The sequence below is a fragment of the Anser brachyrhynchus genome, assembly GCF_964034855.1.
Source record: "Anser brachyrhynchus genome assembly, chromosome: 5".
NCBI classification, from domain to species: Eukaryota; Metazoa; Chordata; class Aves; order Anseriformes; family Anatidae; genus Anser; species Anser brachyrhynchus.
In genome coordinates, this window is record NC_137699.1 from 13,212,327 (window position 1) to 13,500,684 (window position 288,358).

Genomic DNA, 288,358 nt, shown 5'->3' on the forward strand with positions numbered 1-288,358 from the left:
TCCTTGCATACTTTTCCCTAGGGAATGGGCTGGAGGCAGCCTTCATCTCCCTGTCTCTCTTCCTCCCCTGGTCCAGTGGCGTGCCCTGCTGTCCATTGCAGTGCTGGAGCCAAGCAGCTGGGTGTAGAGGGGCAGTGGGGGCAAGGGGGCTGGGAAAGGGAATGTGTTTGTGGGTAGCACTGTGGTAACTGGAGAGGGGAATGGGGGAGGAAGGTGAAAGTGCATAGCCTCCACTGCCACCTCACACCCTGACTATGCTTGTTTTGGTATCAATATTTTTCAAAGTGTATGCTCTCGCACTCCCACTGGTTAGTTTTGCGCTCACCACATCCTGTGTTGTATCGTTCATTGCTTTGCTTAGAATTTGTTTCTATTTAGCAGGATACGACACCTGTGTTGTCCTGTTCATACTTTAAAAGTGCTAATAGTACGATAGTTTGCAGCCATTTCTCAGTTTTCCCAAATTTTATTAAAAATTGGCATTAACTATCTGGAGAGGTGTCTAGGGAGCTTTTAGAAACCTTTTAAACATTATCTGGATGTCCTGACTTTGAAATATTTAACACTAGAAAATTATATTCAATAACTTTGATTGTTAACAGATAATAGAGTAGAATAATTCATTAATCTCATAGGATACTAATATACCATTTTATTTCTTTAAGTACACAAAAAATAGAGATTAATTGGATGCTTCTTTTTTCTTTTTTTTTCTTTTTTTTTCTTTTTTTTTCCTTTTTTTTTTTTTTTGTTTCCCTACAGGAATATTAGATATATCAGAAGATATCTTAATCTCTATAACAAGTTCAGGATTTCCTTTGTTCTCAGAACATTTTTATCCACTTTATCCATCTTGATATTGTTGAGTCATAGATTTGCCACCACTTCTTCCAACTCCTGTTAGAGCCTCCTCTTCTTCTCTTTGTTATGCATTTGCACAGCTACTCACAGACTGCCTATACGCATGTTACTCAAATTGTCTGTCTCCAGAGCTCCCCTCAGCCAGGATATTTTTAACAGAACATATATTTTTAGCTACTGAAAAATGATGTTAACTTTTGTAATATCTAGGGGAGGTGATTTTTTTGTTTGTTCTTGTGTTTGCTTTTTGTTTTAACTACCACTTTTCCTTTCCTGACCATTTTTCCTCATAATTACTTTATCTTGGAGGTATTGCCTGTTTTACATTGTAAGGTAAGGCCCATAATCTGTACACCCAATACAAATTTACCCTGGTTCTGGTCAATATACAATATATAATGGTATAATTTTATGGCCCAGGAACTTCCATTTAATCGGCTGAATCCACCCATGCTCATCGGCACAAGCTTTCACTGCTCTCTTTGCAGGTGGAGGAATGAGTCACAGACCGACAAAGTGATGTGGCCAAAACCACAGGGAAAACCTGCAGCAAGATTTTTCCCATTTCAGCCGAATCCCCAGTCTTGGGCTGCAAAAACATCCTCCTGAGTGTGCTCCCACGTGTGAGCACGTACCCATACGTGTGGGTGCCTGCACCGCCCGTCCTCTGAGGGAACCAGCCATGTGCAGCTATGACCCAGGCCTCATGTTCCAGCAATTAAATAAAACTCTCTTTTCTGTGTTTTCTCCTCCTGTCAGTACGAAGCCTAGTGAACACAGTGAAGTCCTGTGTGGCTGGTTTTGTTACAGCACTAAAATGTGGGACGATTATTACCCTGGAAGAGAGGAGGAGGCCTAGAGAAGGTGTCTGAATTATTCAGCTCTCTATAATGGGAAGAGAGACATTCTTTTCTGCTTCACAGGCACCTACTGAAATTCGGATATGATTAAAATGGAAACACATTTTGGCCTTTACAGTTCCCTGTTCTCTGAGGAACAGAGGCTTGGATATGCTGCGTGGAAAGGCTTGCTAGAATATGACGCAGAGCAGCATTTGCTGATTTAGCTTTCTGCCTCTGGTCTGCAGGCCCAAGTCTATGGGCTGCTTCTGTGGGACCCGTGAAATGCAGCGAAGGAAAACTAAGCCAAGGCCCTGCCTAAATCCTCTGTGCAGCTGTCTGTCTGCCCAGGCAGCTAAAGATACTCAGAGGCCACGGACCAAAATTGGTGGAAAGCCACAAAGCACTGGGTTGAAAGCTGGGCAAAATATTCCTTTCTTGGAGGCTTCAAAGAACCGCAAGGAGGAGCCAGCCTGCAGGGTGGCACCCTTCCCTCCTCAGGGGCGGAGAGGAAGGTTATCTTTGTCTGACCTGATCCATGCTCACGGACAATAAGAGTATTTGGAAGCGGCCCCCGGGGGCTGGTCAGCAATACCCAACAGTGTCAGAGCAGGGTGTGTGTCTGATCTTACACGCGGCAGAAATGAAAGGTGGAAGCAAAACATGTTTTCTTGATCTGGAATACTCTCAGGACAATAGTTCTTGTGGGAAATACAGACAGCCCTTTGATGACTCACTCTTCAAGATCTTTCTTGAGGGATTCAAAGCAGTCCAGGGGATTTATCCACACAGCTGCCATTAAAACTGCTGCGTGAGGGAGGCACAGCTACATTTGTGGCTAGCTTTGAAAATTTCGGCCTTGATTCATCCATAAAATGCCAGCACGCACCTTCCTTGAGCTGCAGGGAGGCAAGGTGCTCCTGCTGCAGGATCTCACGGTGTTGAACAGATCACACGCAAGCAAACAGGCCCAGGGCACCTCTGGCTGGCAGTGGCAGCACTACAGCCGGGAAGATTTAGAAAGCAACATACGGGCTCTGTGTGTGTGGCTGTGAGACAGTGTCACAGAGATAAAGTGGGAAGCCAGATTGAAATGAGGCTGAAAAAGTGACAGAAAAAGATAAGCTGGAAGAGATAATCTTCCCCCCACCCCGCCTCAGCTTTTCTCAGGGAAATGGCCCAGAAGGGACCTACTAGGGCTGTTTAATTCTCACTCCTGACAAAGAGGGACTGTACGATGATGCGGTAGGTTTCCTCTGGGGAAGCTAGATGGAGGTTTTTCCATTCCCAGCTAATGCTTGCAATATAATAGATGCTAGTACTCCACACCTCCAGGGTTCCAGGGAGCCCCTGCCTGCCCTGCCTTCAGGAGCTGGTTGTAGAAGAAGCTCCAGGACCTTGGGAAGCGCAAGTCCTCCGACTCATGCTCACAACCTTGTCAGCTCTGCGTACAGCTCAGGGGCTGTTTGCCGTTGCCCTGGCATCACTCTTCTCCCACTGCTGCCATCCCATCTAACAGCTCTCTGCTCAGTGCTCTCTCCTCTGTGTGCGCTGGCATCCACAGCTCCAGCACCATCAGATCTAACGTTATGCTGGCCCTTAGCCCAGCAACATGCCCCTCTTTCCTGCAAGAGCAGCTGTAAGTAACAGGCTAGGGAGCAGGGCATTTGCTCCATGAGCACTGATAGCCTGGGGTCTTCCTTACCCGTCCCCTGAGGGCCACCCAGCAAAGCCAGCCAGTGATGGCATACAGCTGCATCCCTGAAAAGAGGTTTCATCACTCCAGTTCATCAGGGTGGGCTGTGAGGTCTGAGCTTTGTGCCAGGAAGGTACCTTCAAAGCAGCAGCAGTGCTCCCCTGCACCTCACATGTGCTGTCCTGTGTGGTTATACCATGCATAGGACACAGCTCCTGCTTTTTCCATGTTCACACACGCATAAAAGGAAATAATAAAAAAATGTTGCTCCTAACAAAAGGAGCATAATGTGGTGAAAGTATTCTGAAACTCTTAGAGATCCACTATATCTAGCATGAGTTATTATGCACCTGGAAGTTGATACCATAGGCATGAGATTCAATATTCACCTTCTGCTAGTTATTATTCTCCAGTTTAGAAATTTCAAGCCTACAATTAGAGAGAGGAAACAATGCCTACTGACCAGCTACACATCCACAGGCACGAACAGTGACACGTAGAGGCAAAACAATCAGCAAAGAAATGGTGGGCTGGAAATTGTTCAGCCCAATACTTAGGCAGAGCACTGTTATTGTCAGAGAGAAGCTGTATGCAACACCACAGTGTTTTATCCATCTGCCTATGGGTTAAAGCATAATGGTGCAGACCTGGATCAGGATATCAGGGGCTTGTCTGCTGTGATGGATGATGCCTCTTGCATTTCTTTCTTTGCAGTTTATTACAGACTGAGTGCTCTGTGGGAGGGCTGCGTGGCCAGGCAAGCGCCTGCTCCCTTCTGCCAGCAGCTGCATTCTGGGTCAGAGGGGGGCCTCTGGAAGGAGGGAGAAATCACACTTTCTGAGAGAGAAACTGAGTTTGCAGAAGTGAGAGAAGGTACCAATGCGGTGCTCTTTCTTAGCATTTGGGTTTCCAGTCTGTCAGCGCTGGTTATTTTTACCTCCAGCACTGCAGAGCCAGTGCGATGGGTGACGGTTCGTGACACTTTCAGTCCTTCCTGTGAAGACCCTGTGAAGGTGATGCCAAGCCACTGGGGTGCTGGCTGGTTGGTAGCTGCTCTCTCCACAGCCTCCTGCTTTATCTCAGCGTGCTCTTAGGAGCTGAGCTGCCCAGGCACAGCAGCCTCGCTGGTTTGGGGCAGGTAGCATGGAGATGAGGAAGGGAACCAGCTCTGTGCTTGGAAACCAAACAGGCGGATTTTTGGAGCTGTGATCTAGCCCTGAAAGATTCTTCCCCTGCTTTGCTTTCAGAGAATAGAGTCCTCATCTGTGTCCTTGTCTACACCTCTATACACGGCCATTACCTGCAGTTATGTCTTAATCTGCAGCTCACACTGTGGGTGGATATAATCCCTTAACATACTCAGGGAATCCCTGTGCACAAGTCAAAAAAATAAAAAAAGCAGCCTGCCAAAGAGATGTGTGGCTTTCTTTTATTCCTAACAGTACAGTGACACATTGTGCCACAGGCAGCTAAGAGCTTATTGATAGAAAAATTGGTGGGGTTTGGGGTCAGCAAACATTGCAGGATGTGAAAGGGAAAGAGAAAAGTTCGCACCTGAACGCAGCATAGAGCATCGTATATGATAATGGGCTGAAATGCTGCAAGATGTCTCAGGTGCTGTTTGGAGGGGAGAGGTGAGGATTATTAACACTGATGCCTGCAACCTCGCAAGTGCCAGAGGGCCAGCAGCCTGCAGACGGTTTGTCTGTCTTGAAGATAAACCAAGTACCTCCCAAGTGGGGGCACCGGAAGGTTTCTTTACTCTTCCTAGCTTCGTAGGTGATACTAAACAGCACATGAATACAATACTCTTGTGCCCCAGGAAATGTCTGCAGATGACAAGGATCTAAATTAGAAAATGTCCGTATTTTCTGTCTCTGCAGCCATACCCCAGCCCTGTCATCGTACCTGAGTGCCTGGCAGATCCGACTGTATTTCTCTCAAGGTACAGGGTTTTGCCCCTCTTCCCTGAAAGCTCCCAGACTGTTTTGTTTCTCACAGGTCTTTTAGTTTTGTTTTGTGATGTGCATTTAGAGTAGTCTCTCAAAACTAAGCCGAGAAGCAGCCGTTCTCCTCTCCAATGTGCAAGTGACGCAGTGGGAGCTTTTTCTTTGGAAGAATTGAGCTCACAGCGATGCCTACCCAGTGTGTGCTCCCTGCCCCACCTGCGCTGGGCTGGGAGGCTTGTTCCTGGTAGCCGTTTTCTGCAGCACGTAACAGGGTTGTTCCCCTCTGTCGCCTCCTTGGCTTGGCTGGAGGACACAACAGCCTGCTGAAGATCACGTGAAGGAAAGCACAAAAGGGAAGGTTATGGGCTCCTGCTCGTCTAGGTCAACAGGAAACTGAAAGCATGATGTAGTCAGCATACACTGGGAAGGCCTAAGAGTGTCTGACTGGCACAGATACACCCTCCAAACCTTGAACAACCAAATGATCTTAGGGGTGAGCGCTCTCAGTGGAAAGGATCTTCTACAGCATCTTCCAAATTAATAAATCACTACTGTGAAAGATTTCCTTTGGCAGAGTCTCTGTAGCTTTGGTCTTTGTTGTTCTAAATTCACTCTCTTCCATCCTTGGCTGTTTTCTCCCTCAGATCTGCAGGAAATGAAGCTAATATTTCATTTTATCTGCCAGCTTGTTGTTCTACAAAGGAGCATGTAGGAAGAATAAATGTGACTGTACCCTGACCTGCCTGCCAAAAAATCTGACCCTCTCCCTCCACAAACACACACACTTTTTGACTTGTTTCTTTGAGTAACAACATGTGCAAAGCCAGATGAGACCAGGAGAGAGAATGAGTTCATAAGGAAGGATATTCCCATATTCCCATCTCACCAGTGGCTTTTAATAAATAAATACAGCAATTAATAATTAATAGACCCAAACTTGAAGTCCTTACTCCAGGCAAAATTCTCCTTCGATGAAAGTTTTGCTCAAGCAAAATGTAGGTCAGAAATGCAGACCTGGAATGAAGAAAATGTTAATAAATAATAATGGTGGGCTGACTCTCCCCTCCCAGAAGAAACATTAACTGGAAGGGCCATGTGGGAAGTACAAGTCTGTATTATTCTGCTGGATCTTGTCCAAAGCTGGGGAAAGGAGGAAGCTAATGCAAAGCCTTTCTAACACACATCTCTGATTTAACAGCCAGTGATAAAGGCAGCCAGGGAAGGGCATTACAAGGCCTCCTGAGCCTCACTTTTTATGGAGCAGGGAGATGATCTGTAGAAATTCCTGAGTGAAAGAAACTGTAATATAGATGGGCTCACCACTAATCCCGTCTACAAAAATAATCTAAAAACTGTCCAGAGGGATTGTTTTCCTTCCTGCCTGAAATCATGGCTAACAGCTTCAGACGAAATGCCACATGACAATCTGGCAGACCTGGAATATTCTCATGACTGAAACCAAAACTTCAACACGTCAGTGGTGTGACTCGGTAGATTTTGAGGGTCCCTTGCCCACTGTTACCTCATCTTATGTGCATTTCTTCTTCCATTTTTACTGTGGAGAGGTGACACTACAACATTAGGAGGAAAGTTTGTGTGAAACCGAGTCAAGAAGGGAATCTTAACTGCCAGTGCTTGGATTTTTGTTTTCTTCCTTGTTAAATTTCTCTAGTTCTGGATTTTCCTCTGCTTGCAAGCTAAATTTTCATCCAAGAAATCTATTCCTTTTTGTGCTGGCTTCTTTTCCCAGCTTTCCTCACGCCTGCATGATGCTTCTCCCCACGTTCTCCCATGGACCCCTTTTGTCTCATATAAAATTCCCAACCCCATCCTTGCCTCCAGGACTTCTGTCTGTCCAGTCATTGGCAACCATGGCATGTTAGTCTGCCTCTTTGCTCGTGATGCTGGCCTAAACTCTGCTTGTCTTTTTCTTGTAGATGTAAAATAACTCCAGCTTTCTTGAGATGTATACACAATTGCTTTCCTGAGCTAAGCCAGGAGCCTTCATTTCCTTCAGATGTCCCATTACAAATCACATTCCTGTTGTTTGGAAAGGCGGTAAAGTGAACAGAAAGACCAAACAATATGCTGATGAGAAAGCTGTCTCTTTTAGTCATAAAGATCAAAGGGGACTCAAAGCAGCTTCATGTAGGATTGGACGGGTAAATGGCAACAAAAGAAATTCAATGTCTTTTTTTCTTCCTTCCTTTCTTTTCTTTAAAGGCTCAGTGCACGAAGGCTCTTCGACTGTTTGTACATTATAAAAGTTTCCACGTTAGCTCTGCCAGCTAGGGAAGATACCAAGGCATCACTGCTGACAGTTCATAAAAGGACTTTTTGACTTCAGTTAGAAAAGCTAACCGTGGGAGGGCATGAGTGGGGCAGGATGGAGAAATGTGCTGGAACATGCCTGTGACAAATATATCAAAAGACATGCAGGTCTGGCCAGATAAATGTTCTGAAAACACTGTGTAAAATGACACATGAATTGCCCCAGGTATGTCCCTCTTTGTTGTCTGCAGGAAGCTGCAGAGGTGCTTTCTTTCACAAATTATGGTGCAGGAGCTCTCTGAACTTCATAAACCCTGTTGGAGAACTGAGGTGGGCTGTGATTTTGTAGCAGCTGTCTTCCCCACCTATTTCCTGGACAGGGGTGAGTCCACAGCAATGCTTTCCCACCAGGCACATCTGGGGCAGAGGAGACTGGCAGGATGAGCGGGGAGAAGGGATGAAGTCCTCTGAGCATGCAGCCCGATGGCCTGGCAGGTTTGGAGAGCCGATCCAGCTCTGTCCTGGGAATGACTGACAAGTACCTTCAATCCAAAATACCAACTGGCAAATGACAGCACGAAGGGAGAATATGCAACAGTGATATCTTTTCCTCCAGCAGAGTGACTCATTCAGCCATGGCTGCCAGCTGGGGCTCATTAATTGCTTTAGATATTGAGGAGGCAGAGTGATCTGTGATTTGCTGAGAAAATATTAATTGCATAAAAAGATAATCGTAGAAAGGAAATTCACTTCGTGAAATGACTGTTTTGAGAAGGTGGCAGCTCTGGTGCTGGGGCAAGTGGATAATGCAGGAAGCGACGGGTGTTACAGTACATTGAGCAATTAAACATACACTCCTGGCTGAGCTGTATTTATAAACTGAGCAGCCTGTGAGTCACTCGCCCCAAGCACGCTTGAGATTTCATCTCCTTGACATATTCACTGCCATATAAACGCACCCCGGGCTGCGTCAGGGTTGGGTTGGCTTTGTGGCAAGGGTAGGGCTCTGCAGAGCCACCGAGGGGACCTGCTGGGGTCAGATGGGCACAGCCCTGGCCCAGGAGAGTCCCACCGGCCTACAGGCAGTGGCTAAGGGGGATGCATGGGGGCACCCACAAAGCCCTCTGCTAACAGCCTGTGTGGGTGCCCGGAGCTCGCTCTTACCTGTGTGGGGCCATGAGGCTTTTCTGCAGAAAGCAGAGGACAGCTGAGGATGCAGTGAGTTAAAACAGAAGAAGATAGCAGGCAGGGAAGATGCTAATACAAAATGTAAGTATGAAGACTTCTGTCATCTGGCCTTGAAATATCTCCCAAATCAATCTTGGTTAGACCTGCTTTCTCCTACCTTTTACCCCTGAATCTGGAGGTCACCACCTCTCCTGCACGCCATCAGAGCTTCCCGCCAGCCCAGCAGCATCCCTCCCTCATCATCCAGGAGAACTGGCAAGGGCTCATGCAAAGTGTTCTCCCCTGCACAGTGAGGAGCAAAGCACCCCACAGTTCAGATCTTTGAGGACTGGTGCTTCCAAACCCTGATGTGGGCATGTGCTGTGGGAGATAACAGCTGGGGAAGAGTGCTCTGAAATTGTTATTTTTCTTGGTATTACCTTAATGCTTCCATCTGCAGTGAGACTGGATGTGGTGGCAAGAACAACCCTCACCCAGATAGCTTTGTACCCACTGACAAAGGGGAAGAATTACAGGGAAGGGAAGTAGCCTCTCATCACACAACGGGTAAAGCCAACACTGGCCCACAGCAGAATCCAAATTTCCCAAATCCCTTTCTAGTGCCTCAGCCCTTGTGTCACACACGATCCACTTGGGCCAAGTAAAAAATATCTCCCTGCACATGGAAGGCAGAGGCTGCAGAACTGAAGAGGAGCTGATTCAGATTCGAACGTCCCTGCAGAACAATTGTTGCTATTTATAAAAAAATGCACTCTCTGCAGTATATAATTAGAAGCTTTGCCTTCCACACACAAATTGGAGATAATGACTCCGAAAGAAAGTGAAAGGAATCCAAACAGAACAATTTCTGTCCTGAAACTCACTTGCTAAAGACTCCTTCAGCTTTTCACAGAAGTCTGCTTTGCAGCCTGTGCACTCTCCATGTCCCAGCTAAACGAGTGGTGGGCCAGGGGTGTGGAAGCATCACAAAGCGTTACCAAATGTTTTGATGCCAAGAACTTGTCTCAGGTTGCTGGAAGTAAAACTTGTGGGAATTTGGGTGCCTGATTTGTGTTTTGCACACCCTTGTAATCACAGATCACTTTTGAAAGACCCACCTGTTGATGGCAAAGGGTTGAATGCCAGGCTGCCTGGAGCAGAGGAAGGTCTATAGCCGTACATCCAGGCTTCTGAGTTACAACAAAATATCGTTTCAAAATTTATTATGGAAAGGCAAAACCCAGGTATTCAGCTTTAGAACCACAGAAATATATATAGTTGTTGCATTTAAAATTTTTTAAATACTTTGTTTTGATAATGTAAACACCTACAACAGTATTTATGAAAATGTAATGTGTCACTCTTTATCAAATTTTCATGTGTTGCTATATGCATACACAATTAAAATTGAATTATAGTTAAAGCTCTTTGAAAAGACAGCAAAACAATTCACAGAAATCAAAACTCAATGAAATCAGAAAGTCGGTTATCAAATCCTTGCAATCCACGTTTTTCTTAAAACTGAGATGAATTATTCCCACAAGCCGTCCCAGTTTTCACAAGTCAGTGACTTCTGATGCGGTCTCATCACTGCTTGGCCACCAGGCTCTGAGTGAAGCCTCCTGCCAACCTTGCTGCAGGCGAGGAACCTCCCCTGCACTTGCCAGGCGTTTTGGGAGGTGTCCTGGCCCTCAACCAAGGAAGAAGATTCACAGGCACAGGGGAGCCAAAGACCTCAAAGACCTCCACCTCCATGGCCAGCCCCAGCATGGGCCAGCACAGAGGTCTCCTGCCAGAGCTGTGGGGGGAACGTCTCACCCTGACATGTGCAACCTGATTTTAATTAAATCCTGCCAGATGGCAAGGCTTTTGGAGTCCTAACACCCCCTATGTCACAGTCTAGGCAGAGATCATCCCATCAACAGGCATGAGACCCGGAGAGCAGGTGTGAGGACTGCCGACTGCACTTAGTTGCTGTGTGAACTCTGTCTTTACAAAGCACAAATTCGTAATAATTAAATTATTTTCATATATACAGAGCTGTTCAAAACTAATCAAGAAATGCTTTAAATGCAGTTAAGGGAACATTCACAATCCACGTAGAGGGCAGCTCTTTTTTTGCTCCTATTTTGCAGAGAAGTGTTTCTGATTAGGATAAATGTCTAGTTTGGAGATCACACAGATAGCCAAAAGGAGTACCAGAAATAGAAACCAGGAAACTTATTTTTCCCTCTGCATGTCACCGTGTTATGTCACCGTGTTATTCATTTTCCTCCTATGTGAAATGGGAACATTAAAAGATACTGCAGGAGCATTGTGAGTTTTCTGTGGTGAAATGCTTCGGAAGGCTGCAAGGAAAACATTTCCTCCCCCACACGTTGGCTCCCCTTCCCCGCTGACCACGGTGAATGGGAATGGGCTCTCAAATCTCTTGTCCTAAGGAAACGTCTCATTTGCAGTTCATTGGCCACAAGGCTGCCCTCAGTGAGCCTTTCAAGGGTCCTTTGGTGGGAGATGGGAAAATCCCTTTTTCTTCCCTAGGTACTTAGCATATGGTTCAGATTATAGGATTTTCTGCTCTGCATTTCTTTGCTAGCCATTTTTCCTCAAAGTTCATTCCTTCTACCTCTGCCTGCTGGGCCCACAAGAACTTGGTTAGGATGGATTGATAAATGCTTAAATAGTGCTTCCAGCAGTGTGGGCTGAAATTTGGCAGGCTAAATTCTGTCCAGAAGAGGTGCAAGCTGAAATGGCGGGATTGGAAGGATGGATTGGTCTGATCTGAGAAGGAGGCACCAAAGCTGGACAACAGCTTGGACAACAATGTCGGCGTAGCCTCTGTCTCTGTACAAGTGCTCCACCTCCATCCAGCCCAGGACCTTTCTTCACCATGATCATTTGACCAGAGGGAAGAAGCTGGGGGTAGGACTGAGACAACACTTGTAACCTTCAGCGTGACTTTATTCATTCAGCTTAGCACGGGTAATTCCATAGGCAGATGGTGATCAATGGGACCTGCTTGCAGCTGGGCCCCCTAATGCAGCTCACTTCCCAAAGAAATGCAGTAATGGAGCAGAACAGGCAGTAATGAAACTCTGAAGGACCCCAACACAGAGCTCCTTTTTCTCTCCCTTTAATTGCAAGGCTAATGTTCCGCATAAATATCTAGCAGCTGGTTGTTTGTGTATTTCATTTGAAAGCCTGGCTAAAAAAACGAGCGAGAGTACAGCTGGGAGTCAAAAAAGCTTTCAAAGGAGATAAGGCACTTTGCCACCAGCACTTCATGGGAGGGGCATTCTGACAGCATCGTGATTTTAAAAGATTAAGTGCACAGAGTATAAAGTTCTTCCAGAATTTAAATATTTATTAAATGTATGTATCAGAGGCAGCTACAAAGCACCAGGTTTAAGAGAGGGCTCCTGAGCTAAAAGGTGCGTGCTGGAGGTATAACATGATGCTCCACGCAAGGAGAAATCAGCCAGGCAGTGCTATACAAAAAGAACATAAACCTCTGAAATGAGCTGGGTAGTAATTGCCTAATGCCAAAAGGACAGAGTGCAAAGTTCTCCTGCATCAAGGAAGGTGACACTCAAGAGGAGAGATGTGTTAACCCCCAGACATGAGTTGAAAAGCCACATAGGTTCAAGTGAGCCTCCTCAAAGAGAGCTGGCTTTCATGGAAACAGGCAAGCAGAAGATAACCCACTGATCTAGCCATGTGGTATGCTGAGGGGCAGAGAGTAATGCACTGCAGAGGTGACACATCAAGACTGTGTGCTGGGCTGTTGGGAATTGACAGAAGTGGAGATGGTGTGGTTATAGAACGAGAGTAGGAAAGAAATGTAAAAATAATCAAAATAAAAGATTAATTCAGTGGAGTACTAGGGAATCCTCACTGAGAAGAAAGCCTTACCTCACCTAAGCTCAGAGATTAGGTTCTAGGAAGGCTCAGCTACTACAGCTGGGGACCTGCTCAGGGATGCAGGGGCAAGGTCAGAGGAACTCAGTTTCAATGCAAGACCCTGTTTTTATGATCTTAATAATATAAAATATTGAACTTCAGACGAGCGAATAATGTTCCTACCATCTTGCCTTAGCCTAAATAAGGTAAAAAGTATGTCTATTGGTACTTGCCAGCAATTTGGCTCTTTTGACTTTTTTTCCTGGAAAGTCCTGACTCATCTCTGTCTCTCACCTCCAGTATTTGTCCATCACCTAAATTCCACTTTGCTTAATTAAAACAAAGATGGTGTAAGATGCCTGTTACAGTTTCTCATTCATGCTAAACTACTACTCATATTCGTATAACATTCTCTGGTTAGTAGTTATAAACATTTTCCTCTATAATACAAAGCTACAGACTACTCGTTTTAGGCCTACTAAAAGATAATCTAGATTTTAATATCTATCTCCATATTTTAGTATCTATCTCCTATTTTAGTATCTATCTCCCGAATGGAGATATTCATAGGTGTTTTTCTGACCCCTTGGTATAATAAGCCTGAACTCGTTTCTAAGATCCATTTATTGGAAGAATTTCATTTCCTTTTGAATCCGTGAAACACCAAAAGCTATTTATTTATTTATTTATTTATTTATTGAAATGCTTGCCAAATGGGTCCTGTGCATACTTCGGAATGGACACTCTCAAAATGGACAGTCTCTAACTGTGCCGATTAATGACTTTCAAATGCTTGCACTGTGGGAACGTGGGTATGCTGCTGTTTTTCTTCCCAGGCAAGCATGATACCCACATCCCTCAACTGCCTGCTCCCCCCTCTGCCCTCCAGTATTTTGGGATAGCTGTGAGAATGTGCCCTGCACAAACAGATGCATGACATTTTCTCTATGCAAGCTTTTCTTTATGTGCTTTCTTCAAATATTTGTGGGAAATAGATAAAACATATCCAGAGTGCCATGGCAGGGAATTCACTCCTTTCAGAGGAAAAATGTCATCCCAGAGACACTGCAGCTCTTTGCTGAGCTTCTCTGCAACCAGCCTGCCCTGATTACCTGTGCATTTGAGCACCTCTGAAATGAACACCGGGACTGACAGTAGTGCTGCTGGGCACAGGAGATAAAATCTTTCAATTCCAGATTGCCACTCCCAGTCTTGATGAGCTGTGACAAAGTCACTTTGATCACTTAATGCTGACTGTGAAGCAAGGGGGAAGGTATCACTGCAATAGAGGATGAGTTGCTTGAATCGCTGCAATCATGACAGCGTGGACTCTACAGATGGGATAAGAAAGGTGATTTATTCAGGGTCCCTCTATAATCATTGAAAAAAACTCCTTGAGGAGGGACATTAGATTCATTAGGCTTCATGGATAGCCCTCTAACTGGACATTTGCTGGCAAGAACGTAAATCTTTTACAACCACAAAGCATACACCCAGGTCTTCTAGGCGTGACTGTCATAGGGATGGAATTTCAGCACTCCCTACAACCGCTCTGCCTGGGCTAGGGATAGAAAACCTCTAGTCAGGAGAGTTTCAAGGAAAAACGTGCTCTAACAAGTGACAATAATCCAGTTTTTATTTTTGAATACACAATGACAGGAGCTGCAGAAGACCTCACGTTAGAGTCCCTCTGAGTGCTCTCATGCTTTCTTTCATAAGGTTTTGTCAGTTTCTTGGCTAACATATTATTTCTTTACTTTTTTTTTTTTTTCCTCTCCTGCTATGCAAATCTTTGAAGGATCATCAAGAGCCATTCAGTGCTTATATTAAAAAAAAAAAAAAAAAAAGAAATATTCCCTGGGGAAAATAAGGTATCATCTTTCAGTCAGGCAAGAAGGGGTTTGCCATTTAGTGCCAAAAAGCAGTTTCACAGCTAATCTCAGCATGTCAGGCAGTTTCGCTGGGGCTGGCAGGGCATGTGGTAGAAGGTTCCAGACATGCTGAGCCATCTGAGGTAGGTGGATTGAAATCAACAAACCTTTCTGAAAAGGGAACAAGACAGAACAGGCTGAGAAGGTCATGAATTAAGATGACAACCTGCCGTGCCAGACTTGGCTCAGGTCAAGCCCCTGCACTTCTTAAGAGGTCACTGTGCATTCTCATATTCAGGTGGTTCACAGCTCGCAGAGTTTCAAAGTAGTGCTGGGCTTTCAGATGTTCAGAGACTGGGTTTACCTAACATCCAAAGTCACTAATGCCTTTTGATCACCTCAGTTTAGAAACAACATGTAGCTAGGGAGCAGTCCTGTCCTGGCTGTGGCTTGGGTTCGAACAAACGCACAGAGGATTCTGCATGAGTCTGTGCAGCCGCTGTAATGCCTCTGACTGTGTAATAGTATCATTTCAGGAGTGGTTTTGAAGTAATTTCAAAAATTTCAGTCCTGACATGAAGTGTAATATTCTGAACTTCCTCTGAAGTCAGAGATTTGGGGACTTTGATGCAACGGGTATGCAGTTTAGTGTGAGTTACAGTTTGCTTTTTAACACTTCTATCCCTATTTAGTCTGACAATGAAAATGATTGCAATTATTATTCTGATGCCCTAATGCCATTTCAGTTTCACATCCTTTTGTTCTGTTGGTTCCTCTACGGTAAGCAAATCTTCTCCCCTGTGAGCACTGTGGCAGGGCTGCACAGTATCTCGGGCTATTGTGGTTCTCTTGATAGATACATCGGGGTTGTTTTTCCTTTCTCAGCTGCCTACCCAAGCCAAAGTCCTTAACTGCTCCATCAGAGAGCAATCACTGGGGAGGGACAGAAACATCCCTAAACAAGGCACTTTGTTGTTAAAGCCATTATCTATGCACTGAACTGCAGCCTACTGAAAGAAAACCTCCATTTTTCATTCCCAGAAGCTGAGATTGATCAAGCCTATGAAAGTATGTGGTTGCTAGTCTTGTCCAGCTCAAGCTCCTATGTGTACGTGATTAAATCTTGAATTTATGCTTGCTGGGTGTTATACATCATTCCAGCTCTTTTCCAGAGATGAAGTGGCTGAGCCAAGACATGACCCAAGCCATGACCCAAGTTAAAAGCTGATCTCTGGGTTTTAAATGGACTTGGACAGGGCTTTGTCATTCAGATATTTATTTTTTTTTTCCAGTGGAGATGGAGATCGCTCACAGATTTTCTCACAGAAAAGCTCCTTTTCCTCAGCCCTGGATTTGCCTGTGACCATGGGTACCCTTCTGAGTATTATCATTTTGCTTTCTCACCACAGCAAATGCAGACCAGTTGAATAGTATTGCCAGGGCTAGCAACCCCGTGATCATTCTCCTTTTCAGGTTCCTTACTATGAAGGGAAGTTCACAGGTAAACGTAGAGGGCCCAAAGCAATATTTGCACAGCTATTCTTAGCAGAGGTTTTATTGACCTAACATCATCTGTACTGCTCAGGATGCTAGTTATGGTAAAAAGTGCTGGATTGACAACTGAGGGGACTTGAGGTCTGTTTCTCCACTGAACAGAGACAAAAGGCAGCACAGGGAGTGCTTCCTTCCCAGTACTCTCCTAGCTTCATGCTTATTTCCTGACATTCATAGTGAAGCCGCGTTTAGGAGCTCCAACCAGTTTACATACCCTCTGCTGACTGCTTTAAAAATAGATGGCCTCTTCTAGTCTGGCAAGCAAGGCCAGGAGACCAAGGCATCTTCCACTCCTCTTGGACTCCCATTGTAACTGCAGCTACATACAGTGCGTTTTTTTGTTGACACCAAGACCTGCAAACTCATTTTGTGCAGGGAACAGTGTGAACATCTGGCATCAGCTAGTCGCTCACCACCTATGCAGGCTGGCATCCAAAACCTGTCTTAGCAGGACCCTGACCTGAAGCTGCGACACATGTTTCTGAGTAGAACATATGCTTAAACCTAGAGGAAAGGAATGGCAGAAAAAGCAAAACTAGGAGAAGAGGAAAATTAGCACAGGCAGCGCGTTACTGAGACATCTGTTTGCAGCAGGGGTGGTAGAACAAGGAAAACTTGTGAAAATTACCTTCAAGGGTCTGGGCTGAAACTGAAGAACCTGACTCCAGATCTTGATTCTGGGGGAACTCCAGTGAAAGGCAATGGCATCCCCTTTTGGAGTCTGTCCAGTTCAGCACTCAGTGATAAAAGTGCAGCCCTTCAGCATAGATCACTCTAATTGCATCCTATTTACTGTGTAATTGCCCTATAAACAGACACACACATACAGCATAGGAAGAGAATTGGGATCTATAATTATATGCAATTAGTCACATTCATTGCTCCCTGCTCTACTTATCCCTAATGAATGGCCTGTGCAAACAGCAGGCTTGATACTGGGACAAATTTATATGTGACTTGGGCAAAGGTAGCACCAGAGATCGACACCATTCACCACAGAACAAGGAGACGGAAGAGTACCGCAGCCTAGCACGAGCAGTAAGCAGGTCCCCGAGTCCTGGGGAGGGATCAGAGGGACAGAGCATGGTCAAAGGGTTCAAAGGGCCGGTCCGCTTTTGGCCATGGCTATATGATTTCAGGAAAATAATTCTGGTGTCCTTATACATCAACAGGACAGGGCTGGTGATCCTCATCTTCCTTTGAAATGGAGGTGGGACGTACAGAAGAACATTTTTATGGAAGAGCTAAAAGATCTACCCTTATTTCAACAGCTGACAAGGGGTCCTTCTGTCCAGCAAACACTTTGAAATTGTACTGGGTGCAAAAGAATCAGAGAGCTACCCCTTAAAGCTGCTAGCACTGCAGCTGGTGAGAGTAGCACTGGCTGAAGAGACACAAACGTGTGGCTGAGGAACTTCTCCCAGGTCAGAAATGGTAGGGCTAGGCCAAACCAGATGTGTGTGAGGTGCTGGTAGAAGACCACAGGGGAACAGGGACAGCCTCCTCACTTTAGGCTTATAAAACAGAGGAACCAAATGTTGGAAAAATATATTCTTGGGTGGAAAAGAAGCACTTCTGTGCCTGACAGATGGAGGAAATGGTGTTTTCTGTCCCCAGCAGCTATGATTCAGGGAAACAGAGCTGGGCCCTGAGTGAATCAAAACCGTCTGCGAGGCACTCCAGCAGATCTGTCATTTGCTAAACACTGATGATAGTGGTGAAAAAATACCCATGTGTTAAAGAAATCTGTTGAAAAGGGAAACCACCCAGCTGGGCTTCCACTCTGTGTGCGAACCTGGGCTGCGGTATTATTTGGGAGGCTGCCTTCCCGATGGCAAATGTTAGCTGGTACCTTCTGGAAAAGAAAAAAAAAGCAAAACATTTTTTATGGCCCAGCTCTCCTGGGGAGGTGTGTCATCACAGGGGGAACTTAGCAGCGTGGCTTAGGATCGCTCTTTTTGCCTCCTCTGTTTATTTTTTTGCATTCCCAGTAATGCAGGTCAGTTCCTTTGACCTCCTCAGGCCAATCCTTGCCGTGTTTGGACTCTTTTGCTCTTTGCTGGAGCACAACATTGTCCCTGCTTCATCTGGGAGCTCAGAAGGACCTCAGCACTGAGCCATCACAGCATCCTGGCATGCTCAACAAATGCTATATTTCAAGTGAATACAATAATTATATGCAGTGCATTTACTGTAGTTAGAAAAGAAAAAGACTCCCTGCACCTTTCCTGTGTGTTACCACTAAGGAGCAGTGTTTTCTTTCCATTATTTTCCTCTCCCTGTCACCATGGATTGTGAGAGCTTTTGGGAACTAACATTGGCAGGAGGAGAGAGGAAAAGAACTTGACACAAATCCTGCAATGGGCCTCAGCAGCAGCTGATTTTTACCTCCAGCACTGGAGCAGCGGAAGGGTCCTACCGTTGCACTAAGGGACAGAGAGATTAAGATAACTTTTTGAAGGTCTTCGTCAAAGACGAGCAGCCTTAACAAGCAAGACTTGCCTTTAAATTGCCAGTAAACACTGAACATGTCTGTGGGTTGCAGGGGTGGCAGCCATTTTGCCAAACTTCTGGAGACCTTTAATGCTTGGCCACACACATAGAAATGATCCATTTGGTTGCAAATGGCAGGTTTCTTCAGTTCCTCCTGGTCTCTCTTTAATGATGAGTACGGATAACTCTCAGTTTTGTCCTCTGTGTGCTTTACTAGCATAAATGTAGCACTAAGCTGGTGCAACTGCTGCTGCTTTTACTCGCAGCCTTCCATTCAGCATCACCCTAGGAAGGAGCAACAGTGCCGGTGGCTTTTGCAAAACAGCATCTATGAGAATGAGCTACCCTGACAATCCTAATAACATCCAGCAGGAAGGTTAATTCAATAGAAGACTGAGCATGAAATAAGTGCATGTGGAGGGAATGAGATTCTGCATCACTTTTAAAACTGGGCAGATGAGCTGTGCTGAGGTAGCTCCTTACATACAGGAGGATGCGGCAGCTGAAGAGGTGGTTAATGAGGCCCCAGCTTGGCTGTGCTGAATGTTCTTCAAAGGAGTGGGCAGAGATACATCTGGGATACCTGGGATGGAGTTGCAAGGAGACAGCCTTAAAATTTGGCACCGTTTGACAGCTTGCTGTTTGCTCAGCCTCTGCAGTTGCTCCCTGTGTGTGTTGCTATGAGCTATGGACAAGGGGATTGTGTTCTTCATGTGTGCCAGTGCTCCCTTCTGCATTTCTGTATCCCTCATCTGCCTCAACAGCTCCATTTGGAGAACTATTGCTTCGGCTCCAGTTTGAACGTCTAAATCAGGGAGTTCAGTTTTGTCACCAGGCAGAGCCAGTGTGTCAGCTCTCAGCTGCTCTCCAGCTAGCCTCTCTTCCTCCTGCTCTGCAACTTCCATGCACTACATCTGCACGGGGATAAGCACCCTTGACAAATCAGCCATCGTTAATAGCAAGTAGCATCAAAGGGCAGATATAAAACAAAACAAAACAAAACAAAACAAAAAACCAAGGGTTTCCTCCCCTCCCTCACCTTCCCAATGGGAAGAAGAACAGCTTGTGCTGGGCTCTCTACCAGGAATGCATTTCAGTGCACTGAGCGATGCGTCCCCGCTGCCTCAGCTGCAGGGCAGCAGCAGGGATTATCTTTTCCCAGGTGGTTCAATCAGTTCAGGGCTCTCCTGGACTGACCCAACAGCACTGCTGCTCCCTGATGCTCAGAGACAGCCCAGGAAGGTGAGTGCTGCTTTCCTTGCAGCCAGGATAAGTGCTCAGTGCTGTACGTTTCTGGAGGAAAATCTGTTCCTGTGGTTATTAAAAACAATAGCGAAAGGCAGTTACTGGTCATGGAAAAGTTTGTTTCTGCAGATGCTTATCAAAAGGACTTCTCACCTAATCTTAAACAGCTATCACCTTGAAACCTGCCCAGAAAAGGAGGCAAATGCTGTGCCTTGGTCTAGATCTTGGAAGTCTCTTAGATCTCTCTCTCTTTTTTTTTTTTTTAATCAGGAAAATTATTTCATGATTTTAAAAAGAGAATATACTTCACAGTAGCTCACACTGACACTGTCAGAGAACGCATTTTTTTCTCATGCCCCTTGGAGAGGAGCAGTGACAAAGACCAGTGAGCTGGGAAAGTTGAAAGAAAGATGAAAGAAGCTAACAGAATACTTTGGCAATTGACTTTGACTAATTGACTCTGAGGACAGTAGAGGGAGAAATGTGCCTTGGCAAAGTCATAGGGTGTGAGGAAGGAGGAGGGAGAGCACACTGACTGAAGCACACAAGGGGTGAGGGGAGAACCACAGCAACAAAAACAGATTTAGGCGACAAAGCAAGAAATGCCTCCCCAGGGTGAGGGCTCTCAGGACAACGAGATGACCAAGGAGGACAGAGCTAAGCCCAGGCAAGGGAAATCTGCTTGGAGTTGATTAGCACATGCTTAAGAAAGAGGACCAGCAGAGCTCAAAGCAGTCTCTTACCTCAGTGCAGATAAACCCCAACATGCCTGGTATATTCTTGGAGCTGTTCTTAGGCTCAGCAAAAGTTATGGCAGCATTAATAATCAGGGTGCTTGGCTCTAGCCCTAATATCCTTCTGCATCCAGTTCTGCAGGATGCTGGGTCCTGCTTGCCTGTGCCATTTTACTGCCCAGTTTCTTACACAAGTAATCTGATTAGACTGTGGCAGATAAGATATGCAAAGCATTGCTCTGCTTCAAGGATAATTAATTTTGTCATATGCTTTTGAAATAATTCACACACCATTTTCTCCTCTGTATTTATAGACTCTAAGCTTTTAAAACCAGAAGGCACATGGCAATTCAGCATGACCACCTGCTTAGCTGTCTGGCCAGACTGTCTTGACCAACAATTTCAGTTTCAGACCAGCAAACACCTGTCTGAGATCTAGTGCATGTAATTGTTTCCCTTCTTCATGTCCTCAGATCCCATTGCAAGAACTGTTCCAGCACTCGGTTGCAGACTGGAGCACATTCAAGATGTCAGCACACTGTGGGCCTGAATGAATGAGTGAGTGAATGAAGGATTTAGAGGCATGGGGTGAATATCGGTCACCTCTGAAACCAGGCACAAAACTGCTCCATGACCTCAGTAGATCCAGGTTTTCTCCTTTGACACAAACGGGACACACAATTGTGAGTTTCAGCCAGCGTAAATCTGGGTCTCTGACAAGGGTACATGGGATGGTCGATATACCCAATTTAGGTATTGAGAACCAGAACCTGTGCTATTGATAGGTCATAAAGGACAGACTGAGTGTAGGCTTTAACTGTATTTTCTTCTCTGTCAGTAGCAGTCTTCATTGTTTTTTGTGAAATGAGATTTTACTAATGTTATTTGTCTGCAGTGGCAGCAATCTTTCCCCAGCTGTGCAGGCTGGCACTGTAATTACAAACACTGCTTTTTTTTACACTATGCTTATGCTCTGACTGCTCACAATCACCAGCCACTGGTGCTTGCTTTCCTTTAGCTCCTTCCTTTAATGAGGGATTGGCCTATATAATGGTGGACCCATGGTGAACATAATTTTCAGGTAGATACATATGCTATAGCATTCAATTATAATAAAAGCTGCATTAACAGAGCTAAATCATTAAGAAATATTTCCCAGTGTATGAAATAGCAGCTGTTCTGGGAGGGCGGCAGCTCTCCAGGCTCACAAATAGCACAGGAAAATCCAATGCAGAACCGCCCTGGAGAAATATCCCTGGCTGCCTCTACTCGACCTCTTAGCTAGCTCTTAGGCTTGAAAAGTAATCTAAAGACTACATGTGCCAGCATGCAAAAAAAAACCACCTCAAAACCTGAATCCAGGACTTGGACCCTGACCTTTGGGAAATGCTGGCAGAGCAGTCCCTCAAGCCCTGGCTCCCCACGCAACTGTATGTGAATGAATATAACAGGAGTTGTGGTTTGAGTCCTGATCTTGCTTTGTCCATGTGAAAGACATTTAGACAAATAACCACAGACACTTTGTCTTGCACAGGAGTGAGTCAAACAAAAAACATGGCCCTCCTCTTCCTCTTGCTATCCCACCATTTTGCATATGCAACTAACAAAACCAGCGAGTGAAAATGCTTGTGAGTAGGACAGTTTTTCTCAGATATAATCTAATTTTATGCACTTTTTTTTGTTTTCTGCAGGCTTTTAGCTTCATGGCTATACACCTATGTTTGATCTCTTCTACCTGTAAAATACTATTAGAAAGAAAAAGAGTCATTAATATGAAGAAGGATGGGAGGCTTGAAATGAGTTATTAACACTGTCTTTTCACCCACAGTCTGGGTAGACTATAGTGCAATAGAAATGTAAGTTTAAGGCCAAAAAAAATCTGTTTTAAATTAGTCCAGATATGTGTCTCCAGCTCTCACAGACAAGGCTATATTGCAATAACTACACATAAAATAGTGATTGTACTTCTCTCTTCAAAAAATGAGGGCATTAGGATGCTTCAGAGACCATACGTCAAGTTTTCTGAGTTTAGAAACCTGTGAGAACTCTGAGCAGTGAAGAAGACCCTCAATGGTCCCTTTCTGCCTCCACATCAGTTGTGTCCCTCAGAGCCATGAGACTGACATAGGCTACTGGGCTGCAATGTAAATACATTGCGCCCAACCTCAGACTTTGAATGTCTCAGTAGCTCCAGTCAGCAGGGGAGGCAGGGGTTGTCCTGCACTGCAGAGGCTCAAAGCATCACCTCCTCCTCTCTGAACTGCAGTGGCTGCCCAAACACTTGGAGATGCAGTTCAAGAGCTCTCATGGTCCTGAGATCTTGGCTCATTCATCGGTCATCTTTGGTTGTGATGGGGCTGGCAGGGCGCAGCAGGGGTGCTGGCTGCTAACTCACTGCAGCGGGTGCTAATCTCTGGGTATTTTCCTCCCTCGGACCTTATATTTAACTGCAATTAGAGAACAATGCAAAACTCAATTTATTGGGCATTTTTTGGTTGCTTAGTTGGTGCCTTCTTGTAGTGGGTTTACGTGGCAAGGTTTTGGTAGCAGGGGGCCATAGGGGTGGCTTCTGTGAGAAGGATCTAGAAGCTGCCCCATGTTTGGTAAGGGCCCCACTGCTGACCAGAACTGAGCCAATAAGTGATGTTGTTTTGCGCCTCTGTGACAGCATATTTAAGACAGGGGAAAAAAAAATGCTGCACCACACACAGCAGCTGGGAGAGTGAGAGGAGTGAGGAACAGCCTTGCAGGCACCAAGGTCAGTGAAGAAGGAGGGGGAGAGGTGCTCCAGGCGCCGGAGCAGAAGTCCCCTGCGGCCTGTGGTGAGGCCCATGGTGAAGCAGGCTGTCCCCCTGCAGCCCATGGAGTACCACGGTGGAGCAGGGTTCCACCCTGCAGCCCGTGGAGGAGACCACGGTGGAGCAGGTGGACCTGCACCGACGGAGGCCGCGGCCTGTGGAAGACCCCTGCCGGAGCAGATTCCGGGCCGGGCCTGTAGCCCGTGGAGAGGAGCCCACACAGGAGCAGGTGAGCTGGCAGGAGCTGCTGCCCGTGGGGGATCCAGGTTGGAGCAGTTCGCTCCTGAGGGATGGACCCTGTGGTACGGACCCGTATCTGGAGCAGTTCTTGAAGAGCTGCTGCCTGTGGGCAGCCCACGCCGGATCAGTTCAGCAAGGACGGCATCCCGTGGGAGGGACCCCACAGCACAGGGGATGAGAGTGACCGAGAAGGAGCAGCGGAGAAGCAGCGCTATAGACTGACCGTAACCCCCATTCCCCCGTTCCCCTGCGCTGCTTTGGGGGGGGGGGGAGGAGGTGGAAGAGGGTGGATGGGGGGGGAAGGTGCTTTTTGTTTCTTTCCTTTGTTTCTCACTTCTCTAGCTTGTTAGTAATAGGTAATAAATCTTACTATCTCCCTACGCTGAGTCTGTTTTTCCCGTCACGATACTTACTGTGCGATCTCCTCATCGTTATCTCAACCCTTGAGCCCTTTTCATCGTATTTTCTCCCTGTTCCTCTTTGAGGAGAGGGAGTGAGAGAACGGTTGTGGTGGAGCTCAGCCATCCACCCGAGTGAAACCACCACACTTCTGTCTGGAAGGATGAAGACCACCCAGGACAGTAGAGTATTTTAAACAGCACTTGTTTATGTCTTCCTGCATTGTGCTAAACATACTGCGGTGATGGGCACTAAACCCATCCTGCAGCTAAATTCCTTCATCTAAATGCTGGAAGTGCCACAGGGAATTTTAAACAACCAGAAAACTGCTGAGGGAATGGGCCATAGGCAAATGTCACACCGTCCCTGCCCAGCGTCAGGCCCCCTGGCAGTGGGACCCTCACCACCCCTGCTCCTGAATCAGCTGCCATCAGCCCCAGAGGTGAGCGGGAGTGGGACAAAATCACACAAAACCAGTCCATCCCATGCACGTTTCAATATGTTGCTACAATCTGGGACATCCTCCCCTGTACCTGCCTGAGATATTGCCATGGCGGTGGTGTTTAAAGGGCAGTCTCCTGGGAGAGCAGGCTCCTGGGACTGAGGGGAGGGAGCGGCGCCTGGGTCCTAGCCACAGGACTTACATTTATAGCATGAGAGCTGAATTTCTGTGATAGATGGACAGCTTCTGTTTGTCGTGGTCTTTTCATAAAGGGAGTGGCGAATAGTGCAGCACTGCATCAGGCTGCCCAGCTGACATGGTCATGAGATCTTCGTCCTTGGAAATGCTCACAGCTTGGCTGGACAAAGGCCCAGAAACCTGACCTAAGCTCTGGGTGATCTCCAGAGGTCCCATCCAACCTATACTGGCCTCTGACCCTCTGAGATAACATTGGGGTGGCATGGCTTCTGAAAGAACTGGGACTATTCCCAAAGCACACTGGGCAAAATGCTTGAACGTGGACACCTAAAGTTAGGTTCCTACCTTTTAGGCGAATGAAAGTCACCAAACTTCCCAAAGCCACCGATATAAATGGGCTGTCTTTTCTTTTAACAGCATCACTGCCTTTCACTGGTCACTTAGCCTTTCCTGTGATTCATTCTTCTGTTTTTGTTTTTCATTTTTTCCCTGTAACTTAATAGTGAAGAAATCTAATTTACCCACTAGACCTGCCTTTTCACAAAAAAAAAAAAGTCATTTTTCAATCTATTTGTTTCACATGGGATCAAACATAGAGCTGTTTAAAGATGGAAAAAAAAATAAAGAAAGAAAAAACATAACACCAGCCCCTCCTCCAAACACATAGTGCACAGCCAGGAGTTATAAATCCTGCAGAAATATCCAAAAGCCCAGTGGTTACAACATTTATCTCAGGTATGGGCAAACAGAGTTAAGACGTTTGCTCTTTCTGGTTCATCGCATGGCCAATGTTTTTAATTACATTTGTTTTGGTATAGAAGAGACTGAGTGCAACCTGAGATCCAACGTCTGCTCCAGGATCAGGGTCTGAAGGACAGCTGGAGGAAAACGCCAGCTTTGTTCTTTAACCTTCGCCCAAAAGCACACTCACTTAAATCCTGTACCCGGCATATTTTGAATGAAATGACGGATCTGAGCCCATGAGCCAGAGCGCTGCAGAAAACTCGGTTATGCTGGTAATGCATTTGTCTCCCTGAGACGAGCTCATGCTTACAGACAGAATTGCATTAGCGACATAAGACGGGGAATCTTTTCCAAACAGCACAGGGGTGCAAGTCTGGAGTGGAGATGAAACATGCTCATACATTGTTTGATATTTTAAAGAAAGGGTCCTCAATTTTTCCTTGGGGACAGAGTTTTGCCTGCCCTTTTCCTTCTGTCTGCCTGCTGCTGTGAGGACGTGTGGTCCCTGCTTCCTGCCCCATCTCTGCTGGGCAGGGCACTCTGCGGGCAGGCCGCACACACATAGCAGGTCCTGTGCAATTCATCTGTGGATTAAAGCACGGGTGGGGTGGGTGCCTTGCCAGGAGCTGTCCTCGGGTACCTTCCTGGCGTGGGGAAGGACTCTGTTCGGGGTCAGAAGAACATCTTTCCTTCTTTGCAGGCTGAGGGCCTCATCTAGGTACGAAATGGAACGAAACTCTGCAAAAGCATCGCCTGAGAGCTTGTACATACACTGTTCCTGTCACAGCCCCGAATTCCTCAGAAATAACAGTCGTGAACAGCACTGCTACTAACCATTAAGTGTGTAGCGAAGCCAGAAGAGAAAATTGGCAGGGAAAGAAATGTTCTTTTCAGACTTCTGAAAGAGCACTACAGGCAATGGGGAGCAAACAGCAATATCACCAGCTAATAATAATGCTGCTTGAGGACTTCTTTAAAGTAATAAATATGTTTTTAATAAGCATATATCCTCATTTTGGGAGCTCTAGGTTCACATGCAGATGTAATTTTATCCATGGAGTGTGGCTGTGAGGACAGCATCTGAAGCACCTGGGGACTCTCTGAATGGGGAAGTCTGGGTACAGAGAGGAACAGCCTCCCACTAGGAGGGATTTAGTCTGAATTTGCCCTCAAAGACATGAAAAAGGGGAGAAGCTGCCCATCTCCCAGCCCTCTCCCTATTCTCTGACTCCCCCAGGGTGACTATGTGGGCTTCAGCGGGCGGGACAGAGCATTGGCATCCCGGCTGTGCTTCTCCTGCCTCACCCCATGGGGTACAAGCTGCGTCCCACCAAGAGCATCTTTGCCACCCGACCTCTGGGACAGCAGCAGGGCATCTGTCAGCGATGCTGTGGTGACACATCCTGACAGTCGAGGGTCCCTGCCTCTGATTGCCACCTGTGTTTCTCAGGGATCCCTAATAAAATTAGCAGTGTGCTGCTGCACTCTTGGGTGAGGGTGACAGTGGGGAGGAGAGGCAGAAATCGGGTATGATTATCTTGTCTTTCCGTGCTTTTTGCCTTTTAGTAAATAAACCTAATAAGATGCTGGGCAGCAATTCAATCTGTCACGCTTCACACATCAGAATAATTCAGCCAGAAATAGAAAGCGTTCAACCCCCATTAGAGGCAGTGCCCCGAAGAACAGGCTGATTTCTTTTTTTTTGGCTTGTAATTTATTTCACATCAATTATGCACTGCCAACAAAGGCAGCTTTGTGCCAAGTTGTGATCTGCCTTTCTCTCGGAGACATCCTAACTGTTTTACTTCTCCTCAGACTGTTTGTTTGCAGGTTCCCATCCGTAGCAAAGTCTCAAATATGTGCAACTTGTCCCCAGCACTTCACGTTAGTTCCCTCCTGGGACATAAGTTCTCCCCAAAGTCCTTTCTTCTCATTACAGGGCATCCCAGTTTTTTTCTGGCCTCGCTCTGCATGTCTCCCAGCAGGTATGGTACACTTGGTGACCGACCTGCTGCCCGTGAGCACTCCTTGGTAGACATCAGGAGATCACCACATGCAGGTGAGGCTTACCTAAAGGGGGTGACAAGGAGAGGAAGGGGGCTGCTGGCACCTGGAGGATGCTGAGGGTGGTCCCGATCCTCGGGTAGCAGGGTTTCGTGTTCACTGCACATCCCTGTGCTCTGACTTGCTCTGCTCCAGAGAGACAGATCATCCCTGCATTGGCAGGCTTCTCCTACACCCCTGTCTCTGTCGCTGCATTGTCATGGTAATGTGTCTACTTCAAATGAAAAGTGATCCATTATTTATTACTGAATGAATTCTCCGGGCCAAATTCCATATCACTTCACTCCTTGCATTACCACCCGAAAGAGAGACGAAACATTTTACACCTAAATTGCACCTTGCTGAAGAGGCACAAATCACTTCGGAAAGTGAAGGAGCTTGCAGCCCCTCCTCATCTCTGCCTTTCCCTGAGAACTGTGCACTGCTAGTAATGCCATTCATAGTGTTGTTGAACAGGACATTATTTTCATTTTTTTTTCCCTATCATTTGCAAAGCAGGCTGATGGGAAGCAGACCCTGGCGCTAACCCTGCCCCGGGGCAGGTGGTACCATGGTGGTACTCCCCTCACATGGATTTCATGCCAGTGCTCCCGCAGGAGGTTGCATCTCTCCTTTCTATCTTCTTTTCTATACTGTTTGTATGGATTCTCTCTGGGACACCTGCAGACAAGCCCACACAGACCTTTGCAAGCTCTTTCAGATGCCACAGGGCCAGGAGCTGCTGGGATGGGACAGGGAGCCAACCAGGCAGCTGGCTGCCACCCAGAGCTTCTCTGCACGTGGAGAGGAGGTGCACATGTGTGTTAGCTTGTCTTGCACAGATTTTCTCTACACATAGAAATATATATCTTGCCAGTCTGTGTCTTATGTGAAACTCAGTGACTCTGGGGGAAACACTCATTTGCCTCCAACTATTTGCAGGAAAAAATCTCCAAATCTTCTGGATTTTCAGGGAACAAGCTAGATCGGAATAATTTCTTCTGGTCTTCTAGAGTTGTTACATTTGCGCTGAGACACAATAAGGTTTGTTTGTTTTTTTAAAGCCCTCTCCTAAAAACTCTGCAGGAGCTCAGTGTGCAACCAAGGTAGCATTACTCTAGTGCTCTTAGCACTAGGTTTCATAGTGTTTTGAAGCCTGTTTCTCATAGAGAAGGTCTTTTCCACTTCTAAATGTACTCACAGGGCCATTCTTTTCTCTCTCTTTCCTTTTTATTCCTCTTGCTGGAAAAATTGAGAGGGTTCAGGTGTTTTGTGTTGAAAGAACGTATTCAAGTGGCACAAGGCTCTCACGATGAGACAGAGCAAAACAACTTCACCTGGAGGGACACCAGGCTCCACCAGGCTGGGCATTGCTGGCTTATTCCTGCCTCCAGGACGGCTCACAGCGCACATGGGCTCCCTGCATCCCCGTTGTCCCTCTCTGCAGGCCCCGCTGATGCACAGCCCATGGGAGGAGCACCATGAAACCCTTGGCAGAGTGTGCAGGGAGAGCTTCTGGGGAGAAACACTCAGGCTGACAGCCTGCGAGCACCCAGCATTGCTCAGGATCTCCCTGGGAGGCGAAAGCCGCAGGCGAGGCACCCGCCACGCATTAGGCCACAGCCGAGCTGGACAGATGCAGGGTCCCTCACAGACGTGTCTTACCCCGTTTCAGGACAGGTCAAGGGTCCTGCTGGGTCATCCCCCCGCCCTGACACGGTGCCCGGTAGCAAAATCATGACCTTGCCAGCAAAGAGTGTTTCCAGGAGAGGGAAGGCATTGATTTCTTCCTGATGCAGATGGGAAGCAGCCTTGCCGGCAAGCACAATGATGGCCTTATCTCATAATTATTTCCTAATGAGTATCATTTCACATGCAAATCCCATCCATACAAAAAAAAAATAATTTAATCCTTTTAAAAATCCGAGTAAGTGACAGGGTCTATAATTTCCTGCTGCGGCAGCACCGCATGGTGTCACCAGGCAGTGTGGTGGTTTCAGCATCCTCTGCTCTCATTTGCCTACACGGCGGATTTGTGAAGCAAGCTTTCCTCCAAACAGCCCATTCAGGAGGTCAACTTCAGCTACCGAACAATAAACCAGGTGCCTGGGGAACTGACAAGGGTACCTCAGGTGTATCAGAGAGGTGGGTGAATGCCAAAGAGGTGAGAATGGGTGGTCAGCTGCCAGCCCATACACTGGACACAGACATGCTATATGCCGTCCTTGTCCAGGCAGAACCTTCCCAGAGGACAAATATTCATTACTTTCACTAATTTTTGACAGCTCCCATCCCATTCTGGCATGTTCTTACAGAATTATTTGGGATACTTTGGTCACACCTATTTTTCTCATTCATTTTTTATATCATCACCCTCTCTCGTGTTACTGAGAGGTGGGGAAAAAAAAAAAAAGAAACCCAAATATATGAGTCTGAGTAGGGTGATCACTGGTTTTCAGCAGCTTCCAGCTGAAAGCCCCCCACTGAAGTCACCTCACTGACTACTTCCCAGGTCCCTGCTGGGGATGTCCCAGTGGTCTGGTGAGGACAGCATGGAGAAGGGACAAGAGTGGAAAGGTGCTCTTCAAGTTGTTGGTGGCCTTCTGTCCTCTGTCAAGGGATTTTTGATGGGGATTGATAAAAAAAAGTTGGAATTAACCTTTAAACAGGTTTGGCATTTAGACAGGAAAAAAAAATAATAATAAAAAAACTCACTACCTTCCTCAAATATGGTATTTTAAAGCGATGAGCACTAACAGTCTCTAGATACTCGTGTTCTTTTGCTTGATGATTCCCCTGTTGGGTCTGAGTCTCTACGAAGCGGTATAGCTCACAGCTATGCCCTGGGCTCATGCTGAGCAAAGTAGGAGAGGACTCATACCTGGGGGATCTGGGAGCCTGCCCAGTCAGCAGCATTTCAGTTTCAGCCATCGGTTTCCTGTCCATCAGCACTGATATGTTTTCTCATGATTAAAGTACAAGTCGCACCAGTTCGGATACCACAAAAAATAATTCTCATCTTTGTCTCCCAGAAGATTTTCTAAGTAAAGTAACCCATCCTGCAGAGACTTTGCTGGTGACAAACAGAATACTCAATACTGAGTTAAAAGCAAAATGTACAGATTGACAAGAAAGAGTATCCTGGACTGGGAGATCTGTGACCACAGAAAAAGCTAAAAAGTTGGCCAGATGGCAGGAGATGGCAAAGCAGACTTGCATATTGGGAAGCCTTAGGTTTCCTGCCAGCCCTGTCCCTTGTAGATTTGCTTCTTTACACAACATTAAAGTGGTATGGAGCTCTGCTCACTCCAGTGTATTTCCTGGCTTGCTATTAATCAGTAGCAGTGGAGAGACCCACAAAAGCTTTTTTATCTAGAGAGGGTTCCTTCGAAATCAGCCCAGGATGAACAGCAGCAATAAATTAATTGCATCAGAGTCCCGTGTCTGAGCCCAAGGAAGAACCATTTGGTGGCCAGCAGCTGGATCCTGACTGGAGCTTCTTGCACCGCAGGGACACATGCTGCTTTGTCACTGTAGCACAGGCATTTCACAGTGCTCTTGTGAGAGAGGGCAGGACCTCCTCCACGTCTTTGAAGTTTTTTCTTCAAAGCAGAAGGTGCTTTAAGTAGTTTTGAGAACTTCAGAGAAAGTCCTCTTCACCATCGGTATTTTGCTCACACATATATATCTTACACATCATATGTACTTGGTGATACACTCATGCAAATAAATCTACTCTATCTCAAGGTCATTGCTAGGATGCCTTTCCTGTTTGTGGCCTTGTCTCCCTACCAAAAGGACAAACATGTCTCCGAGGATGCACATTAAGGGGAAACATGACTGTGTGGCAGGAGTGATGGAAGCTGTTTTTATGTAGGGGTTAAAAAAAATGAAAGGAGCCTAAATTTGCCATTTTCTTCCTCGTTGCAATTCTTCAGGGAGAAAGATAATTTCACATACACAAAGGAGAGGAAGAAAGCCTGGGAAAAGCAGCTGTTATCTTTGCATATAAGAATAAAAGATGCATTCAAACCCCAGAGATACTCTAAGGGGGAAGCAAGCCCAGAGAGTACCCTGGGGTCCTAGAAAGCAGATCATAAATGCAGAAATACTTGATCATCCTGTGTACTGGAAACTGCTTATTTTACAATCCAGAGATGCTTGAAGATGACCTTACTGTGCGGTTTATGCATCTGGGGAGCATGAAGCTGCAGGATGGTATCACATCAGTAAAGACAGTGCTTTCATCCCTGCCTGTTTCCATTGTTTTTCTCTCCTGTATCACTATTCTTTGTAAATCTCTAACTCTTTCTATCTGTTCCATCCCTTGCTTATGTGTATCTGAGTTAGCTGTCCTTAGATATTTTTATCTTTCCTGAAACACGTTTTTTCCCATTACAGCATCAAGCAATTATGATTAATGAACACTCTATTGTATGTATTGTTGTGTCCCTCATTATAGCAGCATCACAGAGGCCATGCTTTTGACCTCTTTTCATAGTTGCCCTCACATCTCTTTAAGGTACAAAAGCACTGTTTCACAGATGGCAGACAGGCTGCAAGGAAGCTGCAGGATTTACCCAGTGTCTCCTAGGAAGCTTGTGGTGGAGCAGGAAATCAGATCCATGTCCCCTAGATCCTTGTTCAGGTCCTATATCTTCTGAGGAAAGACAACAAAGTTGTGTTTCCCGACTTGTCCCTGCATCAGTTGCAGGTGTAGGGGTAGGGCCAGCGCGAACTCTTTTATTTTGGCTGGAGGAGGCCATCAGGCTAGAAACCCTAGCATCCTCATACCAAAAGAGTCTGATGGTGCACAGAAGCAGTTCTGGGCACCAAGCCTGGGCTAGTTCAATTTTTTTCTCATTGAATGTGAAAAAATAAATAAATTTAAAAAATAAATAAAAAGTTCGGGGGGGGGGGGGTGTAATAAATAAACAAACAAGCAAATAAACTTTTTCTAAGCCTTAAAACTTATTAAACCAGGCATGGAAATATATTTACTCTTAAAATTGCAGGGAGAGACCCGATGATCTAAGCTGTCTTTCCCTGGCCAGCTTGTATCAGAAGGTGCTTACTCCCTGTAGGGAGAGGGCTCTACCAAATCCACATTTTCTGCTATATTTCAGCCTCTGAAGCCAGCCTCGCTGGTAGCAGAACAGCCTGCAGGCTGCTGGGTATTGCTGGCCTCGCACTGGGCATGCAGCGTTAGCCCTGTTTGAGCCTATTGCTCCCAGCAGAAAGGCAAGATGATGCTTTGCCAGTCTCCCAAACCACTCGCAGCAATAGACTAGCATTAAGTGAAAAATCACATTGGCTTTATTGCAATGCAAGGCCTAATGAAGTAGTTGGTATTTTTAGAGACAAGCTCCTCTGACTCAGGTCTCACTGCAAGGCACTTCTGCTCCTCACTCAGTTACTCACTCCAACGCAAAAGGCCTCAGAATAAAGTTTTTTCTTCCAAAAACTGAACCCTATTCCTGTGCTGAGTTTTTTTTTTTCCACTTCCTTGCCTTATCCTAAAGCTCTGGTTGTGCAGCACAAAATATCCCCTGAGCATTTTCCAGCAGGCTTTCTGCTGAGCATATTCCTTCCTTTGGGACTTGCTGCAGCCCCTGGTCCTGCCAAGGGGACCACTTAGCCCTTTTGCTCTGCTGGTGGTACTCTGCCTGACAGAGTTTTTCCATTTTCAGGTAAAAATAACGCTTGTCCCAGGTGGGTAGACCTCAGCAAATTTTACCTCCTTGCAGGCTCTAAATAGCCCCTGAAACCTGTTGCTTCCTAGCAAACAGATGGGTAGCATAAAATTTAGAATCTCTAAATAAACTGAAATTTCTGTTGCTTGTTTCTTAGAATTTTTCAGCCTTCTCAGGAAACAAATGTATGCAAAGGCAAAGGATATCCCTATGCCTGTTAGAGACAAAGTGACAAATGTTTGGGGCTGTCTGGAATAAAAGTTCCTAAAAAAAACCAACATGCTGGAGCTGGAGATAATGCTAAAATACAGTCACGGTGTGGAGATGGCATGTATTGAAATTATATTTTAACTGAAATTATAATTTAATTTCCACTTGAAATTATATTTTAATTGATTTACAGTTCAATTGAAATTCTGTAACTGTCTCCAAATAAAAATTTGTCCACTCCAAATTCCCAGCAGTCAGCAAAATCCTACCAAGAAGATGGGTAAATCTCCATGCAATTAGCTTGTGTTGGTCTTTACCCTGCACAGTCCGTGTGGGGGTTGGTTTAGGGCTGGTGCTGGTTTCAAAGAAACAAAAAAAAGGCGCAAAGTGTCTGTGGCAGGAAGCAAAAACATCAGCTTTGGAAAAGATATTCTCAGTAGATGCTTAGGTATATGCACCTGTACCTAAGTCTTTGTCATTTAGCACAAATTGTTTTAGCTAACGATATGATGTGATTTGATTGTTTGCGGTTTATGTAATTATAGCACTCATTGTATTTCCATTGTTCAAAGTGTCTCCTTGCGGGAGAGATTATTCTAGTGAACGACACAATTTGTTCTTCCATGACAAATCTCGATCCAAAAAATGCTAAATATAGTGTGGCTGATGGATCTTAAACAACCTGTCACTGTCACTTGCTGTAGCGGAAGGAATTGTATGTGGGCCACAGGGACTTACCATTTCAGTACACTCACCACTGTAGTATGTAATACATTACAGCAGGAGCAGACTGCAGTGCTGTAGAGGGGAAGCTATGTATTTAATGAATGACTATACTTGTAAGCTATTTGAGAAACAGGCAGGAAAGGACAAAACTGCAGGCACTTAGCTCTAGGCAGCATACTTTAGCTAAAAATCCGTTGTACGTACCACCTCTGTTGGGCTGAAAAACACTTGTCTTGAAGGAGTGGTAATATCTCCAAGCCATCTTAGAAGGAAGCATCTGCCCAGAAGATCAGGTTAGTGGTTTATGCAGTTACATGCCCCATCTCTGCCCTACGAGATAAAGACATCGGTTCATCAAAACCTCTCTAGCTTGCCTTTAATGCACCAATTTGATTTTCCCACTCCCTTAAATTTTCATCTATATTTCCCAGATCTAATAAGATCCTTGGAGAAAATGAGTTTTGCTCACTTATAAAATATCATGTAAATTAGGACCAGAATTCAAAATGATACGCATTTCCTCCCTTTCTGCCCACCAGGTGTCAGGTAGCACTACGCGCAGCTCAGAAGTTCGCTTAGACAAGCATCTTTGGTACCACAGATCTATGAAGATTTAGAGAAGCTTGTTGGAACACAATAGACTTTGATCCTTGACAGTGCAGAGAGTAGATCTTATCATCTTTATTTCAAACTTTCTGAGTCTGAAAGAGGCTCTGGGAGAATGGTCTTGACAGCTTTCCAGCAGTCTGTGCTTCACACACCTGGGAGCACAAGAAGAGCAGACTCCAGAGTGGCAGTCAGTACACTTTGGCGTTTCTGCCAGCAAGGTCACATTCATCTTTCTCCATGGAAGCCTTAAGGGATTCATTCATTCATATTCACATCTTCACCTGGGAAATTTATCCCACAGGAACACTGCAGCCGCAGTTCATGCCCTGCCAACCTGGTGCCTTGCACACCCTGCTTTGACGTATGTTTGTTCATTCATTCATCCGTTCACTCCCAGATCACACCCCGGGCTGGGCCTGTCCAATTTACCAGGCTGGGAACAAGTGTGTTTGTCACCATTTGCCTTTCTGAGGGAACTTTTCATCTGGGAGAAACTCTCAAATTTGAGTTCGTGACTTCACACACTTGATGAGAAACAAGCTATCGTTGTTCCATGCAGGAACTATCAGGCCTCTCCCAGGAACCCAGAGGACATCTGGATCAAATGGTCCACAGCCCGTGGGCTTCTATATCTTTACCAGTATAGAAGAAGAAAAACACTTACCAAGTAAAGTTGCCCTGATGTGTTACAGACACAGACTGGGAGATCGTGGTGAGTGAAACACCTGCAGTTTGCACTGTGCTTCCAGGTTTTAAGGTCCACACGTTGACTGGCTTGTCTCTTTGTTCCTCCGGCTCCTTTTGGCCTCTCACTCACTCCAAGACCTCTTTACAGGAGACAGGCACCCAGGAAGTCTCTGTCACCTCAATGGACTGTTACCCTTCCTCTCCTCCACCCTGCCCAGGCTGCTTTAAAGGCCTGTGGCAGCCTGTAGCACGTGGCCTGTTGTGGAAGGAAGCAGAGAGGTTTTTTTTTTGAACTTAAGCTGAGTTGACAGCATCAGTGCCTGGGCCAGAAAGATGCAGGTGGGGAGAAGACCAGGGCAAGCAGTTCTCCCCAGGGACTTCCCTGCTGCTGCAATGAGCCATGGCCCCTGACCCTTTCTGCTGCTCTGGACACAAGCAACTATTCTCCGTGCTGACTGCCGAACCGTGGGCATCAAAGGGCTTTAATGTTTCTGGTCTGAAGCCAGGTCCAGGATTGCTGCTGCTATTGCTACAACATTGTTTGTGTCTGATTAGACAAGGGATCCGTTAAAACAGCACTGTCTACCTACACAGTGTTTTCTACCAGAAATAGGTCAAAATCTCTAATCGTGAGGGAGTCAGTAAGGAAAATCTTAAGGTCAAAATAGTGACAGGTAGATGCACCCGGGACCTGTGTGCAAATGTCCCGTGACAAGCCGTGTCACGACGTTCTTGGCAGAAGACTTAGGTTGAGGAAATGGATTTACCCTTCAGGGTGCTTGCTGCTGGCTTTCTGTCAGTGCTCGTCTGGTTGCACTGAGGGGAGATGTAGCAGGGAAGTTACTGGCCACTCCCAGCTACACATGAGCTATGAGCCCACCAAAACCAAAATCAATGTTTTGTTTCTTTCTTCATGCCAGAGGAGATCTGACACATGGCATTAGCATTTGGACGTGGCCCTGTCCAGCATGAAGGAAAGAGGCAGGCAAATATGACAAGTCACATCCGAGGACTTATCAGCTGATGCAACCAGCTTGGACTGAAAAAAAATGTACATATTAGAGTGCAGCCTTCTTATATTTGTGCAGTTTTCAACTTCTAAAAAAAACTCACCCTGCTGGCCGTGTTGTTTCCTTTCAGTCTGCCTTGCGGTTTGGGGTTTTCTTTGCATTTTAAATATTTTCCACTTCGGCTGACAATGGAAAAACCCACTGAGGACACCGCCTTTTCTCACCAGTCAGTTCCCAAGCGAGCCAGCCCAGCCACAGGGCTCCGGCTCGCATCAGGGAGGCTTTGTGGCGGTGGCAGTGGGCATGGGAAGGGGACAGTGGTGACAGCGGGCTGGGGCTGTGCCATGCTGCAGGGTAGTGGTATAGAGGTGCCTGCAGGCTTGCACGTCTCCAGCAGCCCCCAGACCACACGTGGTTGGGAACTGGGAAGGAAGTACCTAAGTGCTACCCTGTACCGTTTGGGGGGCAAGGAGGATCGGAGAAGTGACAGAGAGAGCAGCCAAGACTGGGCTGTGTCCCTGAAGGGGAAACCTTGTCCCGGAGCAGGGCGAGGAGCCAGAGACCCCCTGCCCATGCTCTCAGGAGGCACGGCCCCAAGGCAGCCCCAAGGGAGCGGGTGCCTGCTGTTCTGCAGCTTATCAGGCCGCAACTTAAAAGGGAGGTGATGTTATCTTTGCAGGAAATACACTGTTCCTCTCCCTCCGCCCCTTATTTTAATGATTTCATTCCCAGAGAGAGAGATAGCAGGTGGCTTCACACCACACATATGGTCAACGCATAATGTGGCTATCCACAGAACTAATATCCTGCCATCAGCAGCGTGCTTTTTTTGGTGCAGATTTGGAAGGAGAAACAATCCCAGATGAACTGCTGGAAGTGGACAACCAGCAGCGTATCTCCCACTCCCTGCCCCAGTGCTGCAGTGGCCCTGCACAGTGCTCGGGCCCTGTCGGTGCAGGTTTGGGGAGCTGGCAGGGCTGCTGTGCTGCAGGGCCAGCTCCCAGCTAGCAGGGACACAGCAGCCAGCCCCGGCAGCAACTGCGCTGCTCCTTGTCCCTCCATAGCACCGAGTTTGGGCACCACTCTCCCAAAGCACGATGCTCTGGTTTAAACTCCTTGATGCATTGCACAGTGCAAATCCTGAGGTCATTTGGTTTCACAGTAATTTTTGCCTGACTTGAACAGTCTTGCTAGGAGATGAGTTCCTTGCTAGCAGGGATGTCTGGATCGCTGGAACAGATGAGCTTTCTCAGTGCCTTGCAGAGCAGTTCCCAGGGAAGGAGCGGAGAAGCAGAGCTAGGTTAATTAACTACCAACTAATAGTAAGCAAACACACCTCACAATGAGCAAACAGCATCTCCAGGCCCTTGCTCCGCTCAGTTTCCTTTGCCTGCAAATTGCAGAGGAAAGAGATAAGTTGAATTGGCCATCACTCAATTTTCTGAGCTGGGAATATCACTTATACTCGCATTTGATGTTATCATGTTTCCATGTGGGAGAAGCAATATTTGTGTTGGGACTTTCTGGATTTGAAGAAAATGTTTGGAAATTGTAGGGGTTTGTTTCCAAGCAAAATTTTAGAGTATTTATGGGAGAGACAGCAAATTAAAAGCCTCTGTTATTTGGCCAGCTTATGGAGAAGGAGGAGGTAGATTTTGGTTACAGGTTAAGTGGAGAGCTGCTGTAACTCAGCAAGGGAAAGGAAATTGGGTACACGTCCATAAAGCCAAGCAGATGAAAACACAGTTTGTGCAAATTTTGTGTGAATGGAAGGCAGGGACCAATGTGGAAAAGTGAGGGGAAGATCCAGAAGCAGTATTAAGTGATACGCTGTCTAGCTTTAGAGCATGTTATGAGCCCTAATGAATACTCACAGCAGTCTTCTCAAATGACAGCCACAAATGCCATCCTCCAGAGGAGATGTCTTGTTCTGCCTGAAATAACCCTGCACTGTAAAAGCACACACATATATAGAACAAACAAAACAGGGAAATGCAATCTCAGCCAGCAGGAAATCCTCAGATGCATCAGGGGAAGCTGGCTGTGCTAGCAAAACGTTTCATACGTTATATGACTGAATTCAAAGGCAAAATATATTCCAGAGGTTGCATACGACAGGGAAAGGTGAGGAACATCCTTTTGATAAGAGCTCCTGGGTGAGGGCATAGGCATGCAGGACGGCACAGAACCACGTGTTTGATTTCCACCTCATCAGTTTCATAGCCAGCAAAATCCTCTGATTCTCCATCTCCTTTTCCCCAATACTGTTCTGGGGAAGGGACACCTTTCCACGCACATCTATTAAGTGCAACGGGACAAGCGCATTTGCAAAGCCCTTGGGGAATTCATCTCTCCTGGGTGATCATTCCATCTCTCATGCCTTGGTGGCACGTCACCCAGGGCAGGCACAGCACTGCCTGCCTCCTGCATTTCGCTACCACTGCATTGATGAAGGGTGCAACAGCCTGAGAACCTGGAGACCCCAACACCCATAGTCTGGCCCATGTCAAGCCACCTGATGGCAACAGGGAAGACAGAAGCTCCCTGCTTGTTCTGGCTGTGCAGGTGCAAGCTGCCATCCTGCCCGGGTCCTTCCGTTTAGCTCTGGGTTCACAGGCAGGTTAGCCTTGCCTCCTGGTTTACCTTCTTCAGCTAGTTTCCATTTCAGTGAGCCTTGTCACATTCTTCAGTTTGTTCCCTTTTGCACGTGCAAAATCAATTTCCCGGAGGATCCCACCGTCTGACAGGTATTGCTGCTGTTGCTTGGATGGCTGCACAGACAGCACGTACATGATGGAGGCATTTTCTGGACAGGAATCAAAGCAGTGAGAAACAGCTCTTGAGGCAAAGATGTCCAGGAGCAGAAAGATCAAGGAAAAGCTTGCAAGTTTCTTCTCACACATTTTCTCTGTGGATTTTACCCAGCTGTTCTCCACCTTCTAACCCTGTCAAAAATACAGCAGCCTAGGGCTACTCCTGGAACTGCAGACTCCTCACTGTCCTGACACCGTGCTTCCAGGGGCAGGTAATATCTACCTGCCAGGTAAATAGAGTGGATAAACACAGGCCTTCGAACAAATCTCAGATGCCCCAGGCATCAATCCTTAAATAGTGGCACAGATATTCACAGGTCTCAGGTGTTGTCTTACATTGCAGGTTAGGAAAACAGACGCCGCGGGGCGGATCGGCACCGTGCGTCCTTCTCCTGCCTCGTTTCACCAGCTGAGCGTCTGCCTCAGGTGACATGCGAACAGCCCTCCCCAAAACACAGCGGGTGGCTGTGGCTGAGCTAAGAAGGCAGTTGTGAGACAAGGCCCCCATTTTTGGTAGGTTCTGCTGTCGTGCTTCAGTGGGACATGCTACACAGACTGCAAGGGGGGCATGTGAGATGGCCGTTGGGTTTTAGGATCATGAGGAGAAGGAATAATATTGGCCTCCATGAAATATGGGGTCGTGTTAGTGAGAGCTGGTAGAGGGAAGGGATCATCCCACCAGGGCAAAGACAGACAGCATAGAGCCTGGGCTGGTGTGAGGCCATGACCTTGATCACAAAAACTCTGTCTTTTACTTCTAGGCTAATTAGTCATCCATGCCTACAATAGCAATATTATGACCTAAGTACATCAGCAAAACACTCCCGAAAGCAAGCAAGGAAAAAAACAAAGCCTTGGGAGAAAAACAAAAGACATTGAGACATCCTTTCTTGATTGTCATGCCCTCACAGTTCCAGTGACAAAGAAGAAACCTGAAAATATCCAAAAGAGATGACTTTAATTAACCTCCCGAGCATTATTCTGCTGTCTGTGGAAAATCTTAAAATATAATTTATTAGAAGTTGTGAAACATGGAGGAAGAGAGAATTAGTCAAATCTGGTGACGACCCATGGCACTAGACATATGTGCTATATAAAATGATAATTTCTCAAATTCTTGTGGAAAATCGGTCTCTAGGGGAGAGCATAATTGATGGGTTTTTGACTGATCGCTCGCGGCACCTTGCCCTCAGATCACCTCTGAGGGATGGGCGGGAGAAGAGGGAAGGATCTTGTCCTGCTTTGAGCAGGAAGCCGAAAGCTGAGCATTGCTTAGGGAACATGTTTTTGCCTTTCTGAGGAAATGCTACCCAGCCAAATGCTTCGCATTTCTTCAACACAATTAAAGGAAAAGGAAGAGGAAGTCTTGGCTTGATCAAAATAGGCAGCAGATGCTGGAGGAGAAGAATGGGAAAGCTTGTCATCTGGAGCAAAGGGGAAAGAGCAGCCCGGTGTGCGTGGGCACAGCTGGAGAGGCCACAGGTCCATCCACAGCTTTTCTGTCCAAACCTGGAGCCACACCAGCTTATTATGTGGAGGAGGATGGCTTACAAACACCGCTTGCAGAAAGTGAGAAATAATCTTACATCCTTACCAGGATGTAAGAGATCAACATAAAATTGAAACCTGATAATTCCTATAAGAAAATCTACTATATTCAGGACCCCTTCTTACAATTATCCCACCCAAACTCGACATGGCTGGGGAGGCATTCTCTTTATGCTCTGGTGTCTTTTCTTCATAAGTATCATTTTTCCTGTAGGCATTCAAGACATTCTGTGCAACGGTAGGAAATGGCAGGCCTTGACCTAGATGACTTGCAGTCTAACTGCGTAATATGGACAACAGGAAATGAAGTAACTTGGTGAACATCACATAGCCGGGCAGTACTGCAGCTAGCATGGAAGGTGGGTCTTTGGAGTTGCAGTGCAAGTCCATATACCCCAAATAGGTCACCCTGCTCCAGGCTTCGTGAAGCACAGCTCCCAGTGGCAGAGACAGCTGTCACAGAGAATTTGCTCTCGTCCCTGGGAATAGACCAGGTTACGCCAGGTTGTAAAGAAAACCAAACAACAACAAAAATCCCCCCGTCATTGGAAAAATAATTATCAGCAGGGAGCAGCTGTCCTAGGGCTGTGTGGAGAAACCCTGCAGAAATTTATAAACTTTGTTAATTTTTTTCTTTGTCGTTCTTTCTCAATAGTGACAGACAGAAGTGGCATAACTCAGTGCAGGTTCACCTGTCTTGTGCAGCTAAGGTAACTACAAAATCTTCTTCAAACTCATAATAAGATAGAACAAATCCTCATCCTGAGTTCTTATGCACTTGTGCGCTTCTGCAGTAGCCCTCAGTCAGGATTTGGTTGGCAATTTCCAAGAGCTAGGCATGTAGCAACTAGGGTTGAGTGTTAAAAGGGACATGCAGAGGAAAGTATTCCCGCCGTGTTGGTATTATCTTGTTAGTGAGTAACCTGTAATGGCTATGCTTTGCAATTTGTTGTTCTCCTGGACCTCCACCACATTACATGTGTACATGCACATCTATACATCTATACCAACTTTTGTGTTAAGATCCCTACCGGCTAAAAAGTGCTGGAGCTGCTATGGCTTGTGATTGTCTCCCAGACATTCTCTCATCCCACCAAATGACCTAAGCTAACATTTTGCTCCTGACAAAAAAAAAAGAGGATTTTCTGATAAACTACACACTGAAGCATCCCAGCACAAAGAAACCACTCCTGCAAAGGGCAACTGGGAGAAGTTCTCTTTATTCTGTGCCATTATATGAAATTATTTCTAAATGAAAGCCTTTCACTCTAAGTGAGAAAACAAACAGGAATGTCAGCAGAGTTGGTCTTGATGAGTCTCCCAGTACCTCAGAGTTTGCCATTACTGCAGCTGAAATCAAGGAGAGAGAGAGGGAGCATTCACCTTTTTTCTTCCCACTGCTCAGAGAAAAAAATAAATCGATGAATAATTCACCTGCAAGCAGTGTGTACCATAAGCAGGAAAGGATAGTTATTAATGACTGCCCTTTGTTAAAACTTGAGCAGAAGCATCACATCGCTGAAAACACTTAAATAATCTCAAACTGGAGAGGGGAGAAATTTTCTGTTCTAACAAAGACAAAAAGAAGCATCTTCTTTTCTGACTTACCGGGCTGACTTCATTTTTATATAGATCGGTACAAACCACAGATATTCCCAACACCTCCTCACTCCTACTCTGACATCCCTTAAAATCCAAATTTTCACACAAGCATCTGCAACCACCTCTCTTTAGTCCTTAAGTTAAGAATATATGCGTCAGCAAAACGTTTTCTAACATTAGTCTTTGAGATTTGTTTTATACACATGAAGACAGCTCTGGTTTCCAGCGCAATAAAGCTGGCAAGGAAAGGTTTGTGCAATGGCTTGGTTAGCAGAGGGGTGAAAAACCTCACGAAGCCTATAAAGGCAGGCTGGTGTCTGGGTGGACGTGCATCCAGAGGAAGATTGCCTGGTGTATGTCTTGAACTCCTGACATTTTTGGAGGACAAGAGATAAGACTCTTTAAGCAGGAAAACAGACAATTTTTTTTTTTTCAGACATAAGCTAGATCTTACAACCCGTCTCTAATGACCGTACATTTGGACCTCTAGCACTGTCCTGTACCACCGTGATTCAAGACAAATCTGAGAGTTATGCAAGTAAGTGTGTGTGCTTCTTAGCCCTCGAAAAAATCAGCTACAAAGCTGAAAAACCCTCACAGCATTAACTAGGAGAATGCTGCTTCCTGCTGTGATGTAGAGCAACGTAGTGGGTATAAGGAGAGATGAACATGCTGGTTAAAGGCAAGAGAAGGCTTTTAAAGGAAGACAGATTGAAAAGAGAGAAACCGTTCAGTTTACAAAGAAAATGAGTAAGAAGGATGCACTGAAACTGTGTGAAGTATGAACAGGTTAGAAAGAGTAAATCCTTAATGCTGTCCCCTAGTAGAAAAATCAGAAGAAATTCAGTGAAGCTGATGCTTGGTAAATGCAAAACCTGGGAAAAATACCATTTTTACACAGCACACGGTCAGCTCGTGAAACTCAATGATGCTTAAATCAGGAGCTCAGAAGGACCCAAAGAAGGGGAGCGTATTGTATGGGGGGAACACCCTGCGTACCTCGCAGGCAGAGCCGGGCAGGCCTCCCGCCCTCCCCAAAAGCAAAGAAACACGCTCGGGTTGTGCAGCTCCCCCTCAGCCCTGTCCTGCTGGGTGGGTGGGAGAGCACTGAACAAACAAAACTGAGAGAGGCTGCCAAAGCACACACCTGCCCTCCCGTCCAGCGCTGCTCCTGAAGGAGGATGGTTCTAGGATCTCCGAATCTATGCCATTGCCCAGTTTGACTCCTTGTATCAGTCATTCATGAAAGTAGTGATTGCTTAACTAGAGTTTTTAGAAAATCAACAGATAAAACTTACTTTTTATGTCTGAAAGCTTTAAAGCTTCATACAGGCTATTCACAATGTGTGCTGTTCAATTAGAGGAGCCCTGGTTAAACATTACAGTTCTGCTACTCGTCATGTTGGGAAACACAAAATAAAACAAAAATGTTATTAACCACACTTGGTATTTGATACAATTAATATATTTAGTGATTGTCTGTCTTTGTCCAGCAATTCCTTCTCCACGTTAATTTAATGGTGATTTCCAGCATGAAGCCCAGTCATGGTGATGAATGCTTCCACAGGCACAGAACCAGGGAACCAGGCTGGCCCTGCAGCTGTTTTTTCTAGTCTTCTTGGGGTGAGATAGAAATTATTTTGAATTCATTCAGGTCATCATATATCATCTTTAACCATCTTGGCAACAGTGTGCCAGTGGAAATTTGGCATTTTGGGGGCTGAATGTTTTAGCTTCTAAGTCTCTACAAGAGCTGTCACCACTTAATACCAATAATGTCACACCAGGCATATACAGGTCAGGTGGGCCTCCTCCCCTGGACCTCTGCTCCAGCTGGTATCATGCTTGTTTGCAGCTCTCTGTGCCTGATACCTCATACTCTCACCTGAGTTCTGTAATTTCTCTGAAACAGGTAGGAAGAAAAGACTCAATTCCTCTCTGTGGCAACTGCAAGTGACCCTGCCACCACCTGCACAAGGTGGAGCTGATACAGCTGTGACCTCTTAAGCTGCCCCGAGTTTTGTTTGAAGATCAATGCCTCTTTTCTCATCCGGTTTTATCCAAAGCCTTCAAGACCACTGCTGGCTTTGTGTTGCCCACTGTGCCCTCCAGCAGCTACGAGCATGCCACAGCCTTGGCGAGATCACCAGCGCTGGTGGTGCTCTGACGTTAGCTCCTTACGGAGGAGGGCACTTGTCATGCGCCTACTGAACGAGCCCCTGTCCTCAGGCGTGCTTATACTATATGTCGATGTAAAGTTTGACTCATCTCATTTATGAGAGGTTCCTGTCAGTTCTGGGAAAGATGAAACAGACTTTTTTTTAGGGCAGCTTTCCCAAATCCTCTCTCGTTCTGAAGTTCTCAGTCACTGGGAGGGCTGTCAGATTTCTCTGCTCTTCAGCTTGGGAGAAAACAGCTCTGGGCCCCGAGCCATCTCGGCACAGTTTTGTGGCTTCAGCTTTCAGAGCATCCACACCTGCCTCTGCGTTACCAGCCCGTCGCTGCTGGGCTGCCATCCGAGGTGCTGCTGACGTGGCCGTGGGGGAAGGATGGGTGGGCGCCGCGCAGGCTGGAGGGAGCAGGCTAGAGATGGCCATCAGCTGTGACAGGTCGCCCTGCCTGCTCTTCCCCAAAGTGACAGTCTCAGCTTTCCATCCAGCTCAGCCACGGTACCTTCAGAGGCAGGGAAATCACTACTTCTGCTGATTTTGTCTACCCTGCCAAAGTAAATTTCTTGCATGAAAATGTGAGATAGGTTTCTCTCTAGCACTTAGGGATAATCATCCAAAACCCATACTTAAATGAAAGTATGAAAAATAAAAACACTCAGGGATAACTTTCTTTTGAAGGCAGTGCATCTAGTTATCAGGGGCACTTTGATGATGCCATCCTAGTAGAACACATCTCATTTCTTCAGGTGTCCAGATCAGTTATAGGATAACCCAAACAGGTCTTTTCTGTACTGCCCCTGTGTCACTGCACATGAAAAAATGTGAAAGTAAAAAAGTGCAACATTGCCCAGCAGTGACGAATAGCATGGAGCAGCTCCAACACCCTGGTCATGTAACATCCATCGAGCTGACAGAAACCAGGGTTCATGCTCTAGACTAATTATTCTTGCACAGTTAGACATGTCATCTCTAGCACGATCTATTCTTGGTATCTAGCTTCTCTTTTATATATACACAAACTCGGTAAAGTCCTTAAAAACAAATTTGGAATGCCTTATTAATAACAAAAGTGGTTGTGATCTATGGGGCATGGGGCATACTTGCATGCTTGCCCAAAATCCAGCAAAAGGATTTAGTCTTATTTAAATAGGTCTCCATTTTCTCTTTATTCTTTCTGAAATATAATCTGCCTCATAAAAGCTAGCAGTTATCCCAATTCTCGGATTCTTTCCCAACTGTTTGGTCCTCATGTGTATCCCTACAACACATCTGATGTTGATGGAGCTCTTCTAGTGGCACCACATGGTGCTCACTGCTCAGAAACCTGGCAATGCTTCTGAACGTTCATTTCTCTTGCATTATGCTGTAGATGTGTATGTTGCTTTACGCTGTGTACCCTAGTGGTGATGACTTTACTGCCTAGGTATGTTTTAATATTGTGATATTAAGGGTTAAACCTTGATTATGGAGTGACAAGGTGCTGCTTTTCCAAACACTCTATTTTGCAAATTGCCCATTTACTTTCTCATCAAGACACGAAAAAAGGCTGTTTATTCTCCTGTCAGAGTGCTAAGAATTCCTGCTTTGATCCCTCTGCAGTCTCACAAAATCTATGAGATTTCAGAATTCCCTTGCCTGTGTTATTATGTTTTTCATCTTCTTTTAACCTTCATTGCTAAATGGTCACGGACAAGGTTGAATTAGCGCTTAAACTGTCAAAATCAGCTTTCCTTTCTTTAAACGAGTTTAAAATGGACTCATCCATGAATCTGAACTGTTGTGAGTTCTCTGTTTATTCGGTGAAGGAGGGCAGCAATTTCTGTCCCTGATGAACTGCTCTGTCCGGTTCGGTCACTGATGCATTTCCAGAAGATCCCTCATTGAAAGTCCGTGTAGTAACACCCACCACCTGCTGAGCTGTGCCCACTGGCTTACTAGGTTGCCTCCGAAGCTGTGAATATGATGGTGTCACTTCCACTGATGTGTTTTGACAGGTACAGCTGACCCAGTGACCACGAAACCTTGCTCCAGCATTCATAACAGGAGCAGTTTTTCCAAACCCAGCCGGCACTAAGCATCTTGCTTCCCACAACATGCAAAGATGGTCATTTTGCCAAAAAAACAAAAACAAAACAACAACAAAAAAACAAACAACAACAAAAAAACTGTGCCCTTGCTGCGTCTGCAACTTGATTGTCAGTGCTGCCAAAGGGGCTTAGATCTGAGCTTCACATGTGCAGGGCAGGGCTGGGACTGCATGGGCAGGTAATAGCAAGTCTATTGTCATCAGCTTCCTCTAATGCATGTGCTCATTCAGAGGGGTACACAAAAAGCTCTTTGTGTTTGCAGATCCATTGCTTTCAGTTGTTTTCACACAAAAGAAAATGATACCTGTGCGGGACAGCCCACAGCCATTTCCCTAAAGCAGTTGCCATTGGGAAATATATTTTGGATGAACACTCAGCCTCCCAGAGGAGGCTGTCCTGCTGTGTATGAATCCAACATCTGCAGGGGATCAGAACTGGTATGTTTTACTGTTTTTTTTTATTTTTTTTTTAACTTTTTAGAAACAACTCCAAAAGCTAGTTGGAAATAATAGCGACTAGCTAACTGCATTAATCACTGGAAACCTGAATCCAGGTTGAGATCCTTTGTGCTAGGAACTGATCGGATGGGTCCACGGTGAAAATCAGCTCTGTCTCCAAAGCACTCATGGAAGTTGTCTGCTGGAGCTCACCCGCCTGCTGGAGAGCTGCCAGGTCCAGCAGACAACTAAGGTGTCCAAGGAGCACTTCAGGGGAGAAACAATTGAAGAAAACAAAAGGAATGATTTGCATCGATGTTTATGGTAGAGGAGCTCAGGGAGGCTCCTACTGCAGAGTTATTTTATACAGGAGCTGAGTTGAACTCTCGCAGATTCAAACACAGAGAAAATTTTGGAACAAACGGATGAAATGAGCAGGAACAAATCACCACAACCAGCTTTCACCCAGCCCTTAAATGGTGTGTAAATACAACACTGTTGAACTACAATTTGGGGATACAACCTGCTGCTTAAATTGGTCTTTATACCAGAAGAACGGGCAGTGGGAACCATGGCACTATTTTCCAGGCCAGAGCTCAAGGGGTGATGTGAGAAACCCTAAACCAGCACTTCTGTTGCCCACACTATCAGATGTTGAACGGTGCAGGGAAGAGGAACTACCAGGGTTTTTGCAGAGGGAAGCCAAACCTCAGTTACCTGTGGGATCTCTTGGAAGCAATCCCCACCCCTGGAGCTGCTGAAAACTTTTCTAGGCCTAGTAGGCCCCTCTCACCTTAATTCAAGCTGGCCCTGCTTTCAGTGGGGAATAGGGCTAGACAATGTTATGCGCATTCTCTGAACTCCCACTACAGGTTTCTGGAAGGGCCACAGCATTAATTGGGCATTTATTCTGACCGGTGTGGCTGTTCTCATGTACAAAAACAACACAAGGAAGAGAGTAGTGCATGTAGGGCTGGAGGGGAGGGAGGCAAGGCAGCAACAAGAGCAATGTGTGGAAGCTAATTTTCTTCAATTAGCCTTTCACCTTTGATTTAGGATGGACTGCTACTGCCAAAAAATGCCTCCCGAATATTCATTTAAATTAACTTGCCTTGACCTGCTGTTTTCTCGCTGGGGTTTGTTTCCTCTGAATGCTCGCACAGGGTAGTTACTGTGGCATAGGGGGCTGGGAAAGGGCCTGGCAGAGCTGTGTGCCCAGCTATTCATAAACAAGAAACTCTGGATTTATGCACACGAGTGTTTATGTCGGGAGCACCAAGCAGGAAACTGGTGCAGTGTGGCTTTGTTGAACAGTCTCAGTAACAGAGCTTGACTTGCAGGGAGCTGTTAGTGGCCCAACGGGGACCAAAAACAGAAAGCTGTGAACATTGTTTGATGTCTAAAAACAAACAAAATGAAAGAATATGCAACGATATACAGTCAAGGGAGAAGAGACTAAACAAATAAGCCCTTACTGACTGCAAATCATTTGCTTGTTTCTTCCCAGCAGGTTGAATTGTGCCTTTCTCATAGCCCATCAAACATTTTGGAAAGCAGGAGGCAGGAGGCACGCCTCTCAGGTTCATGCACCCACTTCTTCACCAACTTCTTCAGCATCCCTGCAGAAACTCCATGAGCTGGCTCAGCTCTGGGGCAGAAAAGCTGATGCACATGGAAGGATGTGTCCCCAGAGCTGAGACATGTCAAATCATCTGAATAGCATCGGAAACCCTGTGCTTTAGGTGCTTAAAGCTGACTTTCTTCCTTCCCCACACCAGTCCGCCTATTGTGTCAGACTGCTTCAGTCTGAATAAACCAGAGTCATAAGGCCCCATCTATCACCTCTTAAAAAGCAAAGCTCAAAGAGCCCTGGCAGTGTATACAGCCCTCCTAACCCCTACCCAAGTGGTAATGGTTAAACTTGACTGCCCTGGACGACTTCACGTGCAGCATTTACAGCTCCCAAGTCATTGGAAACCTTCATAACTATTCAGGGCACATTCTGTTCCTCCACAAATCATCCACACATTTTCTTCCCTCCATAAATGCTGTGATAACAGCTGAAAAGTGAGAGAAAAATAAAGCTGTGTGATATATGTGAAATGCAAAATGGTTGCTCTGTTCTGGCACCATTTGTACATTCATTTTTCCCCATCACCCACAAGAAGGAAGGTCGTAAATAGAACAAGGCAAGGACTGTAAGGGAGAGGGATGCCTTGTATTAGGTTAATTGGTACAGTTAGTCTCACTGTGACAGTGGACTCTTTTAGCTGTATTTGTATCGAAAACCCATGCTCAGAAAATACAGCTCAGACATTCAGAGAGAGTTTAAAAATGGAGGTATGCAGAATGACAGAGCTGCCACTAGGACCTCTTGCCTTCCTGAATCCCAGCAATAGGAATAACTCTGCTGTTTCCCGACCAGAACACAGGCAGAAAGCAACATCAGCTGGAGGATGAACAGGATTTGGGGTGAGGGAAAAACCTGCCTTGGGAGAGAGCTTATAGTTCAGAGCCTGGTCCTGCCAGGTATAGCACAAGGTGAGGAACAGGCCAGCAGCTGTTGCAAGAAAAGGAAAGAAAAGAAAACGAACATCAAAATTGCCATTTCTAGTGAGGATCATCGTTCCCTGTCTTTTGAGGGATTGGAAGTGTGGTCTCTGCTCAGACTAGCCATCAAAAAAGGCTATGACGACTCCCTCCTGGCCAGCCCAAAGTCACTGCACACCTCCTGTCTCAGGAAACCCCACAACCTCTCTGCCCTCCCAGGGACCGGCGCTCTGCCAGCCCAAGGAAGAAGTCTTTTCTTTTGCATGGTCGAGCACTCAGCTCGAGTGCGTCGACACCTGGTGCTTTGCAGAGCGGCAGAAGCACAGCAGTTGCCAACTGCTTCATGGAGAGATGAAAGCTGCAGCATTACAGACACAAACCCAAGCACTTGTGCGACTCTTCATGACTTAGCACGGGCCTTTCAAGATGCTCTTGAAGGCCAGGGAGAGGAGGCAGGCTGGGCATCAAGGGGCTGATCTGGAGGCACACAGATCTGAAACTCTTCTACGGCTGTGCACACACACATGTGCAGGTGTGCGTTTATTTCCACATTAATTCCTTTTTATATCACACATTTAAAGAGAAGTAATGGGATGAATCTGTATGACAGTAACAGTGAGGGATTAGGAACTGTAGACTCACTTTTCTAATCCACCATACGTGAAAGTCTCCTGGTCTCATCCCCTATCCATAGGAGTGGATAAACTTCCTTTATCCCTCTGAACATTTATCTATTTAATTGTAATGGCACCTGTCCCAAGAATGTTCCAATTTGTCATGTCAGTAGAGCCAGCTCCAAAATCCCTCAGGGATTAAAATCCATTCATACTGGGGTAGGAAAGAAATCTATGCTTTGTGCAAGCGGCTCAAACTAGATAACATCAGATCTGGCTGTCAGACCTCTAACACATGACTGATAATAATAATAATAATAATGAGAGAACATACTGCACATTGTCTTTGATCCAACCAAAATAGTCCCCAGCCTCTTTTGCTATGCTCGGTGGCTTCAGCCGGGGCTGCAGCGGTTTGATCAGGATGAGGATGATGATGGCCCCTGCGGTGGAGCACCGCGGGGCTGGGCTCATTAGCATGCTGAGAAAGCCCCATCCTAAGATGGAAAGTACCACCAAAGGCTCATTTTAATGCTCCATAGTTGAATAAGCCTGCAAACAAAAAATATATCATTATCTGGGCACATCTTGTAATTCTTGTTCAAGCGTTTTGCATAATTTGCTGCTACTTTCAACTTTTCTGTTCCCCATGTGGCAATGTTTGACAAAGGGGAAATAGTAAGCTATCTATTCTTGGAACATTTTCCATTGCTTATTGTCATGTGGCTTCAGGCCAGGCTCTAATTCAAAGGAGAAAAAACACATACAATCAGGAGTATGAATAGGACTGTCTAGTGAAAATCAATACAGCTTTTAGTAGCGGTTTGGTAAATGCTTCGTTACCTCTCACCTAGAGCTGGGGGTGGGAAGAGACCTTAGGCGAAGCCAGATGAGTCAAAGATCAGTCTCATTAAATACAGCTGGAGTACACTTTCGCCACTTACCACTTAGAAATGATGAGGGAAAAGCAAGGAAATGCACGAGAAATGTCTTTCCCGTACCTGTGTGCTTGTGTGGTAATAGGATGCATATCTGAGGCAACAATGTCTCAAAACTGCCAATTAAGACCACTTGGGACTTATTATACGATATAAACCTTTGCTCTGCAGTTTCCCAGTTGTTTGTAACTACCCAGAGCAGCCCTGTGCTGCCGTTCCTGGCCACAGGGGAAGGCAGGGGCTGCATCCTGCATGCAGACCTGCCTCTGCCCTCCTGCGAGGATCCTCGCCCCCTTGGCTGAATGGAAAAGCTTCCACACCTTGCAAGGGCAAAGGTACCCAGTTCGGTGGGTAAAAACACGGGTAAGGTCTGGCATGCAGAGTTTTGTGTGCGTTTTTTGAATGTCAAAGGCGTGGAGAGAGGTGATATGTTTAAAGAAGCAATTTGTGATTTCTGTGCATGCTAGAGAACATAGTGATTTTCTTTTCCCCTCAAAAAAAAAAAATCAAACCCAAAGCATTAATATTCATGCTTAAACACTAAAACATTTGTTGCTTAAAAGTAAGTAAAAGTACCAGTGACTAAATCCAGTCATAAACACATCGCAGCATCATCCATTTTTCTCAGATTAATTTAACTCTACCTTTTGTATGTGTGCAGTAAGTGCTAATAAAACCACTCTGGGAGGAATGAGGGTGCCTTGCCTCATGTATGGACGCTCACTCGCTCGCAGAAGATGCCAAGGCTTTATTGGAGCACGTTACCATTGGTTTGCACTGGCAGAAACAGGGCAGTACCAGCCGTGCCATGGCTCACAGGCAGGGCTCAGCAGGGCCCTTCTGCAGCCTTGTGCTGCCTCTTGGCTCGTGCATGGGATGAAGCGAGGGAGGCCAAGCGCTGAGCCTGCCCCACCTGGGAATCGGCCACTTGCTCTGTTCTTGGAGCATCCTCCTGGGCCGTGCACACCACGGGGACAATGTGTGGCTCCTCCAGGGACTGGTGACACAAGGAGCGAGTGGATATGCCTGGGAGGTGATCCCAAGCCCAGTCAAGGGGTATTTACTTTCTGCTTTCCATGCTTTCATGTGATGAGGAGTTTATGGCAGAGCTCATTGGTTGCACCTGAGAGGTTGTGAGGGGGACAGATATTGCAGCAAATCTGTGTTATTATGAGGGCATTTGTAATGTGGCTCAGCTTCATTCTGGAAAGAATCCTGTCTCCACAGTGTTGGAGGAAATCAGCTTTGGGTATTTGTTTTACAGCCCGCAAATGCTCTGAGATCTTCCATGAAGTGTTAATTAGAGGAAAGTAGCACTGGGTTTATTTTCATCCTAGATGCTGTGGCATATTCATTTGACAAAGAGAAAGAAAACACAAATTGCTCAGGCTACCACTGGATTTGTCTATGGCTGAGAAACCTTGTCAGACCAAGGTAAAATCCCCCTGTGGTGGTGCAAAGAAATGATGGTCGGGTTGGTCTTCTCCAGGCAGGGTGCCAAGACACGTCCAGGGGGGCATCACTGCGCTGCTTAAATGGCGCAGTAGTAAATGGAAGCGGATAAACTCACCTGCTGAGTCTATATGAGAGGTCTGCTAACTCTGTATTCCCTAAATTGGAGGCAGATAATCTCCTTTATTCTGTTTGTCCTCAGCTGCACACAGGGTTATTGTGAGGGAAGTCAAGTTGCCTTTCCTCCGGTGCCGAATGCAATTACAGGGAGCGTGTCCCCGTGCCGCCGCCGGCCCCGAGGCAGTGCCAGAGCCACCCGAGCTGCCAGAGCCCCTAAAGTGAGCAGAGGTGCCCACTTGGTGTCTGTACCCAGAGCCTGCAGCAGCCCTGCAGCACCCCTCTGCCAGCAGAGGGGCAGGACAGTGGGACGCAGGTGGAGAGTTCGTAATATCGGCGTCCTGATCTCCCCTGGCCTCCAGTGCTCAGCTACTCCTACAGTAAATGTTGCTCTCAATTTTCCTTCCTTAGCACCAGTTCTTTCGTTTTGTTTTATTGTCTGCTGTGTGTGTGATTAATTCCCCTTCCCTCACGGCTTCTGTGGTGAAGTGTTTACAATCTCCTTTCAAGTCTCTCTCCTCACACCTTGCAATCACTCTAAGACGCACGATTCACATTTCACAGGTCTGGCTTCTTCTCTTTCTCGTGTCTCTCTTCACTCCCTGTTTCCTAGGCATTTTTCTCTTTGCCCTTCTTAGCATTTTTTTATTATATTTTTGGCATGTTTTTGTGAAAAGAAACAAAGACATGAAAACAGGATCGCGGAGCATCCTTGTCTGCCCCGGTCTCACCCTGTAGTTCATCGCCTTCCTCCTCGAGCAGCTCCGATAGGGTCCCCATGCTCCTGCTGTGACACACTGGCAAGTGCTCTACAGGGCATACAGAGGACCTGCTGCTCTCCCCAACTACAACTTGCACTTAAGAACATCTGTCTTTAACCCTTTGCATTGCAGTGCTAAGCTAGACAAAGTAAATCTGACTTTTGCCTGGGACATCTGTGTTAGTTACTCTAATTGCTTTAGTTTTCATATCCTACCTACCTGACAAACTGCATTAGCTCTGGGTTTGGATGATTTTATTTTATTTTATTCTTTTAATTTATACTGTGTAATCGTACAGCAAATGTGATTTCAAAGAAGTATTCAGAAATCCCATTTCAACTTCCATTATACATTTCAAACCTGGCTTGAGACAGATTGTAGTGATCACAGAGAAGGACTGAAGACAGGCAGACTTGACCCAAAATGGAGGTGAATACTATATCAGTAAGCCATGACAGGTGAATAAACAGTGGAGTAATATAAATTATCAAAAGAAGTGAGGACGGTAATCATAACTGTCACTGCTGATATTAATTTCATATCAAAGAAGCACTGTTCCCCGGAGAGATAGGAGCTGCCATAAAGTAATAAAAGAACGGTATGAAAGGACTGCGCACTCAGCCAGGGGAAGCGGCCAAGGGGCTCAATGTCTGCATAGAGTATTCTGCAATAAAGTCCAACAATGTCTCAAGGGTGGCGGTGATGGGGAAGAGATCCTAACGTGCTCCTTGGAATGGACTTTGTGAGTCTCACAGAGGCAACAAAATGAGAGGCAACGTTCAGTTTTACTTCCTCCATGCTCTGGCTGAGATTAGCTGTCCTGAACCCAGGAAACCAGAGGTACCTCCTGGCTTAGGCACAGGCTGTAGTCCATGGTTCAAATCCCTTTTTACCTTTTATCACATTCCTCAAGCCAAAAAGGGGGCAAAATGCTCCTGTATTGCAGGGATTGTGTTTGATAGCTGTGGCAGGGTTTGGATGTGCTTGTTATTTGTCTGGAACCCTTTACAAATGCTGTTTTCCTGTACAGTCATTGCCAAGAGTTGAGTTTTTCCTGAAAAAAAAAAAAAAAAGTCAAAGATCATTAACAGAAAAAAAAAAAGAAAAAAAAAAAAAAGGAAGTGCCAAGAGAGGAGCTGGTCAGCTAGTAACATTATTCAAGAGTTTTGATCACAATTTTCAGTAGGAAGCCAAGAAAATGAGACTAACTTGCCAAAGATGCTCTCACCACTATGATCTCAGGGCCCCTGGTCTGCCAGTTTCCAGACACTGTGATTTCCTTCCCGCAAGCATGAAAAAGGGTGGTGGTTGGTCATTAGCTGGGCTGAAGACCAGTGTGGAATCCAGCCTCAGCTCTTGCTGGGTTATTATTTCTCTTTAATTAAAACGCCCTGTAACGTTACTTCCCCTTAGAAAGAAAGAGCCTCTAAAAGCTGTTAAAAACCCCACGGCTAAGTAGGAGAACTTATAGCTCCGATAAGTGGAGACAAGGGAAGGGTCGCTTGTCCAAACCAGGGAGGCAGATGCAGGAGTATATTTGCCAACTGAATCCAAAAAGCAAATCTTTATCCTCGAGACGAAGCCAATTAGTGAAGCTTGTGACTGCAAGTCCCACAAAGGGCATTTTGTGGGAGGAGGAGGAGAAGTCATTATTAGATTTTGAAAAGGCGATGTATTTCTTGTCCTTTCTGTACACGGAAGAGCCTTCTTCTAGTGACCATACTGGCCTGAGGCTTCTGCTCTGTTGACAAACATGCAAGACCTGAGGTCTTCATCTCTACTAGCCATATGCCCAGCACAGGGTCCACCAAAACTTGCTGATCCCCACTGTCATAATCCTGAGAGTACCTGGCATCTTTCCAGTGACTTGAATGCTGGATCTGACTCATATTGTCTGGTTTGTTTATATACTCACCATATTTGCTTCCCACTTGTGCATCAGTGTAGCTCATGTCACAAAATTAGAAAATGAGACAGACTTGTCAGAGACCAAATACAATCCCTGGTTTGATTCAGTGGTGTTTATGTGGTGCTACCCAGATACAATGTGCTTCAGCAGGTTGAATGACACCTGAAAGGGCGGCTTGTCCTAACTTCCCATTTTTTACCTCCCCCCAGAAAAAAAAAAAAAAAGTCCAACACACTGAAATTAATTGGCAACCTATGATATTTTCATAAAGAATAGAAATAGAGACGCATTGACATGACTTAGGTTTTTGTTCAAAACTTAAACCTCTCTGAAAAGGTTTGCTGACTTTTCCCAGCTGTAGGAGTGAATCTCATGGCAGGTGCTCCTCTCCCTCCCAAACTCTCTTGCTCACAGCTTCATGTAGGATGTAAGATCACCCTGATTTCAGACCTTATATGTCTGCAGAAGCCTGAATCATCTTTATCCAAAGCTAGCTCCAAAGCTAGCTGTTTCTTTACATGTTCTGGGGCAGGTGTGGACGAAGTGACTGGTAGGGAGGCCTCCAGGAGACATGTGAGAGCTGGGTGTGATGCCCTGGCTGGGGCTGGTTGCTGCTCTCACGGCCGCATGTGGCCGTATCTCCAGGGGGTGGCAGAGGAATCCGCATGGACAGCAAGCAGTACAAGGAGGCTTCCTGGAGTCTGTGACTGGGCCAAAACAGGGTTAGGCAGCCAACAGAGCAGATCTGTGTAGCCAACAGAAACAGGCACCGAAGGCAGTAGCTCCAGGAAAACAAACACAAATATAAAGGCACAGCAAAAATGCAATATTATGGTGAGGACGGGAGCTGAGCTATCAGAGTGACACAAGCACAGAAGGAGACAACTGACTTGGGGGATGGTGCTGGTGAGGGCAAAGGACCCTCCTCTGCCTCCACGAGCCATCTGCTGAAGGAGTGGTGCAGCCTTCGTGCCGGGAGGATGCCTTTCTGCTGCAACACTGAAGAAATTTTTGGCTAAGATGATATGGGAATCTAAATCTACTGGGTCTGCATCCCCCACCTCATCCATATATCTCACCATGTCCTTGAAACTCTCCCTCCGTCACAGCCAACATAATGCTGTGCAGGACAACTCACTGGCAATGTCCTCTCAGAGATGGAGCTGAGTTCGAGACAGGTATTGACCTCAGCTTTTGAATCCTAACCAGCCTGTGAGGACACACTCTTGATTTTTAGTTCCAGCCCCAAATTCTCTGGACTCACATGAAAATATTTGATAGCCTGTGACTAAATGAGTTCAAAGCGGGAATTCTTCTGTCTCTAAGAAAATTCCCATATTATTCCCATCAGGTAATTAATCTCATCTTTTCCTGCTGGAGAACTACTGGATTCCTCCATGGTGTTCCGCACAGAGCCTAAAATGGTCTGACCTTCCCCACTGCAGGTTATGAAGTCCTCTTCCAAAACCTTCCTGTCACAATGAGAATATTTCATAGCTCTTAAAATGAAATGTTTACTGCTTCAGTGGAGGGACTGGGGAGGGAAAATCTCATAGGAGCTTTTCCTGAACATCTGACTCTCCTCAAACCTGTTTTGTGGAGAAAGCCTTGGTATAAGGGGCCAGATGAGTAGAAACAAGAGGCACTGGTGCTCTAGATGTGCTTCTGGTAACATTTCTAGAGCCTGCAATGCCCCGCCTGTGATGTTAGCACTATTTTGGGGGTATGGGTGAGATTTAGCAGCTTGCTGGGCAATGGCTGCAAGGTGCGGTGTACCGCAGGCTTGGCAAGGAGCTGGCACACGCAGACCCAAGGCACCAAGAGGTCTGGTCCTGATCAATGAAGCTCTTCCCTGAAGGCAGTCCCCGAGCTGGACGCTGTGAGGCTGTGGAGGTTAATGACAGTGTCTCTCTGTCCGCAGGATCAATAATGAGGAGAGAGGTGGATGTGCCACGGGCCCTTCCTGCCAAGTGCTGTTTGTGCTCCCCCCTCGGACAGGATTGGCGCACGTAAATCAAAGCAGGGACCATCTCAGCATGTCGCACTCATTTCTTGTGAAAGAAGGTGCAGCTGGACTTTATTTCTCTTTCAATTCTATTTAAAGAAGGAGAATAATCTTTAATATATTGGAAAACCTCTTTAATCCCTCACACACACTACAGAATATGATAAAAGCCTCAGGATCCCTGAAGTGAGTTACAGATCAGGAATGCTGTTCTCACTTTCATAAATCAAAAAACAGCAAATTTCTTGAATTCAGTCCTGCTATTGTGGTTTCCCCTACTTTCAATATGAACACCAACCCTCCTCGCTGTATGCAGCTCTGTAATTGCATCCCCAAATCCAAGAGGATATGTTAGCTCTCACAAAGGACGAGTTAGCTGTCTCCAACCAGTAATTCATATGATTTGCTGTTCCATTGGCAGCTTAGAGGCTGTACAGACAAATCTGCAGAGCTCTGAGCAGCTCGCAGCCCAGCGGAGCTGTTTGGGCACCAAGCAGAAGCGATGCGGGCTGGGGGAGAGGCGGGAGGGATGCAGCATCCCAGTCGCTGGCGGACCGTGGCGTCTGACTTCAGGTTTGCAAGCCATTACCCTTACACCGACTTGTGCAATTGCTCTCCAAGGAGAGTAAATTGGAAAATAAAAACATTAGGGTCTGACCTAATAGTTGGATGCACATTATTAATTCAAGTAACAATTAAGTCCGATTCCAAATACGCCCAATCCTTCATCTCCTGTTTATTTCCCAGCCATTCAACGTCCCACCTGTACCCCCCCACTAAAGCTGCTTAACTAGGGGGGAGGTAAGGTTGCTGTTCCCTAAAATGCTCTTCTTTCATTGCTGTTTATGTCTGGATCCCTTCCTGCTCTTATAATTTGTACATGTTAAACATTGTGTGCTCTCAATATTTACCTATTTTTAACCCTGACTCATTCTGTTTATTTCCATAATGCATGCCTCTCTACATTTTACTTCTCAATGTTCATATTCATTTTTATTTTTTTAAACCACAGAATATCCTCATTTATTTTCATTTGTAAGCACTTCAGTAATTTCTATTTTCAGTTTGTTTTTAACCCTTCTTGTCCAGATCTTGTTTTTCTGGGATGTGGGGGGCTCTTCTCCAGCCCAAAATAACAAAAGCTTTCCACATCCCTCTGCATCCTCAGCCTGGAGCTGCTGTCTGCTCATCAGAAACATTCACCTTGCTCACACTTTCCTCTGCAGAAATACCAGTGCCCCCCTGAGTCACCTGATGAAGCGTTGCATCTCATGCTCCATCGTACAGCAAAGACAGAGTGGGAAGTGTCAGGAGACAAATAATCTCCGCAGCTCAGCTAGCAAGAGAAAATCAAAATGAAGATGTTAGAGCCGGATCTGGTCGGAAGCCAGCGTGGTCAGCAGTGGAAAGTAGCCCCTGCCCGTAATGGGTCTTCTTCCTCTTTCAGCTGGTCCCCGTCCTCCCCTTGGGAGGCTAATTGCAAATGTAGGGCACGCAGGAGCTGGCGTTAACATCGCTCCCCTAAAGAGGTTGCGTGGCAGATGCCGGGGTTGTCAGGAGGTCGCCGGCGACCCCCTGACCCTTGGGGAGGCAGTGCCGGGATGAGGCTCCCGTGACCTCGTTCGGGGAGGCCGGCTGGGGCTATCTCCCAGCGAGCGAACAAAGCAGCAGACAGAAGGGTTAACGCTGCTCCATAAATGAACTGGCATCAAACAAGAGAGGCTGGAATCTTTCTTCCCCTGTAATATAATTTGCCGGCGGCTGGGAGCCTCCCCTCGCGTAGCTGGGGCCTTTCTCAGACAAATCGGGGCGGGCGCTGCTTGCACAGCTGCAACATTCATTTCCAGTTCGGGGGTAGAAGAGGAGTTATTTTCTCCTCCTTTGTGTCATCCCCTAACGAAAAAGGAGAAAAATAAATAAAAATCCCCTCTGTGCAGGATATGACAGCGAAGAGCATTGTGCAGGGCACAGCCCGTCCTCCACCCACCCTCTGGACACAACGCTCACCATCATTAGCTGGGCTTTTCATACAGAGGCCATTGCCCGAATTAATTTAGGATCATTTATTGGATCTTATTCAGATCAGCTTAATAGGGCTTCGGTTAAGCGCAGAGAATCCATTTCTCTCCAGCAGTAATGGCAAGCGTGCTCAGAGAGTGACCCCTTCCAGCACAAACACCAGCGCTGGGCCCCCGGGGAAGGCTGGGGAAGGGTTAAAAAAAAAGAGCCTGGCCTCCCCATATGCCAGGGACTTTTCAGCAACTAACCCCCGAGCAGCTCAGCTGCGTGCACCTTAATGGTGCTGACTGATAAAGGCTTTCATTTCAACCACAGCGTCTGGGCCTTTGTTCACACACGCCAGTGACCGCCTGAAGCCCCTCTCACAAACCCGTTTTCCTCAAGGCACATCTAGCATGAAAGGGTCTCGGATGGATGCACATGCACGGGGGTATGATTCCTGGGAAGATATTTAAACCTCTCCTATGGGCTCCTCTGCCTGCATTCTCCGCTGCTCCTCTGTTCCCATGCCACGTTTATTTCAGAGACCCGATGTACGTCACGCTGTGTGGATGGATTTGCTGCTCGTTGCCCCACCGCCTTGCCGGCTTGCTCATGTCAGGCTGTTTCCAAGGCTTCATGAACCCGTACTGCAGGGCCACCCCTCGGTGCCACGCTGAAGGTGGGTGACAGCCCGCTCCAGAAGGTGGTGGCCTCCCAGCACCCACACGAGCTGAGCTCTGCTGATTAAAATGCAGCTGGGAGTGGGGTGAGGGGGAACAGAGAGAGCCCCTTTCACAGCCTCCTGGAGCCCTCTGACCCTTTATATGAAAAATTAGCATCATAATACTTGGCAGTATCCCGGTGCCTTTGATTCCTCTCTCATTGTCCCCCTGAAAGGCGCGGATGGCATCGCCTATTGCTGATTCTCAGCCGCAGAGCTCTCTTCAGAAGAAGCAGACTGATAAGCAGGTTGCCCTACAGCCAGCCCCATGGGTTTTTGCCGAGCCCGAGCACAGCTGGCTAGCCTGCCGAGGCACCATGCATGCATTTGTAGCCCAGTGCGGTGGGAGAGCTCGGCAGGTTTGTGGCAGAGCCTCTCCCTTCCTCTGGCAGCAGTAGGCATCACTGGGCGCTCAGGGCAGGGGGGAGAGCCCTCCTGCCTTGCATACCATGGAGATGGGTGACATTAAAGAAAGACAGTGCAGGAACAGTATCTTCCCTGGTTTTCTTAGTCTTTTGTGCAGATGGAGAAGAGATTTTTGGAAAGCCCAAAGGAAACATTCACCTAAAGCTACTCTCCAAAGATAATGGCCACCACAGACGGCTTTTGCAACCCTGTCCCCAGGCAGAGAGAGCCTTTCGTTCGAACAAAGGGGTGGCAGTCAGAGAATTACAGTCATGAGCTAAACTTCAGTTTCTGGAAAAAAAACCATGAAACAGATAATCGAACAAATTTTTTGCAAGCACCTCAATGATAAAGCTGAGAAAAGTTGAAGTTAATAGGAATATGTCAAGAATAAATCGCATCAACAGGACTCAATTTCCTCCCTGACTCCTAATAGGCTTTGTGGATGAGGCAGGAGCGGACGATGCCGTGTGTCTTCAACAAGGTTTATGGCACCGGTCTTATATGACGTACTTATAAGCCAGTTAGGGAATCATGGCCCAAAGAGAGCTTCTATAGACTGGGTATAAGGAGATCTTAAAACTGCTCTGTTAATTGTCAGGTTGGAATGATTCATCAGCTGAGATTTTGCAGTGATCATTCCTGTAGCAGATGTTATTCAATGTTTTCATTAATGACTTAGATGATGGAATGAGAACACACATTAAATTTGAAGGCGGTATTAATCTGGGAGGGACTGCAGACACATTTGATAAGATTAGAATTCAAAATGGTCTTGATAAGGTAAAGAAATAGCCTGAAAATAACAGGAGACACTTCAATAAAGACAAGTACAAAGTAGTATACTTAGGAAGGAATAACCAAATTCTTAAATACAGGATGGAGATGGCTGGATGGGTAGCAGGCTTACTGGAAGAAGGGCTTATAAAAGATCACAGATGCAGACTTTAGAACATGGTTATATTTTGATGGAAAAAAACAAATTAGATTGGAATGTATGAATAAAATTTGTAAAACAATGAAGTTAGTCTCCTTTGGCCAAGAAAAACTTTCCTACCAGTGCGGGTTCCAGCTTGGGGCACTGGTCTTCCAGAAAGGTGAGGACCAAAGAGTGTCAGAGTCCAGAGGAGTCCTAAAAGGTCTGGAAAACACAAGCCCTGAGGAAAGAATTGGGTTTATTTACTCCAGAAGAGAGAGGATGGAAACAGCCCTGAGAATTTAAGCAGCAGGAAGAGCAATAAACCATTCTCTGTGCTTACAGTGGATAGCACAAGGCATAACCTGTTTCAGCAGCAGCAAGAGGTACTCAGATCAGGCAATGCACAAGCCTTTCCAGCTTCAGGGACCACTTAGCACTGTCACAAACTGCCTGGGAGACCAGGGACTCTGATCACAGGGGGCTTCCAGGCCTCCTAAGGCACAGCAGCTGCAGTTTATGTCTACGTGAGTGGCCCCAGAGCTGCCCCTCTGCTGCTTTGGGTGCACAAGTCCCACTGAGCATTGGGCAACCAACTCTCCAAATGACCAACGCGTGCAAACTGCTCGGACGTTGCCCTCACTAGGCGAAATGGCGAGTTTTTTTTTTTTTCAATGGAGCAGAATTTTGCAATTCTCCTACTCTGGAGCCAGGCTCTTCCCCAGCTGCTCACCGCTGCCCAAGTCCAATTAGAAACGTACATGCTGTCCCCTGGGAACCCTGTGACCGGTGATACAGTGACAAAGTCTCCCTGAAACAAGCTTGTTTGTTTTCCTTCACTGCTCTCTTCCATTTGCTAATAAACAGCCTACACACATATTTAGTCCCATCTAATCTTATGCTTCACTACAAGTGGAATTAAATTGGTTTCTCTCTTGTATAACAGGAAAAAAAACACAAAACAGATGCAACCTACAGTATTTCTAAAAGTCAAGGACCCCCTGGAATTCAAGTTGGTCTTTACTTTCCTCCTGACTCCCACTCCTCTCTGGTTTTTAGCGGAAAAAATGATCTTTTTCTTCTTTTCTCCCCAGAGCAAGCCTCCTGGAGCCTGCCCAAGCCCAGCTACGCACATGTGCTGGGATTTGCCACGAACACTGGTTTCTTCAGGAGGCAGATTCAGGAGTATTGGAGCAAATCCAGCTACTCTCACCCTGCCGTGCCCCTGTCCCTCTCCTTTGCCTCTGCTCGTGCCAGCCACGCAGTGCATTAGTATGTGGGGCTTAACAAATGCCTGCTCAGCCATTCCAAAGCACACAACTTTTACCTTTATGTATACATAGCTGTAGACAGCTTACAATATCACGCTGATTGCTGTTTGCTATAACCCAGGCAAATGCTCTCCTGAGTGCCCACAGGCTTTTCTGGCCACTCAAACTAAGATTTTTTACAGTCAGAGGGGCCGTTTCGCTGGCACGCATTCACCTAGCAGCACATTTGCAGGTAGCATTAAAACCCAATAAAAGAGGAGAAAAGAAAATTGGAAATCTGAACATAGCAGCCCGGGAGTCACACATGTCCTGGTGATCCCATTGCACGTGCTTGGATGCTTTCTCAACCCGTTCTCTGGTGAGAGCGGGGATGTCTTGCAGGAGCTGCCCGCACCAGCACCCCTGTACTGGACCTGCTGTTGGGTTCTGCCTCCACCTGGCATTAATTCATTGATGGATTAATGGGGCATACAGCTGTCCCTAGCCCTTTTCACCACCATCCTCCCACCACAGGCTGCCCCCACCACTGCTGGCATCACCCATTCACCCCACCCCCAAAGGCAAAATCACCCAGTGCAGCAGGGACCTGGATGCCTGAACATCTCAGATTTGGTAATTCGGCGTGGATACAGCTCATGCTCACACAGCAGCTTTTGGGCAGCTTTTCTGATGTGCTCAGATGGGGTTGGGTTGTAAGACTCAGCCTGCAGGGACTTTTTTCTGCTGCAGTGGAGCATCTGGCCGCACAGCACAGCTGAATGAGGAAGTGCAAGGCTGAATTGCCGTGGTAGCTTCACCGTAATAAAGCATGTTTGAGGAAATAGATTTGGTCGTGGTTTTGGCTGAGATTGAGTTAATTGGCTTTGTATCATCAGAAGAGCTCTGCACTAATGCACTTGTTAAAGGAACACCCAGAAAACCACTTTGGGCAATATAAGTATTACAAAGATATGAGGGAACGTGGCAAGGGGCTTAGGTCCCTGGGCACTAAGCTAAGGGGCTTCCACTAACCTGGCCTGAAGTTAGCTGGGCAAATCACTTTGGGCTTCAGAAGTAAAGAGTGGGTTTTTCCTTAGTTCGTCATAAGGATTTTTCCTGATAAAGAGAGTGCAATTTGTCAGATGTGATCCTAGGAAAGCTGCTAAGCCTTAATTGGCCTCCGCTTAACTTCAGTATAATTTGAGAGTGCACAGCCTTTGTAGATCCACTTCCAAACACAAGCTGGAGCTCACACTTGTGATAAGCAAGTTTGGGCTGAAATGATGGACTTCTCAGTCCTTCCCACATGTCCTTTCCACCAAGGCAGAGCTGTAGCCTGCTAATTGCATTTCCTCTGAAAAGTTCCCAGTTTTCCCCATAAAGCAAGCTCTCATCTCCCTGATAGTGCTTGTTCTAATTTTCTGCCATTTGTCTCCTTGACTACCTGGCCCTACTCACCTCCAAGTGGCCCAGAGAAATTACATTTTTCCATTCTTTGGAAAAAATACAATTACAGTTTTACTAGAAAGTGTGGGCCGAGGTCAGCTTGCACCTCACCGAGGTCAATGTTGAAGAAGAGGAGCCAAAGGCACCTCTGCCCACAAGGACATGCTGAAAAAGTGTGCAAAGAGGGTGCCTCGCTCTGCCCAGGCTCCTGCAGATCTGAGCATCGCACATCTTTCTCTGAGACGTGCCTAGCCTAGGGGACAACCCGTGGATCTGAACAGAAAAGCAGTTTTCCACAGTCCCATGGCCAGCTGATGCAGGATCTAATTTTTCCTGGCTCTTAATGGAGGCACAGCATTTAAAACTCAGGCCAGGTGCTCATTTGGATTTGCTCATTGCTTACGCTTGCTGCTCACCTTCTGGGGTATGGGCACATCCCTGCAGCTGGGGACAGGGTGGAAGGCAGGGAAAGGACCAAGTCTGAATCACTTCACACTGCGGGATCTGCACAATGCTTCCTGCCAGCACTGGCTTTTGTTCTCTCCTCCCCAAACCTAGCCCTAACTTTGGCTCCCACTTTTAAGAGGTCCATTTCTCCTCGTTCCCTGGATCCTGGGGATGGCCGCACTGGGACCTGGCTCCCTTTCTGTGTGAGGGTGGCTGTCTGACTGCCCAGGGATGCGAGGAGGCCAGCTGGAGGAAGCCTTTTATTTACCCTAATGGGACTGAAAACATGTTTAGTAGATTGGCAAAATATACTGAGAGCAGAGCTCAACATGCTGGAAAATATGGGAGCTGGCAAACGCATTCATGGCATTAAAAGTATATATGTAAAGGTGCCAAGCACTATATTTGCATAGCTAGCAGGCAGCGGAACATTTCCATCCCGCTACATTGTCACCAAGGCACTGCTCTACAAGGGAGAGATGTCCTCAGCATCCAGCCATCAGCTGCCAAGGGCTCCGGGCTAAACGTGTTGATGTCTACGTAGGTCATCACCTGGGCACAATCCAGCACCTCCCGCCTTGCTCAGCTTCACAGGTTTTCCGTATTATTAAAGACCTCAGTGATGGGTCTTCCATGCCTTGCATTGACAAAACTACGCCGTTGAAGACCTATCAGCATGGGGACTGGGATACCAAGGGAGGAAAGCAGGATGACCCAGCTCAGATAGGTGTCCCCCTGTCCCTGCTTTCCTCCTGCTCGGGCAGCTTTGGCAGGACTGCTGCAGTTCCTAGAGGAACAGATTACAGGATGATACCCACCCTGGCAGTTTTCTTCTCCTTCCACCTCATGATAAAGCATGTTTTTTACCAAGGAGGGAGCAATATGATCTCTTATTTCCATAAGTGCAGCAAAGAAATCCTGTTCTTTCCCCTGCTCTGAGAATTTCTTTCATCGCTCTGCTTCCACATAACAATAATGAACTTAGGTCTAAATAAATATGCATCTCTAAATTGCAATAAAGCTTCCCCATCGGTGCTGATGCTGGGCTGCTTACAGATTGATTTCAAGGCATGCCAACACCTGTCAGATGGTGTCTGTGCCTTTTCTTCTTCTTGTCCAGTCCCATCAACCCAAGCTACAAAACTAGAGCACAGATGCTTCGGAAATAAATACATGTGTACAGCACAGGTTATAAAGGCAAAGGGTCCTCACCAGCGCTGTATAACAACACATCATCCACACTCCTGCTGGAAACCCTCAGCCCATGGCCCGAGTCCAGGGGCTGAAGCAGTTAACAGCAGAGATGTCGGAGATGTTAAATGTGATGGCCTATATATGCCAAGAAGCCTCACGATTGCTCTTTGATGTTAAATTTAATCTGTAGTACGCTGTGCGAGCATGGCTGGCTGTACATCTCCTATAAATTAATTACAAAGGCCTTGCCATGCATGTCGAGAAGGGGCATGATCTATTTACAGATCTCATGTTAACGCGTGTATGCTCCCAGAGCAGCCCTCTGTGAGGACCAAATGCAGGGCCTTTAGGTACAGAAGCCACTGTGCTGCTACTCCTTGAGCTAAGAACAAGACCCACCTGGTGCCGAAACCAGGTGTCCAGACAGAGGGAAACACACGTGGAGGAACTCAACCATTTTCTGGAGCCATTTTCGTTTGCCCCTGTGCTGACCAGAAGCCTTTAGCATTCAGGAATGCTAAAGCAGCTTCTGCAAAGCTGCTTTATACTGAAGACTGGTCCCAGCTGCCTTTCTGGAAAGTGTGCTGCAGCCAAGAAGCACAAGTTGTGGCGCTCGATACAGCTCCGACAAGATGCGATGCAAGAAGCTGTGATGGATACAGGAGGTTGGACTGGACAGTTTAATCACCTTCTCTGATCTTACACCTTACAGATTACCACTCAGCGCATTTTCTGAGGCATCTTTCAAAGGAAACAGCAGGAAGTATTTTCTAGTGCGAGAAAATGACTATCTAAAGGGCGAAAATTGAAGTCAGCAAGTATCTTGACATGCTGTGGGGACAACAAGACAATCTTGGATACAGAGCACAAAAGGACCAAAAGGACTGAAAAGAGGGCTCTTACAGGTGCTCAGAGAGGCTCGAGCTGATGCGGAGAGTAGGCAGAGGCAAAAGCAGCTATAGGGTAGGAGGGAAAAAGCCATATTTTGAAAACAAGGGTAGCAAACCAGAGGGACGTGGGAGGCTGCTGAAAGGGCAAGAAAAAGAAGGAAAACATTCTTGATGTGACCTTTTACAGTTGATGGAGTTTGTGCCCATCCTGCTGAGACAACGAAGCTTTCTGCAGGTGCTGGAGTCAGTGATCTCTGGTGCACAAGGACACCTTCGGAGTCCTTCAGATGACACCCTTGGAATAGCTGTGTGACTTTTGCTTTTTTTTTCCCCTGAAAATGCCATTTTGGAAAAAAAAAAAAAAGTAATTGAGAAGGTCTTATGCTGCTTCAGGAAAAAACAGAAGAGACTAGAAGAGACTGTTAAGTTTTTATTTGAATGGCACTTGATTTTTCTGCTTAATTGGGTAAACACAGAATTATTTAAAAGACAGATGTTCAAATGCAACACTTTGCAAGCACTGAATCAAAATGCTTTGACCTGAAACAACAGTTTTTGAGATTTCCTTGAAAAAAAGAACAGAAAGCTCATGCCAATCTGGAAGCTACTTGTTCTTTCTAGGCCTCACCACTTCTCACAGATCAGAAAGCACAATTTTCTCAGCAGCTTTTTTCCACGACATCTGTCCGTCTGACTGCGCAGCATCCTCAGAAGCGAGCAGCGTGCGGACACCAGATCTCTGTGCTCCCCTCCCCATCCCAAAGGTGATGTTGCTGTGAAAGCAGCCTGGGTCTTGTTATGGCTTAAAACGTCACCCCTGTCATCATCTTCACCTTCCAAGCCCCACCTAGGTGGCAGAAGGAGGTCCAAGCACAGGAAATGCTCTCAGCACAAACTGCGCACTGTCTAGCAGGACCTGTGGGGACCGGGGTTGTGCCCTGGGGACCCAAGGAGATGTCTGGCTCCAGCTGTGAGAGGTGATAACAGCAAAACTAGGATTGCCTACGGACTATTGATTATTTCCCCCTCCTTCCCTGTTGTACACAGCTGCCTGCTGCGTGTGAGCTGGCTGCCTCACTTCCCCGGGGCTGAGGAAGATGCGCTGCCCTCCCCAGGCCCGCCTGCTCTCCGTGCCCCCCAGAACTGAGTGTCCTGCACGGCTTCCTCCCAGGACGTGTTTTAGTGTGCTCAGCGCTGCAGAAAACAGCCCCTGCTGGTGTATCTGCCTTGGCACGCCAGAGGCACGGAGGTTCACAGGCCGGCCTGCGTGGAGATGCAGGAGGCAGGCGGCTGTTTCGCCATCCCAGGCCTCCACAGGCCCCTGCGTGCACCCGCCGGCCCGCGGCACCACGCACCGCTCGCGTGTGGGTTCGCAGGAGAGGTTTCTGGCACGGATCCTGCGGGCACCAGCCTGTCGCCTGGGGACCTGGAGCCAAATGCAAACGAAAGCCCGGGGTTAATTATTAAAGCTGGTTTGCGCGGCCCGATGCTAACGCCGTGGCTGCGCGCCCTGAGCGCACGGCCCCAGAGAAAGGCAGGATGGGGGCAGACCTCGCAGGGCACTTTGGGGCTGCTGCCGTGCGGTGTTTAGCGGCATGGACAAAGGCTGCTCCCCGCTCTCTGAATGAGGAAAAGGTAGGCAGGAGGCCTGGGTGGTTCTGGACAAAGCAATCGCTGCAGAAGGCCTCGGGCTCCAATTTACAAATTTAAATCTCGTCTGAGGGTAACACTTCCAAGAGCACATTTATACCACTTTCAGAAATAACACTGGAGCTCCCCGTGACATACGATGGCACAAATGCTTGAATCGCTTTTGCAAAATGACACTTGCTATTTACTGCTTGCCCCCCATGCGATAGCCGGACCTATTGCCTCACAACTGTTTGCTCATTAGGTCTTTGAAAAAAAATTGAGAGATTTCCTTGAATGCAAATTTCTGTTAAAAAAAAAGTCAACATGACATATTTTGACTTGCCTTGTTTGACAATATCATAGTTATTTCATTTCAATTAAGTGAAACATGGTTGTTTCAGCTCTGCCTTCTCACTTTGTTCTGCGTGCTTTTGTATTACATTATAATATTTCGCTACCACAGAGCACAGATGGAGCACATGCAATATTTCAGCTCCTGTATACGTTTTGGCATAATCGCACTGAAAATTTTGAACGTTAGCACAGTGAAATGTTTCACTAGCTCCGAGTCAGAACTGGATTTGTTTTGGAATTGTAAATTTTTTGAAAATATAAAATCTTTAGGGTTTTTTTTTTCCCCATGTTATGCAGCAAACTCAGCCGCTGAAATGATACTCCCTCCAAAGAAATGTTCTGTTTCCCACAGATTCATTCCTTGGCCTCTGTGAAATGTGAGTTTTCGGCCCGGTTCCCTCTGGACAAGCCTTCTGTTCCTACAAGGATCCCCTTGTGTCTGGGATGACCTCATCGTGCTGGACATTTTGGGATGCGCTTCCCCATCATGGTTTGCCCACGGGGTCAACGCGAGCTACAAGGCTCTCGCCCCACCCGGCCTCGATTTGTTTCCTCAGCCGGGCGCTCAGCCCTTCTCCTTCGTGTGGCCCTGCTCTGCACCAGCTCGAGGTGAGCCGCGTCAAGCACTCGCACCAGGATCCTCACGGGGAGAACAGAGCTGAAGCACCGCGGCAGTGCCGGAGCTGCCCGCCACCACCATGGCTCCGTGCGCTAATTGCCCTGACGTGTGCGTGCCCGCTGCCCGCTGCTTCACCATCCTCACACTTGACAACCTCATCTCCTGCCCTGAGACGACCGAAGCCGGAGAACGCCAGCGAGGCCCCGGCTGCCCCTGTGGGGGCAGCTCGCCATGCCAGCCTCCCTCTGCGCTCTGGGGAGGCCGGCGGGGAGCAGAGAGGCTTCAGCCCTGCGAGCCAGGCTCTTCCCGGCACCTTGAAAGGCGCTGGCAGAGCCCCTGTGCCACGTTGCTTCGTTGTTTTTTCCCATTACGGGGGTCTCCCCTTCCCTGCCTTGCCAGCGGGCCGCGACACAGCGGCGACAACACACCCCCGGACCCCCCTTTGTGGGGGACAAGGGGACGCGGGGGGCTCCCCCCTTGTGCCCTCGGGGCCTCCCCCGGCCCCTCGCCCTTTGTTCCCCCGACGGGGCGGCCGGCGGCGGCGGTGGAGGCAGCAGGGGGGTGGCAGCGGCGGCGGGGCCGCGGGCGGGGCCGGGGCCGCCCCGTCAGGCGGGGCGGGCGGGCGGCCGCGGTAAAGCGGCGCCGCGGCGGGGGCCGGGCTCAGTGTGCGGGGCTGCGCGGCGCCGGCCGCTGCGCTTCGCCCGGGTGCCCCGCAGCGCTCCGCCCATGGGGCAGCCGCGCAGGGCCCCCCCGCCGGGCCGGTGAGTGCGGGGACGGCGGGGGGGGTGACGGGGAGGGGGCGTGGGGGGCTCCCCGCGGAGCCCCGGGTGGGGGGCGTGGGGAGCGGAGGGTCCCGAGAGGGGCTGGAGGAGGAGGAGGAGGAGGAGGAGGAGGGAGCCGCCCTGGTGGTGGGGGCATCTCAGCCGTGGTGGGGGTGAGGGTGGAGGGGAGGCTGGGATGCAGGGGGTCCAGCGAGGGGACACGCACGCTGTTTGGTGACGGCTGCCTCCCCGCACCGCTCAAAGGCTGGGGTCCCCCGTTGCATTTTCCCAGGCAGTGTCCGTCCCTTTTTGCTCGCTGGTGAAGCGGTGGGAGGACCGCGGGCCCCGAATGGGTGCCTCAGGTGCCTGGGTGGGGAGGCTGCCACCCGAGCCCTGTGTAGGTTGGGAGGGCGGCCTCGATGGGTTCCTGTGGGATGCCAGGGATGGAGGGAGAGGGACAGGGCGAGGGCCGTGCTGCAGGATGGAGCTGGTGGTGAAGGGAGGCAAAATGGGGCGCAGCTCCCCATGGCAGGAGGGGAAGGTGGGGTGAGCCAGCTCTCAGCGGGCCCTGTGTCCCCGTCTGGCTCTACCCGTGCCACCTGTGGGCCTGGCTGTCCGCTGGCAGCCATCAGGCCCTCCAGGTGACTTCTACCCCAACTCAGCAAACCGGGCTGAAAAAGAAGCAGCACCTTAATTCAGTGCCCAGTCCTTGCAGCTGGAGTCCTCAGGCAGCTGCCCAAGGGCTGGGGCCAGCCAAACCCCAGCTGCTGGTGGTTAAATGGGTACCGCTTGATCCATCTCCTCTGTCTGCACAGGCTGTGAGGTAAAAACACCAGCAGCGACCAAAGCCTTGTTGACATAAGGGCTACCACCGGTACAGCTGAGCCATGAGAAATTACAGAGCATGCAAGAGCACTGGCTATTCTGGACTTAGAATAAATAACTTGCTGGGTAACTCTATCTGCGCTAAAGCAGAGTCTGCTGAGTAATGACGTTCAGGGCCCGTGGATGAGGAAAGTGTTCGCTTAAATAAATAGCAGTTACCCTTTAGACAGGGGAGCTTTTCCTCTGGGAGGAAGTTGTCTTAGGTCTTGGTGAAAACCAAAACCAAACAAGATCCTCAGACTGGGCGTGGAGGTGCCTCAGCTGGCCATAACCATTCCCAGCTGGGATGCATAAATACACCTTGTGGTGAGCACACGGTGGTTTGTGGGGGAAGCCACGAAGGTGTCTTGGTGCCCTCAGCAGGGGCACTGGGTGCTGATGGCAGCTGGGAGAAGTGGGATTTGTTTGCTTTTAGATGTCTGTCCTTGTTCTGCGCCTTGTGCAGAGCGAGGCAAAGGGAGCTTCTCTGCTTGGGCGGCTTGTCCCAGCCAAGAGGCTGAAGAGATGGCGTCTGCCACGTAGTCTCAAACTCAAAATCTTGAACTTATCCCTCCTGCTCGTGGACCTGTAGCGAGGATTTATTGCAGAGAGGAGTGGGCAGAAGAGCATCTCCAGAGACATGCTTTGGGTGGGATTGGAGGAGCCATAGATCTGTGGGAGAATAAACCAGAGAGATGCTCTGCCTGGGGTCTTCTGTCCATTTTGAGCTGCTGGAGGCTGGGGCCTGATCCAAAGGGAGATGTTTCTCTATTCTCAATGAGCGCTGAGCGCTACAGTGTGCAAAATGCCCGGAGTACATCCTCAGCTGGTGGTTGCTTGTCCTGCAGCTCTCTGAAGGTTGGAGTTAACAGTAGGGGATGTGCCTGGGAGGGACCATTCCACCCATTTTCCTTGGAGCTGCCTGGATAGTGGTCTGCTCCTTGCCACATGTGCGCTTGACGATGCCTCATCCGCTCAGCACCCAAACTTTTAATGAGAACTGCTCAAAATGCTGTCACAGCACAGAGCATCTCGCTCTGCGGCGGGCAGGATGGGCGCTCGCAGCACCGGGCTGTCCTGGCTGGAGCCGGGCGCCCTGCGGAGCTGGCACAAGTGAGAAGAGCCCAGTGGGACCAGGGGTGGGGGGCTGTGTCTTCCTGCTGCTATGTTTTTTGGTTTCAAGCCTTCCACGTCGCAGGGAAAAAATAATAATAATAATAAAAAAAAGGCACACGTGCAGCAGAAAGAGGTTGGGATTGTTTATGTTGTGATTTTGGCCTCGTGCCAGGGGGAATGGCTTGGTGACCTCAGCACTATTGGGACGTTATTTATAGAAAGATCTTCTGGGTTTTGTGTTTTTGACGTAGGAGTGCAAAAAAAAAAAGTCATGGGAGAAAAAGACCCAGTGTTGGCCCCCAAATACATCGGGTCTTTCTCCAGACCAGCAAAATCGAGGTGTAAGAGGTGACCAGGTGCTCCCCATTGCCGTCGCTTTCTGCCTTCTCTTGGAAAATGTGGTTTTGATTCTGTCCTGGAGATCACAGGCTCGCGTGAGTTTGCTCTGTGTTTGAAGGGTTATTGCTCAAGATGCTAAAAGATGTTCACAAAGACAGATCCAGCTACAGCTGAAGACAGCTTTGGAGTTAAAACACAAAGGGAAATGACAGATGACTTGCTGGCCTTCTTCAGTTTCTTCTGTCTGTGAAGCTCTGCCATCTGCAAGGGTTAATGCATCTCGGTGCCTTTCACTGCCCATCTGTGGCGCTGGTTGGTGCGGCTTCCCCCGCCTGACAGATGGGGAGCAGGAGGCTTAGGAGCTGTGTGGGGCCTTGCTGGATGACCCCACTGGAGTCTGTGCTGCCCCACAGCCCCTGCTCCCAGGGGTTAACCCTGCAGTAAACTTTCCCTCCTGGTTTCATGAGGTGCATACCTTTCTCGCTCTTGTCCTGCACAGTGCTTGGGTGCTCCTGGTAGATACATCCGCAGGTGTCTCTCTAGTCCTACGTGTGCAAAGCAGGAATTTCTTTAGCATGTTTGGGCATCGGTTTTGATGGGGAAATCTTTGCCTAGGCTATACCTGAATAATCTCTGCCAGACCTTGGTTTGTGCGCAGTGCTTTACCCAGCTCCTTCTGCGGGGCGAAACCATGGACCCAACACAAACAGAGCCTGTAAGGAAGCTCTGATCCAGATTCACCCTGACAGCCACTGTGGTTGCAGGGTTTGAAGGAGCAGAGATCTGTTGCCAAAAGGAGGAAGCAATCTAAATGATTGCTAGCGGGGTTTAGCGCTGAAGGTGAGAGGCTGCCTCTGATGGTGGCAAGCCCCATGCTCCTTTCCTGGATTTGACCCAATAGGCTCAGAAGGACTGGTAGCTGGCTCCTGGCTGCTGGGCTTCCTCGAAGTTGTTGTTAGAGATTTGATTTAAGATCGTTGAAGGCACTGAGCACGGGGAGAAAAGCAGTTAGGAATAAATCAAGCAGTGATTCAGTGGCCTGGTCCCCTGGGGAGTGGCATTAGCAGCACGAGTCGATGTCACCGGAGATGTGCGTGCTGGAGTACCAGGTCACACCGGCAGCCCGGCTGTTGGTCTGAAGGGATCCTGTGTTTGGAGGGAGATTAGTGAGAGTCCCCGCTGCAGCTGGCCGCTGCTGCCTGCAGGAGAGAAATCCCTGCTTTTCTTATTAAAATCAGGCAGCACTTAAAGCGCAGGGCCCGGGGCCTGGAGGAAAGCAGGTGCAGGCAGAGCACTACACAAAGGCTTGCAGCCGTGTCATTTTTAGCTGTATCCTGCCCGGGTTGAGAAAGTAAACAGTCTGAGGCCATGTCAGCAGCCGAACAAGAGACCTACAGAGAAAGCCCACAAATCTTCAGGAAACTCTGTGGGTGACTCAGCCAGTGTTTTTGTCTGGGTACGAATTCATTCAGTAACCCATGATGGCAGCAGAAGTGCTCTTTTGTGCTGGTGCCACCTCACGAGTGAAGTACAAACCCCTGGCCTTCGGTGTTTCGTGGTCGTGGAAGGACTTGAGCAGCTTTTCCAACTGACATGTTATTTCAGGAATCCCACTGCTGAGCCCCCAGATCCTCCAGCCCTTGTTAGATGCTGCGGCCTCCTTCTGGGCTCACATCTGGGCCCGCTGTCGATGCAGATTGCTGTGACAAAGAGCCGGCAGCTTTCCTGAGCTCAGCCAGTGCTACCTAGCCCATGTTCATCGTGGCCAAGAAGATGCCTTGAGTCCAGCCCTCCTGGCCACTCTGCCTCGCTGCACGGAGCTGCAAGGCAGGGGTGTGCTCGTAGAAATGGCACTCGGTATCGTTGGCAGTAAAGGAGCCTCAGGAAGGAGGCTATTCACTTAGGAAACTATGTATTTTAAAGGCTCCTGATTTTTAAGTCCCTCTGAATCCTGTTATCGAACACTTAATTTTAGCTGCCTGGCACTTAATTCAGGGTTATGTTCCAGAGAGACAGAAACACGAGCTGCCTCCTGCAAAGAGGAGAAGGAACTACAAAACAGCAGCGCTGAGTCCAGCGGAGCTAGGCGGCGTTGGGTTTTCACAACCAGGCATCTGACATGTGAAAACAGCTACATTTTCTTTGTGTTTGGGAAAGGAGTTGCTGTAGAAGCCGCTTAGCAGCAATAAAGAGCACCCGAACTTTGCTTCACAGCAAGCAGGAGTCTGCCAGGAGCCAAAGGCGATACCTGATGGGACTGAAGAACTGGGGCCATCTGTGTGCTCCTTCCCAGGTCGTTTTCACGGTGACTGAGAACGCACGCTTGTGAAGAGCAGACACCTGTAATGCGCCCTCTCATCCTCCTCCCCTTGTGCCCAGTGCAAGCATTTGCTCATTGCGGTGTGTGAGCATGTTCCTGCCTTGTCTGCTGGCATCAGCCCAGGTGCTGCACACCACGGGTTCAACAAGCCCCTTCCGCGAGCCGCGTCTGTGTGCCCTTCAGCTCTCTGGACAAGTAGCTTGGATTTAGGGTCGGTGTATGGGGAATTAGTAAAGCAGTTGAGCTCGTCGCCAGCCAATTTATTCCCTGCTCCACATTTCCGGGCGAAGCGAGTGCCTTTCGTCAGCACTTGCAAAGAGCATGGGGGAGGAGAGACCGGCCTGCCGTCCCCAGGGCCACTGCTGCGTGTGAGTGGCATTTCGGGCAGGGTAATGGGGAAGTGTTGACTAAAACGTGACACTTCTGTGCCGTGAGCAGGAGGCCGCGTTATGTGCTTGCTGATAGATATGCCAGGAAAGCAGTAAGTGTGCGTACACACATCTATGCGTACACAAGCTGATGGATGATGCTGGTATTACTGGGGCTTGCTGGATCCACGTGTCTGAGACTTAAAATTGTGGAAATAAGGGAAGGTCCTTGAACCAGCCACGATAACAGGAGAGATGTGGCAGTGCTGCATTTCCTGTGGTTGCCGATGTGCATCCTCCGTGGCTGTGACTAATGAGAGCGGGTTACTGAGGATGTAGCTTCTCCATGCCCGGCAGCAGGGAGGTTGTTGTCAGGTTTTCGTAGTCCCAGAGCGTGACTCTTATGAGATGTGCAGAAGTGATGTAGCGTTTGCTGTACTGAAAAGTTGAACACTAGGATCAGGAATTTGCCTTGCCCATACGTATAAAAGCAATGAAAACCCTTGCCTAACTCAAAGCCTGTGGAATAAGCCTTTCCAGAAGCTGATGCAGCCTGTCCTAAAATAGGCACCTCTGGGGGATGGCTCCCCCTGCCTGTTTCCCAGATAGCCAAAAATAGGGAGGTGAAGAGAACCATAGGTTCCTGATAGATTTCATGCTTCCCAGCCCCACTCTCTTCACTTGTGAAATGTATTTATTCTGTGCTAGGGACAAACCATCTTGTTGTGATCCTCGCAGCACACACGTGCTGGCCTTTTGTGGAAGCTGGAGAACCACTCTCACATCGGAGGCACTGTCTCTTTTTCAGTCTGCAGGTTCTTTATATTGTTTCCTTTTCCCGATGAAAGCTTTCGAAAGGGTACTTGTGTGCTGAATACCCACTGCTGATAATGCACATTATGAAATCTGAAAGGAAGGTTGAGATTAAATGTCACACACTTCACAGTCGGGGAATTCAGAGTCTTGTTGATCCGTGCACAATTCGGGGGCTGACAGCTCATGCGTAAACAAACGTGTGCACGTACACACACGCGTGCATGCACAGGGTGATTTCCCCTGACTTAGCAGCAAATAAAAGCAAAGTCAGGCTTGTATGAGCTGCTTGCTGGGGGGGTGAAACAGCATTTGTGGGGAAAGGCTCTGGGTTTGTTGGGGCTGCCCTACTTGTCCTCCTTCTGTGGCACTGCCCTGAGCTGTGGCTGTTGTGGTCTTCTGCAAAGGGGTGCACTCTGCCAGGAGGGTCTCCCGAGAGCCGCTGGCACATGTGCAAGGGCAGTATCCTTGAAGAGCTTAGGTGGTGGCTTTGTTTTTCCAGGAAAAATGGGAAAATGGAGGAGAGAGGGGTCAAATGATTGAGTTGGGGTTGCATGGAGGGCCAGCAAGTGCTGGCTTGTGAGTTAGCGAAGCCTGCGGTTGCTCTTTTCCCACGTAGCTGGCTATTCAGAAGTTTCCCTCTTCTAAATCGGTCCTATCTCCTGTTTGCCCAACACGGGGAGTTCTGCATCTAACATTTTTAGCATTAACCTGTTGCTATAGAAACCAGCAAGGTGTCAGAGGGAGATTTTTGCCACTCGGGGGTAGGCTACCAAGTAGCTGAAGTATGTGTTGTACTGGGAGGCCGTCCCCATCGCTTTTTTGCTAAGCAACTCCCCGAGTCTGTCTGTGCTTATTTGGAGTCTGAGGAGCCACGAGGGAGCGATAAACCTGAAGTTGCAATTGTGTGCAGATGAGCAGGGCTTAACGTTGGCGAATTGCTTAGGGAGGAAGTGGAAAATGTGGTCCCAAGCTGCAGGTGAGGGCTCCGAGCGGTGTGCGGGGTGGTTGGGGCCGAGGGATGAAAGCTGGCATCTGCCTCCTGTGCAGCAATGTGGTTTAACAGGACGTGGGATGTGAACGTGTAGCATGAGATGCTCTGTAACGTAGGGTTGGTGAGAACTCAGCTGTTCACTGATGGCCACCAAGGCCACCTCCTGCCAGGCCTGACTTACAGGACTTCTGCGTTGTAGAAGCAAATTTGATTGCTTGCTCAACGGGAAACTTGAGTCCTGAGAGGGTCTACGTGTGTGGGGCTCAGGAAACGACCTGATCGGACCAAAAGGCAATCTCCCTGCTTAATGCAAACTTATTTGTCTGCCTGTTTTTCCCTGCTTGTGTGTGCCTTGACTGCACATCTGGTCATATCATGGCAGAGGGTAGCAGAAGAGGAGCCCTTTTTTAAAGAACAGAGTAAAAACCTGCTGGTGCTGGGGTGCTCTGAAACAGCCGTTCTCGGACCGGGGCTGCAAATCCATGTGCAACACAGGTCAAAAGTCTGCTTTTAGGGTGCAGGAGTGGTCCGGCTGTATTGGTTTCATCTTCCATTTCGTATGTTTGTGGCCATTTTCGTAGCCTCTAAATTGCGGTTATTACATTGTGTGGGGTAAGCTACTGGACTGCAGATGCAGAAATAATGTTGGTGTAGATGCAGTTCGCCGTCTTTTGAGGGAGACTCCATCAAGAATGGCTTTGAAATTACAGTCCTTGGCGATGACGCACAGAGGGATGTTGCCCTCGCATGTGGCGGAGGGCACCAAATCTTCCTGATGGTAATTTTTTTATTATTTCCTTTTTGAGTTCTGGAAAGGGGCAGAGCTGTAGGGTGGTTGGGAGGAAAGGGCATTGGCTTCCTGGGGAGTGCACGAAAGACAATTGTTGAGGGTTTGAGGCTGGATTTGTTTTGTGGGGGGATGATTTTTTTTTTTACTGGTGCTTTTTTATTTTTTTTTTCATTTTGTGTGTGTATATATAGTTTTTATTTCTGCTTCTAATGTTTCCCTGTAGAAATCATCTGCAGGACAGATGGCCCGCTAAGCTGCTGGGACTGTCTCCCACAAACACCTGTCTAAGGCAGCTGGGAAATCAAAGATGAATTTTTGTCTTTTAATGCTCTTAAAGGAAAACGGCGCCTGTTCCTGATGCATTTTATTTCCTTCCACATCCTCCCAGCTCCCTTGTGTCCTGCTGAACTCGAGCGCTTGGGATGTTCAGCTGATGATGCCCAAGTTGTCTGAGTTACCCAGAGAGGAGTAAATGCACCAGGCGTGCCTGGCCGAGCGTGCTGGATGTGTCAGACAGCCCGGCAAGCTGCTGCTGGCTGCAGGACAGCATTTCTTGTCCGAGGTGAGCCCAGCTGCTCTTGCTCGCCGTTGGTGTGTTGCTGCAGGTGGTACTTAGCAGGACCGGGGCTGCTGGGTTTAATTATAGCTCCTGTCTGAGACACTAATAGAGCAACAGAGCTTTTCTGTCTTCTGCTGGGGAAACCGAGCACTTCGCAGCTTTTGATTGCCGTGTAACACTTCCCGTGACATGGAAAGAAACTTTCCTGTTCCCTCTGCGAGAGGAAATTGGAAACCTGTGGGCAGTGAGATCCTGGAGCTGAGATGCAGCCCGCAGACTGCGGCTTGGCCTCGGTTCGTGGTGCTCCTTGGGATAGGATGTTTCTGTCTCCATACTGCCCAGCCTCACCAGAGCCTCGTCAGCCTTTTATTCTTCTCTCAGCCCCTGTCCCATCCATTTGCCAAGGGAGGGTGTGTCTGAGATCCCATGTTTCTCCTTCCCCCCTCCTTACACAGACGGGCATTACCCAGGTGCAGGCAGCCCCCTGTTGTCTCTGCAAAGTCCCCCTTCAGCTAAGGATTAGCTGGGGTTAGCCCTGGGTGTGTGTGTCTGAGGTGTCTCTGTGTGGTTTGCAGGTGGTTTGGGCTTTGAGGTTTCCTCTGGCTTCTCTGCAAAAGATGGTCTGGAGGCACAGCAGAACGAACGTGCCTTTTGGCCTGTGCCTGCTGGAGCTGCTTAAGGAAGCAGGAGGGCTGTGGCAGAGCCGGGGGATGAACTTGTGGCAAGAGATGGTTCCTGCTGGCATTGCAGAGGGACTTCTGGACTTAAAGGGCAGGTTTTCATGTGGGAAAGGAGTCCCATGTACCAGGCAGGTGAGAAATCTGTAGTATCCCTGTTGCGTGGGTGTACGGACTGTGCCAGACTGGGCAGGAGCAGCAGTCACGTCGTACTGCCACGCTGGCGGAGTGCTAATTGTTTCTACTGCCTGAGCATCCGATTATTTCGGCTGGATCAGGTTTCATTCCCCGTAGCTCCCTGAAGCTTCCTGACCTGCAGAATTGGTTTGGGGAGTTTCTTTTTGCTAGGCTGGTGAACTTCCACTCCTCATCCTGGGCAAGGGTTGCTGTGCATTCCTCCCAGCAAAAAACGCCAACGATCCTGTTACTGTTTGAAGATGTTGGGAGCAAAGCCGTGTGCCGCAGCTGGCAGGGAGGATATCCACAGGGAGGTGGGGAGAGGGATGCTCTGCCTCAGCTGGCTGGTGGCAGAGAGGTCTTCATCATCCGAATCCCAGCTCTGGAGAGAAATCTAGGCAAAGAGCTGGCTCACGCACCGTGGGCTTGGGATGTGCAGCCGCAGAAATACAGCATGGGATGGCTGTACCTTGGTAGTTACCTGGCTCGGGGGTCTCCTCCAGTATTGATATCCCAGGGAAACTTTTATGAGGTTGTTTGGATAGGATCCGTAAAGGTGCCTTGTGGCTCTTGGGTGTGTGTTTTGGGTTAGACACGGGATTTATCTTGTCCCTTAGGATTTCAGAGTCCTCAAGTGTCAGATTTTGCTAACTGAGAGATTTTCTGCACTTACAAGTGAGCATGCTGAGACTTCGTATGTGTGTGTAGGGAAGGTGTCTTAGATCCCGCTTGATGAGGCAAGTCAAAGGTTTGCAGGAGCCAAAGTAACGAGTACCTCTTTGGATCCTGTCTTCAGTCTCCTGGTGTTTCCAAAGCGGGGATGCCATCTGTCCCTAGGGTGCAGGGCTGCAGTGAGGCGAGATTGTGAGGCACCAAGATACTTTGGTAATGAGCCTCTTGGAAAAGAAGAGGAAAGAGAGGACTTTGCACATACTGCTTTCTGTCAGGCAGCTCTTTCCCTTTCTGACTGGTCTTGCTCTTGCACGACTGCTCTGACCTGTGCCCCCACTGCCTCTCTTCTTTGCCCTGCCCCTGTGCTTGAGCCTAGACTTTGTCTCTGGCCGTGTAGGTGCCTGGAAACCTCTCCTGGGGCCTCCTGCCCTGGGTCTTGCTTTCTGCTGGGCGGTGGGGCAGCAGGCATAGCTCAGCATGGGGGAAAGGAGCTGGCTGCTGTCCCTAAAGATGGATCTCTTGCTCGCACAGCCTCTTGTTTGGAGACATCTGTTCCAAAATTGCAGTAATTAGGATGTAAACATCTGTGCTCCCTTGCTGGGTGCCTTGGCCACTGTGGCTGCTCCTGTGGCATCAGGGATGAAAAGCTGCTCCATATGGCACGGCTGCCTCAATCTTCCCCCCGCAAGCCGGCACAGTGGAGCAGCTGAAGGGCTGTCTGTTGCGATGAGAGGGAGCGGGGCAGGATCTGTCCTGGCCAGCCTGCCGGCCCTTCTGCGGGAGCTGCTGGCAGGGAGACCATTTAGCACTTCTGCTGCCATCTCTCTCTTCCCCTGACGCAAGAAGGCATGGTTTTACTCTCGTGGCTCAGTTCCCACACCGGTGACATGCCTGTAGCAGCGTTTGCCTCTTCAGGTTGGGTGAAGAACACCCAGGGCTTGCAGAGCGCAGTGGTGACGTGTGGTATTGTACAGGGGCAGTGCTGCATCTCCGTATTTACCCGTGTCTCTCAACCTGTGCTCCATGAAAGGTGCTTGGGCATGGCAGGTTCCCCATCAGGCTGCTGGAAAGAGCCTATGTCCACTGCAGGAGTATAAGAACTTCTTGGTCAACATCAACAAATGAAGGTGGGCTCGAGGCCTTGGGTTGCCTCTGGCGTGTTGACTTGAACTCTGAAACCAGAGCTTGGCAGGAGAGCAAGTCTTCTCCCTGGCCTCAATGTGGCAGAGCAGACCAAACTTATGGCCAGGGTAAATGTACTAACCTTTCACTCGTCATCCCGGTTCAACTCCAGTTCATCTTTATTATCACTTACCCTGCTGGCAGACTGGGAGTGTCCTCAGACCCTTGGAGCGAGCTTTGTGGTGCCCCCACGAGCAGCAGGACACCTCTCTCAGCTGCTCAGCAGCAGCATCCCGAAGCTGTAGGAACAGGGGCTGGTCGTTCTGTTGCTGCACCTTGCTCCTCACCAGACCTCCCTCGATGGGCACGCAGCTCTGGCTGCCGAAGCATCGTCAAACATCCTCTCCTTCTCCTCTCCTCTCGCTGGGAGGGAAGCAGAGATGCTGGGGGAAGAGCTGTGGAGGTGGGGAGAGATGGAGCTATCTTTAGCGTGGCACCGGTGAGGTTTCTTTGCACCACGAAGCAGTAGCTGTCACAACTGAGTACAGTATGCAAGGGGACAGATGCCGAAAGAAGCCTGTGAAGAAAAGGGATGTTGAAATTTAAATAATAATAATAAAAATCTTTCAGCTTCACATGGGCATTGCCAGTCACTGAGGGGGGCAGAGGAATTTCCTCTATGCAGTGATTAATGTACGCAGCCACTGGGATGCTCAGAAGGAGGATTGAGGAGAAAATCACGACAGGAGGAGGTGGAGGTTCCCTTTTGAAAACGCACAGGCTAATAGAAAACATCCTCCAAATTCTCAGTGTGTCAGGATACATTAATGTAAGTATAACGCTTTCAAATGCTCAGCGTCTTCTATCCGAATGTCATCGAATTAGTGCTAATGCATTTGTTAGCTCGTTATTCATTAATATTCAGTACTCATTAGACTGGCTCTTTCCCTGGAAGATGGGGATAATGAGACGTGGGATTGGCTGCAGGGCCGTGCCATAGCTGTGCTTAGCACAGTGGGAGCGTGGTTTTTATGTAGCAGAATGGCCTTCAGTGATTATTTTATTGGTGTTTCTAGCTGGCTTATCCTGTCCCAGTTCCTGGCCACTGGTTTACCACAAATCAGTGGAAATTCTTAATGGGAGAGCAATGTTAATAATGATGTGGATAAATTTCTACCAACTCATGCCCCGAAGGCAACTGGCAAACGCAGTTGATGAAGCCAAATTTTGATCTGTTTGCCTGTACTCAGAACTGCAAAACTGCCTTTGTAATCACAGAGCCATTTATCTCTCGCAGCCTGCGAGTCCTCCCTTTAAGCCCTACCACCTTCCTTTACTTCATGCCCTCAGGATGCTCTAGATCTGAAGATGTCTTTTTTCTGCTTTCCCTATCCGAAAGGGTCTTAGTAAATGTTTGAGCATTGGATTCAGTCGTTTCGTTGTCACAGCGAGTCCTCTTAGATTTGCATCACAGGAAGATTTATGTTGGCATGCCCTGGGAGCCTGCCGAAGTGACTGGCTGCTCGCGCGGACAAAAACGGGAAAGTTTTCCTGGGAGATGCAAACCCTTCGCGAGGCAGCGGGAGAAGGCTTGTGTGCGTGATGCCAAAATAACTGACACCTCTCGTTTCATTACTCCCCGGAGACTCGTGAACTCTTTAGACACGAGCATAAATTCTGTCCTCGTGGGACAGCCATGGGAAAGTGCAGCTGGGGCGAGGGATTGCCTGTGCCTGAGCCCTGGGCTTGTTTGGACCAGATGAGCTGTGTCTGGTGCCCGGGGGGGGGGGGATGACTTTTTTATGGGTCTCTTGGAGGGTGAAGTAGCAAATGGAAAAAAATGTTTTTGTGTTCAGTTGAGCCGAGATGAAAGGAAGACAAATTGGGAGGAAGGACTTTGTGAACTGAGAGTTTCCAGGGTTTTATGACTGGATAATGATAGAGTGATTTTTCAGGGACTCCTGACACCTCTACACGTACAGGAAAGTTGTCTTTCCCACCTTAGCTTCTGTCAGCTACCTCTATCTTGTTCTTTTCTTAGTATTCCCAGTATTTGTACTCTATTTGCTGTCATCTTCTGTTTCTCAGGAAGCAACATGTTGTCAAGGAGGATCTTGCCTCTGGTTTCTTGTAGCTGTAGGGCTGGTGTGCCCTGGCTCAGCGCAGGGGCTGCAGCGTCTGGGGGGGGGAAAGACAAACGAACGTCTGAGACCTGCATGGCATTTTGCCTGAAATGGCAACCGAAGGGTGTGATGTATGGCAAGGAGAAAGTCATTAAATGATGCTCTGCTTTTTGTCTTCAGTTCCTCTTGTCTGGGAAGTGTTTAATGATGCTTAATTGCCCTAGTCTAGGAAGCAGCAAAGAGGTACCACGCTCCTAATGGGCCATGGACACTGCCTCATGCTGGGATGGGCTGGAGCGTGGTTTGTAGGTCAGGCCCACTTAGAGCACCTTCTGGCGAAGCTCGGGGCTGTGCTCAGCACGGAGGCGCACACACGAGACATGCCGATGGGTGGAAAGCTGGCGCTCGCACCATTCCCCTGCCCCTTTCGCAGGGCTGACGGCAAAAGCCGGGGTGAAGGGTGTGGGGCAAGGGAGCATTTCAGTGCCTCTGTCCCCACACTGCTGATGATTTGGTTTTGTTCCCCCTCTGGCAGGTCACGGTGACGGCCGATGCGTTGCTCTCAGACCGGGACAGCTTCCCCACAGCCCGCGATGGGCCGCCTGCAGCCGGCCCCCAGCACCCTGCCCTAGAGCGGGCCGATCCTCCCGCGCCGGGGCGATGAGGAGCTGTCTGCTGGTGTAGCAGCAAGATTTCCGTGCTTTTAAAAAACTTCTGATGCTCTGTACCCTGCGAGGTTTCATGTAAAGCGCTTCCTGCGGCCTCTCCCCTCAGCTGTCCCGCCGGCGGGGCAGAGGCCCGCGCGCCGCCATGGCGGCCAAGCAGCCGCCGCCGCTGATGAAGAAGCACAGCCAGACCGACCTGGTGAGCAGGCTGAAGACGCGCAAGATCCTGGGGGTCGGCGGCGAGGACGACGACGGTGAGGTCCATCGCTCCAAGGTGAGGGGTGTTGGGCAGGGAGGGGTTCCCCATCCCACCGCGGGGTCCTCCGTGCTGCTGTCCCACAGCGAGGAGGCCACTGCTGCGGGAGGATGGCCAATAAACCTGTGAAATGTCGCCTGCTGGCAAACCTCAGCATGTGGAAGGCCCCTGGATAAAACCTGGTTAATTTTTTTTTCCAGCATTTACCTTCTGCAGCCTCTCTGGCAAAACCAGAGCTCCCAGCTCCGCCAGGCTCATGCAAGGGCTGCCGTGACAAGATTAATGCTGCCCTTTAGCAGAGACGGGCCGTGCAGCCTGGTGGAGGCACAAAAGCCGCCTGAAACCACTTTTCATAGTAACGCAGCGAGCTCTGCCTTTAAGTTGCTTTAATCCACTGGTGAAATGTTATTGTCGAGACACCCATTAGCTAGCTTGGAGCTGGTGGTACTAGCTCAAAGCTCACCATAGTCCAGCACCGTGCCCTGGAAACCGGGGCAGCGATTAAAGAGGCATGGCAGCACCTCTCTGAAGAGGCCCGAATCGCAAACAAAGGCACACAGTCTGTTTCAGCAAAATACCAGCGCTGGAGAACAAGGACACGTCCCTCAGGAGCCCTGTCCTGAGTGCCCCCTGGAGAGCTCGCTGGCAGGATGCTTGCTTACAGGGGAGCCGACATGGAGCTTGCTTACTCCACCCCGCGCTGAAATTCCTTGTCCTCATCCTCTTTTCAGCCATCTTAGAGATAAACTGCTACGTGGGGTTAAGATACGTGTTGTCTGGTCTGAGGTATGTGGCGTAAAGGCTGGGGAAGGGTCTGCTCAGTCACCTTGTGCCTTTTGCTTGAATTTCAGATTAGCCAGGTCCTGGGAAATGAAATCAAGTTTGCTGTCCGGGAACCCTTGGGGCTCAGGTAAGACATGAGGCCACCTCAGAGCAGGGCCATCAGAGGGCTGTTGGCCACAGTGTCCCTGACACCAGCTCTGTCCCTGACACCAGCCTCACTGCTCCATGCAGGGGCTTCTCAGGGCTGCAGGAACATCCTGGCTCTGTTTTCTTCCCTCATAAACCAGCCTGAGGGCCATGAGCTCCAGTCCCTTGGCAGGAGCTGGGAACCACAGAGAAGCTCTCTGTCCTCTTTGCAGGGCCGGTTCTCTCCTCTGCTTGGGTGAGGGGGGTTCAGCTCTGTATTGGTAGTGAGGCTCGAGCCAGCAGTGTCTGGGGAGCCACGTCTTCATGCAGAAGACCCAAGGCTGCCTCATTTGGGTGAGGAGGGAGGACAAAGGCTAACAACCATGCGGACAGCTGGGAATGCATCGTGAAGCAGGGGCAACAGGCTCACCCCCATGCTCACTCTGGGCCCTCTGTTTTCCCTCCTGTGCAGGGTCTGGCAGTTGGTCTCCGCCATCATGTTTTCCGGGGTGGCCATTATGGTAAGTGAGGGCTGCAGTCCTGGGCACCACCAGCTCCTGGATGCCACAGCGTGGCTCCTTAGCTGTTTATTCCCCCTCCTCTGCCTTCAACAACTGCCGCTGCGTTCTTGTGAGAGGCCTTTGCCCTCTCTGCGTCTCTGTAACGGGCTTGCCAGCAGTGTCCTTGGCCGCTTGTTCCCATTGCCAAAGTCTGTTTTCATTAGCAGGTTCATAAACCACACACAGCACGGCAGCCTCGGTCACAGAAGCCGGCCTTGAAGCCAGCAGCCGACACACTGATGTTTCTCGCGCCTCCTTAATTCCCAATTTCCTGGCCGATGGTTCTGGTCACATCATGTCTCAGTGTCAGAGCACCACTTTCCCCTGCCTGAGACAGCACATTTTGATGGCTCTGGGAAAGTGCTGCTGAGTCTCTCCCATGCCTCTGCCAGGCCCTCGCTTTCCCTGACCAGCTCTACGACACCGTCTTCAACGAGGAATCGGCGAGCAGCAAGACTCCCATCCGGCTCTATGGAGGAGCCCTCCTCAGTGAGTGCTGTGCCAGTATCTGGGGTGTGATGCTGCCCTGTAGAGCAATGGGGCGAGAGGCCAGAAGTGCAGGAGCAGACAAATTCTGCGTCTTTGGAAACCGCTGCTGTTTCCGAAGGAATTATTTGTTACGGGTCTCTGGTAAAGCTCAGCCTCTGTTGCTTTTTCCTAGCAAGGTCTCAGGCTCCCCGCACGTATGGTAAGAAGTGCTGTGCACACTGAATACCTGGGGGAGTAGCTGCAAGTACCCCAGCAGAGGGGGATTGCAGATGGGCCAGGAAATGGGGTGAGGGGGTCTGGGCTGTAGCTGGGATCAGGCTGTCCTCATGGGAGCAGAGAAGGGGCAGGTGACAGCATCCTGCGAGTGCGGTGCCCAGGAGGGCCTCTTGTATGGCACAAGAGACTGGGCCAGAGGAGAGGGTGAGGGGCTTGAGGGGAGCCTGGAGAAACCCTCTGGAAAAGAAAATGGGTGGAGGAATGAAAACACAGGGTTGCTTAGCTCTGCACCCTGTGCTGCAGCCACTGCTGCTCCCAGGCCGCGAGGGAATGTGTTTGCTGGGTGCCCACCCAGCCTGGTCTCAGGCTGGCACAGTGCAGAAGGACAGGCGGGTGCCTGCAGGGAGTGTTTTTGGAGGGGTGGCTGGGCTTGAGGGCAGGCAGCCTGGGTGGGATGCCCTTGGACTGGTGTGCTGGTGGCTGGCTGCTTCCTGCAGGCTGCAGCAGCATCTCGTGGGGACGGCTGGAAATGCAGCAGCCAGGTTGGGCTAGGGGAGAGCGCAGCTTCTGGCTGCGCTGCTTCCCTCTGCATCCCCCCGTGGGGGCCAAAACGCTTCACCTGGGGGGCAGGCAGGCGGGTGGGCTGCCCCTTCCTGGTGGTCCTCGCCTTCCCTCAGGGCAGCTGTGCTGCTGTCCCTCCCCAGGCATCTCGCTCATCATGTGGAACGCCCTGTACACGGCTGAAAAAGTCATCATCCGCTGGACCCTGCTGACGGAGGCGTGCTACTTCGCCGTGCAGTTCCTGGGTGAGTAGCTGGGCTGGGCCGGGCAGGAGCAAGCACGGAATGGGGGCGTGCTGTGTGCCCACGCTCAGGGTGGGCAGGAGGGAGTGTGCGCGGCTGGCGCATCCGTGGTGGCACCCCAGCTCCAGATGTCCCCGTGCTGAGACCCATCAGTGTTACAGAGGGCTCCTTGGCCCTGCTGGACTGTCAGAGAGAACCTGGCTCTGGGCACACTTTCCCGGCCAGCTGCTCTCCGTTTTTCTTCCCTGTGGGATAGCCTCTGCCTTGGGCTGCTCACTGCAGGGTGCCCAGGACATATCCCTCTGCCAATTCATCTGTTTTCCTCCCTAAAATGTCCTGGCCTTTGTAGGCAGCACAAGTCACCTCCTGGAGCAGACTGCCTAGATTCTGGGGCTAACAAGAGAAGGCTGTAGTAAATTACATTAAAAGGGGGGGGGGACCTTCAGTCGTGCCAAAAGATAGAATAATAGTTCAGCTGATTTCTAGGGGGCATGTCTATATATAACTATGAAGGTTTTTGTTTTTTTGTGTATGTGTGTATTGGCTGTTCACTCACTGTGTTCTAAGGTAACTTGTATTATTAACCAAAAAGGGAGCTGCTCAGAAAACAGGTAGTGTGAGTGGACTATACATGTTTTATTCATGCTCCTACGTTTGACAAATATTTATCAGCACTGGAGTGGTTAAACCACAAAGCAACATGCAGATTCCACAATGAAGACCTGAGCAAATGGGAAACTCACATCTGCTCGAGTTCATGTTTCAGGGTGGCTACCTGAAGGCAGAATTGCCTTTAGGGAAGTGTTTCTATAAACAGGACCGCTGTGGCCCACAGGCCTGTGCCTAATTTTAAAGCTGTCAAATCAAGCTGTGTAAGAGCCCGTGTTGCAGGTTTGCTGAGTGTGAGACTGGGCCTGCAGTGAAAGCTTTTGCATTCACAAGTCTCAGCGGGTCCCTCCAAAAAGCTACATTAGAGGGCAGCAGAAAACAGCTCTATGCTGCTCAGATCCGTTTGTTTTTCATCACCAACCTCTGCCTTATCTCCCTTCCTTCTCCTCCAGTTACCACGGTTTCCCTGGTTGAGAGTAGCCGGATAGCCACGGGTGCTGTGCTCCTCCTGGTCAGCCGAGTCCTCTTCGTTCTCATCAGCATTTATTATTATTACCAAGTTGGACGCCGTCCCAAGAAAGTCTAATTCCTGGGCTTTTTGTCATGGGAAGGGTGGGAGGGGGGGGTTGTGTCGGTAATTTTGCATTTATAATTATAACTTTTTTTTTGTTAGTCCCTTTTTGTTCTTAAATGGTTTCCTTTTCCACTTACCGGCATGAATCAGTGTGTAACCCGATGCTGGTGGCAGAGCCAGGTGAAAATTTGGGGAGAGCAGCGTCGTGCGGGTCCCCCCCTACCAGCCCCTCTGCGGGAGGCAAGCGAGGAGCGCGAGGAAGGCTCAGGGAGGTGTACAGGCCTGGCAGCCTCAGGGAAAAGAGCCGGTTTCCCGGGGGAACTGGCTGACGGGATCACAGGCTCTGAAACCATTGAAAAAAAAGCACAAAACAAGAAACAATCCCTGAGGAGAGAGGGAGTTAAGGCAACCAGTGAAGGACTTGGCTACTCCCCCGGTAAGCGTTGCACCTGCCTGTTGGAGCGTGTCCTCGTGTGTACAGCCTGCGTCCCCTGTAGCACGCACTTGCTGTTCACCTGGCCGGGAGCTGGCTGTAGCTCAGTGCTGTGTCTGAATTTGCAAACAGCTGTGTTTTCCTTGCTGCCAGAGGTGCCGCGCCGGCTTTATTTTTTTCAGTGGGTGCTGTGCAAATCTTGGCAGGAGAGACAGCGAAAACTCCTGGTTTGTTCCCTTTGCAGGGCTAGCACTGGGAACAGCGGTGCAGCTTGAACTACAGTATGTGAGAGGCCAAGGAGGCTGTTGGGAAAAGCCTGCTGAGCACAAAGACATCCCTTTGCTTGGGACGTTCTGTGACGTTTCTAAGCTGGGCTCCTGTCCCCTTCACCCCGGAACATTTCCTATAACCGCAGCCCTACTGATGGTCACAGCAGGGGTAGGTGTGAGGCAGAGGGCCTGACACTAGTGGAATAGGGGCTGGAGACTGCTGTGGTTTGCAGTAGTGAGAGCAGAGTGAGCATCAGTGCGGCTGCTTGGGTTAGGCTGCAGCCTCCAGTGAGAGGAGTCCTGCTGCAGGAGACAGTGTTCCAGCTCTGCTACAATGTGGGCATCATGGCATCTCTCCTTTTGGGACTAAAGGACCAAAGTTCATGGCATTACAATGCTTAGGACACTACTTAACTGGGATGAAGAACAGCAAGGCGTGAGGGGACATATGAAGGCTTTGTTGTCCTCTAGTGCAATCAAGGCAGGATGTATGTGCTGTACTAGTCAGTGGCCAGTTTCTCCAACACCTACGAGGCTTAGCAGCAATGGCTGCCTATTTTCCTAGTGCTGTCCTTGCGGATTATCCCTGTCCACAGCTGGAGGCTGCATTTTTCTCTATGGGCCTAAAGGCAGAAGGGCTGTGTACAGGATATGGACTTCTTATTCAAGTGCTACTGTAGGTGGGATCAAAGCATGCCCTGGAGTAGAGCTGATGTCCCAAAATCCTGGTAGAAAGCTGCCTCCACAAACAGAAGTGCTTGTGTGACCAACAGACCTCAAACCACTGGTGAGACTGGGATCCATGGCTGTTTGCTGTTTAATACCTTAGTATAGTTAGAAGAAGCTAGCGGGTAGTTACTGTATGGTGTGTTAGTGTTTTTGGCGTTTAGAAGCAGCTGCATCAACTTGGGACACTGTGTGCAGTGCACCTACTGGCCATGCAAAAATGTGTGTCAGGTCAGAAGTAGTGGGACCAGCAGACTGGTTCAGTCTGCAACTGTAAGTAGTTTTTTCAATGAAATAAATCCACCGCAGAGGCAACATCCAACAGCAGACTAAATGCTGGAGCTTCCCAACGTCTCCCTGCCAAGCTGCTTTCAACATGTCCAAGATACAATAGCGAGCAACTGAAGTTTATATTTAAGAGGAGCCTTCCTGTTTAGGTGGAAGAGATGGGCTCTGGGAGGGAAACCTTTTCCCTGTGAGGCAGGAAATGATGATGTGCAGCCCACAGAATATCACAAATGAGAACGAAGGGTGCTGCATGTGGGAGCTGGAACGTGGCAGGCTGTGGCTGTTGCTCTCACCCTGCACACTCTCTGCATGGGCAGCAGAGGGGCGCGTGGCTTCAGTGCAGCCCTGCAGCTCTAAGTGTTGGTATAGGTAAGTGAAGCTTGATTCTTTGTGTTTTGGGGGTCACATGAATGTATACACAGACTGATCGGAGGGTTGGGGGTGGGAAAGACAAGTAAAACTGACCAAACCAAAAGCAATCTTACAGAAGGAGATGGAGGGGCGCCTTAACGCTGTACTCTCCCACCCATGTTGGCTGCAGGACCTAGGATCTTAGTTAAGCCATGACTCTGGGTCTGTGGAGAGGACTGCCTCAACAGGGTACCTTAAAATGCCATCCAGCAGGTGAAAGAAATGAGTCAGCACACAGGTCTCTTAAGACTTCTTGATGGTTAAGTCAGGTGGGGGTGGGCAATGAAAGCTTTCCCATGAAGCTTTAAATCAAGTGAGGTCAGATTCCTCTTCGGTTCCCTGCTTAGCAGCTGTCTGCAGAACTTAAAGCAGCAAGCCACTTCTCGTTTTGCCATTTGATGTCTGTCTGCAGCACTGCCAGAAACCAACTGTGGGTGTTTGTCTTCACTCTGATGCGAGCAGGGGAAAGGAGGGAGGAGGATGCTGAAGCTTTTGTACTGAAATGTGTCCCCGAGGACAGCATTTTCGGGACTGTGGCTGCAGGTGGCAGTTGAGCACATAATTTGGGATCAAAAGCCTGAGGCAGCGCTTCAGGCCCTTCTGCTGAGCGAACTCCATCTCCACGGGCCTGTTTCCTTATCTGTTCACATGTGCAGAAGGCTTTGGACTGCTGTCATCTCCCACGGGAGACAGTTTGCACTGGATTACCTGCTTGCAGTTGTGTCACGCTGTGCGGGGCTGAAGGTCGTGCTCTCCCGAGGGCCGTGCCCTGAGCAAGCACAGGCAGGACTGAGGCTGACCCCGCTCCTGCCGGAGAGCGACCCCAGCCTGGCATTCCTGGAGCTCTCGCTTCCGAGGGTGAAGAAAGCTCGCATTCACATAACTCTCTGCATCGCCTTATTTACGCCTAACCAACATCTGGCAAACTGGACCTGGTGACAAAAGAGAGGCTGTCTGTCTGTCTGTCTGTCCTAAGCCGGCCAATTCTTTCTGGTCAAGAGTTTTTACTTGGGGGGAAGGGGAGGAGAAGGGGACACGTCAGTTTATACCTCATTTTGGCTGCTGTACCTGAATTTATTCTTTCTCCTTTAGTAAGAAAGTGACTGTACTCAACACCAAACAAATAGTGAAAATTAAAGCCGTTTCACTTCACTGTCACAATATCTTTCTTTTATTTCTTTTCTTTTATTTTTTTTTAAGAAACGCACACAAAAACCGTGCAGAGAGTGCTTCAGGCTTGTGTTCTGGTTTATATTACCAAAAAAAAAATCCTTTCAATATAAAAAAAGCATTACAGTAGGGAATACGGGATAAATAAGCTCCACTATCTAATAAAAAGAACATTTACAGTTTTTTAAAATAGATTTCAAACATCATTATTTCACACGCAGCCCTTTCCCAGGCGTTTGTGACGGTCGTTTGAGCATTAAATAACAGCCGGGAGGCAGGGGTGCGCAGAGGGGCCATGGGCTCGCAGGCACAGACTGCTCTCCACGAATTACATCCAAGGTGCATGGGCTGTGGTCACAGTGCTACAGCAAAGGAGCCAGCAGCTCCCTCCGGTCCCTGGCCCACCCAGAGCTCTCCAGCAAGCAGTGACACTCGCTTGAGCCCCTGCTCCCAACAAAGCTGTTAAAAAACAAATACAAAAATACAGTTGTTTCTCCTGCCTACTGCTCTGAAAAGAGAAAAAGCTACTGTACAACAGAGGGGGCAGCCACGTAACCACTGGACAAAACCAACTAATTTACACGCTTTGCCGTACAACAGGAGTCTGGTTTCTGGGCTTGCTTGTTCATTAAATTCCCCTGGGAGAAATTCCTCCTGCCCCTTACCTACTTCCACGGGTCCTCTCAGATTTGCATGGATCTTTACAGCAATTTCCACCTCTCGTTTAAGATGTGCTGCCTGGCCTTTGCTTTGGTTTCAAGCTGTGTTCCCAGAGGCACGCTAGCCAGCTGCAGAGAGGAGTTGAAGTCTTCATCCAGAAAAGAGCAGAAGGGGGACCAGACAAGGTAAGAGAGGGGAAACAACTGTGCAAAGGCCAGAACAGTAGAACAAAGGATCTTTTGAAGACAGAGGGACAGCCCTTAGGGAGAGAGGGGATGTGAAAGAGCTAAAAAACAGAGGAAATAGTATAGAATTAGGAAAGCCAAGGAGAAATAAGCTTGCAGCAATCCTACCTCGGTCTTGTATATTTATGCCTTAGTGCACTGGATGCTCTGAGAGTTAATCCCCCATGTGAAGAAAACGTCATGAAAAAAAGGGTGTTGATTTTGTTTTTTAACTTCAACCCCGCCCCACCCTGCATAAATCGAGGTGTTTTCCTTCCAGGCTCTGCCCTGAGACAGCCAGAACTTCTCAAAACAACCTCAAAGGAAAACAAACAAACAAACAAACAAACTGGAGGGGTGATGGGGTGGCATTTTTTGCTTTTCCTGCTCACCTCCATCCAAGTTACTATCTCTGCTCACGGTTTTGTTCCCCCTTTGTGAATTGCTCTACCAGAACAATCACGGACTAGCTCCTGAGGCAGAAGCAGAACAGCTAAGCTTTCCTCTGTTCATTTGGCTCGTGCGGCGGCCCATTCATTCCCTGTAAGATCACTATATGCAACAGATTTTCCCTATCTTAAGAGCAGCACCTGCTGTCGGGTACAAACACTGCTGCTTTTTGGCTAGCAAAATTGTTTTCCTTCATTAAACAACAAACCAGAATTTAATGCTAAAATGCATCATTAAAAACAGGTCCAGAGGGAAATCGTTCAGAAAAGCTTTCCACGAGGTTTAATGCAACATCTGAGGCCACTCAGCAATCCCGGCCTCACTCCGTTGCTGCAATATACTCATGGCAGTGCAGGGGGGCTGCTGCTCTACCTGCCCGGCCCCCCTCCTGCTGCTGAGCAAATAAATCGTTGTTCTCAAATGAAGCCTGGAAAAGCTCTCACACCTCCTCCCTCTTCCTTCGTACCCCCGATTCCCCAACCTGGATATTTAGCCAGGAGCTTTGTTTACTACGAACCAGTCTTTCAGCTGCCTGCCACCCTGCCTTGCAGCCCCTGCACGTGTATCGGCGGCGCGGTGCCCCTGGGAGGGCTCCAAGGACGCAGAGCCCTGCTGCCTTCCCCCTCCGTAACCCTCGCCAGTGGTTACAGCTCTCAGAGGGGCTGGTTTAACTCTAAAAGCACTCCTCAATCTGCGACTGTGAGAAGGCCCGAGCTAAACAAGGAAACAGCCTCGCTCTGCTTGGGGGTGGACCAAAGAGTCTGAGGTCAGGGAGCGAGCTCGTGAGTAACGAAGCCAACAGGGGCTGAGGCTTCCAGAAGAGAGGAAGCCGTGACCCGTTTGGGTCGGCAGTCACCAGCGGCAGAGAAGCAGCCGGGGCGGTTCGGCCGCACAGAGTGCTCTCAGAGACGGTCTGGGGCCTCAGCACCACCTCGGCCTCTGACCAGTGCCCACTCCCAGGCACGTTTCTCAAGTTCGCTTCCAAACAAATCGGTAGATAACAACTATCTCAAGTGAGGAAATGCTCTCGACTAACACGCAGGCTAAAACAACTCTGACTTGATGCTTTCGTTGTGAGCCCATGGGAAAACCTCAGGGGAAATCCCCTGAGCAGAAGTGACGCCCCAAGGCGATTTAAGGCCAGCAGCAGGGGAGTGGCTGACAAACCTCAGCCTCTCCCACCCAGCACCGTGCCTGGAACTCCCCTTGGGGCAGGAAAGCATGTAGGAGTCCACTGCATGTATCTACGCTAACAGAGCACCACGAACTATTTTTTTGCAAGTACAAAGTGAAAGGCAAAGGCTGACAAGGTTTAAACGCTATTTCCTCCCCTTCTCAGGAAGGCATCAGTATCAGCTAATCTTGACCAGAGCCACCCGTTTTCCCAGGGGATGGGAACACAGCAGGTAACCACTTGCTCTCTTTTTCACAACAACAAACAGTAAATCTAAAAACGGAAAGGTAGGCACCAAATTCTTGACCATCAGCCAGCCTTAGACAAGTCCCATTTCTACGCGAGACTACTGTGCCCCTGCTCGAGGCTCCAGAGAAAAGCCAGACTCACTGAAGTGTTTGACTTCTCTGACAAGTTTCAGGTGATAGGGGCAAAGCTTCCACTGAAGCATGTGTGTCTTCATTTTGTGGCTGGGAATTAAAACCAGAATGGTGCAAGCAACAACTGCCTATTTCTTAGAGCCGCCGCCACCACCACCACTTGTTTTCAAACCCACCTGGGCAGTCACAGACTTCGGCCAACCTGCTGCCTTATCCAGCCCCCGCGTTGCTGTTCTTCAGTCCTTTGTGTCTAAAGCATGATAAAGTTGCAAGCAGCAGGCACAGCCTTGCGCTGACAAGCGGGAGAGGCAGTCGTGCTCCTCCTCCCGCTCCCCTCTGCAGGCTCTGTCCTTCGTTAGTGCAATCAGCTGCACTGGGCTCTTGCTCCACGGCTGCTGCGGGTGGCTCTGGGCAAGGGTCTGGTGTACAGTGTAGTGCACATCACCTCAAAGTTCCAGCCCCTGAAGTACAATCCTTTTGGTCATTCATATATTACAACCCTCTTTTTTTTTTTTTCCTTTTCCCCCCCCTACCCCGTTTTGTTAAAAAAAATAAAGTTTTTTGGATGTTTTCAGGTTTCTGTTTCTTCTGATTTTCCTTCTTTCTTCTGAGCATGTGGGGAATGTGTTGGTTCACAGGCCGCCTCTTACTGGATCCCTCGGAAGAGACACATGGCGAAGACCATGGCGAACAGCTGGAAAAGGGGGAAAGAAGAGGGCAAAACCAAAATGAAGAACCACAAGAAACAGCTGCATCTTCGAGAAGAATGGCAAAGCCCTCCCCAGCCCCAGGACCATTCCCATCCCTCCCTCCTGCCCAGCAGTCAGCGATGTGATGTGTCGAGAGGCCTCTTCCCACCACTCAGGGGAGGCTGTGGGAAAATGCTTTTTGCCTGCAGGGGATTCCCTCCCTTCCAGCTGGAACTGCTTCTGGCTGCAGCAGCAGCAGCCTGGTTTCATTCCCAAGCTGCCCTGGGTGTCACAGCGGAGCTCTGCGCTCCGCTGCCTCTGCCCAGGGGCGGGGGCGCACTCGTGGGGGGCTGCTGGGGCCCTGCCGAGCTCCCCCTCCTTTGCACAAGACGCGGCACTGGGGAAAACACCTGGCCTTGCCCCAGCCACGCTGTCAGGTAGCGCTCCTGGGCTAAGGTCCTGTCTGGTGGAAGCCTGTTCTGCAGAAACACCAGCAAAGAGCCAGATGCTAATGCTGGATAATGGAAGTGCTCCTAAGCAAATACATTTTCAGGCTCTAACCTGAGCTTTTAAAGCAAAGGCACAGTTCAAACACATTAACCAAGCGACACAGCGGTCAGCTTGCTGGGATGCTGCTGCAGTGAGGACAGAAATCACATCAGGTCCCGAGGCAGGCAGCGGGGTCCCCAAAGCCTCTGCGACCAGCGCCGCACAGCTGCAAACTGCGGCAGGGCCAACGCGAGGCGGCACTGCAGGCTTGCAGCAGAGGTTATTTCCCTGCCTCTTGTGGCAAGGGACCAAGCGCCCATCTGTCCCTAGGCAATTAAAAGCAGAAGCTGATAACCCGTCCGCAGGCTGCAGGGGCAGCTCCCTGCCTGGCAGCCGGACATCCACTGACACCGCTCGTTTCCTTATCACACAACCGTACCTCGATGGCCAACACTCCGATGGCAAGGGCTCCCGCAAGGTACACGTAGGTCTCAAAGGAGTTCAGGATCACGGTGTAGCAGCCCTAGGAAGGACAAATACATGGTGAGAAACACGGAGCAGCACACTGCGTTGCTCTCGCAGCACAGCCCTCATGCGTACAAGAGGTGCTGTCAGACCCAGGAACCGAAAGCGTGGCTCCCTCTCACTCCCCCACCCAGCCCCACAGCAAGGCGGGCAGGAACCAGCGTGACAGTGGCAGGGAGGGGAAGGTTTTGCTGCAGTGGAATGGGAGTAATCCAAACACACAAGCCCTCACTGACCAAGAGGAATTGTGACTTCTTGCAGAACAGAGGGGAGCAGCAGGGGAGAGACATTTCATCTGCAGAGGGGAGAGACTAAGTACAAAGGAAAGGGCCCTCTGGGCATATGACAGGCAGCTGAGGCTGACTGGGGATACAGGCTATTTATTTAAAGCCAAGGCAAGAGATTCTTGACTTGTATTTCAGTCACAGCCAGCAGCTATTTCACACCCTGGGACCTTTCCTCTGTGCCTTCCCCCAGCAGGAGCATGGATGAACACTTGCTGATCTTCTGAATATAGGAGAATTAGTCATTAAGAACTCATGGCCATGCACTGCTGTAATCCTTCCATTTCTGCAGCAGAGCTACCATCATCTTTAATGTCATTTGTTACTGCTCACACAATTAACAGCAGGCAGATCCTCTGAGAAGTTTTTAGGATGGTTCTGGAAATCATCAGCTTATCCTGGCCTCAGTTCTCCCAGCCTAAAATTCCAACCCACCAGCAAATTTCTGCAAATAGGTCACGTATAAAGACAGAAGTACATTGCAGTTCGTCCGATGTAAAAAGTACCTCTCCTGTCCACTTACACATGCGAACACAGATGTGTAGTCCCATCCATGTATCTAGCATGTTTCATTCACCTGATTATTGTGCTTTCACCCAAAAAGAAAATGTCTGAATTGCAAAAATGGCATGACACTTACATGCTGGTGTCCATCCCAGACCCTACTCGCTGGGAGTGAAACACAGAGGAAAGCAAGGGAAAGCGCGGAGGGGACCCACTTGTGACACAGCCCCAGGGACTGAAGGCCATTTTGGGGCAGTAGCCAAGCTATTAAAATCACTCTCTTGTCACCATGAGGCTGCTCAGCTGCAGCTCTGTTCCTGTCATATTTCCAGCCCAATTTTTGTGAAGAAGCATCCATCGCAGCAACAAAACGTCTGGATGCTTGTTGAACTCCATCCTCAAACCAACTTTCAGCATGCCATGCTCAGCTGGGTAAGAACGGGGTGAGCACAAACGTGTCCAGCACTGTCCTGCCAGCACGGCTTCCCAAGAGCCTGACTTTGCTCCAGCAATGCCTGAACAGAGCCAGCAACAGTTCTCCCATTTTATATAAATGCCTTGCTCTGCGCTTGGTGACGCTTTCTGTGCACACAGCTTCTCCCAGCAACACACTGTAGTGACAAGGGCTCACAGAAAAACTCTTCCCATAGAAGTGTTAGGCCTCAGCATTACTGCTTAGGGAAAGCTTTTTTTTTTTTTTTAAATCAGCTTTATCCCTGTTTCTCAAAATGCATTTCTTTCTCCTCCCTGCTGTTTGTCATCTCTCCTTCTCTCTCTCTTCCCTGTCTATTCGTGGCAATCAGACCTGGCAGATGCAGTATGGTGCTGTCTGCTATGATCTCTCACCCAGCGTGCCTTTGCCAACCGTTTCCAGCTGCCAGACAAGGAACAGCTCATGCGCTGCTTCCAAACTCCTTTACTCCCTTTCACAATCTGCTTTCATGTGCTGAAAAGAGGACCGCTGCTTAGCCTGGGGAGAAAAGGAGGCTTAGACACGCAGTCAGTACAGAGTTCAGCTGACTTGTGAATGCCGAGATGAACACAGTCAAGAACTTTGCTAGAAAGTTTCTGAAACTTTAGGTCTTGGGAAAAATATAAAGAAACACGGCTGGTGGTATCAGTGTCGACGACTTTACTCTGAATTGCCTTGTTCTAGTCTAGCATAGAAAAGAACTGCTAAGTCAAGAGACCTGTTCAAAGAAAAGCCCCCTTTTTACTGTAATCAGTAAAAGGGCAGAGAAACACAGCTTTCCAACACTTCTCTCCCTTGGGAAGCAGACATGGTTTTCTGTGGCTGTTTAACCCTCAATCTCTTGGTTGAATATGGTGTTGATGAGTAGTCTTTGCGAACTAAACTGGAGCCCCTACCACGGCCTGTAAGAGCCAAATTCATCCCATCATCACTGACCTGTGCTGGCTTGCCAATTAACTTCTTCTCAGAGACAGTACTAACCTTCAGAGCCACAGTAAAGCCTGACATAAACTTCTACCCCACCTCTTAATCCCCTGGGAAAATTTCCATTATTTCTGCTGATACAGCACAGCATGGACTTAGCAGTCCACACAATGAAGGGGGATTTTCAGAGTCAGATATATCCGTGACTTCAAAAGCTGTTATCAGTATAAGCACAGTTGCAAGCTGACCTGCAGTCAGGATGGCACAACCTGCTATCTTCACTACCCACCCACAGCTCCCACACCTCCTTTTCCTGGCATTTGGCTCCCCTTACCTGTCGGTTCTGAAATCTCTCGATGCCTGTGAGGCAGGCTTCCTTGTTAACAAACATCCCTTCCCGGCTCTGGAGTTCTCGCTGGCAACAAGCCTCTGGTGTTGCCTCTTCAAAAGAGGAGTTTGGAAGATGGGGGACAGCTTCAAAATCTTCTGGTCCATTCACTCCACAGCAGGCAAACTAGAGAGAGGCATGGAAAAAAAGGAAGACAGTTTATGCTTTGCCCTGAAAAGAGATACCAGAATTCTCCCAAAGACCTATTTTTGCAGGGATCAAAGCTTTAGTCAAAGCAGAGACAAAACAATTGCTGTTTCCAAAGAAGTGGGTTATGCTTGTACCTTGGAGCTTCTGTTTCATCAAAGCCTCTTTATAAAGTCCCACTGTTCCCATGTCACACTGTAGACTCTAAGGTACCGCTGGGAATATTGCCATGATCTACACAGGGCTTTGGAGCACATCCAGAATGACTTGCTTGAGATCACCCAGCAAGTCTGTAAAAGAGCCAACAGTACAATCCAGGCTCCCGACTGCCCGTTCTCCCATAGCTAGTGGTCAGGATTGTTGCTGTTCAAAGGCACTGCTAGGTGATCCAAGAAAGCTCCCTTTTTAGAATTCAAGTCAGGTCCTTTTTAAGGATTCAAGTCATAGTCTGTCTCCTTTCAGTCAGCAAAAGGAAATGTCTTCATTAAAATCCTGAATCAGCATGAAGGGCAGCAATCATCTTTTTCTTATAAGATTAAAATTGACTTTTCATCTGCAGAGCCTGACATCTTACTCTTCATTCTTGAACAGATACAACGTGGGCTGCACTGAGCCCAAAGTTCATGTATGTACACACAAACACAAGCACACACAACTTCTTGCAGCAGACAGGAAGGAACAACTTGTAGTAGATAAGAAAAATTCCAATTCCAATGACACAGCCAATCTTTAATCCGCCTGATTAGGACTGTAATAACAAAGTCAATTTTGATTGCAAATATTTCTACTTTGAAAATATTCCATTAGGCATACCCCTGCCTCATCTGTCGCCTACCAACTCATTTAACAGGCTGTAGTAAGAAACCATTAGTTAGCACTAGTTCTAGCTTTGTGAGCTGGGAACAGTACCAATGGCAGCTCGTGTCGAGAAAGCCTGGCTGCCAGAGGAATTGTCACCTTTGTCCCACCACAAACCCTGGTGCTGTGCTTGACACAACGGAGTGGCTGGAGCAGGCTGAACAGCCAGGCGAGCTGAGGGTGCTGGCTGAGCACAGCACTGATAGCTGACCACCAGCAGCATGGGGCTGGCGTGGCCTGACTTACCGTGATCATAACAGAGTTCCAGGTGGCAGAGAAGACATCCGTGTCATTGTTCCTCAGGTAATGCTTCTTCAGCTCCTTGGTGAAAAACTCTCTCGTCAACTGAAACACACAGAGACAATGGAAATGCAAAGGGTTACTGCGAACTTCTCTCTTTAAAACACATCTTTTAATATTCAGGGCTATTTGAAAGCATTTCATAAATTAACACAAGACTAAAACAGATTTTAGAGAGATCTTCAAATCTACATCCAAATAGTATCTTAACTTACTATACTACTCAAGGTCTGCAATCAAGGCATGATTTTCCCCTCACTTTTCATTTCAAACCAGTTACCTTCCTACTAGCATCAGGGGAACTCCATGTGTGAGAAAGGAGAATCAAGCCCTAATACCAAACTTGCTGGGAATGAAAATGGATTAAAACACATGGAATTAATATGAAATGTTCAAGTCAACTTACAAATCAGAAAAAAGACCATTTCCCTGACAATGCTTTAGATTATCTAAACTCACCCACACATGTGAAGAAAAAAAATCCCCTTTATATTTCCAGTGTTTAGATAATTTAAACATTTTTTTCCTAAGGTCAACAATAAAAACTAATGGAATTTCATTTACTCCTGTTTACATTTATAGTAAAATAGAAAAACCAAGCCAACATTTCTGCTCAGACTCTCCTCAAAAAGTTAGACACCTTGAAATTACATTTACATAGAATCACTCTCTGGGGGACTAGTAAATATTCAAACTTAATAGTCTCGTTAAATTGAATACTTTGATTCAATCTTGGGCCCTCTCTATCACTTCAGGATGAAAACTTCAAGGAATCCCCTTTTCAGGCTCCCAGTAGGCCTTGACTTGTGTGGGCCCTTGGCTAAAATACCTTCTGAGTTGTGATCTACACAGACTCAATCTCTATGCCAGTGCAAAGCCTCAGTGTTACACACATGCAGGATTGGGAATTAAGCTGCTCAAGAGAGAGGTTTTTTTTTTTCCTTTCTTTTTTTTTTTTTTCCTTTTTCCTGTTGTTCACACAGTGTAGCAGTATGTGTTAGTGCATCTGCAATGAGTTGGTTTCAGGTTCTTGATATGCAACGTGAAATACCACACATACACATACATATGCATGAGATGTATGGGGTGGGCAGAAAAGCACAAGCACAAACTTGGCTGTTTCCTTTGTAACTATATCACAAAACTTAAGGAGAGCCAAGAAGTCTGTGGTCATTCTTTAAAAGACCCAGAGCACCACTTAATATTGATTTCTCTTTTACAGATACAAACTAAGGCAAAACTTAATGACTACATCGACACCAGATAAAACTTTGTCACAAAAACTTGTATGGCATAGGGACCTAAATCTCATTACCTTTTAATGAGATAGTTCTTAAATTACTTTTTTTTTTTTTTTTTGTAAGACACACATTTTAACTCTTTTTTTTTGCTTCCAAAAATATTCAAATACCAGAGGATCATAGAGGACTGGCATTTTCCTTTGGGAATTTGGTGCACTAAGGGGAGGCTAGGCTTGAAGATGCAGAAACATGCCCTCAAGTCTTCTCCTTTCCTTCCCTCTCTGCATACTTTACCCACCCAGCATCCTCGCCTGCAGAGACAGCAGCGCATTTTTCTGATGCTTGTCTGTTTCTGAAGCACAGACTTTGAAACTGATATTACAGTTGGTAATAATCCCAGCCGGCTGCCTTTGGCCGGGTCTAAAACAAAAGAGTCATTTAAATATAAAGTGAAACCTTTATTTTGACAGCAGCAATCCCAGAGGAAATTGTTCAGAGTTTGTGTGAGATTTTTACGAGACTTGGCCCAAAACAAAGCCTAGTGCTGGAAGGGTAAGTCTGCCAGGAAAATAACTGATTCCATTTCATTGTTCTTAAACTGTTTGTCCTGAGCATCTGAAGTTCAGAAAAACGTTAAAAATCGATCAGCAGAAGTGTCTTTATTCTGTTAAAAAATTGCTGACAAAGGAGGACAACAGTCAGTAAGACGGTCTTTCACGCATGTCCACGGTCCCCCTGTTGTTGAAGGCAAGTCTGTGCACACTGGAGTACTGTGCAAGCACTGTTCAGAAGGGAGAAAAGGACCTAGTAATAAAATGAGATCTTCCACACACGCTTCTGACAAAGCAGATATATCAGCCACAGCCACGAGCAATAAAGAGCCATTCAGTCGTGTTCCTTCCTAGCTGTTCAGGGGAGAACATCTCCTGTACAGAAACAGCACGTATATTTACACACCAGTGCATGAAGTGACCACCAGTGAATGAAGACACCACCACACTGTGCTTCACTGACTCTTCCTCTCACGTCCAATCTCAACAGCAAACATCTCTCTTCTCCCTTCCTTCTGTGTCTAAATTTCTTTTACTCCCACAGCTATTAATAAGTTAACTCTGCTGTGTGTTGGGGAGCTAGTTTGCACTTAAAACCATACGAGAGAAAACTGCACCAAACATTATCTGGAAAGCGAGCAGACAGAGCATGCCCTTTTCTTTTGTCCCATTTTCTACACCCAGCGTAGCTACAGCCGTAGGGACTGGTGCAATGACCATCACTGAACCTGGTAGGCTTCCAGGAAACGTCGGTTGCCCAAATGTGCACTTACCACTGCAAGCCTTGAAAGTAACTTCTTGTTTCACAGGGAAGAGAAAAGCACATCTGAACCTGACTTTAAATGTCTGCTGTGAAGACTTCCTCCTGACACGGGGTCACTGGGAGATCACCCCACAGGCATTCTGCCCAGCCATCCGGCTAACCCAAAGATAACAGCAGAATTAGCTGCAAGCAGTTACCCAGCCAGAGGAGCTACCACCAAAATATACAGCAACAGCAAAACAAGTTTCTTGTTCAGAAGAAACCTTAAGAGCGGACAAACAACAGGAATTTTCTGACTGAGTTTAGCTTCTGTGTAGAGCTATCTCCAGCTATGTTGGGATCCTGACATTCTGCATTTCTTCCCATTTCTGCCTTTTCTGTCAGTCATTCTGACAGAGTGGGAAGCTGGTGATGCAAACGAGACAAGCTCAGGAAAGACAGCAGAGTAGCTTGCTCCCCTGCAAGTTTTGCCTCACGAACCATCACCAGATGTCACGGAAGTCTAGAATAACCACTGCGATCTTATCTGGTGAGTACCACGTCCCCGCACGTCCCACGGCTGCCAGGGAATGGAAGATCCCGATGCTCCGCAGGACTCTCGTGGCTGAGGGAAGAAGGCACAGCCATCCCACACACAGGACACATTTTGTTCCTTGTGCCTTTCCTAAGCTCCCCACAAACCTGGCTCACCGGGCAGTGCGTTATCTCCCCTCCGTGAAGATCGTACCTGGGCCTGCAGGGCAGCGCATGGGCGCGAGGCGTTTCTACGTGTGCGGTCTGCTGCTTGTGCTGTACCAAAGGAATTCCCTCAGAGCTCCTAACAGCAGAGCTGTAATGACCAGAACACACCAGACCCCCCGGGCTGCAGCCTATTTACAGAGCTGTAGCTATTCCCACAAAGGCATGGTCTCAAAGCCGAGGCTGTAATGGGGCGCCCACACTGTGTACAAAGTGACGTTTTTTCCCCACTGTTCAAATCCAATGCAAAGACAAAAGACCACCAGCTTACAAAGGGGAAAAAAAATCTCCCACTACCTCTCCCCAGACTATCCTGCTGTACAAACACCGCACTGTTTTGCTGTGAGCTTTGTAAGTGTTGATTCTTTGCTTACCAAAATCTCTTAATGTGAATAAAACTAAAAGTATATCCTGGCTCAAGAAAGTCAAAATCATATCATCATTTTAAAAGGTCCTTACTTGCTCATGCTACACCCCTGTGACAATCGATACAGCCCTTTAAGTTCTCTTACTGCTGGCAGATGCCAAACAAACAAGATAAAAACTAACAGTCACTAACTAGTGACCACCATCACTAGCTCATGTTTTGTCACTGACATCACTCAGAGTCGTATTTCAAAGATGGGCTGCCTTGAGAAGGCCAGACCTACTTCAGTCAGGCTCTTCTTGCACGTGGGGATGTGGAAAAAATGCAGAGACTCCTGCAGGTTTGAGAAACAATGAGGTGACGCTTACTACTAGCATGGGGGGCATGATTGGCATATAATGATACGCACGGAGCAGTGTAGAGAAAGGCTACACCATATAAAGCTGTGGAGAGAGGGATTAGAAATTTGTAAGCAAGGCAACGTGCAAGAGAACCATTGATGAGACTCAAAAAGGGACATGGGGAGACTTGGTCAGAGCAGGCTAGAGGGCGTATCTTACAAGCAGCACTGAGAGGAATCTGGCAAGTATCAGAAGATGAAAATTCAAGAACATATTAAAAGATGCACAAGAGAGTTTTTAGCACAGCAGACAGAGCAAGCATTGGCTCTGCTGGGGAAACGGGAGGTTTCACTACTAATATTAATATTAAACATATGCTATATTGAAAAAAGAAAACAGTGCTTTTAACCTTAGTGTGACTTTATTATAAAGCTTCTCCCTGATGGAACATGCACTTGGTTTGGCTGTGAAAGAACCAAGACGACTGAAAACTCCAGGACTTAAGTGGTCCCCCAGCATATATATCTTTTTACATAAACCATCCACCTTGCACATGCCAGACTAGTTAGCATGCACTGGCTTGCTGGCAGTTCTGCAGCCTGAAGATAGTAATGAAGCAGGTTTGTTGGCATTTGAAACAAACAGTCCCTATCAGCCACCATCTGAACACCACGCTCCAGCTGGGTACAATCCCACTGGGGTTCATATTTTGCCCACCATAGGATACTTACATTTTCTCTGAAGATAAAAGCCAGGATTGCAGCTGAGAGCTCCGCCAGGAAGATTAACAAAATAAACATGAAGAACTACGAGAGAGAAGATACAGAAAAAAAGAGACATACCATTATATGCATGCAACAGGCATTAGGAACACAAGGTTTTGCAAGTCACCAAAGACATGGAAAATATAACTGAGGAAATTTATTTTCCTGCCAATTAAAAAAACAAAACAAACAAAAAAAAAAACCCACAAAACTACGAGACAATAACCAGGGGCAGTCACAGCCCCTCCTCTGATCATATCACAGGACATAGGAGCTCACAGCACGTTTTGGCTTGTTCTAATGGGTAAAGCAGATAAGGCTTATGTGCTAAGGATCCTTATCATCCCCTGATAAATCTGCATCAGGTTAAAACAGGAAAGCCTACTGTGATGGAAAAGGTTATATGATTGTGTAGATGCTCATATAGGGTTAAACTGTCCTGACACAGTGAGGGGAATTGATGCAGGTAGCCCATCCCATGCACACACCTACACACGCACACCCCTGCTCACCACAACATGAACAGCTGTCCTGTAATATAACCATGGCTCATTTCGTGTAGATGGAGACAGTTACCGAAATAGTTACACCGATGACCAAAAATGGACTCTTTTTGGAGCATTCTCCATTTCAGGAGAAAATCAGCCTTGGTTAACAGCATCCCCCTCCGCACCATGGGGTTGCACTGAGTTAGGTACATCAGTCACTCAGCTGCTGTTCTCCTGTTACCAGGCCAGAACGATTCACCGTGCCTTCCTCATGCACCCCACAGAAGTCAATCAGACCTAGGAGGCCTCATCCCCACAGAGATTGATGCTGTGCTGGGAGGGAAGCGTCCCCAGGGCCTTTTTTGCCGAGATCCCTCAGGTGCTGTGGAGTTTCCTGCCCAGGATGAGCGCTGGGACCCCCTGCCCAGAGGCAGCACAGACAGCTGGCCCACCTGAGGTACAACTCGGAAAAGAAAAGAGTGTTGAAGGGAACAAATCTCGCAGGGCAGGCAAGCACTTGCTGATGTCAAAGAGCTCACGATTCACACTCTTTAGGACTGATTCCCAGTTACACCAACGCCTCACAGCGGTTTGATACTGGTTCAGCCCATAACAAACACTAAAGCAAACAGGCAGAGATGCGTCCTCTAACATGCTTCAGACAACTGACGCTGGTGCTGAGGAACTGAGAGGAACAGAGCCGAAAGTGGCTCGGCTCACATCTCTCCTGAAATGACGCTTAGTCCCATTGCTGGAGACAAAATACTAGGTTTGAGGTAAGTCTGAACTAGATGGGCATGGCTTATGTTCCTACAGTCACACAAAGACATTACCATTTGAACGTCAGTTGAGATCCTTCTAAAATTTAAGAATCCCAAGAATTAGACCACAGGCTCGAAGATGACTTTACCAGACTGAGTGACCATTTGGAAATGATGTCAGGTTTTGGCTCCATGTGAATGGAGATCCCAGTAAGACTGCATCATATGTAAGGTAACAAACATCTGGTACAAGTTACCAATCAAAGTGGGTGAAGCAACAAGTAGGAATAAACACAAAAGTAATCTGATTTTTTTTTTTCCTGTATAAGAAGGCTATTGAAGGTCCTTCTGAAACAGAAGGAAGGCAGATGGGGCCAGAAGTACTATTAAGATCCCCAAGCAATGATTTATAAACGATGTCTGGAATGCTGAGCACCATGTATTCTGGTAATGGAGAGAAAATTCAGACCACCTAATTGAAACGTGAAAATGTTCTTTTGGTGTCAATTATCAGAGCTGTAAGTGATTTTTCCCCACTGGAAAAATGCACACACTACCCGGTCCCATTTGTCTTCCTGCCTCTGCAATGGAAACAAAAGAAAAGGTTCCCAGGCTCAAATGACAAACAAGACGAGTCAGATGGACAGGGACTTCAGGCTGCTAACAGAATGCCGTGGCTTGATTTGCTGAACTAGTTAACTATAATTTATTCTTACTGCTAGAGTTTTACGTGTGGCTTCTTTTTTTCCTGCTCAGAGACTGTTCTGTTTTTAATTTCACCATAGGAGGGCAAAGAACAAGTGATGAGGATGAACCACGCTTTGCAAATCCACATCATCACCCATCAAGGGATCTCAGCATAGTCACTAAGAGGTCTAAGGTGGTGATCAAGTGATTAATCCCATCACCTTGCTAATTGCATTTCATTTACTGATTACTAGGAGACACACATTCACCCGAGCTCCAGCACAGGTCTGTGCAGAAGTGGAAGCAGCCATTCCCAGATTCTGTCTGATAAGCTTCATTATCATTCCCAAACTGATTTACACTTACATTGTGTAGTCTGCATTACCATTACAGATTTGAAATAGTTATTGTAGAAAAAACATGAGCAGCCATTAGGGCTGATGAGAAAAAGGAGATGGATCATCAGTGTTTCAGAACTTGCTCACATTCTGCATTTTAAGGAAGGGCTAAATCTGCTTATTATGTTTTGCCTCCCAGAATTAAATTAAGCAATTACTCTAGTCACTTTACTAGAGCACTAAACAGCCACTTGGTCAGTGCAGTGTATGGGACAAGGCAGCCTCCTCACATTTAAATTCATGCCTGAGACCCAGCACTTGAATACAGGTACCATCTTCATCCAAGGTGAGGGCCTGAACATCCTTGGAAGCGGTGTCTCCTATTTTGGTCAAAAACCTCGCCTCAGCTCCTGGTGATGGCTCTCCATTTGTCAGAAGTTTCCACAAATCAGCATTTCACGTTTGTTTTTCGCAACACATCTGCCATTCCAGTTTCAGCAATGCTGTTCTGGAAAGAGCAGCCACTGTCCTTCAACCCAAAGGACACACATTTTCATGCTGAAAAGTTTTAGGGGCTACTGCATCTATTTTACAAGAGTGCAGAACTCTTTGCGCTCACAACTAAGCCAAATCAAGCTAACATAGACTGTTCTTGTTGCAGACTTGAATTCAATCGTGTCAAAATGAAAAAATATATTTATATTTGCATGTTATTTTTTGTACATTCACCAGCATTCTGGATTCTGATTTTTATGGTGTTCTTTCGCAGCCATAGGGTCTTTAGGACAATCCAGAATTCAGTCAGTCTTCAGTTTAGAACACAATGTTTGTTGCTTTTTGTGAGTCAGGTTCAAATGCTTGGAAATCTAGAAACACTTCACAGCCTTGTGCTTAAGGCAACATGCTAGGCTCCACAGTGATTTTTCAGTGGTGGTGGTGGTGGGGTGTTGCTTTTTCCTCAAAAGACAAGCAACTTAAGGTAAAATAAATGGCCTTGCAAATACAGAAGCCAGAACTTAGAGAACATGCGTGTGTGCATCTGTCTCGTCCCTTCTATCCTCTATTTACATTTAGACTGCAAGCTTCAGATATACATTATGCATCACTGTGAAATCTCACTTGAGCAGCTCTGGCTCATCAATTCTTTAACAACTTTGTAAGCGGACTTGATTTGATCAGGCAACTTCTCCCCAAGCACCACCTCTAAAGCCTAACACTCTCAGTTCCGCAACAGTATTTCCAGTCTCGCTGGCATAGGCTCATGAATGGTTTGCCTTTCCTATGCCTGAAACTTACTCCCATCAGACTTCTGCTTTCACAGATCTTTCATGCTTTTTAAGGTCAGCTGGTGTGGCCCCAAAAAAGCAGAAACGAGCAAAATATTTCTCCTCATTTGGTATCAGCACAGGTCTTTGTGCAAGTGCTTTGCTGCTACCGGGCAACGGATGGCAGGTTACAAGAGTTGACTTTAACACCAGAAGCCCTGCTCAGGCTGGAGTGCTAATTCCTCATCCAGTGATTATTTTTAGAGTTCCTGCTAGTCCCAGGCATTACTTCCAGCCCATATATTTCTCACATTCCAAGTATAAAATAAAAATAAAAATAAATAAATAAAGCAGCAGGGCTCGGAATTACTTCTATGAGTCAGAAAAGTAATAACCACAAAACTGAGTGCACTGGAATATAACTAAAACACCTGGAGGAACACTCAGACTGTGGTGTAACGCTACTGACTTCAGTGATGCTAAATCAGGGAAGAGCATGGATCAGAAGTCCCTTTTCTAGCCAGATTCCTTACTCTGTATGCAGCTTATGTGGTCCAAATTGAAGATATTTGTTTCTCATTCATTTTCAATCAGTATTTCTCATACTTAAACATACTCGGTACTTAAACATAACTGCTAGTTTTTAATCTGATTGGGACAGGCTCTGGAGTTAACGTCAGGCTCATTGGGCCTGACTCTTCACATTTTCTGAGATTCCTTCAGGTAGATTTCCCTGACTTCACAAGTGATATATTTAGTTTTCTGATTTACTTCTGAGATGAGTTACTAGAGATCAAACCCACAATGGCTTCCGGAGAAGGGCTCTCATGTGCAGGTCATGAATTCAAGGGGTGGGCAAGCAAAGTGCCAGAGAGAATTTATCTCAGTGGAGCCGGGCTGATCTCAAAGAAAAAAAAAATGTTTTTCTTTTTAAAAAAGTGGACTTTCCTGTACTGTTAAGAGACAAGCCTGTTTCACACTGTGAAGCAGCTGTGCAAGATACAATCATGACAAAACACTGTAAAAGGGAGACTTAAACAAACATAAATAAAAACAAACCAACAGACTCAGAGGGAGAAACAAAAGGTCACGTTTGACAAAAGTGAGAAATAAAACTATAGAGCTTTGTGTTTTGACGCATAATTGGCAATGTCTTCTGCTAAGAGATAACGGCTGGAAACCCTGTAGTATCAGAATTTATGGCAGAGGTCATAAAAGTCTTATTTTAGTGGCTAGCTCTTTGTAAACATTACGTGATGACCACATGGGCTGAAATGTAACCCTATCATTCACGGGGAAAATTGCCTGAAAATCACAAATGTGGTTCATTTTAGGAGCAAAGTAGACTGCATAAAGGAGTGACCACGTATTGAGAACTGCAATGCAATGCTGTCAGCCAGTTCTGAGCTGGGCATTTTTGCTGACATGGGGGGCTCCATTACACAGATGTTCCACCCTACGTGTTCTCTGCTTTTTTTTTTTTGAACCAGTGAGGAAGCAATCTACGGGTGGAGCTGAGGGTTTTGGATGGACAGATGGACAAGAGTGAATCATTTTTGGTCATTTTATAAAAGTTAAAAAATAAATAAAAAAAATATTTTTTTGAGACAAAACTTAACAAAGTCAAAATATGCTCCCAGACTCCACACCCACTGGACTCAAGCCTGGTGCAGGGAAGAAGCAAATTCTCTGCCTCACTAGTAAAAGTGTCCTAAGTCTATTTAATATCTAAGGCAATAATGGCTACAATAATGGACATCCATTCACGCACTTATCACAGCATCATCTATTCAATGAAAAAGTCTCCCCCATTCTTGGGAAACACCAAAAGGCCAACAGAAGGTGCAAGGACACTTACAAAAAGGAGGAGGCATTTGTTCTCACGGATGGCGCCGCAGCAGCCGAGGAAACCCAGCAGGAAGAGCATCGCTCCCATAGCCAGCATGATGTAGGCTCCGGTGAAGAGCAGAGGGTTGGCAGCCACTATCTCTCGAAAACCTGTTGGATCCACAATGACCCAGATCCCAACTCCCAGCAGGCACGCTCCTCCCAGCTGTCACGGCACAACGAGAGAAGAAAGAGGGAGGTAGGTCAACATAAGCAACTGCTGTGGGAAGACTGAGTTCAGTAGTATCTTTAGATCAGAGGTGTTCTGGAGAATCTGTGTTTCTCTGTGACACACATTATCTGCTGAGCAGGTGACTGCTGACATGCTGCTCTTAGTGTCTCTTGCTAACTGAATGAAACGTTTGCAGCAAAAGCACATTTCTTTCTCAACACTTCACTCTACCAACTGTTGATTCCCTGCCTAACGCTGAAAGATCGCATCTCAAGTTGCTGCCACGTCTGCAGGGGACAGACCAGCGAAGCAGCACACGAGAACCCTCCCGGACACGGGATGCCTTGCCCCACTCCGGGCAGAGTGGCTGGGTGCTCCCACCCTTACTGCCAAAGGCAACAGCAACACGGGTCACCAAGAAAGACTCTCTGTGTGGTAGGATAATGACTGTTTCCTAGTCAAAACCTCTTCTGCCATTCAAGGTTAGACCACATACACCAGTAGTTAGAGCTTTCCCACTAGTGTCCCTTGCCAAGGACAGCCATAACTCAGACAACAGGGACCGCTGTGCTGCCTTGCTGAACGTCTGAGCATCTTTGGCTGCCATAAAAAAACCCTCGGTGATTGCTGGTGCAAAGCTGAGGGCATCTTTTGGCAACCTTACCAAATTACAGTGTATTCTGTTGGGGAGTAGCAGGCTGCTGGGAACAGGAGGATGCAGGACAGAAAGTAGATTCCAAATACTTACGAATATAAAGAAATTGAAAAGAAACATCAGGTACTTCATGCAGCTCAGACAGTCTCCCTCCATGGTCTTCAGGCTGCTTGATCCAATTCTTCCTGCAAAACACCAGCGTTCCCTTAGCACACTGAATGACATAGGATAATCTCCATTTGTATTGCCCCCAGACCCTGTGGAGTTCATTGTACAGAAGAGCTCATTTCTTAGCCGAACAGGGTACCATAGAGCAGGCTAATAAGAGAGAAAGTTCACTGCTAATTCCCTTTGCATTCTTCCAGGTGTAGAGGAGAATGCAGGTGGGAAGAGGAAGGTTACAAGAGAAGAAAGAGCAGAAAAATGTTTCAGGGAAAAATTTAGAGGGTTAGAGGAGCTGGGCTGGGAAGCTTTTAATCACAGGGAAAAAAAAATGTCATTTTTGAATCTTGATACACCTGAGTTAGACCACAAACTGCTTAGGACAGTATTTGTAATGGAAGAGCAGCGACAAATTTTCACTAGGTAAGGTTACATTAGAATAAAGTTTCTGCCCCCAAAAGCTTGCTGTTTAAAGAAATGACTGTGTCCCAATATGCAATTATATCACCAAGCACCCTACAGGGACAGACAAACGAATACATAAAATAGTAAAACCTTCACAGAAACAGAAGCTAATGCAGTCACTGCACCTTGCACAGATGGACGCTTACACATGCAAACACAGAGACACAATTTTGCTAAGCTCTCTAGAGAAGCCCTCCCAAAGCCTGCATGCTTCTTAAGCCAGCTCTTTCCCCTTCACCACAGCAAATGCCTTTCCCAAAATAGACCTACATCCAATTATATGATGTTAGCAATGTACATTCAATCCACTCGAAAGAATAAAACAGAAATCATACAAGGTTTTCACCAGCTCAGCTACTGAGCAGTCAGGTCCTGAAAACATCACTGCCAAGGCTGGCAGGGTCATGCAGCCTCAGTAACCTGGGAGCAGCAGAAACAAATACACACTCAGCTTTGACAAGCGAGGGCTCCCCTGTTTACCTGGGCCAGAAATTGTTCCCAGTGGCGCTGCTGGGCTCAGATTTGTGATTTCTAAAATCACCATGCTTCACACAGCAAAACAAGTAAGTGCAACCCAGCTCACCGTGCTGTGCTTCAAGCCGGGAACACTCCTAGTGGGCTCACAAATCCTGCAAGCCCTCCAGCTCAGGATGTTCAAATGAAGTGTGTCACCGGCGACAGCACGAGGCCTGGGCTGGGAAGCCAGGAACAGAGCTTGTCAGAGATTCACATCGTAAGAGCTGAACACAAACGTTCAAAAAATGCCAACCCACTGATCTGATCTGAGAACTGGGAGCCCTGAGTGTCTTTGTCAGTACTGGAACTTACAGCTTGGAGAGACCCACACGTAGCAGCAGGATGAACCCCTTCCAATTTCGTCTGAGCACACAGATCCCCAAACAGCACATGAAAGCTCACCATCTGGATCCTTTGACTGCGCCGATTAGAACAGGGCAGATCAATCAAAAGCATGATATGGCCTCTTACAGAGCACTTACAACTGTTTCAAGCCAGAGCTCAGCCACTTCAGCGTATCTGCCATGCGTTACCATCTAGTTCATACAAGTAGTAGTGCTCCTGACTTGGAAGGGTATATAACAAATGCTATTTACAAACAATACAAGCAAAATGCAAACAATGTTCCTTACAAACAATGTCATTACCAAACCATTTGTGGCAACTGCTGCCTTACTAATTAGCTCAAAATATCTCTGGATCACAGTCTGCAAGGAAAAAAATAACGAACATGAAAGGACAATCCTGACCCACAGAGCTGCTTTTTCCTTCCACTTTTAAGCCATACAAAAAAAAGGCAATTTTTTTTAAGTTACTCTTACTGCACACTGATGCAAGTGAGATAAAATCTGAATGCATACGTCTTAATCTACCCTTTAAAAATATCATCTCTCCCCTCCTCCAGGCCTCAAATTTGTGACAGATTAAGTTCTCCTCTGCAGGAGACATTTAATGCTAAGCAAACATTAACAGTGAGAACTGCAGAAGACAGCGGCTGACAGATGCTTTCCCTGGCTTGTCCCATCTCAGACCTGTGAGACATATGAGATGCATTTGTTTTTGTCTGAAATGTAGCTATAAATGTTCTACTTTCTCTTAGGCAGCTTATTCAACATTTTCCCCCTAATATGAATTTTATCTGGCAAGTGATGGGGAGGCTAAAAACCCCGGCAGTGTAGCCAGGAAACATGCCCCAGCTGCTCTAATCAGTTAGGAATAAAGTCTAGTTTTTCAAGGCAATGCATTTTTTTGTCCTCCAACCACCATTTATTTCCTTCCTTCTGACATTCATTTTTGCACGCCTTGAAGCTACCTTGAACTTCTCATATCTAAAGGCAGCTGCTCAACCATTCCCCTGAAAACCACTTACATGTTTCTCCTTGCTACCACTGAAATTTCCCTCTACCCCCAAATCCCTTTCACACTGGACTGAAACTTGCAGTTTCCCTTCAATTGCTCCTTCACCTTTGCCTTGGCAATGAAATCACAGAAAAATGTAGGTTGGATAGGACCTCTGGATGTCACTGAGTACAACACCCACTGCCTCCAACCTGGGCCAATTCCAGGGCTTGTTCCAACTTCAAAGCTAGAGCAGGCTGCTCACGGTCACATTTTGTTAAGTTTTGAGTATCTCCAAGGGCTGAGATATCCCAGTCTCCATGGCACCTCTTCTAATGTTTGACCACCCCCACCGAGAAAAGATTTTTCACGTCTGTTCAAAAAGCATCCAAGTTACCTTGTGGCAAAAGGAACAAGAACATTCCTCAGATGTGGCAGTCTATCAAAACTCTCAGAAGCACCTTATCATCACCAGTCTCAATTCTTGCTTCTTCCATAGCATTACTACTCCTACCCTCTACAAAGACAAGTGTGTGAACCATTTTCCACATACAATTCAGACACTGTGCGCTTGCCTGATGGCTCATCAGAGTCTCAGTTTCTGCAGCTTGATTGATATCACAGCACAACCAAGACTGGAAGAGACCTCTAGAGGTCACGTTGTCCAACCCTCACACAAACCACTTTTTCAATCTCTTATCTTCTATCACATTGTCCATGTATTTCTTCTTCTCACATAAGTATCTCCTTGCCTTCATCATGCATGAAGACCTCGTCCATTGAACTGATCCCAATGCTTACATAAAGACCTGAGAACCAGTCCTGCTGCATCTCCTACAAAATATTAACCAATGGCTTGAGGAACAAATGCTGCTAACTCACGCCTACTCTCATATTTTACACACAGTGCAACCAAGTAAAAGCAGAAGATATATTTCAAGTTCTCCCCACCAACACGGCACACGCCCCTTGGCTTGAAGGTACGGAGACTTGGCTCAGGCTGCTTCCCTTCCTTCACGGAGGCAAGCAGTTCTATGTTCACTATCTGCAAGCAGTATCTAACTCCTTTTAAACCAAAGCGGTGGAGTCTGCTAACACAACTTATCTAACAGATGGTGCCTTCCAGAAAACCCTCTCAGAGTATGACTTCCACGCAGTCTGCCCCTCTAGACAAAACAGGGGTAGGGGCAGATTTAACTGGGAGACTGAAGAGGGATCACTTGCCAAAGTACACCTCGCAGGTGACATGACAGCAGATGAGCTGTGCACTTCTTACCCCACTCCTGCACACCACAGCTACATCTAACCAGCCCTGACAGACACAGAGAAAGCATTTGAGATGCAGAAAGAAAGAACCATAAACAAGGTTCACCTTTGCAAATCTTGGGACTTGTCACAGAGTGTCTTTTCTAGTCTTTAATCGTCTGTGTGTCCCATATATCTCTTTGTTGCCAAGCTTGCCCTGTAATAGAAAAACATGCAATTACTGCAGAACTGAATAAAATACAATCATGTTAAATACACAATTTATTAAAACACACCATGCTGATGAATATGCTCGGTCTAATTTCCACCTTAATTTAGTGTACGTTAGCACTAATGAAGAGCTTTTAATACCCAGTGAGGGATCTGATTCCTCAGAATCTCTTTAACGACGTTTGGGGTGTTTCGAATGCCCACAGACCACATGTAAATCTATAGTCCCATTGCATATGCACCTCATACCACAACAGTGCTAGATTAATAGCAGCTGCACCTTCAATATTTTATAGGAGGTTTAGACAAACTTTAATCTGCTGTGACTTTACAGCCCATTTACTGGGAAAATGGAAAAGGCAGAGGAATGGAGATGGAATGTGTCTTTGGGAGGCACAGCACAGCCGTAAGGAGCGACGGCCTGAGACGCTGGGCGCTCTCCCTCGTCCTCCCTGCCATCGCTCACGCGAAGCCGAGCAAACAATTTCCTCTCCCTCTGCCTCATTTCCACTGCCTGTGGAGCAGCGGGAGAGGAGCCGTGAAGCCGCAGCACCGCCTGCCCGAAGACTCAGAGAGAAACTGGTGCCGGCAGAGGGCCCCGGGTGCAGGACGACGCTGCCCTTGAGCTAACAGCAACAATTTTCTCAGCAAACGTACCCTTTTAATTTCTGCCTGCACAGTGCTAATGACAGCCTTCACCTAAGATGAGGTGAGACCACAGATCAGCACGCACAGCGTGCCTGTTTGACTGGCGCTTTGTCTCGGCCCCCTCTCCGCTGTTTTTTCAGCCTGTCCGACCACCACAGCCCCACGGCGCAGGGCCCGAGGGGAAGGGGCAGCCTTGAGCTACTCCAATAGCGCCTCGAGCCACAAGGGTCTGATGTTCACGTAGGGTTGCTATGCCCTGCAAGAGAATAATTCGTCCTCCTCAAACCGGTTTTGAATGCTCGCAGATAATCTGAAGCCCCTGCTTAGCTGTGAGCCATCAGATAGGTCACCCGGGTCTCGCCCTGCTCCCTCCCGGAACGAGCGTGCCAGAATTTCAGCGTGATTTCTGGATAGGGTGTATTTAACATCTGTTTTCCACAAACATTTGTGAATGCGCCTTTGAAAATTGCCTCCCATTAAGACTTCTGTGAGCAAAAGTCTATCGTTTGTTGTTGGCAGGAAGAGAACAAAGAATTTCAAGGTGGCTGGAGCTAGTACAATATAAAACATTTAATGAATATTCATAGAGCTTTTGTTTTGCTTTAATCCCTCTAATTTTATGTCCTTTGTCACGGTGGACCTACACCTCTGAATGATGAGCAGGGATGGCTCTCCTTGGGAAACCTGCAGGGTGCAAACACCCTCAGCCAACTGCCCCCATCTCCACTGCCAAGTCCTTCGGGTACCTGCCGAGCAGCCCCTTCACAACGACGTGCAGGAAGGCAGCCCCAAATCCACACCACATTCAGCCTGGTGTGTACAGGTGTCAGAGGGTGCCACGGGACCAGCCGAGATGGCTGCAGCAGACGCAGGAACCTCTGGAGAGGGGCTTGCAGAGGCTGCAGCTGGGACAAGAGCCACTGTCACTGCCCCACAGAAGAGGGCCCCTTTTTGACACTCAGAGCCCACCGCCCACCCTTGCCTCTTTTTTCTTTTGCGTGGGGAATGCTTTGTCCTGTGTTTTGCATGTGCAGTTGAGAGACAGTTTCTTCAGTTGTCCTACCCTGCAGTGCCTCTGCCCTGGGACAGCTGCTGCCATGAGAAGATGGCTCTAACTTTAAAGCAGAAATGACACTGTGCTATATAAACCTATCATTAGGAAAATAACCAGAATGATAGGATTCCTGCTCCTACTGCGTGTGCATATAATTACATCCATACAAGCCCTCAAAGGTCTGCGTGGGAGAGGAATCTTTTTTTTTTATTATTCCTCTTAAGTCACAATATTTTAAAAGAAATTACAGCACCGCAGAGAGGAAGAGCTTAAATGCTTCAGTAGGTACCAGCAGGTGCTGTGTCAGAAGGGATGAAAGAGCACGTCTGGTGCCAAACAATAGCAATTCTCCATCTTACTCTATGGCCCTAAAGGGGAGGAAGTCCCTGCCAAACAGACTCTCTTTGGTTAATAGCTACAATTTTGTCATTAGGGAGAACTGCAGAAAGTGCAAAACCACCGTGCCTAATTGTGACTTGAGCAAGCTGATGCCTTTAATTACAGTCGCTGGGGAAACGCGGGGGAAGTTGGAGGTAGGGCCGAGGCCAAGCCTCCTTCCTCGGGCCGGGCGCGTGCAGGCCACGCTGCCTCAGCTGGCCGGGCAGCTGCGTCTGGCACACGTCGCCCTGCCTCTGCCGCAGCAAGCCTCCTTGGAAAGAGCTGGCTTCTCCTCGCCTTCGCCGCCTTCAGAGCAGCCCTTTGTGGGGAGCGGGCTTTGATGAAGGAAAAGCGGCTCAGCTCCTGGCTCCCGCTGGTCTCCCGCTGCACGGAACCGAGCTGGAGAGCCAGAGCAAAGAGAGAGGAGGCAAAAGCCAGCTGATGTAGTCAGCGGGTTGCAAGGCAAGAAAGAAATGAGCGGGGGTGTGAGAGGGGGAAACATCCATCTGGTTTTGGAGAGAAATCCGGTCTCCTGTATGGCAACCGGTGCAGGAAGACAACCAAAGAATGGCTTATGGGTATCCTGCGTCAGGAGCGCCCCTAGCTATTACCAGACCCCTTTGCTCACCATATTTGCAGGATCTAGAGAAACAGAAACGCATGCCAGCCCATATATTCAGCCAAAGGAGAAGCTGAAGACAGAAGTCACATCCTGGGGGATCTCTGCAACAGGTCACAGCTTTTCTGCTACAGGGTGAGGAGAAATGTCTCCGCAGAAGCAGGCTCTGTTTAACATCATTCCTGTGCAACAGCTTCAGAAGAAGGTAAAACATTTACTACTCCTGAACTGGAGCTTGGCACAAGCTGTCAGCCCCACGTGTTATCCTGTAACTACAGCTTCTAAATAAATAACTAATTGCACTGGAATTTCATAGTGCTTACACAGCAGAGTCATTGCTGTGACACGACTCCATTACCGCATGTAAATCCAATTAGATCCCAAAGCGCACTGTGCAACTACAATCGGCCCCTGCGGAGCTGCGACGAGGGGACCTGCACAAGGCCATGCAACTAGATACTAAATTACAGTCAATCTACCTCCTCTTTAGTTGCATTAAAATGCTAATGCTACTGTAATATGGGCCCATTTACCAATGCCGACTGTCTTACCATGCAACACTGGAGTGAACAAGGTGCATTGCCTGAGAGCATTTAATTCCTCAGTACAGTTTAGCGAGCAAAGCCCTGCTACATCTTATACCTTAAAACAATAACCAGATTGGCTTTTATAATGCTGCAATCGCATGAGGCTGAGGATGGTGTTTAAATGAATCTGAGCTGCTGTTACGACTACCCTAAGTTTTCTGGCCAAGCAAAGCACTCTGGACAACTGGACCATGTCACCTCCTGACTGTCTGTCTATTTTTAATGAAGACACATTTTTGCCACGAAGCAGATGTGCCTAGGAGCACATCAGCCACACACAAGAGGAAAAAGAGGGCTGGACTGAGCCTCTTTAAGCTTCATATAAATAACACCAGCTCTGCAACAAGAACAATAATACAACACTCAGAAGCTATGTTTTGTATTTGCAACTTTGCACAATGTGTGCACAGAATACGTGAAATCATATGGTGGTAAAATCTCCCACACATATGCAAAAATTCAGAATGGAAATTCAGAAGTCCCAGAGTGAAATATATTTTCCCAAATGCTGTAGCGTTTGGAGAAGTGTTAGTGCACGTGCTTGAAGTACCGGTATAGCACAAGGCCACAAGCCACTCCACTTCATTTAGTAGAACTGTGCTTACAGCACTATTCCAAACATGAACTGCTCACTTTGGCTCCTTCCCAAGCTGAGTTCAATAGATAATCACGTCTGGCTTTTCACACGCAGACACCAGCCACCCTAAACAAGAAGATCCTGCATTCAGAACCAACGTGTCTGATAGCCTGCAACTCTTTTAAGTTCTGTTCCTTAAAAAAAGAAGTCCTCACACAGCTTCATAGGTGTACCTTCCCTCATCCTAACTATAGTACAAGGGAACCATATGGTACAGATTGGCTTTCTAAGCAGACATCCCAAAGATTATAGGCACTGATAATATAATGATATTAATTTAGTTTAAGAGATAAGAAAAACCAAGGCGAAAAGGGGAATGGACACGCTAGATCTCCTGATCCACAGGACAGCACTCTGCTCCCCAGTCCATACTGAGACCCATGAAAAGGTTGATTCTTTCTGGATGACAAGTTCCACTCTTTGAAAGGCATCTTCTGTCCCAGAAAGAAGCCTATTTAGCATACGAAAAGGGAGGCAGCTAACTTTGGCCTCCTGTGTCTGAAAATATTTCCCCTCAGATGGAATAAATGTCACCCCCAGAGTGGATCGTGCAGTTGCATCACAAGCCGAGTGACATTACCTGCTGTCACGTCAGATACTGTCAAGTGTTGAAACACTCCATACACTCGCATGGCACTCCAGATGGTTAGGGCATTTAACATGAAGTGTAAATGCCTGACACTTCTTCCTTTAGCCTGACACATCTCACCTTTACAACTGACTCCTTGGTGCTCTTTTCCGCTCTTTTTCTATAGCCTTGCTTTGTTTGCAGCGAATGCCTCAGCAGTTTGTGGCATTTGTGATTGCTGGGAAAGATGCAGGAACACATCTCAGAAGTGCTGGGCAGTTGCTGTGGCAACCTTGTCCTCCTCAGACCACAATTTCCAATATTTTAAGAAGTTCCCCGATACTTCGCAGGCTTGAGGGAAACAATGCAGCGGAGAAAAATGAATGATTCTAAAGTCAGGAGGCAATCAAAATGGATTACTATGAGCCACTGGGCCTTGGCCTATCAAAAAGACAATAATGATTTCTCCTTGGCAAGGAAAAGCAGCGTCAAAGCAGTTGTGCAGGGGCACAGGCAACGGCTTGTGGGCAAGGCAATTTGAAACCCCGTGCTTTTATCATCTGTTTTAACACAGAACAGAGCTCCAGATCAGTAGGTTAACAACTTGTTGTTGTTGTTCTCAGTGCTTTTCATAAGGAGGAGTTGGGGAACAAAACCGACCCTTTAACACCATTTCGTTGGGGGACTAATAATCGTAATTGCTTTTAAAAAATCCCAAACAGAACTATGAGTGCATTAATTATCTTACAAAAAATAAAAAATAATTTCTTTTTGTTCCAGGTAGCTGCCTACACAGATACAAAACCAAAACATTCAGTTTAGTCAGTTTAGAAAAGCAAAGGTTAGAAAAAACATCCTGTAAAAACAGATGATCTTGAATGAAGGATTTCAGTAATTCTAAATAAAACAAAATTGCTGGAAATCTAAGAAGTGACAACATTTATGTGATCCTGGTCCTCTTTTAAATCTGTAAACAAGAATAACACATCCCAAAGTGCCATGGATGCTACACACAATAGGAGATTCTTTATCCTGCACAATTCAAAGTGATTCCTTTAGGAAATAAATAAATCTCACAAGCTATCGGAGCTATACTTTAAGTAAAACTTGAATGCAACAGAGGTGGTGAGAAACAGCCCAGGGAAGAGGAGCAAACATGGAATCTAAGTTCCCCTGTTAGTAGCCAAACTGATGCACATGCCACATATTGCATGCGTAAATCTAAACTTAGTTTCACTGCAATCAGTACCCGTAATTCACTCCAGGACACAAAATTGCAGCTAATGTGGTGTTACAGGTCAACACGAGGGATCTCAACCACACCTGTCCCGATTAAGGTATGAACACCCAAACATCTGATGTCTTTTACTATTGGTATTTCTGATTAAGAATGAATAAGAAAGCGAAGGAGCAGAGAGAGCACCGCAACCACAGCCCTCAACAGAGCTTCAGATGTTCTACGGGAAAATAAACGAGAGTTAATAAATCCCATAATCTTGGCATACGTGTTTCTAAACGTTCCCCCTGCCTTCAGAAGATGTATAATCTAACGGCTCCAGCAGCGATCAGGTTCCAGGCAGACAAAAGACCCTCGGCACAACTCATACGTAGATGACAGGAGCGGCAGGACTAAGTGAGGTACGAGCCAAGACTTGCAGGCTGGCTCCCAGCTGCTTTTGCTTTCCCAATGGATAACAGATACTGCATCAAGACACACAATGTCATGCTAGTGAATTCGCTGCTCTCTTAACACCTCATTTTTCTCTCCATCTGAACTTATTTTGAAAGCGCGCAGTTCACTGTCCCCTTCTCCTTTGTCCTTACTTGTGGCGAGGGAAACATGAAAGAGAGCGTGGCTGGTTATTGTTAATGCATCCAAAAGTGCAGCCATTAAAAAGAAGGGTTATTCTGGAACGTGTCACGGTTTTCCTTGCTATTCGCCCAGGCAGCTAATGATCGCCCTAATAGCTCCTCTCTCTGAAGTCATAATAAGCTTACAAATGAACCCATTCAGCACGTATTAAAAAGCAAGGGATGCTCCTTTGATTACAGCCTTTACGGAAACCTGCGCGTTATCTGTTTTGTTGCTGCACAGCCGCAATTAGGAGATGCTGCTGGGAGCCGTGCGGCTCGGACACCTCCGAGTGCCATGGCAACACTGTCACCTCCGCTTCGGTGGCTCCCGCCGCCATTGGGGCCGGGCCAGCACACTTCAGCACTTCCAGGGATTAAGGAATAATAGGGGCCTAATTAAACCTCTTCGCTGACGCCTCGACACGGCGAAACGTGTGCTCCAGCTCCCGTCAGCCGGGCAGGCGGGATGAGAGAGGGGAGCCTCGTCCTCGCCACACGGCTGCCACCACTGCCCCGGACATCTCACGTCCCGCTTTGGGCAGGAGGCATCCTGCCGCGCGGCAGGAACACAAGGCAGTAAGGGCTACATGTGTTGGAGAGCCTCCACTTTTCCCCGTAGCGAAGAGAACACCAGGCACAATATTATACGCTCCCCCCAAACATCCTTACTCCCAAGTACTGTGCATCTGCGGGGAACTTCAGCGGAGAGCCGCAGGGAGCAGGTCCTTTTGGCAGATTAGGACCGCAGCCTACGTGCTGATGAAGTGGATGCAGGGGCTTTCAGACAGCCTTCCCGGTGGGGTGAACTTCGCCCACAAAAAGTATCACATCTGCTCTTAAAAAGCTCATCCTGTAAGTAACCGCTTCTGCTTTGCCTGAAAGACAAGACCTTTGTGTGGAAGAGAGATTTTCTACATCTCCAGGAGACCGGCTGGGGTTAAAGCAGGTCAAACCATGAAATACAGATAGCTTTGTGTTGATACTACCCACGGTGCCTATTAGGAAGGCCATAATTATAAGAAAGCATTGCTCAGCAAGGATATTTAATACAGTGCCAAGGAGTCTCCCCAGGCAGGCTTTGTTTTAAGGTTTGCAAGCTTTGAGGGGGAGAAAGGGTTGTATCTCTTGTTGTGAAGTGGTTCAGGGCCAGCGCGTTTTTAGCTCCATTTAATCTAAATAACACACAACGGCAGCAGTGGAAACTTCACTACCAGAATCGCTTGCAAGCAGGCTGGGAATAGCCTGGGGCAAAACCTGAAGCACCATCAATCATCCCTCTACGTAAGAATCGGTGTGCGCTGACAGGGTGTCATAAGGACACTCTCAAAAATGAAACAGCAAATTTAACCATGGAAATACTCTGGATGCTGATGAATTTTCTTTTACTCAGACTTTGTCGATATTTTACCTTTCAGGATTTAGTATCTGAAGACAAAAATTCTTCTAATCCAAATCAGAAGGGTGGAAAAATTGCAAATGTGCCAGTGAATGATGAAGGCACGATCTGAAACACCAACACGAAGCAGCTCACGTGGCCTTCAAACAGCACAAAAACCACTTTGTGGCTGGGCAGCAGAGCGCCTTGCCCTTCGCACCCTAAGAAGCAAGAATGGAGTCAGATTTGGTCCAGCAATTCCTGTTTTTACAAAGACTTCACCCCCAAAGGGTAAGAGCATCCAGAGGTTCAGGGTAGCCCCAGTTTTGAAGCTGGTGAAACAAGCATGGGCTCGCTTCACCCAGACCCAACCACAACCACTCCCCATCAGCTCAAATTTTGACTGAGAGGCTACATTATATCCTTTATTTCCGTACTTCCCCTCCCTTCTGCAATGCACTGTCTTGACTCTGTTATCTGCATCATGTATCACATATGATACTTTTTTTTGTCATCAGATTCGTGCATTCAAGTTGTCATTTGGCAAACATGATTTTGCTCAGAAGCATCAAAAAAATCTGAGTCAAAAAGAATGAATGAAAATGTAAAAGGGAATGCCAAGCAAGCCCTCACTTAAGCACTTCATCTATTCTGTATGGAAACACCAGCTCCTGAAATTCATTTTTTGTTGAGATGGAATGTCCTTGTATAATACCTTATCTTTCCATTATCCTAGGGCAAAACCGCTGAGGTTTCTCAGCTAATACTTATCTGCTGCTTTTCCTGCTATTCTTGGAGGCTTACAAAGCAGTTAGGTGTCTCCAAAGCATCTTGGGGTAATAGCCAGGATATCCTTCTGGTAAAAAAGGCAAGTCAGAGGTGACCAGATAACTACAGAATCTATCAGTACAGACTGGGGGGACTCATGCCTGTAAATCAATGTAATGCTGCTAAGCCTATACCAAACACCCAGAATAATGACTTACTCACCACTTAATCCTTACTATTGGCCCAAAGAATCCAAAATTAGTCCCTTCAAATGGACTATTGCTCAGTCTAGAGATTAAAAAAAATAAATCCATCTGAAGACAGGATTTTTTTTAATGTCATCTCATTCAGCTATTTTTCAGGAAAAAAATGACTACATTGGCGGATACAGTATCGGCAATTAACCAACAAAGCAAACTAACAGAAATTAAGATCTCAGTGTGTAAGAGTTTAGTTAAAAACTTAGCATATTTGCCTCAGGATATATTATACATTTCACATGAGTCAAAGGCAAGACAGGGAGGAATTTACACATCCCCTTTTTATTTTAAAGACACAAAATATAGGATTTAGCTCATGAAGCCAGTTTGAAGTTACCACCTGAGGTTATTACCTTAGCCTTGCTCGGAGACCTCCATTTACAGCCTAGCTGTAGTGGCTTATAAAAACAAAGGAATCTGCCTGAGGCGGAGGGCCCTTAACCTCCGTGGGTATGATGATATCTTCAGTTTGACTGCGTTTCACCTCCCCAACCGTATGACCAGACCATGGCCTGATCAGAGAGTCAGCTTCTGCTCCAAGCGAGGCCACATTTTTCTAGCTGAAATAAAATGGTATGTCACAACTACGTTCCCTTTACAGGATTATTTTCTTTCCTACTGCATCTGAAGGCTTAGAGGGCATTTTAATTGAAACGTTAAAATATGGGGGCATTTGCCTTTTTAAAGAGGATGTATCCTTTTTGTTAAAAGATATAAATGCAGATACACCAGAAAAAAATTGTTCTTTCCCATAAACTAGGGTAAGCCATACCACAGAAGGGGATTTTGCCACTTCAACTACACAAGTACAGCTAAATTAGCAACCCTGCTTAGTACAGAGCAAGGTTTCTTAGCATCTGTCCACTTTAAGCAGTGTCTAGCATGAGCTCTCAAACCAATACAGCTTACTCCAAAATCCCAGAACAAAACACCATCAAAAGCCTTTTGCTCACACCAGTTTAAATACAGGCACTTTAAGCTTTACACAGTCACTCAAAATACACGCCCATGAACAAAAAAAAAAAAAAAAAAAGGAAAAAGGACTAGAGGTCCATGTGGATCTGACCTGTGAAAGCATTACTTTATATATTAAATCAAAGAAGTACCACTAATTACAAAGCTTAACAGATTCTTTGAACACCACAAAAAAAAAGAAAAATGCACTTGTAATGAGAGGATTGAAAAAATACATAAAATCATCAACAGAATATACAAACAAATGGCTAAATCAAAACCTACCAACCGTCCCCGGGCTCATCCTCTGGGGAAAATGTGAGCAGAGACTGACCTCGTACTGAGCCCCAAAGGTCAAGTGCTTCAGTCACGTCCCCAGCAGTCCCCTCACCAGCCTGCTGCCCCATGCTGCTGGCGATCACGCACCTCAGACAGCAATGGGCTCTCGTGCAGTTTCTGGAAATGGGAGAATCTGAGACCCGAGCCAAGTCCTTGTACTTGGAATTGCTGCACGGAAAGCAGCAGCTGCAAAGCTGGGTGGCGCAGCCCCCAGCTCCAGCCAAGGAGGAACGGGGAGCCGCGGGCTGCCTAATAGCAAGGGGGTCACCACGCAGCATCCAAGCGGCTCAGCACCATGCTCGTGTGGCGGTAAGGGATGGTAGAGATGAACAAACAACCCCATAACTGTATCACAGATCATCTGGGGGGAAAAAAAACAACAACCAAACAAACTATAATGTGACCTACTCGAGAGCTCAGGGCCTGAGCTCTTTCTCACAAGGTGCCGGTTCAGAACAAAGCCAAATCCTTCCAGCTCCCCTGCCTCTACCAGCATTCATTCCTTACCGGGACAGTGAAAGGGACAGCAAATGGTCTGCTACAAAGTCTGGTTCGGAGGTGCTCTATGAATAGAGAAAATGTAGCATAATTACATTAGAAAAGGTAACTGAAGGCACTGCCACATCGTTGTTTGCTCTTTAATTTAACCAAAGAGTTAAAGGTGGCCATAACTGGGAAAAAAAAAAAAAAAAGAAAAAGGTGAAATTGTTCTGCTTTTGCATAAGTCTGACTGCATGATTATAGGATGTTGGACGTGTCTAAGAGGGAATATTCTACTGAATATTTAACCTTAGAAATGGAAGCTTGGTTGTCTCTTGTCCTGTTAACATCCACGCATATCTTCCATTAACTCTAATTAGGGATAACAGGGTGTTCACATAAGTATCTCCATAATTAATGTTAATAGCAGTTACGGGCAAACGCTGATGGGAGACAAAATGCCAAGTTTTTTCTCCGGGGTTAAACATTCAGAGCCTGGATGTCTCTCATTTCCAGCTCCTCCAGTAAAGGCCGTCTAATCAACTGCACGCGTTGCGGGCAGACTTACACACCGAGCCTTGCAAAAAGAGACACGCATGGTCACAAGTAACAGCACACACAGTTATTTATACAGAACATAAACACAGACACACAATACCTGACACATGTGACGCTGATTCACTTCTGGATGCTTACTGCTGTACATACCCCACAACAACATAAAACCGGTGCGGACTGACACATCCCTTTTCCCTTCGAGGTGCCCAGGCTGCACAGAGGAGCAACAATTTTTCTATCATATATTAAGATAAGTCACTTTCAATTAACAAACCAAAGAGCAAACAAGATTATAGCAACAACCTCAATTACCCTTATTAATGCTATTATGCCACCCCTACTTGATAGGCTATACAATATTCCCAAATCAGACATTATTAACAAGCCATTAAATCTGTAAATGAGAACAGCAGAATTATCTGCCATAATCAGAGCAGCAATAATAATGCACCTTTCATTGTGCTTCTGCTTTGAGCCCTCGGCTCTGCAGCAGTTCATTTAAAAGCATTAGCAGACTGCTGCCAGCCAGGGGTCACTTGCTAGCACAAAGTCTCGCTCTCCGCCCTCTCATCCCATCACAAGCAGAGAATTTCCATCCAACTTGTGCGATTCTGAAGCACAGCAGATTTGTAAGCTGCCTTTAGTTGGGCACATATTTATAAAGCCTCAGGGAACCAGGCAAATACTTTGCTGTTTCTCTCCTCACAAGTTGCAGACATTATTTGTAGAAACCTTACGGTGCTGAAGCCTTTGCAGGGACTTCGTGAAGGGGCAAGAAGCACCAGAGCAGGAGTGACGGGGAGAGCCCGTAACGGAGGAAGAAGCAAGACAAAGTCCTGCTGATGCTCGCCACTGGAGCCAGAGGAGGAGCTATGGAAAATCTGACTCACGCATCTAAGCCCTCCCTGCGCCCTAGCGCTAACAATCCCTGGTCCTTGAATGCTTTGGGATAGCTCCAGTCATAAAATGAACACGGGCATGAGTCCCGCTGAAATTAGTAGGTGCTTTGTCTAAAGGATGAGGAAAAAAAAAATCAATTTGTGCATTTGTCAGCTCACCTATACTGACCCCATGCTGCATTACAGAAGGGATGTCCCCCAGGACTCATCTTGAATCAGAAATGGACGTGTTTTGGCTTTGCTGTGTAAAAACAAACTTTTTTTTCCTTGCTTTGTTTTCTGCCTTGGGGAATTGGTGACTCAGGCAGGATGCTGAGTACTCAGTGGGATTTATTTTTCAGCATGTTGAGGCTTTTTTTATCAGGCCTGCTGGCTTCTTAATGCAGTTCCATTCCAACTAAGATGTTCATTAAATCATCCTGCTCCCCATTTTTTCATCGTAATTTTAAAGGGGGGAGCTTGGGGAGCTACTGCTCAGGAAAGCAAGGAATAGGGAGCACAGAAGGCATGGACCTGAGGTATACTGGCTGCCTGCAGCGGTGACAGAGCCAGCGGTGCTTCTAAAGCAACAGCCCCTTTGCCATTCCCTTCTCAGACCCTTTTACCAAAGGGAAGCATGACACAGCTCCCAGGACGTGCCCTGCACTGGGCACCCGAGCACTGCTTTACTGTGTCACCGTCCCCACACTGCTTCCTCTCCTCTCTCAAGTCCATGCTCCACCAGGCGCTTCTGCAGATCCATCTATCTGTGTCTTGTGTTGAAGCACCCATCCTACAGCTTCATGATGGACAGAAGTGCCTAGGGGAAAAAAAACCTTTCCCTTCCTTGGTCAGGTCTGGCTTCCCAGAGGCACCTTTCCACACAGCTTTTCTCAGAAGAGGAAAAAGAATATTCTGTCCAGGAAGGTATAGGGCCAGCAAACATTTTTAGCCATGTTCTTACTAAACAGAGAACATTTCCTAGCAAACAAAGGGTTGCTTTTTAAAATACGTTTTGAATACTCATCATACAGTATCTTTTTTTACAATCAGATGAAGCAGTGGAAATGTATTTAGCAGCAGCAGAACTCAAAATGAGCAGAACTCAGCATTACCTGCTGCAAAACTGGCCCCCTCTCCACCCTGCTCATACTTTTGGCATTTAAAAATACACGGTGAAGCAGAAAACAGTCAGTAAAAGTAACACTTGTAAAATTACATTTTAAAATCGGAGTGCTGTAAAGTAGCGGCTACAAAACGAGGTGAAATGCTAAGCAACGAGTTGCCCAGACATTTTTATAGGAATTGGAACCAATGGCCAGTAAGTGTTCACGGAAATGGGAGTTAATTGAAATTTCTGGCCACTCTGTGTTTTAACTGCATGGCTGGTGTGGCTTCAGCTCCTGGCCAACAGACTGACAAGGATATTAAAGAAGAGCAGGAGGGAATCAGCCAAGTGCAATGAACAGTCAGTTTATAAGAGGATAGTTCATCTTTTCTTCGTTATTGTCAACTTAGCTAGGATGTTCTCTGGTTATGCTGGATATCCATTTAATTTTCTCCAGGGCTGTGCAAAACACAAACCCATACTGGCAAGACAGGTGATATAAGGAGATGGATCTTATCAGTAGGGATTTGCTTTCACTATTTTTCTTTTCCCTGAACACAAAATCAGAAATGATAGAGAAAGGTCACAACCACAGATTTTGGTACAATAGCTTAACCAGAAGCTGAAAACGTGCTCCAGGATGTGTTTCATAACTTCCTGACATCTCTTTGTCTTTTTGTGCTTCTACTGCCCACCCCGCCTTTATGGGTTTTCTTCTCTAGCTAAAAAGAGACTGTCTTCCAGTATGAGATGCATGTGAGTGCACTGAACTACTGATATATGAACAGCTGACTGGTTTCTGACGCAAAACAGAAGGAAACTCTGACCTTCTGCAAATGCAGCTACCTGGGCAGCATTTCTAGTGGCAGCGAGTTCAGAGGGACTCCTCATCCATTTCCCATCGTTTTGCATGATGGAACATCACAGGCTTCCAGGCAGCTTATTGCATCTTCCCGATAAAACCTGGATCTGTCAGCTACGAATTTCTTTCAGTTTGGAGAGAGAGAACTGTTGCTTTATTCTCTCTCTCTCTAAGAAGAAAGTTTTGACTAGCCAGGGGTGCTGCCAACGGGGCATTAACCTGGGACACAGAGGATTAAGACTGATGTTCCTGGTCAGCCCAGCTCTCAGCAAGGAACTGAATTAACATTTCCCTTGCTGGGCCATTGAGCCAAACTCCACCAGGGCAAACCACGGTGGTTCTTGGAGAAGGCATCTTGTACTTACAGAGACCTACATTTTTTGGTTTTGTTTCTTTACTTAGAACTATAGAAGGGTTGATATTTTTGGACCACAACCAAAGAGAATGTCCCCAAAACTTCAAAACCTGGCATCTGGCTCATGAAAGAGATGAAACAGAAACACGCCTCTTCTGCATGAGCCTAACTTAAAGATGATGCAATGTTTTACGCAGATGAAAGGCTCTAGATTTTGGGTCTGCAAAGCAATGCTTTTCAGTTAGAGGCATCGATTTTGTGCTTATGTTCCTATTCACAAGGCTACTTGCAGTTCTATTTTGCACAGGTTGGGAAATGCGTTGGGAACTTATGGATGAAAGATAGTACTGGTGGGGATAGTATCGAAACAACTGACTGGCTAGATCTTAGCATCCTCCACAGAGCACTCCAACCGGATGCTGGGAGATACTCTCCAATGCACTGACACCTCTGTGTTTTTAATAGACAGAACCCAAACCAGCTGCAGACTTACTGATATACCAGAGACAGCAGAAAACTTTGACAGGGAGCAAGCATCCCAACTACTGGCTCAGCAACTCACACCAGGATGACAATACAGTTTTTGGCTCTGCCAGACCCACCCGTGCACTCACAGCAAAGCCCCGCTGCGATGCTGTGATGCGGTGAGAGCTGGGCACCGCGCTCGGGCTCTCCTCCCGCTGACCAGCCACAGCCCTGACTGCAGGGAAAGCACAAGTGGCACCGAACAGCCCAGGCTGGCGTTGCTTAAGGACCAAAAGCAACCACCGAAGTCATTTGCATCCAGAACCCACAAAAAAAAAAAAAAAAAGAGTATTTATTTTCTTTCTCTCTCCAAAATAAAATTAAACACAGTTATAATCATCCTAACCATAACAGATACTTCAGCTCGCAAACACTCTCAAAGCTGCAGTGGGCAATAAATCAGACATGTCACTTCTAGCAAGTCATTGCTGGAACTGCTTGCTACATGGCCAAAATACATAGAGAGGCTTTCTTCCTGGTGATCCTCAGAGCCAAGATTTCTCGTGCTGGCTCTTCTTTTAACAAGCACTCCTGTAAAGTACAGATAAATCTAAATTTAGCATTTAATTCCTAATCATTTTCCTCTAATTACTGAGTCGAGGGTGGGTTTCGTTCTGATAGACTGATACGCTGTGTCTTATTTATTTAAAGAATTTAATTTAGTTTACCCAGCTCCAGATGTATGTAAATGATGTCTCCACTATATTAACTCATCATCATCACATGAACACTCTGAGGGCAACTAAGATCTGGTTTCCAGGCAAATTATCCCAAAAGAATAACAACAAAAAATCAGTAATGGGCAAAAGAAGCTTCTGCAATGTCATGAAAGACCAGCAAAATGCTCTGAGGCCATGCCCGAGCCCAGCTGCAACATCCCATTCCTTCCACGTTACTCAGAAGGATAAAAGAGCATTTTCAATAAAGCCGTAAAGAATGAAGGCTCATACATCTTTGATATCCTACATCAGCAGTTAAAAGTCCACTAATCGAGTACCATTTCCCATTCCTTAGCTTCATTTTTGAATTTTGAATAGCGTTGAATCAAGAAAGAGAGGTTAATTGTTTAACCTTACAAAAATAATCATGCCTGTTTTGGTTACTGCCTTTTTGCCTGTTTCCTATTTTTAGTTTCCCAAAGGATTTGAAGCTCCACACACTGAAAAATTCTTTAGTGTATACCGCACCTGTGGATTTGCTAAATAAAAATGAGACAAGTCTTCAAAGTTTTTAAATCCTTCAGATCTACCTGTCGTAAACGCACTGGGAAAAAAAATAAATCCCATTTCTTCAGAATAAAACTTGAAATCAGGCACTTCTTTATTTTAATTCAGTGTTCAATACTGTGTAAGTTCAATTCAATTACCATCACACCACTTATTACTGTAAGCTGGCTAGGAGAAGAGGATGCACAGTTGTGTGGAATACTTACCACCACTTTTAAACTCTTGCAACCAGCTTTTTCAGAGTTGGTTCCAGTTCCACAACAATTTATCCTCCTGCATATTGTGAGCTTTTGTGTTTTTTTTTTTTTTCCAGTAAAGAGGTAGTTAAGTAGAGATTGTTCCTTACTCTCCCAGCGAAGGAGAGCCCAGCCTCGCCACTCACACAGATCTGGCTACGAAGGTAAGAATTTCATCTTCACTCTGGTCACTGCCTTTAAAAACTCCTTCATGATAATATGGTTCCCAAAACCCACAGAATCACAGGATGTTAATCCAATCTTCCATCTTCATTTCAGCAGAAACCAGAGTACACATTTACTCCTCTCACCCCGCTCATTCATTCCAGAAATGATACAGCCCTTTTGCCTGCTGTCTACATAAAACAAAAACCAAAAAAAAAAAAACCAAAAAAACACCACAAAACCACACCATCACCACCACCACAAAAAAAAACCAAACCAAAGCAAAAAGAACACCACGCATGGAAGAGTAAGGGGTGTGCTTTTGCTTTTAAAAAGGAAAATTTCTATGGTATAAATTGCTTGATCTAACCAGTTAGAGGAACGTTAATACTAAACTCTGATTAAGACTTAGGATTTTATTGCTACCCTTAGTTAGTGTGTACTTTGTTTTACCAACACAAAAGAGCTGGCAAAACACCTAACAATTTCATTTAAGAAGACAGGAAGATGACAGGAATAATACACCTATTTAAAAAAAAAAAATCTTGTACTAGTCTACAGCAATTTTATACCTAACTTTGCCTTCAGTAGAAGAGGGAAGGACTTGTGCTTCCTGCTTACAGCAGACACTAAGCTTCTGTGAATAGTGTTATTTGCTGACAATCAGTGGCTTTGTGTGCATATTTTCATACATATATGTATGCATATTTATGCACACACATATACACAGAGCCTATGAATATATTATGTTTTCTTCCCTTCCCCTCAGAAAAGCCAAGACAAAGCAGATTCTAGCCTGGCCTTTCAACAGCTGCCTCACCGAGAGTCGCAGTGAACTGTATCCTTCACCCCCTGCCTTTCTTCATGCACATTTGAATAGAAACACAAAGCACGAACTACAGCATCAGAACATCCTGCTTGCGTCACTGATCGCTCTGCATTCATTCTGCAGAGATTCAAATACCTTTATAAAGAATGTTTTCTAAAGACCTAGGAAAAATTGCTCCAAGTTTCCCGAGCTTCTACTGTCTTGAAACCCTCCGGATTTTCAGTCTTTCAGTAGCTTTGGTTTTTACTATTAGCTCCGTCAAAGTAAGGTGCTCTCGTCTTTCAGCAATAAGGATGAGCCAGTCTTCCCATAGTACAAACTTCGTGCTTTGTCGAGTTCCATCTCTCAGAGAATATGGTAATGTGTTTTAAAAGCCCAACACAGAAACTATGTGAGACCCAACCTAGTGGCTATTAAAGTCACTGGAAAGGCCACTGACTTCTCCGTGGCCTCGCTCAAGGCTGCACCACACTTGTTTGTTTTCACCTGTTCAGTTGAATGTGCATGTTCTTAGATCTGAAAGTATTTCTGTCATGCAAATTTACAGCGCTTCAAACAACAGGACCCTGGTGCATTGTTAGAGATCAGCCACATCAACGTAAAGGTTAATTTCTATTACTTTACTAATGCTCATTGACACAGTTACCAAGTGCTGTTAGATACCGTAGAGCACAGTGCTCTACAGACTTGCACAGCAAAACCAGTTCTGTTCCACTATGAATTAGGCTAAGTTTAAAGTAACTGAGCTTAAAAATGGTGCTTGACTGATCCCAGTTAGTAAAACTCATGTGCTATACACCAGGGTGTCCTGCTAATGATGGATGAGCTTTCCAGGTGCTCAGCCAAGGAGCGAGGTGCAGGTTTTTGCTGCACAGCCAGCACGCTCCTATCCCAACACAGGAATAATGCATGACGTGGCCAATAGCTATCACCAAGCAGGGATACGTACAGAGTGCGAAGAGCATTTTCATGTTTAAGAGGGAATACTTGACTTTAAATATGCAACTGCCATTTGTCTTGTTCATATTGTTCTCCCAGAGTCCCAGCCAGAGGGAAGGCAGCTCACGGGCTCTGATGCCATATTGCCAGGAAGGCTACTTGTCAGCAGTTGTAGTGTGAGCAACAGCAGGAGGCTCAGAACGAGCATGTGAAATAAAATGCTTATTCAAGAGGCAGCACAATGGCTGGTTTTCTAAGCGGCACCGAGCGCTTCGCCCTGCAGGAGCGCTCCGGGCTCGGCGCTGAGCAGCTGGGTTGCACTTCTCTCCTATCAATAACAATGATAAATAATAATCATGATAGCAAGTAGAAGGAAATCCTGAGCTTACCAGCTGCATCAGGTGGGCTCACTGCCCCTGCCTTCAGGTGTACGGGGCTTAATGAACCCCTCTCCCTGTGTAGCCTCCCACTTCTGCCCAGCACCCAGGCAATGGGCAGCGCAGAAGCTCTGCAAGCCCCTGCTATGCACAGGAGCACTGGTGGGGCAGGCACACCCAGACCTCACAGAGGAGAGGGATTCTTTTGTACATCCTTATTTTAGAGAATAAAGGCAGAGCGTAAAGCAAGGTCCCTAACTACCTCCTGAAAACAAAAGCACGCTCCCTGGTCTCCCTGCACTTTCCCACCGCTGCTCACAGGGAGGGTGCCAGGGCCAGTCCTCCAACTTACAGTGACTTTCTCTTTTATTTCTCAGTGCTGTGCGTGCTCTCACCTAGGCCCACTCCTCTTATTTCAGGAACCTTCCAAACTTATCAGCCACCTAGGCAGCAGTCTCAATTCCTGGGCCTGCGCTTTGTCCAGGCAAAATCTACCGATGTCGCAATTCACGGGGGAGGCGACGGACGTGCACGCACATCACCAGGCTTCAAAGACAGTCTGTGGGAGAACAAACAATCCATTGATCCTTACATTCACAAAGGGAAAAAGTTTTTTATCAGTAAGGGGATAACATCCTCGTGCCAGGGAGGTGAATGGGAGCACTGGCACAAACTCCAGCAGCATCCGGACTTCAGGCATGGTGTTTCGGGCAGGCTCACTCAGGATGCTGCTCTGCCCTGCCCTGCCCTGCCCCGCTCTCTTCCCTTGAACAGCTGACATTGACAGAGACTGAACTGGTCTTACTCTGGCAGAGGTACAGTATTTGAGGAAAGACCAAAGAACACCATGAAGTAAGAAAGTCACAGATGAGCTAAAAGCCACACAAGCCCGGTCCCCGAGCATCTTCATTTCACAGATGATCTACAGGCCACTGGCATTCAAAAACAAATTGCAGGAGGATGGAGTGATTTGAAAGAGAACTGAAAGTATATTCATGTTGCTGCTGTAGCATTCAGCTGCCTCCCAAACAACTGCTGGAGCTGCCACATGGACATTATATCATTGTAAACAAACATGGAAGAATGACCGGGAATAGAACAAAGAAATCTATGACAAATTGCAGCACTGAGATGCTCTGATTCAAACCAGACTCAACTCAAAGAAACCCTGTGTCGAGTAGGATAAAAGTAGCCACAGCGGCCCGTTCCCACCTTATTCTACTTGCTGCTACGTCTGTATTTGAGGATCTGAGCTATAAGCATCGTTCATGACACAACACCGTGCAGCAAATATAACAACACAGTCCGACCTTCCTAGCTGTCCCTGTACTGATATGCAGTTCAGCTGGGATTTTGCTTTCATTCACTGTGACCAGAAATGTTAAAAAAACACTACGTAGGAGCACATGAAATGCTAAAATCAGCAGCACTCTTTGGAGCCTGGGAATTCTCATGGCTCTTGTGCTAAGCTTCGTTCCCTGCCCGTGCCCTCCCCTCCTCTCTTAACAATTCTTACAGCCTCACGGGCTCGTCAAATAGCTTCTTTGCCTTTTGGTAGCGACAGCTGTTATTGTAAGAGACAGCACAGTATAAAGTTACTCATTAAGGGAGGTGAAGAACTACCTCCCTGGAATATAGCGTTACCTCCCGTTGAACTCTGGGGAAAAGTAAGTACAATCCTTCTTTGCTCCTTTGTGAGCAGTAACACGGAGCATCAGAAGGGACTGGCCAAAGTGCACGTTATACAGGTGTCCCTCAGATGATTAACTCAGAGCACGCAACCCCAGTACTGCTGTGAAGTGCAGCTCCAGTGCCAGGAGGCCAGATCCTCTGCAATACCCGGTGTGTCCTGCCCATTCAACTCCACCAGTTTTACAACAATTTGCTGACAGAAGTGTGAACCTCTGCCTGGGGATCAGGTACTTCTGCCACTTAATCCCAGTTTAGCCACTGATTCTCTCAGAGTGAAGGCAAAGTTATCTTGATCTTTTACACCAAAGCGGCTATCCCACTAAATTTTCTCCATTCCTATACATACAAAAGCTGCCATGCATCACAGAAATTTTCTTTACAGCCTTTCCCTTTACAAGCCTTTCTTTTTTTGCAAAAAAAAAGCTCTTTGCCATCACCTCAGCAAAGCAAAACAACAAGCAGTCATTTGCAGCAGAGCTCAGTTGCATCACAGAATGTAGAGGCAGAGGGAAGAGGAAAGACAGAAGGAAGGTGTGAGAAGTGGCAGGTCTGTGATATAACACCCTGCAGAACTGAGAGGCAGGTCCTCTCTGAGAGGAGGAGTGCTCCAAAGGAGAGCTCGCAGCATCTGGGAGCACAACTTCATCCTGACCTAGGAAACCACTGAGATGCTCAGAGCATGCTTCAGCAAAGCCCAGACACTGCCAGCTTCTTCAGGACCTACGTCTCCAAACAAACGTTTAAGTGCTGTAGAGACAAGGGGCAAGATGGCTTAGCCCATCGCACCACCAAACTCTTCCGCCTGGTGCTGGTCTGTGCAGATCGATCCCTCATTCAGAAATTAAAACCAAAACGAGCAGCACTGAAACAAGACAGAGCAGCGCCAACAGAGAAGAAGCGCAGAGCGACACTGATTGATTATTTCCAAAATGCCTTCCCCAGCAGCATTAATGAAGTACGTGCCTGGGACAGCAGCCTCGAGCAGCGCATGGAAACATTTGCAAAGCTCGCCGAGCCCTCCCCTGCTCTCACAGACCTCCCTGCCTGAGGAGTGTGTTTAAAACAGTTCTGCAAAGCGCTAAGGCCTGGGTCCCCACTAAAAACAACATTTCCTTCCTGCATCTCCTCCCTTTGAAATCAAACTCAAACCCCAAATCCAGCAGCACCTCCAGCATGTGTATAATGGTCCCCGTCCAACATTCCTCAGCAATAGCATCACTTGGGATGGGGAGGAGAGAGCTGCTCATCGAGCAAGGTATCATGTGAGGGATACAGGCAAGAGAGGGAAAATATAAACACTGTCACTGGAGGTCTCAAATACAGCTTACTGATGGTGCTGAGGGCACTCCTCTTAATCCTCAACTGCAGTCCCCGGGACACATTCAAAGAGAATTAGCAAAGAAAATGTTTAATGGTAACTGTGAGCACTCACGTTTAATTCCTTGACTTGCAGCTGAGAGTATTCAGAAACTCTACAGGGCCAAATGGGGAAACAGCAACAAGAGGCTTACCTGCACCTGCAGGTGACAAAAGCAGCTCAGCAGCAGTAGTGGTAGTAAAGCCCTAATGGTCATTCTCCTGCCAGACAAACCCCAAACTCCTCCAGTGAGGAATCACACACATGACACTAGCATAAACCAGGAAGAGTGACTGTGTCAGTATCATCAGAAAGAACACACCAAGCAGATTTTGCAGTTCTGGTGACTGCAAAAAAAACCAAAAAAAAAAACACCAACTACGATTAAAAAGAAAACCAAAAAGCAGAAGGGAAAAATTGCCTCATGTTGAACTGGAAGATTTCTTTTTCATGAAACAAAACAATGCACAGATGTTTCTTCAGATCAACGCCCCAAAGTTATGTTCAACCTGAAATAAAACTTTTTTTTTTAATACATTTCCTAACTTTTCAAAAGAAAACCCAACTCTTTTTATAAAATGTTTGGATCTAATTTTAACAGGACAATGTGGTTTTAGTTTTTAAATGCTGAAAGGAGTGGCTTTGGCATTTCTAAAACAAAATCACGTTCCATAAAGAGAATCTGGAATCAAATATCTTCATGTTTACAAACTTACATATAACCCTTCCACGGACTGAAAGTATTTGCTTGATTTCAACTTGATTTTATGAAGATTTATGGTCTCTATGAAGACTTTGGGAAAAAAAAAAGGTTGTGTAATTTCTTCTCTTTTCTAAAAATGATCTAGTTCAGAGGTTTGATTCACAGATTTGATACACACAGCTGATTTTCTATACACAGGAGAAGAAACGTCAGACCGGCACACTTAATCAATTGCCATTATTCTTGATCAATAAAAAATGCACATAGTAAAAGACCAAGATCTCGAGCAGAGGACTAAGGCAGCTCTTTCAGTTTTGTACACCTAATACTTGGGACTATTGAATACCCCAAGGCATTTATACTGTTAGTCCTAAACATCTGAATTCTGGTTTACATGTATCCGGTTAATTTGAAGTTTTCCAAATGAGTCATTTCCAACCACATCTTAAAAGGAAAAAAAAAAAAAAAAAGAAAAAAAAAGAGGCATTTAATTACTCCTTTTTAAAAAGCCACCATCACTTATCCCCTTCCCGGGATGGAGACTTGCTGAATGTACTGAATATTATCCACAGTGTGGTCACACTGTGACACTAGGAGAATCAGAGCTTTGATGTACTCATCTTCAGGTGCTTTAAATGACTGTAAACTGTATTCGTGTAAATAGTAAAAAATGTATATTCTTTCTTTTGCCTACTGGCTTTTGGCAGAAGGAGACAGAGGAGCAGAATGCCAACTCCTGGTTCTAATCAGTTCAGTAAGAGTTTGGCCTTCAGTGCAGCTACCAGATAACTTACAAAATTGGGACATGGAAAGGGAAATGGAACAGCAAAGGCAGTTCTGGCAAGTGATTACACTTTCCAGTAACATAATCCACATACTAAAGCCAACTCAACTAACAGGCCAATAACTTGTGATAAACTTACAGCTCCATTCTGAAAGCTGAACACTTAAGCATGGGAAAAAAAAGGACAAACCGACTCCTTGTCTTCTTATTGACTGAATGCTTGGGAGAGAAATAGCTTTAAACTGAGAATATTATTTTTAGCTCCTCTGAAATGTACTCTTCGATGTACTTTGCAGCCACAAAGGTTATAAATGGTACAGGTCAGTTTGAGGAGTCAGTGACAAATTCTGCCCCGCAGTACATGTAGCATATAGCACTGTGTGTCCACCTGTACCTCCCTAGCATCTGCAGGGGTTACCTGGACAGGCAGCAGGATTGCCCAAGCCCCTGCTGCAGAACTTGGGAAAACGAGTGGGGTCAGATAGCCATAAACTGTAACATCCTGTCATCGACAATTGCCAGGGAAAGGTGCCAGAAACAGTTCAAGATGGCAATTGCAGAACAGCCAGTTCCCAGGAGAAGCTTCCTCCTACCCTCCTGTGCTCAGGGGCTGCTTCATGCCATACAGCATGAAAGGACCGAGTCCGCTACAGCTCTTATATACTTTGACATTTCAAACCAATCTGAAAATTAGCACCTACTGAGTGTTGGAGGATGTGAAAATAAACCTTCCACATATGATCAGAAAAGGAAGTTCATGTTGCTTAAACATACTGCTTTGGAATGTATTTATTTTTGAATGTGCTACTGGGGGAGTTGGGCCTGCTCATACAAGCGCCATGCGCTGCTTCTTCAGAAAAGAAACAGCTGCAGACAGGTCTCTGTTCAGCTCAAGACCTCCATATGCCGGGCACTGAAGCTAAAATAGAGGCAAAGCACTGCCATTGTATCATTCCATGTTATCCAGGCACAAAACGCCTGCACGCCATATCTACCCTACCGTTCCTGCCATGTGCTACCCAGGAGAACCATCCAAACGTCCAGCACAAGCACATCCACTGCCGTTCAGTTCCTCATTTCTAATCTGCCAGTTCTGTCAGCAAGCGTAACATCTGCCAAGGATGCAGCTCACACCCATTACAAGCGAGGTGAAGAACGTGTCATTTTACAAAGCCAAAGCAAGCATTAGATTAGCATTAGCTTTACTATGCACAAGTCTGGCCAGTGGCTCACCTACATTTCTGAAGAGAATTTCTGGATTACCTCGTTTTCCTTTTTTTTTTTTCTTTCCTTCCCCATTCCTGTTTTGTCACAGAAAGAACTAGCAACAGGATAAAAAGGGAAAAAAAAACAAAACAAGAAAAACAAAAAAACACCAGAAATGAAACTTTTTAATCTTCAGGTTTCTCTGAAAATGAATGCAAAGTTTCACAATGCCAGTTTCTGCACAAAATCAAATACTTTAATCACTATTTTCTACAACAGATAGCTTAGCAGCTCTCTTACTATCCTTATACAGATGGGAGAGGAAAGCAGATAGGAACCAAGCTACTACTCCCTGTCAGAAAGAGGAGCAGAGCTAGGAAATGCATGCAAAACTCCCCAAACCCACTTCACCTCTTACAGGCTAATACTGTCTTCATTACTGGTTTTAACAGTTATCACTTTTCATGATCCCAGCTCTTCTTAAGCTGAAGAAAAAAAGCTGCAAATACACGCACATACACCCCTCTCATGCATCTGCTGCCTGAGAAATCTCTACAGAGAATAATTCCAACAGCTCTTAACTAAAGCCTCAGTCAATATTGTTCAAAATTCACAAATCAAACGCAAACGTACTTCTGGAGGCCTCAAAATAACAGAGGCAAAGCCCTTCTTGCTGTTCTGAGCGACGCCGTCTCAGCCTTTCCACCCAGGATTCAGCACAGTGATGAAAGACAGCTTTGGGTCCCTGCCCTGGCACATCAGGGAAACCTCATTTTCCCTTGACAAAGCACTTTACCCATGATACAGTCAGGAAAGAAAAAAAGAAGGAAAAAAGCTTTACATTACCGCTGTAGCGTTAGAACTAAGTGATGGTAACTGATAGAGGTACATTTCTAGTGACAATTTATTTCCTCCTTCTTCATCGTCACTTGGAGGCCACACAAGGCCCCAGCTCAGGAGGATGGGCACAACCACATGCCTTACACACCACAGTTAGCACCAGAAGCTAGGCAATCCCTCTCAGAAGTTAAATCCCCCTCTGGCAGACTGACCTGCGGTGACTGAAGCCGCCTGAGCCCTCCGGCCATGCGTGTCACCTCCAGACACATAAGGGAGAGAAGAAACAAACACATCACCTCTTCAGCAGCCACCCATGACCTGATGAATTAGCTTACAGCACCTGCAACAGCGGTGTAGCTTAGGACAGGCAGCTGGGAGAAATTAAGAGCTTAAACCTCCTGCCACCTCAGCCCAGCTCGTGAGCTGGGCCAGCTGCTGCTGGCCATTGCACGGGCACGCAGGGAGCGGGGCCGAGCTGGCACGGTAATGTGCTCTGCCTTGTGGGCATGACTCTTGCCCTTTGCACTTGCCCGTCACCTATAAATGCATGTACAACAAATGTGCTGTCTGTGGCTGAAGCAGTTAGCACACAGGTATAAATGTCAGCAAACTGGAACCAAACCATGAGGCTGGGGAGCTTGCAGAGACCTTGAGACAACAGCTGTCGGGTGAGGAGCATCCCGTTTTTCTGTATGGCGTCTACTCGAGCGGACAATGACAACCGTGTAAGTGTCAAAAATCATTAGCTGCTTCACTGGTAATCTGAGAACTGAGCACGCCGTTCACCGAGAGCAATATCTCATTTTGATACCGCAGTGGGCAGCGTTTGGGAGCCACCAAATTAAGGGAAGATTATCTGGGAGACTAATTTTGCAAAGATATGAGAGCAAACAATTCAACTGGCAGTATGAAGAGAAATTACAGAAAATCAGAACTTCCCAAATATGACATGTGCTTTCTTTGGTCACTGCAGCTCCATTTTCTAGGCTTTTATAAAAAACAATGAATCTTTAAAAAAGTCCTTATGCCATTTTTGCAAAATTGCAGTTTCTTTAAAAGTTGTCCAACTGCTCAACATTTTAAAAGAACGAGTTGGTTTCCAATGCATACACAGTTCGTGGTGATATCAAACAATTTTCTGAAAAAGCGTTAATAGAAAGTATTTTTTTCTACTGCTGTGAACACACTTCAGCGTAACACAGATTGAGAATCGTGACACGACTGTGTTAAATGAGCCCCCAGATTTGCTGCTGATGCTACTAAGAGAGAGTGTTCTTTTTGTTTGCTTGTTGTTTTTTTTTTTTTTTTTTCTCCTCTAAGAAGTCTGTTACATTACTGGTTGCTGAACAGATTTTTGTAGGGAGAATCAACAGATTCCTTATAAGAGAAACGGCAGATTTTTATAGGGCATCACAGGGAGTCAGAAGTGCTGGCAACCACAGGCAGCAGCTCTAAAGACTGTATCCCAATTACTGATACGAGAGGATACAAGAAGATGAGTCCCCAGCTCCTGTGTGCACGCACACAGCCACGCTCCTCTCCAGGAGCTGGCTCTGTTCCCAGCTCCTGGAGCTGTGCTTTTCCCACTCTAGACCCTGCTTCTGCTTTCTGGAGTCAGGGGATTCAGCCTTATTCACGTTCACGTTGCTCCAGCTGTTCCTTTGTGCAAGCCCCTTACTAGACTTGTTTGGAGTTCAGACTTACTTCACGATGCGGGCCGTTTGTGTTCATTAACAAGTGACTGCTGCACCAGGAAGCAAAGCCCATGTCCTCATCTAACACAGCGCAGTCAGAATTAGCTCATAAACCATGTTTTCATGAAACAGGGAGGAACGGAAGCCCCAGTTCAGTGGCGCTGGTTTTGGCCTAAATCACAAAAATTCTGGTGGAAAGACATTTTCACCTTTCAAAACTTCAAGCGTTGAAATTCTGCAGGGAAGACCATAGGAGCAAAAGGCAGGGTCAACTTGTAAGGTCTGTGTATTTGCATCAGGACTGGAAGCATATACTCAATAAAAAGTAGGTTGTGGTTGAAGAAGGATGCAGAGGAGACACTCCAGGACTCTGTCCCACTGCCTGAGCATCCTCTTAAGCAAGAAAAATCAAAAAATCCACTGGGGAATATTACTGCATTCAAGATGCAAGAAAATACACCACAGCATCCTCTGCTCTCATAGTAGCTGAACATCATTTGCTGTTGCTGCTTTGCCTAATCACCTAAGCTGTGACAAAAGCCAAAGCAAAATCTTTTGCACAGACTGAGACTGTATACATGTGTTCTGGAGCCTACTGCTGTCCTTTTGCCCAGATCTTCCAGAAAAGCAGAAACACTTTCAGCAAGGAAAAAAAAAAGGCAACTGTAAAAAATCAATTTTTAGAAAGAATGTAGCATGATGCTATTCTCCTTATTCGGCAACTGGTATCCCATGTGGAGTCTCACACAATAGCCAGTCTGGCAGGGGGTAGAGTAAGAAGACAACTTGGGGGGAAAAAAATTATATATATATATATTCCCTGCTTGCCCTCACCCTCCATTTCCTCTTGTTTTCTTTGTGACTGCACTGAAAGGGGTCAATAGCTCCCAGCTTGAGAAATGCAGCTTTTGAAAGGACTATCACCAGCATCTGTATTTAAAGCATGCCTTTTTACTTCACAGCCCCCCAGCTAACGCAGAGCTTTTAAAAAGCGAGCAGCAAGATAAACTTTCAAGGAAAAGAAAAAGGGAACAGTGGAGGAAAAATGGTACCTTTTTGCCTTGGGTTTACTGACACTTTCACTGGAATAAAGCTTGCCTGGCAAAGCAGGGACAGGGAGCATAAGCTGCGGATGATCTAATGTGCTATGGATCATTACACCTTGCTTCAGTCACCACCTCCCCATCCTTGAAAGTATGCTACAAAACCACATGAAGCAGCCAAGCACCAAGCTGGAAAAGAATTTCAACTGATTAAAAACAATGGGCAAATTAGCACTGGACTCACTGAACACATCAAAGCTTTGCAACTTGATCTTCAGTGTTTAAGAAATTCTGATCTGACAAACACAGGCAACCTAGTCAAATTTTAATAGGCTTAACTAACTTATCTTGATAATGAAACGCCAGACCAGTGACTACGCTTATATTTAAGCTTTCTATTTGAGGAATAGTCCAGAAAAGCTACGGCACATTAAAATCAGGGATTTATGGGGAGGGAGGAGGACTGGGATTGTAAATGTCTCCCTCAGTACCCTGGAGCAGCCCATGTGGAATGCTGGCATGTGATCGTTTTTTCACAACCCCTGGCCTTGCTTCACATTGCAGTCTCGGACAAACATCCACCAGCAATTACACTGTAGTAACTTCCGCTATTACTATATCTGTTTTAATTCACTTCTGGGATGGATGAATCCAAGCATCTGCCCAAACAGTTTGTACAGGTCAGCTGGTGCCGTGCCCTCTATGTGTAAACAGGTCCAAATCCCATCCATGTGCTTTAGAAAATAAGACAGTTCTTGCTACTAGAGCTTTTCCAAATTTAAGGAGAAAAATGGGTGAATTGCCACAGACAGAAGCTCAACTTTGTGATGAGCAGAGACATAGACTAAATAAGGGAAGCTACGATATTTCAGCTCCAATTTATTTGACATTGTATTTAACTAGTCATTCAACCAGAGCCTCTCAGTAAACGTCAGCAGAAGCCCACAATGTTTTTCTAAGTCCCGAAATTCACAACTGGGAAGGTGTAGTGGTACCTCCAGCAACACTGCACACAGCAAAAAGCTATTTCATGTAGATCCTACCAGCTAGTCCATGAGAGAAATCAAGAGTGAGGCCAGAGAATGCTCCAGAAATATATACCTAAACTGCCTCAGAGAGTCTCTAGCACAAGCAGCGTATGACTGCATTTCACTTCAGTTTCCAATCATGCTGTCTTTCTCACGGGCATTCAAATACATTAGTCTGTGCCTTATCAGATCCTGAATTATGACTGTAGAAAAGCTCCTGTGAGTCTGAGAACTCTGTAGTTCAGAGACATTTATGGGGCTGTAATGAGTACTGACAGATAAGCCACACTCTTGCATACATGCTTGCTACTGATGTCTGGTTTAACACAATACAGCCCTAAGCCTTCATAATACAGCATAGGAAACAGAATCCTCCCATCGCCTACTACTAATTGCATCTGCAGTGGTCAGGGGTTGAAAGAGAAGTAAGCAGATTAATTCTATTAGACTGTGGAATATTATCCCAAGGGGACAAGTGAAAATCCCATCATTTAAAACAGGACTGGTAGGCACTGCTGGGAACAATGTTTCATACTAGTAGGGGATTAAGGGTTTGGACTAAAGGGCCTCTTCTTTTCTAGATCTGGTTGCCATGACTCATTGCAATCAGAACTAGAAGGCCAATCTGTTTGGTTTTTCTTTTCACTTTTGATTGACCTGAGACATCTTGCCCAGTCAAAAACTATAAACAATTTAATTAATTTCTTACTTAAACCCTCTCCCCCATACACACTTCTTTCTTCCTTTTCTTAAAAAGCTTAACTCAACTGTATGAGCAGTCTTGATCCTCTGAAAGTACATTTTTGATGAAAAACATTCACTGTGCTGTAAACACAACATAAGGTTTCAACCTTACAGATGTGTCAGGCAGAGGTGACAAAGCCTCTCTTGAGCCAACTGAATGGAAAAAAATCCTTTGCCCACTCCACTGCAGCAAGCCCCAGCAAGGCCAGAGCCCAGCAGCAGCAGAGTCTGAGCATCAGCAGCGCCGCCTGTCTTACCTGTGTGCTGCTTCGAGGGGACAGGCCTTCAGAGAACTGCTTGTTTGCCTCAAGAAGTCGGGTTGTACTAAACACGCATCAGTCAGGGTCCTTGCTTGAGGTCCCTAGAGCAGGGATCCGGGATGGTCAACCTGTCAGAAAGGGCAGTGACACACGCGTAAGACACATACCTCAATACTGGGTTCAAGGAGGAGACTGTGACCTTGCCTTAGTCACTTCTTCCTACCCTGGTAAAGATTAGCTCTTCCCTGCACACCTGAATGAGGTGAGGGGAACCAAGATAGCAACAGAGCCAGGAGGAGGAGGGTTCAGGGGGAGATGCTGAGGTGGTAAAAGCAGTAAGCAAGAGAAGGTAAATCGGAGCCTGGAGAAATGCAGGGAAGGCCAGCAAGAAGGGAGGATGGCTCATGCCAGATCTTGTCGGTTTTCCCCTTGCCGAAGTCATCCAGACGTGGGGCAGAGAGGTGGAGCCAGCGCTTAACAGAGCAATCTCTCCCTAAGTGCTTCTCTCCAGAGAACAGCACCGAGTCTGGATCTCGTTCTCCCTGACAGCTCCAATTCAGATACGAAGCTGGCGCCATGCAAATCCATTTCATAGCACTACCTCTCCTCTCCTTCCCAGTCTACCTCGCTGCTTTGCTCCCTTTTGAAAACGAAGCCCTTTGCCATGCCCAGCCCCTCCGGCATCCCAAAGCTCGTGGCGGCTGTGCACATGCACACCTGGAGCATCAGCTGCTCCACCGGAGTTTAGCAGCAGTTGCAGGGGGAGATGAAAAGCTGGGGGACGAGGTCCTGTCAGCAAGTCCGTCCAGCAGTCCCGTGAGATGCTGAGGCAGGCCGCAGCCAGACACCTCAAGGCGCCATTTGCTGTCGTGCTCTCCGGAGAAGACATCCATATTGAGCTGAGCTAGCATTTTTTGGCTATCCTGTAGATTACGATGCCACTAACAAGGTGGCTGTGACGTGCTAACGTCACACCAGAGCACATGGCAGGAAATGCCTGTCGTGCACGCAGGTATCAGCCCTCTGCAGCAGTGCTCTCTTGCACGTCCCCAGAAAAGGCAGAGGGCTCAGTGGGACGCAGGTGTGCTGCAGCACGCTGTGTCCAGCCCGAGAGCCACAGCCGAGGGCACTCTGCACCCTGAGAATTCGTTTCATGTGCCAGAAGAGCAGTGTGGTCTGCTGAGCTGAGCATGGGCCCACCCAACAGGTACCCGCGCAGACGTTCTCCTTGCCCACGTCCTAGTGGACTCCCGTGTTTTCACCTGAGGTTCATCCTCCTGTCGATGTTTTTTTACAGGCCTCTTCCCTGCTCTACACAGGGCAGCATTTCAAATACACACGTACAGACCACATCTTGGCTTCTTAAAAGGGGACGGGCAGGTACTTCACAGGTGCAAGCGCTTGCATGTAGAAAATGCATACATCCATATTTTGGCACAGGACAAAGTGTCTGCTGCCTAACAGAAACCTTCCCACTGAACTCAGTCCTAGTCCTTTCAGACATGCATTACTGGACAGTAACTCCCAGCTTGTGGAGACAGGCAGAAAAAGAAGATTCGTTTGTTTGTTTTTGTACAGTGTTCTGAAACCGTGAGATGGAAAGTGTCACAGGCAGGTGCACAAGCTTCTAAGAATCATCAAAAATGTGATTCAAAGGCAATTTTAGTGCCAATTTTCCCTTTCTATTATGGAAGAACAGTGTTTTCCTTGTACGCAAAAAACATTCATTCCCTATTACTATTCCAGCTGATGTACCGCTGTGATCAGCAGCAGAGAGCTCTAATACATTTAGGGTCGCTAATATTGCATTTTGTCTTGTGTGCATACATGCTCAGATGAGAGATTTCAATCATCCCTATTCAAGGAGCAGTAAGAAACAGAAGATATCATAGGTCACCTAAACCCTCGTCTCCAGAGGAGGATCATGCCTCTCCCCTCCCCCGGCTTTGTTTCTGTCTAATCCAATTCGGAGCATCTCAGGCAGCGAGAATATTTCCCTTTCTCTCAGCAGACCTCAGAAAATCCTGACAAAGCTGTCTCCAAGACTTGGTGCCTGCATAAGCAGTCTGATTTTTTTTTTAATTAGCATGATTCCTTTGCATCTGACTACAGCAAAAGCAACAGCATGTGTGAGAAATGGGTAAGGACAATAAAAACCAGGGACCTTCTCTGAGGCTGGTGCAGAGGGACAGAGAGGGAGAGCAGCATCACAACACTCCTTTAGCCCTCTAAACAAATTTTCAAAAGAACCCCAAGATTTTCAAAAGACCCCATAGATTATGGGTCATCTAGGCTCAATGCATTTTTAATATGAAAGCAAAAATAAACAGAAGCTTCGCGTGGAATTTGAATTTCTCCTGATCATCTGCCCTGGTCTTCCATTCTCTCTCGTCACTGCTGGCTATTGGAGGCAGGACCCTGGATCAGACAGGATCTGACCCAGCCTAGCAGCTCCTGGGTGTCCCTTCCGCAGCACTGCACTGAGACACAGCCCGGGGGCTTTGGACTCTGCGCCTCCCGAGTCTGGTTTGATTTAAGGAGTACAACAGACTGCTGGAATGAAGTACTTTTGGGTTGTTTGGTTGTTTTGTTTTTTTTTCCAATCCAACCCTGATCCCAGCTTTTTCCCCAATTCAGTGTTTGTTCACTTTGGGGCCTCAGAGGTGGTATGTTTTGCAAATGACTTTTTTTTCCATCCCCATATACTTGCATAATCATATGTATCCTTGTAGAAAGCTACTTAATCGAGCATAAGGAACAAGAGTTTGCACTATCTACTTATGCAGAGATGGGGAGGCACCCAGAAGTGTTCACATTTAACATTTTATAAATCACAAGTAACACCAAAACAGATGTAAAACAAGCCAATTCCTCATTATATTTTACACTTACCACAACACAAATCTTTGTGCATTAAATACAACTGAAAGGGAGCTGTGGAGTTGGCATTAACTTGACAGATGCTGAGATGAGCAGCACCAGAAAGGAATATCTCAGCCTGAAACAGTGCATGTTAAAAAGGCATCTGCTTATTGTTTGATATGTACATTTATTTACACAGACAGCTTGCTGACATGCTGAAAGGTTGGGGAGGGTGGTGTAGGCTGGCACTTTTAACTCTCAGCGGGCATTCGGCATGCAGTTTGTCATCCTTGGGTCACGTCGCAAGCTTCCATTTCATTGCTGAGAGGTGGCAAAAGGGGGGAGCCGGGAAGGGCAGCAGGGTCCCCTCTGCTGCGTGGAAGTGGCTGCCCTCCTGGAGCCTGCCCTCGGCACACGAGGCAAAGCTTCCCAGCTCAGCCATGCAGAGGCATGCTGCCCCCGGGGCTCATACGCCAGCTTCTGGGGCCTCGGTGCCTTTGATATAGACATGAGAAGAGTCCCTCAAAAGCAAGTCAAACACAGCTTCTTGTACATAAAAAAAAAAAAAAAAAGAGATCTTCTTTAACAAGAAAGAACATTAATTAAGTGGGTAAAATCCCACAGGTTGGAACAGCAGCTGAGGAATTATCTTTCTATCAGGTTGGTAATGAGGGCTAAAAAACCTCACACAGACATTAACAGCTTTATATGGGCTCATTGGCATTCCAGATCAGATGCAAGGCTTGGCATTCCCAGAGCAGCAGATGCAGCTCCAGTTGCAGCCCAGACCACAGCTCGCCCTGCCGAACAGTATCAACACGATGCTGGAAACGAAAAAAACCTACCTCCCTAGCAGAGCAACTTTTTCCCACAGAAATTACACCCAGGGACTGGGGATCACGACGTCCCAAGCCCTGGGTTGAGCTGACACCCTTCTGAAACCCGTGTTAAGGGTGGGTGGTATTTATTCAGCGAGCTGGGGGGAGCGTGAACAGCCATGGAGCCCACAGAGCCTCACACCAAGCTGCTAACAGCTGCACTGCAGAAATGCATTAATTATCTCCCCTGGCTACTAAGGTAAAGAAGTTCCTTTAAAATAACAGGTGTTGCCTAAAAAGACAAGAAGTGGGAACAATTTATATTTCCCTTGTTGCAGATGGCAAGTAGAAACCCAAAAAAATACTGGAGAACTCAGATAGGAAACCAGTGGCAGAACTGGGAAGGGGACATCTTCAGTCTTAAGCTTATCCCTTTAGTATGGAAATCATTGTTTCTTCCTTTCCCATTCTCATGTCTTTCCCCAAAAGTTATTTCTTTTACAGCTTCTAAAGTTCACCCTTAGAAACCGAAATCCACAACCTATTGACTTGCTTCTCATTTCCAGGGATTCTGACGTAAATGAGCACAATGAATTCTCAGCTGGCAAGCAAAAACTGCCCCAAAGAGGCCAATTTCCCCCCCCCCCCTTAAAATGAACAGCAAATGCTGGTATGTGCTGTTTCATAGAGGTTTTTAATATACCTTACTGTGGGGCATTCAGCTGACCAGCTCAGTTAGGGCCGTGCTAGCACATACACTTCTGAAGCAGATGTTTCGTGTTATTACCTGTGTGTTATCAATCAACACAGATGCTATCCCCTACCAGAGAATTATTTTGCAATTCCGCTGAATGAAAGATAGTGCTTGCAAGGGTTTCACTAATTACCCAGGCTTCCCAAAAGGTAAGGATAACAGAGTGTTTTCCCACCATCTCTGCCTCTCATTAATCCAAATGCCCTCTTTGCCCTAATAAACCTATTGGAAAAAGAAACCAATGGCACTTCCTGAGCATTAGGATTAAATTACCTACTTTGAGGAAGCAGGTTGCCTAACAAAAGCATTTGCATTATTAATATCAATTTCTATTCTTTTTACATCTCCTTTTAATAAGCATTTGAAATATTTATAGTGTATAATTAACTGTTTTTCAAGTCATTGTTTCTTGTTTGATGCAGAAATAAAGCTTTCTGTCAGCTTGAACTGTTAATTTAGGTTTGCTGTTGCTGCTCTCTCCTCTTCCCTTAACTAAAGGTCTGGCTGCTCCCTGGGATGCCGTGTGCCACAGCACTTGTGTTTTCACACTTGGATCCATCGCTCTTTTAGTTCTGGTAATCCGGCTGTTTTCTATCAGATTTTTCAAAGGCTCTCATCTACCTCTCAGAACTCTTTCTTCAGATTCACCTGAGCAGATGCACTGGTACCCCTTTGAGCTGGATGTTCCCAGAACTATGAAAACATCCAAGGGTGCAAAGAAAACAGGCACTGAAGGCAGCACACACTATTTGTGCAGCAAGAGCGTGTGTCTATTACTAGCAGTTCAAGCACACAGTGGAAGAGAGGTTAGTCTGGGAAGGCTTTGACTCCTGCTCAGGAATTAGCATCATTTGCTTACTCCAAGAAAGGGCTTACGGTTTCCACAGGTTTATGTTTAATATAGGTGCGTGCGATTCTGGTGCTTCAAAAGATTTCTGAGTGAAATAAAACTAATATAGACCGGAGCGAGTGGTATAGCTCTTCAATCCTCTTTTGGAATGCACCATTAGCTCTGCACAGCTGATCTCTCTGCTTTATCTTCTCCAGATCCCTAGTCTTTAAACAAACTCCAGATTCCCACCACCCCCAAAAATGCCTCCTAAGACCTGGTTGTTTTTCTTCAAAGACGTAATAATTTTAAAGGACTTAGTAATAGCATTTCAAGAGGAAAAAGCGCGCACACAAAAAAACAATAATCAAGTGATAAAGGCCAAGGAGAAAGTCACAGGCAGTTATGGAAAAGGATATGCAATGCAGTTCTATTATCCTCTTGAAATGAAGAGTAAAAGCTTGCGAAATTCCATTCCAATGCCTGCAACTCAGTCTAAATCCTTCTGGCCACAGTAACAAAGCTATTACATATTGCTTCTTGGCATTTTCATCATGTTCCAAGCACCTAGCACAGGGCTCACAGGTTTCAGCCCTTCAGACTAATGAATCTTGTGATCATGAAATCAGATTGCCAAGTGCAAAGAGAAAAGTAAGATGATTTTTCAAGATACGGAGGAAACCTCCCACTACACTCATATCCTTGTTTTGCTTCCCCACCAAGCAGGTCATGTCTTCTTGCCCACAGGCTACGCTGCCCTAACCTTCATCACTCATATGTCCAACTTTCTTCTGCTCTCCTTAGCTACCTTCTTCACAGAATTCCTGGTGGCTCCAGCTGTGCATAAATCCAAATAAACCACAATAAAAATTAACTTCATTGTATGAGGAATATGCAAGGATATTCCTCAAGTATATTTTATCTGACCTGGTCAGAAATGACACTGTCGTTGAGGGGTAGGCTCGTTCATGGGAGGAAACTGTAGTCAGTGAAGAGCCGAGCCCTAAAGAAGCAGCTAATGGATTTTCCAGAACCAAGAATCAAATGCTAGAATGTAAACACCCTTAACCAGATAAATCCTCAAAAGGATTAACTCTGTCTGCACAACAGAAAGGCACCCATTCAGCACAGAAAGCCTGTCACCAGAAGGGATGCACAACACGCAGAGCCAGCCAGACAAGCAGCAGCAGATAAGGAAGAACACCAGGTTAACGGCGCAAGGGGATGCATACATTCTTTTCTTCTTCTCCCAGAAAATACAAATAGAAAATTATGATTATCTTAAAAGCCATGTTTTTCTTTTTACTTTCTACTCCCTGTATGTTTAAAAAAGAAAGGGGAAAAAAGGGAATAATTTCTGATCACCAATCCTTCAGGAAAGAGCAGATCTAACAGACACTGTCTGGAATGCAATGTAAAAGTGGTCAAAACTTTTCAATGGTCCAAAAGAAATATGACTACTTGTAAATTAGCAATTCAAGCACGTGGTAAAAATACAGAGATGAGGTAACGTTTTCCTTAGCTATGTTGTACGAGCATCTTAAAGCCATTTGTACTGCGTGGCAAAATTAGAGTACATCAGAACAGACTGAGTAGGGAGAAGGTAGTACCAGTGAAAAATTAAAGGACTTTCTCATGATGGTAGTCTCAAGCACTCTTGTCAGCTTTCATTATTAGAGCACATCCCCTATCTGCAAATGTTTTTCATCAACTTCTTTCTCCCCAATCCATCCCACTGTTAACTCTCTTCTGCCCTCTCATTCAACAGCTTTAAGCAACCAGTAACAGAGAGCAGGATTGCATAATGGAAGTCACAAGCAGGGAGCTGGTCCGGCAGCTTAGTTTAGGAGCTATTGTTGCTATTACAGGGCATAGGCAGAACTAAATACACTTCAGGTTCTGTAACAATGCCGAATAAACCCAGTTCCCAAAGGGCTTGAGAAATAGGATGCCACCCTTCTAAAAGCTACACAAAGAGAGCTCTCTGGCTCACTGTCACTGTGTGTCAGCAAAGGAACATTGCTTCCTCATGCTCCCATAGTTACTGGAGTGTAAGACAATGTTTTATGCTGTAAAAACCACTAAATTGTCAGAGCATACCCTTTTTGGAGAAGTCTGTTAGCCAGTTAGCGGAGGAGCACTTCTGAGCCTGCTGAACACAAGAGGAGGGATGACTGAGGGAAACTACAACTCCACTGAAACTGAGGACAAAACCCTTATGTCTGCAACAGAAACACAGCCAGATCCCAAACAGATGGATGTGGAAAAGCTTCACTGTGAAAGACAGAGCTTTTGGAAGTGGTCAGGGCCCAGGGGGCTTCATCTATAAAAATGTCTCAAGCCGTCTATCCAAGAGTCTTCAGACAAGAAATGCTTAGCAGTTTCTACAAACCTGGCCCTCTGAAATAATGGAGCATAAAAAACCCAGGCACTCCCAAAACTTTTAGACATCTCAGGGAAGGCAGGACTTCTGCCTTGCTGATTTACCCCACAATTTTAAAGGGTTTCCAAAATAAAACACATGCTGATTTTATTGTCTGTGTTATTCTTGGAGCCTGGTCATGTAACAGGCTGTGGAAGCCAAAATGCATTTTTTTTTTATCAGCCTGTACAACGTGGAAAGCTTCTGAGTCTCAGGTTTGCTCCTGACAGCATGACCAGAAATACTCTTTGCTTGTTGCAGGAGCTATTCCTCCCAACCAAGACTGTGCATTGTGTTTTTCTATTATGGAGTTGCCTGCAAAGATATTTCTTAAAAACGAACATGGACTTACCTTAGCCTGACGTTTCCCTTATCCTTTTCTGATTTTTTTTTTTTAATTTCAACTTCAACATTTTTAGCATTTCAATAAACAGCACATCTGTACTTCAGTATTTTGCACCAGACTAGAAATAGTGAGATGGAAAGACAGGGAAAACATAAAAAGAGACCAACACTAGCTGTAAAAGACTAAGAAAGGGTGCAAACCAAAACGAGCCTGTTGGCCTTACAATCAACCACGGGAGCTTTTACAAGCACTCGGCTCCTGACTGCAGAACTCTGCAAGAGTCTAAAGGAGGCAGCATCCACGCTAATTAGGCAGGGACTGCCCTCAGCAAACCACACCACGAGAGAAGTATCAACTGCACAAAAACTCTCTGCTGAATTATTTGTTTTGGACTCTTGGGCACACAAAAAGGCTCCCAGCATGGTTACAGCTTAGCTGCTAAGAGAGCATTACCTGCTTCCTACAGCTACACTCCATTTTGGATGGAGCTAGGTGTTTAAAGGCTTTCAAAAAGCAGCTTCTAGCTTCAATAAGCTGAAGAGAGCTCCCCGAGGGGGAAACCTTTGTTCCCTTTGGCTCACCTGGTGAAAGTTGTTGCTTATAACCCATGATTACTTAAGTCAGCTCTAATGTCTGGCTACCAGTTGGCAAGATACAGCAGCCTGCAAAGAGCTCAACCTAGGACCATGACTAAATAATTTCCACCAGCTGAAAAATGTTTTCTGGTACGTGGGAAGTGAGCCCAGCAACCAGAAGAAAGGGGGAAGCCTTAGGAGGCTGTGAAGCCTCCCTCTTTTGCACACACGCAGCCCAGGTGGTACTGATGGGTTTCAGCCTTTGAGAGGTTCATTAACACTTACACAGCTTCAGTCCATCTAAGTGAAGCACCAGGCACTTCTTCCGAGGCACAGGCAACGCAGTCTCAAGAGAGTAATGGCAGAGAGGTGTCACATGCGTATTTCTCATCTAAGCACACCTCACAGTGAATTTGCCAGGACTTCAAAGATATGTGTGGCTAAAGTGTTCAGCCTACCTTATCTCCTACATACCACCTGAAGCAGCTGTATTTAAATGAAAAGCAGGTGAGAAGGACAAACGGGGCTCAGGCACCAGCTGCCATTGCAGATGGGAGTGGTAAGAGCAACACTACAGGACACGTGTCTAGAGGCAGAGCCCTTCTCCCCCTTGGACCAGGAGAGGTGGAGGAAGCTTTGGCTCACCGTGATCTTTTCTTCCCCAGTGCCTCCTTTGAAAGGTGGGCATACTGTCCTGCTCTTACCTGGGGCCAGGCAAGTCAGGGACTTCCTTCGTCCTTCCTGTCTCTGCAGCACTCAGCCAGCAGGCTCCTGCACCAGGAGTTAATGGGCAATGAAGGTCAAACAAAATAAATGGGGTCATCTCCTCACCGCGTTCTCCTCTACCAAAGGAACTGCCAACCAAGACAACACAAAAGCCCTCACTAAAACCAGCTGCAAGATGCAACAACCTACTCAGACAGTGCTCAACAGGGCCCTTCTCTGCGTACAGCCATTTCCAGAGTCTTGCAACCAGCAAATTCAAGCCAGACAAGTAGCTCTTCAAGGCAGACATTAAACATTCATTTCTAATAAACACAACCCTGAGCCCCAGGGACCAATGAAAGGTGTAGGGAAGCACAGCAAACATAATCCAGAGTGGACAGACTCACAAAGCCTCACATTGTGGTTATTTGAATACGTGAAGAAGAAAAAAAAAAAAAAGAAGCATTTTTGAAATGATTCAAAATGTACTAAGATATTTTGTATTTTGGCCACTTTAGTTCTTCAAGGGCAATTTTCCCTTATCTCTGAACAGCAAGAGTGCATGCTTCTCACTGTTACTTTAGAAATGTGTAAAAGAATTTCAAACATGTCCTCAGCATCTCTTCGCAATGCAGCCTGGGGACCTCCAAACATGCGCTCTTTATATCTTCTCTCTCTGGAGTGGGCAGCAAGGGAGAAAGAGCCATGTGAGACAACAGCCCAAAGACTGGGGCTTAGGAGGGTGCCCAGCTATTGCTCAGCTAATAGCCCTGGCTTGTCTAGTTATAGTGTTGGATTTTATGCATCTCTTGGTTTATATTCACAGTACTGCAGCTTTAAACGGAATTGTGGGGTTCCAGGTATACATAAAAAGAAAAATCTTCTAATATCAAATGGAAGAACACACGTAAGGCAGTGGGCAGCTAGCTCTGATGATAGAGGTCACTATAGGCAATTTCCACAGGCACATATATAACTACTAAGAATACATATGTGGATCTTTTTCATATAATTGCTTTTTTCACATATTAGAAAAACAAATATAATAAAGATTAATATTTTAATATCATAGTAAGAAGATGGGCAAACAGTTAAATTCATAAAAATGCAATTAAGCGAATAGCCGAAGCTTTACAGCAAATTTGCTCATTTATGGGAATGTCCACCGTGTATTAGTATTTCCATAAATACCCCTCTGAATAAGATTATCAGCAGAAACTGAAACAATTCTTTTTAAACAAATGTTGAAGAGAGGCTGCAGAATAAGAATTTTGTAATTCAATGCAAATATTCGTGCAAAAAGCTAAATCCTATGAATTATACGCATTTAGTCAAGGAGCAGAAATACTACTGTGTGACCTATATGTCAAAATCCAAACAGAATTGTGCAGCTGGAAGCTGAACACTTGAATACCAGCTACTGAATACTAAAAAGGAATTGCTTGAAAACAACCAGCAAAACAAGAAACAATCCATGAATAATTTGAAATAACTCATGCAATTGAGAAGTCAATAAGCTATTTGTAGACAATTTGTCAACAGAAGAACTTACATAGAAAATTATATTTTAAAATTGCTACAAATTATTCATGTAGCTATCACAAGAACATTTATGATTCATCATGAAGAGACAGAAGTAATTATACCAGGGGTTGAAAAGGCATTTTCTTTCATGTATTATATTCTGTAACTGATCAGGTGTATTAGGATAATATTTTTAGCTATGATTTTGCTGATCCCCAAGGCATAAGCCATTAGTGAGTGATGGAGGGAAGATGATGAAACTTGAAGGCTAAGTAGCCTGATTCGCTCTCACCAAGTTTGAGCAAAATCTGACGTCAATGAACCCATACTTTAATGTAGTAATGTCATTATTCAGTCTCATTTTCGCAGATGGTCATACCAGGCAATAGTTTCATTCTCTTGATCTGCAGAAGAACAATGACGTCTTCAACTTGGTTCAGCAAAACCCTCTTTTATTCCTTAAAAATTTAAAGCACATGATTTGCTACTATTGTCCAAATGGGGGTAAAAAAAAAAAAAACGCCTAACACACACACCCCTTCATAGAGCTGGATTCTCCAAGAATCCCTAAGAGATCTCTAAGAGCTGCAGGACTGGGCTCCTAACTTGGGTATGACTGGTAGGAAAGTAAGAGAGATCTTGCACAAGCATTAGATTTCCTTGACTTCTGTAACCAAATCAAAGGAGCCAGTCTTGCTGCACAGATTCTGCAACATTTAAGATAAATTACATGGTTCTACTGCTCTCATCAACTGAGTTTCATTTGCTGTATCAGTTCTTCTCCTGTCTACATAATAATGGAGAACAGTAAGTGACATCCGTCACTCGGAAGCCTTTATTCCCTTTCTCTCAATGTGAAATCAGAGCACTGCGGTGCATGGTCCAGGAGGCACCGACCACATTGTCTGAACAACCAAGTTTGCCAAACCATGGAAACCTGCACAGCAGAAGGGGGCAACAATTTTCCTCCCAAACTCTCAATTTTGTTATTCTTCATGGAGTCATGCATCTTTATTCACTCGGGGTTCTACCACCTGCCCCCCCGAAAGGTTTCTGACTCCTAACTCCATTCAGCAGCACAACATCTCTACAGCCTTCCATAAACTACACATTTGGGGAAACGTTTGTAAACCATGAGACTTAACATACTTCCAGAATACTTCATATGTGGCCTCAAATACTTGTACTATTTCCTTCAGATCAGATACAAGATCAGATGAAGAACTCGCTCTCAGGTGTCACTGGATAACTCCAGAAAAGCAGTGGGACAACCTAAGCAGATGGTTACTTTTTGCTGAATACTGCTTTTCCCTGTAATTGTACCTCTCCTGGCCTGCATGAGAGTCACTGACAGGAAATGCTGTAACGAGGATAGATTACAACTTGCATTAGCACATCCACATAGTATAAGGAAGCATTCAGACAAGACTGATGTCTTTGCAATTCAGAGACAGAGAGAAGGTAATTGAAAAGGACAGGAGACTGGTCACAATATACTCACTACACATTAAGCGTAGAGTCCAACAATTTGGAGGTAGCTCTGACACGGCTGCCTGGTGAAGATTAATCACGTTTCTGCCACACGTCTCTGGTGTCCTTTCCCTGGACACTTCTCCTGTTGGGGTCGCCGATCACAGGCGGTCCGAGGACAGCAAGCGCCTCCTCTGAGGCCTTATTTAAACAAACAACAGCTCCTCCCAGAGAAATGCCCAAGCGTCGTAATGACATCCCAGCCATTTTTTGACATTTCACGATGTCTTTAAGGAGAGGAGAGGCTGCCAGGCTGGGAAGCTCCTCCAGCAGGCCATGAGGGAGCAGCCACACTCCTGGGGGTGACTGACTTTAGGGGGGGGCAGAGGAGGAAGCTCCAGCCTCGGCCTTGGGACGTGCTGAGGAACTTTACTTCCATGAGGATATGGAGCCAATACATCACATTTTGGGGGCCTTACAGGAGAAAATCTTACTTTTAGAAAGGAACTGTAACATCACTAGGAAAAACAAGCAATTAAAACCCATTTCCCAAGGACCTCGACAATGGCCACTTAAAGCTGTACTAAAGAGACCGACAGCTTTATTACCTCTTCTCCACTAACATACCCCTAACCTACCCCAGCTTCACAACCACATTTTCTCCAACAGATGGTCGAAGTGATTAACATAACTTTGCTAAACTCAGAGAAAGTGTTCTCAACATGTATTTATTTAGTTTTGAAGGCTTGTGCTTCTATTTCAGACATGAGAAGCCACGTTTGCATGTTTGAAAGGTTACCTCCCCCAACAGTATCAATAGGCCTAATCAAAGATGCAACCTACTTTCCCTGTAAACCTTGCCCAAGAAACTGCCACTGCTAGATGTGTTTCAGAGCAGCTCTTCCCACTGAAGCTGCTTGCATTTCTCACTGCCGACCGACCTGTGTTCGTATTTCAGTTGATAAAGGATGAAACACCAAAAGCAGCAGCTCTCCCCTTGAAGCACACTATGGCATTTGCCTGCTGTAGCTTTTGTATCCGCTACCAGTACAGGCAGGATCTTGTCATGCTTTTCTCAGACCAAGTGCTCAGGGAGGAAGAGATCAGCAGGAGCAGAGCTTGCACTCACACGCCAGAGACCTCGCTTTCAAGTCCTTTGTACAGTATTTATAAAGTATCGATGGAAGCAGTAGGTGGCAGCTGGTTAACATCATGTAACACCACTACGGAACGATTTTGACCAGAAGTTAAAGAGAGCCTCATAATTAATTGAGGCTGCAGGAGGAATGCAGGCAGACTGACTAATTACCTCAGATACTCCGGCTGAGGCGCTTGCTGTTGCAACACGTGTTAGGAGATCTTCAGCGTTCATAAGCAGGCAGGATCTCTGTTTTGTGTCTGCACTAAAGATGCATCTCTAAACATCTAACACGTCTCCCCCAGCCTGAGCCCTCGCTCCATGCTGTACTGCAACAGCGAGCATTTTCCTTTCCCTCCCACAGCACAGCCTTGCTCAGATCTGCCCTCCGCTCCTGACAATCATAATAAGACTTTCCTGTTATGTACTGACCAGCAGCAGAAACAAAATGTGAATACTGAGGTCAGCATAAAATAATGTCTGAATTGCCACCCCCAACCTTCCGAGCTGGACGTATACTTGGAAACAATCAGTGGATCAGTCTTGCACTGAGAACCTTGTGAAGTGCAACAAAATGAGCAAGAGGCAAGTGGAGTGGAGACATAAAAAATCACATTTCTTCAGGTGTAAAATGGAAGGAAAAAATTGATTAACTTTAGAATAAGTTTAATACAGCATTGGCCAAAATGCCTGCTAAGGATACTTATACGATAAATCAGCTTCTGATTTCTACTCAACCTTAAGACCTTTTAAATCCAGAAGTGGAAAGCTTTTTAGTGAGGAAAAAAAAAAAAGTAAAAACAGGGATCAAGTTAAAAAGTTGACCTGGCAAATATGCAAGAGGCTTAAAAGGCGTCAGCCTCAGTCCCCCACATTAATCTGCAGTGCAAATCTGAAGAGGCTAATGATTTCTTTCTCACCCCTCTGTGCACAACTCCCCCTTGGTCTCCTTAAGACAGAAAAATGAATAATAATAAAAGGCACGTGCTCCTCTCATTAACAACTCTGAGCTCTCATTTCTGACTCGGTATTAAAACATCAAAAACAAGCTCCCCAGCCTCCATCACACAGGGTGATCAATGCTTCTTTACCACTTCGGGAAGATCTAAAGAGGCACCTAATACATTTATTATGTTACAGTCACCAGCACAAATTCCTTTCAAAATATAATAATCCCTTCCACGTGACACTTAACTCCCCAGTAGGTCCTTTTGCAGTCAGGTTAATAACCTTCACATTATGTAGGTAAAAGAAGATTAACAGTGAATATGTTGAATCCAAGTTTATGGCACTGTACCTCCTCCTTTTGTTTGCTTCCAGGCCCTGCTGGCCTGTCTAGGACTTGACAAATAAATCCCACTTGGCATTGCCAGCAAATGTTTCTTGATTAAGCATTTGGGATCAAAGAGGTTCTTCTCGTTTCCTCACGCTGCAGCTCCAATGGTCTAGTCTCAATTTGATTTGTCTCCCTAGTCCAACAGAAACAGGAGGGGGGTGAGAAAGTGAGAGAATAATTTGTTTCCCTTTAGACACGCAGTCCTCAAAATTTATTTCTAAGTACTGCATTTTATCTTCATTGTTTTTAGAACAAAACATCATATTTTCAAACATCAATAGGCACTCAAATGCCTCTAAACTCACAAAATGCTCATCGCAAGACAGAAAAGCAATCTCTAAATATGACTTTATATTCTTAACAAAAGGCAGGTGTTTTCTCTCTCCTGTATTTCTGTCCTGAAAACATGGTACCCAACAGGTCTGTAAGCACAGCCTGTTCTGTCCAAGCCAGGGCACTTGGAGCAGCAACCTCCTCATCAACCGAAGAACCAAAATCTTCACGTATCAGCAACCACCACCTTGCTCCCTCAAGCAAGGCTGAGCCACCCAGGTCGGGCACCCAGCAAAACGTCCACGTCAGCTCCCTGGCGCAGGCAACTAACTGCAACTGGGTTCATGCAGCACGCAGCAGAGACTACAGAGGTGGCAGGGGAGAAAAAGAAACGTGGGAAAATAGAAAAAGGTGGTAGGCCCTGAAAGTCTTAAGTGCTTTAGCATAATGAGAAGAGGATTTTACAAATAGCAGCCATAAACCTGGTCAAAATCATAAACATGTGAAAGAAAAACATGGTGCCAGAAACCACCTGCCACCACATGTACAGTTACAAATCTCTCCTTCCCAAAGGAAACAGGAGCCTTATATTTCTGGGATCTGATCATGTTTCCAAAATGAAACACAGCTGATAATAAACAAGACCCCAAACACCCATGAAACAGAGCTGTTCAATGATCTGAAGTCAGACTTCCAGCTCTCTACTGGATGGCAGTCACCAAGGACAAATCCCTGCATTAAACAGGGAACAGACTGCAAAAGCAACCAGGGAATTCTTGCCACTGGGTACTGTCAAGAGTTTCTAGCTGCATTAGGCAGAATCCCTCATCTTTCTCCTGCATCTGCTCCAGTTGGGTCCTGGGGGTATGAACTGCAGCAGACACCCTTTCAAACAAGTCCACAGTCAGATCTAGCTGAGAGGTGGAAATTAGGATTTCCTCACCCTGGTCACTGCCTCAGGTGACAAACCGCAAATTCACTGCTGTCTCCGGGATGAGCCAGACAAACACTGCTGTCTTATGCAGGCACAGCTGCTGGCCTCAGATGGGCTGGGAAACATCCAGGCACACCGAGGTAGGGAACAAGGCTTTTGCAAGGACTTTTCCTCTTTTGATCTTCTGATGTTGTGCAAAGTCCTGCCACACTTCATCCTCTTCAAAACAAGAGTTGGAATGAGGAGAGATTATTTGTTTGTTTTAGTGATAATGACTTTTTTTTTTCCCAGTGACAAGCCTAGCTGGTATTTGTTAGCCAAAAGGTCTTCTCAGAACTAAAACCAAGCCAAAACACTAGAGCTCACATCTTACCACTGTACAGGCTTTAAAATTAACTATCCACCTCGCAGAAGTTGCACAGAAAAGATTGCATCTTCCTAGGTCTCAAAATAATTGGGAAGAAAAGATGAAGCAGTTTAGGCAAAAAAAGTGTGCCGCTGGCTCAAACTGAGCTGAATAATCACGACTGCTCCTACCCCACGGCTGGCTGGCAAGGGCTCGCTTCCCTCCGCTCGGACGCAAGCACTAGTCGCTCATTATTATTCAGCACTTGCTCAGCACAGACAATACACACACTTTGCACTGTAGAAAAGCAAAGGAAGGCACTCTTCCTGCCTCAGTGGATTTATATTCTAAGGCCATCAATCTCATCCTGACACTTGGTACATGCAGCAATCAGCAGATGGATCGCTGTCAAAGCACTGCATCCTTTTACCTTTCCTATACTAGAGAGAATACATCTATATTTGGTGCCTCTTTTCAGAAAACAAAGCTGGTCAAAACATTTTGAATTGCAAACTTTCTCAACCAAAACGAGAGAGAAGAGAAATGTTTCACGGTAATTCTCCCTGCTTTTCAAATCACTCTACTCAAAAATGAGCTTTGAAGAAAATAATGTTCAAAGAATATTTGGAGCTAACCGAGCACAGCTCACGGGGAACCAGAAGAGCTTGGAGTATGTTGATTCTCCTTTGGTAAGGAGGCTGTTTTTAATGTGATTGCCTCAAAAGTAGAGATGGGAACCCCTCTGCAGTGTGATCACCAGGCACTCCAAACTTGGGGGATTCTAGCTGCAAATGTATCTTAATTTGCTAGGACAGGATAGAATCAGGTAAATGGAAAGAAAATTTGCCCCGACACAGCCGGTGCCATGCAGTACAGCAGCCCCGTATCTGATGGATACACACCTGCCAAATTAGTCCTTCATGGTAGCTAGCAACTGCAGCAACTTGCTCCACATTGTTGGCCAGGCTGGTACCATCCTGCAAAAGCAAACTTCACGCTTCTTGGCCACAAGTGAGGGTGAGCTAAAGCCCTCATCTAATAGCAGTAAATAGGAATGAACGGACCTGGGGGCTTTTTCAAGCTGTTAGATCTGTAATCATGTGCTGCTCCCACTGCACACCAGAATGAAAACTGGGGGTGGGGAATCTACCCCTAGGGAAGTGCTCTAAGCATTACTGGAAGGAGAACCTGGCTCAGTTTCCCACCGAGAAGAGCTGGAGACAGACAGCAGAGATCCATCCACATGTGCAGACACCACAGCTAGCTACACAGTGTTCTCCAAAGCCTCCCCAGGACTAACAACCAGATCTGCCCTTTGTGCACATAACTTTTGGATGCACAGGCCACAGGTACAAGCATCCATCAATACTGGTGTTGGTAGAACAGAAACCTCCTGCTGACCCTGAACACAGTCTTTCTCTAGCTCACTTTTCCCGTCCCCTGGTAATCACTCTGATAAAGCTAAGAACTACGCTATATCTACATGGCTCTAAACCCTGCATATTTTCATTCCTCAGTTTCTAAGGCATAACAGCTAAAATCCACTGGAAAGTCTGGAGTTTTTACTCTCTCCACAAAACACTGGATTTACTCAGAGGGCAGTTCCTCCTGTCTCCCACCTCCTTCATCTCATACATCGCCACCAGGTGAGAAAGACTGCCTGACCCCTGCTGTAGCTCTATGCCACTTCACCCTACCTGACCTTCAGCAGAACAACGGAGTTTTTGCTGCCTCTCCTCCAAACATGAGCGTCGTGGGTGCTGCTGGACGCATTCAGGAGGCTGGGGAGAGTGCTGCTACACCCATCAGCATCTTCTGGATGAGGATCCTGCCTTTCGGAGCCTCTGGGCAGCTGACTGTAGCTGCCAGCCATATCAACACCACGTAGCACCAGTCTGGAGCCAGCCAGCAGGACTTCCCAAGCTAAAAAGAGACATAGCCCAGGCCTGGTGACACTCTGCAGGGACAGTTGGCTTCCAACGAGGGGCTGGGTGGCAGCTGGGCTGGCCCATACCACATTCACCATTTCTGGCCTCCCTGAGGCAGCAAGAGAAGAGGCCCCTGGGCCTCTCTGCTGCTGCACAGGAGAGACCTCCGGCTCTGAGCTGCAGCCTGGCTCTGGGACAGTCATCAGCAGCAGGGCCAGCAACCCAGCACAAAGAGGTAACTTCAGGCCCAGAGGTCTTAAGGTTAGGTCTGAACATGGTCTGAAACACGGCATTTATGTTCCAGCTGTGATTTAAGGTTTACATTTGGGTCTGTACATTCTGGACTGCCTACATTCTCTGGACTAAATGGGTGAAGCAGATGCTGAGTCCTTCCCCAGGAGCTGGAGGCAAAGGGACACAAGGAGAGCTTGCAGAGGCTGAGCCTCCTTTCCCTCTGATGGCACCAAAAAATCCTCCATCTCACCGAGCTGAACTGAGCACGCTGGAAGTCAAGGTGGCAAATGACAGCACTATGCATCGGGACAGAAATTATGTAAAATTATGCATGCAGACACACGGGGAGAGGGAGGGAATCAAACTTCTCCCAGTTGTGGCAGACAATAGGTCTTCCACGTGTGCCTGCAGTCTCCTTGAAATCCCAAAAGGACAGGATACACAAGTCCAGAGAGAATAGCCCTAACTGAGCGAATGATACAGCATACAGGCTAGGCTTTCTTCTTGCTGACTTCAGCTTCACAGCCCCGTGACTCCATTTGCATTGGTGATGCCAATCCTGGTTTGAGGGAGGGAAAAATCAGGTCCCTAGGGTGCAGCTGGGGCACCAAACTCTAACTGCTTTCCTGTAAAGCAGTTCAAGCATACTCCCAGAAAATAAGAGTGATTTTATAAGCTTAGCGTAAAATGTCTCAAGCAGGACATGATGGCACGGGTTGCACAAGGCACAATATACCACGCGCCCCCCTTTGCTCTAGACTTGTTTTAGCAATCTCTGACTGCTAACCTCAGTTAACTTTAACAGAATTTCTATTTTTGTTTTCAAAACAGCTTACAAAACTAGCCTACAAAACCTACAGCAGACAAAACTGAGTAAGTGAGGAAACTATCCAGACAAGAAAACCTACTTTCCATCCCCATTAAACCTGAAACCCTTTCAGGTATTCTCTAGCAGCTGCAACCATCCTTTGCAAAGTTTCTAGGACATCTGTTGGCTAGCTGCACACCAAGTAACAGAAGCCTCTAAGAATGTCTCTCTCTCTCCTTGCAGAAGGAAAAATAGAGATTAGATTTGTCAAACAGGGATAAGAAGTTAACGGGGCCGATAAGGTTAGACATGCCAAGCAATTCAGCAAACAATTCTGGAAAGAACGATTAGATCTAGGGTAACTAAGTATGATAAATGCTGACTTTAACCCAATTACTTACAATGATTTTAGAGGTCTGTGAAGAGCTGAGCACTACAGCCTTGTAATGAATGAATGTGCATGAGACTGGGCAGGCCCTCTTCCTCACCCCACCTCCCAAAGAACCAGAAATTCAAGTTAAACAGATCTCATGGAAAAAAAAGATCTCCAGATTTTGTAAATTTAAAACCTTTGTCTTGGCTCTAGCGCAGTCTTGATAGCAAGGAACTCACGATCAATTCCCAAACCAATTTTTTTCTTCCATTTCAGAAAGTTTGCTCTCCTCAAAGATCTTCATGCAAGTTAAAAGACAATGGAGATGTATGCTCGGCTTCTGCTCTTTCTGAAGAAAGCTCCCCCCCCCACAAAAAACATCAACTGGAAGAGTCGAAAGAAAATATTTGTATTAGAGAAATGCTCCTTTCTTTTTTCTCTGAATTACAAGCCAAAGGCTGTGAGGCCATTTTCTGCTCAAGCTGGTGTCTCCTCACTTTCTGAGGCCCTGCGCTGTCGTTGTCTGAGAGTGCAATTGGGCCAGCCCAAGCTCTGCGGCTCACTTCAGTCGTACAGGCTCAACACAAAGATCAAGGGTTTGGGAAGACAAGACCATTTCCGTCAGATTTATAAAACCCCAGACTGGAAAAATATCCTGGTCTAGCAGCACAACCCCAGATGACATTTAATAATAGCAAAGACAACAACTGTAAGTTAGGCCAGAGCATTTCTCGGTCACCTCGGCTTTGATGTATGTGGCTTCAATAATAAATTCATTTGCTGTATGCATTTTCATGCCGAGGCCTTATCTAGAAGGAATACTGGCTCCTTTTTCTGTTCCCCCTGCCCTCCAAGCTGTGTTTCATTTATGTCATGAAACCTATCGGCCTAGCTTTTTTCATCTCATTTATTTTGTGGCCATGGCTTGCTGTAACATCAAAAGACTTCTTTAATATTTTGGTAAAGAGCAGACACGTGTACACACACACACGTTTCACCTATTTTGGAAGGGGAAATGTTGAGGGAAATTGCTTGGAGAGGTTTAAAAAAAATAATACTATATTAGTATTACTTGTGGAACGCAAATACAACTCCCAGCCATCTTTAATTGTTCAAAAAAAATTCTGTACATTAGTAAAAGCCTTTAAGTTACTGCAAAACAGCAAGCTCCACACCCACTGATTATTTTGTGGAAAAGAATACAATTTTTTTTTTTATTATTGCAAGCATTCATAGTTAAAACGTTCTTGAATTATGCTGGAAACCTAAAACAGAGCTGAACGTAAACAGGATGCACCAGCACGCTCCGTGCTGAACCAGCAAATTGAATACAAAGCTACACGGAAGAATTTTGCTTCAAGATCATACGCTCCCTTGTAACAACAGGGTTATGGGGTCTCACGTGTGTTTTCTCCCTGCTAGGCTTTGGTAAGCCAGGGCAAGCCTAGCTGCTGCAGGAGAGCGCCCGGAGGCAGCGGCCCTGCAGGGTGCAACCCCGCTGCCAGCGCTCGGTGCCAGCCGCCAGCCCCGCTCCCCAGCCTCGCCAAGGCAGCTCCTCGCTAGCAGCAGCTCTGCGTTTGCAAACCTCAACGACTTCCAGGCTGAGTTAGCATGCAAGTGTAGTAGCAAGCGAAATTCCTCCGAATCAGCTGGGATAGACCCAAAGTGAGGCGTACGCTCCTCAACGTGTGCAGGCGCAAGGATGTAATTTGGGATCACCAACATGCGGGGAGGAGAGCTTAAGGTCCCTGATTTTTTTTTTTCCAAAGAGGTTTGTTTAAAGTTTGTCTGGCAAGCAGTTAAAGGGTGGAGATTTTCAGATGGATTACATTTGTTACTATTGATTTAGAAGACTGTGTCTCAATGGCTTCATGGTCAGAAATTCACCTATCGATCGGGTGCCGGGCACAACTGATAGATAGTTCTTGTAGCCACTGCTATTTCACACACATTTCTTTTCTCAATCTAAGAATAAACTACTGAAATGCACGAGCAATTCATCACCTCCAGGAAGAGGGGTGGGGGCTCAAGAAAAAACAAGGTGGGAAGGAAACACTGTAAAGTGATGACTCGGCAAGCGATCAGTTAAAACAGCCAGAGTTAGGCAGGGAGCACCGGCCCTCTGGAAATCGTAGCTGGAGCAGAGCCTAATGCTCTCCAGCTGCTCCTTCCCACCCCAAGGCTCAGGGGCACCAACTGTAACCAAAAAGGCCAGGGCAAACACAGAAGCATTTCCCTAATTGCTGAAAGATTAAATGCTGGACGTAGAGGCTGCTTAAATCAAGCCGTTACATAAAGCTGATGGCCACCAAAGTGTTGAATTCACCTGCACATTCAGGAGGAAGAAAAAGAAGAGAATGGTCTCCGAAGAAATTGAAGCTGCCTCTGCTGCTGCTTACTGTCAGCTACAGCATTTGATGGCTTACTCGACAGGGGGCTAAATACCACTTTGCCCCAGCCCTGAATTCCCATTGACAGTTCTTTGGCTTCCGACTCTACATTTCGCTAACAGCTACTCCAGCTACGTGGATTGCACCCGCAGGAGAAAGCACATTTCGGGAGGAATTACTCGAGCCCAGATCAGGGGTTCTGAGGTTGTTTGGCCCACTTCAACCTGCAGTTTGCTTTGCTGAACTTTTCTTGAAGAGCTTGGGCTCATTGGAAGGACCTTCTAACCACTGCAACCTCAAACAGCAAGGGAAATACGTTGGCTCTGCACAGTCAGTTTACAGTACCGGGCAATACCTGAGTACCAGAGGGTTTTCCTTTCCTGCATTTGCTCCCACTGATGCTTATCTTGGTGCAGGGGGAAAGTCCGGTGGTTTGTGGGAAAGCATGGCTCCTGTGAGACAGCCTGCTTGGAGCCCTGCTTTAGCACAGATTTCCCCAGTTATTTGGCTAAGAAGCCTCTCTGGGCTTCTTCTTCCCATCTGGGCATAAAGTCCCTACTCTGCAAATCCCACCAAGTGTCGTGTGGCTGAACAGCAAAGTGGGGTGGGAGAAGGAGGAAGGAAAAGATGGAGGCTGTCCACATGGCACCTGATGGAAGAGCTCCCACATGCAGGAACACGTGTCAAGGGGTGACTTCCATCATTTTCTCCTTGGCAGGTCAGATTTTTCCTGAGTTGGTCAGAACACCAGAATCACAGGTAGTAAGGTCATATGAAAGCACAGCTGCTACAGGATGAATGCAAGCCCCCAGGCTGCTGGACAGAAAGGTATGCCAGCACAAGCAGTGTCTGATGATGCTGTTTACCTTCAAACCCTTCTACTGATGCTCTTCCATTTGTAAGACACCTGAGTGACAACTAAAATGTTCAGTATTTAGCTAAGAAACATATCACCTGTTTTATTCAATATACTGGCACCTGCTTTGTTCTGGGCAGAGGAGGAGAGAGAAACAGCAGACAACAGCAATGGAGAAAACTGCAGGGATGAGGAAAATCCCCAAACCCTTATGTGTACCTGAGAAAGAGCAGCAACTCTGCTGGGCTTATGAATTGTGAAATCCCCAGAAAAACTACTGGTTAAACAGAGAAAATAAAGAGATAAAAACAAACAAGTGTAATGTTTGAGGGGCGAGAGGCTGGAGGGTGAAACGGACACAGGCTTCTCCCTCCCCCCTAAAATAAATAAAGAAAGAAATAAATAAATAATCTCATACCTAATCACAGGAACAGAAGTTAGTTCTCCACCTCATGCACTGTGGAGAAGATTCGAACTAGCAGAGGAGCACACCTCTACTACTGCATTTGGGCTCTGCACCCTAATTCGGAAAACAAAATATTTAGATAAATCTTGGCGGAAGAGCATTGAAGGTGACATTGGCAGGAAAGTAAAAGGAACTACAATCACAAGAATTCCTTGTAAGCACCAGCCCCTGAAACACAGGCGAAGATACTGCTGCTTATAGGAAAGTAGTCAAGAATGTCTTTCATATATTCATTTCTCATAGGACTAGAGCAATTTTCTTTTCATTCCACATTTAGATTTACAGCAGGCTTTAATTCCCTGCGAGGAGCAGGCAGTACTCTGCAAAGGATGGACACGGAAACTATGCAGAGAAGACCGCTGGTGAGATAACATTTACTTTAACTCCAATTTTCTGATGACACGTAGACGAGTTTGAAAATAATGAAGGTTGTCAAAATATTTTCCATAATAAACTCCTACGCACAGCGCATTTACAAGACCAGCAGAGTTTCCTACCCAGCTGGTGCACTGGCTGCTACCAAGAGAGTCTCCGATTGCTAAGACGCCGTCCCAGCCCGGGCAGGAGCTGCCTTCTTGCTACTCCCTCTCCTTGGCGTTACACCGCTGACTGTCACAGCCTGCACGTCGTCCTGCATTCTCTGTAGGGGCTCAAGTGGCTCTCACCTGGGGGCTAACTGCTCACCCCAAAGGTACTGACTGCCCTAAAGCAATAGCAGAGGAAGGCAATGTAGCTCTGTAACAAGAAATGGCTCTGGGTAGGCTACGGAGGACGAACCTGAGATTAACTCCCTTGCTGTACTTCACATTGCCATGGATATGTAGGAGACAGGGGTAAGGGAGGTTTCCATTTTGCCAAACATCAGTGGCAAGACAGGCAAAATAAATGTAAGGGGTTCTCTCAGTTTGAGAATAGCAGATTTGTTCCCACCAGCCATGCTACACTTTCCATCCCTGGCTTGGGCTAGCAGCTCTGAACACAGACCGTGAGGCTTCTTTATTTCAGACCTTCATTCAAAGCCTTAATAAAGCTTTTTTTTAAAAGCCTTTTTTTTTTTTTTTTAATTGGGGATGTAAAAAGAGAAACAAACAAAAAAGCCCTCAAAAACCCACAACAGGGTGAGGCGCCCGTGCTGTCTGCCGTAATAACATTCGCTAATTAAAACACAAAGCAGCCAGGGCTGCAGGATTAATGGACATGGTTTCCTCTTTTCAAGTCTCGCCCGCTGACAGATCGCCTCATTCCTTCCTCGCTCTTGAACCTCTCAGTTAAAAAAAAAAAAAAAACCACCAAAAAAAAACAGTTTGCTTATCTTACAGTGTGAGGTTGCCACGGAAACCGCATCCCCCTGTGAGATGCTCTGTCATAACATTTCAGCACTGTATGGAAGGCTTAAAGACACAGCATCCTCTGCTCCGAGGGCTTCGGAGCCAGCCAGAGTCGTTGCAGATGAGCAGCTGTCAAAGCCAGCACAAGTTTCAAGTCAGGAGCGAGAGGGAAAGAGAGAAATCACAGCAGAAACATTCCCCTGCCCAGTTCTTCGGGAAAATCTGCTCCTTGAATGGCCGATTAATATTGACCAACAAATACTTCTATTTGGTGTAAGACATCCTGCTTTTGGGAGAACCTGCCTCCTGGCCGCCTGTAGGAAGAAAGAGTGCTGGCACCAAAACATAACCCCGTCATTCTACCACAGGTTAGCACAAAGCACCTCTTCAGTCGAGGTTTTATGTCAGATTAGCCTTTGAGCCCTAGTTTCTCAGTCCTTTGGTAAGAAAGGAAGAAAAAAAGTAGCAAGCGCATTAATTGCCCATAATGGGAACAGGCCTCCTATAGCCTGCTCCTTAATTACAAGGATGGCTTCCAGGCTGTAATCACTAGGGGTCCAGATGGAAGTTCTCCAAGCTCTTTGAGGGACAGAATGTGTCAGTTATTAATTAAACATATGAGGCAATTAGCCTCAAAACTTTGTAGTAAATCACTACAGCTGTGTTACTTTCACTTTTTCCTTTGGTGAGTGCAAGCAAATGCACAGTGCATTTCCCAGGGGGGTCACGAGGACTGCAGCCAAAAAGCATTCCCAAACAAGACCTTTGTTGTTGGGTGGGAAAAAGTATCTGTGGAAAGCTTGTTTTCAGAAGTCAGCTACTTCACAGTCACATCCCTCACGACAGATGATGGATTCTGTATATGACAGCTAGTCACCGCTCAACCCCTTTGGGGTGCAACGCAGCTGAATTCTCTCTGCCACCCCAAACAGCAGCCTGGCGTTGCTCTGGGACATCACGAGGAAGAAGTCATTTCTGTGGTTAACACTAGCCATAGCTCAGCATCAACTACTGACCTTAGTTCATTATTTCTGAGCTTGTCAAGACTTCTAATCCTGTAGCCTCCAGGGTCCCGTAGGACTCAGTTGCTGGCTGGTCACACGTTTTAAAAGAAGATGCTGCGTTGCATTCTTTGTCTATCTCCAAGTTGAGAAAACAGGCCAAAATCACCATGGCTGGTAAAATCCATTTAGTGATTTATGCTAGTACTTGTGTTCACAGACTAAATCTCCTCTTGGTCGCATCAGGAAAACCCGACATCGGCGCATTCTTAGTCCGCATTTCACCCTCCCTGCGGCTCAGTGCCACAGCTGGCAGTTCTCTGCATAACCTGCGCCATTCTCGGGGTAGGCTTTACAACATCTATTTGGCATCCCAAAGAAAAAGGCAGAAGGCAGGGATGAAAGGAGAGTTTGTGTTGCACACGAACAGAAATGCACCTTAGTTTCTTGTATTTCCAAGGTACACTCTGGGCAGGGGGCACTGGAACAGGAACTAAGTCATTGCTATCATCCCCTTCCAGAAAGGGGCAAGAATGGGCTTTCAGCAGGCTCCAGTTTTAAGCTTACAGCTACAAAGCTGAGTGCAGACAGTCAGTCATACTACAGCCCACAGAATAGGCAGTGTGTCACAACATTGGTGCTATTTCCATTTTTTTCTAACCTCCCCCCCCCCCCCCCCCGAATATTAGCATTAAGCTTTAACAATGAAAGTAATTTAACCATGCTAGTACATTTAAACCTTGAGGGTCTTTGACATTCATGAAAGCAGGGAAGTTGTTCAGTATACAGAAGGTTACCCAAGAGTAACCTGATAAAAAACAAGCATCAAAATAAACCCAAACATCAAAAGAATAATCTCTAATTAAATATGCTGGGGATTTTGTCAGCCTATTACCAGACTCTTGATGATCTTTTTCTGATTTCCCAGGGCTCAGGCAGGAATAATGACATTAAATATGCTGTGTGTACTTGGAAGAAAAAAAATGTGGGATAACTTACACAAATAGCTTCAAATGACTCCTAGGACCCTACCTTGTAGGTACAAAAAGGTGAAAGATCTACTTGGTCAACTCCTAACATATTGTCACTGCCAAGCAAGTCCCAGGAATGCTGTGGCCAACAAGCTTCTGTTTCGTGGAGGTGACTGGCAAGATGCTACACCACTTCACAATGCACAGGCAGACTGCTTTTGTCCTTCAGAGCTTTTTCTTTTTTTTTTTGTAACATTTCTGGACCTCTATGCCTAATTGCACCCACTTCATCTGTGAAGAGAGATTTATAATGGAACATAATTTTGAGGGATTAACTTTGATGCTGGTACGCGGCCCATCCAGAAGTGACAGCAAAAAATTTATATTAGCTGCTGTTCCTGCCAAAGAATAACAGAGAAGCTTATTACACAGGCAATCAAGCTCCCAAATTAGTGCTGATTTTCACCCCATGCCACTTTACTGCTGTTAATGATGGGAAGCAGCGGCAAATATGAAGCAAAAAGCCATCAGGAAGTTAGCTTTCAATTTTTATTATTGAACGGGGTGACCAAAGCCCTTGTTCAGGTACGAATCTCATCACAGGCAATGAGAGCTGAAGGCAGACCACAGCAAAACTGGAAGAGCCATCTACTGACCACGGTCCTTACTGAAGGGTTCTCGGGGACCTTGCAGTTCAGAGTGGCTAATTCACAGGGCTAGGAAAGCACCAATCTTCTCCCCTTCTCCTCCCTTTCAAAGGATCCTGCTAGAAGCTGTGTCCAAGGCAGGGCTCTGTGATTTTGGGAGCCAGTCACATGTATTTGGCACTACTGTCTCTGGAAAGGTACACAGCGATGGCATGAGCAGCGCTCCCTTACCCACGAGGCAGGGATACTCCCTGGCTCCTGTGACACTCCAGACGTCTGAAAGCACTTCCAGCTGTTTGGGACCATCTGTTGGGACCATCCCAGCCCTAGCCAGAACCGAACCCGAGGCATTTAGATTTGTGTTTTAACCCATGGAGACCCCAGTACAAGCTATAATGGTAGCCATCACATTTCCACTTACAAAACCATGTAGGTGGGAAGCCGGGGCTCTGTCTAGACTTTCTCTACCACCAATCTCTTGGAACAGAGTGTAAGTGGACAGCACTTTCACTATGAGCAAGCTGTGAATTACAGTGCTTAAAATATTGGCATTACTATGCTTCACCACCAGCATTATGCTCTTGACAGACCTGAGCCACTGGAAGCAACTCAAAAAGAAATAAATCTGGGACAAAACAGAAGAAACCGTGCCCCTTCCTAATTTTCAACACAGGAAAGGAAGCTTCTTTGGGATCTGCCATCTGAGAAATGCCCAGAGGCGTGATCCAGTTGTAAACATGCACAACGTGATATGCTTAACAGCAAACAAGGCTAGGAACAAGCCATCTACCCTGGAAAGGCTGCGACACCAGAAAGTTAACCAGGAATTTCACGTTGAGCATCTGTCTTTCCTTCAAAGAGATCCTGGCTCCTCAGATCACCTGAACAGTTTCCTATTCACTGTCCTTTCTCAGGTGCTGCTGATTCCTGTTGAAGTTGATTGTTAAAGTTAGTTAAAAAAAAAAAAACCACAAACTTTTCTTTTCTCCTGACTTTTGTGTCTTGTAGTTAACAGGCAACTTCTGTGACAGGCACAAGAGTACTGCAAGATTTTTCCCTTTGAGGGGAAGCAGAAATGGATGTGCCAGTCTCTTCTCCCTGGTAACCAAAGTCAGAATGCCTGGGAATGGCACAAAGCCATGCCAGGGAAGGTTCAGATGGGACACTGGGAAAAATGTCTTTAATGTGAGGGTGGTCAAACACTGCACTTGGCTTCCTAGCGAGGTGGTTGATGCCCCATGCCTGTCTGAGGCATTTGGATAATGCCCTCAATAATATGCTTTAACACCTGGTTAGCCCTAAAGAGGTCAGGCAGTTGGGCTCGATCTTTGAAGAACTGAACTATTTTATTCTACCTACACAAAGTCATTTAAGTTTTCTTTCAAAAATAGGCTAACGCCTTACTCAGCTCTTACTGAAAGCAGTTAGATTTCCTCTACCGAGTTACAGGCTGGAGTGATCTTAACTGAAATGGTGTATATATGCAGAGTGTGTCCATACTTTGCACGGAGCATATGTGGATTAATCCAACCAAATAAAGAAAGATTGCTGTCATAGATAACTGAAGCCCCGTAACATGAGGCAGGCCTTCTTGCAACATGCCAAGAGGGTAAGAAGTAAAATGTTTCTCAATATTTTCTGCTTTTTGGTACTGTGCTTCTCACAGAGCTTATTTGTTGGCCTCAATTATAAACCTCTCCATGTGGTCTCTCCTAAAGCTATAATTTAACAAGACTGGCTACCTCTGCTTGCACTATGCATGGCCATTCCTACAGCTGAGGAGAACTAGTGTATGGTGAACGCTCGCTAATCCCAACATCTCCAACTGCTACTGAAAGAAGGCATTGCAGTCAGAGGAGGCAAGGGAAAGACAGACCCTTAGATCAGCTCTGATACAGGGACGTTTCAGTCATGTCATGTACTCCTGAGCGTGGTGAGACCAGGATGACAGTCTGGGCCTGACAGCTCTGTGACATCCCTTCTGTTCACTTGCTAATAGAGTCTAGAAAAGCTTTTTATGGTAGCTGGCAGCAGCAATAATAGTAGCTTGAGATATGTTCGTGCTACACTCACTTTGCTAGTGTTTGGATTAATGGCATACTTTCATAAATTTCCAAAGCAGGCCCCCTCACCAGAAAACGCTCAGGTTACAGGGCCCTGCTCTCCGGGTGATGAACCCAAGTGCTCAGCATCCCACCCCCTTGTGAAGCATTCACTCCTCTCCCACGCAGATCCCCTACAAAGTCCTGTACCTCCTCGGCAGAGGGTTCTGCAGAAGGGGGATTAGACCAGGACAGCTATTTTTAAGGATGCAAAGACCCAAGGGGTAATTTTTCTAGGGAGAAACTGCTATTCGCCACTGTGCAAATGGGTAAATAAATCCAAGGTAGGGCATGAAGGGGCTCTTAGAGGGATATTTAAGTTACAGCTTCAAAATACCAAATAAGCAGGCCCACGGGTGTCAGCCCGGAGGGCTGCATTAGGCAGGGCGGGTGCAGCCACGAGCTGGGTGAGGCAAGGGAACAGCCCCACGGCTGCACCGCGCTGCACAGGGCTCGTGCTGGGGAAGGGGAGCGGGCAGGGACTGCTGCTCACCAGCCCCTCCAGAGGAAGTTGCTCTCAGCCTCCAAAAGTGTGCTTTCTGTAAATCAGCCAGCAGCTCCTTCACGTACAGCCTCACCATCAGCGCTGCAACACGGGGAGCGACGCATCTGATCGGGGACGGCTCTGAAGTGCTATGCCAGCAGAAGCAGCGGAGTGAGTTACAACACCAGCCTCGGTGCCATTGCAGAAACAGAACAGCTGGAGTCAAGGGTTTGAAATGTGAATTGCTCACAAAGACTGAACGCCGTGTTTAACCCAGATAACAAAGCACATTTAGTGCACATACAGCTGTGGTGGCTGGTAGCGTGAGGGCCCACTAAAGGACCAAAGGCTGCCAAAAATATTCTTCAAGTGGAGAAAAAACATACCAAAATGAAACCGAACCACAGCAAATCACCACACAAAGCCACACACAATGGAGAGAGGGTTGGGGAGGAAAAAGGGGACCCCAAGCTCTACTGCTGGACACTTGCATCTGTGGCACGTGCAGCAGGCCAAATCAAACACACCGCAGTTGGCTCTGCACAAGGCAATGTGCTTGCTTATAAGACACAGGAGTGCTGTATGAGATGCAAACCCAGGTTCCAGCAGCTAAGTGAATCCGCACCCAACTTCTTTGAGGCTCTGTTTACTAGGCACCCTGATGCAGCTGTGTTGCTTCCAGTTCCAGAAGCAGGCTTCTAAACACTGTTGCTGGCATCTCCTCAGCGTGGTACATAGTCAAGGGTAAAAATAGCTTTTACACATCTTTACACTTGTCTTCCCCTCCCTCTGTACTTCTGTTTCTCTTCTTGTAAAGAGGAGAGTAACATCAGTTAAGTCATCCAGCAAACGTAAAGTGTTTATGGTGCCTTCTAAAAGGGGCACTACAGCCACAAAGCTACCATTGCAATTAGTGATTTGAGGTCTAATGGAGCAGGAAGCTGAAAACTACGCAATAGAAGTTTTAGAGAACGTCCATGCTAAGCCCACCACATGTGCATTAGGCTAGAGGCAGCTGTGGCCACACCGATTTCAGGGTCCCCTGGAAGACTCCTGCATGTGCCTGAAAGGACCCGCTTCATTCAGCGCCTTTTAAGCCTGGCTGAATCAGACAGTCTCAGCGGTTCTCACATGTGAGGCATGCAAGTTCAGCAGCTATGAGCATCCTTCTCCTCAGTGGTACGCTCTTACCCTTTAAGCTTGCTTTAGGTATCACGCTCGGAAGCTAGAGAGCTTCATTAAGCTATCCAGGAGTACAGGGCTGATAGAGCCAGACATCATCTCTGCAACTGCAACACCACCAAGGGCAGGATTGTGTTTTGCTTTCCATACTGGGCTGGCTGTTGGAGCTGGTAGCCCCAACAAGGCATCAGGAGCTGCCACGAGCTTTACTGGCTCTGGCACAGACTTCCTTATCTTGCTGCACGCAACTCTGCCTTGGCAATCCCCACGGCAGCTCGTGGTGCCTCTGCGTCTCAGCTTTCTCATCCATAAAACAAGGGGGAGCGCACAGCATCTCCAAATCTCGATGGTGTGCTGCATTATCCATGGTTTGCACACCACCAAAAAGAGACCAAATAGTATGCTTCCTTGGGTAGACACATCAAGAGACAAGCTCTAGTCCCAACTTGAAGGATGTATGAAAAATTAATATCTTTGAGCCTCCTTTATCCCCAACAGCAAAATCCACCCTCCCCCATAATTTGCTTTGAAATAAGGGAGAAAGCACTAATTGTTCCGAATTATTTGCTGGCTGGAACATCAACATCTAAGAGCAAGCATTCTCTGCAGACATGAACTTGCTCTATCCCAGGGCTTGGGAAAGTACCAGTTCCCCTGGTGCACAGCACTATCTTTTGAAAGCCTCACCACAGCATGCACTACATGAACTTGCCTGTCTGAACTTAGATTGTAAACCAGAACAAAATATGTTACTGTGAAATGTGCAAGACATGTCCGAGCAAGTTATTTCCAGACAATTTTCCTGTGAACATCTAACAAAACCGAAGTTTACGTTAAATATACACTGAGGATTTTCTCTTTCTTTTGAGGGCAATCAGTGTCTGAGTTCCTCTGCCCCAGGAGGTACTGGCACAATCCACTCTGATTAGACTCAGGAGGGGGAGCAAACAGACAATTACCCTGATAACAATCTTATCTGAGGACAGAAATGAGATTAGCTGCCTAGCTGCAGTGAATCTTCCTCTGAGTGTGAGGAAGACTGACTAATGCAACATGGGATAGAGAGGGAATTTCCCCACAGAGCATGATGGCAAGTAAAGTGGGTGAAATTCTTCCCCTACTGGTCCCTTTCAAGCAGGGAGAATTGTCTGTTAGGACAAAGTGACCGGGTTCCTGTATAGACGCCGTCCTGAAAACACAGTTGAGCAATTTGTTCCTTCTAGTTTTGCACCGTTATGCATGATCTCAGAATTCAAAAGCAGTGAGATCAGCTGGGAGAACAACTCCCTCCAGCTATGCTCTCTCTTATTTTATTTTTGCAGACTACTCTCAAAATTCTCAGATGGCACAAGATGCATTAGCTTTCCATGAACCTAACAAACAACACTGTTGGGACGCTCTCTTGAAACAGTTTTGATTTTATGTCTCTAACTTAACCCCCTTCTTCTTAGTTATTATTCCCTTTATAACAGCTAGACTAATCCCTCTCCCCTGGGTGTTTACAGCCTTCACATCTCTGGAACGATCTCAAGTAACAGCGAGGGCAACATCAAGGGATATTAACAGAACATCCCTGAGATAAGGATCCCAGATAAGTCTGTACTTATAAGAAGTCTTGCAATGAAAGAATAACTAATATAGTAGTAGGACAGAAGCCAAACGGCTCAGGACTTGCCTACACTGTACCTATACCAAGAGGTTTACCCTGGGGGTTTCCTTGCAATGGACACACAAACCAGCCTTCCAAAGGTGCCATCTTTGTTGCTGTAATTCCAGATGCTGTGTGCTCTGCTATGCAACCCAGGGGACAGCAGTTTCAAAAACATTTTACATTGTCCAGCTGCAGGAAGGGGACAAGGACCTACAGAACACAGATTCACCAGAAACACCGCACCCAAAAAAAAGAATAAAAATCACCGACAAGATAAATCAAATTGATGGCAATCTCAAAATCAGTAAAGGAAAAGTTGCTAGTAAAAAGGCAGAGGGGCAAACTTCCTCCCTGCAGCATATGACAGTGCTCTGCTTCAGCATTTGCAGTTTTCTTTACACATCTCTTTAGACTAAGATGAATATCCTTATAAAAAATACAGAAGCGAGCAGGCACAAGAGAGCCAACTGCTATACTTCTGCCTCGCTGATCTGAACTCACAGCATTTATTTAGTTATAATCCTTCACATAGGAAGTTTATTTATACAGACAGGGATTTCTGGAATTCTGCAGGATTAGTCAATCTACAGCATTCTCAGCGCTTGAGTTTTAGCATCAGAATTACACTGCCTGGATGTTCAATGCCTAGAGTAAATATTTGGGCTGATGAAGGTTAAACAGATTAGTCAAGATGAAGCCAGGGTACTCTGCTTATTTACTCAGAAGCTTAAATATTGCTCTTCTTCATTTAAGAAGCCTAGTTTAAAAGAAACACACACAAAAGCGACAAATGAAACGTACTTGCCCAACCCGAAGTGGGACAGCACCAAGATTTCTATCATCATGTGTGCGACAAAGCCACACGCTTGCATCGCACATCTCACACTCCTCGGCCTCGTTATGGGAAGCGCACAGAGGAAACAACAGCTTCAGCTCGAGCTTGCTGCTCTGAGTTTCAGCTGCACCAGGGAAATGGCATAAACAACAACCCCCTCCCTCCCCGCACCAGTTGTATTCAGAAGCACGAGGGAAATAATTGGTGTGAAAACCACTCGTAGTTCAGTTACACTTTTGAGATGTAAGGAGGCAGTCAGGGACAAGGCCGCTTGAGGCAGGACTGTGTCCACACACCCTACTGAGGAGGAGATTTCCAAATGCTCTCAGCAACGCTACACGTCAGCTTTCATCAATTCAGCAATAAATTCCTACCATTTTCAGGCAGAGCTGTGTTAAACTAGTTCGACATCCTGGTCCCACCTGCTCTACCCGCCAAGCTCGCGGTGCTGATTTTCTGCAGCATGTCAGGTGCCTGATCCAAAGCCCCTTCGCTGCCAATAGGCTTTGGATCAGACGATGAAGGAACAGTAGTTAAGTGTTAGAGCCAGAAAGCAAAACTGGTTGATTTCACTGCTTGATACACAGAGATTAAGATTAGAAGCAAAAGGATAAGCGATTTAATAAAAAGGAAAAAAAAAAAGACTGTCAGCAGCTACAAAACTAGCCGAAGCAAAGAGCTTAAGGAGGAACAGGAAGGCATTAGAAGTTTACGTTTCAGTCCACTTGTTCAGTTTCAATTTCTGAATCAATTTTATTTCAAGGCATGGACATTAAAAGGTTTTCTATTAAGGCACCAGGAAAATAAAACCCGTGTCTCAACTGAATACCTCTGCAGAAAGCTACTCCCAGTTGCTGGTTTTCCACCCTTTTACTACCGCTCGTCATCCATCCCCGCTGAGGCTGGGTCTTGTTTACTGCACTCTCAAGAAAATTTGTTCAGAAATTTTGGACACTGGAAGAGGAAAAAGTGCCGATCCATGTTTACTCTGAACAGATGTAACATTCCTAAGAAGCTCTCAGCTGACTGCCTTTGAAGTCTGGAGGAAAAAAAAAAAAAAAAAAGCTTGACCTTGAAAGCAACATTTCTTCCCTTAAAAGAAGAAGTCTCTGGGGACTCTTGAAAGAAACAAAAAGCAAATTCTCCAGATCCTTATCTCATGCTATTTTTGAGAAGCTTTTTTTTTCCTTGCTCTCCTCGTGGTGTTTTGATTCAAGAACTTTCACAGACAGTGCACACGTGCGACGGGCTCCTGCCCCCCAGCACCAGGCAGGGGCAGCCCCCGGCACTCGCCTGGATGGCAGCCCCGTCCAGGGAGCACGCAGCACCGCCGCAGCTGCAGCACCGAGCACGACAAGACAGGTTTTGTGGCAGGCAGCTTGCAAAGAGAAGTTTTGCGGATGCAATGCACTGACCCAAAGTGAATCCCCATCCACAAGCGCTGCCGCAGCAAGCTGTCCCTTGGGACAGACGTGGCTCTGAACGGTGCTCACGCAGCACACAGACCCGCACACAACACTCCCAGATTCAACAGCCACTGTGGCCTCTCACACTGCCACGGCTGGAAGCACCGTTATTGCAGCAGGCACAGCTTGCACTTACCCCAGAATTTCCGCTGGTGACTAAATTAACTTTAGCATGACAAAAGGGGTCTGCTTTTCCTGGTTTACCTCCCTCTGTCTGCTGCCATGTCCTCAGTGTTTCTCTCCTCCTCTCCCAAGCTCAGCTCCTCCTCTGTTAGTCTGCCCTATTAACCTTCTCCGTTTCCCACCCACCCAAATTTGCACATTATTACGCATCCAAAGCCTTTTGTTCAAGGTCCTCAAACAAAAGCGCAGCTATCATTTCCTGGCAAGAGGTGCCTTACACCCAGCAATCACTTAGGGCAGCTCTAATAGACTCATTTCTCCCAAACACAAAAACAGGGCATGCCAGACAGGCGAATTCAAGGACATATCCTTTCCTGAATTCCACAGAGCAAGATAAGCCTGTGAGCCTTGCACTTACTTTATCTTAAGTAAGAGGCTTCCCCCATTCTCCCACCCACCAAAAAACTAATTATTTACCACTGAGGCACGGAATAGGTTAAAGTTTCCTCTGTCTTGTCTCAGCTCCCTTCGCAGATTAGGGGAAAACAATGAAGTCTCCGCACTTCATGATATTGCTAATGCTTCCTGTGGGGATAGCAGCGCCTGCTGCAAAGAGGATTATGATTACGGTTTAAGAGGAGCGTGCACTGTACTGCCGCAAGAGGCACAGGCTTATCAGAAAAGCAACCAAGCTGCCCCCAAACTATGCACGCGGGACTCCTGCCTGCCTTCAGCTCTGGCTGATGGCTCTGCCTCGGATCACACACCCGCTTATCGGGAGCGATAAAGCGGCAGCTGGACTTTCAGGGAGCGTGGGGAGGGGGGGAAATAAACGAGTCACACCATGCAAGCAGCTTGCATACGTTCACCATCAGAACACCCAGCAATGTTTACAGATCATCCCACCACATTCATCTGCATTGAGACACGGAGATGGCCGGGCATGTAGAGCTCAGGGGCTGTGCGTTCCTGGTCACAGTTGGGAAATCACGAAGGAAAACTGTTGACGGAGCTGTGCTAGCTGTGGCGACGTTGGCTGGCCTAACACAGGCAAGACTGCAAATGCTTTGAAAAGCACAACACCATCAGTTAGATCTGCTCCGAGCAGAGTTAGCTTTGACGTGCAGCTTCAAGTGCTGGTGAAGGGCCTCTGTCAGACCTCTTGGTCTTATTGCTGAGTACAGAGCTGACTCAACTGGAGAAAGAACAAAGAATTGCAACTGAGCAGTTGTAAAACATACCACCCATCATTCTGGGCTCTCCAAGGTGCCATCAGCAAGATAGCAGCGTACTCGCACCCATCCATCTCTACCAGCTATTAAAGAACAGACACGGCACAATTTCTTTTTTGCAATACAAAGAGCTTCAGCCAAACCAGTCATCATAAATTCCTTGACTTCAAGAAGTGCTCAGCCTAAGTGGCAGGACAAACCGCTGGCTAATGCACATGTCAGGACCAAGAGGGCTCGAGGCCTCATGCTGACTGAAGTATCTCACATTTTAGGGCAGAAACATCTGCTGATGTAACAGGTTTTTTTTTTATTTTTTATTTTTCTTGTTGATTTTTTTTTTTTTTTTTTATCACCAGGCTTGTTCTTCTCCAAGTTATTTATACAACTGATGCAAGCTGAAGTTTCAGATGTTCCCCCTCATCCCTAGCTCTGTTCAGAGGGGTTTAATGGCTCCCTATCTGCTCATTAGAGGCTAGAACTGCATTAACGCGTGCTCTCGGAGTTTTTACAGGTTTAGAAATCACTGAGCTTCACTCGCCCCAGGGCTCTCCCTGAGTGGCTCTGTCTCATTACACAGCATTGTTCTAAGCATGAGCGGTCTACACACACAAACGCACAGAAAAGCCATAGAGCAAACCCTCCAACCACTCATAATACTGAACAAAGCAACAGTTTTAAGATGCTCACGAGACTCTTCCCTGAACTGTGACATGACTTAAACCAAGTTGCTTGGCTCCTTGGAGAGGGCTACGGTCTCCTAGAGACAGTGAAAGCTGGATGCTTTTAATTAGGCAGAACAAACCTTCTCGTGCTGGGACAGTTCACGCAGCTCTCTACTAACCTTCACGGACAGGTGCTGGATGCCTCCGGGTTCCCTCTTTATCCACTTTTTCTTCCCATTAATCTCTGTGGAAGATAAGATAAAGAAATAGAGCTGAAAGAAAAGATTAGGATGGCCTATGGTCTCTCAAACCAGAAAACAAACTAAAACAGCACTTTCCCATTAACCTGCCTTCAACAAATTCGTGCTTTAGGGGATTTGTAAGCCACTGCATAGATCTGAATTCCAATTGACTCATGTTTCTGACACTTTCATATTCTTTGAAAACAATGGGGACAGAGGTATTAGCAACAATAAATTAAGTCAGTGTCTTTCAAATCTTAATCAAGTCATCACGTGGGCTCTAAACCCTTGGGAAGGAAAAACTTCAGTGCATTTCTCAACATCACATCCAATGACAACACAGTGACAGAGCAAACTTAAGAAACCTCTGAAGAATTGTCCTGCTTTGTGTTCGATGTTTTAAAGATTATCTGTTTTAAGAGGATTTTTTCATAGCAGGTTCTGAATAAGGTGGCAATGAGAGGAAAGGCAACCTTAACAAGGAGAACCAACACAAAGCAGCAGGAAAAAAATCAAATCCATCAGGGTGGGGGCTGAATTAGTAGACCTGAGGGGAAAAAAAAAAAAAACACAAACTGATAGTGGATTAACATCTTGATAAAGGCACCTCATCATCACCTCTGCAGATAAGCCATTTTCATTTTGACAACAAAGACATTGAGTTGTATCAGCAGTATCAGGATGAGCTTTCCACTCAAATCTAGTCAATGTGTCTCTTCTCCCTCCAGCCTCAATAGCCCAGGTAGTCACCTTGATTGACGGTGCCATACACCACCATACTACAGAGATCTTTGATACCCTCTGCAAAGGGGACGCGACCACAGAACAGACAGTTGGTTTAAAACAGAGGAAAAGCAGAGAGAGTAAGCACATCACTTTTCCAGGCTACTGCTAGCATTGATGCAGATGGAAGAACACTTTGCTCTTGAAGTTTAGGCAGAACCAGTCAAAACTACCATCCAAGAGAAGGCTGGAAGCAGGCAATCAAAAGCAGATATGCAGGGAAACCTTGCCCCTCCATCCTGCTTGAGAACGCAGGGCTAAGCCTGCAAAAACTCTACCTTAACTAGTAATTACAACTAAAGGTTGATTACCTAGATGACTAAACATCTGATTTTCAGTCCAGACCGGGTACGCAGAAAATTGCACGGCAGCCACAGTAAACAGAAGCAAGAATTCACCTGAGAACATGTTTTCCAATCATGGGCCCTACTGTCAAATGCAGTGATTCATTTTATGACCTGCACGGACTCACCAACTCATTTCTCACGGGTCATCTGTACCACAGCAGCAATCAAACCAGACTGGACTGAACTGACCACATCACACCAAAAGCTCCACAGTTCTGCAGCATCTTGGGCCTCCTTACCTGAAGGACGTTCAGCACCCTGCTAGGTACGTGAGGTAGGCTAACACGTCAAACTAGGGAGCGCTTGCTGCCCTACAGACGTATCTCACTCTGCCTATACAGAGACTTTGGTAGATCAGTTTTCAGAATGCAATTTATACATTTCTAAAACCAATCAGAAGCTCTATGCTCTTACAAAAGGGAATGAAAAAGCATTACTGTCAAACACCCATCAGACCTAGAAGCGCAGGTGAATGTCATATATTAAAGAAATTAAAAGGCTGCATTTGAGACAGGGATAGGAAGAGCATGTACTATTTCGAAAGGCTCTGGTTAAACTCTCTTAGTATCAAAATTCAATTTCTTTCAGGTTTTGCAAACAACAACGGCCTTGAGCTGAATGCTGCTAGCCTGCCTGCAGCCTTTGAGGAGATTAGGTTATTACCAGCCAACTACGAGAAACTTAAATCCAGTATTAATCCTAATTCCCATTTAACCAAATCTTCATTGTGCAGTGAGAGCTGGCTGTGCATGAATTTGCACATGTATTATGCCATGTGCAATGATCTGTGTCACAAACAACAGATGCTAAACCTCATGTATGTTTAAGGAATACATCCTGACTGCAGTTTCCAGAGAATCCCAGTAAAGGAAAAAGATGGGAGCTGGGGAAAAGAATGGGCCAAATGGAAATGATTTCTGGGAGACAATGGGAACAATAGGGCTCACAACAAGCTTCTAGCAGCCAATAATTGGAGAACTCGGCCCTGGCTTGGAAGACAGCAGCACACGTAGCCAAATCGCAAGGACACAGAAGCATCTGTAATAATGCTGCCATGGTACTGCCGGTGTCCATCACCAACACCAAACGCCTCAGACCATAACTGCCAGGACTGCAGAAAGCACTGCCCACCGCTGCCGTGCTCGCCCCCCCAAGATGAGCTCTGGAGGCAGAGGACTGAAGGTTTCCTTGGAGCAAGCCCTGGCCCCCCACTCCTGGTGCCAGCCCTGAGCCCCACCTTGCCAGGTGCTGCTCAGCCGCCGACCCATGGGGACGGGGCCAGGTGGAGCCGTGGTCCTCCCACTGCCCACCAAAGGAAAGACAGCTCCTGGTCGCCTCAGGTAACGCAGACACAGGCTTGCTACAGAAGCTTTCACTAGCAGCTAGCTCTTCCTACTGCAAACACAGGAGAGCCACAGTGCTGTCCTAGACCCTCTCCAACACCATTTTACTCCAATTCCCTTCCAAAACCCCTTTAGAGAAGACAATTTGTGCATGGCTCCAGGCTGCCAAGGCTTGCTGAGTTGTCCATGGGCAAGACCACATCACTCAGCACGTTCTGGTATTCCTAGAGATAAAGGAACTGAAGATTAGGACAGACTGCCGCTTGGTCTACTATCAAACAGGACCAAAAGAAAGTTCTCACAGTTATTTGGTGGGGAGCTGGGGGGGGGGGGGGGGGCAAAAACCACAACAATAATGTTTCCTGTATTTGAAGCACAAGAATTCACTGGAGATGAAAGGGACCTTCAGAGAAACACATTCCCAGGAGAACAAGATGTGTTTGGCACCAGTACCTCTTACAGGCAACAGGCCCTCCCTACTGGCAGAGGAGTCAACATCTGCTGGAAAGGCAAACTATTTTTTTTTTTTTTAAACCAGATAAGGTAATTGCTGGAAACCACTATTTCCGTAAACCCCAAACTCAGCAGACTGCAACCCTTCAAAATGCTATGAGATTCACGGGCAATATCCATTAACTGGAGGCACAACTAGACCTTCCTTCTCCTTGCAGCTGGCTATTACCTATTGCTTGGTCACTGGGCCACCCAAGTAAGGCCCTGGTAAAGCTGTGGCAGAGCGGAGTAGCAGTAGGCTGTACTCCAACTGAGCTGTGGTAGCTCTCCTTGTGCATGCTCATCCCCTGAAGCTGATGTCAGGTAATTTAATTTAGCAATGATAGAGTTCTGCTAAATTGCATTACCTTGCAGTTGCCATGGGCTAAGACCACACATGGACAACAACCACACCTCATCCAACAGCAGGTAATCTGACCGAGTGCCTGGCTTTTGGCATACTGCAAACTGGTTCAGATCCTCCTTTTGCACAACTTCAAGCCAAAATTTGAACCAAAGACTTTCCCTTTCCCAGGAGGTATCCTATCCACCATGCTGGTGCACGTCCTGGGTACTCTTCAATCAGAGTCTGGAAATATGAAGATTCTTGCTGGAAAGAATTCCTGCTGCAATAAATACCAAAATCTCTCAGGGAAGAATAGCTCCCATATAAATAGCTCCCGCTGTTCCTCTAATGGGAGATCTGGTCTGGGACACTGATCTGTCCAGCCTGAGAAAATGGGAAAGCTTTCTCTGCTTACTGTTGTGGGCTGGATCTCCTGTGACCCTTCTCACCTCAGAAACAGACCAGTATGTGCAAGCGAGGCCAACAGCTGCAGGCTGGTACAGGACGGTGGTTTCTGGCAATCAGCACTTCAGCACCCTTTCTTTCTATATTCAGTCAGCAGCAAAGAGAAGCAGGGCTTTTCAATTATGCAGGCAAGTTAAAAAAAAAGGGAAAAAAAAGGAAGAAGACAGACATTCCCATTCTATTTTACACAAGAATTACTCTCCCAAGGCAACTGTAAATAAAATGAACACCTGCACTGCTTTTCATCAAAGACGGTAACCTTCCAAGACACACCGTTCCCTTCCAAGACACGACCTCCAAGGATCATGACTGCATGTCCCCCTCCCTCTTCAGCCAGCCCAGGATCCTGCCTCTCAGACTCATCCAAAAGCCCAGCTCCAAACAGCAGATTTCTTCAGAAATGGCAAAGGATTTGGGTTTGCATTTGTGTTTAGTATTTAATCTGCAGAGATTAGCTGCATACTGAATCATAGAAGTGAGGCTGATGCATCACGTACATACATTCCTCTAAGTCCTACTTTTCCCACTGCCAATACTGTCATCCATTAGCATGGAAGAAGGGGTTGTGGTGGGTGGGAGAATGCAGCTCAGGCTCCACTCTCTTCACACACACAAAACTAAATGGAAACTGGAAGGTACTTAGAGAAATTCAGGACCAGAAAAGCAAGTCACTGCACACTTACTTCTGTCTGCAAAACAACCACAGACACAATAAAAACCATCTCCTTATGCATGCAGTCTTAAATTTTCAACATTAATCAAAATATACTTTGTACGAGGAAATAAGTAGCTCTAAATTGAAAAACATAATGAGATTTCTCCAGTGATCAGAAACATTTCAGGGGGAATAATTTCTTATTGAAAGGTATTGTTTGCAATACCTAAAGCCACTCACTGAGAAATGTAAGAATCAGGCAGAGATGAGTCCACTGAAAACAGACTTTAGGTACATAGATTGTAACTGTCCATGCTGGGAAAAACACAAAGCATAAAGATTTTTAAATAAAAATAATAATAATAATAAATCTCTTCCCTCTCCCAAACACACACACACACAAAATAATCAATTTGTTAAAAGCCACACAGGGAATCATGGTCAACACACAGACTGGATTTCACAAATGCCCCATTCCTAGCTCACTATGCACCAGCCGTGTCTTTATATCACTGAAAACAATCCAAGTCAAAAGAGTTGTCTCTAAAGCTGATTTCCCCAGTGTCCTACCCAATCTAGCTCAAGATGCCCCAAGCGAAGCAATACCTCATGACACCTTTGTTGAAAGGGAAAGAAGAAGCCTACTCCAGTCTCTTACTGCTATCCTGCCCATCTGCCTTGCCTTTGCTTCATCTGGCGTCCTCCTGGCTCCAGCCCCAAGGCAGATCCTTGCAGCAATCCTTCCCCTACTGCCTGCCCTTGCTCCTGCCCCCAGGTGGTATGTGCTGGCAGTCATACTCTTCTGGATTTCGGCTGCAAGATGGAAAACACCGATGCTTTGAAGATACGAAACAAGCTGGCAGAGAGCTAATATTTAAAAACAAATATGCCTTAAAAACAAAACAAAATAAAAAATACGCTGAAAGTTCATTGAAACCTAAAAGTCACAAACTTAATGGCAAAGATATCCCTGCAGCTCAGTGATTCAGGCTCTCTTGGGGGCTGAAATTGCCTGCTTAGGCCTGATTAAAAAGATAAGCACAGACAGACCCATTGCTCTAAGATATTTCAGAGACAGCTAAAGCAATGACAGAATCTCATGGGTTTAATAACACTCATAATTTCAGTTATTTATATTGCCAGTTATCCAAGTGTTTACCTGGCTCCAAAGCATAACATTAACAGAATCTCTGTAGAGTTGAATGAGATATTCCCGACATTTCAAAACCTCAGCCAAAAGCCTAAACAAATGGAACAGAAGTTCCTCCCAGATACAGCTAATATCCCAAGAGGAGGATGCCCGCCGGCCTCCTGAGCAGACTTACCCCAGCCCAGCTGCTCTGGGCAGGCGCAGCAGCACAGGGCTGGTGCCAATCCAGGATCTGCGCGGCCCCCCGAGACAAGCCTTGCTGCCCAGGTCACAGCTGCCACGGAACAAACACACACAGTCCTCTCAGCTGTAAACCTGGAGCCTGAGCCTGCCCTCGGTGAAGACAGTGAGGTAAGAAAGCCAGGAGAATCAGAGTCTTAGTGGTGAAGAAGCACAGTAAGCACACAGAGGACATGCCTCCACTGTTGCAAGGAATTTGCAGCCAGGATGACCCACCTGGTCCCAGGACTCAGCTGGATGGGTTGTGCTGACAGCAGAGCCGTGCACACCTCTTGCACGACAGATGCACCCCCAGAGCCTTGGGCAAGGTGTGTGTCCCAAAAATGTGTCTGTACTGCCATTTACCAAGCCTCCAGCCTGCTCCCTCAGCCCGGGAAGGGGCTGCAGGAGTCACCCGGCCTGATCCCGAACTGGTCCGTCCTGATGCCAGGAGCATCATTCTTCCTTATCGCTGGAGAAGTTCTGGCTAACAGAGATGAAAAGCTATTTAACACTTAATTTCTGGCTGGCCCATCCTTTGGCAGTTAAATAGCATCATTCTTCCCCACTACCACCCCAACTGCTCTCTATACTGAAATAGTTAAAAAAAGCCCGCAGAACCATTAGCATTTTGATAGCTTTCCGCACATGTATAGCAAAAAGTCTTTAAAATTCATTGCGCTGAGATAATCCTTCAAGTCTAGCATTCCCTCCTCAGCTTGAGGCAACCAACTGGTTTTCTGCCCCTTAATACCTTAATAGAAAGCTCTGAGGAGTTGCCAGGCTAGAAGCCTCAAATACGCTCAAGAAAAGCAGAGTCCTGAAGTTCAAGAGAAGCCATGTAAACTGTCTGGGGTTTCATTAAGAAACTATTACAGGGGCAACATCTTAGACGCTGCAATGCCCCCCGAGATCTCTGCTTCTGTACACAACGTACACACACAGTTTTACTTTCAAAGGGCTGAGCACACGCAGTGCCCACTAATTGCAGCTGCCACCAAGGGTACTCAGCATCAAATTAAAACTTTGACCCAGATTCGATACAAGCTCAGGGACTGGAGCTCCTCATCAGGATCAAAGATGATTTTTATTTTTTTTTTTAAATATTATTACAATTTCAGGAACAAAGCCGTGATGTTGAACTGCACAACTGGCATTAATACTCAGCAACTCCCCGTCTGAGCCTGGGAAGTTTCAACAGCGAGTGCCTTTTTAACAGCTCCAAAGCACCGTTGCTTTCTCATGGAAGCACCCAGGATCGCCTGGGGGTGAAGAAAGCAGCCATCTCACTACCTCGTGCCTTTGATCAGGATTTCTGCAGTGAAAACAGGTAAATGCTTCAGGACCACAGCACTCCTGAGATGCCACTAAATGGTAGGACTTAAGGCGTTGCTAACATGTTAAGGACTATTAGGCCTAATTAGATCCTCCCTGTATATATTTTTTTGGGGGAAACATTCTGAAAACGCCAGTCTGCTCAAAGGAGAACGCTTGTTGTGAACCTGTGCGCACTTCCAAGAAAGTTAACAGGTCAAAAGTTTGCAGTCAGAAGGCAAGAGAGGCCGTGCTTAGATGGGGAAAAATGAGGTTCGGATCCCAGGGCCATGATCCCCAGTCTCCCATGCTCTAATGCGCATCCCCAAACCACAAAACGCGCACTGTTTTGGCTGTGATAAGATTCTCCCCTCAATTCTCCCAAAACTTCAGAAATTCTTTGTTTTTCCTGTGAGAAACACACACACCCCCAAAGACTCGCTTACAGAGAAAAGGGCGTTCTATCCAAATTTAGCGAATGCACAATTAACACGGGCAAGAGAAGAGCAACAGCAGAATACCGAGCTGTATGGGACATGCAGCCAAGAGAGCGGTGGAGAAAGCTATTTATTTAGCTGGGAAAACTCTTCCAGTAAGGCAGGAAATACTCCCTTCCCATTTTTCAAGCGTGAAATGTCTTTCATAGGAGAAGAATTCGGGTAGGTGTTATTAAGGAAGAAAGTGATTGTGACTCTTTCTAAACAAGACTTTTCATTCTCTCGTCTGTCACAAGTTTCCTGCGACACCCTTGGCAAGTCATTTCGATTTGACATTACCTCTGCCCATTTTACCGATGAAAGAGGACTCTGCCTCGAAAAGGTACCACAGAGATACAGCCCATTTGCAACCGTGAGATATTGAGATGCTGTGGACCATGCAGAAACCTCAATAAGTAAGTGGTAGAAAATCACTGTGAAACAAAACAGAGAGGCAACATCTGCCAGGAGGATTCTGAGCAACGCTGGTGGGCGAGCACGTGGATAGCTCAGGTGCCTGCCCAAGCTGCTCACTCAGGAATGCCGCACCAATTCACTACCTACCAGTCCATTTCTGATTTGTTTCCAGGAGTATACACACAATAACGCATGCTACTAGCAATGTGAATCTTCTTTCAAATGCATTTACAGCTATTGGAAGGGTGAGAAAATTGCCTTATCACGAGTTTCAACAACAGCATCTGATTCACCACCTCCTTGCTAAGCAATACAGTACCTGGACAAATCCTTGCCTTACTTCATCACAAATCAGAGTGATGAGGGATCAGGGAGAGCAGAACAGGAAAGGTGGAGGAAGTGATAAAACTTGTCCATGCAGAGTCACGAAGCTGCAAGACAGCCAAACTGAGGCATTCTTACATTTAATCACATTCTGTTTAAAAATCAATCTTTGGTCCTACTCCATACCGTTGCACTTTATAAAGAATTAAAGATCACAGCTGAAGGTTGCAGCTTCACATTAAAGGACAGTCTACAGGTATAACTTTATAGGATGCTTTATAGATCCACTACATGGCTTCTTTGGGGCTGCTTCAGCTTTAAACAACCAGCCCCAGACGGCACCACTGAAGCCCGCAGTACAGATCCAGCCACAGGAAGGATTTTGCAAGGCAGTCCCACTGAACAGTTTGGGCATGCAGCCCTGGTCTAGATTTTGGCTAGCCCTCCCCAGGGCTGTCCTAGTGCAATCTGTTCTTAGTTCAACAGGACAAATTTGCAACCCAGCTCCAGCATACATCTCTGAGACACGCATCTATAAGTTCTCAACTTAATGAAACTATTTTCTCACTAACCCAATTTTTTTCAGTTCTTCATCCCTGATTAAGAAGAAGGAAAAAAAAGTGTGAAGTCTTAGATCAATAGCTTGCTTTTCTAATTAATTTAAGTATACTGTATACTTGACTAATGTGCAGAATACAGACATGCAGTGGGTGCAGAGAAGTCTGGTCATTCACTGATTAGAAGATGCAAACTGACTTTAGTGGGTAAGTGGTCTAATCCTTGAAAAGGTCTCACATCATCCCCAAACGCCAGTGATCATTAACAGCACAGTCTAAGCCTCTGAAGAAAAACAGCAGCTTATCTTCATCCTCCTGGGGACCTAGGGAACCTTAACAATCAGCTTCTTAAAGGCTTTTTTTAGAGTTTTTTTCCAATGATTGTAACCAGAAGAAGAGGCAGAAGAAGAAAATTTGATTAATTTAAGAAAAATATTTTCCTTTCTTAGATAAATTTTATGTTAAAATACTAAGAGATAATTGTCACCTAATATTTGAGAAGTATTGCCTATCACCAAAAACACAAGAGCAAGGCTTAGAGGTTTTTTTGTTTATTCTTTTAAACACTGCATCTGGGGCCTGCACCTCTACATCATCACACACAGGCTGGAGTTCATCTCGCACCCAGGACTGCTTTGACATTATGGGGGTCCCAGAGCCAACACGTGGGTTCCAGACCTACCTGCTAAAGTCAGCAGAGCTGTACGGACACCCTGGTTCTGGATGTCATCTGCTTGGTCCTTCTGCTGCCCCGTGATTCTGCGTGGTATAAACACACCTTGTGCCTCCTACTTCAACTCAACAGAGAACGAGGAGGTAAATCAAGGAGGCAAGCTCAGACTCTTCATCTACCACAACATGAACAAAAGTCTTCTTTAAACAGGTTAGCAGAGACCACGTGAGGATGCATTTGGTTTCCGGAAACAGCCATTATTTAAACCTCAATTACACAGCAACAGCCTCAAACATTTTGCTTCTAAAGGGAGTGTTTCTCCTTTGCCTCTGCAATGCTGGAGCTCAAACCACCAGCTTACCCCCACCTTTTCTTTTTTGAAAGACGGAAAAAAGAAAAAAAAAAAGAGAGAAGGCAGAGTGGGCTGGAGTGACCACCTCAGTTCTGCAACTTCACCTTTTACCACAGAGGAAGCCCCAAGACGCTGCCCTCTGCAGCCAAGCATCACATCAGTGTTCAGGTGCCTGAGCTGCCCCCAACCACCACATCCGGAGCCTTTTGCAGACAACAACCACAGAGATCAAATGCCCTGGCTAAGCACACACCTAGAGCTTCCTGGAGACCTCAACACGGCTTTCTTTTCGCTCTGAGGAGAATTAAGAACGTACGAAGAGAGGACCACTTTCCTCTCCCCTCCATAAAATGGGAGGAGGGAAGAAACTGGAAGAAAGAGGCCTCTTGCTGAAACCACGTGTTACCCCTCCTTTGCTGAGCTCACTGCAATCAAACCAGCAGGAGAGCGTTTCATCCTGTTCCAAGAAGCTCCTCTCCTGCCCTAAGCATTATTTTTTCATACCCTGCCCAACAACAATGGCCCAGGCACAAAGGTATCAGCCGTGTTCAGCTATATTCTCCTTGGCAGCTTAAGGTCATTTTCTAACAACACTCCTTGGAGAGGGCAGGGGTTTAGGAGCATTTTCGTCCTATAACCAGACTCTTACTTGTATGGCCTTGACCCTGCCAAAATATACCAGAAGTGCTTTAGGGACAGTCACTCTTCTCCTCTCCTGACTGATGTGCTGATTACTTTTTAAGGTCTCCAGAGATTTTTCACTCCACCCTGCAAAGATAACATCCAGGGGAGCCATGAACCTGCAGAACCAGGGAAGAAAGACAGCAAGGACACAAAGAAACACAAGGACATGTAGAAAGCAATCTATTTTCTCACCCCAACACATTTTTTTGGGGGGGAGGGGAGGGGGGGGATTTTAAGATTTTTTTTTATTATTTCCCATAGGTATTAACCTATGGAAACCACCTTGGAATTCATCATGCAAAAACCCATGTGCACGAGAACACCAGTCTTGTGGTTAGGACATACATATCTGGCATGTAAGAAACCTGCTTTCAGGACTCTGTTTTGGATCTGTGACAGCATAGGTGAAAAACCAAAGCCACTTGACTCCCAGCCAGCATCTGTGTTTTGACTAAGAAATTCTATTCCAAACCCAAGAAATTCACCTAAGGAGAACTGAGCGGAGACCAACCCTTTCCCACAAAGCAGTATTGGTTTCAATAAATCAGCATTTTCTGCATGCAAATCGTCTCCCTGAAAAACTCCCAGCCAGTCCTAGCCTTAAGAAGTAACTTGTGTGGTTTCTGCTGAAGACATCAGCCGGGAAGCAACCCACCCAACAGAGGTTCTGCCTCGGCACAGCTCGCCTTCCCTAAGCAGGGGCACTCCAACACCACGCCAGGAAACAAATAAGGCTTCCTGAAGTTTGCCCTGACGCTTCAGGATTCTCTCTTCTTCTAGCTGTATTGTTTAACAGAGGAAAGGAGGTGTGGTGGGAAAACCTCACGCACTTCATTCCTGTTTACTGTACTTGTTCCCTCGTCTGGGTGATCTGAGGCAGTAAAAATGCTGCTGATATCCAAAAGTGTGTGTGTGTACATACACGTGGTGAAAGCTTTGGAGCCTGGCCTGTACGTTACGTGGACAACTCTGTGCACGGGGGCAGGCAGCAGCTTTCTCCTCTGTAGCTCTAGGGAGAGGTTAACCTGACAGAGGGAATTAAAAGAAAACACAGAGTAATGACACAGTTTGTCTTGCTGTTTTGAGATGCTTCCTATGAGCTCACTTGAAAGCATCTCCAAAAGTACAGCCTTCTTAAAATAAATTCTCCAGAAAGAATGTTTTTCCCCTTCTAAACGCAGGATTTTATGTGCAACACAGGATTATCCTATATAGGTCACTGACACTCTGCGGAAACCTATGTAAGAAGGACTATTTAGTGTGGGAATAGAACTATTTATCTAAGTTTTTTGGCTTCTCTTCCTTTATTGCTAAGAATATTTCAATTGAAACAACATCTTTGTGCCTTTGAGGCTATCTGCTCCCACTGCCACTTCCCCACCTGGAGCTATAATCCTATGTTTGTCACAGACCCAGCCACTGTGGCAGAAGTTATTACGGTTACAGTCTGCAGATTATAGCAACTTTTAATAGGGGATAAGCAGCAGGAAAAGGTGAGCTTAAGCATTAAAGAACCTGCCAGTTCAAAGAACCCCATTATTAATATTTATTATTTTTAAGCATTCATTGAGTGCTGTAGAAGATAAAAGAACTAGCTGAATGCAAGAACCAAGGACCCAAGTTGATATAAGACAAGACAACGGGAGAGCAAAAGGAATGAGCATATCGTCTGGGGAGGAAGAGAGCCAAGGAAGAGGTAGCAACAGCAAGGAAAAAAGCCACACCTTTTGTCAACAAGATGTTCCTAATAGTAAGGAGTCTGAAGAGAATTAAAGAATTCCTCAATGTCTAATCAGAACTGTTCCCCATAGGGGATTTTCTGCGCGCTGTTACATGGCATTGGCCTATCTTTAAAGAATGGAGCTTTGATCATAAAAAGCAAGCTGGGATGGGGAGTGGAGGTGGGGACGGGACGGGAAAAACAACAAAAGGAAATGCAACTGCATCACCCTGTGGTGTAAGGGCGAAATCCAGCCCCAGACAGATGCTTCACAGAGCTCCAAGTAAAACCACTCAGACTTTGTTTAAAAGGCTAGAATGAGGCATCCTTCTCTCTCAGGTCCTCCATCCTAGGTAAATTCTTCTTCCAGCCCACAAACCCTTGGCTCCTGTTGCTTCAGAGGGACTACAAGCTGGTACTTCTCTTTCCTAAGGAGGCAAGCTTGTGGCTGACACCACTTTAAACCTTCACGCTTTCGAACTGCAAGCCATGAGGCTGCCCAGCTCCAACGCACATCGCCGAGATTAGCTAACAGGAACATGCATCACACCCACATGCCGAGGCAACCATCTCCATTTTCACCGCTGGCCAAACAGATGCTCAGAAAAGCAAAGCAAGTTGCCCACACAGGAAGAGGCTTTATTTACACAGCAGGCTGATGCTGGTGGTGCTGGTATTTGTACTCCCCAGTTCTGAGCACCAAAATCATTGAGAGGACTTGCGAGTGAGAGTCCCACTCGCTGCCCAATACCCTCTGCTCCCCAAGGCTACTGCAATGCTTCAGAGCTTCTCCCTGCAGAAATTCTGAGAGAAATCCACTACAAACTGAGGCTTGGAAATACCTGTAGTGGCATTAACAAAGAAAATTAATGTTTGTAAACTCAACTGATTCTTCTCCTGCCAAGCCTTCCCCAGCGCAGTATCAAAATATGAACACACAAAATGCAAAGCATGAAACCTTCTTTTCCTTTCAGCACAGCGAGAGGAAAAAAAAAAAGAAAAAATAGCAACCTTCATCCATCCACCTTTGGGAAGCCTGTTCCTTCTTAATCTCATCAGACTTGCTAATGACTGATGTGACCCACCAAACGCTTAAAAGAAGAGGTTTTGTTTTTGTTTTGTTTTTGGTAACCTGGCAAAGCACCATGCTGAGCTCAAATCCTAATCTGTTTGGAAGGTCTTTTTCCAGGCCTGCCGACCCAGTCACGCATCACATCAGCAAGCTGGGTCTCAGGCTGCTGAAGGAAAACAGAGGTCAAAGATCTATCGGTCCTTCCAGCCTCACGCCCTGAGCATTCGCAGAAGTAACTCCCAGCATTTCCTGCATCTCATTCTGGAAAACAGTGTGGTGCAGCTCCAGAAGATGCCTGTCACGCGTCTGTGCTTCAGCCATGTTCCCATAGGGAGCAAAAGCTTTGTTGATCAACACAAGATAAGCGCCTCATTTCACGCGGCTCTCAGAATCCCCCCTGACATTAACAGGAACAACGAGAACCCAGCAGTTCAAAAATATATCAGATCCCAATCCAGCCCTCTTAAGAACTTTTTGGGACATTCAGTCCTTCATTCTCCATGATTTCTAATGCATGTCTGTTGTAGACACCATCTAAGCCCCACCAATGGTCCAAACGCTTACAGGAAGAGGAATATTGATGACAGTGACAGTGACTCCCACTGCAAAGCGTACCGAGTTTCCAAAACGCTCTCCCGTTTACCCTGGCAGCGGGCTTTGGCAAGTTTGGCTGGAAGGTACCTGCAGGTCCCAGAGTCTTCCATGAGAAACAGGTTCTCAGCAGGTCTGAGAAACCAGCCCAGGCCAGGCGTAACAGCTCCGTGCACAAGAAGATCTGGTTCTCTTTACTCCCCAAGAAAACGAGATGTGCCATCAAGTGAGCCAAGAACAAATCCTATCGCAGCTTTCCCAGCATACTGCGTTCCAGTTCAGTGCCCTGCGAGGGCCATGTCTCACGAACAGGCAAGCTGCCAGTCAGCTCATTTAGTCCATTTTTTTTTCCCCGAAGAGGCGTAGACACCATCATTTGGTGCAATCTTTATTACTCTGAACTCCCTCCTCGTGGACCGCCTTACACTGAGCTTTTCATAAAGAATAAATATAGTAACTGTTTCCACAATAACGTTAAAAATACCCCAACAGATTAAATTCAACAGATAAAATGGGGCCATAAATATGTATGTCTAGCAACATGACCAAAATCACCCTTCTTCAAACTGGGCATCGGGCCATGAAAAAAAGCTGCTAGCGTTACAATTTCATTGCTGAGCCTTACGAGAAGCTCAGAGCTGGAGAAAGGCTCAGCACGGGAATAAAGCACAACACACAACCCGAGCGGCCACCGCTCCTGAGCCCCTGTGGGGCTGTGCCACTGAACCACAGAGAACAAGTCACCATATGGTCCCACACCCCAACCCGCTCAGCTGTTCTGCTGGCTTTCCAGACATCTGGAATGGCATAAAATTCATTTAAAGCTGTTTATGACTCAAGTGAGAAGTTTGAGAGGATACAAGAGCTATTATTATCTCTGCTGTTCTACGCGACTTTTCACATTAGCAGCTTGGTTCGGTTCCGCTTCCCCAGGATCAACACGATGCTTCTTCCACCACTTCCCAAAGACTAACCTGGACAAACCCCAGACCACATCAGACACCATGCAGACACCCTCAGGAAGTCCCGCTCTGACACAGCTGTATGCCAGCTAAACGAGAGAGAGAGAAGGGCAGGAACAGAGCTTAACTAACTAAACACTCACAACAGCTGAGCAGAGAAAATCCGGACCTATGCCCTGACCCACGAGATCACGCAGCCCCTTTTTCATGGCCATAAAGGCCAGTAATACCAAGTACACGGACAGAAGTTTTACCACTGCATCTCGTCCAAAGCATCTTCTGTTTCTTCCTCAAGTGATACACTGGTCTAAGAAAACTGACCTTAATTTGGGCTCAAGAACAGATATTTCCACAGTGACCTTTCAATCTATTTATCAAGTAGCTGCATGCTTCCATTTTAGACCAAGTTTATGGAGTAAATATATATCAAAGCAAACATCCTGATAGAGAAAAACAAACAAACGACACAAATATGGTAAGAACCTCTAGGGATGTTCTAATTGTAGGAATCCTTCTTGGAGGGACTACACAGATACAAGGGATCCCAGGCAGAAATAGAACCCTCACTAAAAACCTGTGGTGGTCAAAAACCCACTTATGTCTTCTCTGAGGACAGCTACAACTTTTTTTTTTAACTGAAGCTGGTGAGGGAAAAAAAATATACCATAGGAATACCCTCAATTGTCATGTAACATCCACTGCACATTGTAAGCCTGGTCTCAGTCCAGCAAACATGAAGCATCCACATAAGCAGAAGAAGGTAGCAGAGGTGCAGAAGCAAATCCCATCTGGGGTCAATTTGTAAGAGTAAAACATCTTTAAATCATTTGTTTCTTTAAGCCTTATCGGTGCAAAAAAAAAATAATAAAAACACGCTGACAAACTATTTTAGTGGCTGGTGTGGTTAACAAAAGTAAGTTTAACACAATGCCTTCCTGTGGCCACTTTCAGCCTCAGCACCTTGACAGATCTTGGACCTTCAGCCCATGACAGATCTTTACCGATGGAGAAGTGGTAAATTAGGTCCAAGGCGAGAGGTGGAGGCCAAAAAAAACAAAGAAAAAGCTCCATCAAGTATTCAACAGGCACTGAATCCATTTGAATCCTCTGCCAGGAACTAAGGGATAGGGTTGTTCATTCACCATTTTGGAAACTCAGGACTCCACGGTGATGAGAAAGCAAGACAGGCTGGTGTAGGGAAGGGACAGACACAAGGGATGCTGAATGGCAGAGTCCAAGCAGCGGTAGGACCGAAAGCAGCCGTCGGAAAGCATAAGTCTGGGCATCCAGAACATACCCTCATATGAAACACAAACTCCAGCAATCTTCCCAGTGCTGAGAGGTGGTGGGAGAGGAGGGAATGGACAACACAAAATATTCAAGGAAGCTTTAGAGGGAGTAAGCGTCATGAGTAACAATACTGTTGTTTGGACTCATTTTTCTGTACAACCTTCTTCTTCCTCCTTCTTTTACTATTTAGAATTAAGATTAGCAACCATTTCCAAGCTTTTTAAAAAAGGGAGAACTTAAGAAATAGCTTAGAACGGAATAAGCAATTTCAGACCCTAAATAGCTCTCTTCTATGCATTTTGGGGTAGAGATACATGGGCTGTGCCCTCCCATGCAAATACATTACTTGGTTTTGAGCTACTATTTTGAAGTCACAACTAGAGACCTCAGCTTCCCAGCCCTCGCTGTACTATTTTGATTTTTTTATAGGGAAAAAAAAAAGGATCCAAAATCTTTCTCTCTGATTTTACCGATGAGAGCTTAAGTTTAAGTTGGGGGGAGGATCAACACAAACTTTAGCCAGAGAGACTCTTAAAAAAGCAAAAGTAGGCTTTATCTTGCAACAAAACCCCCAAACGAGGGCTGCTTCAGCAGCCTCAGAGGCTTAGCAAGAAGTATAGATATTCATCTCATTTAATTATAGCTCCCAGACAGACCTTGGACCTACAACCACCTCATGCAATGACTCATCCTCAAGATGTCAAGAACTATGCACTACCTCACAACACTCTCCGAATACAACTTGGACCACCATCTGTTTATTTAGATACTTAAAGCCTCAATTTTGTAGCATCTGAGCTTCTCGTTTCAAGTCCTTCCTGAGCTAAGACCCACGGCCCCATAAATCCAGTAGCTTCTGTTTCCAGGGCAGTTGTGTCTGTTTTCCTGCAGCCTGGTGAGAACAAACAGGACCAGAGATAATTAAATAAAAACACAGGAACTGCATTATTTATTTTAAAGGAAAACGTGTCTTCTAGGAAGAAAGTCCTTTATTTGGGCAAATCTGTAAGCTGTTTATCAGCTTAAACTCATTATCTGCCCATATGGTCTTAGCACTGTGGTTTAAAAAAAAAATGGGCATGCACTAGCTGATGAAATGTCATCTGCCCTTATGCCAGAAACTAGTATTTTTGCATTGACGTCAAATTAGGATCCTTGCCACTAGTGAAGGGCTACCATAAGGATAGTCATAATATTTTAATTATGAAGGGATCTTACAGAAGGCAGCAAGGAAGGCAGGGGGAAGGCAAGAAAACCCATTCACAAAAAAACACAAAGTCATTTAATTCACTTTTTGCCTCCTCTGCTCTCGTTCTTTTTGTTTGGGGAGGTGGGGTGGGAAAGAGAGCGCTAATTTAATTAAAAAAAAAAAAGGCAAAAAAAAGGCAAGAGAATGAGAAGCTAGAGCCAATAAACACACATCAAAGCATGAAATGGCTCTGCTTCAACTGCCTACAGTATTCAACCTGGGATAGATTAAGGGAAGATAAAAGGTGCTAGGAGAGAAAACGCTGCCCCTACAGCAGCGCAGGCCCGGCGCGCAGAGCACCGACACCCCAGCCGGCTCCGTCACACCGAGCGCGGTGAGCGCAGGAGACGGACCCAGCCCGCAGAGACCCACACCGACCGGCCACCGCCTGCCGTCGGGGACCAGCCCCGGGCAGCTAGGTGGCCTGAAGCCTTTCCCCTGCCCCACCGGGCAGGAGCTGGGGTTACAACTCTGGGGGTCACCACCAGCCACCCAGGGTCTGGCGCAGGACGTCGGACCTGGCCGACTGACCTGTCACCCTGCTGATACCAGGAGAGGAACAAACCGAAGTCGCGGTAACAGATGTTAGCCGTGTTTTTCCGAACCGCAGGGCTATTCCTGGTTACGGATACTGTTTCTGCCTTTTCAAACAGACCTGCAAGGCTGCGTGTATGGAATTATTTGAATTAAACAACGCACAGACAACTTGGCAAAGGAATTGAGGATAGCTCAGCATTTTCATACACACACAACGATTCCCGTTTCCCTTTTGCCCAGCCCCACCCTGAGAAGTATAATACACGTTACAGCAGCCAAAAGTGAGATCACGCCAGGATAGAGTCATTCGTTGCCATCAGCTGAGGAGAGGACGCAAGCGCTCCGATCCCACTCCCCTTGCAGGGAGAAAAAACAGAAGGAAACACCACTCTGCCTCCCTCGGCTTCCACTGGGGGGACGTGAAGTTGCTGGGCTCCGCTCTAACTTTTTAGGCAAGCCTGGAAACGCAAGCCCGGTGCTCTTCCCAGCATGCCATATCCTTACGCCCCAGAGAAAATAAAGGGATTTCCCCACGATTTACAAAGGAAACATCGCGTACTTGCCTTACGAACCAACACAGCCCCTGAGCGGGTTTGGCTCATCTGCAGCAAGCAGAGGGCTGGGCAGCGGCTGCGCGGGGCTGCCACGGCACGGCACGGCACAGCACGGCCAGCCCTCGCTTGGGATCACCCCCAGGGCCGGGGGCTCCCAGCTGGGGCCCCCCAGCCCACCCCAGGGCTCAGTCCCGTCCTGCCCCAGCGCTGGGCTGGTTTGCAGGCTGGTATTTTCCCCCTCCGCTCATCGAGGGGTAACCACCCGCTCACCTGCACCTCTCCTGGGCTGGGACACGGCTCCCCCAGCTAAGCGATGTGCGGGAAGGGCTGTTCTGCGGGAAGTGCAGGACGGTCAGAAATTGTATCCCCATTTCGCTGACAAGTCTGGGCTGTCTCAGAAAAGTTAAAGTTCCTCTTTTCCCTCTTCTCATCCCCCTCCACTTAAATTCATGGCAACTGCACTGCACAGTCCTTCAGCTAACGCCAACAAAAGCAGCGCTGCGGCCACAACAAATACAGAAATATTAACTGCCTTCCAGGGAGGGTCAGCCGCTTGAATCATCTGACCGTACTACACAAATACTTCAGAAAATGCAGACAACAGAGAAGCACATGCACCATCCGACACAGCTGAAATTTGAAAAAAAATCCCCCCCCCATTATGAAAAAGAAAGCACACACCTATTTCTTCCAGCGATGTTCCTGTCATTTGCCTTCAGCCCGTTCACTTTTGAGACCCAGCAACTGCTGCTCCTTATGAACGCACTAAGCACCACAATGATCATTTCACTGGCAGAGCCCACGAGGCACTTGAACGCATCTCGCTAAGACAACTCTAGAATAAAAGCGCTCGCTTCTACCCACTGGTAAAAACGCAGGGCGAGCCCGCGCTCACTACCTGAGTGCAGCCAGGCAGGCACGCAGCCATCTCCAGCACGCTCCTGCCCAACCAGCTTTGGTAGCCACTGGCTATTCGATGAAATACGTGCCTGCAGCCTATTAATTGCGTTCGCAGTTTCTGTTATTACAGAAACACAGGCAGCAAGCACGCAGGGCTCGCTAATAGCCAAGAGCGGCATTAGGGAGAAATAAATTACGCTTACCAAAGAGACCTCACAGGAAAACCAGCCAAACGCAATGCAAACGCTGCCTACTCGCTCACTGCGCTACCTACCCGCAGAAGTTTAGGTTCCTACAAAGCCGGCTCCTACAAACCCCCGTCCTCGGGCAGCACCGACCCGGGCGGGCAGGGCTGCAGGCTGCGGGGGAGCAAAGCCCCGCCGGGCTGGGCACAAGTGGGAACCGCGGGTAACTCCCCCCCCCCCCGTCCCCCTGCTCCATCCCGGCCCCGGGGGCGGCAGCACCCCGACCCCAGACCTACAGCGGGGCACGCCCGGGGCACGCAGCGCTCCCTCCCGGCACCGGCGCTGCGGGAGCGGGGACGAGAAACCCGGGCACGGCCGCGGGCAGCGGCTGGGGCTCGGCCGGACCCCGGTGCCGAGCCCCGCAGCCCCTCCGCGGCAGCCCCGGCCCCTTACCTCCCGGCGGCTCCCGCTGCCGTGCTCGCCCCGTGCCCGGCCGCCGCCGAGCGCCGGAGCCGCCAGCGGAGCGGCTCCGCCTCCGGCCGTGCCCCCCCGCTCCGCCCCCGGCCCGGCCCCGCCGCCGACAGCGCCCGGCCCCGGCTGCCGGGGAGCCCTCGGTGAGCCCCGGGGGTCCGGCAGCACCAGGGCTTGTGGCCCGGGGACAGGCGGGTGTGAGCCCGCCGAGCGGCTCCGGCGCGGTGCGGCACGGCAGAAGTAGCGCGGCTGTCTTGAAGGGGGCATCTCCGGCCCCCGCACGCAGCCTGAGCGCACCTGGGGGGTCGGATGTGATGAGCCGAGGGTCTCTTCCAACGTACCTGGTTCTGTGATGCGCTGATAACCCGGCTGTGCCCCTTTGGGGCGACGCTTCACGGGCCCTGCTGCTCACAGAGGTACTTGCTGCCTTGGCGGTAAAGAAACCGAGGGCGGAAAAAGCGTGCAGAAGTTACACGTACTCTCAATAGCAACACCTCAGGAGTAAGGAGTCAGTAAACTGGATGTAGCACTTGCATATGGTAAGAGATAATGCAGACCCTGTGAGTTGTCCCACGCAGGCACGTCCTGGTGTTTCCAAGAAGCCCTGTTTATTTCACGCTGCCCTGCAAGACAAGGGGATGCGGATCTGGATCCTCCCAGCTTGTTGGAAGAACAAGAGGCAACACGAATGTCTAGCAGTGCTGTGCAAAGGAAAAAAGACGCGCCAGCATCTCCATGTATCTGCTAATGCCTCCTCTATCTGGTAATGAACAGATACAAGGCTCCCCAGGTGCAAATATTGGCGTTGGCTTTCTTTTTTCCCTCTTGTGATATAAAGATAGGGAGATACGCACAGAAGCTAACACTTATGGCCCCAAATCCATTTCTCTGTAATAGCAAAACTAGATTGCACAACCAGATCGTATTTGTAACATATGTTTTGTTACAGTCTATTGCTTAAGACAGGCAATCATTTTCAGGTCTGATATTTTCTTATAATGCTTGGGCCCCTGTTTTTCCATTGCTGTTTCACTGTTCATTTATTTGTGTCACAGCGTGAGCCTACCTCTCCTTGCTCTTTGTGGCTGAGTAGGGGATTTCCATTTCTTTATTAGGCACAGTTTGACACGAGGTAATAGCCTTGTTCCTCATTTGATTCCTTTGCAAAGGACTCGGAGTGCTATTTTCCAGGAGGCTGGGTTGTCACACTCCTCGAGCAGCGGATCGTGGTTCTTTCAGGCCACGGTGACATTTGTGCTCAGCAGACCTGTCACGCTGCACCCCCCCCCGACACAGCGCCTGCACCCCACCCTCAGCCCCGTGCTGCCCCAGGCCCGTGCCAGGACCCCACAGTTTCGCTATATATGCGGTGAATAAGCCGTGAAAATGTGGGATCGCATGCAGAGGGCTTCTAGGAAACTGAGCGGGCTTGCTCGTGCCCCAGACACGCAGTTTTAAACAGCTCCACGTCCCATAGAAAACTTCCCTTCCTCCTCGGGGGCACCCTTGCATTTTTCCAACAGCTGCCCCCCCAGCTCCAGTGACATCACCATTCTGAAACTATTCTGGAAAAACGTACAGGGCGACGTATTGAGACTTATACATGTTTTCTGTTTTCCACCCTGATTCCATGAAACTGTTTTGTAAATGAACAGAAGAGAGCTATATGTGACCCCAGCTTCCCAAGCCCCCACGAGCCCGCATAGATACAATAGTCCTCTTACATGCTCAATGTGCAATTTAAGGGGCCGCCACCGAAAACGAGCTTCCCGAGCTTATAGTGCTTTCACTATCATGAAGGAACTGCTTTGTGAGTCCCAGCCGGCGCTGAGCTGAGCTTTGCACTTAAAGCTGGGGTTTACATTCATCACTACGTATGAAGGATGTAGTATATCCCCCACGAACTGAGCACATAATACCAACAGCCTTGGATAAAAACAGTTTTACTATAGATAAGCTTGCAAGAGGGACGTTTTACTTGTTTTCTGCTAAATACATCACTGACATGAAATCAGAAGAAGGAAATAGTTCCATGGCTTAGCCCAAAGCACTGGAGCCGCTTTCTCCTGTTTCAGCAGAGCCAAGAGCTGAAGGGCTGCCCCGTGAATATCGCATCCCACGTACCGTAATCTGGAGTCTCTCCCAGTACCTTTCTGATAGGTACAAGTTTTCAGAAGCAGAAATTGCCACGTTGGGAAGCCATAAACAAACCGGGGCAGGTTCCTCACTGGTGCTAACTGTGGATTTTGAGAGAATTGAGTTTAACTCCATGCAGCTAACCCAATGCTTCTAACCTCCCTCCCGCCTGTGCTTCACGCCTGACTTCCCAGCTCCGCAGTCTCCCTTCTGCTTCCTCCCCACCTTTCCTCCCACTTCCTTTGCCTCCGGACATCTCCTTTTCTTTTCCGATTATTTTCTCTCAGTAGTCCTACTAATGTTTTTCGAATTTGCTGTAAGGCGTATAAAGAAGTAATCCAAGCACAATCCAGCTTGGCTGCAGTTCCGAGAGCTGGACCGACACGCAGCCCAGCTCGTTGCCTCGGCAGATGGGCAGAAGGAAACTCTCTGGCATCTGCATGCTGGAACCTGAGTATCAGTCTATTTCCAGATAACTGTGGCACATTCCAGGAGCAATCTGTGCTCAGTAGAAATCACAGTGTTATTAACTCTGCCGTGAGGCTGAACGGCACTTCGGAGAGCGCAAAGCAAACAAGGCCTTAGCCCCAGCGAGCCGAAGATGACAAACTGACTGTCCGAAGCTGATCACCCGCTCCCAGGTAAAGGTACCGAAGGAAGCGATCTTGTTTTTTCGACACGTCGAGCACTCGTTCCACCCATCAGTACGCTCCATCAGCTGCTATCAGACTGCTTTCCCAGGGCCCCTCCATCAGGCCTGGGAAAACAGCATGAGGGGACAGTTGACGTACTGGTAGCGAGAGGTTTGTTCAAGCTTCATCATTAAAAGTATAATTAAAACCTTGCCAGTATATTTTTCAACCCAGTTTTGCTTTCCCAGGCTCAGCTGGGAAAACTGAAGCTACAATGCTTACAACGTGGTTTCTTTGTCAATATCTATATTTCCCAATCGTTTTCGCTCAAGCAACAACGAGTATTTTGGAGAAAGAAATATCACAGGCCCTCACACAGCTTTGCCATGCTTTTTTTTTTTCAATCACTAATTAATCTGTTTTGAATATTCATTTGCAGATTTATTTTTCCCAATTTCGGTTCCATGTTTACTTGATCACGTTAACGCACATGTACGTTTTTCCAAAGGGAAAAGCATGTCCTGTCACAATTTCACATATGACCCTCTTATGTTTCAGACCCTTGGTGACTCGCAGACCACAAGATGGGAAGCAGGTTTCTAGGGCAAAAAAAAAAAAAAAGTTCTTCTGAAGATTATCCACTCCGTGAACAACGCTTTGTGCACACTGAGATACACAAATAGGTAGACATAATTTTGCTAACTGCTTTTCTGCACATCCCCCTCCTTCTTTGTCACTTTGAAGTAGCAGGATCGTACAAAAGAACTGGCAGTGATGCCTGAAACCAAAACTCCAGAAGCAACAATTGAACGAGCCTCTGGACCCTGTCCAGAAAAATCTGAATTAAGAGAATTCTTTATAATAATTTTAATATTAATCACTGAAGGCATGCTTTTAAAGAAAAATGAACATATTTAAGATGATACTCGTTTCCAGTGCTAACAACAGATAAAGCTGTATATTACTGAACTGAAGGAAACAAATTAACAATGACAAAATAGAAAATATGCTTTGCATTGTTATTTTTTTGCTTTTTTTTTTTTAAAAAAAAGTTTCCTAAAATGGAGCTTATGCCAAAACCCCATGATTTCCAACTGCACATCCTTTGCAAAAGTTTTCAACTTTCCTATTTCCTCTGAAATTTGCAGCTTTTTTTTCTTCTGTATTTCTTGAACATCACAAGTAAACAAAATTTGTTTCCCACAACCTTTTTAGTCATTTTCAGTCACTAAGGACAAGCACCATGGAGGCCCCCATTGCACCAGACACCCCACAGTCCCTATGCCCTACAGGTCTACATACGACAAAAGAGACAAATACAGGGGAACGGCCATCCCTGTTCACAAATAGGAAATCAAGGCACAAAGAATTAATGAAGAAAAAGTACTGGAGGTCTGTGGCAGCTCTAGGACATGAGCTAGGAGATCCTGGATCCCAGACAAGTGCCTTATTCATCCAAACATGTATCCCCAAATGTTTTGACACTTCTTGGCATTTGCTTTTCTCTTGTAACACTAAGGGAGGAGGCTCAAATGCAGTTTTAAAACTCTGTCTCACACTAAAATCCTGAAACAGTTTTTGTTCTCATAAGATTTTATAAAGCACCTATTTCTTCCTTTAAGAGAAAGAAAGCTAACAGACATAGCTTCAGGGTTTATTTTTCCTTGAGATATTCCAATTAAGTAACGCTTTATTGGACAGTTGGAGTTGTTCGTGTTTTTTTTCTTTTTCTTTTTTTTTTCTGACAAAGAAAAGGTACACAGTTCACAGATATCTCTGCAGAGAAAAGCAGTAACTGCCAAGGGGCAGATGGAAGTGTTGAAAACTTCACTTCTGACAACAGCTAGATGGTCACCCAGCAATTTGTTTCAACACAGCCAGTTGTGTTGCCATAACTTGTTAAACATCTGCTAAAAACATATGGAATCCTCTTGGGGGATGTAAATTGATGCCATTCATCAAACTATTTCACGGCTTCCCTTCTCCCCAAATGACCCCCTCCAGAGAGCCAACTGAAGCAAAGGAGCTTGATGTCTTATGTACAAAGGGATCCCTAGCCAGAAAAGTGGTGATAGCTCCCCTTGAACCTGGGAGAATGTCCTACCCTTCTGAAGCACATGAAGTAACATGGTTAAGGAGAAAAGCAAAATAACACACCACCAGAACTCCGAATCAGCCATCCAGTGAAAGGAGGAAGCCTGGTGTCCTACGGCAGAACTAGTCCCCATTTTGCAGAAATTAGTTTCCACGGGCGCTACCAAGTTAATCAGGAGACTGTTGAAATTATGACCTTTGGCATGGAAGGCCCTAAAGTTCTTCCTGGTGTCACATAAAATAGAATTTTATTAAATCAAGAGAGTTGGACTGTTTGGTGTCTAAACACTGGGATAAACGCTCACTGCTGTGTAAAATGACCGCAGGAAGGCTGCAAAGCACCCGCAGCGTCGGTGATTTGGAGCGTTACGACTGGCACTCAGTTTGCATGGTCTAATGGCTGCCGGACATCAAGCGTGATCCCAGAATTGTTCATGGTCCGATTCAGTGCCCTGAGTCGAGCGTAGCTTTCAAGGTCTGAGCTGATCTCCAGTGACAGATGGAGATGTCACATCCTGACATGAAGTCCATGAAGCAATGGTTGGATTGTGATGCTACCATAACCTAATTAGAATAGCTGCCGAAATGCACACACCTTTCTTTTGTTCCCTGAAGCTTCTTTGTTTTGTTTGTTTGTTTTGTTTTCTCACATCACTTTCTTTCTTTAGTAGAAGATATTATTTCTCTGCAGACCTCTTTTCACTTGTCATTCATCCCTCTTGCAAGCACACACAGCCAGGGCAGAAACTGAACCGCACAAGTTTTGCTTCCTTTTCCTCAGTCTCAAGAGTCCTTCTGTGTAAGCGTGCGTAAGGGAGCCCTGCTCTTCTGTCAGCGAAAGGGGACTTGTAAGAGAACAGGGCACCTCTGCGGGGTACGAGGCTGGGAGATTGCTGAATGCTGTGCAGTGGAACTTTGTGCTAGGGTAAGATCAGTTATTTTTAAAAGTGCAGTAATAAAACGGGCAGTCCTTGTGAATCCTTCAGCAGGCACTAATTAATTAGCCTGCCGTGTTTACAAGTGAGGGCGAACGAATGCCAGGGATGGGGAGTGATTTCCCCAAGGAGGCATCAAGATTAGAATTTACGGCTCCTAACCTGTGATCGAACCACAGGATCGCACCTCTCTCAGCTACTTCAGACGTGAGGTTTCTTTACCTGACGATGGCAACTCTTTCACTGGCTGGACACTCGGTAGTTGGAATGACTGTCATGCAAATATGGTTATTTTATGACTGAAAAATATGAATTATTGTAGGCTGATGTGGAACACAGGTTGGAACTGTGAGCCCCTTATCTGATTGATTCCTGCTGTGAATATTTTAAACAACATTGTGAGTTACTAGCTGCTGTTTCCTATCAGGAAGAGATAACTGTGGATTTATTAAAGGTTGGAGCCAACTTCACCCCTGGTTTAACTAAACTGATTTGAATGAAAAAAATGCCAAGGACACATGCTTTAAGTAGCTCCTAGCTACCTAATGACATTAACTTATTGTACATACATTGCAAAAGTTTTCAAAGCAAGAAAAAAGAAGCCTCTCCTTGTTTCCTGTTTTTCTGAGCTACCCACAGAGAAGGATCCAGAATCCAAATTCTGCTCTCAGACATCCCCAAGATGCTCTTCCAGACCACTAGAGGCTGAATCCAGCAAACCCTTGAAACCTGAGAAGTAAGGAAAGCCTGGCAAAGGCTCTGAAGCTTCCTGCTCCTCCCTCTCGCATCCAGCCCCTTTGAGCAGCCTTTAACGCCTTGCTTTGGCATTTGTGATCCTGGCTGTGATAACGAATTGCAAAAGTGGGCGTGAAAGCGAAAAACATGAGAAGAAAATGTTAGCCGGACTTCTCTGAAATCATGGGAAGTACAGCTGAGTCAAGACTTAGGAGTTTAGAGGGGAATAGGGGTTTGCCCAAATCACTTCTGCAGCACTGCTTTTAAGAGAGTTTCAATTTCTCTGGTAGAGATGCAGAGGGAACAAAGCAGTGCAAGCCCTCAGGTCAGCCCCCCGTGTGCCGTTTGCAGTACTGTCTGTGCATTTCCATCTCTCACCTTCTCAGTACATCTCAGTGTCTCTCAGACTTTCATCTCCTTTTCTCTGGACTTGTTTTCTCCTCCAGTTTCCAGCCCTGTTGCTTTCTCTATTGGACTTGCACTAATTCTTTCTTTTCCTCCATGTCTTCCTGTGATAACCTTTTCTCTTTAACCTGACAGAGTGCGGGCAAATATCTGTTGCAAGCAAAAGCAATGACATGTTAAAAGGATGAGAACGGAAACTCTGGCTTCCTTGGAAACAGCCACTGAAATGAAGCAATACTTTTGTGAAGGCCAGGGTATTGATAGAGCAGCTGGTCGCCTTCCAACGGGGATTCTCGATGTTCCAGGGCTATAATCAGGCAAACATAGAATTTGCCAACCAAGGCTTTATTCAATGTGCCAGGGAGCAGCCGTCCCTTCACCTGAGCCAGAAATGGCTTCACTAATGTGCAGCATGTGCACGAGCCACTGAAGAGCCTTCACCCTTCATCAGTCAGAGAAGTGCAGTTGGGTGTGCAGCAGGACCTGCAGAGGCAAGGGGATGGCAAGCTATTAAGAATGAAGCCTAATGGCCCCTTGAGAGCACGGGGAGTGGGGAAATAAAATAAAATTAAAAAAAAACCTTCACCTGAATTTTAATCACACCCAAGGGAAGACATGAGATTTAATACAAAACATTACACAGCTGCTTTGCTACACGAGATTAACTTCATGTAACAGGATGAATAAAAATATTCCCTCTCCAACTTTCTGAAACATTCTGCCCTGAGGCGGTGAGAGAAATGGCACAGAATACAGAATAAGGCAGGGAGATGAGCTAGAGATGCTTTTAAGCTCTGCGTAAGTCACTCATCCAAAGCTGGGCTCTGACACAAATCTCCTTCAGCATCTCAAATTAATAATTCATCTTTAGTTAGGCGATCATTACGAGATCCTTTTTTTGTAGACAGACAGACAGAAAGAACACATAAAAGAGTTAATGCAGGCCGGCAATGCTGTGAATCTTTGAAAGCAACAGGCTAGGGCTTCACCTCTTAGGTTCTCCTAGTGCTATGCTAAGAGCTTGGGCATTTGCAAAAGGCTGCAAATGTGCCTGTGTGAGGAGTGACCCACTTCTGCAACTGGAAGCTGGAATGCCTCCCAGATGCACACATGACGTTTTGGCAACAGAGAGAGAGAGAAGTTCAAGGAAACTAGGGAGAGAGTTCAAAAGAGGAGTGTGAACAAAAATGCCAAAGCAGCAAACCATCTATCTCTGAACTCTTTGAAATCCGTCTAGGACGAGCTGCTATCAAGGTCACACGAGATGTCTGTGGTAGAAATGAGGCAACTTCCCTCAGCCACCAAGGGAAGTTGTAAGTTCATGCCGCAGCATGCCAAAGTCAGCAGGGACTCGGTCACAAATTGATTTACAAGAGTATCAGCTGGAGGTATAACCTTTCTGCTTTTCAAGCTGTAGAGTAAATGCATGTCCCTCGACAAGTAACTTTCCCTGGTAACCCCGTCAGCCATTTATGAAGCAAGAGTGGGATTTCCTTAGTGCTCAGCCTGACAGGCACAAAATACATGTCTGTAATCAACAATTTTTATAAGTCCTATTCCTGATAAGCAATTATCAGAGACATCCAACTGATCATCATGTACACTGTGCACATATCTTTTTGGGGCAGCAGTGCCATTCAGACCTGGAAACTAAGCAGCTTCTAGCGCTGACTAGGCCTTGGAAAATAAATCTAGCTCTCAACCATTGCTTGTGACTCAGATGCGATTTTCTTCTTTTACGCCAGATGAGAATTCACAATTTCAGTGTGATGCCAATCACAGAAAGAGAGCTGCCCAGGACAGCAGTCTGCTCAGGGACAGCCTGCTGCCTACTTAGCCTCAGCCAGAGCTCGGAAAAGGCAGGCAGTGTCTGTAGCTGCCGGGACAGAAGTCAGGGTTATTCCGAACAGATGCAGCAGTCACTTACCTGATCTCTCCCAGGTGTCTAGCAGCGGTAGCTGCAGCAAGCCCAGTTCCCCAGTGCTCTCCCCTTCAGCCTGCAATTACAGTTGTACCCCTTCCTGCTGCTCTTTCCTTGCCCATGGAAAAAGCAATCTTGCCCAAATCCCTCATCTTGAGGGCTGAAAAATTCAACTCTGTCTATGCTGTTGGAAGCCTCGAGTCATCCCTGGGCACTGGTGATGCTCTGTGGCTGGAGGTGTTGTGAGTGAGAGGTAAATCAAGATGTTTGGTTATAAAGCAGCAAGTGACAAGTCTTGGAGGAAAAAAAGAAAAAAGGTGTTATCTTTAGTAACCAGGCCAAATGCCAGCTCCAGCTAAGATAACAGACATTCTACTGACTTCCTGCAATTTTCCTTCAGTGAAATATTATCCTCTTTACTTCCTGCCAGAGTGTCATTTAACACTGTTTTGCCAGCCTACCGTGATTCACTCAAAGGAAACTGCATTTTAATAAAGACTAAAGTAACTCCACTACATTAGAGATGCATCCAAACCGTGAGGTTCAGAATGAGATTTAAATACGTATTCAAGAGGCTGTGTGAACTCAGAGGTTTAGTTCGGTGAAATTACCAATACTCTTTTACTGTAGGAAAAAACAACAAGCAACCAACCAGTTAAATACATGGATGACATGAGCGCTCCTGTCTGTATCCACAGAGTAGATGTTACTAAAACCACTTATTCAGAACAATAGCAAAAACCCTTTTCCTATAGCACCCTGATTTCAGGTTCCAGCAGCCATCAGTCCTATCACCTGGAAACAACTGCTGCTCCCAGACACTGTAGTGAAGTGCTCTCCAAACGACAGGTACCAGCCAATTTCCACTATCTTTCATCACGATAGCTACCGGGCCATATCTATACCAGCACTTGCTGTGCATATTGCAGTCGTGCCTCAACAATGCTTTGCCAACAGCATCAGGGGATAGAAATGCTTTGTCATAACACATCGCCTGAAACAAAATAAACTTACACCAAAGCAATTTATCCCTACCTGTAGATTTGCACTGGAATAAGCCAGAGCACCAGAGGAAGATGAAACAGCTCCCAAAGCAGGCAGGAGGAACTGTTTTTCTGTTCACAATGGGTTTCCTCATCAATCAGGCATGTTCATTAAAGCTTGCTTCCTTTAGTGGGATCACTATAAAGGGCAATTATGGAGGAGGAAAAGGAGAACAGAGTTATGACTTGCCATCTTCCAGGATTTGTCCGGAGGATTAATTGAATCCACCGCTTTAAGGAAGCCGAGTCCCCACTGAATGGGTGACCAACATCTTCATATTCTAGTGTGACTTTATAATAACAAGACACCCTTTCTACACACATCAGACCACATCCTTAGCAGGAACATTCGATACAGAGCACAAACCACAGGCTAAGGAGGAAAGGTACAGCTATTCACTACAGTCCAGGTAGTGGCAGAGCCTCAGGATCTATAAGGCCAGCTCCACTGTAGCTAATAGGCAATTCCTCTATTAAGTGTCATGCTGTTCATGTGTTCCTGCTTCTCCCCTTCCTCCCGGAGCACTGGTGGTGGTGTTGATGGAGGTGGGATTACAGCCAGCTGCTCTTCGACGTGAGGTGTGTCAGGCAGTGGGACACTGCTCCCAGCTCCAGAAGCTGTCAAAGCCATCACGGATTTATATTCTGTGGAAGTAATTAGGGACTCCCTGTTGCTCCTGCACTCACCGCCCATTTGTAGGGCAATCACATCAGACTAGAGTCGTGCTCAGTCCCTGCTGCCAGCCTCCCCTGCAGCCAGTGGAGACTATTAAGAGAGGTTACTGGGGCAGCTGGAATATTCCCCACTAGAATGCACACACACAGCTATAGATTTTGCCCTTGTACATTGCCTGTGGCAATTTCCAGCAGATAAATGAAAGCTCCTCTTCTCATTGATTTTTTTTTTTTATAATAATTTGCATCACCTCTTGCTTCCAGTCTTAGCGAGCCCATCTCCACTCCGTGGTGCAGACACTCATCCACATTTATTTTCCTGTTTGCCTGTTGTTTTTCCTGTTCATTGGCTCACAATCTCCACGAGTAGCACAGAGATACAGAGCTGTTGTGCTACGAGGCTGGAAGGGGAGCTGCTGCTCACCAGACTCCTTTTCATAAGGTTTGCACAGAGAAAGGACTGGCTCTAAAATGGTTAAGCAGTTTTCTTCGGCTAGCTTGAGTCCTTTGCTCGCCACCCACAAACAGGACTGGCAGCTCAGAGGCGCTGCCTGAGCTCACTTTATCCTCGCATCAGGCGAAAGCTTTCGTGGAGCAGTGAGTTTCTTCATCAGTGGGCTTCCCACTGCCACGGGAGGCTCACTGGGGAAGCAGGACCTGTGATTTCGGCCAGGACGAAAGGCCAAGCTCTTGCAGTTTCCTGCCTACCAGCGGATCCCTCTGGCAGAGCCCTTGCCCTCCCCCCCGGGTGAACTGCAGTTGACCCAGCGAATTCAATTAGAATGGTTCTTCCTTTATCAAACAAACCCCACATGGCCCAAACCAAACATAGCATATTTGAAAACAAATGGATTGAAACGGCCCTAATCCACTCAGACGCTGTCCTCTGCACATGTTCCCTCCGACTCAGCCTACCCACAAACACAATCAGGGAATCATCAGGATCCCATCTGGTCTGCAAGGGGAGCAGAGCGTCTGACCCCGCAGAGCAGAGCGCACCACTGACCGAGGACTCCACCACGCAGCCCCTTACAGGGCTCGGCTGTGCTCTTTGGGCCAGTTTCCTGCCTGCCCCACTGTCTGGCCCTTAGGGAAAGTGGGAGAGTGCCTCAGCTGGAGCCCTAGGGAAGAAAACTTGCGTGAGCTTGACCCACGCCATCTTCTGCACACGCAGGACCATCACGTGCAGCCTGCACAAACCACATTGGCTGAAGAACCTCTCTGCAAGCCACCACGGCAGAGACCACATCACCTTGCCGGGAAGGCTCTGAATCACTTCGGTCACTCCACACACGAAGATGCAGGAAGCATTTTTCCTTCATAGCACTGCTCTGCTCAAGTTGTCAGCACTGATATTTATGGGACCCACCGATCGGCTTTATTAGTCATAGGATGCATGCCAGCAAGAAAAAAAAATCCACATCACAGGGGAATTCCCTCCCTGCCTTGCCCAAAGGCAGAATGCAGATGATGAGAAGGGAGGCATGTTGCTGGCAGACTGTCACAGCCATGGGTGCTGCACCTATACAGCGGGAAGCAGGCAGGTGCCAGGGCAAGCGGGCCAGGAGGGTTCAAAGCCAGCAAATCTGTTTCCTTTCTATAACCTGAGTTTATCTTTTTTTCCACTGTATAGTACATATTTCTTAGGCGAGCTTAACAAAACTGTGAAAGAAGAAATCCTCTGAAACTAAACCAGAGATCATAGCAAAACACATGCGAAGAGACCACTGAAAAGCATAAATTGGAGATTCCCATGTTTTCTAGTCCAGGCCACCTGAAATGTAAGGCAGGACATGCATACCGAGTGCTGGCCATGGCTTACCCTGCTGGAACCAGTACCCAGTGCTCCGAAGGTCCGAGATGAGCTCATCTTTTGTGCCACTTCCTTTGCCCCAAAGCCCTCAACAGGTTTTCCATATTCTCTAAAATACTGGACGTGGTTTCATTTTTTTTTCTCTTTTTCTTTTTTTTTCTGTCAAAAGATTATGAAGGTAAATGGGCAGAAAATCAAGGGGGAATTTCTGTTGTGTGACCCAGCTACGTTCAAAGTAAAGAACCATAAGTGACTCCCAAGAAGTTGTTGCAAAGCCCAAACTCACCCCAGCAAGAGCTCCCTAGGGACACTGAGGGGCAGGTTTTAGCACCCACTGCTGCTTCTTTACCCCCTGCAAACGCTTCCAGTAGGGTTCTCAGGCAGCAGTGCGGTCTCCTCACCGAGAACAGACTGAGATGTCTCCGAGGGGACTTTTGGGAAGGCCTTTGGAGGGAGCTGGAGGAAGCAGTACAATCAGCGGTGCAAATGCACTGCGTGCAATGGAATTCACAGGGAGAAGGCACTGATCTGCTTCTACTGATCTGGAGATTTCAGCAACGCAGAAAAACGCGTGGAGTTGCTCATTTGCATTTTGTTACCCACAATTCACTTCCAACTCATCTATTTCCCACAGGCACCAACATCAAAGCTGTGGAAACAAGCTATCTTTGCATGAAAGTTTTTCTTTTTAATTAAATGTTATAATCTAAGGCCAGAAATTCCTTCTTCTGTCACAGCTGGAGAAAGCATAAAGGGAGAAGCGAGGGCAGAGGAACAGAATCCATCAGTCACTGTACAAAGAGTGTGATCGCTTGGCTGTGGATGCTTACAATTGCCTTCTGACTGCTTGGCTCATTCATGTAACATATGGCGAAGCATGGAAAACCCACCTATAGCCCAAAGGTCACTATGCCACCTGCAGACCCCAAACAACATGCAGCCTTGCACAAATACACATGGAAGTAATTAGGGAGGCAAGGGAGCTGGGATTTGAAGCGGAACCCCCTCAAGTCTGCCACATTAATCCTTTCAGCTGAGCTGAAGAAGTCTGAATTCCCAGGGGTCTGGTTGCTGCAGCCTGGAGCCCTGAATGGAAAAAAAATTATTTACTGCTTTCCTGCCACTAACGTGCCATTGCGTTTGTGGGGTTTGGGTGGGGAGGAAATCCTAAGGGAGTTCCAAAGGGGCCAGGTTTGCTTCCCTTGCTACCTGCATAGCCGCAGCTTGGCAGGCTGCTTTCTCTTGCCAGCATCACTGAACGTGCATTCAGTTTAGAAATCAGATTTGGGTTGCTCTTCTAAATGTACTCACTAGATATCCAAGTTTCCAATGCCAGGAAGTCTTCAGGCTTCTCCTCCTGTAGACCCAAACACCTGTGGTCTTCCTACCACATTTGCTACCAGGCAATTTGAAAAAAAGTATGATGCCAGACGTCATTCCCTTCACAATACTGGCATATTCCTCTTGTCTCCTGCCTACTTAATTCCACTGGATTTATCATCTCTTGCACATAGTTTCCTTGGCTTCTGCTTTTTCTCTCAAAGGTTCACTGCTCAGGCCACTCCTCACACAAAATTACGACTTCACGTAATGAAAATATCACACAGTAAATGGGGAGGGTGGCTCTGATAATGCTAATGAATGGAAAAACAAAAACAAAAACCTTGTCACCAAGACTTCACCTGAGTCCCAGGGCCAGTTTCTCAGCTTCAGTGTCCTTCTTTCCCACGCACAGCCTTGCAACAGGACTTAAAGGCAGGAAGGATTTTCTTCCCCAGGAAACAGGGAAGGGCCAGGGCAAATGCAGCTTGCCTTTCCTGGGGCTTATGCAGGTATCAAGGTACTTCTAGTGGCCGGAGATCTAAAATATCCAGCATTCACATATTGGGTATATGTAGCCAGATTTTGGTAGCGGAGAAGGAGGAGGCTGAAGGGTGGCTGCTGTGGGAGGAGGCCAGGGGCTGCCCTGTGGCAGCCACCCAGTTGCAGCCAGCTCCACCATGCGCCCACCACAGCTGAGCCCATCAGCCAAGCTGGTGGCACCTCTGTGAAAATGCATTTGTGAAAGGGCACGAAATGCCACAGAGAAGGAGGGGGTGGTGGGGGTGGAGAGTGAGAAACAGCAGAGAGAAAGCCAAGGTCAGAGGAGGAGGAAGATGAGGAGGTGTCCGTGGCACCAGCACAGATATTCCCTGCAGCCCTTGGGAGGGTCCATATGGGAATGGATTTTCCTGACAGAAATCAGAGCAGAGGAAAGGTGTGAGGGGGAATGAGTGGCAGAGAGAAGCCACTGTACTCTGACCTGTAAGCCTCCATCCTTGTCCCCCTGCACTGCCTGGGGGAGTGGAGGAGGACAGTGAGGAAGTGAAGCTGAGCCAGGGCAAGAGGGGATAAAAGGTGCTGTTTTAATGATTTTTGTTTGTTTGTTTCCCACTACCCAAATTAGTAACTACATTTTAATTGGCAATAAATTAATTTCCCCAAGTCTGTTTTGCCTGAGACAGTAATTGGTAAGCGATCTCCCTATCTGTATCTCAACCCACGAGCTTTCTCATTCTTTTTTTTTTTTTTCTATTTTCTTCCCCTTACAAACAGTGGGAGGGAGGGAGCAAACAGCTGGGTGGGAGTTTGGCTGTTAGCTGGGGCTGAGCCACCACAACATGAAAGCAGAGCCTTTGTAGACCACGTAATCCAGCATCCAACACACCCCCTAAATAAAAATAACTGGTTTCAAGGCATACCAGAGTGTGCAGTCTCTACAGACTACTAGCAAGTGGCACATCATGCTCATATCACTTCATCACATTATTCATATACACTTGGTGAAAAACAAGCCACTGCATTCATCTCCGTGCCTCCTTCACTCAGGGAACACACCTCGTAAGCCCAACCATCTACGATGTTTCTATGTCATTGATCCCCTAGAGGTTTTCTATCTAATTTTAAACTAACTGTTTACATTTTCTGGATTGTGTCAAATAAACAGGCACTACTATATGGAAGCTCAGGATACAGGAAGGGGCAGGGATGGGGAGCACTGCTCGGCTCTCGCTCTCTTCTCATCTCTTACTGGAATATAAATATTGAGCATACAATTCCTAGTCCAACTGTCTCTGTTCTTATGGAAATGTCTGGGTAAACTCTCTGGCATCACACAGAGCTGTCTCTGCTTCTTGAAAAAGCAGGCGAGCTCACAGGGTGCAGCTCTGAGTGAACAGCAGAAATGCTTCTATGCTACCTTTCTGTTGTTGCTTGGCCAGCGATTTCCAGGCATTTTACATGATGCAGTCACTCAAATTGGGGATCAAGATTATTTCCCTTTCATGGCGGTTTCCAGGGAGGAAGGGGGTTGGTGTCTGCTGCTCCTGCTGAGCCTCCCAACTCTGTTACCTCCCAGTGGAGGTAAACAAACCAAAACAGTTATCTCCATTTTACAAGATGTTCCATCTCCTGTTGAGAGAACAGAAAGCAAAACGTGCTGGGACATCAAAGACAGAACTATGGGGGCAGCTAGGTGTTTCTCCTGTCATATGGAGAAAATCGAGTTACAAAGACGCAAGCTACCCAGCAAAGCCTCCCGCTGAATATGAGCTGAGAAGCTGATCCTAAGTTCTAACTTTGGGCTACTATCTTCAGCTGGGCTTTGCTGCCTTTCCTTACATTTGAAAATGAAGAGAAAACCCTAAACTACTCTAGAACAGAGTTTACTCAGCAACTAGTTGGCAGACACATGCCACACAAGTAAAAAGAAATTGTGTGGGGACAATTGACCTAAAATTTTCTTTTCTTGGTTCAAACATCAGAGCGCAGGGATGCTCAGCTCTATAACCCACAATAAGCCTTTGTGGATGTCCCCAGACTGCCATTAGGGGAATGTCTGCAGAAAGTTAATGCCATATCAGCGTTCCTGAGTGGGAAATGGCAAATATTTAAGCACTGAAAATACAGAAATGCGTGCATTCAGAGGCTGGCTTAAGGGGCTTTCACTCTGAATGCATTGCTCACTGAAAATGAACATAACTCATCACTGGAAAGCTAGAAAACTACAATTCTTTTATGCACCACTTAATTTTCTATATGAACTAAGTGGATGGATTTTAGTTCTGTCTCAGCACAAAGGTCTGAAACTTCAGGCACCATTATTCCCCGGAAGGGCATTTTTCATCCTACCTGTAAACTTATTGTTTCCCTAGTGAAAAGCAAGGTTCTCTTGCTAAGGGTCAAGGAGCACACGCTCCCTGTGAGAGATCACTGGTATTTCTGTTTTTTTCAGTCCAGTACCACAAACGTGACACAGTCCTGGAACGGCAGAATGGATACACAGCTCCTCAAAAAAGATACCTCGTATTTGAGTTTCTGATTGCCCTGGATAAAGGAGGTACATCTGACTGTCTAGTTTAGGGTTTCGCGCACCTTACCAAGATGATTTAAAGACAAATCCTCTCCCATCCTTAGCAGAACATTTTTCACAGGCAGTTCAATTTTTGTGGAGCCATCAAGAAGTAACACGAGGCGGTGCCTGTTTTCTCCATACACACTTTCTCCACATCACTCAGAGGGGAACAACTCAGTTCTGAATCACTTCCCGTCAGCGTGTGGAGAGAGCTCTAAGTGGTTAATAACACCCCGTCAGGCTGGTGCCTCCGTGACAGCAGAATGGCTGAGACAGGGTCTGAACCATCCACTTCATGTCCTCTTCAGTCACTTCTTAGCCCTCGTATGCTACAGCTATTATCAAAGTAGCTGGACATGTTAGTGTAATGCTGGTTGGTATGCACTCCAAGGTCTAAACATATGCCTGACTCTTTCCCACTCTGGGGTGCTGGGTAGCAGATAAGCTGGCTGCTCTTCCTCCATATGCCTGGTCCTACTGCTGCATAAACACTGTGCAGACTTTCACTGTTAAAAAGTTCACCTTACTGACAGATTCCTTCCATGAAATATAGTTTCAGCGCAGACACAAAGAAACCACATGAGATTCCCACTGGCGGAAATCTCCTTGAGAGTGAGATAGATACAGGGACATTTTACAATGATCCATCAACACGGATAAAAGGTAACACAGTAAGAAAAACTTGGAAAGTATTTGTTGACCCCGTGACCAAAATTTCTTACTAACTACATTCCTGTTAGGGCTGAGAAAAAGCTGAAATGCCTAGCTGGGATCTAACATGTACTTTGTTCAGTTTTAGCCAAGATTGTTTTTTTCACCTCTAATAAATCAGTGTCTTGGCCCCTCCTTCTATGCCAGGGAAAGGAAGGTAGGGCATTAACACAGTTTGAAAGGCTCTGATTTAGGGCTTGGAGAAACAATTGTGAGTAAATTAGTCACTACAGCTTAATGAGTGCATAACAGCTGAACTGATGTAACTGTGTGCACTCTCTGCTCACAGTGAATGCTTTTTATTTAATATGCACATAAAATGACTAACCTGCTGAGTCCTTTTTTCGGTTGCCTTTGCAATGGAAATATTGCCTTTGAGCTCCTTTCTTCTGGTGACCATAGTTATCTGTGCCATGTTTTCCCTCTAAATAAATCTCTTTCAAAAGCGAATATTTATGAAGAGAGATTCAGCCAAGCAGAGCAGCAACCTGAGGCTCTGGAAACATCTAACCATTGAATGCACCCCAACAGTCGCCGGTACCATCTGCCGTATCAGAGAGTCAAGGTGCACAGCTACCTCCTCTTCTGGGCTGGAAGCTGTTCCAAGCTTTAATCAACATTTGGAAGCAAACAACTGCCAGACAGAATAAATGAGAAGATCTCCATTAGTCTACACTCTAGGTGGCACTTGGCTGGCTTCCACATTCGCATGCCTCTGTGCAGCATTGTGCCTCGCATCGCTGTGTGCGAGATGGGACTACTGTCAGGTTCTCCAGAAGCACTGCATGTTGGACGTTTGCCACTGCCAAGGGACAAGGATGCATGGTTTGATGGAGATGAGATCCTGGACCACCTAGTCCAAGTATCCATCTGTATTTTCCAACTGCTTGAACATCCACAGTGCTCATCAACAATGAACAGGAATAGAAGGTACAAAGTCTAGGAGACAGTGGGGGCAGGAGATGGCACTGGATTAAAATTCAGCCCTTCTTCTCGTGTCTGCCTAAATTTTAAACTCTCAAGGAGCTGAAATCTTAAGTAGGATAATTATTTGAAAATATTACAGCAAAAGATGAATCACTCAACTTTATTAAGCTTTAATGATTGTTTTGATTGCTCTGACTGAGATGACAGGGCTGATTCGACTGTATTTACTAGACCACTTTAAAACAATATCAATAATTTCAACATTAGACCTGCTGATTTTCTCCTTGTTCAACACTTGGCCAGCAATCCAGGCTCTTTGTGTCTGCATGCTGGCTTATGGAAAACGTGATGGCATAATGCCACAGCCCAAGGAAGCATCATCACCCAGATGAGAATGATTTATTCAAGAAATGAAAGTCAGCACTGCTAGGTTACTATACCACAAGCTGGAAAAGAGAAGCCTTCACAGCCCTCTCTCATGTAAAGTAATTTAGAAACACCCTGGAGTTTGGCCGGATGGACGTTTCCTTTGCAAAAAGGAGCAAATCCCACTCATCTTAATTTTGCCAGATGGCTCTACACATTCTGTTACGGGACCGGTAGCGATAATTTCATCGCACTGGAGGGATTTACAGATGGGCTATGAGATTTTTACGTCTGAGTTGCTCTAGAGATGCGCGTGCTCCAATGCCCTGTTGTGAAGAAATGAGATTGCCCACACTGCATGTCCTACTCCTTTTGCTCTGGCAACACTGGAAGCGCTTGTCATGGAGTATTGTGTTACACAAGATCAGACCTCATGAGCCACTTCCAGTGGTTACTGACTCTTTTGTTCCATTTTAAACCTTGAGTTACTGAGGTCAAATACAGTGACCCTGGCCTTCATTTGGCATCAAAGGGCGGGATACAGCCTTTATACGCTGTGGGAGCTGCAGCTTCAAAAGACATAGCGTCAATACATACAGGAAAGTGCCTCCAGCACTTAGTCATTACTAGCTGGGGGAAGGCAGGATTTTCCTATAGGTTCCCAGTGGGCACAGGCACAGAGAATACCAGCACAACAGTCCCTGTGGCTGAGAACGGCAGAGGCTGTACAGAAGGGGATGTTTTGTAAATCTTCCAGCCAGCCAGTTCCTTTAAGGTGCAGGAGATTCCTAGGAGGCCCACGGGAGGAGACACCCTGAGACTTCTGCTCCCCCAAATCTTTGCAGGTGCAATCTAAAATAATGTTGAGTATCATGGCGAAAGGATACCCAAGCTATCTGCCACCCACCTGCCACACTAAATTAAGGGCAGCATTCAGACTTATTTGTCTTCCTCTGAAAAGCTTCTGTCTGCAGCTGGAGGCAAAAAATCTGCTTCCCCATATGACTTCAGCGATGTTTGTAGGTCTGGCTTCAGTTCACATCACACGGACTTTACCTTTCACACTACACCAAACCACAGCCTGGTCACCAGACCACACAGATGTTTGTCCTCTTAAGCTTGCTGTTCCCTCAGCTCGCAGACAGCTGGATGTTAGCCTTTGGATTTCTAAATTTTTCAAAACCGCAGGGAAGCTGCTACCAGTAGGCCTCAAAGTGACACAGATTTATGCGGCTGCTGGGTGTTGGGCTACGAGCAGACTGTAGGGCTTGCGGGTTTTTCTTTTGGTAGGCTTTGGGGAAGAGGTGATATTTTAAAGGCTTTACTTGATATGCTTTCTGTTCTCTGTTAAATTATACAGTACATTGTACTCTGCAAGTTGCTGAGATGGCCTAGCTTTAAACGCAGATATGTTAATGCAAAGAGAAACCTCTGTGACTATGGGAGTGCTGCTGGAAGCTGCATGCCTGAATTAATACGGTCGCTCATTTAATTTAATATAGAAAGTATCTCAATAAAATATAAAGCACAGATTTAAACACACGCACACAAAAACCACCCTGCAGGATAGCTCTCCCATCCTAGCAGCACAAAAGTAAGTCTTTTCCATCCACTCCAGCTGCGTTCAAAGTTCTTTAGCAAATGCTTGAATATTACAGTCCTGTTGCCAAGCTCAGATCCTCAATATCAGGAGCTGCAGTGCCCCTCCACATCCCTTCAGGCTCTCACTGGGAAGAGTTAAAACTCCTTTTGATTTGGTGTGGAAGCCTGGGTCTGATAGCACCGGGTACAAAGGGCCATCCCAGGCTCCTCGGGGACTCTGATCTGGACACCCTCCTTACCTCCTTCAAACATTCCCTTTTATTGCTGATTTTTTTTGCATGTAGAGTAATCGTCACCAGAAAATATCTGAAACTAGCAGAAAAAGGGAAATAAAACGATTGCAGGACAGTTTATCACAGATGTCTTGTTTTGAGAGTGCTAAAGAGGGCCCTAACTCATTACTTCACAATATATCCTAATAAAACATATATACCACTGCCAAAAACGTACTTTCCAATGCTATCATTTTGCCAAAGATTACTGTTGAATGTTCTTTTTTTAAACTCTCTGAGCCTTTGTCCACTGCTGCTTCAAACAATGGCAGCTCGCGAGGATGTGGAACAAACAGCCACGATTCTTTTCTCAGTGTTTGCTATGGTGGGAACAAACAGGGAGAGCTTAAAGGAAATACTAGTTGAGAATAGCGCAGGTGAGGGGAGAACTGGCACGGAAAGGCTTTTGCAATTACAAGCCGGCATTCTCTGCTCTGCAGCGGAAAGGAGGGAATCTTCTCCTCAGCTGGGATTGTGGCTAAAAAGGGAGTCTCTTTTAAGTCTACATACGAGGCGAGGCGAGGATTTCTGTGCCTCTTTGGAGGACCCCAAAGGTTGGGTGAGAAGGAGGTATAAAGGCAGTCTGCCCCAATAAAGCGCTCCCTAAAAATTCTGTTTGGAGTAAAATGAAACGTCGAGGTGGGTAAATCCTGAGCAACAAGAGAAGAGGCTTGCAGGCTGCAGAAATTCCTCCTAACAATGCCTTGGGATCACATAAACAACGTTATTAATAGAAGCCTGCCTCTCAAGCAGCCCTCAAAGACTGCTTCCTCCCATTCTTCTATCTGCATCAATTCAAGGCACAGAAGCCCAGGCTTGAGAAAACCTCATTTGCTCCCCTCTTGTTTTTATCTTTCCCTCTGCTGTATTTCCTGTCGAGATTGCAAGGTCAGAAAAGCCGGAAAGCTCTTTGTACCTCTGCGACTGCCAAATTCTGACCAAGAAATAAAGCCCAGAGCGAGCCCCAGAGCCCCTGTGCCCCGGTGTGGGATCAGGTGGGGAGGAGAACATACCCGATGTGTGTGCCTGGGCAGGCACGGCTGTTTTTCACCAGTAGTTCAGACGGACACAGGTGAGGGTGGGAGCTGGGACCGCTTTTCCAATTACTTCAAACAAACCAGCATTCCTACATCACAGCCACAGAACACACGGAGGACTTGACCTCGGTTTTCCTGACCCTTCCAATGAACATCCCAGCAGACAGCCCCAAAACATTGGTTTTCTCTCTTCTGGCTTCACAAATCCCAGGCATCTCTTTAGTGATTTTGTTGTTGTTGTTCTGCTGTTACTGAGATTCCAGCCATATCCTTCTCTACGCCAAAAGTTAATTTGCTCAGCTTCTAGAGTTACGAGAGGGCTGGGGAATAAAGTGAAAAATTTACAGAGACTCTGGGATTATCACACACCACCACCAAACGTACCTACCACATAGAACATAAGGCAGTCAAACTCTGACTTGCACACACAGCAATGAAGAAACCATTATTAATATTGCAGAAACACAAAAGGTCAAGACAAATTTCTCTGCATCTACCTCCAGCTTCAGGTGAAACTTCGGTAAGGTTTGCTCTTCTGCTGCAACGGCCCAGTCAGAGGGGAGTAAGCAGCAGAGAGCAAACTTGGAAAGTGCGCCCATTGCTCTGAGCTGATAGCTTCTTCAGATTCAGACCTAACAAGATGTCAGAACAGATGCTGCCCTGAGGATTCAACTTCTGACCCAAATCAGATAACTGCAGAGAAGTAGGCATATGCTCCCTGCCACTTCCCTTTCCGGATGCAATCTATATCTGAACTTTCATGCTCTGGTTTAATACACAGGGTGTTTTGAACTGGCATAGAAACACCTCCTGAGCACACAAAAAGCCTCTTCCAGTACACGTGTAGAAGCAAGAGCTGCTGTTGCCTTTGCCAGTAGTACCTCAGCAAAATACATTTGAGTACTCTGCTCTGAACTCCCCTTGGCTGTATCACTTTACCATACCTCAAGGACTTAGCATTCCTTTCTCCAACCTCAGTCAGTCCTTCTGAGTTAAAACAGCTCCTTTTAGTCTTAGCTTTCTACTGGACACCCTGATATATTTCAAGATACGGCAGGAAAACGCAGAGAACTCCCTTCCCAGAGGGAAGCTGTCACAGAGCTGTGCTGCATCGGACAGCCTTACAGGCTCAGGACTCAGGACTAGCTCTTCCCCTCTCTCCCCCCAAATGTTACAGGCTTGCCTCAGCAGCTTTGCTGAAAATTGAGCATTGTGCAAACGTAGAAGGAGATTTTACAGGTGCAGAAGAGGAAGCCAAAGACAATACATGTATGATCAGAAAATATTTTGACCATTGTATTACTAACTGTTGGGACTCACTTCTACTTTTGTCACAGAAACCAGCAAATTAAAAGTATTCAAAAGATTACAGGTAATTGTGCTTGCAAGGTTACTGTAAGCAGTGTAAAATGAATAGAGAAGTGATAATCCCGTAAAGTGATAATCCTCTAATTGCCTACAGGAAGATGGAATTTGTCCTCTTCTACTCATCAGTAGTGATCTTATATTTTCTGCACTCCTCTCTGAAGCTCTGCTGTTGGGTACTTTCTGAGACAGACTTATTTTCATATATATATCGTATTTTTATATAATCCACTGTAATCATGAGATTCTGTCTGCATTAGAAGTCAAAAAGGCATGAAGATTTGATTATAGGGAAGGCAGGTAGCAGACCCAGCAATGGACCTAGCTTTGTAAAGAGAAATACTCCTGGAGTTTTTTTCCCTTTTTGTCATGTTCTGCACTGACTACAGGAGCTGGAGAAAACAGGGAGCGAGTAGGTAAGAACAGAGAGTAGCAGTCTGTATACCCAGTTGTGATGCTCATCTGCAGTTGGACTTAGTTCTGTCAAACTGCAATCAAGAAGACGCATAGCTAAACAAAGAGGCCAGCACCTCCCTTATTAAACATTCAAAATTCACAGGGCTAGCAGGCACCACCACTGATAAAATCACAAAGGAGCTCAGGGTGTGCAGAGCAGCCCACAAATTTCCAATGCCTGTTCTCTAAAGACAGCGTTACTTATGGCAACCAATACCAAGAACAGTCACGCTGATGGCACTCTTCCAGCAAAATGTTATCAACACTCTACTTCTGTACACAGCTAATTATACCATGCCCAAATGCCACAGGGAGATGGTTGCTCTATCAGGAAATGCACAGAAACATATGCTGCCATATGGAGGAGACAGTCTACACTGGGCCTGCCTCTCTGTGTGAAGAAGCCTCTCGGCCCTATTCTATTACTGTTTATAAAATAACTTCCCTAGAAGATAAGCAGGATGAGGGAAAAGCAGGAAAAAAAAAAAAAAGGCAAAACATTTCTGTCTAACTTTTGGGATAAGAACATCGGCAAGTGGGAAGGAAAGTTGTCCCGGGGATCTGTAGAAGGGATAAAGCTGTATGGACATGTTGCAGAGCCCTGTTTCCTAAACAGGAACTTTGCTTTGTTGCTAAAAAGCATTGTGCTGATATATCCTACTTAGGAAATTTAAACTCAAGGCTTATACGCCACTTCAAGCCCACTTAAAATGCAACAGGAGTCAATTAAAATGCAATTGTACCAAACTAAATGGCTTGATTTCTAACAGCAGCTTGGTAACCAGCCAATAAGTCTTTATTAGAAATTATCATCTTCATCCTAAGCAAAACCCATTTACATTTTTGTCCTCAAAAAGCAATAGCGAACGTGCAGTGGGACTGATAGTCTTCTTTGCTCAAGGCTCTCTATCCTCATTCTCCTCTCCTCCAGATAGGAGGAAACCAAGGGAATCCTTTGCAACTTGTCTGCCCACTCTGACTAACCTCATACTTGGATGACCGGTGTAACTACCAGTTGTCAGCAGTCATTTACACCCATTGCAAAGTGACCCTGAGGTGACACTAAGTAAGAACGGTAGCAGTTTGCATCCATGTAAAAATCACAGTGTTAAACAATGAAACCACCCCACTTATCATCCATTTGCAATCACAGCTACGAATTTGGCTTTTACCTTAGAACCTATTAAATTATATCTTTGATGTTGCTGGTTCTTGGTGTTTTTAACATCTAAATCTCTCATCTCTCTGCACCAGCGAGGTATTCATATGCCAGCGTATGAACTGGTGCAGCATAAAATCTGACCAGAAGAACAAAACAGTTTTACTGCACACATGCAATTTAGTTTGAGGGCCTTTTCACAAACCCCTCCTCCCATGGCTTGCCTTCACTTCACCTGCAAGGCTCCATCAATCAAGATGAAACAGAAGAATAGGTTAAGACAGCTCTCAGAGTTGCAGTCTGGAAGGCAGTGGTTACCAGCAAGAGGCACTTACATCAGCCAATGAAAGACAAAGTGCTGAGCGGGGTGGCAGCAGGAGCTATGTCCTGCCTTTCCTGATTCCTGTTCAAATCCTTGCCCTGGACCCATCACGAGAGAGCACGTGGTCCAGTTCCACTGGAGGGTGCAAAGGCAGCAAGTGGTGACAGCAGCTTGGGAGAGATTCAGGCAGGAGAGTTAGTACTGAAAGGCGATTTTGATGGCAAGAGTCTGACAACCAATTTCAGCCCTCTGTTAGGTGGATGAAGCAAGACTGTTTCTGAATACCACTGTCAAATAAAAAGAAAACCAACATTCTAGGTAGTATCATGAGAAGTCTTTCTGAAGAACCTTTGAAGAAAGGGGGCTACTGTTCCAGAGGTGTGTGTTTCTTATTAATAAAAGCTCCTGTGGCTTCCAGAAGGTTCACATCCATTATTTTGTGCCAGGACTTTCACCTTGCTCAAGACCTCCTCACAGAGACCAGAACTGAAGAAGCTTGGCTACCTGTGGTGACTTGGGGTTGACTGGCTTTTATGACTAAGGTTCAAGATGCATTTGAAGCTTTCCCCATGGTTACAGCTTTAATTAAGGCCTTTTATATCTCTCTCCCCCTCAAATTCTCCCCTTATATGGATTTTCTGATGTCTAATAGCAGGTGAACTAATACAACCATTCTCCTTGAAAGGACACTTACCTCTTCCTAAGTGTCCCACTTCCAGAAAAACCTGTAGTAGCTTACAATCTCTGATTACTGGTGCTTCATGAGAACTGGTGGTTCTCATTAAGATTGGTTCAAATGTCATCAGAACAAATGTAAGCATTTGTGCTTTCTATATGAAAGCTGGCAGAAAGTGGAAAGCAGTGGCTGGATGATCAGTGTAAGTGTTTGTTCAGCACAGACTTACAGGTATCTCTACCCAACACTGGGGGTCTTTGCAGGCTGCTTCCTAGATTTTTGCTAGCTGGAACAGCAGAATGATGCCACAGATGCTGAAGTTGCATGGCATCAATACAGTTTTGTAGGGCTGGGCTTTAAATTCAACTCAGCCTTTCCCAGTTTCCCTGCTTGGTGAACACTTGGTTTACACCATATTTGAACCAAACTGCAGACCAACCTGTAAGTAATGGAAAAAACTGGGCAGAGGGCAGCCTATGTGTAAGTCAGGGCTGACCTGTCAGGAGTGCGCACCTCTCAAAGCACAACCTCCAGCACCTTCCTTTTCAAACCAATATGAGACTGTTGTTGGTGATGACATACAACAGAATTTCAGCGGCTGCTTTTTCCCTCAAGCTGCAGAGAGAATCTCTGCCACAAAATTTGCAAATCTATGTTTTCACTTTCAAAAGCCTTAGGAGCTTGTTGTATCTGCTGCGATTAGCATCTTGCCTTTCTAGGAGTCCACCTGCCTTCCAGCTCCTCCTGAGCTGAGCGAGGAGCAGGACTCAGAGATGACTACTCTTCATGAGGCTCTAGTTCTTGAGGAATATGACAGCTCTGAATTCCTAGGAGAGGCAGGGGGGCTGGCAGCTGGACTTGGAGCTCACTAAGGAGCCAGGAGTCAAGAGCAGCCAGTTTTGCACCCTTCCTAAATTAGCTCCTACGCTCACCTTGAATATAGACAGTTCTTTAAAAATTAGATTGTAGTGCTATGTATAATACAGTAGCAGCAGGGTATACAGCCTCATCATGCATCATTTCATACCGTCTGCTACCCTGTGATCTTCTGATGCTGCTATTTTGAGCTAAGAATTAGGCATGAATTTGTTTTGGGAGTGTTATAATTGAACCTGATCTGTGTCCTGTAACATGAATCCTGTAACGTGACTCCTATGCAGTTCTGACCCACTTGGCTTTTGGGAGAGTTTGTATAAGAAGGCAAAGCTGATGCAGAAAGCTCTGCCATGACTGGAAGCTCTCTTGCAGAATTTCCCAGCGATTCACTGTAAGACCAAGTTGTTTCCTGCCCTATGTCTGAGCCCTGTATCAATCTATTTAATGGGAACAGTGATCCCTATCCAATGGGGGTCTTGCAAGATTTTGTACCTGCAGAAAACGTGCAAGTGCTAAAATGGAGTCAGATGTTAAAGCGTTGCTCTGTGCCCTGCTCTTGATGGAAGGGACTTGGGCATTTCAATTATAGCTCTGGAGCGCGGTCTCCAGCACAACCTACCTTTTGTTCATGGGTGGGTGCACTAATGAGCAGAGCTGGACATAAGCTTTCTGATGGAACAGTTTTCCGTTTGAAAAATGCCAGCTTAACAGAATCGAACCATTTCATGGGGATCCACTTGCTTAATTGAATTTTCTGGCAGAAATCAACCCATTTCCTCACACGTTCTCCCATGTACCTGATCAGTGAGCAGAATTGAGAGCCTGGCAAACCTAGCATCAGCTGGGATGCTGAAGATTTCCCTGGCAGGAAGCCTGGGAGCCAAGGAGCCCTGTTTGAGCCAGGGCAACCAGGACTGCTAGGAGCCCAGCTGCGTGGCAGCAAGCCTGAAGGGAAAGCGATAGCAACTCTGAGCCATTTGGACGAGTCTGCTTCATTTAAAAAACTCAGAGAAAGGCGTTTTGATTACTTGTTTTCAAATTGCACCGCTAGGATGTACAGCTTTGGATCTCACGGAAGACAAATCGTTTTGATGTTCGCCTTTTCCCCAAAGCGGGGTTCTGTGCTGCAGGCAGACCTGCATACAAGCCTACTGTCTTAATTTCCCTGTTGGTTCGTGTTCACACCTGGAGGTGAGGGAGGAAATGAGCACGGCTCAGCAGGGGAGAGAAAGCGCCTCTGAAGATGATTGTGCTGATAGCAGCCCATCTGGGCTCCTTTCAAGGACAGGTGGTAAGGGAGGGCCGTGCTGACCTTACTGGAGGTTTTTTGATTGCTCAGTCTACTGGTGTTGATAGATTATGTGAATAACCAAAGCAGAGGGTTAAAATCCACCCGTTATTTAACAAATGCCAGACTGATAAGCAGCAAACTGGCAAGCTAAGCAACATAGAACATTAGAGAGCCAATACAGTAGAGCCACTAGTGATGTCTGTAGGGAGTCAGGAGGCCAGCAGATGGGTTTCCGCAGGTGCAGCTGTATGTCCCTGAGGCTGCCAGATAGATCTGATAGGCACGGTACAGATCCGCAGTCCCATGGCCTCCACTTTGATTCTTTCTTCTTTTCCATGACTTTTGAGAGTCTGCATCAGACTCTCATCTGCTAAACCCATCAAATGCACGTGTCCCTTTCTCCCTGCAAGTCTCCAGAGCTGTTAATCCAGCAGCTCCCACAAGCATTCAAGCTGTGTAAAGGACAAATGAAGAGAAGACAGTAGGAGGAGAGGAAGCTGTGCAGTAAGGAGTCCATAAAGATCAACCATCAAGCTCTATGAATGCAATCCAATAAATAACTGAAAAGGCCACACTTCCTGGTGTGTGTCTGATCTTGGTTCTCAAGCTCTGAAGCCTGAGCTTTTCTTCTATTTTTAAAGAAATAAGAATTTGAAAAAAAAAAACTTTTCCCAAGTTTCTTCTTTTGGAGGAGAAGCTTTCGACTGACAATTTCAATGTGTGACCCCTTAAAAATGCACATCTTCCTGCCAAGAGACCCAAAGCTCTGCGTAGATTTGGAAGATTCAGTGCCAAAAGAACCTCCCTTTCTTCCCTCTCAAATGCACAGTCAAAAATAAAATTTTACTAATAACATTGGTGGCAGCTCTGACTACACGTGTAGTAAAGGGGAGGGAGAAGAGTGAAGAATAAGGTCATAATGATTCTCCACCTCTGACTTCAAACTCCGTTGCAATAACAATTGCTAATGACTTGCTAGTGAAGCTAATTTCAAAGCAGTCAAGAGGGTGAAAATTTTTAAGGAATGTTCTCTCTTTTTAGAAGATTAAAACATCTAATGTTTCCCACAATCTAATGAAAAGAGAATAAATAACCTGGAGAATCCTTAACGAATCACGGAAAGCTTTCCTGGGAAGTCTTCATCTTCATCCTTAACTGATTTTTGCTTTAATTTCCAAACTGAAGCAGCTTTGGTTGCTAATATACCTTTATACTCTTCAGTAAAACACACCCATGAGAGGTGGAGCTGAGAGTGAAAGGGTAAGTCACCCTGCTGGTGCTTTGTTGCAGGAGGACAGGACACCACCACATGTAATAATATAAAACACAGCGGATTGAGAACGAAGGTAGAGTGCTGGAGAGAGAAGAGACAAGACTTGGAGACAATGGAGAACGCAAGCAAGAGCAACAAGGAGCTGAATATTCAGAAGTAGGCGTCACCCTCTTGCTTTCACATTTTTCTCCCCTCCTCCTACTCCAATCACACCGAACATTCATTCCTGGAGATCACATCTTTCTTCCTGTCAGAACATTGGTAGCCTGTAGCTGGGGGAGCAAAAGCTTGTTGAAGATTTAGACTAAGAAATATAATATGCAGAAACGTGGAAGTGGGGAAAGAAACCCAGGTTTGGGATGACTGAAGACTGGGCTCAGAGAAGTTTGACTGGCTCCTTTTCAACTGGCCTACCTCAAAGCAGTTGGTAGTTCCTTTCACTCACAGTCTTTTCATAAAATTTTAAATGCAAAGCAAACAAATCCAAAGAGAACTGACAAAACTCTTGGAATACCAGGTCAGAACAGAATGAACTTTATCTTTCAAATAGAGTTCAAAAGCTGACACAGGCTTAGAGGCAGTGTCTGAGGAATAGCTCAGTCAAACTGGCAGTCTCAAATCTCACCTTTGATAGAGCTTAGCTCATCCCAGACCCCCACTTTTTGCTGAGCAAAAAGCATAATATCTTGTTAATAATGAATAGCCCTGTGTCTCCTGTACTTAACACTGGAGCTTTGAGAAGATCCATAGCACTTTAAAAATTATCTATTGCAGCTGATTCAGGGCCCGCTGGGAGTGTTCTTGCAGCAAGCATCTTCCCTGCCTGTAATGGAATCATACCATTAATGCAATATCAATTAAACATACATTATAGTGCACAGGTGCCTAAGCAAACAGTGTGCAGGAAGCCTCCTCCAGGGACCCATATCCTGGGGAAAAGGTGTGTAAGTGGGAGATTTTCCAGTGGGTCCTATAATTGCAGCAAAAAGATGCCAAAGAAACCACGCTAGAGTGGAACGAAGAATGTGTCAATAAGGAAGAAAGAAATGGTCTTCATTTGCTGGTATTCTAGCTAATTCCAAACTTCCACCTTTTCTGTTTATGAGGTGAAGAACTCTTTCACATTTCATGCACTAATGTACTCATGGCCCCTAACAGGAAATCCTTTTCTCCTTTGAAAGCTGCCTGTCATCCATGGTGCAAATATTCAGTGGTCCCTTGGTCTGGCTGAGACTCTGAGCCAGCTGGATTCCTGCAGAAGAAACAGATGCTCACCATCTATATAGTCACTCTTGGAATAACAGTCCTGTCTCCCAAAGAGCTGGCACCAGTAGCAGGTGGCTGTGGTGGGATATCTCGCCAGCTCTCCAGCCAAACAAAACCTTTGGTGTATTACAGGCAATGCTAGTCTCCCTGGAGCACGGGGCGTCAAAATCTCATTTAAATCTACATCAGGATAAGCTTTTCCAGTCTATTGCTCAGGATGCTATTATACAGCCAGCCTGACCAGCAACGACCCTTTCTGTGAATGTTGTTGATAACTCAGGAAATATGAGATCGCGGTCTCTATCAGATTTTCCCTCCCTGCAAGACAGCAAATGAAGCATCTAATTAATGTCAGTTATGGTTGATGTTTTTCTGAGGGAGAACTGAATGAAAGATCTGCTAATTTATTTCATGCAGAGCCTACCAAGAAATATCAGACACTAATAACTACCAGTCACTGCTGAGCTTAACTGGATTTGAAATGGCAAGTTACAGATAAAAAAACTCCCCATCTCCTCCACTGTCCTGCTTCCTGCTGGCTGATCACCCTTATTAATAAATTCTTACATTTGTGGCAAAAATACAAATCAGATTGAACTAATGTAATGATAACACTGGCCTGAAAGAAACATTGCCGTCAATTCAAGCAGGGTTTTTCTCAGTGACTCAGGAAAAAATAAAAAACAACAACTCTGTTCTTTCTTTGTGGGCCTGGGTTCACCAGCCTGGGTTTTTTTTCCCCCATGTCAGTGGCAGCCCACACCTTGGAACTTCCAGTAGCAAACAGACGACTTACAGCTTGAGCTCAAAGTCAGTGTCCTGGTCATAGGGCCATTAACTATTCATACTCTCAATAAATTGTCTTAGATCCCCTTCAGCAGGGATTTCAGCACAGGGGAAGTTTATTAAAGTCCCACGTGATCATGGCTGGCACCACTCTTAAACCCTGCACCCTGGCCAGACTTGTTCTCCACTGAAAGTTTTTTGAGGAACATTGCAGAAAGCCAAAGAAAAGGATATTTTAATTTGCAGCCCCCTACCTAATTTCCCTGCATAGCAAATGTTAGTCAGACAGCTTGCTTTCTTAGTTACCTTCCAAGTACGCACGGACCTCAGGAAAACCACAGCCCAGTCATTCATGGCCCTCCTGCTGAACAGCTGATGTGGTCACCTGCTAATTTTTATTTTTTATAAGTAACCAACCAGGTTAGACCTCCCTCACAAACGTCATCCACAGTCAAGACAAAGAAGCAGGCTGCTTCCAGCCTGCCCCGTAGAGATCATGCCCTCTGAGCCTGCAGAGCACCAACCAAGTCATACAAACCCTCCGGAGCTCCCACTGCTCCAGAAGTGACAGTGTGCATTGCAGCGCTGCAGGATACCAGGATGTCACCTGGCAGGTGATGCTATCTCCTACACCTCTAGAAGATGAAATACATTCGTGTCATAAACTGTCATAAAACTACAAACTGTCATAAAATACAAAACATACAGGAAATCACTTTCCCCCTCTATTGTTGGTGACATTTTAGATATGCATCAGTTGTCTCCCACAACGACTTACTTCATCCTTATCATGGTTTTCTTTGAGCCTTGTTCATCACCGCCTCTTAGCATACAAAAGGAGAGTGAAAGCAGAAGGCCCAACGCTTTAATGTGGGCTGTTGGCTGCTGTGCCTTTTCCACATATGGGTAAGACATACAGTGGCCATTTCCATGGCTGTGCTTTGTGTTTCCTGTTTGGACATACAGAGGGAAATACCTCTTTTATCCTGTACATCCCGCACGGCGAGTCACCCTGCAAATCCCTCTCAGCACCAGCACTCGGGGGGAAGTCCAAAAGGGTTGTGCTTGAGTAAAATCATCTCTCCCCATGGACCCCAAGGAACATGCTGCACCTCTGACAGTGCCTCCTGCTGACCTTCAGGGATAATTCACGCGCAAGGCTCCAGATGTAATTAGAAGGCTTCCCGTGTTAACGCTACCAAAGGATTAAAATTATTGGACAAAGTAGGCAGGCTGTGTGCCCTCGAGGCTTAACAAGCAGCACAGGGTGGGAGGGATACAGCCCAGGCAAGATGGAAAATTCCACCGGTTCCCCACCTCTCTGCACTCAACCTCAAATATTTTGGGCTGTTAATTTAATCTGCAGCCCTCCCCCAGCTAACCTCACGGCTCAAGAAGGGCTGAGGTTATCACCTCATTTCCGAAACTGCTTGTGGAGGGAAACAGCTGGAATTGTCCAGCTGTTCCCCCAAATAAAGGAAACGAATGGAAAGGAAGTCCTGTGAGCATGCCTGGGGAGAGGTGACTTTGCAAGTGCTGAGGGCAACTGCAAAGGAGAAGGCTTCTCTGAAGGAAGTGCCGTTAGCAGAAAGTTTGCTCTGATGGGAGCTGCAGCAAAACAGGTTGGGAGCAACGAGATCACCTGCGGTGTCTGCAATCGGAGAGGTGAGGGAGGCTCAGAGGATGTGGCAGAGAACAGGACCAAGGAAGGATGGCAGTGGCTGTACAGGCTGTGCTCACAGATGAAATACTGAGAGCAGTGCAGGACACTGCCCACTAAGTATTTAGATGCCCAAGACATCAGATCAGCATCCAAACACCAACATGGCTTTGTTTGTTGGGCCAGAATGCTGCCTGTTGCACGCGGAGTTGAACCATCTGCCATAAGTCCATCCAGGATCTGGGGCTCCCTGGACTCTCCTTTAAAACCTTGAATTATTGCAAGTGAACGAAAGGGAAGAATGGTTTCTGTGTGGCACCCTGCTGAATCAGAGACTGATGGTGCCTGGTTCTGTTCTGCAGCTCAGCTGATTCATTTCAGCTCCCTGCAACTTTTAATGCTCCAGTTCAGAGCCCTGCAGCCCCCTGAGACCAGGGCCCCAGCTGATGCACTCAGACTGACCCCTGCTCTGGGACCAACCTGCCCTCTGTTCCAGCCCAGGAGTAAAAACTACTCACTGTAGCAAAACTGCATGAACGAGGCTGTGGAGGAGTCTGCGCCAGCAAGACGTTTTAAGATGATCAGATAAACTCTCTTGACGTGACCTTGTCAAAAGCTAATCCCAAAGCTGCAGAGGTGAATTGCTGTTTCACACTTCCACTGCCTCCCTGCCAGCTGAATGTTTCAAGGCATCTTGGGTTTGGCAACGGGAGGCTTACACCACCCGCTTCTGATGGCTGCTGGTGAACACAGGCTCTGCTTCAGCCCATATGCAGCACTAACAAGAAGAGGGGCGAGAGCTGACACGAGTGTCTCTAAAGCACAGAGAAAGGCATAGATTCCCTTGCTTTGAACTACGCAGGAAGCAGCTTGTGGTACCAGACTACCGTATTTCTCCAGGACTGACAGATTTAAGTGGCATTTGAATGGCTTGAAACACTTTCAGAAAAGCTTTAGAGATTTACAGAAAAATAATATCTTGCTCTGTCCAAACTCTTTTGCCTCTCTCTGGCTATAGATGCTTTTGTCTTTTTTCCTTTAACCCACGGCATGCCTCTTTTCAAACCAAGCTTATAACACAAGAACCTTGCACGAGAAAAATCACAAATTACAATTCAGAGGAATTACAGACAGACTGAATTCGAGTGAGAGTGCGTGGCTCCAAAAGGAAGGAATAGAATAGTTAGCCTTTCCTGAGCAGAGTGTAAACCTGAGTCCTACTGCCTAAAAAGACAGGGAGGAGTCCCTTTAACAAAAATGTGGCTTGTTTTCCTAATTCTAAAAAAAGTGAAGAAGAATGGCTCAAAAAAACTGTCATTAAAGCCTACTGACATACTGATAATCTCACAGACTTTGAGTGACCCACAGAAGATGATTCAACTTTCAACAACTAGCAAGAGTCACTTAAAATCCTCCGTAGCATGTGGTGGTGAAGGATGGGATGTGAGAAATTTGCCTTATCTCTGCCTGGGCAAAAACTGCTACACAGATCTATGTCTAATGGCGATCTCTAACTTAATCAAAAGGTTCCAGTATTCGTGAAACTTCTAGCACCCACCTAAGGTAAAAGAGTTTGCTGAGGAACAAGTGGAGTGCTTCCCTCGGGAATCAATGGTCCATCACTAAATCAAAAACTTGTCACCTAAGTGTACAGCTTTGTTATTCTTCTTGAGTTGGAGTATGTTGCCCGTCAAGCACCCTTACCATCCTAGGAATGGCAGCTCCACCTGCATGTAATTGACCTGCAGCAAGGCAGTGACCTTCCATCCCAGTTAGAGCCCCCCAGCAGCATGCAGTCTGTCTGCCTGATGCCATCTGAACATGCTGGGGAGAGGCTGTGACATGCTCTCCAGAACAGCCACCTCTGCACCGGGGCCCCTCTGGGTAGAGTCACTGCTAAATTAAGGAGCCTGGCCCTGAGATAATGCTAGACTGTCCCTTAAAACCCACTGGGCCTGGTTCCACTTGCAACAAGAAGAGATACAGGAAACCTTGGTGAATGGCAAAATGATTCCATCCACGTATCCAGTGGTTACTGGAAGAGGACTGGGATACCATTAGGGTTAACTCAGCTCACCGCAAGCTAATGACGTGCAGAGCGCTCCTTCCTATGAGGGCTTGGACCTGCAAGCAAACGCCTTGTCTCTGAGATTCTCGTTTACCAAGTCTTCATCAGGAGATGTGGGAGGAAAACGCGTCATGTGTGAGACAGATGGAAGGCTCTGCTGCTGGAATTTGGGGTTGTTGAAGAATCTCCTCCTAAAAGGCACAGGCCCAGTCAATGACAAACCACCACTACGTCCTCTCTGCAAACTGTGACTAGTTAAGGTTTCATTCCTGACGTTCCTGGAAATGTCAGAACTGCCAAGCCACCTTTACTGACTTGCTAACAAATTGCAGGTGTCTTTCCACGTATCCAGGAAGACTAAAATCCACAAAATTGACCCCTTCCTCCCGTCCCGCTTCCACCCCAGCACACTAACACAGACTGAGGGAGATTCCCAGAAAATCTTGTTAGCGGTTATTGTCTTTTTTCCTACTGTTGGTGACCCTGGCAAATAGAAATCTGAACCAATATAAGTAGTCTATAGCGGTATAGACTACAGTCCATTCCTTAAGCTTCACGAAGCCATGAAGCCTATTTCTCTACAGCCAGAGAGCAACCTTTGATAACGTGCCAAGTAGTGACTGGAGCGGGATGGAATTTTTCATTCAGAGTTGTTTTTAGCCTGGTTTACTAAGGAAACAAGCCACAAGAAACCCAGTTCTCCTTTTGTCACCCATCCATACTATCCCAGCAAAACTTTTGACTTTGCTGGCCAGTTTAAGTCCAATTGAAGAGGGCTTCTTGGATCCAAACTATGCAGCTTCTACAAGTTTGGAAAAAATCAGTGGCTGGGTAGAGGAGAGAAACCCTCCTTGTGCACCCCTCCTGCACAGGAGAAAATGCTGCAGTGTGAGCTTGGGACTTAGATACCAGAGACTCCATGGCAGAGAGTAGTGGTAGAAATGCTCCCACTGTGGGAAAATCTTTGAAAGTTACTTACATCTTATCACACAGCAGACCCTATTGGGGTCAATCTTGCGAGAATCTTAGAAAGCCAGGCATCAGTAGTCCACGTGGCTCTTAGTTTATTTCATCAGACTGCTTTTCAGAGCTGTAATGTTAACTAAAAACAGATTTTCACACAACTGTGTATTTTTAGCCATTTTTCGATGTTCTTAGATTATTAAGGCAGTATGCAGGCATCTCTATTTGAAAACAAACAAACAAACAAGAACACCCAAGCAACTCCACATGCTCAGACCTAATGCCCAGGCATACTGGCTTCTACACACCCAGTTCTCTGCACTGCCCTTTGTAGCAGCTTTTCTGCCTGTTGGAGGTGCACGTGCTCTCCTTCACAGCAGGTCCCCTTTTACACACACACTGAGTCTTACTGAGCACAACAGGGCCTGGGCGTGCTACTGTAGTGAAGATGATAGTTCTGCCCAAACTGTGAAGAATATGCCATCAGTCCATTTGGAAATCAGCACCACGAACAGCCTGAAAACGCTGATGCACAGCTTCAGCTTCCAGCTGGCTTTGTCACCTACAGCCCCGCTGATGCACACGCCTGTGCCCCCCCGTGCTTGCACCCTGGCACACAGCTGTTGTGCACATACAAGCACTGACGTGCCCAGTCCCAGATGCACTCCAGCCCTGTAGCAGCAATATGTTCTGGGCTTGCTGCCATTTTTGTGAATAGCTTCTAGGTTCATCACTTTCCAAAGAGCACTGCATTGCTCTAACCTTAGAGTGCGAAGACTTGCACAAACAGTTCAGCCTCCAAACGAAATGTCAGGATATTCCTGCCATCACAAGGTGCAGTTTACAATTTAAAGAAGACAGTCAAAGGGGAGAGCTTTCACTTGATCCACTTTTTGTTCTTGTTACCATCTTTACTCTGGGCAGCTCTTTCTTCGATACAAGTCCATGAACCTCTACCAGAAACCTATCCATGTAACATTAAGAAAATTACTCCGGACGTGTAACATTGCCCTTTTATCCATCAAAGGAAAAGCCAAGCATGAGGATGGGGAGCTTGTCCAGAGAAACCCTGCCAGGAGCTGTCAGGCTGTAATCATCTCCCTTTCAAGCTCTTCTGTTCTTAGAACAGCCATCAGTATCAAGCTGCTCTGAGTCTCTGACCTGTATCCAGTACCCTTTCTCATCTGAAGTTGACTTGGCAGAGAGCATTCAGAACACCAGGAGAGGAGCATGCTTTGGAGCCAAATGTAAGAAAAGGATGCCCTTAGGATTCCTGGGACCCAGACTTCTAATAGAGAAGCACTGACCTTCATATTCCATCAACTGCAGCATCTCCAGTAAAAGGCAGTGACAAATGAGAAGGCACATGGTCCCCATTTCAACTTCCTTTGCCAGCTACCCACGCTACTGGCATTAAAACCAAGGAATACTGAAACCACAGAAAGAAGAAAACAAGGGCAAATAAAACCTACCTGAACTATCTGAAAACAATTTTGTGAAGGGTTGAAAAATGTTAATTTTATGCAAAAGAGGTGGCCAGATGACAACTAAGGTGTTCTGAGAGGTTCATCAGTTGCCAGGGAAGTCTGTGAGGAGGAGACCAACTGAACGCTTTGGTCCTTAGGCCAGCCACAGAGCACACACAGAAGAGAAGGCAGAGATCCACCCATTGCCCTGCTGTGGATGTTGAATTTGCGCTAATTCTGCTGGCGTTCCCAATCCTGTAAATGGTAGCCACACTCCCTGGATTGATCACTTTGCTCAAATTGCCATATTCTTTTCAGCTGGGTGGTGGATTTATTCTCACTCCCATTTGAGCCAACCTCGTGTTCCTTATTGCACAGCTCGCTCTAAGAAAAGGGGGTGGTTAGGGTCTTTGTGAGGGGATGGGAGAGGGAGATTTCTGCTTTTCGGTCAGTGCAGTTAACACTGAAGTCTGTCTCTGTGCCCTGCCTGCAGCTCCCTGCAGCCTTTATGCCAGAGATGCTCCCAGCTTTGGCACGATCAGTGAGAGTAAATACTGCAATAATTCACGTGCTTCCCTTCCCCCACCCTGACCTTAATGGAAACCACATGAGGAGCACAGGACACGGGAAGACCACTGGGAAAGGCAAAGCTATGCGAACAATTAGCCACTGAGCTGATGGCATGAGAGCCTGGCAGCTGCCTCACGCCTCTCTCCTGCCAGGGAGCCACCCTGCCTCCAGCTCCTCCTAAGCACGAGCTGCCCCTCCTGCCGTGCACCCAGGTGGCAGGGCAGGAGGACGCATACACCCAGGTATCGGCAACTGCAGCAGAGAGGCTGAGGCCTGAACAGCCTGTAAATCGAGGACTAGGGGAGAATCTGGCACCTCCCCATCCCCAGTGGGTACTGTGGCTACTATTAAGAGGCTCTCAAGCACTCGTTTTCTCCTGACCCAAAAAGACGAACAGATTAAAAGAATTTGTTTAAACTTTCCAAAACAATTAAACTTCAAACAGAGAGCAAGCCTGAAGCACTTGAGTCAGAAAGCAGATGTTTTCGAAGCTCTGAACATATATCAAGTTGGGGCTTAGGAAGTCCTAAAGGAGCTATGCAACTATCTTTACAAAGCTATCGTGCTCCAAAGGGAATTAACATCCGTAAGAAGAGGTGGTCCACAGGGTAAGGCTGACCTGTAATGATGAAGATGATTCTCTAACAGAAATGCACCAAATGACCAAAACAGTGCTTGACTCTGTTAAAATTAACTGGGCTAGTGCAGTCCATTGAAGAGAGGCTGTCACTGTCCCAAACAGCCTCTGATACACCATCTTCACATACCCCTTCCCATTCACATGGTTTCCAAGAGAAGGTGACATAAGGTATCACCGTGACTCATTCGCAGCGTGTGTGCGTGGGTGTAAGTGTGCGCACATGGGCACGCATGCCACATGGCTGCTCTTCCCACTACCTTTTTGTTGCTTTCAGTGGATTGTTGACCTCAAATGACATTCTTGGTTGGTTCTCTCACTCGATAACACGAAGGAGCTCACGCACCTTCCCTGGAATCTCCAGTGAATTGTGGAGGAGTGATGTCTTAGCATTAGTGCTCTGCTCTGAGGCCTGGGGTTTCAAAACTCCGTGAACAGCTCAGCCAGCTGCTGCTTTCCTGTGTGCCACACGGTGTGAGAAACACCTAACTGCTCTTTGCCTTCATTTCAATCTCTAAAATAGAAACAAAACCGTACACTTTAAAAGAGCATTCTCTGCAGCTCCTGGGAGCTTTGAAATCCTCAACAAGAAGGTTGTGTGTGTGTGTGGTGTTTCAGGCTGTTTTGAAGGACCAGTTGATAAAGTTGATGCCAAAAGAAACAGGAAAAAATAAAGTAGGGATCAGTTTATAAAAAATATTGTAGAGTGAAGAAAATGTGAATTTTATTAACTGAAGCTCATCTATTCAAGTAACCTTGGAACTGAAGCATCAGTGGAAACAAGAAAGATGATTCTGTATCGATCATGGGATTCATTATAATTTTTCAGTGTATGCATTTGAAAGATGCAATGTCTACAGAAGTGCTCCCTAATGTATAAAATCCACTAGCTGCCACTCTCAATTAAATGCAGTTAATGAGATCTCTGTTCACCCTATAGAGAATAGGGTTCTGTCTCCATAGTTCATTGAAAATGGAGTTAAAACATGGCTGGGATTTTAATTGGTTATTGTGGATATCACCAGGACATGTCTCCTACGGTCTGTCTGGTGTATATGAGGTTCATAAAATCCAATAAAGCATTTAAACAAAATCCAATAGATGCCTGAGGCCCTGGGCTTTAATACCAGAACATGAAGCAGACATACACAGAAATGACAACTGACAGGGTATCCGTTGCTGATCTGCACATGGCAAAGGAGAAGTAAAGTAGCTTTCATAGCTGTATCCCCTCCCCTAGATGTAGTAGGGCATGGCTTTATCCCACGTCAAAGAGGTGCAAGAGAAACAAGTTAGAGCTGTCATGCTCTGTCACGTGCCAGAAGGATGAGGAAGTGTCTTCTGGGAGCTGCCAAGGGGCAACCATTTGTTTTTTCTTTTTGGGAATATTGGGAGACAAATGACCTGGAGGAAGGACACGGCTATCAAGGTGATTCTAGCAACTGGAGGCTGAAAAGGATGGCTGCTGATGGCGATGATTAGGACTGTGTTATTTCCTACACTCCTCTAGTTGGAGATTTTTCTGCTCTGGTTCTAAATGAAGAAGCGAAGTTCACCCTTCACCTCTCTGTGGGAGATTTTTTCATAAGATGACAGAGCGGAAGGTTGTCTCAGCTGAAATTCCTCTTCACTTTATTTTATGTCCAGGCTCTCAGTTCATCCCCGGAAACATGCTGGCCTCTTTCAGCAGCCTGCTGAGATCTTCCTTCTCTTTTGGACAAGGTACAGGGGAAAAAAAATGAACTGGGGGATCCCTGATTGACTTGGCTTGGGAATTTCTTTTTCTCCTGGTCACCAGTTAAGAGAGAACAGGAAAAAAAATAGAAAGAAAAAAAAAACATAGCAAATTCAGCACATTCTTTCATCTCAAAGGGTCTAAAAATACTCTGGAATTATTGAGCTGAAAATCACAGTTATAATAAAGTGGAAATGATCCCATCAGACAAGACAGGCCAGCTGTATCATTACTGTTGCTGGGCTGAATCCTCAGAGAGACCATTACACCATCAGCTGAGCAATTACAAAGACTCTAACTGCACTCCCTGCAATAACTATCCTTAAGTGGGCACTGGCCTAGCAGATCACACAGCAGCCTGACAAAAAGCTGAACTGAGCAGCTGGGAAGGGGAGGCAGGGTAAAGGAGAAATGCTGGGTGGCTATACGCTAAGCCTTTCTGCTGCTGTTTGTTAAATATTAGCAATGATCACTCACCTGTCTCTTGTACTGATTTCCTACGGATCGTCATCTTTGGGGTTCTCCTCAAAACACTGCTTTGATCCGCAGAGGACACCAGCCCCCAAGCTCCCTTTTTAATCTGTGTGATTCTTCAGAGCTTCTGAACTTCTCAGCTGTGGCCTGAGCTTGGCTCCAGGGGCTGTAAGTTTCCAGAGAGCTCGACTGACTCAGGGCCTTCTCTGTCCACAGAAGCTAACAGCAGCCTGTTAGAGTAGGCTGAGCTAGCCAGCTAAACCAGGCACCACAAGTCACAGATGGCAGCAGCAGCACATCTCATCCTTCTCTAACTAAAAGGAACTTTCACTGTGATTAGCTTAGCTAGCTCTGCTTACAGTAAAGCTAAGTTCAGCCCTTTCCCTTTTACTGTGTTTCCCTCTATTTTTTTCTCATTTGCTGCTGGAACAAGTCTTCTTTGCAGTTCCTGTTAAGAAATCCCCTATCCCACCAGCTTTGCATCTTTCCTTTCTCTCTAGCTTAGGGGCTGGTTCTGTCTTGCAGCATGAAACGGCTGCACTGTGGTAGACTGGACTTTTTGGGATTACTTTGTTTTATTTGGCATCGAGGGGGCTGCTGTGCAGCAAGGGGTGGGCAGGGGAAGGGAGCTGCTGATTCACTGCAGCTGTTTAAACAACCCAATCACCTCATCCTCTCCTTTCCTTCCGAAAGCCCCACTCAGCATTTCAAGGCCAGCCTGGGCTCCTGCTTGCTTTTGTTCTCCTGCCTCTTAAGGCTGTGGCAGCAGCAGAAGCATGTCCTTGGCTTGTGTTTTCTGGAGCCAGGGTCCGCCCCTAGATCCTGCAGCATCCAAAGCCTGGACTCAGAATACACATACATCACCAGCACTCCTGCTCACCTCACCCAGGCTTTCATGGGCTTTAATGCAGCAGCTGAATGCAGACTAAATTTATTGCAATAACTGTGTTGTTTTTTTTGCAGGGGAAGTAGGAAGGTAACCAGAGAGGACACCTCAGCAAAAACTCCTGGGATTAATCACAGTGTGCCAGGAATATTCCTGTCTTCTCTTGAGGAAAGGTTTAGCAGAATAATTTAAATTTTGAGTTGGAAGAAAAATAAATTCTCAGGACCAGCAAGAGAAGTCATCCTTCTGCAGGTAATGCAAGAAGACTTGACCTGCCAAAGGCTGGGGACTCTACACATTTTTGTAATCAGCATCTCCTGAGACCAAGAGATAGTTATGGTATGTACAGTATGAAGACACACAGTGTGGAGCCCTAACCCAGAAGTCTAGGGAGGCAAACAAAATGACTCAGAGATAAAGCTTGGTATGCATAGGACCTGGATTATTGAAATGGTTGCCTGCAAGAGCAGGGATTAAGACTTATTTACACAGTTCTTGTGTTCCTATGAGGTAAATTATGTGACCTTAGGTTTGGTAGCTATTGGGAAGAGCTGGGTAACTTTGAGGCATGGACAGAGAACAAAGGATTAAATGAGCACAGAAGGCATTCTGTGGTGTGGAGCAGCAATTCAGGCACACGGAAAACAACCACAGCATATTTACAGAAACTCTAGTCTAGCAGGTGATCAAATAGATTTTAAATCCCTGGATCATGAGTTTGCCAGTGATGTGAACAATGTTGTACAAGTCAGTTCACATCTCTGCTTTCCTCTTGTCTTTCTTTTTTCTTTGTTAGCTAAAAAATGGCTGGGTATATGATGTTTGGATAACACCTACCATAGCGGCATCACAAACTTCATCATCGACTCCAGATGCTTTGGTAGTTATGATAACTGAGTGTGTTTTCTAAAGATCACAGTGACTAGTATCTTAGGGTCAAGTGGGAGAGGGAGACTTATAGGGCTGCTAGGTGATAGAGAGACAAGCAGCTCTTGTAGAGTGTGCAGGGTAAGCTGGAGTCATCAAGTTGACACAGCATTCATGCTTTCCCCACTGAAGAACATTGTCGTCCTCAGATCATGTGCAGGGACTGGATGGAGACAAAACACTACCAAGTGATGCTAAAAGGAGATTTCCTACGTGTGACTGTGGTTTGGGACACACTTTCTCAAGTACTTGGCGTCTTTCCTTATTGACATGAGAAGGAATGCATGCAGAAGCTGAGCTCTGCATGGGAAACTAGCGCATAGCTTTGGGGCCTGGAAGAATGCAGTTATGTGCTGGAACCGATCTCACACATGGAAGACCTCTGGGAAGGAAAGCAGAAGCCAGGGAACAGTGGGAACATGCTCAGCACTGCCTCTCCCTAAGGACTGCTGTCTGTAATTTGTCATGAAGTGACCATTTTTCAGCAAATTGTAAACTCTCCTTTGTGGATGAGAGTAGCAGCTATTGTTTACCTTGAGTACAGAAATGTTTTTGACACAGCCTCCCATGATATCCTTATACTCAAACTGGTGAGATTTTGATTTGAATAGGTGGACAATGAAGTAGGTAGAAAACAGGATGAACCTCCAGGCTCAAAGGGTTGTGAGCATTGCTACAAATTTCAGCTGATGCCTGATGACTAGTGGTCCCTAAGGACCAATACTGGGGATAATACTTTTTAATGTCAAGTGTTGTCTATGCTAATAATCTGGACCTGGGGACAGAGTGCACCTCAGCAAGTTGGTGGATAGTACCAGACCTGGAAAAAGCAGTCAGTATGCAAGAAGATAGAGCTGTTATTCGAACAGACACCAACAAGCCAGAAAAATGGTTTGAGGGAAACCTGATATAATTTCAAGAAAGACAAACTTGAAGTCCTGCAAAGGACATAGCAGAATCCCATGCAGTAACAGTAGTTTGAGAATCTGTATTTCAGACAACGCCATTTGTCCTGGCCACAGACAGGGAATTTCTTTCACTCAGTGGGCACCAGTTGGATAGAAAATGACACAGCAGAAACAGGGCTGGGGATGCCAGCAGAAAAGTCTAACATGAGCCAGCAACGTACCTTTACAGCGAAGGCCAAACACATACTGAGCTGTATGAGCACGACTGGACCCAGCTTGTCAGGGGTGACTACTACCCTCTGTTTGGCACTTGTGAGACCACACCTGGGGTACTGTGTCAGTTTGGGGACCCCAGCACAAGAGTGACAATGACATTCTGCAGCAAGTCCAACAGAGGCTCACATTAATTGAGAGAGGGGCCAGAGTGCTTGACGGCCAAGGAGAAGTTGAGAGAGCTGAATTTCTTCAGTGCGATAGAAGAAGGTTAAAGAGAGAGATTATTGCTGTCTTTGATTATATATTGGGCATCCATAGAAGAAACAGAGCCAAATTTCTCTGAGGTACACAGTGACAGTCTGAGAGGAAATGGACACAAATTGCAAGAAGAGAAATTCCAACTAGATATTATGGGAAAAAAATCATAACGGGGCAATTAAATACTTGAATACTTTCCCCAAGAGACGGGGGAATTTCCATTCTCAGAGATATTTACAACTCAAGTATTTACAACTGAGTAACCTCATCAAAGCTGGCCCCACGTTGACTGGGGGGGTGGCTGGGCTGGATGATCTCCTGAGGTCCCTTCCGAGTGAAGTTTTCTGTGACTTTTCCAAAAATAATGATCTTTATCATCCGGCATTCAGGCAAGAAGCATACCTGAATATTGGGACTAGACCTTCTACGGTACTCTTTTCTTAATTGTCTACCAGGAAAGCCGTTTCCTGAGAACACGGGAAAACTGGCTTACATTCCTTTAACTGCTCTGGGGCATGGGAGGCTCACGCAGCCATGAGGCTTTCAGTGGACTCAGGAAGGACAGGTGTACCTTTGGTTTCCTTTCCTGTGGAAACCTCCACAAACTGCAGAAGTCAAAAATCAGTGCCACAAATGAATGCTGACACTTGATGCAGGCAGATTGCATCCTACAAGATAAGTCAGGCCTTGCCTGACAGCACGTGGGCCAGCACCCTCAGATGGGGCCAGGCAGTTCGGAAGGAGCTGGGCTAATTCCTGCAATTGGATGACTGCTGTATTTGCCTCTTTGTTTTGAATACATGAAACAGCAGCCAGGATCTCACCGGTTATCTATTTGATCTCAGTCAGCACGGGCCTAGTTGGAGAACTGACAAACTATTCCAAATAATGCCATTTTCTTGGCCTGCGGGTTTCTATTGCCAACATTTCTGGGCAAATAGCATGTCTCTCGGGGCAGTAATGCAGACAAAATGGCACTGAACCAGAGCTGTTATCTCAGAAGTGACAACATTTATATTACGCATTAGTATAATAAACAGTTGATGTAAGACAAAGTAGAACCAGGCGCTTAGATTTAGCTAAATTAACAGAATCACGTTATTATTTTGGTAGGAGAGGAATCAAAAGGAGTTCCATGCCTTATCCAAAGCTTTCTCCACTTCTATACCACTTTGCAAGACGGTAGGCTGGGGAGAGGGTGCGTACCCCACCCCACCATTGCCATTTCTCCCCTCTCGCACCAGTTGTCAAGAAAGAGTTTAAACAAATCAGTGAAAGCACGTCTGAGAAAGAAATTAAATTTTTTTCAGGATTGGTAGTATCCCACCCTCTGTGGAAACAGGCATCTTGAATATAACAAAATATAACAAACAATTTAGGATTAAATTGCACACTTGGTTCCATATGATTGACTTCCCTGGAATTGCACTGACAGAAATGAAAACAGAACTGAACTCCTCAGATTTCAATTAAGTAGATAAGTCATTGTCTATGCCTCCCTCCTGGTTACTTTGAGAAAAAAATTCCATTATTAACTTACAAGGGTTGTCAGACATGGAATTCTGCAGTTGTCAAGTTTTGTAATATAATATACACCCGGAAAAGATATTGTCAAACCTAAATGCAAACATGATGTGAATGAGAGGACTGAGAGCTTAATGCACCAAGCATGAGCCCCCTTGCTGCTGCCCCAATAACCCACCTCAAGGTAATGTTTACAGTTTTATCAGCTTTTACAGTTTTATTTTGTTCCAGAGAATGCTTTATGTGGGATTGTGCAATATAGGCCACTCACTCTCAGCACCAGACCACAACAACCCATGCCATAATCTTTTGTAAGGTATGTTGCTATGAGTGTCTCAGACTGCACGTTATGAAGGCTCTCTGTAGACTCATTCGCCCTATTTACATCATGTTGCAGTGCATATTTAAATTTAAATGGCAGCTAAAAGCCCAGGGTACTGACCTAATCATCACTCAAGTATTTTTTCCATTGCTTTTCTCTTTCTGTATCTGCTGCTATAGTAAATTAGCTTGCTATGTAATGGGTTTGGGGTTGTTTTTTTTTTCTTTTTTTCTCCTCTTCCCTCCAACACCCCCAATACACGTGAGAAGCACTAAAGGGCAGGAAAGAGCATGCTACTCAGCAGAACGGTGCTTTCATGTTCTTCACAAATAATGCAGCAAATAAAGAAGCAGAATAATATCTAGACTGTGTCAGCAATACATTGTACCATTAAGCCCAATGATTTATCCTTCACAGGAAAAGAAAATGTTTAATTTCCTGGTTTTCAATCAGCTACAGACCAAACCCAAATTTTATGATTTTTCAATGAAGTGAAAATACTTCTATTTCTCACTTTCCAGAAACAACAATTCTAAGACTCTGAAATGTTGTTCTGGACATGTTTTCACAGTATTTCAGGATATGAGAGGAACTATGACAACTGCTGACATAAAGCTTAATAGAATAATGGAAATACTCTATTACATTTAATCACTAAGGGCACCTGCTACTTAGTACTGATTGAAGCAACTTATCTTAATTTCTAGATCAAGTGTCTTCTGTTAGTGCCTTAATGAAACAGTGTGACATACAAGAAAAATTACTTTGCTTTGCATATTGCAATTTAAAATGATTCAGGGGAATAATCAACCCAAACAAACATTTCAGTATTTTCCCTGTTTTGCAAATATCTCATTTTCCTTGTAAAACCTTTTACAACAGAAATGTCTCTTGGGCAACTCAATCCCCCCAAAATAAAAAAAAAAATAAAACAAAAACCCACAACAAGCTCTGAAGGGACTCTCTTATTTTATCTTTGGAATGTTCCAGTCACCTCGTATTGACTTAAGCATAGTAAGTGTAGGTTTCCACTACTTCCAAGTATGTATACCCTCACTGCTGTGCTGCACCAAGTTAAAAATATCTGGTTCAGTTACACAGGGTCTCAAACTACACATAATTGAGGCTTGGAAACAAGGATCTAACTTAACAAAACCACAGACATTCTGGGATATTAGGATATTAGCAAACTTCATTTCAAAGGAAGAGGTGAGATGATAGGGCCTTTGGAAGAACTAGGGAAAGGAGGAAGAAAGGCAGCCGCAGTTGTGCCTGGGGGCTGAGAAGCAAAGTAGGAGCACTCACTGGCAGCAAATCCAGCTGCCGAACCGTGCTGGAGGGTCTGCTTGCACAGCCCTGCTTACAGGTAGGCTCCACTGAGAGTGCAGTAGCTAAACAAGTTTCAAAATCAATGGATATATTATACAGTTGTGCTTCTCTCTCCCTGTTCTGCTTCTCTCTCTTCTTAGGCAATCCCTGCAAGGGATAACACTTGCATTTTTCCCTCTGCTTCTTTGATTGTAGTTCCATTTCCTACTCTGGTGTCTCCCCTGAGGGCTGCTATTATCCTGCTCTTCCCAACCCCACCCTGTTTCTGCCCTTTCCTCTCAAAGCTTAATTTCCCTGACTTTGATGCTCTAATTGGCTATTTCCCGCTTTCAGCCATTACTTTGCTTCCCTGTGTGCTGGCCACCATCCCATGCTTAATCTACGTTTTGAAAAAAGGGTAAAGCACAGACCAGAAATGGCACCCAGGAGCACGCAACTGCGCTGTGAGGGGACTGAGTAAGCCAGGAAAGCACGAGTGCATACCCATTAATGAGCAGTATTTACAATTGCTGTTACCTGAGGCTCTCTTATGAGCAGAAAACTTCACTGTCTTAGTCCAGTGGTTTTGCAGCTTTGTGATGTTTTGTAGCACCCGAGGCTGTGTCATCCACTGCAGTACAGAATGATGAGATCTCCTGCAAGAAAGATTTTGTGCATAAGGATTTTAGCCACTGGCAATGTAGCAGAAAAGAAACTCAACAAATAAAAACAGATACTTAAGCAAACTGTAGGATAAGGAGCTAAGATCATAATGAAACCCTTATAAACCAACCACAGATGTGCAACATCTAGTAAGGAAAACATTTTCCAGTATGTGGAGATCTTTAATATTTTGGAGAGGAAGATGTATACAGCCTGGAAGAAACTGCCAGAAATGTTGAAAATCTAGGTTCGAGTTCTTTTTCTACCTTCCCAGGAGACTGTCAGGCAGTGCTGGTGTCTCTCTTACTTTCCAGATATGAGCTGAAATTTTAGAATTTAATCAAACTCTACATACTCACAAAATATTTCCCCAGAAAGCCCCAACATGTCAAAATTTCCCAGCCACTGCCAGGAAGAATTCTTGGGTCTTGGAATACTTGGCTACATGATTCTGATGTCTTCAATCCACTAAGCTGGTGGTGGGGTAGAGAGATTAAAATGAGAGAGAACTATAGTTTATAAGGCAGCGGAGTAAAAAGGGAAACTGAGATAAGAACGGAAAGGGAAGGAAGAAGAAAGAAACATGGGATGCGGAGCAGTATGGATAGCTAATTCTCTTCCTAGGACAGGCCAACAGATAGATATTTTTCCAGGCAGGATCAGCCCACCTCACAGCTGCTCAGAACATGAGCTGGGGGATGGGAAGGGAAGCAGGAAAAATAGCAGTTCACTGCCAAGCAGAAATTGCACTGGAAACAGGCGCCTGGGAATGTGCAAGATGGGATTTGCAGGCAAAGCTATGCAAGATGGAGGAAGAATCCATATTCTGCAGGGTAGGGAAGACCACTGAAAAGATCCCAGGTCTCCAGTAAGGTCTGTTTTCTTCAGAGTTAATCCACACAATTTGGAGAGGGAAAAAAAAAAAAAAAAAGTAAAAAAAGAAAAGAAAACTGCACTAAAATTTACAGTGATTTTATGGCAGCACCTACCCTTCTGGTGCCAGCCCTCGCAGCTTCAAGTCTCCCTGACCATCAGCTGCATGCTGTCCTTTCACTGCTCAGGGGTAGTGACCCAAGTCCAAACCCACAGACCTACTTGCTGCCAGAAAGCACTTTCCCAGGGCACTTTCTCCCATCACAACAGATCTTCTTGACAGTGGATTGCATGGATCTGTTAACCCCGTGGATTTCTAATTAGGGGCCATGTGAAGACACAGACTGTTCATCATTCAAGACTTGTTTGCTGTCATGATATCACAGTCAGGGACTGATATTTCAGGTTAAGATGTCAGTCAGCAATAGGAATAACTTAGTTTTCCTCACATTTTATATAAACAGGAACAAACATCATAAACATTGACTGAAGTTAAAAAAGAGAACTGGTCAAATTACTTTACAAGACAATTTTTTAGTGAAAACATCAGATTTTAAAACTTTGAGAAGAAAATACATACTTATACATATTTTTTAAAAGTTCTAAAAGTAGGTAAAATTCCCAGCTTGTTTTCCTTTCTACTAAGAAAAAATGGAAGTGAGAATTAAAAAAAAAATCAAAACAATTTTTCAGAAGTGAAAATTCATGTCTGTCTTTGAAATTGAATTCTGAGGCAAAGACAAAACTATCATAATATTTTAGACAAACATATCAATGTTTTGTGTGTGAAACAACATTTTAATGAAAATACAGTGTGAACAGAGCATGGAAAAACTAAGAACTTTGTAGATGAGGTATGAGTTTTGCAGATAGTCACACTATTTCTTATTTTCAGTTTTAAAACCCAGCAGAGGAGATGAAGCGTTAAAAAAGGCAATTTTTCCCAGAGAAAGATGTAACACATTGAAGTGCACAAGGTGAGAACTGTTTAAAGTCGCAGAGGTGGACATCAGCTTTGTGATAGTGTCAGAAGACAACCGGTGGCATCCCATGAAAAGGGTCTTAGGTTCTGTTTATCGGAACTGACAGGAGTGAAAAGAACATTTCATTGTTATCTATCAGCGGTAACGCTGATCTAACTGAACTAGGTGTTCATTTCCATGGAGCACTGCCGCCCACAGTTGTACTTACACAAGCCAGCGCTATTGGCCTTCCAGACATTACAGACTTCGTGTTGCCTGAACAACATGTAGGCATTTGCACTGGTGCGAGCTGCATGCAGAATGTTTTTCTATCTGGAATGGCAGCAGTTTACATTTTCCTTGAACATCTTCAGGAGAAAGGAGTCCACAGGGTCAGGATAACAAAGAATTAAACACAGTATGTCTGAGACAGGAAGAATGCAATTATTATGATTTACAATGCTATCAGGATTAACATCTCTCTCTAACAAGAAGTGCGAAGGAATCTCAAGCCATTAAACTGTCTCGCTCTTAGCTATTACATGTGATCCACAAACAGGACCTTCAACAGTACAGTGCCCTCTAGCACTGTCATAAAGTATTAACCACTAGTTAATACTTCCAAATTGCTACTCGGAAGCATCATCCAAATACCTACCAAAAAAAGTTCAGTCTGAAAGGGCTGCAGACCCCTGTTTAGAATCAGTATTTTACTGTCTTGAAATTGCTAATTATTCCTCATCCCCTGGGGGAAGAAAAACTATGACTCATTTTACTGGTTTCTAAATGAAAGTTTGGATTAAGCTTCCCCTTGTGTTTTCAACAGCTCCTTTAGACAATACAGGTTGCTCCCTGAAACAGAAATGGTAGTAATTGAGGAGTGGGATCAGAGTTTAAGAAACCGTCTTTCTGAAATGAGGATAGGAACAAGGGAAGTATATTAGCGGAGCAATTCACACCATATAATAGGGTTAGCCGTTGTTGATAGTAGGTGGATATGTAAACAACGTTAGAGTACAGTTACATTTGATTCAGGAGCTGCTGTGCTATTCTCTGTGTCCACATGCAGTTTGAATAAACTAACTGCTGAGCGTTGACCAAGTGGAGCTAATTTATAGGAGAAGGATGAATCTGAGCTGCTTTGATCCTAGATCACTAGCCTTGAAGAGGCCAAGGCTTGGTGTGACTGTCCTGTAAATGGGGACCAAGGGCTAAGAGGGAGATTATCAGAAAATAAACGTGTTAGAATATAGTTGTGTACCTGCTGCAGGCATTGGGCAAAGTTCAAGGGGTGCTATCTTTTCTAAAGGAACGGGAAAAGCAAGAGAATATCAAAGTCCTTTGGTAACAGGGCCAGGGCAAGGAGGCAGCACACAGAGAACCAAGCAGGGAACACACACGTTAGTGCCGCTGCTGACTTCTACTGCTGCCCAGGGGAACAGGCGATGGTCTGTAGAAATGCAGATAAAGATAAGTGTGTTTAATGATCTGGGAGGTATCTCTGCTGCCTAGATGTCTTACTGTGCTTCCATTGGCAATGTTGCACAGGAGCAATACTTACTGCATAATAAATTTTCTTCTTCGGTCTTGCACCTCTAACTGCTCCTTGAGTTGCTAGTCCTACAGCTTCTTTATGGAATTCAAAACTTCTTCGCAGCTCACGTTCTTGGTCTATTTAGACCCTCCTTGTAGACACAAGCAGGGACTGTCTAATCACACTGAAGGAACAACTCACCCAGTTTCTGTTGCATTCAGAAGCTACAGAGACAGAGGAAATCTTCTTCCATTCCTCAAGTCATTATTCTAGCAAGATTTACTAGGCTGTGGTCTAATTGGATATAACAGGATCTTTGAGATCCCATTAGTACTTTTCCCCAGTCCTGTTTTGACTGTAGAGGACAATCCCTCAATGACCAAAGAGGAATGGATGAGATAGCATAAAATAACAGGAGACCTTCTTTCCCCTCTATTTCTAATATCTATGCTATGGATATCATACACAGCAGATTATATCTGTGCCTAAAAGCAATAGGCCACTCAAGGGAAATTGCACTAATTAAGTATACAGGCTGATTGCTGTCTCATTTAGTTCCTGTCTGCTCTGCCCTGGAAGAGGACACAAAGAAGGGATTGTGGAGACTTCAAGAAGCATGGATGAGTTTTTCCCACAGTTTAGAATACTTGCATGTTGGGAAGCTTGGGATCAGCTTGGCTGGTGTGCTCTTCGTTCCTTACTGGCTTCATCTTAGAAGTCAGGACTCGATACCGTAAGCAAAGTGCATTCAGTCAGTGCAGTGGTTACTCCCTGCAGTCAGAGAATCTCTGGGCAATGAGGAGTCAGTCATCCCCAGCCAGCAAGCTGCTCCATTTGCCAGCTGGAAAAGGACCCACAGACTGCCCCAATGATGCTTGCATATAAATCTGGGGGATTACGGGGAATGCAGAATGTGGCAAGGGCTCTGGAAGCAAGAAAGGGAATCACAGCCAAAAGCTCCCTCCTCGCACAGCCTCCCCATATCTCCTCCAGGGGCCCATAAGAGCTCTTTATTCCAGCCTCCGTTCTCAGTCTATTTGGTTAGATAATAAAGGAGCAGCTGGAAAACTCTTTCCTATAGGCCACAGTAATAAGCTCAGCCCAGCACACGTGGAAGATGACCAGACTAATTCCTGCTGTTTGCTTGAAGTGTGGTAAAGGGTTTGCTCAGATGAACTGCAAAGCCTCTGAAGCGTTGTCAGCACCATCGATTAGACTGGAAATAAAAACTATAAAGACCTCCTATTTGAAAACAGTCTGTGTGGTGCAGAACCCTATGATACATGTCAAGAGTCATGTGAGACACTGTACCTATTATTGTATGGCTTGGATCTGTGTAAATGCAGTGTACAGTTCATGAATCCATAGAGTCTGGGACAGCTGTTAACTGTTTTTCCAAAAAAACCCCTAATATATTTAAACAGGCACACAAAAGGCACAGATGACTTCTCAAAATATATTAGCACATGGAGCTATTTTGCAATAATTCATGTGCCACTAGTGCTAGCCAGTAGACTTCAAAGGTGTGATACTAGGTATGAAAAGCCTATCTTTGTCTTTTAAAAGGCTCCCAACTCTTATTATGTAGGCTTTGAACCCTGAAGAGCTAAACTGATATTTGCAAAAGATCTTGGCTTTGTAGAAAGGACATGATTAGTATTTCAAATCAAGCATTTAACTCTCTGATGCATTTCAAAAGTGCATTGTGGCATGGGACGTTGTAGAGGTTTTATTAGTACAAGCGAGGAATGGCCTGCATATCTCACTTGCAGCTTTGCCAGATCCTTGCCAACAAGAGCAGAGGCCCACAGTACACAAGCAAGAAAGCAGAGCAGGTTCAGTGACATTAACCAGCCAGCCACAGTCCAGTGGCTGCCAGACAAGTCCACAAAGACGAGGCAGGTCTGAAGTCAAGCCTGGAATTCAAGTCACCAGGTCAGGGTCCAAATTAATGGAACCTGCGACGTAGCTCAGGCCAGGACAAAGGGTCGGGAGTTTAAACGTGGCTCCCAAGGAAAGGAAGGGGGGAGACCCCTGGCAAGGCTCCACACAGATCTCACACAGCTCGTTTCACAGCAGCCTGACCCCAGGCCACAGCTGCATGTACCAGAGCTGGCTGTGGACAAGGGCAAACAAAGCCCTTGTGGGGGGGAAAATGCTGCAAAACCATGTTGGTGCTCTCTGTCTCTGGCACAGGGGAGGTCCCTAGACCCAGTTCATGCCAATGACACTTCTGCATCACCCCACAGCTATCCATGCATATAGCATGATTGATGCCATATTCTTTCTTCTTTTTCCAGCTCTTTTTAATCTCAAGATCTCAAATAGGTGGGTGCTACACCTCCATCAAGGGGTGCCCAGTGAGCAAGGGTATGCTATTTTATCATGGTTTGGAAAACAACGTATACGTCTTTATTTACTGGCTCAGCAGAAGAACTGAGTGAAATCTCCAGAGCAAACACGCAAACAGAGAAAGAAACAGCGCATTATGGAGATGCACTGAAACAGGGACACCTGCACCCACACCCTTTCACAAGACATGTTACAGGTTATTACAGAATTACATTTGTTTCTGCAAAAGAGAAAGAAAAAAATGTCTGAAGTTTCCTTCTCACTGCATGTTTAGCACTTCTGATTCAATTTCCTCCCACTCTCCGTTCAGTTTGACTTGGCTAAGTATACCTTTCTCCTACATCAACCACCTAAAGTTGCATAACAGTCTCTGCCACTTCAACACATCCATCCATCCATGGCACCAAATAGCTACTTAGAAGGCTCCTGCACTGTACCCAAAACCATATAATGCTGCCTTGGAATCCTGAGGGACAGCCTCCTGATACAGATGTCACAAGACACAAGAGATTTTGGGTACAGGGGGATGTGTAGTAGGTCCTGGAAACTGAACCTGTGAAAAATTATAACTGAAAAGCAGGCTGCACACTGAAAAACATCTTCTTTGCTTCAGGAAGAAAATAAAATGCAGTCCTTACAGAGTAAATCCGGTCAGCTACAAGCCATCTGGCTGAATCCTTGCCGCTGCTCAGCGGAAACTTCAGGAGCATGCATCAGCACTGGTATCCAGACTCCGAGTTATGCTGCTATTACGTTGTTCAAGCATCATAACTCAGGCAATGGGACAGACAGACACCCAGAAGATGATGTTAAATGGTGACACCAATTAACACTGTGCTTTGTCACAGCCCCTTAGAGACTTGGATTCCATTATCCAACAAACTCAAAATCAGGTGAGCGCTGGAGATCAGCTTCTGCCTGTTCCCTAGAACCTGTTGCTGATGTGTTTCACATTCAAAACAATAAAAACTGAAACAGCAGTCCAGCAAGATAGCAGATTTTTCACCCTAGACTGAAAAAAAACCCTAAGGTAGTCACAAGAACCTCTGGACAGAAATGAGAAACATTAGAAGTTTTGTTGGTGGAAAAAGCTCACCTGATAGAACCTCCAAACAATATTTGGCCCTAGCTTGCTGGTTCTGCTTTAGAAGTGTTTAAATAGTCCCGAAACTATAAAAAGAAAAACAAACAAACAAACAAAAGCACAACAAGACAGACAAGTGGAAAGTAGAGCAGTGATAAGACAAATAATTTGCTGAGTAATAGCTTTGTGCAAACTGATGCCAGGGCTGGTGAAGTAAGACATTATGGCAAGAGGAAAGGGACTAGAATAACAAGAGGAGGAAAGCAAATAGCCCTATCTCACTCAACACCATCATCAGGGATATAAAAAAGGGGAAGAGGGTTCTCCTGAGCTTGGTACATCCCTCTACAGTGGGAAGGTCACAGGACAGATTTTGAGAGTTACTGACCTGGAGGCCTTCCTGCTCTTCGAGGGCCATGCTTTCCGCACTGTGTTGCTCCACAACACAGAGACCATGCCTCACAGTTGACTTCAACCACCTAGACAAGGTCAAGGTAGTAGGAAAGCAGTTAACATTCAGTAGAAAAAATGTTTAGTGCTTTCAAAAGCTTCCCTGGCTTGGAAGGGAAAAGGTTAAAATAGTAGGTTCACTGATAAAGAAAAACTGTCAAAGAGCTTTGAAGTTTATTTTATCATTAATCTGTGGATTTTATTATAATGTGAATTAAAAGTACTGCTTTTTGTGCATTTCAAAGCACACAGGATTTATCACTGTGTGGGGCTGTCTGTAGCAGGGACCACAGAAACTAGAAAACAAGACTTAGAATGTATGGCTTGATGTATTCAATTCAGTTTACAGAAGGGAAGGTTTAGAGGTGACATAATTGCTGAATATAGGGAGTTACACATAGAAAAAGCATTTTATAGGAAGAAGCAGCAAGCATGCAGGCTTTTCAGTCTTTCTGACAAAGACGTAATGTCAGCCAATAGCTGGAAGTTGAACAAGACAAATTCTGTCTTACGGGCAGCTGGAACTGCAACAGCTTAGCTGGGGAGGTCACCATCTTCTGGCGACTTTATAACAAGACTACGAATCTTTCAAAAACACACTTACTATTTAGTTTCAGGGGAAAGTATTATTGGGCTTGCAAAGGGCATGTTCAAGCCGGATTATTTCTCCTTGTGAGGTCAAGATACCTCTGTAGTGTGTGCATCCTTCAGCAGAGGCAGTGAAGTTTGGGATGGGGCAGCCCACAAGAGTTGGTACGAGCATCAGAAAGTAGTCCAGGCATTGCGCAAACAGCCAGGCTCCAGTGCCCCCCAGCTACCTTTGCACACTCGAGAGAGCAGACCAACAGCTTCATGCCACAAATGTCTAGAAGATAATATGATCAGTTAAGAATAACTTGCCCACCACAGGGATCATGTATCTTCCTCTGAAGCATTTGGCAGTGTTTAGAGATAGCATACTAAAAGAGACAGCCTACTGGGCAGACACAGTCTGGCAGTTCCTATATCCTTGGCACAGGCTCATCAGCACACAGGGTGTCCTTGGAGGTCTCCTATGCATGCATCGACCAGAGCTGACCCTACTTAATTTATGAGCTCTTCTGAGATCACAGCCTCATGTATTATGGCTCCAGGCTCTATTGAAATGAACTTCATTAAAATAAATTCCAGCTGCTTGGAAGGAGTTAGAGAAATGACAAAAAGAAGGCAAACTTCTCCATTCCTTAACTGAGAACAGAGGAAAAAAGTAGTTACAGGAGACCAAGGAAAAGCAGAGAGGGAAATCAGCTGGCCTAACTGAAGGGGCATGAGAAAAACATTTGGTTAAAGAACAAGATTATTTATTTATTTATTTTAGATAAAATGGGATGGGTATGAATGCCAAGGCAGAACTCACAGCTAGGCAACATACAGGGCAACCAGATCCAAAGCACAGAGGAAGGGGGACAAAGGGTCAGGAGGGCACTTGATAAAGCTTCTGACTGAAGGTGGGATGCGTTGCAATAAATCAGATTCATTGCAAGGGGTCTTGAGTGCTTGTCCTTTTCCTGTTTTGTCTGTTCCCCGGCCTTTGGTCTGTTCTGTTTCCTTCCCCAGGATGCCTGTGGGCTGTTAATGGAGAATATTAGGGAGCAGGTAACCAGGATGTACCTCTATTCTGCACGTTGTTGCCAGCAGCCTACATGTTGATGATTGTCCCTATTTGGTAGATGCTCTTTTTACCTTGCTCAGCTCCTGGGGTATTTTGAAAGGATGGCTTTTCTAATAAGTCTAGTGTTCTTGTTCAGCAACAACTAATCAGAATTGTAGTCTAATACAGATCTCTGAAGTAAAGTTTGACTTTTCTGCCCTTTCATGGGCGAGCAGCTAGGAGAGAAGAGATCTGGAACCTACCAGACCAGCTCAGTTGCTCTCCTTTGTCACAGGATGGCCAGGAAAAGAACTGTTTCTAGAACTGAGGACCCTGAAGCTACTGCAATGCATAGTGGGGAAGGAGCTGAAAAACTGTGATTAGTTTTTGATTTAGATGAGAACTAACCATGTGTTTATGAAGTGCTGGTGAACTAGTTAAATTTACAGGACACAGAGATGCTCTAACATTCATCTCCCTTTCACTATCACATGCTGACTCTGCTCATTTTAGTGATCTGGAAAGCAATGGCAGGGCAGAGCAGCCCACCACTCCCATGTCATGTATTACCACTGAAACTGACCCTTGGATTTCTATATTGAGTTCATAAACATTCAAAAGTTAGAGAACTGAGACATTAGCAGTGCTTACGTGACCTTGTCCCCACCCCTATCGCTCTGCTTCCCAGCAAACAATTCTCACGGCTTTCTAACATATTTCTCTGGTTTCAACCAACATGGCTAACAGCCTGCTTTCAGCAAGGAATTCTGGAGTGTCTTCACCATCGTTACTTGACAGTGCCTGAAATAGCCTTTCCTGCTTGGAGTCAGGCAGCATAGACAAGAAGATTGAGATTTTAACTGAGGTTTTCAGATCCAAGCCAACCGTAGTGTAAAGTAAAATTAAAAAAAACCCACAACTAGTAGTCTGGGATCTGATAGGTTCAATGAAGTGGAAACAGCACGTCTCTAGCATAATCAGCAAAGCAAAAATATTTGCCAGATGATCCCGTAAATAGGGAAGACCTGCAGATCTTTACAGTTTCATGGCATGCCATTGACACTACAGGAAGGATGCGACACCTCAGTAAGAGCAGGTTCTGTAAAATACAAGACAATTCCAGTTCAGCAGCAATTTCACTTAATATCAGCTCTATAGCGGGGGTTTAATAGGAATACTGTAGCTGAAAGCCATTAGACATTTCCCTCATGCTAGCATCAACCACTTTTGGCAAGGCTTGTAAAATGGAATAACTTGCAGAGCGAGCCAGAAATGGGGCCTGGGGAACAGATTCCTCAGATCACAAATGTTAAACCATGGAGATAGATTGGTGACAAAGAGGGTGGAGAGAGAAGTTTCCACATACCATTTTTTCTCCCCCATTACCAGCACAGATGTGGTCTACACCCCAACATATGTTTGCAATGAGTGTAGCATGAGGAGTTCCAGATCTTACTTAAGGGTTGAAACTCAAAAGAATCAGCTAAATTTGAGATTAATCAAAGAGCAGGGTAACAGTGTTCACTAAGTGTAATGGAGTTGCCCATGTTCAGACCCCACAGGCAATGGATAAGGAGATACAAATTGCCCCGTAGTGGTGCCTCCAATCTATCATCTGAGTCTCTCTTCATCAGCTACTGAAGGGCTTAACTCCCAAATTAGATTAGGTTTTCAACTGTGATGAGGCCATCAATTTCAGCACCTCAATTATACCCTCAAAGCCAGAAAGATTAAGCTCACTTGGGGGGACTTTTAGCTTTTTAAACATTTCTTTAAATGTCACGGTCCCTTCCTTTCCTGCTCCTCCCCTCCCCTCTCCACTACCACTGAGGCGAGGCCCTGAGGGAGCCATTTTGGTTAACTGATTTTCACAGAAGCTCCCTGTGCATAACAGCAAGCATCTCCTCATTTAGCTAAATCCAAAGTATGCCAGGTTAAATGGCCGCTAAGGAGTGAATACCACCTCAGGTCAGCTCAGGAGTTAGGAGGCTAAATGCTGATTAACAGAGAAGAAATTAAATACAGCAGGAAGCTTACTGAGGTCCACAGAGCGTTCATACTATATTTCATGCAGTTCCGATGCAAATTAGTCTTGTATGTATGCATTTAATGGAGAGATTTTTGAAATATATTTTTTCAAGTCTGTGAGCATGAAGACTTACCACTTTAAAATTCTCGACAGCAGGAATTCAAGTATACATACTGAGACAGTACTCGTGTAATAGAAGATAATTTAGGGAGCACCCATTAGGATAATGAGATAAATAAAATGATGCATGTGTATAAACCATCACAAATGTTTGTGTAGTAGATTTAAAACAGTGAAATATTTACTGGGACCTGGGATATACGCTGTGGATTTTTATAGTGCATATAAATGAAAAGGGAACAGAAAGACAGGAGAAACATCACTTTAAATTTATATACCCAGGACTGAGACTTGATGTAAATAAAAAGCAGCAGAATAGTTATTCCAAAGAGCTGCAGCTCTGCGACACATGGGCCTGGTGGGTAACACCTCTGATACTACTATGGGAATGTCAGTTGGGAAATTACTCTCCAATTTATTTATTTATTTTAAATAGAATTTTTTTCACAATGGATTAAGTGCAGTAACTAAATAAAAATTCATGGAATGTGCTGAATTCTGCAGATCCCCATCTTATCTGAGTTTGTGACTGTGTTAAAATGATAAATTAGTTTTGGCAAGTGAATTTATAGATTTATAGGCTTAGTACTGTGAATCTATTTATTGCTGTTTTTATTTTCTTCAGTGGTTGAAAGGCCAGGAGCCAGGAAGGAGGCCTATAAATCTTAACATTAGAGATGGGAAGGGTAAGGTGTTTTACATAAACACAGGAGCTAAACAATAAGGTTTTTTTTGTTTGTTTGTTTGTTTTGAGAAAGGGCAATGTATAACAGATTTCTTTTGAAGATTTTAAGTTACAGAAAAAGAGAAAAAAATCTGCAATGCACATCCCCTTCACTGTTCTCATTCCAGATTTTGTTGATTTTCACAAAAAGGTTGTATGTGTTTCAGTCAAAAACATTGCTTCTCTTAAATGTAAAAGTGATTGCAGGTTACTGCCAGAAGGAGAATAAATGACAAAAGGAAACAAGCCTGTTTACCTCTTTGGAAGGTGATAAAACTGCTGAGTTTTTCTGGGGGTAAGAATACTTTGGGAATCTCCTTACCTTTAGATGAGGTGTCTGACCCAAACAGTGGTTTGCTGCGCTCCACTACAGATCGCATGTGGGAAAAACACAGTCCCCATGGGAAAGCAGCAAAGTAGAGCTGCATGTGGCACAAAGCTGCTGGAGGGGTGCTGGGAGCAGCTCTTGTAAATGATAAAAAAAAAAAAAAGGGAAAAAAAAAGCGCCTAGCATCAGTTTAAAGTAGTCTGAAGAGCTACAACCTGCGTGGGAAAGCACCAGAGGTAGCAGCAAATATTTAACTGTTCTCGTAAAACTTTGCCTGGGCTATGTGCAGTGATTCTCTGGGTGAGATGAACGAGATGGACTAATCAAGTCCACATCTTTGGACGTCCCAATCAAACCAGCTTCTCATCTCCTCTTACTGAGAGGCACCCTGCGCTCCCTGATTGAAGCTGGTGGCAGCACTTGATGGAATACGCTGGGAGCTTACAGCTAGGGTAAAGTTTGAAGCTCTGAGAATCTCTCCCATGCCCTTGTATTTGGGATGAAGTCGGTAAGCAGCAGGTTCTAGAAGTAACATGGGTACTTCAGTTCGAAACGAGCCATTAAGGAAATTCATAAACTCTCTGGTAATAGCAGGTGATGACAAGAAGCACTCAAGGATAACGGGGGCTGGCGGTGGCTTCAGAAGAGGACTGCCTCTTACCTTGGCAAGCACAAGAGAAACTCCCTCCTCCTTTTTCCCTTAAACCAAAACAACCCCCCTTGGGGCATTTTGGAAGGGAGTACTAGTGCACTAAGACGACGAGGCGGCCTGCCACATGGGCCTGATGAACTGCTTCCAAGAAAGAAATCCTTGTACACACAAGATCACAGGAACTTGAGCCCCTTTCGTATCAAAGCAACTTCCTCAGAGGCCTTTGAAATTCATTCTCCTTTCCAAGGTCTAATGAAGTCTGAGACCTTCAAGAAGAGAAAAAAGAGATTCCTGCCAAAGCACCCCACTCCCTGAATTTTTAAGAGATCAGAACAATTCAAGCTGCTCGTTCTGCAACTATATATATGACAATACATAAATGACAAAATGGGATATATAAAACAACACTGCCTTCACACTCCTTCTTCTTCGAGTCCCTAGTTTGAGAATGGTTGAGGGCAGGGGTAAATGAGAAAGAGAGAAATTTTTCTAAACCCAGGAAAAACAACTAAGACAAAGCGATAACATTTTCAGAAACTGAAAACCGATTTACCACAAAATATCACTGTAGTATTGGCATGAGGCTAGAGCAACTAAATCTGTGAGTTATCACCTAGCATAACTCTCAATTTCCAAGGAGCGGAACTGCCACTTTGACACGCTGTGTACTCTCATATAATAGAACTGTTTCGGGTACTTATGGCAGGACAATGGTGACAGCAAGAGCAGCAGCTGATGACTCTGCAGCAACCCAGCTAAGCTGTTCTGGTGCAATTTCCACACAAAGATTAGATCAGCTTGTGGCTGAAGTGAAACCTTAGATCACGACACGATTTGCTCTGATATTTCGTGGGAATCGTGTAGAGGCAGGCTCTGTAGTGGCTAAACTTAATATGAGAAATGTGCAGGCTCCGGGGACGAGCTGCTAAGACTGCAGGACTCAGTTTAGATTTTGGTCCTTCTGGAACTGAATGCCATTAAGTTTTCTGAAAGAAAAAATTCCAGACATTAAGACTCATGTTCACACAACGAGTATATTCAAGGCCTCAAGAGGATTCTAGATTGCTGTCTCTTCTCTTAGAAGTAGCTACTGCACCACTGACACTTCCCCTATTAAGCCTCATGCATGTGCTGAGACTTTCACCAGCCTCTCCCTTAATACTACAAACCCTGAACAGATCACCAAAATCCCTTTCAGTCCCCAGCTCTCCCAAATGCTTCCCAGCCCCAGCCTCACCTCAAGCTGCCCTGACTGGGACTTGAACATCTGTTGTCCCTCTTGGAAGCAGCCCTTATTCTTGCCTATCAGAATGATAAATCTTAATTCTAGCCCAAATCCTGACCTTGGCTCTGGTGAAAAGCCGCTGAACAGTTCTGTTCAGCATCCTGTTGCCTTCACTTAATTTCAAAGCAGCCTTATGACTGTGCTCTCGCAGAAAGAGTTAGGAATACAATTACTCAACCTTAAATTGGATTCACAGCCACATACCAAAGAGTAGACATGAGGAACATCCTAGGAACTACCACTGCTTGCTTTGAGAACACTGGGCTTCAGCAGACCACAGTTTAGACTAGCATTAGGCAGCTGTAAAGAACAGCTTTTACTGGAATACCAGAAGGCTTGCATACATAATGAGAGTTGTTGTGGCAAGGACCCAGTGACTTCTGCCTAGCTTGCAGGGAGGCCTGTTTCAGTGCTAAGTGAACTCCAGGGTTCAGATTGGCTTTATCCTCCTTTTTCCAAAGTACAAGCATCAAAAAGCAAAAGAGCAAAAGAGCAAAAGAGCTTTGGTCTGTCTCCTGCATGTAGGTTTCCAAAAGCAAGCTGTGACCTCAAGCCAGAGAAGGCTCCTCTAAGCTGTGATTACTTTCAGGGACACAGAGTTTCAGCAGCCTTTGATTAAAGTTAGGATTATGGATTGGAAGTAGCTGGGAGCTCCTTTTGTTGATTAATCCCAGAAATTTGCAGAAGAGGGTAAGAACTGTTGCACTAGGGCTCCTGGGCTCGTGCTTTGTTTGTGGTTAAGCCTACAGCATCAAACTGTCTTAAACACTAGAGCTGTATTTGGGGTTAGGCTTTGCTTTTGGAAAAGTAAAGAACATGGCCAGTTGTTATGTCCTCGAGCCTTCTCAAGGTTGAACAAGAAAATAGCAGCATCCAGGGGTGTTATTTAGATGTGGAGTCTCAGCAGTCATGATGATGTGTCAGGGTATGCAGAAAACAAGGAGAACGTGTGTTGTTTTTACATATAAAAGATTCCCACAGATAAAGAACTACTTGTAGTAGGAACCCACAGCTTGCAGCTGCTTCCCTGACAGCCATGCTATGACAAAGACGAGGCCTGGGAAGGATCAGCCTGAACTTCTGTCTTCCCTGCCCAACCAACCACTGGTTGCCCGCAGCTGCTCATTATTCTGGGCACAGGTTTGAAGCAGAGACCATGGTCAGAGGTCATACTGGGACTTGAGAAAAAAATAAAAAAATTACACATTTTGGTGCAATTTTAATTCAATCTATGCCATCCCAAAGCACAAAATTAATCTTAAACTTATCCACAGAATAATACTAATTTCCATTAGCATAAGTTTTCTTAAGCTAGAACCTTCTCACACTGCTTTTCATCCTTCACTGCTAACTCATGTCTCATTTAATTCCTGTGAAGAAAAAGTTACTGAAGCCACTGAATCCTATCAACACCAGCTTTCATCCATTCCTGAGGACTTGGCAAATCCCAGAGGCAATGTTTCTTGCTCCAGTCCTCTTAGTAGCTCTCAGTTGCAACGAACTCCACGAAGAAACGTTGGCCGTTGGATTCTCCATCAATGCTTTTCATTCATTACTGCATATTGAGCACTTCAAACTCTTCCTGCCCAAATTCTGGATAACCCTAAACCTGACACAGCCTGTTGGGCTGCTCCCCCTAAGCATGTCTCACAGCAGCAGTGTTACCAGTTAGGCTTAGGCTTGATGACACAAATACAGCCTGCCCCCACCCCGTAAATAGGCTATCAAGACATTCTGTCACCAGTTAGCCCATTATAAGCAGGTGAATTTTACGGTATTAAAAAGTTTTTATTTTTCCTTGCCTGGATCCTGACCGCAATCTTTCCTCTCCAGTAAGCTATGCTTGTTTTACTGATGGATCCTGTTACAGGAATCTGGCAACACCAGCCATAAGCACTGCAAGCTGTCAAGGATCCTGAAATATGCCACTCTCACAACCCTTCTGGCCCTTGGTTCCTATCTCATGTGTGAAACATGTCTGTGTATTATAAACCAACTACATTCTTCAGCTGAAGTCCTTTCCCTGTAGACAACAGTTAGCCAGTTTTAATGCTGAATTCTAGCACGACCACACACACAGTAGGAGAGGGCGGTAGAGGCTGCCACATTAAGGACAGGGTTGGAATTGTGTTTACATGGCACTGAATTGTTGGCAGCACTGCAAAGTTCCTACAAGGTCCTGGTGGCACCAACAGAAGCAAGCAACAACAAAGAAGTTCTGTCAGTTTGGGAGAACAAAGTTTGGGAGTGAGAAGCAGTTGCCCTACAGATTTCACTGTTAAGAGAGGAACTAGCAGACTACCCTTTTCTACCAAGCTGGTTTCAAGGTAGACTCTCCTCCACTTCTGCTTTACCCTCCTCTTTGCTATTCGAGCACAGCAGCCTTCAGCATGGCCTGCAATGAATTCAAGAAGAAAGGAGAAAAGATCTCATTACCATTTTGCTGCCTATTAAAGAGTGAGACAATCTAGCTGTGGTAAAAATAAATAGCTGTATGCAATTATGAGAATCGCCAGACATCTCATTTTATGTCAGGCAAGGCTATTGCCTAATAGGAATACAATGTAATCCTGCTGTTGCCTTGCTCAGATGAGAGATGGCCTTGAGCTAATTAGCTTCCACTACAGCCAGGCATGAAATTGCCAATTTTATGATAGTCATCTGATCAGCAATGTGCTCTCTGCATCTTCTCATCACATAAAAGCTGGTGTAACCAGCTTCTTCGCTACTCTAACACAGTGCAGGCTCTTTTTAATGACCACCGTGATACTGAGAAAAAGTTAAGAGGAAACGAGAGGGTTCCCAACTCTTAGACACAGCTCAGGTCTTCAGCCATGGTCCTGTGTGGATGTCTTCCCACCTTTGCTCACAGCTTATCACCCCAAGGAGAATATCTGCAATCAAGGGAACAAACTGACTCTACCACGAGCTTACAGCCCACAGCTTTCTGCAGCCAAACATCTTCATCAAGTTTGGGCACTTTCCTAGCCAAAGCAGGAGTTGCTGGGGACTTCAGGAACAGCCAGCAACTGTGAGAAAGAGCATTCAAACCAGGGTGTTATGGCAGGCAGAAGATTGTTTTCATAAAGGCTGTGGTGAGATCATGTAAAGTAATAAGAGTGCCAACACTTGGATGTACTAAAAAGGCAACACTGGCAATCCAGTAGAATGTTTTATAAACAACTGGTTTCATACCGATCCTGAAATGAAGGGGAAAGGCGGCAGAGATGCTGAAGGATAAAGGTGCTGCGGTTTCTTTATTCCCTGCTGACGCCTTGCTGTCACTGTCCGCACCGCAGTGCTCCTGCCCAGGCACAGCGCTGGCCCCTCTTGGTAACCTTGGGGTGGCCTGACACGGTCACACTCACCTTGGCTGGAAGCTGTTTGTCCCGCTGGCCTTCACAGCCCGTGTGAAGCATCCCTCATCAGACCAACTACTGACTGCATCCCTTGTGGCCGCTGCTGTGCGGGTCGGGTCCGTCCCTGAGGCACCTCTGGGCACGCCTCCTCTCAGGCAGGATCTGTCCCTGCTGCCTGCCGTGTCCTCAGTGCCTCGCAGAAGGGCAAAGCGAGGCCTTGGTGCCACCACACTCATCCTCAAGATGAGCAGCTCCAAGCCATGCTCCTGCTTATCGGGGCGAACCCCATGGCAGCCCTGGCCACCTCTCTGGCCTCCACAGAGGGTGCTCACCAGTGGGTGCCCCTCCTGCCCAGGCCCGCAGGTCTTCCTGCCATTGCCCCTGCCAGAGGATTCCAGAGCCTTCCATGCTGTCCGGCCCTGCAGCTGCCCATTTTATGCGACTGTGAGCACAGGTTGGCCCTAGGGCCACTAGGGAGTTCAAGATCAACATGTTTCTTGAGGACTTAGTCAGTTATTTCTCATTTGGGAAATAACAGGCCCTGTGCAAGCACAAAACCAGCCCCACAGGTGTCCACAAGCAGCATTTTGCTGCTAAGATCAAAAGACTTCCTCACCGCCTCATGTCCCTCTGCCCTGACAGGTGTGGCAACAGGGTGCTCTCACTTAAGAAAAAATTATATATATAACATACATGTCATATATATATCAACCTGTATTGATGAAATGCTGTTGTCAGCATGTCAGACATACAAACTCCTAGGATATTGCTCTTCAGAGTTGCTGAATTAATCGCATCATTTGCTTATAATGGGTTTGTACCATTTCCTAATTTTATATACTGCTTGGAGAAGTTGCAGCAAGGGATGTTAAAAACCAACAGTGGCAGCAGGAGCCCATGATTTTTGTGCATTTAAATTTCTGTCATAATATTGAAGTATCATATTTTAAGTTTGATTTCATAACAGAGATCCCTTTACTCCCCCAGTTGAGTAAACATCTAATTAACGTTTGCATCAGCAACAACATGTGACGTTCAGTTAAACAGCGCCACAATGCAGCATACAGCTGAGTTTACCTCAGATGGGATTTCATTTCAGGTCAGGATTTCATTTCAGATTGGGATTTCCTAGCTATTTGCATGGTTTTAAACCATAACACTGCTTTCTTGCAAACTTCATGCATCAGGGTTGTGGCATTGTGTTTTAAAAATAATCAGATTCTTTATTGTTAGGCAGACTATGTTCAAAGCACCCCTGCAAGTCAGTCCATGACAAACCTCCAAGGACAAACATTCATAACACATTCCTGAGCATGGTCCTCTGCCCCTTCATCGCTGGGTTTCCAGGATCTCATATGTTCCTTCTTTCCCAGAGATGAATCTCCATCACACACCAGTGCAGATGAAATTCTTCACAGGACACAGAGATGGTTTAAAATACTGCTTGGGCATTCAGAGATTTAAGACTTTTCTATCAGAAAGGCACAGCAGCTTCCTGCTTGGCTAGCCCAAGCCGCCCCGCACGGCTTCGTACTCTCACATTCAAAGAAGTTTTAACAGAGTATGGGTACTACTTTTAACAGAGTATATGGGCACTTCCTACCTGTGCTTCCCATAGGTCCTGCAAACACTTTGCTGTTTCCAGGTGACTATGTCAAGTACATGAGTTTTGAAGAAAGGGCCCCCACTGACGGCTCCCAGGGGCGTCTCTCAGACCCCACGCAGCACCCGCCTGACTGCTGCTCTGCACTGCTTGAGCCTGGCCAAGTCCTGCAGGACTGAAGAACGGCCTACAGAGGTCTAGAGGAGTCGCTCCAAAACAGAGAGCAAGCGTTCAGCTTGCTTCTCCCGTGGAAGTGAAAAGTCAAAGTGGGCCTGTCCCACAGATTTGTTGCAGATGCCTCTACTTGAAGGGGAAGCAGCAGATGCTCCCAATCTCTAACTCCACCCAGCCTATGTGCAACAGTAGTAATTTGGATAGTTTCTTTTATATTTTCCTTTTTCAACCCCCAGATCTTAAGAAATGCATATTTAAAAGCAAAAACTTACCCCTTTCTCTCAAATGCAGCCAACACTCTTCACTATTCACATGGGAGAGAACTTACACTTCTAACCCAGTCTATACTCTCAATACCAATACATCCTGTTGTTAGGTCACATATTTAGAATATGGTTTTACAATTCTATTTTGTCCAGTTCCAGCTCTTTTACATAATGTTTACCTCAAAGCACCCACTAAGGAAGCAGGAGAAACCTCTCCATGTTATCAAACTTTTTTCAGTCCTGTTTAAGCAAAAGAACAAAACCAACAAAACAAAACACACTTTGTTTTAAATGAACCTACACCCTCCAGGGAAACACTCTTCTGCCAAAAGAATTTCCAACCAGTGCTAACCAGAGTTAATTACAACATGGTATTAAAAGGACAACTTATTTTGAAATACTTAAGAGCATCATGAAACAGCCTCTGCCAAAATTAAAGGTCTGCTCTCTGCTGGGTTATTGTTCCAGGCTGTCTGCAGACATCTCTGCATGAGTTACGCTATTCTGACATCATTTTGCAAGTGCATTGCCCAAAGCACATGCCTGTACTATAACATGGTCTTGACAGGACCTCACATTTCCACCCTAGTAAATCCTAAATAGTTTCCAGAAGTGCTATGTAGAAAATACCCAGGAAGCATGCTGGGTAAGCAATTCATACGAACACATGCTTTGGGATTCTTGCTGTCTCTGAAGAACTTCCATATGTCCAGTCTGCAACTCCAAGCAGGCCAAAAAGAAGAAAAAGTTAGTGCTGGAGATCAGAGGAACATGCGCCAGACTGTCACAACCGTTGTTTTGGAGTTAGTTACTTGGTGCCAGATCCAGAAAGAACTACAGACAGAGCCAGGGAGATTGCTTGGGCAAGAAGAGACAACATGGACAAGGCCTAGGGTTATGAACAGCAGGTAGTGCTGACAGGAGTCATATGATGAGCAAGGTCTGCAACAGTGGTCACATAGCGAGGATCTGGGGTCCTAGGGCAGGTCTAGATCTGATCCAGGTCTGGAGCAGCAGTACGATGACCTCATATAGGTGCAAGACAATTCCAAACCTGGTGACCAGTTCCTAACCTGGTGACCATTTCAACACCACTCACAGAACAAAGAGCAGTATCAACATAACCTCTGAGCTGCTGCCATTGCTCAAACCAACCTTGTGAACAAACGGGAGTTAATATCACCTGGAGCCTATGGGATGAAAGGGAAACGCTCTTTTTTCTTTAGTTTTCTAGAGATGGGACCTGTTGTAGTTACAAGTCTTACGTCATACAAGCCTTATGAGGAGCGGCTGAGGGAGCTGGGATTGTTCAGCCTGGAGAAGAGGAGGCTCAGGGGAGACCTCATCGCTCTCTATAGGTACCTTAAAGGAGGCTGTAGAGAGGTGGGGGTTGGTCTATTCTCCCACGTGCCTGGTGACAGGACGAGGGGGAATGGGCTAAAGTTGTGCCAGGGGAGGTTTAGGTTGGATATTAGGAAGAACTTCCTTACTTGAAAGGGTTGTTAGGCATTGGAATGGGCTGCCCAGGGAAGTGGTTGAGTCACCATCCCTGGAGGTCTTTAAGAGACGTTTAGATGTTGAGCTTAGTGATATGGTTTAGTGGAGGACTTGTTAGTATTAGGTAAGAGGTTGGACTGGATGATCTTGGAGGTCTCTTCCAACCTAGATGATTCTGTGATACAGAAGTAGGTTTCTAGATTTTCAGCTCAGCTCTGGACTGTTGTGGGCAGGCAAGTCACCTCATGATGCTGTAAGGGACATAAAGGAAAGACGACACCAAAGATAAGTCAAATTGAAGCAAATACCATCCTTGGGATCTAAAGCAGGATTTTCCCTCCCAGATTCCATGCTTGTTAGAGCATCCACATACAACTTTGAGCCTTATCCTCCTCTTAAATCCCTATGTTAAATAGGTGTAACATTTTGCCTGGAGAAGTGAGAATACCTTTTCTCCAGATCCAGAGTATTGACTATTCCCTTAATCCCTCTCCACAAAAGCCAAACAGCACACACATCCCTGCCAATTATGTTATTAGGAGCTTAGAAGGGAGAAACCAGAAAATTCTTATGTACGAGAAGAAAGAATGTATGGCTAGGGTTATACAATCTACCTAGGCAAAGGCTGTTTCCCTTGTCTGGCAGAAGAGATTCTTACCACACGGCAAAAATTTGCAGGTGTTCTACCAGCACACCACTCCTAGAAACGGTTTACAATGACCAAACTATGCTTGCTAGCTTTACTAGCACCATTTTACCAATAGCTTTGGTTCACTGACATCGTAGCTCTTGCTACGAATGTTTTGCAAGCTTACAAATATTTGAGGACTTCCACGTTAGCAGATTTTGCACTGACAAGTTTTTAGCACCAACCTGGCTTAAGATCTCATTCAGAAATCCTGGCTGCCATCTGAGGTTTATTCTTTGTAATAAAAGGCCAGGGCTAGAGCCAAGAGTCTCAGAGGCTAATGGGTTAGAGCCAGACCATGAATAATTAAGGGTGTGTTCTGCATTTATGGCATTTAGTGGCAGCAACTGGCTGTGAAAATGCATTTGTGGGAATCCCATGGTCCTTGGGCTTTCCAGCAATGAGCCCCGATAGCTGCTGTTCCTCACCTTTCCCAGCCAAGGCAGTCTGACACCACCGCTTGCAGTCTGTCCATCAGCGACCAGAATTCAGCCTACTATCAAACTCATCTTCAATTCCTGAGCCAAGCCGGCCAGGACCAGCCACACCACCACATGTGGGAGAGCTGCAGAGACAAGAACAGCTGCTACACGTTACATTCGAGTACATGCCATGCAGAAACCATGACAAAGAACAAGATGCATTGTGACCTACAGACTTACCCATACTAACTCTAATGCAATTCCTCTTCTCTTTCCGGAAGGAAAAGTGCCTCACGGGAAGAATTATAGCAGCTTCCGAGTTCCTCGTGATTATGCAGAACGAAGAATGTCACCAGTTCATTACCGGGGGCCTTACTTCAGGCCACAGGGAGGTCACAACTATACTCATACAATATTAATTATTGGCCTGGGACAGCTATATAGCAGCTTGTTCGTTACACACAAAATACTTCCATGTGCTGAGCTACTGCAGATGCTGGTTCTCTGGGTTTTACTAGACAAACATTGCAGCTCCTAAGAAGTCTGTGTGCTGCTCTGATTTCTAGCTCCAGCAGCAAACCTTTACCTTCAGAGATAAGCCAGGAGCCTGGCCCAAGATTCAAGTACACCTCAGGAGCAGCAGTAGGTTTTTTGCTCTCTGACAGTCTGAAGGCCTTTTTTTTTTTTTTTCTTCTCCTAGAGTGCTTTTTTGGGACACATTTTTGAAGTATCATATCCCCTCCTAGCCTCCTCCCAACCTACCCTCCAAAGGAACTGAAGATGAGGGGAAACAAGAAAAAGATGGGGACAAGAAAAAAAGCAGCAGGAGAGGCTCCTTGTGCTATCTTCAACTTCCAGAGCTACTTCAGGCAGAAACCCCAGAAGTAAGCACAACCCATATACAGTAGAAGACATGCAGCAAAATATCCAACTGCGTGCTGCTCCAAGAGATGGAAGGGAAAATTATCCCTAAAATGCCAAGCAGGCAGCACAAATCGTTTATGAGAATACATTTGTAATTACAAGTTATTTTAGCTACCCTGCTGCCAGGAGTAACTAGGAGCAGAAGGAAGTGATCAGTGTCATCATCTCACCCCCCAAGGGACCAGTCAAGGCTGGTGATACGACAGCACTCGGGCTTGAGTTTTCTTGGTGGAACACCTCCCTCCAGTGGCCAAAGGCAAGTGGTTTCCACAGAGCTCAGGCAGCCGGGGGCCCAGCACAGCCTCAAGGAGCAAGTTCTGCTCCCAGATCAGACAGGTCAGTGCATCCTACTTGAGTCCAAGATCCATTCCAGCACCTCTTGCTCCATTTTGGCTGATCAGGGTAACTCGAGTCTTGACTTCAGACCAGTTGCCACCAGTGCTTACTGGGAGCACCCCAGCACACTTCATTCTCTGCAAATTTCACTCTGCTTTTTTGAACATCGAGGACTTGCATCACATTTAGTTGTTTTCTAAAGCAACAGCACAAGACTCCACAAGTCTGGTTGAATTCCACTCTTCAAATATGGAGATCGCTTAGCCTAGGAGATAGCAGGTAATTCAAAGGAACTACCACCAAGCTCACCCTCAGACAGACAGACTTCATACAGACATACTTCCTAAAACAAGGCAAAGTTTACCCTAGAACACAGCTAGGAAAATTGTCACCTCCCTCTGAGGGGCAGTATTTTCATAGCCCACACGAATCTTACCCACAGACTGCAGAGGAACTTCTGAAGACCTCAGAGCATAATGGTACATGCTTCCTGCTTTTTGACAGGGCCTTTGCGACTTCGAACAAACAAGGCGCTAGTGATTTGCATGTAAAGCAGAAGAGGACAGACAGGAAGCAAGGAGAAACCACTACAATGCACAAGACTTAGCCAGAGTATATTTTTTATTTTTTTTAATCAAAGTCTTTATTACAGAAATAATCACCCTCTAGACTTTTACATCTGTACATGCATTTCTTCCAGTCGGAAGATGTTGCTAAAAACAGACAAAAAACAAAAATAGGAAACCCAGCATGGGCTTCTTTTTACTTGCTGCTCAGCATTGGCATCTGTAACTTAACAAGAATCTTACAAATAAGAACACGTTAGAGAATAGACTTTATACTATGGAAGCTAGCAAGCTTTACTGCTACAAAAGGTGCCTTCTGCTATAGCAAAGGTCAGCTGGAGGGGTCTGTGCAAGAGAGGGCAGGAGTCTCAGAATAGCAAAGCCTTATCAGACCTCCAAAAAAAAAATATCAGTTGCCCAGTCATATTTACTCTTCCCAGTCACCACTGAGTCCAGACATAAGGACACTGCAGGGACCCACTGCTGGGGCTCTGTTCCCCTGCACGGGCCTTTCTTGCCAGAAGGGAAGTTGAGTGGGTAGGGAAGCCATGCCTTTGAACTGCTACTAGGGCTATTCCTACCAACCCCAGCCCTGACAAGAACAGGACTGACTGTCCTGGGGCCATTTCTGTAAGGCAAAGGCTCTCTTCACCACATACCTCGCATCACGTCTCGGGCAAGGACCATCCACTTCTCTCCTTCGCAGCTTCCTGCTGCCAAGGTATTTATTGCATGCATATGCAACTGCAGGAGATCTGTTGTGCCCAAGCCACCTCAAGGACTGAGGATTTCTGCCCAGCTCCCTTATTTAAGAAGTTGGGGTAGTTTTTCCATGCACATTTCTTAACTTTCTTGTGCTCTACACCACTCCTTGCTGCTGGCCACTGGCAGAAAGGAGTGAACAGCCCAGCCATGAAGTACACAAACCACCCAGCCTGCATGAATGTAAAACCAGCTCTTTCTCTGCTGCAGTGTTTACGCTCAAGGCCAGCCACTAGCAGTCATGGCTCCAGACCACAGTGGAGTCAGAAGACTGGACAACTGAAAATAAAAGCAGTTTATCCTTGCATCCAAACTACAGAACCTAAACTGGGCACTGGTAGCAGTGATATCTCCAATATACAATGCCTGCAATCCAGTCAGATCCCTCCATACTCGTTATTAAAAAACAGTTAACACTTCATGTTCATAACAGGGGCGGGGGGGAAGAATCCAGTTAACCATAACCTCTACAAAAGTTGGAAACCCAAGAATGCAACTAGCAGAGCCAGCCTGGGGCTGAGTCTACACAATGCAGCAGTCTCTGAAGTGCCTCCAGGCTGACAGGAGCCTGAAAAGCAGTGCTAGAAGTGGAGGAAGAAAAAGAGAGGCAGATGGGAGAAACTGTAAGCATCAGACCCAGAACCCAAGGGACCCATTCCAAAAGCAGCTGAGCACCACCACCGCAATCTGCCAGGCCACACTAGGAACAGGTTGGCTTGGCTCTCTCCCAGTGGCTCGTCACACTCAAGGGGAAGAGCTCCACTGAAGGCAAGGCTTGGCGGGCTCCAGACGCAGGAGAAGTGATTATGAGGGTAGTGCTCAATAGCTGAGATGAGAGTCTAGGTTGGAAGACGCACGGTAGAAGCAGAATCAGGTTAATCACAAGGAACAAGGCCTATAAAGCACAACTAGTTACCAACACCACATCAGTGAAGCAGGTAAAGATACCAAAGCACTGGAATCTCAACAGCAATCCTGACTCACGGGACAAAAGGAAAGTATTTCTTTTGGGGGAGAAGGGAAAGATGTGGGAGAATAGAAAGGGGAATAGTTACTGTATGTTAGGCCAAGTGGATTGTAGAATTGAGATATGAATAGGATATTTAACATGGAGCAGGCAGCAAAAGCATTGTCCCCTCAGGTTAATCAGGTGTCTCATGTGATGTGAGACATTTAAGTTCTGCTTCGTGAAGTAGAAATAATCCAGAGGCAGGATGCAGGTAGCCCAAGGGCCCTATTGCCAGAAGATCAGGCTGTATTGCAACTCTAATAGTTCTTAGCAGAGTGGTATCAGAAATAGGATGTCACAGGAATAATGGTCAATGGTTGGACAGTCTGGGTGCGAGGCAGGAATGTTCTGTTTGTTCCTTTCTCTGTGGTGCCGTAGCTCTGGAGTCAGCAAACTCAAGACTTGGGCACTTTGGTGTAGTCTTCACTGTGTATGTTCTTGCAGAGTGAAATGGACAGTATCATCCCCAGCAGCTGGAATGAGTAATAAAGAATGGTAAGTCAGTCAGCAACCAAAGACAATAAGGCGGGAAGAAAGGGCGGTACAGGGGAGCAGAATACAGGGGTTTCCTTTTAATGGCACCACTCAGGTGAACAGAGTTGACCCAGCATACAAGGAAAATCCAATAATCAGGATGACAAAAATATTTTACTGCAAAAATACATGCCTTCATCTATAATCTATACTATGGGCTTTCTAAGGCAAAAGGTGGGATTTCACCAGTGGGATGTTGCTTGTTGATTCACTGCATGCATAGCCAGGAAGAATGAGAGGAGTGCCAAACAAAGCAGCAGGAACCACAAGTAGACAGGGCTTAATCCAGTCAAGGCAAGGAACAGTTTAAAGCTCCAGACAGACAACATCAAGAGCTAGAACTGCACTGCCATCAAGTGAGGTGTCTATTATTAAAAACAGAAGTTGTGTCTGCATTAAACCAGGTGTCTAATACTAAAAAAAAACCAACAAAAATATACAATAGCTTTGCCTTTGAAAGAATATGCATAGGAGGACAGGGTATGATCACGTATCAGGGAGTGACTTACCTCTATAACAGCAACACCTGTGCAGACCCCAAGAATGATACCAAGGTTGTCCTTCAACCACTGCTGTACCCCATCCACGCAACCCTATGGAGAAAATATGGTCACAGGGGAAAGCAGAAATCTAAGTATTTCAGGATTAAACGTCTATAACACATCTCTTCTCCTGCATGCACAGATTATCCCAGTTACATGCTATACCAAATCTCACAGTAGAAATTTGTCACCCTGTTCACTAGAGTGAAAAACATTCTCCAAAATAATTTCCAGAGGAGTAAGGACAATGCGACTTCAGCAAAGGCTTCATGCGCACCAGACGTTCACTCACCTGCTCATGAACAGGCCAGGCATACGGTGCAGTGCTGTTCGATGGGCCATCCAGGTTACAGAAACCTGTATTTTCAGGTTTCACCTCGACACTGCAGGAGCAGGGATACTGAAGCATGCTTTCATTTTTAAGAATCTTATTATTTTCCCAGTCCTTTGCTCCATCCCAGCCACAGCAGGAGATCTAATAAGCAAAGAGAGCACTGTGGTCATACCATTCACACTGGTAACACGCTGCATGTGAAAACAAACAGGAAGTAGGGGCAGGCAAACACAGAGCAAGAACTTTTCAGCATCTGGTTCCTAGTTTCAAGGTACCATTCAGGTTAGCTTTGGCCCCCATGACACACCAGCAGCCGGCCACCACACGGTGGCGTGGACATGCTGCCAAACCCCAGCGAGTTACAACTAACTTGCACCGGCCTGGCTGCAGTTTGGGACTGGCTGGAAGACGAGATGAGGAAAGTTTTCCATCCGAAGAGACGTTTACATTCCTATACCCCCACGTGATAAAACTGCAGTGCTGTAGGGGAAAGCGCATCAGGAAGTCCAGCAAAGACTGCGATCTCATCTGTAACCACGTACCACCACGCAAGCACGCGGAACCAGAGCAGAGGCTATCAAACTTGAGGTGGAAGTTAAGGAAAAAACCCTCCGCTCAGAAGGGAAATGTAATGTTTCAGTCTCACATAAGGTACAGGAGAGTGGAGGTACTAACAGCTGAACACCCACACCAGGATTAGCAACTGGTTTCCGAACAAGTGTTGAAAATCCAGCCTCCAGAAGGAGCTACCTCCGCCTCACAGAGATCTGGACTTTAACGCCCGTCACTGGTTGACAGAACAACTCCCCCCAGCCCCTTTCAAATGCAAACTCTAGTGTATGAGGGGAACTGGATTCCTAACACTCCACTCCTCCAACAAAACTTTTTCTCTTCTGCTCCTACATAAAAAATGTAGGATCCTTTCTCTGTAGTAAGCTCAGCCTTCTCCTGATTCCTCTACAGGAAGCTGCAAGTACAGTGATAAAACATGAACAAATCTTTCTCCAAGGAGGAGGAGTATTGTAGATCAGTGTTTTGCAGTAAGGAACAGAAGAAAAATGCTATTATTTGTACTCATTACACATCAGTCCCATGCTGGTCATGTATTTAACCACAACAGCCAGCCAGCTCTCAAGCTTGTGGTTTGGCAGCAAGCAGCTATCATGACTCCAGTGTGGCTCAAGGCTGACCTAGTTGCTCAAGCACTGACCCTGATGCTAAAGCAGGAATCATGGGCAGTTGGATGGCTCCCAAGACCGCTGACACTTGCAAAGGAGCTGTCACAGTACGCAGGCAACCCACACCAAGTAGTAAGGCAGCCAGTGCTGTTGACTTGCCTAGCAATAAGCTAGGGATTTTACTTGCTACAAAAACAGCATGCACTGTGACTTTCACGCAGACTGAGGCATTCTGGAGACACCACAGATGAAGGGCAGAAGTGTTGGTGTGCTGTTTGCTACACCAGACACATTGGGCTTTGCTGCCAATACTAGCTAGTCCTAACAACCAGCACGCAGGAGTGGTTCAGGGTCTTACCTTGCACTAGCAAGTGAGACAGTTTTCTAGTATGCAGACACCAGATATCACAGGCAGCTTCAGAGATCAGACAAATCAGTGTGCTGTAGTGCTATCCAGCAGTCGAGTATGCTAGAAATGTAGCTTTTAAAGACATCTAATGGGTGTGTATCAAAGAGGCTTGCACACTTAAGTTAAGTGGTACAGGAGATGGTTGCTGTCCATCACCAAGAAACACTGATAGACTATGGGCTACAGGGGAACCTTTGGAGGTTGATAACATCGAGGAATGGATGTGAGCACTGGTAACCTAAACACATAGAACTGGAAAGATATGACAAACATGACAAAGGATCGAGAATCACTGTTAGGCCTCTTGCAATACCTGCTTCCCTGTCCTCAGCCTAGTTTTAAAGGCCATTTGCTGCACTGGCAAAACAGCACATTACCGTTTCTCGCTGCAACTTGTCTCACCTGTTTCTGCACATAGTCCCACGCGTCTTGTAAGTTCTTATCACCATTCGAAGGGTCATAATCTACAATCAGCTGCTGGACTATTTTGGACAACTCATCTTTCAGCTGGTAAAGGAAAAAAACGGCAGGAGAGTTAGATTAGTCAATTCCTTGTAGTCTCTTTTTGGGGGGCGTTGGGTACATGACATTCCTCTTCATCAGCTGTGTTAGTCCTACTGTGAGTCTGCCTCTCCCATAGCAAGGAACACGGGCTCATCACAGTCATGGGTGTTGAAACGCTTTGCTTTACTTTAGGCTCCAGTGAACGAGGCTAGAGCAAAGACAAAAACTGCAGATGGAGATTATAAGCGCTATAAAAGAAAAGTGGAATGATTAGTAGCTTCTGCTTAGCCCTTTTCTAAAGGATCTGAAGGAGACAGTAATAGGTGCTCAGACTATAACACTTCCACAGTACAGCCATTTTTAAGTTGCAGCAAAAAGACAGATTCTTATTTCCCAATAATTTTATTGCTGTTTGTAATTGGCACATAAGCAATAAGGAGAAAAGCAACCAGACAGTGGAAAATCCCCCAGACTGACCTTGAAATATCTTGCTCTGCAGCCTTGTCTACGCTTTTGAGAACAGGTGATAAATATGATCAACAAGATGAAATACAAAATGGGTTTACCAACATAAAAATCCCACTATGGTGACCAGATGGTATTTGTTGCTGAGAATTTTTTTTCCAGGCAGAAGTAAACAAAACAAATCCACCCCAGCTTTCAATGATGTATGGCCTGCTGCTGCATAAGAGGGAAGTTGTTCTGGAGAAAGTGAGTTAATACAAAGTCCCATTTCCTCCACCAATCAGTTACTTCAGGTTTATTGAGTGGATGAGAGACTGCTACTCTGGTTCCTCAGAAGCTGAAGCTTGGAATAAATTCCTTCCTGTTCTGACTAACACATTACGTTTGTTACAGTGTTGTTAAGAAGCACTTCTGATGCACAGAGAAGTCCAGGCATCAGACTGAGCAATCATACAACCCCTTAAAACCGGAATAGAAAGGGAAGTAAATATTTCTCACAGCAAAGCAAAGCCATGAAGTCATTGGCAAATAAATGTTACAGTGTATGGAAGACAACTGAAAGTCTCCCACAAAAAACTTGGGATTCATGGTGACCACAAAAAAGGTGAACAAAAACCCCAGCCTACAGGCTTCAGTGATACAGAGTCAGGGAACAGAAACAGGTGGTCTAGTATGCATCAGGAAAATCCTTCCATAAGAGAGAGAGGAAAATAATAGAACAAATATACAAAGCACAAACTGCATTTCTTCAGAAATGTTATATGCAGCTTGAGTCACTAATATTAAAAAAAAAAGAAGTCAGCTACTACCAAGTAACAGGTACAAATAAGGGGATACATGTACACAGCCTCACTCCTGAAGGGAAGCTAAGGCAGCAGCTTTGCTAAGTCCTTGTGCAGGCACAGAGAAGGTCTACGAACCCGATGAGCAATAGGGAAACAGAACAAAGTATGGTTATCCTGGCAGGACACAGGCCGAACAACTGCTGCCTGCCACAGGTGAGACAGAGGGGAAGGATCAGTGCAAGGTGAAGGACAACGCTACGCTGTGGACTCATGGGCAATATATGTCTCACCTTGTGCTGCAAACGAGACTGATCTAGGATCTCAGTCACTGCAGTTTGTCTCCCGTACAGCCGAGGCCCTTTGCTGCCTCTCGGGGAAGGTCTGTGTCACTCAGCTGCTGTACGTATGCATCTGGGTTTTTTGACATACAGCTGGTGGGAACTTCCCTTTTTCACAAGGTATTGATCTACCTCTCCCCAAACTCCTACAGCTGCTGCTTCTGTATTGAGACAGCAAGTACTACATCTGTCTGAACTGCCCACTAACAGTCTAATCACAAAATGACCCCTTCACCCCCATCCCTTGTCCAGAGAGATTTACAGCACCCCTCAGTTTGATGAGAGGTGCAAGCTACCACCCAGCAGGCTCCTCAACCCTCTTCCTCCCACCTCACTCTGGAGGTCTTCCCAGCCACCCTGTACACAGGGGACTGCTAACGCAGCCGTCACTGTTACGGACAGACCCAGATCACAAATGACTGGAGAGAAGCATCATTAGATGTCTTGAGGAATGGGACACAGTTAGATCAGCCCAAGCACTGGGATGCTTCCACCCCTGTGCGCTACCTTTTTGTCTGTAGTGCTTCAGTATACTTCAGGTCAGTGTAAAAGGTTTTCCTCTTTCGTCCTGCTGTTAAGCACTGCAAATGACTACAGCAAACCCAAGACAGCAACAGAAAGCAGTGCCTGCTGTTAGAGGGAAGCTTCAGGCCGTGGCTCATTCACTTGTTACACCAGCAATTCTTCCTTGGAGACTTGAGCACAGCTCACGGGGATCAGCTACGTCAGGCCAGATAGACGGGAGCTGCGTGACCTTCCTTCTCATGATGTCTGACTCTTCCTCTTTTTAATTACTTAGCTTCCCCTTTTCCTTCCCTTCAAATCAAGGCAGCCTGACCTGGTTCCTACTAATGAGATTGGCCTCGGCTGCTGCCATAAGCCTCAGCAGCTACTGAACTCTGCGTTCCTACCCTCACCTCTGCTCGGCACGTAGGGAGGGAGGCAAGGAGAGATGGGGATGTCGTCCCACAGCCCGCTGGGCTGGTTGCTGTTAGGCCAGACGGAGCCAAGGGTTGCTTCTGCCAGGATCCCAAGCAGAGCCTCTGTTCTCCATCCCAGGGCCATGCCACAAGCAGACACGGGGCCCGAGTTAGACATCCCCAAGTGCAGCTGTGTAGGAAGCTACATCTCCGCTCTTCCTATATTCTTACACGAGCATAGGCAAGGAGTCTTACAAACAGCTCTGGCTTCAAAAATGGAGGCATTTAAATGAAAGACAGACAGGGATTCTTAGGTGTTTTAGAAAGTAATTGGAGGAAGGGGGCTTATTACGCAAACAGCGGCACAGGTCTGAGAGCACACACAAAGACAGCTTGTTGGCAGGTTTAAGTGGCACAGCAGCCCAAGGGGGAAACAGGCACCTGCAGCTGAACGTCCTTCCGCACTCAGCATAGGGAAACAAAAAACAGCAAGCTAGAAAGGCATGCTGAACTTCGGCAGGCTTTCAACGCCTCTCTCGTCTTCACCCATTAAGGGTCTCTTGGGACACAGTGCTGCACTGAGCATGACTGCTCCAAAAAATTGCTACCTGTGCCCGGAGTCAGAAGGAATAACCCTACCGCCACACTGCAGGGGAGTCCAAAGCCTGGACACCAAAGCCAGGGAAATCCAGAAAGCAGCAGGGCTGTCAGTCTTCCCTCTCCCATGGGCTGACTGGAGAGGGAGAAAAACTGAGTGCCAGAGGCAAGAGCATAGGTCTTTGCTTCCAGCCTTCATCACAAAATGAATCATGCATGCTTCTTCCACTGTCAGACACCATCGATCATCTATCCCATCCCTCTGAGACTCAAGCAACATTCTTCCCCCAGCACATTTATTAGCATCTAGCCTGAAAGCAAAAACAGGCTCAAGAACCAGGAGGGGGCCCTCACCCCCAGTCCCTTCAGATCCTGAAACTAATGCGTACTCTGCAGCCCCCGGCAAGGCTGTTTGCTACAAACAATAGCTAGCAAGTAGGGCAATTCCCAAAAGGCCACCACTGCTCTCCTTTGCTCAGAGCATTCAGAGCCACACTGCAGAGAACCACATGAACTAGGCCAGAGGGATCTTGCCCAGGCTCTCGCAGGTTTAGAGAGGTGTGATCCTCAGGGAATGCCACATCACTGGTGAAACTTGTGATATTGCTATCATGTTGACCCTGAAAAAAACCCACCCCACCACAAAGTTTCAGTAGCTAAGCGATGTAGGGAAACAGATGTTCCTTCAACAACCTCCCAGCACGGGCAAGTACTGGGCAATTCCAGTCTGATGGGGCATTCCTACAGCCATGCCCCAAAGGGAGGCCCAACAGCACCCTTCCTGTCAGAGACTCAGCCTTTTACAGTTACACTAACTCTATTCCAGCATATTTTCATATGTCGGGGTGGGGAAGGATTTTGATGCTGAAAGTAAACAGATTTTTTACCAAAAACATCAACCCTGTTGTAAAGCCAGGGATATAGGCAAGCAAGTGAACCTGCACACGTAGCTATTAATCAGGAAGAGAACAGGTAGGGAGGAGCACAGCAACAGTCATCTCCTCTCCTCTTGTAGGAGAAATAAAGACTTCAGCAACAAGGAGAGGAGTATCATCACCTCGCTACAGTCTGGATCCAGGATTCTTTCCTCAACTCTTATTATTCCTTGTTTTACATCTAACCAACTTCCTGAAGTCAGAATGAAGAAACAAACACGAAGAACACAATGGACACCTAGGGATTAGATCCTGAGCAGTTTTCAGTCTACTTCACCGTGCTCTGTGCGGCCCTGGGATGACGTATACCAAGTGAAGCAGAGCAATATGCATAGCATCACTGAAGCGCAGCCACAAACCAACGTGAGAGGTTTCGGCCAACACCTTCCTGAAACAGTTTTTCTTAGTGTTTCGGGCAGGTACTTCAGAGGATCCGTGGAACAGAAGGGCTCTGGAAGAGCTTTTCCATAAATTGTGTCCACTGAGGACGGAAGGGGTGCGTCTGATCAAAGCCCAGTTCTCCCTGCCATTCTGCTGGATCCGGACAAGCAATGGTCTCAGCCACGCTGGTCTAAGGGCTGGGCAGAACAACCCTCAGTGCTTTCATTCTCTCCCTGGTCTGAGTGAGGTACAAATGAAGAGTTACAGCTGAAAAAATGGAATTTCCTAGAGTAAAGTAACAGCTGGAGGAGAAATACTGAGGAAGGTACAGAACCTCATAGTCTGGGAAGTCACATTTCCCCGGTGGCAGGGGAATGCCCATCTCCACACCTCCTCCTCTGCATTAGTCAGAGCTGTTGCAAGTCAGCAGCTTGTTTGAAGCTGAACTTTCCACAGCAGACAGCCAACGTTTCAGTTTCTCCTCCAGCTCCAGCCAGCCCAAAGAGCGAGCTATATTCGCACCCTGCTCGGCAAGGAACCCAGCCAACAGCTGCTCACAGCTACCGCAGCCGCTTGCACAAAGCTCACATCAGCTACACCGGGGCCGGCACCTTCCACCTCCCAGCCCCATCTGTAACTTCCTCTACCACCCACTGCCTGTGAACACCAGCAGAGACGTTGGTTTGGGACAAGAAAGCTCAGCATTGCAGGGGTATGGATACACAGCCAGGTGACGATGGACAGAGTCACCCAGAACTGGTACCAGAAACCTGCATGCCAGGACAGAAGCCAGAAGGGACACCACACTTATAACTTGCTCGCACTACGTAAATGTGTCTCTCAACGCATTCCTGACAGAGATCCACTTCAAGTTGTTAAACCGCTTGGCTTTAAGCTCAAATTGTAGTACAGGAACTGTCAGATACAAGGGATTGCTCTTGGGGAATGTTCTGGTTTCAGCTGGGACAGAGTTAGCACCGCAACAGCTACTAGGAAGAAAGCTGTTTTGGACTGAGGAGAACGCTGCTGCTAACACACCGCTGTTTCTGAGCAGAGCAGTGCTCACACAGGGCCAAGGACTTCTCAGTTTCTCATGCTGTCCTGCCAGCGAGGAGGCTGGGGGTGCACCAGGAGCTGGGAGGGGACAGAGCCAGGACAGCTGGCCCACACTGGCCAAAGGGATGTCCCACACCACGTGGCGTCGTGCTGAACAATGAAACTGGGGGAGCTGGACTGGTGGCCCATCAAGGCAGCAGTGATGACAACACGGTAATTACTGCTACTACACAGCCAAACAGCAGCTTGCAGCAGGATCAAGAGATGTGGTCAAAAGCCTTTCAGAATTTTTATCTATTAAAACTGTTCCCACTACTCAAAAATAAAGCCTGCATACCAAACGACCCTTCCTAATTCTTGAGAAAGTAGTGCTCCTGGGCCTAGCAGATGCAGGAAAAGTGTACAGCAAAGCTGCTAAGGTGGGCTGGAAGAAAGGAGAATCCAGTTATGCCTGCTAGCAGTACATTTGAGTTTGGAAGAGAGAATTTCCAGGTGTCTCTTGTTCCCCTCAGACTAAGACCAAGGAAAACACACAGTAAGAAACACTCACCATGTCTTTCTGGAAGTAGATAACCAGCCCAGCAGCCACCTGAGTCATAAGGATCACCATGAGGCAGGTGAAGTACTGGAAACAAAAAGAGAAGAGAGGACCATTGTCAATCAGCCTTTAGAAAGCCTGCACATAACACAATTTTTTCTGTATATGAGATGTTCTATTACCAGTCCACTCTGACCTCTCTTGGTTGAGCTCTGTCCACCTCCCCCCCAGGCCTCCACAGCCAGTGAACACTGAGACATTCCCAACGCCAGGACACACGGCGTGGCCATACCAAGCTTCATATATGTTATGTGCTCCGAATAAGCAGGAGTCAGTTAGCAGGCTGAGGGTTATGAAGCTAGCTTCACCTCATCCCTCACAGAGGGAAAATTTCGTATAGATGAAGCATTTGGAGAAAGGTCGTGACACACAGGACATTCCCAGTTAAGCCTCTCTCAACTCCTGCCCTTTCCACAGAAGCAGAACTGCTGCTGCAGAGGGTTGACTGTCAAGAATTTAATGTGCACAGATAAAGAATTGGCTCTGAGTTGACCTGGCAGAAGTACTGTCCCCAAGGAGACCTGAGCCCCAGACTACAATCCAACAGATATGCTGGAAAGATTTCAAAGGGTGATCTAAAAAGGAGTATCTAAGAGACAGCATGAATTCTCTCACCAGAGCCAAGAGACATCGGATTTCATTGACGGCTCCAAGACAGCCCAGGAAGCCCATCAGCATGGTGAGAGCCCCAACACCGATGAGGATGTATGCACCACTCTTCAGGGAGGGAGATGAGGTCTCTGTAAGGGCCAGGACAGGGGAAAAAATTAACTACTGACAAATATAACGTCTGCCATCACCACCTAGAGATTTGTCTTTATATCCACATAATAGTCTGTCATCTACAAAGACCCTGCATGGAAGCATGTTGGACATTCAGACAGAAGGCAGCTTCTGTGTGTCTTTTGTTGAGGGAAGACTTTCAAAGCCAACCTGCAAGTCTCCATTATCTTATATCCTGGAGGACTCAAGGTAACTCCAAACAAGTGCACTCACTGCAGGCTGTTGCATAACCTGTGTATGACCCCTGCAAAGAGATGTTAATTCCAGGATCTAAACAAGGATCACACCCAAATTCTCTACTTTTACACATCCTTCTAGCTGTCTCCTGCTATTGTCTGGAATGACTGCACTCTCTCACGCAAAATATTACCTAGACTTAGCTGATAAAATGTTATTTCATATATGTTGAGGGGAGAGGACTGACAGTACCAGCATTTGGTACTGCAAGAAACAAAATTAAAAAGCTTTTACATCTGGGTTGGTCAGAGAATTATTTCTTGCAAAATAGGATTAGAGGAAGCTAGGCATTATGGCATAAAAGTCAAAAAGATACTATCTGGAAATATTAACCAGAAACCTCATTTATCATCAGACATTCTTAAACCTGTGAGTTGCACAGTGCAGGGGAATGGACAGTGATTAATAAAAATAATGTTCCTAGAGCATTTAGTTTCCTGGAAAGAACTCCTAAGAGACAAGCTTCCTCTGAGCTTCTCCAGAAATAGGTTAAAACAAGACAGTAACGTAATCCAGACTAATACTGTCATCCGATCCTGTCCCCTCTCCCCCCAAAAAACACCTTCCCACACTTCTGACATACACCAAAAGTGACCAGCTTCAAAACTTTTTCCCTACAACATGCTGAACAGAGGAAAGAGAGAAAGCAATTATCAAAAAACAGAACCAGATCTGTTTGCTGCACAGGTCAAACCAGACACTTCAGCCTTGATTCATTTCCAGGCCGGACTCTCCCTGCCTGGACATACGCCACAGGAACCAGGATGTTGCTCCCCTCCTCGCCACTCCTGGGACTCTCGCTGTGCAGGTTTGGTGGTGAAACTGCAAAGCAGTTACAGAAGCAGCAGCCCTGCAGGTACGTTCCTCTGGTTTTAGTGGCCTTCAGGAGACTACACTACTCCCTCACCCCAGATCTGCTTGGCCGTCACGCAAGCGTTCAGGTGCCTAGGCTGCTGAAAAGGAGTTGCTTTGTCACCTTCTCATTATAAGAAAGAAAAATAGGCATAGCCCTTCAGAGAAACCAGAGCGGCAGGGGGACAGAGGCCATGCTCACGCTTCTCATCTGTGAGCTGTCCTGTCTTGCACCAGGCAGCTCCGCTGGCAAGACAGCTCCTGCCCTGCTTGCTGGGGCTCCGTGTTTTCCCCTGCGCTGGGCCGGCCGCCAAGGAGCACAAGCGGCCCCTTTGGCAGCAGGCTGGAAGGCCCTGCTGCAGAGCTGCCTCCGACACCGCACGGGCGCTAAGGCACAGGGAAGGAGAGGCAGGCATGGGAAAGGAAGCGAGGGGGCAGGGAGAAAGAGCTGAGGCTGGAAATTGCCAGGAAGGAAGCTAAATCCTCAAACGCTCTGTTAGCAGAGATTCTAGGTAAAATGGGAAGAAATGGAGCCAAACCCAGGGACTCTGCTCTGTGCCTTCACAAACAGCAGTGGCACCCATCGGCCTGGGGGAACAGCTGCTAGACCACTGGTACAGAACACTTCTCAAGTATGCATTTCAGTATGTTTCTGCATTAAGTATGTTTCTGCTCATACCTGCACTTTACTAACTGCCACCTGTGCTGGTAACTGTGCTTCTTGCCCTTTTAATGCTGCAGTATTAGCCAGATGCCACAGCACAACAAACAGAGCACACAGCAGTGTCCGAGTGTACTGGCATTAGTGCAGGCTTTCTCTCCACCCAGCACCTTCCAAAAGCAGGCCGTAGTGTTCAGCAGGACCCAGGAGATAAAGCCTTTTGCAGGATCAGCGTAGCTGGGAATCGGACTATGAATGCCATTACCGTTCGTTCCTTGGGTGAAAGATTTGGGGCTGCAAGCAGCATGCTCGCAGCCGTCCTGCAGCATCTGACACCAGAGACAGCAGTGGCAGTTCTGGAGGTACTAGCTATGAGTAACTAAACTTGTATGAAGCCCCGTCTAGGGAAAGCCACAGAGGAAGCAGAGTTTGTTGAAGACAGAGCTGAACTACTAATTTGGTGACAACCAGAGCTGTTATGAAAATACAGCGTGCAGTGAAAATAGGAGGAAATACTAGTCCTTAGGTTTAAGATGAAGTATATGGATTGTTGGGTGAAAAGGCAACGGGTGAGGAGGTCTCCGTCTGATCCTGCTGTTGCAATACACAAGACTAGGAGAAATGCTGTGTCTCCCGGGTTGCTCCCTTTCACCCTGTCCTTGCTAGGGTCTCATCTTGCTATAATACCATGTTACTGCTCAGGTCACAAAAGCTGCATAAAAG

The 288,358-nt window shown here is 46.3% G+C and overlaps 3 protein-coding genes and 1 long non-coding RNA gene across 21 annotated transcripts in view; 1 reads left to right on the top strand and 3 right to left on the bottom strand.

Annotated features, from left to right (window-relative positions):
* Positions 1 to 69,851: 69,851 nt before the first annotated feature.
* On the top strand, positions 69,852 to 91,318 carry TP53I11 (tumor protein p53 inducible protein 11). Of its 2 annotated transcripts, XM_080594337.1 has the most exons (8): positions 69,914 to 70,019; positions 78,012 to 78,185; positions 83,489 to 83,892; positions 84,726 to 84,784; positions 85,256 to 85,304; positions 85,736 to 85,832; positions 86,753 to 86,854; positions 87,913 to 91,318. In XM_080594337.1, the coding sequence occupies exons 3-8, from the start codon at positions 83,764 to 83,766 to the stop codon at positions 88,044 to 88,046; spliced, it is 570 nt and encodes a 189-aa protein (XP_080450463.1). In that variant the 5' UTR covers positions 69,914 to 70,019; positions 78,012 to 78,185; positions 83,489 to 83,763; the 3' UTR covers positions 88,047 to 91,318. The 2 variants fall into 2 exon arrangements, with proteins under 2 accessions (XP_080450462.1, XP_080450463.1); XM_080594336.1 differs by lacking the exon at positions 78,012 to 78,185 and having other exon boundaries at positions 69,852 to 70,019.
* TSPAN18 (tetraspanin 18) lies at positions 91,310 to 202,216 on the bottom strand. 13 transcript variants are annotated; one of them, XM_080594322.1, is made up of 11 exons: positions 202,128 to 202,216; positions 181,955 to 182,019; positions 144,702 to 144,832; positions 114,671 to 114,760; positions 110,911 to 111,002; positions 109,962 to 110,156; positions 104,532 to 104,606; positions 99,746 to 99,844; positions 98,441 to 98,620; positions 95,837 to 95,920; positions 91,310 to 94,913 (listed from the first exon to the last, which is right to left on the bottom strand). In XM_080594322.1, the coding sequence occupies exons 5-11, from the start codon at positions 110,971 to 110,973 to the stop codon at positions 94,866 to 94,868; spliced, it is 744 nt and encodes a 247-aa protein (XP_080450448.1). In that variant the 5' UTR covers positions 110,974 to 111,002; positions 114,671 to 114,760; positions 144,702 to 144,832; positions 181,955 to 182,019; positions 202,128 to 202,216; the 3' UTR covers positions 91,310 to 94,865. The 13 variants fall into 13 exon arrangements, with proteins under 13 accessions (XP_080450448.1, XP_080450455.1, XP_080450454.1 ...); XM_080594329.1 differs by having other exon boundaries at positions 181,916 to 182,019; positions 202,128 to 202,186; XM_080594328.1 differs by lacking the exon at positions 202,128 to 202,216 and adding an exon at positions 200,860 to 201,173.
* A 38,126-nt stretch (positions 202,217 to 240,342) lies between these two features.
* On the bottom strand, positions 240,343 to 248,390 carry LOC308195990. The gene is made up of 2 exons (XR_013952001.1): positions 242,889 to 248,390; positions 240,343 to 242,463 (listed from the first exon to the last, which is right to left on the bottom strand). It is a non-coding gene; the product is annotated as an uncharacterized lncRNA (long non-coding RNA).
* A 25,402-nt stretch (positions 248,391 to 273,792) lies between these two features.
* The window catches only part of CD82 (CD82 molecule), a 34,810-nt gene continuing 20,244 nt past the window's right edge, over positions 273,793 to 288,358 (bottom strand). For all 5 annotated transcript variants that reach the window (XM_080593375.1, XM_080593377.1, XM_080593376.1 and 2 more), the window contains 6 exons: positions 285,718 to 285,842; positions 285,055 to 285,129; positions 278,926 to 279,030; positions 276,895 to 277,077; positions 276,570 to 276,653; positions 273,793 to 275,999 (listed from right to left, as the gene is read on the bottom strand). In XM_080593375.1, the coding sequence (XP_080449501.1) occupies positions 275,922 to 275,999; positions 276,570 to 276,653; positions 276,895 to 277,077; positions 278,926 to 279,030; positions 285,055 to 285,129; positions 285,718 to 285,842 (650 nt within the window). In that variant the 3' untranslated portion in view covers positions 273,793 to 275,921. The remainder of the gene's footprint in view (positions 276,000 to 276,569; positions 276,654 to 276,894; positions 277,078 to 278,925; positions 279,031 to 285,054; positions 285,130 to 285,717; positions 285,843 to 288,358) is intronic.

Excerpts from the sequence above, each read along its gene's own strand:
- TP53I11 (XM_080594336.1), top strand. The coding sequence starts at position 83,764 with ATGGCGGCCAAGCAGCCGCCGCCGCTGATGAAGAAGCACAGCCAGACC. Across the intron at positions 84,785-85,255 it reads CGGGAACCCTTGGGGCTCAG|GGTCTGGCAGTTGGTCTCCG; the intron begins GTAAGACATGAG and ends CCTCCTGTGCAG. Across the intron at positions 85,305-85,735 it reads TTTCCGGGGTGGCCATTATG|GCCCTCGCTTTCCCTGACCA; the intron begins GTAAGTGAGGGC and ends TGCCTCTGCCAG.
- TSPAN18 (XM_080594333.1), bottom strand. The coding sequence starts at position 110,973 with ATGGAGGGAGACTGTCTGAGCTGCATGAAGTACCTGATGTTTCTTTTC. Across the intron at positions 99,845-104,531 it reads CTTTTATCTTCAGAGAAAAT|TTGACGAGAGAGTTTTTCAC; the intron begins GTAAGTATCCTA and ends TGTGTGTTTCAG. Across the intron at positions 95,921-98,440 it reads AGAGATTTCAGAACCGACAG|GGCTGCTACACCGTGATCCT; the intron begins GTAAGGGGAGCC and ends TGTCCTTCCTAG.